We start from the raw sequence: 288,358 nt of genomic DNA, 5'->3' as shown, positions 1-288,358 counted from the left end.
AACTCTGTATTTGGGGGCAATTGTAATTTTCACTTGTACGTGGAGGATGGTATGAGATCTGTGTGGATCACATTGATTATTTTGACACTTATTCCTGCATGGCATTGTTGTTCATGATGCATGTCTGATTCTTTATGACCCTGTGGATCATGGCACTGGAGAATAAGTGAAAGGATAATATTTATGCCTTCTTGGTATGCCCACAGCTCTGGATCGGCTATGTGGACAAAGTGTACAAAATTGCACCCTGGCTAATTTGCCCAGGACCACAAATGTTTAAATTGGTGAGAATGTCATGGGTGGACTGACTGAGGAGGTCCCAGCCCTGTGAGTCTTCTCAGTCTGTTCTGCCTGGTGCCAAGCCAGGAAGACCCTTGGGCTTATTCTCCTTTCCAGAGCATACATGTAGGTATTCTCTATTTCCTTTCTGCTTATTGTATGAGAATTAAAAGCCTTTTAATTGGCTACAGAACTAGAATGGAGTGTGTATTCAAGGGAGAAACTAATCTCCTTCTTCCCTAGTGGCAAACAACACATGAACTATTACGAGCCTCTGTGTAGGTGAGGGACCTCTTTCTCACATAGTTGCCATGAACTCTGGAGCTCACAGTGGGGCTGTCTCATTATTGTATTGTTAAGTGAAGGAGTATTAGAGACAAAATGTCTTTTTGAGCTTTGAAATCTCAGAAGGATCACCACAGGCCCAGGAACTTCCCTCCATTCTAGAGTTTGGTGGCAGCCCAGCCCAATAAACTGATGCAGTCCTGAGAAGTAACCTGGTAGTTAATGGCCCAGGCAGCCTTGATAGATGCCATGTCCAGCAAGCAGTGTGCCCAGTGACTGTGCAGCATTTGGAAGTGAACTTGGTGTGACAAATATTTGTAACAACCACTTCATAGTTGGAGCCTCTCCCCACAGGGACCAAGATGGCAGAGGGGAGAGTATGCCTTGATCTACAGGAATAGCTTTCAACTTTGGTTCTTGCTGCATCTTTTCAGTCAAAAAAAATTATCAAAACTCTTAAAAACTTTATTTGGTTAGATGTTATTAGAGTACTAATCACGGGTGGCTTATAGTAGAGAGAATATGTCAGAATGAAGTCTCAAGCTCATAGGTTAAAAGAAACCAAACACCCAGGATTACCTCTAGGACACTTAGGGGAAGATGTAGACACCCTACATCTTTGAGCATTCACTGTTAGTGCAAGAGGAACTGGCTATTAGGAGGGTAAGTCTCTGAATCTCTGCCCTGGCTAAGCCTATAATAAAATGAATAAAATAAAATAAAATAAAATAAAATAAAATAAAATAAAATAAAATAAAATAAAATAAAATAAAATAAAATAAAGTAAAAACAAGCATCTCTGACTCAGAAAAACCAGAATACAATGTAATGAAGAACACTAAGAAGAAGCCATTTTCTGGCATTTTTTAAAATCACAACCATACTAAAAATCAGTCTTTATATCAAGGAAAATAACTTAGTGGTATTTGAGGGTGTTAAATGTGTTCTCCTCTGTTCAGCACCAGCTATTAGAAAGAGTTCTGCATTTGGTACCAAAGAACCTGAGTTTGATCCATGACTTTGACACCTAATACCTCATTTAAACTTTCTAATGTTTACTGATTGACTGATCAATGGATAGGCTTCAGTTTCCTCAGCCATAAATGAGAGAGCAGAATTGTGTGACTCAGCCCCTTCCAAATCTAATGACTTGAATTATTCCTTTTAATTTTAAAATAGTTTTTTTGTATTGTTAATTGAATTAACTGTCTAGGGCAACATTTTAATAAATAGGCTGGAAGTTCAGAAAGAAGCCTAAGTAACTCATTAACATATGTCACTAACATTAGTATATATAAAACCAAAACTAAAACGAATGAATAATGAATGAAATATGTGAATAGTATTCATATACACACCCTTGTGACACAAAAAATAAAATGTAAAATCTTAAAATTCAAATACTGGAGCTTAAACTATTCTAGTTTTGGAAGGTAATCCTATCTGGAGTCTTAACCTCAGCCCTACCCCAAAGATGCCTCTTGCTTTCCTGGGCTGCCTTTGATTTTTTTTCCATATGTCTATTTGAGGACATCCCTGAGTCCTACCTATTCACCACCTTGTAGATTTTCCCCTTCTGCCCCCTAGGTTTTTATTTTATTCTATTTTAATGACTCCTTAAAAAAAGAACATAAAATTCCTTTTACGTCTCCTTGTCCTTTCTCCTCCATTTTTTTGTCAGCTTCCATTTCCTGGGTCATGGTTAGTTCCTTGAAGTGGACCTGTTAATGCAAGGGTAATAAAAACAAGGGACGTGCCTTGAAAATATTTCAATAGGACTAAGGCAGAGGGTTAGAAGAGCGAGAAACTTCATTCTTACTTAAATCCTAATCGTTTTGTTCCAAAACTAACCCCAAAGTATCAAAACTTGGACTTCTAAAATATTATTTTATGGCAAAACATTGCCTGCAAATTCTCATGAACATGATGGGCACTGAAGATAGATGATTTTTTAGTTCCTCAGATAAGGATGTTTCCCTTGTTAACAAACGTTATGTCATTGCTGAGAGATCTGGGACAAGCCAACCCTCGATGATAAAATAGATCCCCTAGGGATCAAACAATTTTGTTATTGTCCAAGCAAAAGTGCCCTCAGTTGTCATCATTAATCAGACCCTGCAGCTCCTTAAGTTCTACAGGCCAAGGGCTACTTAAATCCCCAGATGCCAAAGTCACCCAGTTAGCTTGGAGGTTCAGTCAATCACCTTTGTACCATACCTCTAAATGAGGTATTAGGTGTCAAAGTCACGGATCAAACTCAGGTTCTTTGGTACCAAAAGCAGAACTCTTTGTCCAAAGACTTTGCTGACCATCCTATAGTCCTATCTGAATTTGGTATTTGTTCTGAATACAGGTTCTGCTACTCCAATATTCTGACTTTGTTTTTGGAATCTAACCATCTCAGCATAACATATGCATTAATACCCAGTGTAGTAATTCTTTGCTTGGTTTGAGACTTCCTGATTGATACATGTGAATGTCCTTGTAATCTAACCTGCTAGTTTCCTCTTTGTGTCTTCACTCCTTCATGTCCCATAGAATTTATTGACCTACCCATATCCTCCTGGATCCTGATCCTGTGCTGCCCTTGGGCTTAAACAAACTATAATCATATATAAACCCATTTTCTGACCCTAGGTCCTTTGCTGAATCAGTTGCCTTCTCATTAAATAGGCCTATACTGCTCTCTGATCATGGCTCTTGACTGTCCCCTAGTGAACACTTGTGGTACTACCCAAAAATATCAAATTAATTGGTTAATTAAAGTCATTTGTTCAGAACTGACATATCCTACTTCCTTGAAAAGTTATCATTTTACCAAAATTAGTGTTATCATTGGAATATGGTATGGAATGTTGCATGTGAATATTTTGCTTGAATTTTTTAAAGAGAAGTTTCATGTCAGGGACTAGAGGAGATGGATATATCCAGAAATGTCTGTGACATAAAAATGAAAAGCATTAACATTGTTTTTAATTGGGAGAGATCCAGAAAATATGGTGGAATGGAGGCTTAATTTAGAGAAAACCTCTCTTACTACTACTCCTCCTCCTCCTCCTCCTTCTATTCCTCCTCCTCCTCCTCCTCTGTTTCCTACTACTACCACATAAAATAAACAAGAAAGGCATTTTTAAAAATACAGTAATTACAGCAAAGACGTGAAAAGTTAAAGGAACTCAATACAAAGTAATCCTTACAGAAAAAAATGACTAAAAATAAGCTTAAAATGATGACACTATCTAATTTATTCATTCAGTTCTGTAATAATCATTACCAAAGGAATAATTTTATAGAGCCAGAAAAAATAATATAATTCATATGGAGGAACAAGAGGTCAAAAATCTGAAAGTAAATCATTAGGGAAAATGGGCAGAAAGAAGTCTTCAATACCAAATCTGAAGCTACACAACAAAGCAGTAATCTTTAAAACTACTTTATAAAACAAAGAGGTCAATCAGTGGAACAGATTAGGTACACAACAAACATAAAAGCATAGTGTTGGAGAAATCCAAGGACTCCGGTTACTGGAGCAAGGACTTACTATGTTACAAAATCTGTTGGCAAAATAGGAAAATAGTCTGTTAGAAATTAGGTACAGACTAACATATTTACAGCATATATTAAGATAAATTAGAAATGTATAGATGATTTAGATGTAAAAGGTGATATTCTAAGCAAATTAAGGAGCTAGGAAGAAATTATATTTCAGATCTACAGAGGCACAGGGAAAAAATTATACTTAAACATGTGATAGGATCATGAGCAATTAATGGATAATTTTGATTTTATAAAATGTAAAAGGTTTTACAGAAAAAAATCTATATTAAAATTATAATTTTCCCAGGTAACTGGGAGAAAATCTTGTAGTAAAGTTCTCCAATAAAGGTTTCATATCCAAGATATATAAGGAACTGATTTAAATTAATAAGACTAAGAGAGCCATTCTCCTATAGATAAGTGGTCAAAGGACATGAACAGGGAGTTTTCAAAGAAAAAAATCCAAGCTAAAAATAACAGCCTGAAAAATGTTCAAAATTACTAGTAATTAGAGAAATTAAAATTAAGGCAACTCTGAGGTTCCCATCAAATTGACAAAGATGACAAAAGAAGAAATGAAAAGCACTGCAAGGGCTGCAGGAAAATGGGTGCCATAATGTATTGTTGGTGGAGATGTAAGTTGGTCCAGCCATTCTGGAAAATAATTTGGAACTTTGCCTAAAAAAACTGCTAAACTGTGCACATCCATTGACCCAACTATACTAATACTAGACCTATACTTCCAAAAGAGATCAAAAAAGAGAGAAAAGATCCATATGTACACAAATATATGTGTTAGTTCTTTTTGTGGTCACAAAGAATTGGAAAGCCCATCAACTGGGGAATGGTGGAACAAGTTATGGCATATGAATGTAATAGGATGCTATCTAAGAAATGACGAAGGGAATGGTTTCAGGAAAATCTTGGAAGACTTGTATGAACTGATGCAAAGTGAGGTGAACAAGACCAGGAGAACAATTTACATGGTAACAGCGATATTATAAAGACAATCAATTTTGAAAGACCTGGTAACTGATCCATGCAATATTCAAGCACAATTTTTAAATTATAACTCATAATGAAATATGCTGTCCACCTCCAGAAATAGTCTTTCTGTCTGTTTCTACTGTATATTAAAAAAAAAAAACCCACATACTATCTGAGAGTAAGAAGACAGGGAAAACATTAGTGGGTAAAAGAATATACAGAGAAAAATATGACAAGGGGGAAATAAAGCGATTAAGAGAAAGAAATGAAAGAATATTTGAAGATTAAAAAAAATTTCATTCTATAGCAAATCAACACTACTTCTAGGAGGATAATACAGGAAAAACTCTTCTCAGACAGCAAAAGAAAGGGATTTTGTATGGTGATTCAGGAAAAAATAGGTCAGGATTTGAGAAGAGAAGTTAAGGTGATACTTTCAACTTTTCCCCTTGATTTTGGGGACTTGAAAGATTAAGGTAATAACAGTGGTGGGAGGGTGCAAATCATAGAGGTAGAGATGGGAGCTGGGTCTCCTTGGCAGAAACTGAATATTCTATCAGCATTACAAAGTGAGCCCAAAGATTTAGGGCACAGTGAGAGAGGGTTTCTTCAACCCTCTTTGGGAAAGGGATGATCAGTAGATCAACTTCTTTATTTTTAGAATACTTATTTTAATTTTTTTTTTGATTTTGCTACATTTTTAATTCTGAGCCATTTCCCTCTTTCCCTCCCAGTTCTACACTAGAGAAAGCCAACATTTGACACAGGTGTATACCTGTGTCAGACACACACACACACACACACACACAAACACACACATCTATATACACATATATACATATACAATATACATATTTGTGTGTGTACAGACATACTCATGAGTGTGTATATGTATGTATACATACATATACACACAGATGTGTATGTATACATACATACATGTGTATGTATTAAACATACACGTGTATGTATTAAAACATACCATACATATTTCCATATGTCAGTTCTTTCTCTGGAGGTGGATAGCATCATTTTTCATAGGTCTTTTGTAGTTGATTTGAATATTCATATATAAAAGCAAGGACCCCAACATACACAGGAGGGTCTGCTATCATGGGTTCTTTGATCTGCTTTTCTGAAAGGAAAGGCAACTTTTGGGGGTCAACAATCACTTTAATCAAGTACATATATCATTCATTTAGTTCAAGGGGAAAAGTCAGCACCTTGAACTTCAGAGAAAATACAGAGAAATCAAAATCAACAAACAGTGCTTCCAGCTGCCTGACATAAATAATATGTGAATCACAGATCAACAGACAGATAACTATCTGACCATACATATGTAGTTACCATAAAGAGAAGCACCAAAATCTGAGTTTTCAAAGCTAGGGGGGCTGCTTCGCTTCCCAGAACCTCTTCTGGCCAAACAAACACTTCCAATCAGTAAACCCCAAAATAAAACCTCACCTCAGAATACTTATACATTTTTCAGAGCCAGAAGGCATCGCGACCTTGAGAATCAGTGCCTCATTAACAAAAGGTGTGGGCCTTCCTACAAATCTTCACATGGACCTATTAATGGATGAGAAAGATCTTCCTATTAAGAAGTAAAATTATATTAGCAATAAGCAAAAAATGCATTATCAATGTATCATATTACTCAGAATAGTTTAGTCATTCACAGTTACTCTACAAACAATATTGGTGTTACTGTGTACAACATTCTCTTGGTTCTGCTTATTTCACTCTTAATTATTTCATGCAAGTCTTTCTATGTTTTTCTAAAATCAACCTGCTCATCATTTCTTACAACAAAGTAGTATTATATCATAATCAGATATCACAACTTATTTAACCTTTCATAATTGATGGGCATCCCCTCAATTTCCAGTTTTTTGCCAACACAGAGAGAGCTAATATAAATATTTTAGAACCTATAGGATCTTCTCCTTTTTCTCTGATCAACTTGGAAAAGACTAAATAGTGATATTGCCAGGTCAAAAGGTATACAAAGTTTTATAACTCTTTGGGCATAATTCCCGCTTACTCTCCAAAATGACTAGATCAGTTCACAGTTCTACCAACAGTATTCTAATTTCTTCACATGCCTTGAAACATTTGTCATTTCCCCCTTCTATCATTTTAGTCAATCTGATAGGTATGAGATGGTATCTCGACGTTGTTTTAATTTGCATTTCTCTAATCAATAATGATTTACAGCATTTTTATAAGACCATATATAGCTTTGATTTCTTCTTCCAAAAACTGCCAGTGCATATCATTTGACCATTTGTCAATTGGTCAATGACTCATATTCTTGTAACTTTGACAAATTTCTCTATCTATTTGAGATATGAGGCTTTTATCTGAGAAATTGTCCATAGAAGCGTTTTCTCAATTTTCTGCTTCTCCTCTAATCTTGGCTACATTGGCATTATTTGTACAAAACTTTCTTAATTTAATATACTCATAATTAAGGGCAAGTAGGTGGTACCTGCCAAGTGGAATGCCAGGCAGGAAGTCAGGAAGGCTCATCTTCCCAAGTTCCTATATGATCTCAGACTCCTACTAGCTGTGTGACTCCGAGCAAGTCACTTCACCTTGTTTACCTTAGTTTCCCCATCTCTAAAATGAGCTAGAGAAGGAAATGGCAACCACTGCAGTATCTTTGCCAAGAAAACTCCAAATAAGGTCACAAAGAGTCAGATATGACTGAAATGACATATCAAAAATCAAAAATATCCAAAAACACCCAAAACAAAGGTCAATTATGACTTTCATCAATATGTATCACAATGCTCACTGTCTCTTGTTTATTCATATATCTTTCTCCTATCCATGGATCTGATAAATAATATATCCCATGCTCTTCTAATTTACTTAGGTATCTCCTTTTATGTCTAGGTCATGATCTTATCTTGGTAAATGGTGTAAGATATTCATCTTTATTTAGTTTCTCCTAGACTACTTTCCAGTTTTTCCACCAATTTTTTGCCAATTAGTGAATTCTAATCCTAAAAGCTTAAATTTTTGTGTTATCAAACACAAGGTTATGACTACTGTGTATTATATATCTCTTCTCTTCCACTGATCCATCTTTCTATTTCTTAGCCAGTACCAGAAGTTTTGATAATATAATACAGTTCAAAATGTGCTACTACCAGATCTCCTTCCTTTACATGTATTTCATTAATTCCTTTGATATTCTTGACATTTTGTACTTCCAGATGAATTATTATTATTTTTCCTAGTCCAATAAAATAAATTTTTGATAATTTAGTTGGAAATTCACTGAATAAGCAGATTGAGTAAAATTGTCATTTTTATAAAATTGGCTCAGTTCATCCATGAACAATTAATATTTCTCCAATTATTTAAATCTGACTTTAATTGTATAAAAAGTGTTTTATAATTATGTTCATGTAGTTGCTGGGTTTGTCTTGACAGGTATATTCTCAGACTGTCTATACTGTTTACGATTATTTTAAATGAACAATCTCTTACTATCTTTTCTTGCAAGGCTTTCTTGATGATGTGTAGAATTGCTGATGATTTGTGTGGGCTTATTTTATTTGCTGCTGATAGCTCAAATTATTGTTTCAATTGATTTTTTTACTTAAATCTCCAAGATTTTCCAAGTATAACATCAAATCATCTGCAAAAAGAGACAGTTTTATTACCTCATTGCCCATTCTGATTCCTCCTATTTCTTTTTTTTTCCTCTTATTGCTATCAAGTATAATATTGAGTAATATTGGGAATAATGGGCATCTTTGTTTACTCGTGATCATATTGGGAAGACATCTAGCTTATCTCCATAAAGCTTATGGTTTTAGGTAGATGCTTCTTAGCATTTTAAGGAAAAATCTAATGAGCATTGTATTTTGTCAAAAGCTTTTTCTGCATCTATTGATATAATCATATGATTTTTGTTACTTTGTCGTTGATAGAATCAATTTTGTTAATAGTTTTCCTTATACTGAACCAACTTCCATTCCTGGTACAAATCCCACTTGGCCACAATCTATATAAACCTTGTGATATATTGTTATAGTCTCCTAGCTAGTATTTTATTTGGCATTTTTGCATCAATATTCATTAGTAAAAATGATCTATAATTTTCTTACTCTGTTTTTGCTCTTCCTGTTTTAGGTATCAGTACCATATTTATTTCATAAAAAGGAGTTTGGCAGAAGTCTTCTTTGCCTATTATTTATTTATTATCAGAATTAATTGATCCTTAAGAATTTACTTATAAATCCATCTCATTCTAAAGTTTTTTTTCTTAAGAAGCATATTTACAAGAAGCCTGTTCAATTTCTTTTTCTAAAATAGGTTTATTTAGATAGTCTATTTCCTCTTTTATTAAAATCAGGAATTTATTTTTGTAAGTATTCTTCCATTTCATTGAAATTGTTAAATTTATTAGCATGCAATTGGGCAAAATAATTCTTAGCAATCGCCTTAATTTCATCTTCATTAGTGGGTATATTCACCTTTTTTATTTTTGATACCTGTTATTTGGTTTTCTTCTCTCTTTTTTAAAAACCATGTTAAGCAATGGCTTATCTATTTTAGTGAGCGTTTTTTTTTTAATAAAACCAACTCCCAGATTTATTTATTAATTCAATAGCTTTCTTACATTCAATTTTACTAATCACACATTTAATTTTTAGGATTTCCAATTTGGTGTTTAATTGAAGAATTTTAATTTGTTTTTTTTCAATTTTTTTAAATTGCATGCTCAATTCATTAATCTGCTCTATCTCTATTTTCTAAATAAGCAGTTAAAGGTATAAATTTTCCTCTAATTACTACTTTTCTTGCATCCTATAAGCTTTTGTGTGTTGTCTCATTATCATTCTCTTTAATAAAATTATGTATTGTTTCTATGACTTGTTCTTTAACTTACTCATTCGTTAAGATTGGGTTATTTAGTCTCCAATAAACTTTTTATCTGTGTTTCTATGGACATTTGTTGAATGTATTGTGTACTGTATTATGATCTGTAAAAGGATGCATTTAATATTTCTGCTTTTCTACATTTAATGATAAAGTTTTTGTGAACTAACATATAGTCAATTTTCGCAAAGGCACCATGTACTCTTGAGGGGAAAAGCTATATTTCTTTCTATTTCTATTCAATTCTCTCCAAATATCTACCAGATATCAAAGATTCTATTCATCTTCTTGACTTCTTTCTAATTTACTTATTTTTTGTTAGATTTATCTAGTTCTGAGAGAGGAAGGCTGAAGTTCCCCACTATGATAGTTTGGCTATTTATTTTCCATGTGTAATTTATTTAGCTCCTTCTTTAAAAAACCAGTATGCTATAACATTTGGTGCATATAGTATCAACATTACTTCATTATCTATGGTACTTTTTACCATAATGTAGTTTCCCTATATATCTCTTCTAATTAAATCTATTTTACCTTTAACTTTGTCTGAGATCACAATTGGTACCCTGCTTTTTTTTACATCAGCTGAAGCATAATAGATTCTACTCCAGCCTTTTATTTTACTTTATGTGTGTCTCTCAATTTTAAACATGTTTCTTGTAAACAACATATTGTGAGTTTCTGGGTTTTAATTGATTGTGATACCCATTTCTGTTTTATGGGTGAGTTCATCCCATAAATATTCATCCCATTCATATTCAAACTTATAATTACTACTTGTGTATTTCCCTTCATTCTGTTCTCTCCCTCTCTCTCTGTCTCTCTCTCTGTGTCTCACTCTCTCTCTGTGTCTCTCTGCCTCTCTGTCTGTCTGTCTGTCTGTCTGTCTGTCTGTCTGTCTCTCTCTCTCTCTCTCTCTCTCTCTCTCTCTCTCTCTCTCTCTCTCTCTCTCTCTCTCTCTCTTGCTACTCACTTATAGCTACAAACTGGGACCCCATCTGATCAATGCACCAGGGCCCCATGTCCAGTGGAGGATCCACACACAAACCTCCCCTGAGCAGTCATATGACCCCCACACAATGGATCAAAAGTTCCCAAAGCTAAGGCTGTGCCTGCCAGAGCTGCTCCAAGGGCTTCCTGTTTGTTGACTTAGAATCATCACTTTGCTCAGGCCAGACCACCACCCTGGGAAGTCAGATCTTTCCTAACATCCTCCTTAGACTGGATAACTGCCTTACCCTGACTTTTAATTATTTCTGCCACTCTAAAATTCACTGTGGGGCATTAAATTATGAGGGTGGAGTGGGGGAATTTGGGAGAGCCAGGTGATTTCCTGACTTATTCCACTATCTTCCCAGAATTCCTCATTTCAGGTCAGCTTTTTTAAAAGTGGGACTATGTATCTCAGTACACACTTTCACTAGGAGTATGATGAGCACAATGGGGCACAGTCAGTCTGTCAACAAGAATTTATTAAGTGCTTTATATGAGTCATTTTGCAAACTGGAAAGTCAACAAGAAAACAAAAACTTAGATACTTATAACTTTTGATGAGCAACTGAGAATATCTCTTCATCCTTTCCCTTCCATCAGGCAGAAGAAAAGTGAATCATCCCACAATTAAAAGTTTTAAAAGGTGAGTAGAAAGTTTCATGCTTAATGAGCAAAAGGAAAAGAAAAAATTCCAACACATCTGACAGTTCAGGAAGACCCAGCACACTTTCTACACACTTCCACATGACTAGGCAAGATAGATCCCTGGTTACATTAACAGACTGTTGGTGAAACTGTGAACTGATCCACACATTCTAGAAAGCAATTTAGAACCATGTCCCTGAAACTATTAAACTGTGCATTCATTTTGACTCACTGATACCACTCCTATACAAGGACCTCAAAGAGATCAAAGAGGAAAAGGATATATGTATATATAAACTCTTTTTGCAATAGCAAAGAATTAGAAACTTAATTAGAGAATGGAATGGGATAGAGCACCATTATGCTTTAAAAAAATGAAGGGGATGATTCTAGAGAATCCTGGAAAGGCTTGTAAAGACAAATACCTTTGAAAGACATAGGAACTCTGATTGGCACAATGACCAATCACAATTCCAGAATATTTGTGATGAAACAGACTAGAGGTGATAGACTCAGAGTGCAGAATGAGTCATCTGGTGAGAGACGGAGGGTAGAGGAGGTGAGTAGGGAGAGGTGGATGGCCAATGTGGGGATTTATTTTCCTTGACATTATATGTCTATATCAGGAACTGTGTGGCAGAAAGAGCATAGGATGACAGGTGGACAGCTAGGGTGCCATACTTGTACTCTCATGTTGTGAGGAAAAGGCAAAGGAGGAATCAAGCAAATTGAGTGGATCCTCTGTGTCAAACTTTTGTTTAGTCAACAGGTATACAGTATAGAAAAGCAAGGATGTCTTAGGATCTACATTGTTGAAGGGAAATTCCAAATCGGTGAGGTCATAGATCTACTTGAGTATTTGGGTATGCATAAAGAACTTGAGCAAATCATTCAATTTCTCCCAGGTTTAGTTTAATTATTTGCAAAAATGAAACCAATAATATCTATATTACCTTCCTTATAGTATAATCATGGGGACCAAATTAGGTGATTCATGTAAAGATTTTTTTAGGTTCTGGGGATGAAGCAAAGATGGTAAAATAGAAACAGGGACTTACCTGAGATCCCCACCCAAACCCCTCAAAATACCTGTAAAAAATAACTCTGAACAAATTCTAGAGCAGAAGAAGACACTAAATGATAGAGTGAAACAGATTTCAAGCCCAAGATAATCTGGAAGACTGACAGAAAGGGTCTATTGCACCAGGCTTGGATCATAGCACATCCCAGCATGGGCCACACCAGCACAGACAGGACTGGAGCAGGCCTAAGGGTGCTGAATCACTGCACCATGGTTTCCAGACTTCTCTACCCACAAATCCAAAGACAGTTTCAAAGGTCAATGGGAAAGCTCTCTCACCTGGGTGACAGAGGAACATAGTCTGGCACCAGCATCAGTCCCAGAGTGACTGCAGCACTGCCACAGCAGTAGCCATTTCTGGAGTTCTCAGTCTACAAACAGTAGGGGAATCAAGTGGCTGATCTGGGTCACAGTCCTGGGTGGTGCTCCTGGGTCAAGGAGGAGTGCTGGTGTGGCACAGCTGATGGAGGCTGTGGAGAGGGAATCTTACTCACAGTTCCAGGGCAGAAAAGAGTGCTTGTGGTTGCTCACAGACAAGAGCTCAGGTCAGGAGAGGAGTAAACAATTCTCCTTTGATCATACCACTTTGGAGGAACTGAGAATTTGAAGATCCCTAGAGATGTCTCTGAAAACAGCTGCACAAAACCTCTGGAACTCCACTTAACGAGGAACTCAGAGGTCAAGTCATTGCCTGAGAAAATGACTAAAGGAGGGGAAATAAGACTATTAAAGGTTTCTTTCTTGGTAAAAAAGGTATTTTCTTAAGACAAGGAAGATCAAAGTATATAACTGGAGAAAGGAGAAAGGAACTGGAAGAAGACAACATCCAAACCTCCAAGAAAAATATGAAATGGTCTCAAACCATGGAAGAGCACAAAAAAAAAAAAGTATTTTGAAAATCAAGCAAGAGAAGTACAGGAAAAATTGGAAAGACAAATGAGAGAAATGCAGAAAAATCATGAAAAACAAGTCAACAGCTTGCTAAAGGAGACCCAAAAATGCTTTAAGTATAAACTAACCCAAACAGCAGAAGAGGTCTAAAAAAAACCAATGACAGACAGAATGCCTTAAAAAGCAGAGGTAGCTAAAAGGAAAAAGAGATCCAAAAGCTCACTGAAGAAAATAATTCCTTCAAAATTAGAATGGAGCAAATGGAAGCTGATGATTTTATAAAAAATCAAGATATTATAAAACAAAACCAAAAGAATGAAAAAAATAGAAGACAATGTGAAATATCTCATTGGAAAAACAACTGACCTGAAAAATAGATTCAGGAGAGATAATTTTAAAATTATATTGGTCTACCTGCAAACCATGATTAAAAGAATAGTCTAGACATCATCTTTCAAGAAATTATCAAGGAAAACTGCCCTGATATTCTAGAACCAGTGGGTAAAACAGAAATGGAAAGAATCCACCAATTACCTCCTGAAAGAGATCTCAAAAGGAAAACTACTAGGAATATTGTAGCCAAAGTCCAGAGGTCCCAGGTCAAGGAGAAAATATTGCAAGCAGCCAGAAAGAAACAATTCAAGTATTGTGGAAACACAATCAGGATAACACAGGATTTAGCAGTTTCTATACTAAGGGATCTGAGGGCTTGGAATATATTCCAGAGGTCAAAGGAGCTAGGATTAAAACCAAGAATCACCTACCCAGCAAAACTGAGCATAATACTTCAAGGGAAAAATGGAATTTCAGTGAAATACAGGATTTCCAAGCATTCTTGTTGGAAAGACCAGAGTTAAATAGACAATTTGACTTTCAAATACAATAATCAAGAGAAACATGAAAAGGCAAACTGGAAAAAGAAGCCATAAGGAATTCATTAAAGTTGAACTGTTTACATTCCTACATGGAAAGATGATATTTGTAACCCATGAGACCTTTCTCAATATTAAGGTAATGAGAGGGAATATACACATATACTTACATATATATATGTATATATATATATACACACACATACATACACACATATTGTGTGTATGTGCATGTGTATATGTATGTGTATATTATATGTGTATAGGTATATATACATATATATGTGTGTGTATATGCATGTAGACAGAGAGAGACAAAGACAGAGGGCACAGGGTGAGCTGAATATGAAGGAAGGACACCTAAAAAATAAAATTAAATGTTGAGAGGAATGCACTGGCGAAAGAGAAAAGGAGAGGTAGAATGTTATAAAGCATCTCACATAAAAGAAACGAGCTTTTACAATGGAGGGGAAGAAGAGAGAGGTGAGAGGGAATAAGTGAGCCTTACTCTCATTGAATTTGGCATGAGGAGGGAATAACATTCTATTGGGTATGGAATCTATCTTATCCTGCAAAAAGGCGGGGGAAGGGATAGGAGAGTGAAGATAATAGAAGGGATGGCAGGTTGGGGGAAGGGGTAATCAGACACTATTGTGGGGTTACTGATCAAGGGAGAGAATGGAATAAATGGAGGGAAGGATAGGATAAAGGGAAATGTGGTTTAGTCCTTCACATCATGACTGTTATGGAAGTGTTTTGCATGGCTGCACATGTATGACTTACATCAAATCACTTGCTTTCTAAATGAGCATGGGTGGTGAGGGAGGAAGGGAGAGAACATGGAGCTCAAAGCTTTAAAAATGAATGTCAAAAATTGTTTTTGCATACAACTGGGAAATATGTTGAACAGGTAATGGGGTACAGAAATCTGTCTTGCCCTACAGGAAACTAGAGGGGAAGAGGATTGAAGAAAGTGGGGAGGGGGTGGGGGGAGATAGAAGGGAGAGCAGATTGGGGAAAGGGGTGGTTGGGGTGCAAAATGTTCTGGGGGAGGGGAGAGATGGGGAGAAAATTTGGAATTCAAAATATTGCAGAAGTGAATGCTGAAAACGGAAAATAAATGTAAAATATTGTTTTATCATAATTTATGCAATGCAATTCAGAAAAACAGGCCCATATACTTCACAATTTGCCTGACTCTTAGGGGGTCTTTTTAACCCTACAGCATGACTTGTCCTGGTTCTTCTTAGGAAACATCTTCTCATTCAAAAAAAATAGTTATCAGAAACTGGGACTGTCCCAGAAAAACCAAGACATACATACTTTAGGCTGAATCCTAGATTTATTTAAATCCGTCTTTCTCCTTTCCCATTGTAAATAATTGTCTATTTTCAAGTTTCTGCAAAAAATATAATTTTTCCCTTCCCCTTTCCCATTGACTGCTGAAATTAAAGAAGTGAACAATCTTCATTATGGAGGTTCAGAGTGTTGAAGATTCTCATCTCCCGTTGTCTTAATGCTGATACCATAAGCTACGTCTTGTCCAAATCCACAAAGCAAATGTTATATTTTGTATAACATCGCCACCTGCTGGTATCTATCTTTTTATGTCTCCACCAGAAGTAATAGCTGCCTAAAATAACCATTTTTATCCTTAAGTGGAATGTCTTTGGACCTATTATATGTCAGCTAAAATCAATGTAAATTAGAAAAACTGACCACATTAGAGTTTTATTACACTGCTGAAGCTAGAACTGTTTCCAGTACACCATTTCTATTAAAGAGAAGGGAAAATAAGACTTCCTCCCTTTTCAAAGGCAAGAAGGAATTTTCAGGGATCAGAGGTTTCCTTAGAGCCTGAAATCAGGATCCAATAAACAAGATGTGTTTCAATGCCATGCCTTCCACTTCCTAGTCGTGTGGCCACAGACCTATCTCTTCATCTGTAAAATATGGAACTAGACAAGCACTAGAGTCCCTTTCATCTCCAAATCTATCATTCTGATTCTATGATACCAAAGAGATACAAATTTACTGTTTTATTTATGGGTTAATCAAGACCATCTATTGCCCTGATTACAAAATACAGTTAAAATAGTTTGTTGAGCTCAGAATTTATTAGGAGGACAGTGTTTTGACTAAGTTCATCAGGAGAGATGCTGTATTGCCTTTAGGAAATTTCAAATCTCCTTCAATAGCCCCAAACTATGAAAGCAAAGGCAAAGGCCCACGTTTATAATCCCTACATTCTAAGAGTTTGGCTATATGGTGGTGAGATTGGAAATGAACAGTCCCCAAAGAACTAGAAATGACTCTCACCAAGAAAACAAGAGATGCTATCACATGCTGGGTGTAAGCAGGCTGTAACATACAAGAAATAATGAATGCCAAGGAAAAATACAAGTAAAAAATGTCACGAGGGAATTATAAGAAGAAAAGATGAACTAGTTATGTGGCTAGGGCAAGGGAGAACAGGTTGCTAGCAAAAGTGATCTATTTATATCCTAGCGATGTTGGAGGAAAATAAGGGAGACTTCTACTATTGGGTAGGATCTTTGTGACAAGGACACATTGTGACAATGGTCAGAAGGCATATGATTGCAATGGTGGAAGGATTTCCCAAAATGATAATATAGATCCATTGGAGTGCATGTTTCCATTGAAACAACAGGAAATAGAGAAGAGGAATTTTTTTTGGAGGCATCTGGGGAGCACTGGGTCTGGAATCAGGAAACCTGAGTGTTTCAAGTGCAAATCACTTAATCCCTGATTGCCTCAGTTTCCTCAACTCTAGGGGATCATAAAAGCACCTATCTTGCTTACATGGTGCTTAGCACAGTGCCTGGAATATGATAGGCACTATATACATTCTTGTTCTCTTTCCTTTCCCTTCCCTTCCCCTTTTGGTTGATCCCCATGTGTCCTTCTTCCCACCAACCATTTGTTGCAGGAGAAGTATTGAAGTCAATTGGTGACTTAAGGAGAAGAACCATCCACCTAGAATAAAAGAATTCACTCAACATTTTCTGACTGTAAAGGTTAAGATTCCAATAGCTCTCCCTTGAACTTCCTTGAGAGGAATCTGGAGAGAAGATTTCTTCTTCCACCAGGAAAAAAAATGCTCAAACTACAAAATACTCATAAGTACACATTGACACTTAAACATGAAACAGTAATCCATTATTATACTCTTTTAGGAAGCCGGTATTTAAAATATCAAAATATAAAATACTCTGTTGAACAGCAATTTCATTTTCACCTGACTTTGCACTGTCCAAGCAATTCACTCAAGGTTCATATCTTCTGGCAAGGCAGGACATGCCTTGTGTCATTATGTCATGAAACCAGTTATCTCTTCATCTCTTGGTTGTTTTTTTTTCTTCTCTAGGGCAAATGACACTGACTGAGAATCCTAAGAATCCTGAAGTCCCAAGATAGCCAAGATCATTCATCTGTGCTCAGAGAAAGAGTATGTGATCACCACCATCATTAGACTGTTGTCATTGCTGCTAGAATTGACAGAGGATGCACTGGGGGAAATGTAAAGATCTACTTACATGCAGAAGAATTTTTTTTACCCAGGACATCTCACCTAAGGATGAGGGAAGGAGAGAAGGGATTTCCAGTTAATCTCAGCTTTCTAATCACCAGTGGAAGAGCTCCAGACATCCAGGAAATTCTTTTGGGACTCAACTTTTCTGTGAAAAAAGAAAGCCATTATTTAGTTTTTCAATTTTCTTAGTTATTTGCTTTATATCTATTTCAGTTTAACTCTTCCCAAATTGCTTTATATTGGGACAAGCCTTTAAAGGCAATAAGCGAAATGCCAGGTGTTTGTCAAATTTGTTTAACTGTATTTGGGGGATTGATGTTGAGCACTCTTTGGTCTTCCCAAAAGACTGTTAATTGTGTGACTATCTAAATACAATCTAGAACTGTCTTCTAGAAAGGCATTTGGGAGATTGTTAAAAAACTTTGCCAAGTAAACTTTGGTGAGACTCTTTAACGGAGGAAGTAGGGGAAGGTACTTAAAATGATGATTCTTGATCTTCACTATAATCTTCCAAAACCTTTTTTAGAATTGGGGATATGGAAAACTATGTCAAATGCCTATCCAGTCCATTTATTTTTATGAGGATGACAAGTATTTAACTGGATGAGAGAATGTAACAGAGGCAATCCTATTGAAGTATGAGCTAGGGGACTTGGATCCTTGAGGAAGAATATGTATGGATCCAGTGGAAAAAATCCAGATCTCTGAAGCTGGTGACAGCTAGCTAAAATCAAAACCTCTCCCAACAAATGCCCCACAGGAAGCTGTCAGAGCAGTGTGTTAAGAGACTGTGGCAAAGACTGGAATGTATGGCTTCACCATATATTATATAGTCTATAGCTTTAGAACATGGAACTTTAAAATGATCCCTATAATCAGAGAGCAATCTATATTCCCCTTGAGTCACATCTTCTCTAGTAAAGAACAATAGGGAAATGTTTGAAATAGAGTGTTACCATCTTTAATAATAATAATAATAATAGCAAACTTTCAGTCAGTCAACAAGCATTTCTGAGGTGGTCACTCGATACTGGACCCTGTGGGCATAGAGAAAAGCAAAAAAACCATAAACCTCAAGGAGTTCACATTCTAACGGGGGAAATATCATGCAGACAACTATATCTGCATACAAAATATGTACGTACAAATATAGAGTATTTTGAAGGTGCTCTAAGAAGGAATATATGTAGTGCCTTAAGGTTTATAAGATAATTTAACATTTTCTATTTCACTTAAGCCTCCTACCTACCGTTTCAGTTACTATAGTTATTACTGTATTAGGCAACTTAGTGATGCACTTGATAGAGTACTGACCCGAGAGTCAGAAAGACCTAAGTTCAACTCCAGCCCCAGACACTTTCCAGCTATGTGACCCTGAGGAAGTCACTTAATCTCCATAGGCCTCAGTTTTCCCATCTGTCAAATGGAAATAACAATAGGACTTATTTCCCAGGGTTGTTTTGAGGATCAAATGAGTTAATTGTAAAGTGTTTAGCAGTGTCTGGCACTTAGGAAGGTTTATTATTCTTGTTTTACAGATGAGAAAACTGTCAAAGAGGTTGAGTGGCTTGTCTGAGTTTTCTCTGACTTTCTTAATTCCAAATTCAGCACACAATTTAGTATGACTATAGGGTCTTATCAAGTAAAACTGCAAGAGACTTTAAATCTAGTCTAGTAAAATCCCCTTATTTTACAGAGGAGGAAACTGAGATTCAGAGAAGAAATTACTCCACCAAGGTTACAAAGATAGTAAGTAGCAAAGTCATTCACCTCAATCCTCCAGTTAAAGATCCAGTGTTCTTATCATCATGGTGCGCTGCTTCACAGAGAGCTAATAAATTATTGGTGCCTATCCATCTCAGGTAGAGATGCATTGCACATATTCTGAGATGAAAACTGGGGTACATTTCCCCAAAGAAGCGATGTTACACACTGTGTGACTGTAATGACTAAGTCTCCTTTTAGTAAAGAGTCCAAAAATGCATCTCCCTCCTTCCCTCCTTATGAAGAAGGTCAAGGATTCTGAGCATGAAATGTGGCAGAGACTTCTAAATTCAGTGGATATGTTGATTAGTTTTACTGAAGACCCTTTTTTCCCTTTTTAAAATTTCTTTGTTATAAAGGGCTAGAATCATGGGTAAAAATGAGGTGAAAATGAAAATAATATTTTTAAAAATCAATAACTTTTTTTAAGAAATAGGGTTACATATGATGGTGGAATACAATTGAAACATAGCTCTATTTTTCTTATACTTCAAATGCCTTTTCAGTTAAATAAGTTGTTATATAGTTAAACCTGGAAATCTATCCATCATTATAACGTGGTTTCTATGGGACATTGCATCTCAAACTTCCAACACCAACTTACAAACCTTGGGACACAATGCCAGGACCATTAGAGTGCTTGTAAAGGATAAATCCTATAAATTGATGAGTTCACCACAAGATGGCAGCTAAACGCCACATTATCTACGGATTTTCAGACAACCTGTTACCTACAGGGCGCTGTAGATAGATCTAAGGGGGTCTATGAAGTAGGATGGGGGAAAAAATTATTTATTTATTTATATTAACCTCCAACTAAAATTTACCATTCCCTTAAATTATGAATTTTTTAAAGTTTTTCTGAGAAAGGGTCCATAGGTTTCATCCAAAGAAGTCCAGGTCACAAAAATGGTCATGCAGTTTACATGATTCTTTCCCTTTGTGTTTCAATTACTTGCTTTTTTTTTGTTTTCACAATCACCCACTATTTCCTAGGTTTTCTTGAGAGCTCTGATCATGGCATGCACTAAATAAATATTTGCTGAATGAATGCTGAATACCTTTCAATGAATGATTCATCCTACCTCTCCAGGCTGCGGAAAATCTACGGTGATAATGGTTTTTAAATCTGACTCAGATCAGAGCCACACCTTGTAGCATGCATTCTAGCTCCTTGCTAAATGACATACTGTACAACCAGAGGCTCTAGGTCAGAGGTAACCTGATCAGCAGTTCCACAAAATATTTCAAGTATTTGCTAATGTATGTTTATGATACTTTTGTTTTAGGTTTACTTTTATGGTGCAGGAAATAAATAGTTGTCAAAAAACTAGTATTTATTACTTTGAATAAGGATCATCTTGCTAGAAGGGACCTTGTTAATTTTCTTTCTATGTTCCTTCCTTCCTTCTTTTCTATCTCTTTTTCTTTCTTTTGATGGTAGTGGAGAACCCTAAACAGTCATAAGTAAACTTTTTTTTTTTGACATATTTTCCCTAGGATTCTGGAATGGAGGCATAACGTGCCAATATGAGGAGGACAAAATATAAACCACAGCCTGTCTGTTTCGTATAAGGGTCAGAATCCCCCAAGACAGCAGCCATGGCCCTACGAGTCTAGAACTAGAGTTTCTTTAGAGCAAATCTCCCCACTCGCTTTTGGCTGTGATCCTGATCAAGTCTCAAAAATGTTATTCTTTGTATAATTTAAGATTATGCACATCAATAGGAATGCCTCTCTACCAGGGGAGCTTCATGCTCTGTGGCATTGGGTGAGGAGGGAAGATTCTGGAATAGCCCAACATTTCTATATCACAAGGAGAATGCTGTATTTTACCTATTGAAGTCAGAAAGACTCGAGTTCAAATTTGGTCGACACTTACTAGCTGTGTAAACCTAGGCAAGTCATTTAATCTCTCTCTGCTTCAGTTTCCTCAGTGATAAAATGGGGTTAATAATTGCACCAACCTCACAGAGTTGCTGTGAAGATCAAATGAAAGAATAGTAAATCACTTAATACTGTACCTGGCACATAATAAGAATGTAATAAATGTTTTTTCTCTTCTCCCTTCCCCGACTTACTGATCAGTAAATTATGTGTTATTAATATTATTCATTAATGAGATAAAGTTTTATTTCTTTTTTTAAGAAAAATAAATAATAACGATGATGTTAATGATGGTTTAACTACCTCTAATATGGTTCTACATTGCAAATATCTTATATAGAGTTCATGGCTGAAAAAAAGGAAGAACCATAAAATCCACAGATCAATCAATTGACAAGTATTCACTAAGCACCTACTAGGTGCCAGGCCCTATTCTAGGCACTGTGGATACAAAACCAATAATAAAACAGCTTCTAACCTTGTGGAGCTTATATCCTAAGGATGGACTGGGAATAACATAAGGATGATAGAAGGGTTTTTATCAAGTTGTGTTTGTGGTTCTAGAATTTAACTCGAAATGTGAAACTTTTTGTGGCAGCAAAGGACTTAAGAATAGTTACCAAACATTTGGGTAACAACTAAATAAAATGTGTCAAGTGAAGGTAATGGACTGTTGTTATTATGCTATAAAAAATGTAAATATGTAGAATTCAGAGAAACTTAGGAAGATTTTTGTGAATTTATGCTCAGTGAAAAGAGCAAAATAAGGAAAAATAATTTACCCAGTAACTGCAATAAGTAAAGGGAAAGAACTTTGAAAAACTTCAGAACTATGATGAAAGTGTAAAAGCCAAACTGGACTTCATAGGACTGGTGATAAAACTTGCCTCCTACTTTTTGGAAGAGGTACCACTTTTTCAGACACAGCCAATGTGATTGCTTCTCTTGTTTAATTGTGTTTATTGGCTAAAAGGGAGGGTTCTCTCAAGGATGGGATATATAAGTGGAAATTGACAGACATTCAACAAAAGAGGGGAAAAAAAGAATATCAATATGACAGTTTTAAAATCCACAAGAGAAAACAAAAAGAGTCCAGAGAGGAATGGAGAGACATCCTAGACAATTTTGTCACCATGTTGTTAAATTTTTTACTTTTCCCACAAACAAAAATCCATTTTTTCTTCCTCCTACTTTTCCCCATCGAAAAAGAAAAAGAAAACCCTTATCACAAATATATGTGCTATAAAAGCAAACCATACATAACTAACATTCATAATTTAACATAAAAGCCTCCTTTTTGTCCTTTTGTGTGCTTGCATGTTGATATATATTGATGTTTGAATTTGTAATAAAAGAAGAAAATGTTAAATTGCATGCGACTGTGAATAGGTCATTGGTTTGAGTCGTGATCCTTCTCCACCTCTCTGTCACATTAGACACCACTGACCTTACTCTCTCGGATGATAAAAGAGTGGGGGAGGTCACCCACATGGAGTGAGGGCTCTTCAAAATTGTTAGATGTCACAAGATTGCGCCAATCACCACACTCTGCCCTGCTGACCAAGGCATTTCCCTGCAAAGTTTAGGGGTCCATGTGTACCCAAGTTAAATGCTAAATTATTCTTTTTGAGTTTCTTTATGCTATGGTGCAGTAAACTTCTTTTTGCTAATTATTGAATGACATATGAGTGTTTCATTTCATTCCAGTACTAAACAACAGACCTGAGTTGGTCCCAGCCCTAACATATCCATTCAGCTGGCTTTATTTGCTTTATATGCATCCTGGTACAACGGTAAAAACATTGCCATCCAAGTTCTGAGTTGAAGTCCTGGCTTCATTACTTACTGGCTATATGACATGGGGCAAATCACAATCTTCTGGGACTCTTGTAGGCAGCTTGGTGATATGAAATCTAGAATCAAACAACTTGGAGTTCAAATTCAGTCTCACACTTACTGGCTATGTGACCCTGACAAAGTCTTTTATCCTCTGCCTGCTTCAGTTTCTTCATCTGTAAAATGGAAACAGCAATAGCATTTACCTCCCAGGGTTGTTGTGAAGAGAAAATGAGATCATATTTAAAAAGCACTTTGTGGTACAGAGATGCTATCATCCTCATCACCATCATCATAGCGTTATTATTATTTTCATACGTTATAGAATGGTGATGATAAAATGAGATGGAGAAAGGGACCTGACCTATGATTTTGTTGTTGTAGGAGCTCCTGGGGAGGACCTTTCTTTATTAGAGCATGTTCTTGATTTTCTCTGCTGCTGCTTCACAATCTCCCACTCTACCTCCTTCCAACCCCCTCACTCCCATCTCTAATGGTGACTTAAAGCTAGGAGGGCTGAGATACAACTCCTCCATTTTAAAGATAAGAGAAGGGAGGTCAAGAAAGATAACTTGTCCAGAGTCACACAGATAGTAAGCACCAAGAGATGGAATTTGATCCCTGTCCTTCTCTCCAAAGTCACTTTTCTATTTCACCTTATCACAGTTTCCTTAACTTGACTGGAATTCCTGTCAGCACATTGTACCTGAGTCCACCCATCCCTCCTTTACTCATCAATTGAAAGCTTCCTGAATATGCTGGCGTGGATCAGAATGATACTTTCATCCTGCTTCCTGAATGGTACCTCTCATTCATCTTCTCTTGCAGAAAACCATAAACCCCCCCATGCTAACCCTCAGTCCTTCACAGCAGCTGTTTGGAACCTCCGTACTTTGTTTCATTCGAATAGGGAAAGAGTATTCACAAAACTGTATCTGTTTCTTTCATGCTTCTCATCCCTTGAAGAATTGTGTCTCCTTGAGTTTTCGATACACAGTTATCCTTTTCACATTGTGACTTTCCCAATGTGGTTTCAATATATGGTAGGACAGCATAAGAAATTAAATGAGAATTTTGGGGGAGTTTTGCAGATGCCACAGATGACAGGCAAAGGTCAGTAGATGACACAGAAAAAGTTTGGAAACTAGAAATTCATAAAATAGGCATATAGTATTGTACAATTCCAACATATTTTATCTCTTAAGGTACTATAAACACCCTATGAAAGAAAAAATTCAGACTTCTCTGGTACAAAGGCAGGGTCAAAAAAATTTACTTGTATTTTCCAGATGGGGGGAAGGTGGGGAGACCCCATGCCCTTAACCCCTGAGATGTGGCAGGGATAGTTGTAGTGGAAGAACTTTGGGTTGAGTCAGGAGATCCAGGGTCTAAATCTAGATCTGTCATTGATTGATTGAGTGATCTTCCACAAAATCTCTACATTTTTCCATCTGTAAAATGGAAGGAATACTTACTCTCTTTACTTCACAGGGCTGCTATAAAGACCAAATGAGAGCAAGTAAGGGAAGGTTTTCAAAAAGCATAAAGTGATGAAGTTCTAGTTAAGGTGACAGTATGAAAGGTTGACAGAAGAGCCCAGTTCTCCAGTATATACTCCAGCAAAGATCTAAAAATAGCTCCATGTCAATACAAGCATCAAGAAGTCCTCCTTCTAACCCAGAGCTGTATCAAAAAAAAAAAAAAAGCCAGCCTAATGATTGCAAACCCTGGGAGAGACAGCCTGCCAGGGAAGCCAGGGCAAGCTCAGGTAGACTGGAGGAGCAGAGAACCACAAGGAAGTTGAAGAACTTGAGGCAAGGATGTTTAAAGGAGTATCAAGATACGTGTTGAAGTCTTCTAGAATGAAGGCAGTAGTTGAGGAGGAGAGAAAAACTGGGAAAACTGTGAGGCAGGCACTTAACTCACTGAAGAAAGAAGCAGTGTCCCAGAAGTTGGTGGACAACCACTACCTGAATTTGAGTGGTAGATAGGGATTCAATGAGCCCGACGGGAGAAGATATTACTGAATGATGGAGGTAGAGAAAGAGCCTAGAGTGGCCATGGAGAGGAAAAATTATTCTGAACTTCCCCACTTTGACCAGTAAGTGGGAGGAAAATGAGTAAAATTGTAGCCAGTGCTGGAAAGAGAACCAGGGGGGGGCTGCATCATTAGGAGGGAATCTGGTGTTGGTGATTGCCAGAAGATGGAAGGAGTGAGAAAGGAAAAGATTCAAGATAAAAGCAAGTCTATTACCTACAGCATACATATTCCAGAGAGAACAGTAGAAGGGTGAGTAGCATTTGGTTGGAACTTTGGGGTGGGAGGGTTAAGGAGGATAGAAATGTAAGGATTCCAATGGATTGAGTCATCACATGTAGAAAGAGGTGTTTGAGGGTGGTAGGGGGTGTTTTATTTGTCTGTTACTTGGCTCTGCCTAAAGGGAACTCACAGGAAGAAAGTGTAGCCTCCCCCCATCCTTCTCCAAGAGAGACTTTGATTCCTGGTAGGAGAGGAAGTAGGCTGTTGGGGCCAGGTGCTAGATACTCTGCTCTCCTGAGAGAGGGGGTGCATACCAAACTAAAATTATATCTACCTTCTCAGACTTCTGGGAGCCAAGATGGTAAAGTAAGCAGTAAATCACTAAAGTGCTCCCATATTCACCTCTAAACAACCATAAAACAGCACCCCAGAACAAATTCTGGAATAGAGCCAACAGAAAGATGGGGAGCAGTCTTTTAGCCCTGGAGACTTGGGGTATTGGCACTCTCATTCAGGTAAAAGAGGAGTGCATTCCAGGACAGGAAGGTTCCCAGCAAGCCTCACCTCAGCAAACCAGCAGAAGATCCTGAGCAGGCAAACACAACACCAGATCCTCCCCACATGTCTCAATATAACCAGGGGAACTGGAAGACTTCAACTGCAAAAACCACCACATGCTTCAGCACAGTCCAAGACCCACAGGTTATCTCTGTATGCTTCAGTGTAGTCTTAGGGAAAGGCAGAAGAACCCCACCTGGCCTCAGTACACACCAGATACCACCACTAGGACTCTAGCTCAGCATTAGGGAAGCTGCCAGACCCACATGACCTCCAACAATGACAGCCACTCCCTACCCAACCCCCTCAAAGCAGCACCAGACATGAGGGTCTCAGGGAAACATCAGTGCAGCACCAGGTAAACAGGCAGGGCTTTTGAGACAGAGCCTCTTCTACCCTGGGAGCAGAGCTCAAATTTAAAAGAAAGGCAGATAGATAGACAGATGATAGATAGATAGATAGATAGATAGATAGATAGATAGATAGATAGATAGATAGACAGACAGACAGACAGACAGACAGACAGACAGACAGACAGACAGACAGACAGATAGATAGATAGATAGATAGATAGATAGATAGATAGATAGATAGATAGATAGATAGATAGATGCAAAAAACAAACAAACAAAAAAAGAATCCGACTATAGAAAGTTATTATGGTGACAGGGAAGACCAAGACGCAAACTCAGAAGAGGACAACAATGTCAAAACATCTATGGGCAAACCCCCCCAAAAAACAGGAAGTGGTCTCAAGCCCAGAAAGATCTCATGGAAGAGTTCAAAAAAAGAGCTTTAAAATCATATAAGAGAAGTAGAAGAAAAATTGGGAAAAGAAATTAAAATGATACAAGAGAATTATGAAAAAAGAGTCAACAGCTTGAGAAACTGCTTAAAAAGTAAAACTGGCCAAATGGAAAAGGAGATACAAAACTCCACTGGAAAACACCCCAATTTCTTAAGTAGGACAATTGGCCAAATGAAAAAGAATGTACAAAAGTTAACTGAGGAAAACAACACCTTAAAAGTTAGAATTGGGCAAGTGGAAGCTAACGAGTCTATAAGACATCATAAATCAATCAAACAAATTTTGAAAAATGGAAAATACCTTATGGGAAAAACACCTGATCTGAAAATAGATACAAGAGAGACAATATCAGAATCACTGCACTACCTGGAAGCCATAGTGAAAAGGAGGACCTGGATAGCATCTTTCAAGAAATTATTAAAGAAAACTGCCCTGATGTCCTGAAACCAGACGGCAAAATAGACATTGAAAGAATTCACTGATTTTCTCAGGAAAGAGATCCCAAAATAAAACCTCCAAGGAACACTCTAGCCAAATTTCAGAACTATCAGGTCAAGGAAAAAATACTACAAGTGGCCAGAGAGAAACAATTCAAATACCGAGGGGTCACAATCAGGATTACACAGGATTTGGCAGCTGGAACATTAAATGTTCAGAGGTTATGAAACTTGATATTCCAGAGGGCAAAGGAACTAAGACTACAACAAAGAATCACTTACCCAGCAAAAGTAAGCATAATACATCAAGGGGAAAAATGGTCTTTCAATGAAATAGAAAGATGTCAAGTCTTCATAAGGAGAAAATCAGATTGAAACCAAAAATTTGACCAATATCAAGACCCAAGAGAAGCATAAACAGGTAAAAGGGGGAAAGAAAACAAGGAATTACTTCACATGAAGAAGCACGGAAGACATATTACAGTGGAGAGGAAGATGGCAGGGGCACAACAGGCATTGCTTGAATCTTACTCTCATCAGTATTGCCTCAAAGAAGGAATATAATATACACAATCAGTTGAATACAGAAATTTATTTTGCCAGACAGGGAAGTAGGAGATTAAGTAAAGGGGAGAGAGAGAAGAGAGAGCAGATCAGCAGAAGTGGTAGAAGCAAAACACTGGTGAGGTGGGGAAGGGTGAAAGGAGAGAGGAAAAACAGGAGGAAGAATAGGATGAAGGGAAACACATGGCAATCATGACTGTGAATGTGAATGGGAGGGACTCTCCCATAAAACAGAAGTGGATAGCAGGAGTGGATCAAAAAACCAGAATCCTACAATATGTTGCTTAGAAGAAACACACTTGAAGCAGAGACACACACACACACAGAGTGAAGGTAAGGGGTTGAAGCAGAATCTATTATGCTTGAGTTGATGTAAAAAAATGCAGGGGTAGCAATCCTGATCTTAGACCTAATTAAAAGAGATAAAGAAGGAGACTATATCTTGCTAAAAGGTACCATAGACAGCAAAGCAACCAAATTAGAAGAGCAAGGAATTGTCTACCTGTCATCTATGGGGAAGGGAAGAATCCATGACCAAGCAATAGATAGAGAGCATTACAAAATGTAGAATAGATCATTTTGATCATATTAAGTAGAAAAGCTTTTGCATAAGCAAAGCCAATGCAACAAAATTTAGAAGGAAAACAAAAAACTGGGAAACAATCTTTTTACCAAGTATCTCTGATAAAGACACCATTTCTCAAATATACAGAGAACTGAGTCATATTTATGAGAATACAAGCTATTCCCCAATTGATAAATGGTCAAAGGATATGAACAGGCAGCTTTCAGAGGAAGAAATTAAAGCTTCATAGGTATATGAAGAAGTGCTGTAAATCACTTTTGATTAGAGATGCAAATTAAAACAACTCTGAAATACCAACTCACTCCAAGCAGATTGGCTAATATGACAGAAAAGGTAAATGATAAATGTTGGAGAGGATGTGGGAAAATTGTGACACTTACATTGGTGGAAGTTGAAAACTGATCCAACCATTCTAGAGAGCAATTTGAAACTATGCCTAAAGAGCAACCAAACTGTGCATACTCCTTGATCCAGCAATACTACTACTATGTCTGTATCTTAAAGAGATCATGAAAAAAAGAGGAAAGGACCTACATGAGCAAAAATATTTATAGCAGCCCAATCCATGGTAGCAAAATATTGAAATTTCAAAACACTGAAGTTGAGGGGAATGGCTGAACAAACTGTGATATATGAATGTAATGGAATACCATTGTGCAATAAGAAATAACGAACAGGTAGATTTCAGAAAAACTTGGAAAGATTTGCTCAAACTAATGCAAAGTGAAATAAATGGAATCAAGAAAACACTGTACACAATACCAGCAACACTGTATGTTGACCAACTATGAATGACTCAGCTTTTCTCAGCAACACAATGATCCAAGATAAGTATAAAGGACTCATGATGGAAAATGCTAACCATATCTACATAAAGAACTAACGAACTCTGAATGCAGATAGAAGCATTTTTTTTCACTTATTCTTTATTTTGTTTTTTTCCCTTTTTCTCTTTTTCTTCTTCCACAACTGTGATGAATATGTAAATATGTTTTACATGATAGCATATGTATAAACTATATCAAACTGCCTATTATTTTCAGAAGACAGGTGAGGAGGGGGTAGAAAAATTTGGAACTCAAATTTTGTAAAAATAAATGCTAAAATTTTTCTTGATATACAATTGTGGGGGAAAATACTATTTAAAGCAAAAATAAAATAGAAAAAAATTACATCTACACACTCCCTTAAATACAGCTTAGGGGATGTAATATTGTTTAGGGGACATAATTTTTAGGCTCAACCAAAATTCTTGATCATTCTTCCTTAATGGGAAAAGACTCCCAAGCTCTATATCCAAGACTTGACGACTTTCCCACCAAATGTCAGTTCTACAATGAACACACATAGGAAATAGTAAAAAAAATCCAATTCAAGTTGAGAACAAAACAGAAATTAGATAAAGTATATGTCAGAAAATATGTTTGCCAGAAAATACACAGAGTAAATGAACTCTTCCATTAGGAGAAATATAGCACAACCAAAAGAATCTCAGATCTCATCCAAGGGAATATTCCCTGAAGGCTCTAGGCACTTCTCTAGAGTAAGCTGGGGACAGAGCCATGACGGCAACTGTCAGCTTCTTTACATGCCAACTTCTTCCCAGAGATCTGAAGAGAGACTGGAACTATGCATTTTCTCTCTCACAGCAGGAAGCTTGAAGAGTCCTTGTATTCTGCTTCTGTCCAGCTCTCACCAACTCCACCTGCCTCTCACAAAGATGTAGGGCATTGAGTAATCAGTCTCCACCAATGAGGAGAGTCCCACTTAATTAGCCCTTTGGCCCAAGGGTTACAGGAATAAGGAAATAGTTGGTGGGGGTGGGGAATGGAGTTTGGAGTATGACATATGGGAATTCAAGATCATTTGGACGGAAAGGGGATGATCAGCAATAATCATAACCATTCCCAATTCAAGAGGGTTATTAGCATCACTAACGGGCTTCAGGGTAGGGTCTTCCTCCTCTGCTCAGCTGAAGAGATCCATGAGAGAAGCTGCTAGGATGACATTTCTATACTATTCCCAGAAAGAGGTTAGAGCAAGAGATGGGCATAGAGTAGGACTGGATGGGGTCTTTGTCCCCTGCAGGTGAGAAGGGTCCTTTGCAAGTGGGAAGAGGTAAGACTAGGGAGCTAGCATTCTATTAAATGGCTTCTCTCTGCTGGCAAGAAGAGGGGGAACCAAGTGAAAGGCTAAAAAAAACCAAACCCATCCTTTCTTGAAAAAAACTCACAATGAAAATATCCAGTAACATCAAAGCCAAAATTCAGAGATTCAAAGTGAGAGAAAAAAAGATTTCAAGCAGCCGGGGGAGAGGCAGGGAGTTAAATAAATCCCTTTCCCATACATGCTTTGCATTGTATATTACACTTAGATTGTACATTTACATGTACTCCTCCTTTGCGGGGAAGCGCAAGACCTGAGTTCAGACCTAAGTTTAAAGAACTTTTCACAGCAACACTGGAATTTAATGAGCTGAAAAGTGTAGGAAAAGGGAAACCAGCTTCCTTCTTATCAGAGACCGGCTCTTCCAGAACTGAACCCAATCCAGATTCAGTGTGGGTCCAGGGCAGAGTGACTGGGGCACTCTAGGACCAGCAGTGGCTACTATTATTAGAAAGATAAGAAATTAAACTTTTGGAATGCAGCCAAACCAGTCTTAAGCAGAAAACTCTATATCATTAAATACGTTAATCAACGAGAGCAGATATCAATGAATTGGGCACGCAACTAAAGACACTAGAAAATGAAGAACCCAACTAAGATCCAAATTAGGAATTCTTAAAATAAAGTAAAAGATCAATGAAATTAAAGGCAAATAAAAAGGTAACAACATCAGAAATTTTTTTTCATTTAATGAGAAAGATTGAGAAGCTAAACTGTTCTTATTGAAAGCAGAAAAAAGATTTAACAAGAGGAAATAAAATTAGAAATTACCCAATTATATATAAAAAAAAATGAAATGGATGAATATTTATAAAAATATGAAATAGATTAATAGTAGAATAATTAAAATAACTCAATCTCAGAAAAAACATAACAAGGTAGAAAAGAATTTCCAAAGGGAAAAAAAGTCCCGGACCAAATAGCTTTACAAGTAACTTATTTTTTCAATTAATTTTTTTGTTGAAAAATTTTTATTTTTACTTTTTGTAAGTATTTTCTCTCCCATTGCACTCTTCCCCTCCCCCACACACAACTGAACAATAAAAAGAGAAAAATAAAACCCTCATTTAAAATGGGCATATTCAAGAAAAACTAATTCCCATATTGGCTATATCCAAAGTCTCATTTTACATCTATCACATCTCTAGAAGGAGGCAGTTTACTTCCTCTTCTGTCCTCTGGAATTGTGACTTGTCATTGCATTGATCACAGTTCTAAAGTCTTTCAAAGTTGTTTTTTCTTTATAATGTTGTTATCATTATATAGACTGTTTTCCTAATTACGTTCACTTCACAACTGTCTTGCCAGTCCATGGCACCATGTCATACAATGCAATAGTATTCCATCACACTCATAAACCAAAAGTTAGCCATTCTCCAATAGGAGCAAACCCCATTAGTTTCAATTTTGAGCCTACTCTGAAAAAAGCTACAACATTTTTGTACATACAGGTCCTTTTTTCTTGACTTCTTTGAGATGAAGTCCTAATAATGGCTAGGTCAAAGGATATGGTCTAGTTTAGTGATCTGGAGGGCATAGCTCCAAATTGCTTTCTAGAATATCTGGAATAATTCATAGATACACTAACATTTCATTAGTTTGTCTGTTTTCCCACTCTCCTCTTTCATTTTTTTCAGTCTGATGGGTATGAGGTGAAATCTGAGTCGCTTTGTTCCCAATAAAGGAGGCCCAGTACCAAGGCCAAAAGTCATGTCTTCCTTCCTTCGTGCCCCATCCCTACTTCCAACCTGGCACATGCAGCGATCACTGATTTGAGGATAGCAAACCCTAGGGAGAAAGTCAGTCAATAAACATTTTAGCTTCTAAGTGGTAAGAAAGGTCCCAGCACCCCCCATTACCATAAAAAACAACCATCACCAAGCCCTAGAGCCCTAGGAATACCACTGCAATTCTCCTCCCCACACCAGCCCTCGAGCACCAGGAATGCCACTGCAATTCTCCTCCTCATACCAGCCCTACTTCCAGACTGGTCCACATAACCATTGTCTAGAGAAACAACCCTTGTGATGTGACCTGCCAACTGTCCCAGAAACCAATGTTACTAAAGATCTGGCAAAGAAAATTCTCATCACTAAAGTCCTTGGCACTGTCAAATGGATTTGTCAAACAGATTTTGCTTTATTCTTGGAAATAACAGTAAATAAAATGTATTGCATCCATTTTGCTCCTGTAACTCAAGAACCATAGGTCTTTCCTATCTGACTAGAGGCTGAAATCTGTGTTATCTCCCCCTGTTAGAAAGTGAACTCCTTAAGAGCAGACTGCTTTTCTGTTTGTAGTCCAGGACTTAGCACAATGCTTTGCACATAATTGCTCAATAAATTACTTTTTTATTCATGATAAACCAAAAGAAGGCCCTTAATAAATGTTTATTTCTGGTATAAGCTTCTCTATTTTATTTTTCTTAATTTAAAGGGAAAAAAAATTACCACCACATATTATTTAATTGAAGCAATCCCATTTGCATTAACTCCTACCTCATTCAAATTAACTTTCTGGGTGAACTAGAACTGAAGCTCAAGATAAAAGAAAAAAACAGGAAGGATTCTTGATGCAGGTGAAATGAATTGCCATGCAAATGGGCTCCTGAAAACTTATTCTGAGATCAAGCTAGAAAAGGGTATGTACACAGGAAAATGTTGCATTATACCTCTATGTGGTTAATAGATGCACTGTCAAAAATCCACCTACAAATAATCACAGTCAGGACCTTCACAAAGTGGTCAAAGGCAGAGACTGTGGCAAATCCCCCTGCTTTTACCAGGGTGGGGAACCTGCGGCCCTTTGACTGAATCCAAACTTCACAAAACAAATTCATTTGGTCTGTTAAGTCTGGATTTGGTCAAAGGGCCACACTTGAGGACCTAGAGGGCCACAGGTTTCCCACCCCTGGAACAGACTAAAAAGAAGGGTGTAGTTAATCTTTACACACAGAAATTCTCCATCAAGGATGTCCCCAAAGTTCTGCCTAAACCCAAAACAAGTAATTTTTTTTAATTGAGAAAAAGGAGTCCCTTACATAGTCAAAGAAATTAGGCTGTGGGAAAGAAGAGAAAAAAAAAAAAGAGACATTTAGAAATATAGAATTTATTTTTGTTGTGTTTACAATAAGACAGTTTTAACATTCTTTACATCAGAAAATAATAGATAACACTTTTCATTGTGTTTAAGAATTGTATCACGTTGCTAACAAACACTGCTTATATGCTGTGTGAGTTGGGAAATGTTTATTTTCCCTTTTACTCTTTTTTAAGGCTCAGTTTTTCGAAGTTATTTTCCTTTTTTTTTTAAATTATAAGGGCAAGAAAAACATACCCACCCCAATGGCATAGTGCCACATGTTTCTGCATTCATGCTTCTATTAAAGATATGTGATATGAATTCATTTTCCTGATTCTAGCGTGTGAAGGTTTGCCTATGAAAACAAAACTATATGTCAAACTAGTGGCAGACAAAAGAAGAGCTGAGAACACTAAGAGGCAGAGTAGGTATGAAAGATGCTAACAGATAACTGGTAAGGTGCTTTATTTCAGCACGGACTCTTAGATTCAATTCACATTTTCACATTGGACACATCTGATGAGTGGAGGTCCACAAATCACGTTTCAACTTCTATCCCAAAATATGGACTTTCATGGCATTTTACAGCCAAAGCTTGTTTCCTGAAAACCTCCAAACATCCCTTCTTCAAGTTTGGGGTAATAGAATTCAAGTTTGTCAGGACACCAGAGGAACTGTACCGAATGACTATTTTTATTTGTTTTGTTTTCTGGGGATGGCAGGGACGGGGAAACGCAAAGCTGATCAGAAAGTAAAGTCTGGCTATCCTTCCAGAATTTTTATAAACAAGGAGTTCCAAGAAACCTTGAAAAACATTCTTTTCAAGATTTACTACATAAGCATTTCAGTCCAATATTAATTATTCAAGGGAGGACCATTTTAATCCTTTTCATTTTATAATGGTGGAAACCTACTTCATTCCAGAATTCAGTGGAATGAGGTTATCATGAAAAATCCATTTCTGTGTTCTGCCGCAGGTACAGAAAGCTGGCTGATTTCCTTTTCGTCCTCAATCAGAATCTGTGTTTATAGACCCATTTCCAACAATCATCTTGCTGTAATTCTTCTGTTGCTCCTCCCTGAAAGTATCTTTGACTTTGGCTCTCTTCAGACCTCCATCCCTGAAAACATAAAAGAGCGATAAATAAGGGACAGGGTAGAAACATCCATTGAGAAGGATTTAGGTACTGTATCTTTAAGTGACACAAAAGCTGCCAACATACATTTGTGGAGGGAATTCCACACCAATGAACTCATAGGTATGTACCCAAAATAGCACCTGACATTATCCACAAGCTAGGAAGGTGCAGTCTAGCTCCACAGAAGGAAACCACTGACCAACACACTAAAAATCAGGGGCAAAACATAAAGTAAAAAGCTATCTTTTTACCTTATTACTAATTAATTATAATCTCATTGTATTATATATTTTATATATCATATTATTAATAATTAACTTATTAATAAGTTAAGACAAATGTAACTATTTCACTGATTACTATTTACATAAAGAAGATATACTATGATTTATAGTCAATTAAGTCTGCTTATAAGTCTTATATTAGAAAAGAAAAATAAAATCAGAGATTTACCACAGCTAAAAATGATAAAATTATCCTATATTGTTTATACCATTTGTTTGACAATGAATTGTTTATTGCCTTGTGCTTTTTTGTTTTTTAAGAAATGAGGTGTCTCAACTAACATGGCCAAGTGGGAGACACAGAGGATCCCAGATACTCCACAAACATTCTAGCAAAGCTCTAAGAGTGTAGAGAAAAGGAGACGGCTTCTGGGCTGATGCAAATTGAAATGTACTGTGTACAAAGTTCAAAAATGCACCAAAAAGGAACAACAAAAATGAAAACCAAAGAAAAACAACCATAAACTCTTCCATTTAGTCCAAGATTATGCAAAAAGACTGAAAAGTGGACAAAAAGATCTCTTCAGAAGCTGAGGGATACAGATCAGTAGTCAAGGCCAGAGGAGGGCCCAGGTAGTTCAGAGTCCAAGAGCTGAGCAATGAGACAAGCCATCAGAGACCGAGACAAGCCATCAGAGACTCAAGAGACAATAGTGTCTAGAACCATGGCTGCAGTAAGAGAGATAGACGGAGCAGCAGAGACACAGAAAGAGAAGGGGCCAGATGGGCAACAACACCCACATCACACCAGAGAACAGGGCGGACAGCACCAAGGTCATCCATGCTTAAGTCACAGCAAATGAAACGGAAAGGGCAGAGCCTGGAAAACCCAGCATCCAGAGTCTCCCAAGAAGCCTGCTATCAGCATGGGCAGGACTCAGGTTCTCAGCAAAGGACAAAGCTAACTTTGGGGCCAGAACTATACCAGGGGGAGACAAAGAAGGTGCCAAGGTCAAAACTAAGTAGAAGCACCAGGAAACTGAGTCAAAATTCAGAAGGTACAGCTTGATCTTCGCCAAAACATCTTGGACTGAATGCATCTACCATCAAAATCCAAGAGTATGGAAAGAAGCAGAATATGACCCAAATTCAAAACCCAGTCCAGAAATGAGGCTATAGAAAGGAGTGAAGATAACACCCAAGACATTGAAGAAACATATTAGATGGAGAGAAATCCAAGAGGTAAATCCAAATTCAAATTGAGCATCAAAAGGTCAGGAGGAGAGAGGGGTTGGGGAGGAGAGGACACATCCCCTTTAACTAAATAAAAGACTTCCAAGAATTCCTAGTGGTAAGGACAGAACATAGATGCCAAATGTAAACGAAAGAACCAAGAGAATCAAAGAGAAGTCAATAAACTTATAAATAGGAAGGAACTACATAAGATAAACTGTTTATATACATATATAAGATGAACTGTTTATATTCTAAACTGCTTATATTCTAAACTGTTTATATTCTAAAAGAATGAGGAAAAAACAGTGTCTTCTCAGTTTGCTAGAAAAAGTTAAATAAGAAAGTCAGAGGCCCTGGGGATACTTCTGTTTATCTTAGGAGAAGGCAGCAAGGGGAGTACAATGCAATGAACTGGGAAGGAGAAGAGGAGGGGGAGGGAACTGCCTAATCACATAATACAGTAGTGCAAGAGATGATTATATGAAAAAGGAGGAACAGATAGAAAAAAGTATCATCCCATGAACCTCACTTAGGATGGCAGAACACACATACACACATTTATGTTCACATGTGCAAGAAGTTTCATGTAGACATACACGTAAATCAACAGGGAACTAGGAGGAATCAGGGAGTTTAAAAAGGAGGGTAAGTTAAAGGAGGGATTAAAAGGAAATGGTGAGGGACAAAATAGATACAGACTGCTTCAGTTATGGACCATTAATGTTAGGTATTTTCACCACCCTTTTCTTTTTTCAAAAAAAGAGGGGAGGAAACAAAGAGGAAAAAGTACAAGAGGATAGAATGAAAGGATATACACAACTAATAGTGTGAATGTGAACAGGATGAACTCACCCATAAAATGAAAGAAGATAGCAGAATAAATTAGAAAATGCAATCCAACAAGATATTGCTTGCAAGAAAAACGCTTGCTACATAAAAATTCAAATAGTATACAGATTACCATTAGATTGTAAACACAAGGGTATAGACTTTCATTTTCCTCTTTTTGTATTCCCAGTTCTTAGCACAGTACCTAACCCATAGTAAGTGGGATAAACAGAGATAAATGTTTGTTCTCTATCTGCCTACCTAGAGGGCCAATAATGACTCTACCATCCCATTTCTGCCTTATGAGTTTAATAGCAGCCAATCAGGAAAGCTAAGTGAGACTGGGTTATTAAAAGATATTACATTTTCCCAATCCAATATTTTAGACTTTTAATACCAAGAAAGGTAGGACTAATATGCTTAATGTATATTTTAGATATTCAACTTTAATCCAGTAGGCATTATGATGTGTTAATACTTAGCAAAAATCTAATTTTGCTCAATTTATTTGGGATTCTATGACATAAGCAAAACAAAGAATTTGGACTAAAACAAAAAGGCAACTTTACAGCAATTTCTAGGCCTCTTTTAGAGGAAGGATTATAAGCGATGCTCAACACACAACTGCGTATGCAAAAGTCTGTCAATAAATTAGCTTGCGTGCAACATAATATGTATTGTTCCACAGAAATAATGTCATAAATGGCATTTAAGGGTCCAACCCAGATCACAAAATCCTCCTTAATAAATTCCAAATGGAGCTAAATAGTACTAGCCTAAATTTTAGTTCATGAGAAGGGTGGATCACACAAATGTAGGAAGAAACTTTTTGTCTGGCTTCAGAGGCAGCATGAAGTCAAGTTTTAAAGTCAGGGAGTTGTCTTGGGTTCTCCGAAACTCTCTTCCTGTGCCGCCTTTTCTCTTTTTAGGACCTTCTCTTCTCCCTTGGCGCCAACCGCACTCATGTCAACCTAAACCTTCTACTCAGGCTTACACTATCTTCTTGCTAAGGATCCCAAATTATCTATTTTCATCTTAGTCAAAATTCACAAAGCATTTAGAAAACTGAATATTGTTTGGTAGAAATTAATCTCTCCTAAGTTAAATTTTAGCAAACATTTAAAAAAAAAATTTCAGGCGACATAACTAAAAATATCTATAAATAAACCAGAGACATGTCTAGGAATTTTCCCTTTAGAGTGAGATCTCCTGTGCAATGTCTAGTTTCTTTTCTTTCTTCCTGAACCCAAAGGCTTTCTAATATTAGGTTTACAAAGCATTTTCTTAGACAACATGCCTCTATGAGGTAGTGTGCATGAGTATTATTATGCCCATTTTACAGATGAGGAAACTAAGGTCAGAGAGGTTGTTTTCTTGAAGTCACGAAGATAGTTGAGGGGCAGAGTTTGGATTTGAACCCTTCTGACTAGTGCTTGTTCATATCTACAATGCTACAATCACTCTTGAAGTAGAGGATCATCTGGCTTGGGTGCATAAAAGTAGCTAGGGTATGCCATTTTGGTAGATGGATCATTTGTAAGTCAAATTATTTACAAGTTATTACACGTAAGTCAAGTTGGGCACTGCCAGTATTTGTAGCCCCAGATATTGTCCTTCCAAAGAAGAGGATGGGGGTGGAGGATTGGTAGAAACAATAATGAACTTGGAGCCAGAAAATCTGGGTTTTCCTGGTTCTCCCCCTCACTACCCATAGGACTTTGGGCAAGTCCTTAAACTTCTGAGGACCCCTGTTTCTTGATCTGTAAAATGACAGGGTCAAATTAACATTTAATTGAGGGGTTTGAACTAAGGAACTAATCTCTAAGGTCCTTTCCTGTTCCAAACTCTATAATTCTGGGACATCTGTCCAAAAAAAAAAGAGAGAGATTGGTTAGACAATTCTGATTTTAATCAAAGCCACTAACTACTTTTTATTAAAAGTAACTTTACTTAAAGCATGATTCTCCTCAAATAAATTCCCAGGGAACTATGTCTTACTCATATCCTATAAGGATACAAATTATAACCAACCTATCTCCTTGAAATGCTGTGAAAAAAAAAAAATATTTCCTGATAAGAATCAGGCTTCTGAACTTAGCTGGGCTGGCACTGAGAGGAAAGATATATATTCTGCTGAAGGATTCAGTTTGAAAGTTTTCCGGAATTTGGTAGGGGGTTACATCCCACAATCTTCAAAAATTCAGGGTTCACATTAGCCCAGGCTGAAGCCTTGGCACAGGAATTTAGAAGAAGGTCGAAAGAAAGAGCTTAAACATTTTAGAAAGCTCCTAGACAACTATAGGTCTTACCAAGGAAGCTCGGTCAATCCTCCTTGCACGGCAATAGCAGACTTAACCCTATTTGCAAACTGTACTGCATCCTCATTTACCTGTAAGGGAAGGTCATTGGTTAAACTTCTGAAAGGATTATTCCAAAAGATTTTTTTAGTGATTTATTACACAGTTGCTGCTGAAGAAGTCGACATCACAAATTTATCTAACTAATTTATAATCTGGATCAGCCATAGAAAATGTTCTATCTTCAATCATAGACATATATATATGCTAGATAGAAGCACCCATTCACCTTTTATCTCATTTGAATATGCAATAAAGTTGCAGAAGAAAGAGCTAGCTATAGGAAAGTGACCGAGTTTCATTTATGGTCTTAGACAAGGTACAACTTTCAATAATAGGTCCATAGGTCAACGAAGCTAATAGTTATCACAAAACCGTCCTATCTCCAAATGGCTCAAGATGTCACAGTCTGATTTTATTGGGCTGTAGCTAAACCATCATTAAAACATGGAGTTTGAACTGCTGAGAATGCATTTCAGCAATTCAACTTTGGCAAACAAGCCCATCCAGGTTTCTTGGGGTTAATCTGATCAGAGTAGCAAAGATCAAACATTATCTATACCTACCTCTCTGGTCATTGGAGGCAGGTACCATACATCACAGACTATGGCCCAACTGGTCATTATTCGAAGTAAGTAGTTCACCATGCTGTACTTACTACTGTTCCAAAACGCATCACCAAACTGAGGATTATACTGCAAGAGAAAAACAAAATGTAGTCTTGTATACTTCTAATTCTCTTATACAGCTTTGGGGAATGGCAGCCAAAACCTTCCACCTGACCCCACCAGAGATTTAAACACACAACACAATCTATTCAGCAATTTGAATTGCTACAGCTGCAAAAGAAAGAACTCTGAATAAGAGGTCAAAAATATAGAAGGTTCATTCTTTTGATAAGAGCTACTAAAAACCTAGTTCAAGATGACACCCTCACTGGTTTGGACGGGGTGGGGGAGAACCTACAGCCTTCAGGCCATCTGTGGCCCTCTAGGTGACCAAGTCAATCTTTTGATTACATCCAAACTGTTTGGATTTTGTTGGGTTTGGATTCAGTCAAAGGGGCTGCACTTGAGGACCCATAGGACCCGTAGGTTCCCCACCCCTGGTTTAGAGGATAATCCTAATGAGATCAAGATTGCAACCTTACTTCCCAAAGTAAAAAATGTTCTAAGCCATAGAAAGAACCACAAAATTAAGCTAGTTGCTTTACTAATTTATTTTTTTTTACGTGTGTGTGTGTGTGTGTGTGTGTGTTTGTGTGTGTATATAAATTTATTAATGGACATGCTGATATATTCCCTACAAAGTAGAAATGTCCTGCGGTAAGAATGGTTTCATTTAAGCCATTACCATTAGAGAGAAACATGAGATTACATACAGGCCCTTCAGAAAGAATCAGGAACATTACTTTTCATACACAAAGCACACCATACTCTAGTAAAACTGTAGCAAGGGAAATGGGTGATTTTCACATGATCACCTTTTCAGAAAAACTACCAATTTCATTTAAAAAGTGGCATATAATGTACCTTTATTGCAACTGGATATATGGTTCCTCCTATTTCGAAACTTCCCTTTTTAAACATCATGACTGAGGTGTTGTTTATACAGGTTCCTAGTCAAATAGACATAAAAAAGAACTTAAAACTTACTCATGCGTTTAAGCATTTACCCAAGTATTTCCTGGAAAGTGAATTTTGTTCAAGACACACACATATGACACACTGCCATAGCCATATAAGTTAAGGCTTGTCTAAAAAGCGGAGCAACCAGAAGCAACATTTCTTGTACATTCGACCTATTTCAGCATCATAATGTGTTATATTAAATAAAAACAAAAAAGCACCGAAGTCCAAAAGGAGCCTGTCTGGCACAAACTACATTTTCCACACCATTAAATTAAGAAACTTAAAAAGCTCAGAAGGCAGAATCCTTCAAGAGTTCTTAAGTAACACTCAGCAAGTCAAGGAAGACCTAAGATTCATCCCATGGAAGGAGCATGAACAGAATGGACGTCAGTGAGAAAGTAAGGAAGCGGCCGTGGATACAAGCTCGCAGAGATGTAAGTTGTAAGAATTTCCCAAGGAAATTTCCCCATGGTCCCAGACCTCTATTTTTCCTCCCTGTTTTTTTATTCAGTCCTTAAGGAAATTACAGCACAGTAGGTAATCCTGGTCCTCACCTTCAGGAAAGATTAAAATGGGCAATTTCTTCTTTTCAGCAATGTGTTCTTTCAGTCTGAGAAGGAAAAAAATCAAACTGTAACTTAAAAAATTGGGAAAGGTTTTCTATATTCTTTGTAGGAGGATAGGAGGATAAAGCAAAAAGTGGAAGATGCAAGTCAAACAGATCACCAGACAAGCAATGTCTCTCCTAAACAAACAAAATATTCTGGGTTATTTGTATGCTGTAACTTCCTGAGATCTAATTTTACTGAATCTCTTATTGATGTAGTAGGAAACCATGAACTGAGGAACACTGAGGAACTAGAAATGACAAAGAGGAAGCACAATTATCATTTGTTTGCCAATTTTACTCTCTCCCTCTTTCTTGAATTATCACAAATTTATTTTCATTTCCACAACTGACATCAGCACGTTACTGCATTTTCTTTCATTGTTTTTGCATCTGTCTTCCCCCCAGAATCTATCATAGCAAAATATGGGTAAGATAGAGATGGTCATCATACTGGATGACATTTGGTAAGTAACAAATCATTTCTCTATCATCGTACTAGTTCTGGTTTGAATTTGCCTCTCTCTGTCTCTCTCTGTCTCTTTGCCTCTCTCTCTCTCTCTCTGTCTCTCTCTCTCTCTCTGTCTCTCTCTCTGTCTTTCTGTCTCTTTGTCTCTCTCTCTCTCTCTCTCTCTGTCTCTGTCTCTCTCTCTCTCCGTCTTTGTCTCTCTCTGTCTCTCTCTGTGTCTTTGTCTCTCTCTCTCTGTCTCTCTCTCTCTGTCTCTTCCCTATAGATCAGGTGGCTAGATTAGACAGATGTACTTGTCTATTTATAGCTAGATATACACATCAATACGTATCTATCTTCAACGTATTCTGTCCTTATCCTAATAAGTGGCCATTTGGTTTTGAGCAGTAGAAGAGCAGAGAATCTTTTACACTCTCATAAGAAAAGGCCACTCTTATTATGCATTGTTGTTTGAAAAAATGTTTTATTTCTGCCTTTCGTCTTTACATCAGCCATTTTCAGGGAGTAATGGGGAGTCTCCTCCTTCTTAGCCTCCCTTCTAAAAAAGAAAAGCAATTACATAAACACAGTAGAGTGACTCTATGTGACAATGTAGATAACGTTCTGCTATAATAGGCCCTCTGTCTCTCTCTCTCATATTTTATGATTTATTGTGGGCTAAGTTATCTTTACAATCCATCTGCCTTCCCACATCATCTGCCCTGACACTACATGCCCGTTGCTCCTTTTATTCAGAGCACAGCAAACATATCAGTGCTCTCACTCCTTTAAGCAGCTACGAGACACAGTAGAGGACACTGGGAAGGCTGGGCCCAGAGTCAGGATGACCAGAGTTCAAATCTAGCTGTATGACCCTGGGCAAGCCACTGTAACTACTGTCTGCCTCAGTTTCCTCGACTGTCAAATGAAGATAATAATAGTACCTGCCTCCCAGGGCTGTGGGGATCAAATGAGATTATAATTTTAAAAACTTAGCAAAGTGTCTGGCACATAGTAGGCATTTAATAAATGTTTGTTTCCTTCCTTTCTTCAAGAGCATGTAAAATCAACTGTGCTACAGATCAGATCAGATCTCACCACCTTTCTGACTCTCCAGACCAAATTCTCTTCCCTGGCCACCACTTCCTCTATATCCTTAAATTCCCCTAACTCCATCCCTCCCAACACAATTAGGATAAAAAAAAAATACTTGTAATGAATATGCATAGTTAGACAAATTCTTACACTGGCCATGTCCAAAATTAAACGTCTTATTCTATATCTGGGATCACTACCATTCTATCAGGAGGTAGGGAGCACACTTCATGATTGGTTATTACACTGGTAAGAATTCTTTTCATAGCTGTTATATCAATTGTACTGGTTCTGTTGAATTTCCTCTGTATCAGTTCATACCAGTCTTCCTAGTTTTCTCAGACTCTGTCTCTTTTCTTTGTCTTACAACACAGCAAATTCCCATTATGTTCATATTTAGTTTCCACTACTTTCCACTTTTTTACCTTTATAAAAAAAAGTTGTTATAAATATTTGTATTAGGGCAGTAGGTGGTGCACTAGATAGAGCACCGGCCTGGAGTCAGGAGACCCTGAGTTCAAATCTGGACTCAAATACTTACTAGCTATGTGACCCTTGGCAAGTCACTTAATCATGACAGATACCTAGATAGATAGGTAGACAGACAGACAGACAGACAGACAGATAGATAGATAGATAGACAGATGATAGATAGATGATAGATAGGAAGGAAGGGAGGAAGGGAGGAAGGAAGGAAGGGAGGAAGGAAGGAAGGAAGAAAGGAAGGAAGGAAGGAAGGAAGGAAGGAAGGAAGGAAGGAAGGAAGGAAGGAAGGAAGGAAGGAAGGAAGGAAGGAAGGAAGGGTATAAAGACAAGTAGATTAGATAGGCAGACAGATAGATGAATGAATGGATGTTTGTGTTGTATGCATATACTTTCCATCTCTTTTTCACATGGCCACTATTAACTCTTACCAGGGTTATTCTTATTTGAACTACCAACTCCTATTCTCCTTTCTCCACAGTGGCCAAAATCATCTTTCTAAAGCACATCTCTAACTGCGTCTCTCCCTCGCTCACTGACCATGCCACCTGCCTGCTCCAGAACCTTCAGTGGCTCCTCACTGCCACAGAAAGAAAATGAAAACTCTTCTGTTTATCCAGTCAGTCTGACCCTCAGCATTCCTTCTTGGGTTATTTCCCATGACGTCCCCTGACATGCTATGTTCTGGACAAACTGTCCTGCTTGGTGTTCTATGTCCTGTGACCTTAGGAAAGTTATCTAATTTCTCCGATCCTCCATCTCTTTAACTCTCCAGACCTACAATGTTACTGGTGTCAGCAATTCCTAGCAAGAAAATCCCTTCTAACAAGCTATGGTGTATGCTTGTGATGGAATATTCCTGTGCTATAAGAAATGATGAGCCAATGATTTTAGAAAACAGGAAAAGACTTGCATGAAGCAATGAAGAGTGAAATGGGCAGAACCAAGAGAACATTATATACAGCAAAAGCAATACTGTTTTAAGAACAGCTCTGAGTGAATAAGTTACTTTGACTATTATAAATAACTCAATTAACTACAAAGGACATATGGAGAAAGTCACTGCCTGCATCTAGAGGAAGAACTGATAAATAGAAGTATGTACAGAATAATTTTACATAGGTATGTGTATAAATAAATAAAACCACTTGTGTTTAATGATGGCCATCTCTAAGGTGGGGAGAGGGAGTAGGGAAGAAAAAAGGGAAAAAACTAAATTTATATGATAACTTTGTTATACATTTAAAAAGAATAGTAATTTGTACATAGATTTACACTTTCATGGACAATCATCTTTTTTTATTATACCATGCTATGGAAATGTTTTGTTTCATTCTATAAATTAAAAATAAATATTTTTATTTATAAAATCAATATTAAACATATTACAATAATAAAATAAATAATACATATATTTTTAAATTATATAAAAATAAAATTTTTTTTCAAAAAATTCTGACTCTTTTTTATAATTTGTTATCTTGGAAGAGGAATACTCATCTATAAAATAGGGGGGGAAAATAATCCCTTCCTCCCAGGGTGACTGTGAGGTACCCACTGAGGCAGTGTATGGCTGTAGAGCACTACGTAAATGCATGAAAATGATCAGGCAGCATGGTGTAGGGGATAGAGTAGTGAAGATGGAGTCGGGAAGACTTGGGTTCTAGTCCTGCCTCTACTTGCTAATAACTGTGTGACTCTGGGCAAGTCACTTAATAGCTCTATGCCTCAGTTTGCTCACCTATAAAATAACTTCGATGGTCTGTAAAGTCCCTTCCAGCCTCACCCATGACACTACAAAGCTATGAGATGATTCAAAGTGGTGGTAACAAAAGAATGTCTACAATGTACTTGATAAGTCAGACCGAAGAATGAAGCAGGCTATTTTCTTTTTTTTTGTTTTGTTTTTTTCTTTCCCATAGTCTCTCCCATTGGTTATAATTCTTCTATGCAACATGAATAACATGAAAATGTGTTTAATAGGAATATATGTGTAAAGCCATATCATATTGCATGCTGTCTTGTGGAGAGTGGGGGGAGAAAATTTAAAACTTATGGAAGTGAATGCTGCAAACTAAAAATAAATAAATAATTTTTTAAAAAATATGTACTTGACAAATATTTGGTCATCCAGCCTCTCTGTTTGATGGCATTTAGTGAGGGAGAAACCAATACTTCCCAAAGCACTTTGGTCTGGACAGAACTAATGGGTAGGAAGTTTTTCCAAACATGAAGCCTAAATCTGCCTCTTTAGATCCGCTCATTTTTATCACATCCTCCCAAGTCTTCTTTTCTCCAGAATAAGGTCTCCAGTCTCTTCACCAACTTCCTAGGAGATATTTCCACTTGGATATTCCATAGTTATCTCAAACTCAACATGTCCAAAAAAGAGCCCATTTTCTTTCCCTCCAAATTCAATCCTCTTCCAAAGTTCCCTGTTTCTGTCAAAGGTACCACTATCTTTTCAGTCACCCAGGTCCACACTCATTCCTTTATCTCTCTCCCAAACCCTCTGCCATCTGGCTTCCAACCTCACTACTGACTTGAAGCATCTCTCTTCCACATCACCTACTGGCAAATCCAATGGCCTTTCCTCAAGTTGAATCTTTCTTGAGCTCTCAGTAGCATTTCACATTGGTGATCATTTTCTCCTACTGAAGGTTTCCTCTTCTTCAGGTTTTCTCGTTTCACTGTTCTTTCTTGCTTCTCCTCTTACTGTTTAACCATAACTTCTCAACCTTTTTGGCTGATTGTTCATCCAATTCATGCTCCTTAACTGTGGGTGCACATTGAGGTTCTGTCCTGGCCCCTCTCTATAATGTCACTTGGTAAGAGCATCAGCTCAAATGGCTTCAATTATCTCCTCTACATAGATTTCTAGATCTACAGAACAGTCTTAATCTCTCCTCTGAGTTTGAGACCCACATCAACAATGGATAATTCAAACTGGATGGACCATAGGCACCTCAAACGCAACACATTCAATTAAGAATTCATTATCTTTTCCCTCAAACCCAGCCCTCCTCTGAACTTCCCCATTACTTTCAAGAGTACCACCTGAGAAGTTGTATAGGAGAATGGAAAAAACAACCAGTTTTGAATCCAGGCTTTGCTACTTTCTTCCTGTGCAACCCTGAGCAAGTTGCTTAATCTCTGTGGCCCCATGGCTCCTCAAATGTAAAATGGCGGTCGTATCAGCTGGTCCTTTTCAGCTGTACATCTATAATCCTCTGATGTTATGTCCATCCTTCTAGTCACCTTCAACTTCTACTCGCTCTTCCTCCCATTATATAACCATTAAGTTGCTAAATGTTAAAAAGTAAGCTTAGGGACAGATAGTGACACTCACAAGCATTTGTTCAGTTGTTTTCAGTCATGTTTGGCTCTTTGTGATCCCATTTGGGGCTTTCTTGGTAGAGATAATGCACTAGTTAGCCATTTCCTTCTCTAGCTCATTTTACAGATGAGGAAACTTAGGCGAACAAGGATGAGTGACTTGCCCAGGGACACAGAGAGAGTCAGTGTCTGAGGCCAGATTTGAACTCTGGAAGATGCATCTTCCTAACTTCAAGTCCAGCACTCTATGCACTATGATGCCAACTAGTGACCCTATGTGTGTTGTTTTCATTCATCTAGTGACAATCAGGACCAAAATGTTACATTGACCAGTAACTGAGGCATTTAGCAACTGGAAGGAAATAAAGAAATGTGAGGGAAGCATGTAAAGTTGGTTAGGATTACTGGGGCCTTTGTTGGATAGAATTTCAAATCCATGACCCTGTGAGCATTAACTATGATGGTGACTCGCTGCTCATTTTTGTGAAGAATGCTGTTTTTTTTTTTTAACATGTAGCATTTGAAAGGGAAAATTAGAAATTCTGATCACATGCCCTGAGAGTTTATATTATACAACCTGCTGTTCAGTCATTCAGTTGTGTCCAACACTTCATGACTCCACATGAAGTTTTCTTGGCAAAGATACTGGAGTAGTTCACTATTTCCTTCTCCAGTGGATTAAGGCAAACACAGAGCTAATGAGTGTCTGAGGCCATATCTGAACTTGTGTCTTCCTGACTCCAGATCCAGTACTCTATCCACTTTGCCACCTGTCTCTATATTAACTGTGCCCTTGCCTTTTTACAACATTAAATTTGGGGAAAGATAAAAAAAGGCATAAAGTAAGAAGCTGTGCAACTGATGCAGTTAATTCAGCAATGTTTATTGAAGACCAAATGCACTTAGGCTATAGACTAGACACTATGAAACTATCAAAAGAGTGAATAAGGACCTAGATTTTCAAAAACTTAATCTACTAAGGAGAAAGTTATAAAAAAAAACCAAAAACTTACTTTCCCAACCCTTTTCAGTCTTCTTATATCTTACAGTTAGTTCCCCTCCAGATTCTGTGAACCAGTGGCACTGATCTCCCTGCTGTTCCTCAAATAAGACACTCCATCTCCTGATCCCCAGCAATATCACTAGCTGTCTCCCACACCTGGAACCCTCTCTCCCCTCATCTCCACCCCATGGCTTTCCTTGTTTCCTTCAAGTCTCAGAAAAAGTCCAATCTTCTGAAAGAAGCCTTTCTTAATCTTCCTTAATCTCAGGATGTTTCCTCTGAAATTATCTCAAATTTATTCCGTGTAACCTGACTCAAATTTATACGTGTATATGCATACACATATGTATGCACACATATATCTTGTTTGTACGTGGTTATCTGTATGTTGTCCACCCCCACCCCACCCCATTAGACTGTGAGAGCAGGAATTGGTTTATTTCCCCGTTCCATTATAACCCTTGCATTTAGCACAGGATCTGAAATATACTAAGTGCTTAATAAAAGCATGCAGACTTGTTTTTTAGTGATAAAACTTTATTTCAACAATTTCTAGCAAACACATTAAATCTCTCTCTCACACACACACACACACACACACACACAGAGCCCTGTTCCACTGGATATCTATCCATCCAGTCTTTCAGAAAGAAGGCGCTATTAGCACCACAGTTCTAACCTTTAGCAACGACAGGCCTCTTAGAAGCAAAGTTCAACGTTTACCACTACAACTAAGCATTTCTTACCTTTTGGTCACCAGATGTCGGTCCTTCATTTCTGAACGCTCAAACCACACATGTGGACATGCCTTAACCATGGCCCTCTGAATGATGCCCATCAGTCCACCATGAACCTGACCCACCTGCAGTCCATAATTACAAAATATGAAATAAACAAATAAAGATACAAAGAACCATCAACAGAAACCTTTTAATCATTAGTCAGAGTTTACCACACTCTCCTATGGAGATCAAATTTTTGTCTACAACCTATTCTGGAAGAGGAATGGATACTGGCAAAAATAGTCTAACGCAAAAAAAAGTAGAAAGAAAAAAAGAAACAAAACTCCACACACCAAAATTGGTATTTAAGTCATATTGTCACAATGTTCAGCTTTTAAACATGGAGAGGAAAAAACTGAAGCATCTCCCTACCCATAATTCCTACTTGAAAGCAGCATGGGCAGAAAGTGTCATGCCACAGGTACAAGAAATAAGGAAACTTAATTAATTAACTTTATTTAATTGTTCTATTTAATTCCTTGATTTAATTAAGGAAACTTAAAATTCAGATGTGATCACTTGGCCAACTTATGATCACTACACAGTGTACCTTCCTCCCCTGAGCTACACTACTTCTGACTTAATTTTTCCAGCAGCAATTATTTAACAAGAGTTATATACCTCCTACACTGATAGGAATTTCAGATAAACAATGAGCTGGTCCAAAAATTGAATAGGAGAATGAGATTTAGCCGAGTCAAATTTATGAAACTGTGGTACAAAATGGTGTAGAACATAATAATAGTCAATTGGGGTGCTACACTGGCACCCTAAAACTGTGAAAAAAAACCAAAGCCAGTTCCTCAGGGAGGTGTAGGGGCACTAAGTCTGGAGTTAGAGGATCTGTATTTGAATCCAACTGAAGTAAGTTAGTTCTCTCAACTTTAGTTTGTTCATCTGTAAAATGAAGGGGTCATGCTATGTGATCTCCTGGGTTTCTTCCAACTCCAGTGCTCTGATTCTCCATGGGATTCTCCAACATGGTGGATGGATCCTCCATGGAGAGTTTAACATGAAAATACTGATCTGAGACCTGGTAAAAGGAGGATGCACAATGATAATCCCACAGATCCCAATAATGTCCTGCCAAGGATCATATTGGGGGCATGGCAGAAGCATAGAGAAAGAGAGATACAAAACTAGTTACGGCACTATTCTTGCTCTCGGGAAGCTTATATCTAAATAGATTTTATAACTGCCTTTCCAGTCAAATCAATTCAGATTTTAGAATAACTATTTACATGAAGCTTGGCTTTACAAAAGGTTATGTTTTATTGTTAAGTATATCTTTGACATATCCATGTTGTCTATGAGGACTACCAATTTGAAAAAAATAATAATTCAGATTCATGTTGAGTTCATTGTACTCAATAAGAATAGCCTACCTACCCTCAACAACCCGAGCTTGGCCAAAATGTGCAAGAAATATAGTAGGTGCTTAATAAATGCTTAGTGCCTATTGATTAAAAATACTATTTGGGCACCAGGATGGGACTTGGATCTACATGTGTACTTTTGCAGCTGGCTAGTAGCAAGATGATGCTTTACTTATCTGTTTGGCACACCACTTAATGATGAGAATGAGCATACATACATAAATATGTGTGTATAATTTTAGAATAAAATGTAAATAAACATAAATATAAAAATATAAATATGAAAACATAAAAATAAAATATATTTATATACATAAAAATATAAATAAAACAAAATATAATTATAAAATATAAAAATAAAATTTATTGCTAGAGCTATACCTTGGCAGGAAGGATCTGGTTTTATGTCTTTTTGTTTTTCACAACAAGTATCGGTCTATGTAAACAGCCTTGATACAGAAAAGATAAAAACCAAAAATCTAAAAACCTTACTCTTCAAAAATTAAGGATGATTTAAAGTTAGTTTTGCCTGATGGCAAAGGCACAGCCTCAACCTAACTCCAAGAGGCAATATTCATATCTGGAAATGTGTCATCTGTACACAAAAATTAACATTCTAATGAATCCAAAACAAGGGTCTGAGCCATTCACAAAAGCCAATGGAATGTGACTTAGCAGTGGGTTGCTCTTACCATGGCGTAGCATCCATCAGTGGCCAAGATCAGAACATCTATCGGGGATGTATGGTTGGCAACACAAATACCTCCTTTCTGCGGTCGGTACTGCCTGAAATTACCAAATTTTTTTTTTTAATTACCACCAACCCTTCTAAAAGAAAGGGGCCACCAGATCAGTCTGACGAAAACTTAAGAAGGATGATCTACATTTCATCTGAATAAAGTCAAATGCATTTTGCCGAGCATAGCCTGCCCCCAGAGTGTCTTAGCAGAGTACTCTATCAATCTATGAGCATTTATTAGGCACCTACTATGTATCAGAATTCAGCTGGAAGAGAACACAGACAAAAATGAAAATGTCTCTGTCTTCAAAGATCTTACATTCAAATAACAAATACACCATGTACGTAATTAAGCACATGTAAATAAATACACTCCAAATACAAGGTCATGCATGTTAAGCGGAAAGGTGCTAGAATCAGGAAAAGCCTTCCAGTAGGAGGTACCACCATGACAAAGAGAACAACATGACGCCACAGGGTGTTTTTACAATTTGCTAAACAGCAATAACCTATTCAAATACAAAGAGTATTTTGAAAAGACCACTTAAAAGAGTGTCAATTTCCATTGGAATTTATAGGCCTTCTTGGCATAAGGATCTCCTGGGATACTACTTCTTCCAGAGCATTTTCTCCAAATCCGAATTCTACTGTTTAAATAGTGGGCTCAAATGTTTGGGCTTAAATACAGAAAGAGCCTGTGTAGCAAGCGGGATAATTCACTTGCAAGTAACAGCCAAAGTTTGCCCAGCTGCAGAAGAAAGCTGGAGTTGGGGCTGAAGGATGAACTTAAATTAAATGCAAACCAAAAATACCCAACAAAAATTGACTTTTTAGAGAGCTCAAAAAAGCAAATCCACTTCACAGAGATAAAGATGCAGATTAGCACTTTTTGTTTGTTTTTACTCATAAAATTATGGTTGGAATGAACTCTGAAATCATCTGGTCCAACCAACCAACTATAGAGAGCTTAAGTGCTTTTAGATTGGAAGCTCCTCGAGGACAGGGAATGTCTTTTGCCTTTCTTTGTATCCCCAGTGCTTAGCACAGCACCTGGCACATAGCAGGCCCTTAATAAAAGTTTACTGACTGACTAGCTCCCCTAGTCATGCAACTAGTTAGTGACAGAGTCAGGGTGAAAACCTAGATCTCCAAACTCTCAGTATTACTGACACTCTTTCTACCATGGTCACCATACGGTATATTAACCCTATCATTTATAAAACACTGGTAAGGTCCATTAATGTTCAAATGAGACATGACTCATATAAAAAGTATATAAAGTATTCCTCTGTTATATTATTGTGTTATTCTAAGGAAGAATATTCACATTCCACCAGACTCCTTCCTACACACTTTTAAAAGTCAAAGGCCAAAGTCAAGGTTCAGCATGAGCACCATTTTTGTTTTACTGATCTCCTTTGGTCAAGCCCGATTATCAATCCCTTCTCAGAACAATGTTCTTACATGAATAAAAGGAAATACAGAGGATTAAAAAGAAAAACAAAATACTAAAACAAAAGCAGTGACATTTTAAAAATCAAGTTCATGGACCTCAGGTTAAGAACTTCTGTCAGAGAGAATCCCGTCTGAAATTCTCTTGTACTTACTTGTTATGGTAATGAATGGTACCAGAAAGGGACCTGACACAGATCCTGCAGCAAGTCAAGTGGACCAGTTCACTCAGCCAGTCCTTTATACTGTAGGAAGAAAAGAACTGAGTGTGAAATGGAGGATACACTTAAAGAACAGATTGCAAGTTGGTGTTATTATTTATATTATAAAGAACAACAAATGGTATCACTGAAGGTTTTAAGGTTTGCAAAGTGCTGAACATTACTGAACAAAAATACATTACTGAATTTACTGCTCACAGCAATCCTGCAAAAATTAGGTACTCTGGGTCTTATTATCCCAAATGTCAACTTCCAGGATGATTCTTGCAAAGCAATGTACTTCAGATCTTCATCTAATTCTATGGCACTCAAAGTATACCTAAGATAATTTAAGATGTGATGGTGAGAGTTAATAGCAGAAACACTGAGAAAGTGACACAGAGTGCTTTCTGTTTAAGATGAAATGGGAAGTTAAGGTGACAGAATTGCTGAAAATACAGTGATTTCCCCCTAAGAAAAACTCCTTTAGATAGATCTAGAAAACGTTAGACCAAATCCTGGTCAGAAAGTCCAAGAAAAAAAAACACAGTGAGGTATTTTTCCAGCCCAGGTCAGCAGAGGAAGAGAGACAGAGAGGTCTATGAACACCAGGAATGAGATCTGACCAGGGGTGTACCATGTGGAGAATTCCTGCCCACACAGAGAGGCTATGAACCCGGGCAAGAGAAAGTCCAGAGCCATTACGGAAGCCATTAAACCCATACACAGCTCAGGAACAAGGCGCCAAATGGGCAGTTCCACTACTCACTCACTATCCTGTTCCCAGTCACTGATCCAGAAAGGACTGAGGAAGGATCCTGCACCTAGGAAGGACATTCAAGGTAGAGAGGGTTCTATGAAAGACTCTTAAGCTGTGTATCCAGACAGGAGTAAGTTCAGAAGCAAGCAGCAGCTGTGTGACTTGGAGAAATCTTTGGACAATGGGTGTGGGGTCTGGCCAGGAAGCCAGGAACATTTTAGCACAGGGAGAGGATGAGAACCCGGGCAGGAAGAGGTCCTAGATTCACCATTGGGGGTGTAGGAAGAAGGGTTACTGACTTCCTGTAGGGTACAGGAACAGGTTCTAACTAGCTTCTCTGTCTCCTCTGTCTCCACTACCTAAGCCCAGATCATAGATGTGGGGAGGATTGAGGAGGAGGACTTATGATTAGGAGTAGCACTGCAGGAGAAGGAGCAGGCAAGGGTCCGAGATTACACATCCAGAGAAGAGAAGGCTCAGAAGGAAGCAGCAACCATGGGAGTTGGAGGATCCCATGAGCAGAGCAAGGTCTAACTTCCCATTTCAAGCCAAATTGAACCCAGGAGAGGTGTGTGTGTGCGTGTGTGTGCGTGTGTGTATGTGTGTTCGTTCTTCGTTGCCAAAGAAGACCATGCCATCAAAGAAATAATGACATGACTTGCACTTGACTTTGCTTTGAGTGAGGGAGGGTTGTGCAGGTCACCAGACTCACTTCTCCTCCAGAGCCATCTGAATTCAGTGGTCAGATATTCATCAGGATGACTGATCCTGAGATGACCCAGGATGAGACTATTGGGGTTAAGTGACTTGCCCAAGGTGACATAGCTAGTGCGTGTCAAGTGTCTGAGGTGAGATTTGAACTCAGGTCCTCCTGACTCCTGCACTGGTGCTCTATCCACTGCACCACCCAGCTGCCTCCCAACCCAGGAGAGGTAATAACCAGTCAAGGAATTCCAGTTCAGAGGGAAGTTTACTCTTTTTTCCCTCTGAACCAGAACTTTGCAGATGGCAGAAAGTAGCTGAAGCAGTAGCAGTCTAATGAAATTCCAAATGGGGTATGACCACAGGCCTGATGCCAGATTCGAAGCCAGGGCAGGAATTTGCAGAGCTCAGAACAACAAGCTAGACTGTGCCATGGAACAGATGATTTTAGAACACTAAAAGGCAGGTCCCCCTGCCTGAGCTGCCTTTAATATTCAATTTGTCTCAGTTTTCTCATCTGTAAAATGAGCTGAAGAAGGAAAAGGCAAACCACCCCCAAAAAAATTTAAAAGGGGGTCACAAAGAGTCAGATATGACTGCTAAAGACTGAACAACAATTATAAATGAACACAGAGTTTAGAATACAATATTCCAGAAGGTGAAGAATATAGGTTTACAGCTAAGAATAATTTATCCAGGAAAACTGAGTATCATCCTAGAGGGGGATCTGGAAAATGGAAAAAAAAAGGAAATTAAATGAAATAGGCAATTTCCAAGCATTCCTGATGAAAAGATCAGAAAGATATACAGAGACTTTCAAATGCAAACATAAGAATCAAGAGAAACAGAAAAAGGTAAATAAGAATGAGTAATCATAAAGAACTAAACAAGCAGAAACCAATTCTGTTCCAATATGGGGAGAAGATACATGTGTCCCCTCTGAACTTTATCATGATCAAACCTCATAGAGGGAATCTAATTAGATAAAAAACTCGGGAGTGGTTGTGTTATACTTGGATGATCTCAAAAGAATATAAAGGGAGGAATGAATAGCCTAAGGGAAGAAAACAAGAGGAAATATGAGAAAATTATTTCACATAACTACAGTACGCAAATACTATTTAAAGCTATACAAATAAGGAGAAAAAGGTCAGGGGAGTAGTGGACAGGTGAATCTTACTCTCATCTGGATAAACCAAAGGAGGGAAGAAGATACACACGTATACACAGAAATAGTGGGAAAGGGGAACTAGAGAGAGGGTAGATTGAGGAAAGGATTAATCTTAAGCAAAACAAATTCTAAATAAAGTGTATGGAAATATTTATAGTTTATTTCTTTTGTTGTGGCAAAGAACTGTATACTAAGTAGTTGCCAATTAGGGAATGTCTGAAAAAGTTACTATATATATGATAACTATGCACTCATATACATATACACACACACACATACATACATACACACACACACACATATACATACAGAATTACTAGATTACTATGCTGCTGTAAGAACTGATCAAGAGAGCAGTTTCAGAGAAAGCTGGAAAGACTTTTATGAACTGAGGCAGAATGAAATGAACAGGACCAGAGGAGCAATTTATCCAATGGTAACAATGTTACAGACAAACAACTTTGAAAGATATAGAAATTCAGAGCAATATACTGACCAAATAGAATTCTAATGATGAAACATGTTACCCATTTCCTCTATAAAAAGGGAAGAAAGGGAAAGTTTTTTGAACATGGCAAATGTGGAAACTTGTTTTGCTTGATTATTCATTTTCTTTCTTTGTCAACTGAGAAGTGGGGTGGACAGGAGAGAAAGCAAGAAAAGTGTATTTTTGCTGACTGAAAAGAATTAAAAACAGATGAAAGGAATGGGAAGACAAGGGAGTTGATATCATTAAATTTGTGCAAAAATAATCACGTGCTATATAGATTCATCTAACAAAAAGTAAGTATTATTTAGGTATGAACAGCAAACAAAACATTTTACCTGCTATTTGGAAGCTGCCCAACCAGAGTAGTTCCTATAACCAGCAAACTAATCCCAAAGAAAGCCAAAGTAACGCTACAAAACAAGAAGATAATACATGGAAAAGTTAGTCATACCTCCATAAAGGGGCTCCCAGCAGGAACACAGTGGCCAGCGTGTTATGGATGTGATTCTTGGGACGTTACTTACTTTGGGATGCCTGGGCAAGGTGTTTTTGTTTGATTTTTTTTTCTTAATGAAATATTATGAAAGATAATCCTGGAATTCAACTGATTAAAAACATTTCCATGACCTATGACCCAGCAATATTGCTTCTGGGACTGTATCCCCAGGAGATCATGAAAATGGGAAAGGGTCCCACATGTACAAAAATATTTATAGCAGCGCTCTTTGTGGTGGCCAAAAACTGGAAATCAAGGGGATGCCCATCAATTGGCGAATGGCTGAATAAATTGTGGTATATGAATGTAATGGAATACTATTGCACCATAAGAAATGATGGACCGGAGGACTTTAGAGAGGCCTGGATGGACTTATATGAACTGATGCTGAGTGAAAGGAGCAGAACCAGAACTTTGTGCACAGCGATGACCACAGTGTGTGGGAGTTTTTTCTGGTAGACTTGGATCTTCATAGCAATGCAAGGACATAAAAAAAAAATTCCCAATGATCTTCTAAGGCAAAATGCCTTCCACATTCAGAGAAAGAACTATGGAATTCAATTACAGAATATAGCAGGTCATTTGTGTGTGTGTGTGTGTGTGTGTGTGTGTGTGTGTGTGTGTGTGTGTGTGTATTATGCATTGTTTGTTATATGATTTCTCCCATTTATTTTAGTTCTTCTACACAGCGTGGCTATAATGAAAATGTATTCAATAAGAATGCATGTGAAGATCCTATATGGAATTGTATGCCGTCTTGAGGAGCGAGGGGGGTTTGGGGGGTAGGTAAGAGAAAAAAAAATCTAAGTTTTATGGTAGTGATTGTAGAGCATTAAAAATAAATACAATGAATATATATTTTTTAAAAAACCTACAGTGTAAAGGGATAAGAAGTCTGGTGGCTCTGTCTTCAGAGCTGTAACACTCACAGACTATTCAATCTAGTGACATGAACAAAATCCATCATCTCTTGGCCTCGTGCGTTTCTGTGGCTGTTCCCTATGCCTCTAATGCCCTCCCTTCTCATCTCTGCCTCCTGGTTTCAAGTCTCAACTAAAACCCCACGTTCTCCAGGAAGACTTTCCCAATCTCTCTTAATTCTAATGCCTTCCCAGATAAGCTTATAGTTTGTTTGTACCTGTTTGTCTCTCTGATTAGATTGGGAGATTCTTAAGGACAGGCATAGATCCTTTTGCCTTTTATTTTATCTGCAACATTTAGCACATAGTAGGTATTTAAGAAATGTTTACTGACTGACATGTCTCCCACACTTTCAGATTTACAAGGCACTTTCTTCCAAACAAGCCTATGAGGTTTAAGTAACATAAAAACACCCCCAATTTTATAGATGAGAAAAGCACTTGCTCTAGGTTACACCATTGTCATGCTGGGACTCCAAAATGCCATATTAGCATATCAAAGGTTCAGGGGCAATTAACATATCACATCCACTCCTTATCTTTCCTTACCAGTGCAAATTTAACAGCCTCCTCATTTTCAAAGATACCCAGAAACCCTAACAAGGAAGCAGTTACTCACAGAAAATGTGAAAATAACAGCTTAGGAGGCAAAGATCTAAGTTTTAAAACTTTTGGAAGCAAATGTTTTAATTTTTAAATATCACTCTTTTTTACAAACGGAAAAAGGAACAAAAGGGTAGTCTAACTCAAATTTAAAATTTCAAAACACCCCCAGCATTCCTCTCAAAGTTTTCTCAATCCTTTTCCCCAAGAGAGCTGGTTACATTATATAAGATTAAAAAACTGAAGGAGAGGAGGAAAGTGACTTTGATTACAAAAGGAACATTTAAAAGGTTGAGAAAACCTGGCTCTGTTCTAGTGGAACACTGCATAGAATAATTCCCTTCTCATTTCAGATAAAGGCTAATTTATTTTTTCCTTTATGCTCTATTTATTTTCTAGTCCGAATAGTAAAAATATCACAAACTGATCTTCTACAATGATCTTGGGGGTCAGGGGTAGCTACACTACACTGCAAAGAGTCCCAAGCTGGATTTTACCAATTAGTGCTAACAAAACACTGACCTTCATGTCTATAACCTGTCAGGGATGGTTTTCCTGAAGACCCATTTAGTTCCAGCTTTTAATTAGGGACAAATAGCGAAGAATGAGCTCTTCTGAGAAGTGCACAACGCCTATATTCCTCTCCTAAACCTTTTTTTTTTTTTTGCCATATATGACATATACTTATCCTATGTTGTTGACAGAAACAGACTGGCACATTTTCACAAGACTAGTCTTAAGGGAGATTACTAAATATCATTAGGAGACTTGGCTAGCAAAGTAATGAAAGCTATCAGTCATAACAATAAAATACAACTGCAAGTCTTATTTTGTGTGTCTTTAAACAGACCATATGATAAGAAATGTCAATACTGATTGAGAGCCACGATCTATCCAACACACTAAGATACGGTTGATAAAAAAGGGATCCTCCATAAGGTCACCTCAGATTCAAGTGTTAGTGTGATACCAGTAACAGCAACATTGTGCCATGACCAGCTGTGATAAGCTTAGCTCTTCTCAGCAATGCAATGATCTAAGACAATTCCAAAAGATTCATGATGGAAAATACTGTCCATGTCCAGAGAAAGAACTAGGGACTGAATGCAGATCGACACATGCTATTTTCCTTTTTTGTTTAGCTTTGTTTTTTTCTTTCTCATGGTTTTTCCCTTTTGTTCTGAGTCTTCTTTCACAACATGACTAATGTGGAAATATGTTTAATATAACTGTACAGGTATGTAGCCTATATCAGATTACAGGCTGTCTTGAAGAAGGGGTAGGGGAGAGAGAGAAATTTAGAATTCAAAATCTTTAAAACTGAATGTTCAAAACTAAAAATCAATTAATTGGCTAATTTTTAAAAAACGGTTAGTGCAACACTCCCCAAATGCTTTTATATATGTTTTACTTAACATCCAAGAATTTCTCCAAGTACTTCTTGAGTATATACACAAACGCATTAAGGCATCACCACCTCTTATCAAATAATCATATAAATTATACAATAATTACCATCATACATTCTATAATAATCATAGAAATTCTATAACTCGCTGTGTAATATACAATGTCCTCTTACTAGAACTGCAATATTCTAATATTAGGTGACTACCAGGATACAGTAGATAAATAGACTAGATATGTGAATAAGGTTTGATGGAAAAGATGTTTACCCTCTTTCTGTTATTACCTCTATTAGCTTCTGACCTTTCACACTAATGTTTTTAGTTTTTAAAACCTATCCTTGTACATCAGTCCTTTCATTTCTGTTATGCCCTGAGTTTGTTCCATATTCATTATTTCTTTCTCAGGGCCTAGAAACTGGAACTGCAATGAGTTATACAGGTAAGTACAAATATACAATGGCTACATATGTCTTGTTTTATATATATATGTGTGTGTGTGTGTGTGTGTGTGTGTGTATGTGTGTGTGTACACATACATGTATAGATGCATATATAAGTATATATATATATTCTTACATTTAGCACTTAACATTAATATTAGATTTCTAACCACTTTCCATCACTCTCATTTCATAAAATGTTTTTCATTAAACAAACAACATGTCAGTTAAACACAAGCTAGTCTAACCCATCAGAGTAATACACTTGTGACTTACCGAAGAGGAAGAAGGAGACAGTAACGTACTATAACTCCCAGCACCCACACCATGGTTAACCGGAGGCTGATGTACTGGAAGTTATTAACATTTGTTCTGGTGAGAAGATTCCAAGACACTAACTCCTCTGAGGAGAATCTCTGAGTCACTTCATCCTCTACAATGGCCTCAAATCCCTTCTTGGAGAAATAGAACATATCAGACAGCTCAAAGTCCCTCCCTCGATGTCCAGCCATCCCTTTCTCCATAGGCGACTCATCTCTCTGGATTATACCTGAACGAGAAAACACCATGGCATAAGGATATATCCTTAGATAAAGGTTCATGATCTAATTTATAGGCATATACATGTGGACCAAACCACATATAAGTAAATACTAGTGTGTTTAGAGGGGGCCATTCTGTACCTCACTCATTGATGTGGTTCACTGGTTTTTGAAAATAAAAACAAATCTCCCCCCTCCCTGAAAAAAAGAAAGAAAATAAAATTTAAATTTAAAATATTTTTAATAAAAATTTAAGTTTAAAAATTAAATTAAAAAAATGAAATCCCTCCAACCCTATGATAATCTTGCACAAGTGAAGTGAAATGACAATTCTCCATAATCCTAACTCACACGAAGACCTTTGTTGATTCTTATAGATAAAGAATCCATACTGCAGACTCTTAATTTTAGGTCACAGTTCCAAAACCTCTATTAACATTCTCTTAGAAGGAGGTGCTAGTTGGATAAGTTCAAAATTTCTGATTCTTTAAAATTTGCCTTCCCAACTTTGACCCTTCTTTGACCCTTACCCCCTTCTACGATTTCCTCCCAGTTATTTCCTCAGCTAGGGCAAAAGGCAGTAGAAATCTCCTTCCCAAAGGAGCAGAAAGAAGTGCCTAGAAAGGACTGTTTGACCAATAATGGATATTAATCATGAGGCAAACCGTGCAGTCAGGGTGTTAAGAAATGAATGTGGTCCATGCAGCATTGGCACATTGGCCTTCTAAGGGCCAATAATGACACTACCTTATAACCATACAATTCTTTCAGGTTTGTATGGTATTTTTCTCACAGCAATCCTATCAAAATGCTACTCAAAGTGTTATTACATTCATTCCGCAAAGAAAAAAGAATTCCTTCTCCAAAAGTGAAATTGAAGCCAACATAAAAAAAACCCTGAATCCTAAAGATCGAATCCCAAATTATTTTGTAACTTGCACCAGATCACCAAATTAATAAATACTGGACTTCAAGCAGATCCTGACTCCAAGTCTCGTACTCTTTTTTTAATTAAATTTCACTTTTAATCACCAAAAACCCACTTTCTGCCCACTGAACACCCATCCCACTCCCAAATGAGGAAGAAAAACAAAATCACTTGCCAATTTGTATAGTCAAGTAAAACAAATTTTCACTCTGTCCACATCCAAGAAAGAAAAAAAACCTCATTCTTTACTAAGTCTTTCACTTTTCTACCAGGAAATAGGCAGTAGCACAGTTCATCATACATCTTCTGTTATCATCTCATTACACTGATGGAATTCCTAAATCTTTAAATCATTTATCATTATGATATAGTTTCAAAAATCTTAGTGCAGTTTTAAGCCTTATTAAGTTACTGCATCCTTCATTGTAGTCATTTCATAAATTGTTTCCTTGGTTCTGCTCATTTCACATTAAGTTTTCCTAGTTTTATCTGAAACCATTCCCTTCACCATTTCTTACAGCTCAAGAGTAATCCATCATATATATATACTTGTAAAGAAGTAGATACTGAATGGTTGCTCATCAACTGAGGAATGGATGAACAAGTTATAATATTTATATGCTATCTACCCAAGTTATATAATGTGTATATATGATACACACATACACACACACACATACATACACACATAAAGTAATTTGTTCAGTCATCTCCCAATTTTTGGACAACTATTCAGAATCCCATTCTTCGTCACAGCAAATGAAAAGAACCTATAAATATTTTTGTACCTCCTTATTTACAATGTGTTTTATTTGGGATTAATCTCTTCCTCAATCTACCTTGTTTCTAATTTCCTCTTCCCTGCTACTTCTGTTGAGTGAAATGTATCTCTTTTGTCAATTCTGTGTGTGTGTGTGTGTGTGTGTGTGTGTGTGTGTGTGTCTTCTTCCTTCTCTTTGATTTATTGAGTGAGGGTCAAGTGGCAACCACTCTTCCTCACCACTCTTTTCTCCTTGTTTGTATAGACTTTTATTTGCACAGCCCAATTATATGAAATAATTTTTCTCTAACTTCCTAATTTTCCTTCCCTGGAGTATTTATTTCTTCCTTGTCTCTCCCTTTCCATTCTTCTTTTAAGATCACCCATTTAACAGAACCACTCCCCAGTCTTCTAGCCAATTAGATTCCCTCTATGAGAACTGATCATGATGCAATCCAGAGCAGACTGTAAGTATCATCTCTCCATGATAGAATATAAGTAGTTTATCCCTTATGCAGTCCTTTATTATTGTTCATTCTTGTTTGTCCTTTTCTATTTCTCTTGGTTCTGGTGTTTGCACTTGAAAGTCTTCACATTGCTGCACTTTTCATCAGGAATGCTTGGAAAGCCTACATTTCATTTGAGTTCCACATTTCCCCAAAGAGGAAAGTCTGCCTTCTGCAACATCGTATTCCAAACTCTCTACTCTTTTATGGCTGTTAAATAGTGGTGGTTAAATTGTATGGGATCCATAAGACTCGGCAACAGACGAATCATGGAGAGATGAAAGGGAAGGGTCTAGGATGACAGTGAGAAGGTAAACACAGGTGAATGGGAGAGTGGTGGGGCACACCACTGTAACGGAGACATGTTAAGTTTAAGATATCTATGGCACATTCAGTTAGATATGTCTAATTTGGTACTTGGGTGGCATAGTGAGTAGTGTGTTGAGCCTGAATTCAGGAAGACCTCAATTCAAAACCTGCCTCAGATGCTTGCTACTATGTAACCCTGGGCAAGTCATTTTCTGTTCTCATTAGTTTCCTCAACTGTAAAATAATAACAACACCAACCTCACAGGGTTGTCATGAGAATCAAGTGAGAACATGTGTACAGTTCTTTAGTGCCTGACACAGAGTAGGCACTAAATAAATACTTATTTCCTTGTCCTTCCAACAAGCAGGAGATACTATTATGGAAACCAACAGAGAGGTTAGGGATGGAGGGGTAGATTTGAGAATCATCTGCACAGAGTTGACAATTAAATCCATGGGAACGGGTGAAATCACCAAATGAAATAGTACAGGGCCTGGGACAGAGACTTCTGGGACAATAAATATAACTCAGATAAAGATTCAACAAAGGAAACTGAGGCTCTATTAGACAGGCAGGAGAACCAAGAAAAAGGAGTGTCACTGAAACTTAGAAAGAAGAAAATAAATTGGCAGTGTCAAGGGCTGTGGGGAGGTCAAGAAGGATGAGGTTTGAGAAAAGCCCATTACATTAAATTTAGTAACTTTGGAGAAAACAGTTTTGGTTGAAGGATGAGTTTGGAAGCCCAGACTGCAAAGAGTTAAGAGGAGTAAGAAGAAAGAAAATGGAAGCACCTCTAGTAGACAACCCTCTCAAGGAGCTCATTCATAAGAGGGAGAAGAGAAGTGGAATGGATCAAGTGAGAGTTTTTTGGAAGATGGGCATATCTGTAGGCAGTAGCCACGCCACCAGGAGACTGGGAGATATTGAAATAAAAGAGTGGGGATAACAGAGGGGACAATCTGCTAAAGAAGACAGAATGAAATGAGATTACCTGTGTATGTCTTTGCTGGGGCAAGAATGGGCAACTCATTTTATGTGAGAATGGGGTTAAGGAGGAGCATGTATGAATGTGTGTGAGAAGAAAGAACTGGAACAGAAAAGAATGCCAGAGGAGAGAGACTCAGGAAGATAAGAAGAACAAAATTTATCCAACAGACTCCCTGAAAAGCATAATGGACCAAACAGAAGTTAATGACTCCATGAAACAAAAAGAAATATTAAACAAAGTCAAAAGACTGAAAAATTTTTTTTTTAATGTAAGGTTTCTCCTATCACAAACTGACCTGGAAAAGAGATCAAGGAAAGAGAATTTAAGAATTATTGGACTACTTGAAATTCATGGCCCAAACAAACCAATAAACCTGGGTATCTTATTTTAAGAAATCATGAAAGCAAACTCCCCAGATTCCTTAGAACCAAAGGGCTCCTGAAGCCACCAAATGAAAACTTACAGGAACATCCTAGCTTCAAATCCGGAGCTTCAAGCTCAAAGAAAAAATACTGTAAGCAGCCAGAAAGAAAGAGTTCAAGGAATCAGAGGCAGGGTCACACAAGATTTAGCTGCTACAAGAGCAGAAAGCATGAAATATGCTATTCCAAAAGGTAAAAGATACACGCGGCTTTTCCTGTAGGGGGAAAAAACAGAGATTTGATGAAATAGAGGACTTAGTTTTAAACATTCCTGATTAAAAATCCAGTGCTAAGTAGAAATTTGAAAATATATAAGTGGGGATAAAGAGAAATATAAAAAGTAAATTCAAGAGAGAAATTAAAAAAAGACAGTAAGAGAATGAAGTGTTTGCATTCTAATGGGGAGGGAAGGGATGATACAAACATCCCCTAAGAACAGTGTTGTCTACCTAGCACCCAGGTCCCACGTGTGGTGCCAAGTGGCTGTAGCAGGCACAGAGGCCATACCCCAGTAAATCATCTAGGTAGACAGGCTAAACTAGATTGAGGGTAACCATAGGGCCTCAGACTCATAGGTGATTTAGGAGGGGTATCCACCCAAAGCATGTGAAGACTTCCCGGTAGAGTAGGTGGGTGTGAACATTTTGTTTCAACAGGTCAAGAAGGCAACAGAATCAGGCACTGTGGAGCACTTAGAGCTTAGTCAGACGCCAAGGTCAACCACTTCATCCAGAGCCACCACCAGCGACCGTGACCCTTGTCTCACCTCCAGGCTCCAATGACTGGAAGAGGGAAGCTGACAACTTCCTGCAATTTTGCCTACTTAAATCCAATTTACTCACGAGTCAAAAGGCATCGCCCCATGATGTCATTCTGATCCTCTTCAAACAGCCACTAGAACAATGATGTCAGCAGCAGTCATCACTGAATCAGATGGAGGCCCTGGGAGTGATTATTGTTATATTTTAAAAGAATAAAGGAAAGACAGGGGGAAGGGAAGGAAGAAGCCTAGACAAGGGAAGAAGAAAGTAATAGGGAACTTATCTCACACAAGTGGAAATCTATGTAAACAAAGGACGGGAGAGTGAGGGGCACTGGGATCTCATTTGAACTGATGCAAACATGAAGTAAAAAGAACCTGGAAAACAATTTATACTACATATAAACCCTGTAAAAGTGAATAATTTTGAAAAACTTTAGAACTCTCAATGTGACGATCAGCCATAATTCCATATGACTGATGGTTTAGAATGTTGCCCAATATCCTGATAAAGGCAACTGACTTGATATACAGAATGAAACACAGAATTCTGGACATTAACAGTGTTTCAACTATACAAATTTGTTGCAAAGGTTTTATTTCCTGGTTTTGAGGAGGGGTGAGGTGATAGGGCCTGAAAGAGGGATGGCAAACTCTTGCCAATTGAAAAAACAAGATTTAATGTGAAAAAAATAGAAATACAATAAGACTTATATGAACTGATGTGAACCAGAACAATTTACAGTTCAAACATTATTTAAAAAACAGTTCTGAAAGACTTGAAAACTCTGATCATTTCTTCCTACCTCCTGATAGTAATGGACTAATATGGAAAATAAAATACATTTTTTGGATATGGCCAATATTGGAATTTATTTTGCTTAACTATGTTTATTTGTTACGAGTATTTTTATTTTCTTTTGGGAAAGGAAGGATAAAAAAAATAAGGGCCTGACAATTTAAAAATTAATGTTAAAGACAACCAAGTGTTTTGTCCAATTACATGGTAACAAAATTGATAACAAATGAAATGAACTAACATTTACAAAAACACAAAATACTCGGATTAACAAAATAAGATTTAAATCACCCCATTTTAAAAAGTAAATGGAATAAACCATAGAAAAAAAGAGAAAAATTAAGCATATACTATGTGCTAAGTGGATATAAATTCTGCAGCCAGTTGACCACCCTCCAAGAAAACATATGAAGAGGAGCTGAAAGACAAGAGGAAAGGGAGATGCACGTAATGATAAGAGGTGAATAGTGCCTGGGAAATGCAATGACTGGTATGGACTATGCCTATTATTGACTGGCATCTGAGAAATGGCATCTGAGGTTCAGGTGAGCTTGTGATAAAGATGATGAACAGATGAAGCAAAGGAAGTATGGTGTCCAGAAGGACTGGTTTCAGGCAAGAAAAAATAAAAGTCCATCTATCCCAGAGCCTGGAGAAGAGGTCAAAGTTCCAGTAAGAACTTTGATGATGGTCAAAGTTCAGGAAGCATGAATTGGAAAAGACTCAAGGCAAAATGGATTTACTTGTGAATTCTAAACAAATGGTGATGTATGAATAAAATGGGATGTGACTGATGTGAGAAATAATGAAAGGGACAGATTCTGAGAAGCCCAGGACTGCCAGAATGAAGGGATGCTGAATAAAGTGAATAAAATGAGAGAATAATTTATGCATTGTCTACAGTCATGTAAAGGCAAACAACTCTGAAGGACTGAACTTTGAACTCTGATAACAATGGCCAAGTATGACTTCAGAAGACTAATTACCAAGCATTTTTTCCACCTCTTGGCCTAAAAGTGAAGGAGCAGCACTAGACACAGAACAAGACATGTTCTCAAACACAGCCAGTGCGTGGGTTTGAAGGTTCTGCTTTCCTGTCCTTATTGGCGACAAAGACATCCTTTGTTGAGAAGGGGATTTCAGGGGGAGCGGAGAAGTGTGATGCAGAAAAGAGAAGCAATGAAACATTTTAAGACACAAAATAGTGTAGAAGAAAATTCAAAAAGACAAGTAGGATGTATTGTTTCTAGTGTATCAAATTTAATAAGCTCTCTTTAAAAAAAAAAATCCACAGAGTAGAAGTTATTCACATTCAACTCTCATTTCTTCTTCTTTGCATATGGAAAATTTACATTTTTATTTTGCTAAATTCATAACACAAAAAATGTAAAATGTAAAAGAGAACTTTTTTTATTGTAGATGGGGTAATCAGAAGCTTAGTTTCTTGAAGAGGTTAAAGGACTAGGCTGGGTTAGATGGATGAAAATTTTCCTATCTAAATCTCATGTGGGATTTTTTTTTAGTCACACCACTTTAACTTTTTTTGGGCGGGGAACAGGGTTTGGACACCTTCTGGCCTAGGAATTTAACTCAGTCATATTTCAATAAGGCTGACTGAATTCTAGCATTACTAGATGATATGACTGGGTCAGGCTAAGCTGAATTTGGACTTGTAAAAGGTAACAAACAGCTCAAAACAACTAACTAGGTAGTGATGTGTGGATAAGCACTAAACCTGGAGTCAGGAAGACCTGAGTTTAGATCTGACCTCAGACACTTATTAGCTGTATGACCCTGAGCAACTCACTTATACAGTCTGCCTCAATTTCTCCATCTGTAAAATGAAGATAATGACAGCAACTACATCCCAGGGTTGTCAGGAAGACAAAATGAGATAATATTTATAGAGTACTTTACAAGCTTTGAAGTACCATATAACTGTTATTATCGTTGCTGTTATTAAATCCAGAGAAAGCTGAGCACAAACAGATATCAGGGAACTTCCTCCCCCAACACCAACCCCCAGGAAAGGAGAAAATCCCATGACAGTGAGAAGCAGAAGACAATCAGTCAGCCAATAAACTTTTATTAAGCTCAAACTAGATGGCAGCCATACTGGCAGATCCTGCCTTCAAGGAGCTTACTTGTCTACCTATGAGCCTCCTACTTTGCCTCCTCTTCCTCTCCTCTTCCTCTTAACTTCCAACCTCATCACCACTGAAAGTGCTCCCTCCAAAGTTACTAATGCTCTTTTAGTTGCCAAATCCCGTGGTCCTTTCTCAATCTTCATTCTCCTTGACCTCTGTGTAGCCTGTGACACTGTGGATCACTCTCCTCTCTACGATTTTCTTTTCTTTCTAAGTTTTCAGGACACACCTCTCTCCTCCCACCTCTCAGACTGCTCCTTCTCAGTTTCCTTTGCTGAATCCTCCTCAAGACCATAACCTTTAACTAGAGGTATCCTTCAGGGTTCTGTCCCAGACTCTCCTCTCCTTCCTATACACCACTTCAGGTGGTGATCTCATCAGCTCCCATGGATTTAATTATCATCTCTATGCTGGTGAGTCTCAAATCTACCTTTCCTGCCCCAATCCCTGCTGATGTCCAATTTCAAATCCTTAGCTGCCTTTCAGACATCTGGAACTGGATGTTCAGTAGACCTCTCAAACTCAACAGGTCCAAAATGGAACTCATCATCTTTCTCTCTAAGCCCTCCTCAGCCCTCTGTACCATGCAGCGCCCCCCCCCCCAGCCCCCAGCAATCTTCCATATTACTGTAGAGAACAACACTATCTTCTCAGTCCCTCAGACTCACAATGTATGAGTCATCCTGGATTCCTCACTATCTCTCATCCCTCATATTCAAGCTGTTAAGACCTGTTGAGTTTGCCTTTGCAGCATCTCTCAAATATATCCCCTTCTCTCCTCTAACACTGCCACCCTAGACCCTCATATTTCACTCCTGGATTTTGCAAGAGCCTCCAGGTTGGGGAGGCGGGTCCTACCTGCCTGAAGTGGGAGAAGATAATCCATAAAAGGAAGCTTAAATAGCAAGGCAGGGAGGTAAGGGAGTTTTGCTGAGCTCCTTTCTTAAACAGAGACTGAAGCCTAAGGCTTTGCCCTCTAATCAGAGGGTACAATCAGATAAGCAAAGGGTACTGATGAGATGTGAGTACCAGACAGATTCAAACTCACAGGATAATAAGATTTCCCAATGGCGAATTTCCTAGGGAAGAAAGGCATGATAAAGAGATCCAAAGAAGTCCAAAAGCTGGGTAGCTGGTGGGAAATGGGAAGACTGTACTGAATCCCTTTCTTAAAAATTCCTGGATTTAGCACTTTACAAAGAAGAGGAACAACCATGAGAACATGAAGCCATAGGAACGAGAAAGGACCAAGAAAACAAATACGTAGAAGCAAAACTCTGGGCTTTATCATCTACTACCACAATGATTTATTCAGACAGCTCAGCTACAATGCAAAGTGAGTTGCCCCAAACAATTCTAAAGTGCAAAATTTCCTTTCTGCAAACTCTAAGTCTGAAAAATTATATAGGTTCCTAATGGAAGAGGAGGGCTCAGAATAAGTGGGTAATGTGAGTGACTATCTTCTCTAGGCATCTCCACTAGAGTTCTACAAAGTGCCTTAGAGGCTGGGGGTTAGTTAATATACATTGGAAAGAACGAGAATTTGGCTCATATTAAGGATTCTTTATCTTGTTCTGGCCATCTTCTTCAAAAAGAAGAATATCTTGTCCTCATCTTCACCTGGCCCTTTTCCCCACCATTTTCCTACTGCTGCACAAGTACCATCGTCTATCACCACCTCTTTCTCAGAACCTATAACCAAATCAGCAGGAGCCATCTCCAGTGCTCCTGATTTATATCTTGCCACTGAACACACATGGTTCCAGAGAAGAGGGTGAGGCTGGTGACTTTGCACAGCTTTCCCTCACTTATATCCAATTCACGTGCAAGTCATGGCATCACCTTTCTGATGTTATGGTCCTTTTTGAGAATGAAGGACAAAAACCTGTGCCTAGCTGGTCAGTTCCAGTTGGGCAATACAGCTCCTTCCACTCCTCTCTCCTTCCTCAGTCTGCATGGGACATCATGCTCTTACAGCTAGTACTCTGCCCAAAGGATTGCAAATTTCTATGGCTGAAGAGTTTACTGGCTAGATTTCTTTCTTAAAGACCATTCCTTAAACCCAATTTGTCTGGCTGTCATGGATTGGCTAACAATAAGTCCCAGCCCAAGCACCACTTAGTGGACATTGTTGGGACTGCCTTGGCTCTGAGTGAATGTAAATAGTAGTAGTTGCTGCTTTGGCCAGAAACCTGAGGGTCTTCCCCTCCCAGACTAATTCTTTTTTATTAGATAAAAGAGGCTATTCGTTGCTTCTTTCTTAACCAGCCTCAATCACTAAACTGTGCCTCGCTTTAGAGGGAAATAAAATTGCTCCTATAATGGCTTACTTGAATGCTTGCATGGGAATTGAAACTGATTTAACTGACGTACGTATGTAGACACTTAGATATGACCTATATATTCTGAGGTTCCAAAGAAGTCCTGAATGGGGGCAAGAGCCAAAGAGTAATTAGGAGCCCCTCAAGATTAAACCTGGTCAATTTAAGCATTTCATTTCGTGAGCTGGGCCTTGGGTTTCAGTAATGACAAGTAAGGAATATCTGCCAGGTATCTGGCAGGCATGGTAGAGATTCCAGATTTTTGAAAAGTGATTGGGCCTAAAGGGCCCTCTCCTTCCCCACTACAGGGACCAGCTCTGGACCTCCCGGGCAGCCTTGTTCTTGTAGGAGGAGAGTGGCCCAAATCACCTCTGGGAAACTGCATTTTTCTGTTGTTTTTTTATAAAAAAATTTTTTGCAAGTAACAAGTATTTTTGAAAAAACCAAATCCTTCCCACTACACTACTCCCCCAATACTGACGATTTTTTAATCCTTCCACACACACCTACACAATCTAGCAAAACAAATCATTTTTTTAAACCATCTTAGTCTTCCAACCAACACAAAGGCCCATCTTATTAATATTAATATGCTTTAAGTGATGCTCTATGGCTGTAAGTCATGGAATAGCAGAGTCCCCAAAAAATTCAAGTTCAAGGTCACTCAAAGAGCAATGGAGAGACTCATGGTACACTACAGAAAGAGGTATCCACCAGCAAATAGCCACTATATATGTCCTCCTGAGTGTGGACCAAACCAGATTCAAACATAGATCCTATCTGATCCTATCTGATATCCTATCCTATCCTATCTGATCCTATTTGATGTATTAATTAAACTAATTGATTGATTAAATTAATTAAATATGCAAATACATATGTATGTGTGTATGATCTTCTAAGTCAACATGCAGCCTGCAGGGATCCTTACATAAGGTTTAGTGGCCCACACTTCTATTTAAGTTTTGATGCCACTGACACCTTACAAAGAATTACACAAGAGAAAGTAGCATAAAGAGGTTATCAGAGGTACATAGCTAGAAAGGTGGGCTGAACATATGGCAAAAGCAAGGGATACTTTAGGGACACCCCTTACGTGCCATTGGTATTTACTTAATACATATAAAAAATTAAAAATCTCAAGGAAGACTCCTTGGCACAAAGAGAGACTCCCCACAGAGGATTAATAGAGGAATATGGACAAAAGTCATTCAGAATGAAAATGCAGGGGTGGGTTGTGATCTGAATCACTGGAAAAAAAAATACCCACATGAGATCACAGATCTAAGTACTTAAGTATAATACAAAGTAACCAGATGGTCTTTTTTAATTCAATTTTATTTTATCTTCACCTCTAATTCTGTCCTTCCATACTCCCCCACACTTACAAAGCAAGAAAAACAAACCCCATTATGAACAAGCCACTGTTAAGTCCTTCAGTCATGACGCTGTGGACCACAGCATGCCAATACAGTCCATGGGGTTTTCTTGGCAAAGATACCAGAGTGGTTTGCCATTCCCTTCTTCCTTCAAGTAGAATTAAGGTGAACAGAGGTTAAGTGACTTGCTGGATTTGAACCTGGTCTTCCTGACTCCCAGTGTTCTATCCAATTAGCCATTCTAAATTTGCACATTAGACATGTCTAAAACAATAACAAACACCAAAAAAACAAAAAGCCCTCAATCTGCTCTCTAAGTTTAGCATTCTCTATGTCGAATTGGGCAGTATGTTTCATTATGAATCCTCTGGATTTGTGGTTGGTCACTGTGTTGTCTTTTGAAGGTGTTTGTCATAAAAAAAACTGTTGATGTTCCCTAGTTGTGCTCACTTCACTTCACATGGGTTCATACACGTCTTTCCAGGTCTCTCTGAAACCATCCCCTCCACCATTTCCTACAGCATAATAGCGCTGCAGCCCCTTTCTCAGTTCCCACAGTCTTCCATATAAAAGATTTATCTTGTCTCCATGAAAGTGCTCAGATTCAATCTGGCCCACTTGTCAATAACTGTTCAGATTCCTTAAGAGTCTAGCCAATGTGAGATTTCTTAAGTCTGGCCAACGTGACAGATTCTGAGAAGGGTCTATATGGAATTAAGGGGTGATGGTCTAGGGTGGGGCTAGGTGCAGGCACTGAAAGGGCAGTTAATTAACTGGGAAGGGCTGATTGCCCCAGGCGATCGCCAGGGACCTGGGCCTTGTGGGAAAGTCCAGGGGTTTTTCCTTTTTGGGGTCCAGATCCCAAAGACATGGCCTTTTCCTTTTAGGGGTTCAGATCCCATCCCCATCACAGCATCTAGAGTCTGACAATGCTATACTCACCTATGAGCTTCATCAAATTTGCAATGTGTCTACGAGCACATTAATCAATCGGTCAAAATGCCATAGAGTAAAAGTTATCAAATATCTCAAGAGGGAATCCTGGTTATTCCATGAAAAGAATACAAAAATAACTGGAGAGAATTTAATAAGGATAATCCACTTAGAAGGGCTGATAATTGAAATGCAAGCTAAAGTTGCCTATTAAATAAAAGGGAGAAGAAGAATGGAGTCTAGGCTTACCTACTTACGATTTAGGGAAAATGCTCTCTCCACTCCCATGACTATCAAGGTTTATTTTTCTTAACTTTAGTCAGAGACAGCTTTAATGGATGATTATTGTATTTATAATGAGAGACTAAAATACCAACTTCTAGAGCTTTTTACTTAGTCAAACTCTTAAAGATAATGCTTTTATGACATCATTTTAAGTGAAATAAGCATGAAATTGAATTCTCAGAAACTGGGACTACTTTAGGAGTCTGAGTCGAATATTGAACTCATCTAAATGCGCTGATTTTTCTTAGATGTTAAATGCCTCAATGTTAATGTTCACATGCCAAATAAATCAATGAACAGAATAAAGGATCAGTTCAGTAATGATGGACATAAAGGTTGTAAAGTAGGATTTATTAAAACCTAAAATTCGCAACTTACAGGACTTAATCAGAATAAAATGTGTACCTAAGAAATGAGTTGGGGATGGTAGTTTGGTTTTGTTTTTACTTCCCAAGGTATCACAAAGAAATCAAGTCAAACATTTGAGCTTTGTCCGGATGTTAAACACTTGCAGATTGAATAGTTGGTTAATTAAAAACGGGATGAGAACAATGATCCTTCAGTCTGGCACAGCAGACTCAATGCCTTGCCCACTCTGCATCACTCTCTCTTAGCCCAGGCAACAGATCAAGCAACCACCCTCTTGTACATAGATACTGCTGAGTATGAAGGGGCTTTAAAAATAAAGTCAAAGCTGAATGTCTTTTTTTTTTTAAATCAACTGAAGTAATAGAAGAAGAAAACTTAAGTTATGGTCCCAATATATTCAGGGTGTGCCTAAGATCTGGGGTAGCAACATCTACTGAGCCAGGAAGGAATTTCCTAATTGCCAAATGTGGAGAACACGACATAATTTAAGAGAGGGTTAAGAACTCAGTATGCATTTTCCCATATAATATAATGGCCTCATTACAGAATATTCCTAAAACCTGTTTAGCCCATAACATTGCTGAAATATAGTACTTTGGAACTCAACTGTTATTTATAACAAAGTTCACATGTGGAAAATATGTATGGGGATCAGGCTTTGGAAAATCAACCCCCTCTAGTGCAGCAACTGGCTGATGATGGCTGAATTCCAAAGAAAGAGGGAGGGAGGAGAGAGAGGAGAGAGAGAAAGGAGAGGGACAGAGAGGAAAAAGGAAAAGAGAGAGGAAAAAGACAGAGATGGAGGGGGTTAAGGAAGAGAGAGACAGAGAGAGAGAGAAATGAACAAGAAGTGAAGAGCTGCATTTCCATGCTCTACTCCATTCTGTTAACATTCTTACTCCAACATTTACTTACCCTAACATTCTTCCAGTGCTTTAAAGGTATAACATCAGTCAGAGAGAATTCAAATTCATTCTTTGGTATGAATATTATACTCAAGTTTACCACTTCTGCCAACTCCAATTATTTACCAATTTATCTTAGTTGAACCCACAAAATTTCATTCTGCATAGATTGCTACTTCTATGTGCCCTACTGGTACCAGTATTCATAGATGTCCCCTTTAATCCTATCCCATTTCCCTCCTTGACCCATCCATTTCTTAATTCTAAGACTGCTCCTTTACATTGCAATTAGTCTCCTTTTGAGGAAATAGTCAGCATTTTTGCTTATCTATCTGAGTTTACCTATTTGTTTTGGAGGGAAAATTTAGAAACTAAACATTAGAAGAATCATCCCCAAATCAGTCCATTTTACAAGGGCGGTGGGAAGATAGGCACCCTTACTGCTGATGGGGCTGCTTTGGTCCATCTGCTCTAGGTATCAATTTGGAATTGGGTAAGATAAGTGAATAAATCCAGAAGTTCCAATACCAGGCGCGTATTCCAAGGATGTCCAAGACAGATAACAAATATGCCAAAATATTCACAGCATCCCTCTTTCATAGAAAAGAAGACCAGGAGTCAAAGCTAGTGTCTATCAACTGGGAGATAACTAAAAAAGACAAAAAACAAAAAACAAAAACTGCAGTAGATGAATTAATGGAATATAATTATTAGGTAAGAAATGATGAATGAGAAATTCAAAGTAAGATAGTAAGATTTCTATAGATTTATTTGGAATGAACTAAGTAGAACTAAATGAACCATATACAAAATGACAACTGTATAAATTAAAAGATGCCTACATGGAAGCCAAAGTTAAAGTAACTAAAAAGCCAGTAACTCCCATAAAACAGCTGAAGAACTCTATCTCCCTTTCCTTGAGGTTGAAGGTGGGGGGTTAGTAGGGTAAAATGTTGTAAAAAATACCAATCATCATCATTTTAAAGAAGGTTTTTGTTTAATTACTTTGTTATAAGGGAGATTTAAATGTGGGGGAGGGTGGGGAATTTCCAGAAATTCTTGTGATGTAAAAACAAAGAGAAAATACTTTTTGTGTAGGAAGGGAAGGGAAGGGAAGGGAGGGGAGGGGAGGGGAGGGGAGGGAAGGGAAGGAAAAAGGGGAAAAAAAACCCTTGATATAGTGACTGCATCTGACTGTTAAAAAAAAAAACATTTAGTTCTAGTCTGCCTCTTTGCCATAAGAAGGGAGTCCCCATGACCATCACTGATTTTTCAGATACTAAAACTTCTGGCTTCCTTTTAGTTATTTTTTCATATATATGATTGTAATGACTGTGTATATTATATTCTTATTGTGATTTTGGTTATTTTATTCTGCATCAGTTCATATAAATCTTCCACTGTCTCTGAATTCTGTATATTTCAAATTTCTTTTTTTTTAATTTATTTTTTATTTAACTTTTAACATTCATTTTCACAAAATTTTGGGTTCCAAATTTTCTCCCCTTTTGTCCCCTCTCCCCACCCCAAAACACCAAGCATTCTAATTGCCCCTATCACCAATCTGCCCTCTCTTCTATCATCCCTCTCTGCCCTTGTCTCCATCTTCTCTTTTGTCCTGTAGGGCCAAATAACTTTCTATACCCCTTTACCTGTATTTCTTGTTTCCTAGTAGCAAGAACAGTACTTAACAGGTGTTCCTAAAACTTTGAGTTCCAACTTCTCTTCCTCCCTCCCTCCCCACCCCTTCCCTTTGGAAGGCAAGCAATTCAATATAGGCCATATCTGTGTAGTTTTGCAAATGACTTCCATAATAGTCATGTTGTATAAGACTAACTATATTTCCCTCCATCCTATCCTGTCCCCCATTACTTCTATTCTCTCTTTTGATCCTGTCCCTCCCCATGAGTGTTGACCTCAAATTGCTCCCTCTTCCCCATGCCCTCCCTTCCATCATCCCCCCCCACCCTGCTTATCCCCTTCTCCGCCACTTTCCTGTATTGTAAGATAGGTTTTCATACCAAAATGAGAGTGCATTTTATTCCTTCCTTTAGTGGAATGTGATGAGAGTAAACCATGTTTTTCTCTCACCTTCCCTCTTCTTCCCTCCACTAAAAAGTCTTTTGCTTGCCTCTTTTATGAGAGATAATTTGCCCCATTCCATTTCTCCCTTTCTCCTCCCAATATATTTCTCTCTCTGCTTGATTTCATTTTTTTAAGATATGATCCCATACTCTTCAATTCACTCTGTGCACTCTGTCTCTATGTGTGTGTGCATGTGCATGTGCATGTGTATGTGTGTAATCCCACCCAGTACCCAGATACTGAAAAGTTTCAAGAGTTACAAATATTGTCTTTCCATGTAGGAATGTAAGCAGTTCAACTTTTGTAAGTCCCTTATGACTTCTCTTTGCTGTTTACCTTTTCATGCTTCTCTTCATTCTTGTGTTTGAAAGTCAAATTTTCTTTTCAGCTCTGGTCTTTTCATCAAGAATGCTTGAAAGTCCTCTATTTCATTGAAAGACCATTTTTTCCCCTGAAGTATTATACTCAGTTTTGCTGGGTAGGTGATTCTTGGTTTTAGTCCTAGTTCCTTTGACTTCTGGAATATCCTATTCCACGCCCTTCAATCCCTTAATGTAGAAGCTGCTAGATCTTGTGTTATCCTGATTGTATTTCCACAATACTTGAATTGTTTCTTTCTAGCTGCTTGCAATATTTTCTCCTTGACCTGGGAACTCTGGAATTTGGCCACAATGTTCCTACGAGTTTCTCTTTTTGGATCTCTTTCAGGTGGTGATCTGTGGATTCCTTGAATACTTATTTTGCCCTCTGGTTCTAGAATCTCAGGGCAGATTTCCTTGATAATTTCATGAAAGATGATGTCTAGGCTCTTTTTTTGATCACATATTTCACATTTCTTAATTACATTCGTGTACCATATTTTTTTTTCAAACGTTACAAAATCAGTGGTCACCAACTTTATTTCCCATTCTTTGATATCTTTAAGGGCATTGCTATAAATATTGTAGGGCAGCTAGTTGGCACAGTGGATAGAGTGCTGGGCCTGGAGTCTGGAAGACTCATCTTCCTAAGTTCAAATCTAGCCTCGGACAGTTTCTAGCTGTGTAACTTCGAGCAACCTTAACTTAACCCTGTTTGCCTCAATTTCCTCATCTGTAAAATGAGCTGAGAAGGAAATGGCAAACCACTCTGGCATCTTTGCCAAAAGTGTCTGACACAACTGAAAACGACGTAATATTTGTATATATTTTTGTTGTATATATTTGACCTTTGTTTCTGTCTGTGATTTTCTTGGGGCATATTACCAATAGTCAGGATGCTGACCAAAATGATTAGACAAATTCATGGTTTTACCAATAGTCTATTAGTGTATACCCTCCCATAGCCCTCCCAACACTGACCATTCCTATTTTTATTCATCTTTCCCAACAAGTAGAGTATGAGATTAAACTCTCAGGGCCATTTTAACTGATCTTTCTCTTACTATCTGTGACTTGGTTGCCTTTCTCTTCTGTGTGACTTTTAAAGGACTAGTTTACCACCTCCCAAATAAGCAACCCTTCAGAAAGGAGGTGAATCTCTAAGAGCAACCAACATAATCCATTCAGGATAAGAAACTTCTCTAAAATCAATGTGGGTTGTAGCTTTTCTTTTGTTTTTTTTCTGAAAAACTCCTCTCAACCACGGCTTCCTATTTTGCAATAACTAAATGATGCAACTGTCCTCCCTCTCCCTTACTCTGCGGCATTGGGCTGCTAAAGAATTACAATTTTTTTAACATAGAAAATAAAGCCAAATTAAATAAACCCCAGAAAAGCCTTACATAAGCACTCAGCCAGGTTTCCTTGTATATTTGTATGCTATCTACGCTATTACCAAGAATACTGTCCTAATTCATCATTGGATTACATCACTATCATAGCCTAGCACATTCTAAGAATCTGAGAGCTAAGAAGGAAATGTACAATAGGGTTATTTTAACTACTTTCTGTAGGACTAGTACCATACTGTTTGCCTCAAATCTTGGCTGAAAGCAAATAAAGATTTTTTTTTTATTCCCAGATAAGCCATGGAAAACTCTTCTCCTTTCAATACTTTACCTTTGTTTCTCCATACATACAAAACTGCTCCTATATTCTTTACAAGTGAGAAATCCAATTCCTCCCCCATACAAGAATAAAAACATTTATCACTGTGGAAGTGGGTGGAAAGACATCAGAGAGCGCACAATGGATAGAGAGAAGACAAACAAAAATATTCCAATACCAGCAATTTTGGTCATGGTAGAAATGAAGAACAAAAGGTTATGGGATGAAGGGGGTATAAAAAACGAGGGAGATAACAGTCTTAGAAATAACTGCCCTTTGGTTGGCAGTGGGAAAGGATATTACTAATTCTTTCTAAGACACTATTTCCCCTCCCGTAGAGTTTCAGCCAGAGGTCCTCAAGTGTGGCCTTTTGACTGAATCCAAACTTACACTGGATTCCCACTTACATTGGATTCAATCAAAAGGCTGCACTTGAGGACCCAGGTTCCCTTTCATGTCATGATTTACATGGACTCCCAGTGGTACAATGGGTACTGACAAGGAATTTCCTCTCCTGAGGTCAAACAGAAGACTAGTGTTAGGAAGTAGCAATTAAAACAGAAGCAAAAGATTTAACCAACTCAACTTGAGAGCTTCTACTAGTTAGAAAGCGAACCGCAGCCTTTAGGCTGCATGTGATCTTCAAGATCCTTAAGTACGGCCTTTTGACTCTTCTCCACCCCTGCACTAGCAGATGCTGAGGATAGCCAGCATTTCTTGACTCAAAAAAAGAGCAGGAATGGTCCAAGGCTATCCCTAAAGGACATGAGACCCTCTCTGTAGCAAAGAAGTCACTTTTATAAGGTTGCAATTCATCACCACACCCTCCAACAACATCAGCATCCCTATGGGAAAGCAGTGGGTAGCAGAGTGGCAATTCATCAGGGAGGGACCTTGCCCTGGCAACACATATTCCTGGGTCAGGAGTGCTCCCTTGGGTGAGGTAATCCATGTATAAGAAGGAATTTACTTAATATTTACTTAGCCAAAATAGCAAAATAAATTATAATATATCTTCTGGTTAGCACATCAATGGAGGCACTCTTAAGCAGAGGCTTACCTAAAGTAGATTTTGAACCAAGGGTAGCTTTCACATTTGGAACATTCACAGTGCATAGCATTTCCCAGGTAAAGGTTAAACCAGGGGAAGGGAATCTGCAGCCTCAAGGCCATATGTGACCCTCTCTCTAGGTCCTCAAGTGCAGCCCTTTGAATCCAAGGTAAGTGTGGATCCATGGAAGTTTGAATTCAATGAAAAGGCCAAACTTGAGGAACCTGGGCTAAAACTCTGGAGGAGGGGAACTAGTCTCTTGGAAGGAATCAGTGATATCCATTCCTACTGCCAATCAAAGGGCAGTTATTTCTAAGACTATAATTCCCCTCCTTTTTCATGCCCCCTTCATCCCAGATCTGTGAACAGGCCCACCTTGAAACTGACTTTCCACCACATATTACCTGTTTAAATAGGTCGACTTGGTTCACAGTTCCCTACCTCTACCATCTACAGCCAGATTGCAATAAGAAGGGCCCATAGCAAAACACTGTCTGTGCTTTGTTCTGAAAACAGTTCTGCTGCTAAATATTATTAGTGCTTCTGTATTCTTAGTAACATTGCATAATCTGATATCTGAAATTGAAATAGCTTACATCCATAAAGTCAAAAAGAAATCAAAAAAGCTACACAAGTTTGACTTTCTCCTCAGCTCCAACCTTTCTCTTGAATTCCATCCTCAAAATTAGCAGATTTTATCTCAGAGTCAAATTAGAGTAATTTTAAAATTCTTTTCATAAGCAGCATGGGGTTAAAATGCTCGGGGTCTGCAGAGCTCATTCCACCTCCCTTGAGCTGCTTTTTTCCACTGGTTCTAAAGACACACATACAGGTTAGGTCAAAATACGGCATTTTTAAAAAATACCAAATATACTTTTAAAATTATCATGGCCTCATGCTGTATTCTCACTCTAGAAGAATGTAACCTGAAACAAAATCATTATTTTTCCTTCCAATAAAAGACAAATATCCCTCAGGATGGATTAAAAAGCAACCCAAGTGAGAAACGGAAGTCCATAATCATTTCACAGGTCAAGCATATGATTAACATAGATGTTCAACCACGAAGTAAATATGAAAAATGAGACACTTCCAACCCCCACTGGTCGGATGAATTACAATGAGGCTCTTGGTGACAAAAAATAGCAGGAAGATCATGTACCAGAGCACCAGCCCAGTGGCACCAGCCTGCACACGTCCTATCTAAAAAAGGAAATGTAGCCAATAACTTGCATTCCCAGCGGAAGGAGCACTGGGCTGCAGCAGAATGCCTGGACTTTGGAACCTGCAGGCTGCACCTAATGAAATATGGCCTCATTTATTACTCTCTTCTTGTCCCAACTCTGGAATCCAAACTAACTCCATTCTTTGCCTTTGCACTAGTCTCTCACATGCCGGCAATTACGCCTGCCTAACCTCCCAACGGCCATCTATCTGCCCCTTTAACTCACAGTCCAAGCACCATTTTCCGCATGCAGCCTTTCCTGATTCCTCCAACCACTAGAGCCCTGCCTCTCAAACTACTTTGTATTTTATTACTTTGTAGATATTTGTATTTATTAAGTTCATTTTCATGTTAGATACTTTTATACCTACTTTTCTCCTCTATCGGCAAGTAGGAATTGTTTCATTGTATGTACCTGTATTCCCACCTCCCAGAATAGTGCCTGGCACACAGTAGGTACTTAACAATATTTGTTGATTAATTCCCTCTGTGTTATCTGAAAATCTGACAAGCATGCCTTCTACACCTTTATCTGAAAAAAATATGTTAAACTGAACGCATATGACCAATATAATCATGAAAGAAAATGAGGACTTACAGGGCCTGTTCTTGACAAAGACATGTTAGCTCGTCAATCTGGAACTATGCCAAAAGGACAGCCAAATTGTGCATACTCTTCGATCCTGCGATACCACTAAGTTTGTATCTCAGAGATCATAAAAAATTGAAAACGATCTACATGTGCAAAAATATGTATAGCAGTTCTTTGTGCAGTGGCAAAGAACTGGAAGTTGAGGGGATGCCAATCAATTTTAGAATGACTCAACAAGTTGTGGTATATGAATGTAATAGAACACTATTGTGAAATAAGAAATGATGAGCAGGTGGATTTCAGATAAACCTGTAAAGACTTATATGAAATGATGCCGAGTGAAATGAGTAGAACCAGGAGAACGTTGTACTCAGTAACAGACACAATGATAATCAATTATGATTATCTTAGCTCCTCCCAGCAATACGATGATTCAAGACAATTCCAAAAGACTCATGATGGAAAATGCTATCAGCCGCCAGGGAAAGAACCATGGAATCTGAGTGCAGATCGAAGCACGTTATTTTTACTTTTTTGTTGTTTTTTGTGGCCTTTCCCTTTTACTCTATTTCTTCTTTCACAATATGACTACTGTGGAAATATGTTTCTATGACTGCATATGTATAACCTACATCAGACTGCTTGCTCTCTTGGGGACAGGGGAGGAAAGAAAGAGGGAGAAAATTTTGTAACTTAAAATCTTATAAAAATAAACATTGAAAACTATCTTTACATGTAATTGGAAAAATAAAATAAAATACAATTTTTTTAAAAAAAAAGACATGTTGGCTCTTTATTTTCTAAATATTCATTAACCAGCCTTTTAGTAATATCATCTAAATTTTGCAGGTGAAGTCAACCTCTTCTCATCTATAGACTCCATTCTCTTCCCTTAAAAAAATCAGGATGTTTCCTGTTCCTTGGTCCCAGCTGTCCTATCCCATTCTCCCCCTAGAATGGAGCTCACCTGGGCCTGGGGACTTGAAAGCTCTCTAGGGTCTCTTTTACCATTTCCCTACTTTTCTCAAGTTACAAGTATTAGCCATTTTGTCCTTCCCTTCTAATGCCAGGATTATTTTCTTTATCAGAGAAAACAATAGCAAAATAAGTCGTTAAATCACCTTTTTTTCCTTATCATACTATCCACCCTGAGCCAGGAGATATTCGCCTTTTCCCCCCATATAACGTGAAGACAAACCAAAAACTATGGCAGAGTAAGGAGAGACAACAGCAACCTTCAGATTTGGCCCAGAAACAGATGAGGAAGCACAGTGGTTAGAGTGTTAGACCTGGAGTCAGGAAGACTCAAGTTTAAATATGTCTTCAGACACTTATTAGCTGTGTAACTCTGGGCAAGTCAACTAACCTGTCTGCCTCAGTTTCCTCATCTGTAAAATAAGGATAATATTAGCACCAGAGACGTTGTGAGGATGAAATTAGATTAAAATTGTAAAAGCACTTTGCAAACCTTATAACACTAAAAAAAAAAATGCTATTTATTATTATTGCTATAATAATAATCATTACTATCTTACTGTAACTATATGTTACAGTGTACTGAACTACCAAAAAACTAAAGCTTTCAGGTGAAGAAATGGAAGATCTTCCATATCTCCATATACATGGCCCTTTGTAATAGTAACTGCAGGTCCACCTGCATTTCCACAAAAACTTCAAATTTGCAGACAATGGATTCTGCCCCTTCAGGCAGAAGCTGAATCTTCCCTGGGATACTCAGAAGAGTCTGTTTGACTGTACTGGCTGTGTCCCCCATATAATGGATTCTATCATCTCTGCTTCTGGAAGGGGGGGGCTACCACAGTCTCAGGTCTGATGACTGCCTGAGGAAAGAAGGGGTAACATCTTGTCAGAAGTCCTGAGAACAAAGTTCTATATTTGGAGCCAGAAAGAAACTAAGTTCAAATCTTGCCTCTGCGGCTTGCTATGTGACTTCATTACTTCATCCCCTTTGGGCTTCAGTCTCCACATCTGTAAAACAGGGGTGATAATAACTATAAGTACCTAACATCCCAGGCTATTGTGAGGATCAGATGAGATGATGTACGAAAAACATTGCGTAAACTTTTAAAACACTCCATAAAGGCTATTCCTATTAATACTTAAATACTATTAATACCGTAATTAACATTATAAGTACTATTAATAAAGAAAACTGATTCCTGATCGAGTTGAAACGATCCTCGTCAATTTGCATTATCTCTTCCAAGGTGGTCCTTGGGCTGGTCCAAAGCAAAGTCTCTCTGTTCACACTCCATTTATTCGAGAACAAGGATGTGATTGGCTCCTTCTCATGAGTCCAACCATAAGGTGTATATCCAGAGCCCTCAAAGACATGACCCATTTCAGGCAACGTGCTCACTTGCAATAAAGTATCCCTCAATTTACTTTAATAAACCTTTATGAAAGGCTACTATGTGCAAAGTACTGGGCTAGATGCTAACGATGTAAGGACAAAAACGAAAAAGGATCTGCCCTCAAGGAGCTCTACAGAATCTACTAAGGGGATCAATAAGCATTCTTCAAGTACCTAGGAGTCAGGTATGGTGCTATGCAAAAATGAAACAGTCTACGTATGTAAAAAGGTGCATATATGTGTGTATATACTTGTATGTACATAAACATACATGCATGCATATATATGCACATATGTAACAAATACAAGGTATTAGTTTAGGAAGGGGAGATCCTAGCATTTGGGGAACAGGATTAAGAAACATTATGGAGAAAGTGATACCTGAGCTGAGTCTTAAAGGAAGTTAGGGGTTCTTAGAGGCAGAGCTAAGAGGTTATGTATTTCCAGGCATGACAGATAGCTAGGGCAAATGGAAAATGGAATGCCATGTGTGAGGAACTGCCAGGAGGATGGTTTGATTAGACCACAGAGTAAGGGAAAGAAAGTAATATCTGCTTTCCACAAATATGCGATGAATTCATCACTCATGGGTTTCCCTGGTTACTTCTCACAGATACTGGGGTCAATCTTTTAAAGAGCACTCAATAGTGAATGGAATGCCTGGTCTCTGGGTCATTAAAGGGATGGTCTGTTAACAGAACTGCTGAGGGTGTTAATTCCACAATAAAAGAGGCTGGGAATGAGAAAATGACCGCTAAAAGAGAAGACTTGTAGGGAGGCCACTGTTTCAATCATATTACTATGTTGTCATCTCCATGCTATGTTGTAAGCTCTGTGAGGATGTGACTTAGCAGTGTTCTTCATTCAGGAAGTCTTTAATAAGATTTAACTTCTTAAAACTAAATTTAACGTTTAAAGAGAGAATAAAATGACAGGGCTGGTGAGCTGAGTAATAAGGAATTTAAATGACATACCCTTTCCAGAAGCAACATCAGAGTTGATTTGACTATGGAAAATCTGTGGCAGCAAGGGAGATGGCAAAAAGATGGCTGGTGAGTAAAGCATGAATAAGGCCAGGGCCAGAGGGAAGCAGACTCCAGAGGCAACCGATCAGGCAGGTGTGAGATTCCAGTTAAGGTCAAAGGGTTCATTGTGGGAGGGTAGAGCTTCGGATCTTATCCAGTGCTGACCATCCCCAGATTTCTCACATACCTGAGATGAGGGCTGTCCTTGAATCCCTCAAAACAATGATGTAGTGAGAGATTCTCCAGAAAACCTTTAGGGAGTCCTTGGACTTGTGGGCAATGGATGATTTTCACATAATCAGACCCTTGTGCGGATAAGTTTTTCTTTTCTTTTCTTCTGGCCCAGGGAACTAAGATTCAGGACACTGTCCCGGCTCCCTGGTAGCAGGGAGTGAGTAGAAAAGCGAGTAGACCCTGAGTCACAGGGGCTCCTCCTGAGATTTTGGACCAGCAGTACAGGGGAAGGATCCATGCCAAATCCTCAATGAATATCCCTTCTCTGTTTGAATGTCCTTATGATTTAGCTATGGAATTCCCCTTCTGTTAACTGTGGTAGACTCTAAACATTTCATTTCATTCCATTCTGATCTTGAACCTAAGTTACAAACACGGCCTGAATCATGGCTCTAAGGCAGGCCTGGTCTAAGGTGAGAAGGTCTGAAGGTACACTTTTATTAATGCAGTAAACTCCTAGATGAGGAAAATTCTTCACTCATGCAGATCAGCACCATCTCAGTCATTTATCATTCTATAAACTGCCTAGAACACTAGGTGGTTAAGTGACTTGCCCAGGGTTTGTTTTCAAGCAGCTAGATGGTGCATGGAGAGGGCACCGGATATATAACAGACTCTGAGTCCCACCTCAGTACTGGCTGTGGGATCCTGAGAAAGTCATTTAATCTCTGAGCTTTGATTTACTGGTATGTAAAATCAGCAGGACTGCTGAAAGAATCACATAAATAATATACATAAAGCATTTGCCAACCTTAAATAGAAAGGCTAACTAATTACTAATATGATTATTTCTGACTCCAAGGCTTGCTCTTTTTTAAAAAAAATTTTTACTTTTGATTTATGGAATAAAACAACATTTCCATAATACAGTATAATAAAAAAGATGATTGCTCATGAAATTGCAAATCTATTATCAACAACTAGCTATTCTTTATAAATATATAACAAAATTATCATATTTCTTTTTTTTCTTCCCTTCCTTCCCTGCTTTAGAGATGGCCACCATTAGACACAAATAGGGGCGTGTGTATATATATATATGTAGAATTACTTTATGCACACTTCTATTTATCACAGGCTTGCTCTTTATAGACTATACAAGCCTGTTTCTTATTGCAACCACAAAGAACTTAATTTGGAGAAAACCTGATTTATATCTACAATCACTTAGTTATTCATCATCAATACGATTCCTTCTATGATCTCTAACTCTCCAAACAAGAATACAACCAAGGCAGTGACTCTTCACTGGGGAGGAAGAGGCAGCATTGGAGCCGGACCCTAGAGGATGCACAAGAGAGCAATTCCAGGAACAGTCCTTTTGGCTGGAACATAAGGTGCGCAAAGGACAATTCTGGGAGATAAGTCGGAGAGAAACATTGAAAACAGTCCACGCCACGCCTTGAACACCAGGTGAAACATCCTGAACTGTCTCCTGCAGAGTAAGGAGGTGCGTGTGTGCATGTGCATGTGCATGTACGTGTGTGTGGGACTATGTTCATGTATGATTGTGTGTGTGACTGTGTGGGGGTAGGGGGTTATTTTCACAGACTCATAGATTTGGTGCTTGGAGAAGCCTCAGAAGTCCTCTGCTCCAGGCATGCATTTTCTAAATGAGGGAGCCCAGAGAGGTTGGCTGGTTAAGTGGCTTTCCTAGGAGCAGGGTCAGATCTTGACTCTCCCCTTTACAACACTCAGGGTGTTATTCTATAGGAGAGGGAGATGGGACTGAAGTGGACGTGAGTAAAACTGTCTTAGAGTCAAAGACAACACTGGATTAGAAGGGAGGAACACCAGAAACAGAGTCCAGTTAAGAAACTAACTTAACTCACGTTGTTACTGTACTTTAATGTGAAAATTTTACTATATCTCTTGGGACAACAGATAGCAAATAAAATCCCTACTCATTTTTGGATAATTAAGTAGAAGGCATGGTCAGCTGCGGGGCAGTTAGATGACAGAGTGGATAGAGCACTAGGCCTGAGGTCAGGAAGACTATCTTTCTGAGCTCAAATCTAGCCTCAGACACTTACTAGCTGTGTGACCCTGGGCAAGTGATTTAACTCTATTTGCCTCAGCTTTCTCATCTGTAAAATGAGCTGGAAAAGGAAATGACAAACCACCCCAGCATCTTTGCCAAGAAAACCCTAAATGAAGTCACAAAGAGTCAGAAATGACTGAAATGACACAGCAACAATGAAATCACCTCCATTAATACAAACAGATTTCTCAACATACCCTGCCTACATGACACATGAGAAGAGAAAAACTGTTCTCAACATTTTAGGTGCTAAGAATTTAAACTTCTAGAGTAATGCAGTAACGACTGCCACCATCTTCCATATGTATAGGTTTGGAAGTTGCCAAAGCACTTCTGTATCCATTCTCATTCAATTCTTTCAGTAATCCTGAAAAGCTGGCCAACATGTATCACTAGACTCAATTTTTTTTTTTAAAGAAACAGATTCAGTATATCTGGTGACTCACCCAAAGTTTATATAGGCAGTAAGTTTTTTTTTTTTTAAAGAAACTAAGATTCAGTATATTGGGGGATTCGTCCAAAGTTTATAGAGGCGAGACCCAGGCTTTCTGACTCCCAAGTACAGTAGCTTCTTCCCATTCTGCTGGTCAATAAAATTCTCTTTGTCCTCACACTTTACAGAGTTCAAGGATTTTCAGCAATCCTGACATAGCCATCATATGCATGGTCAGTAAAATGACGAACAGGGAAGGAACTTCAAAAGTAGAGTAAAAGGGAAAGGTTAAGCAATCTTCTTTCTAAAAGGTCTGGGATTCAAATGTCTTATTAGAACTTTGGCCTTGCTGGTTTGGAAAAGCAATGAAGAAATAGAGGGGAAAAGTAACTTTCTCTCCTACCTTTTTCTGATCGCTTACATTCAATTTGGAGAGAAAGTTAGAAAGAGGGGAAAAAAACAGAGGCGAAGATATGAAAAAAACTGACTTTAGGAACAAGTTCAGGTCTCTATCCAAAAAGGAAAAGAAATGATCATTTTCTTCAGTATTTTAGCCCTCTGCTAAAGGGGTACTCACACATTTGGTGGTAGGAAAACAAGATGCGAAAGAAAAATTGCATATTTTCTGCCCTCCCTCCCACTCTACCCCCTACAAAGTTAACACTTCTGACTCTTTATTGATTACAACAGACAGCTCCTTCCAACCATGTATCTCTCCATCTCTGTTAAACATAAGTCTTAAAGCCACCAAATCAGGAGGTATAAGAACAGTAATCTCTCTGTCTACTCATTACTTAACTTGTAAACTTTTGCCTCCTATTCAGGAAGCAGTAGCTTTTTAATGACTATCATCACAAAATAAAGCTAACAATGGATAAGAGAAACGGCTGCATCAGATAACAGTGTCAGATAAACGTCAGGTAACAAACCTGAAACTCGGCCTACAGAAGCATTAAGGCTTAATAAAACACAGGAAAAAAAATGCCAACCAGGTTTTAGCCCTACAGAAACAACAGAAAGAGAACAGAAGGAACAGTAAACTTAGAATCTAGAGTCTTGGTATTAAATACCAATTTTCACATTGACTAGCCTGCAAGATTATTTAAGGACAAATTACTTAAGTGCTCAACCTCAATTTCCCCACCTGTAAAAATGCAAATACTTGCATGCACCTACTATACAGGATCCTGACTAGGAAGCAATTTGCAAACTTTAAAACAATAAAAAGCTGAATTCCAGTTATCCCTTCTACATGGAAGGGTTCAGGGATACGGTGCCTTGACGATCTGAAAAAACCTATGTAAAATGATTTGGCCCTCCTTTCATACCAGAGAAGTAATCTGAATTATTATGATATTAAAAGATAAAAATATGTTGATATTATGCAATACTACACATATATTTTAAGCATTTCTGAGTTTCTAAACTTTTTCTGTGTCATCTCCTGGCTTTTGCACATCATCTTCAGCTTCTCCAAAATGCCCATTTTATTTCTTATGCTGACCTGCAAAATATGAAAACCATGATGGGGAAATTTGCAATGTGGAAAAGACAGCTGTATCACCACTGATAGAAATACAGTCATGTAGGATCCATGATTTTCCTGTTTTTAGAAATCAAGAAAAAACTACTTCATGATATGCATGTAAGCTGCCATCAAAAAGTCAGAATATCTCTAAACTTTCTACATCTCATATTTCTCATCTGTTGTAGGAGGGGGGTGGTCTAGAGGATCCCACTATTTTATCTCATCTCTCCTCCTCAGCACACTATAAAAACCACCAGCATTCAAACCCAGAGGTAACACAACACAGCTCTGGGGCCTTTGGCCCATCTGTGGCCACAGCAGCAGCCAAGACGTACCCAAATGATCCCTGGCAGCATCTTAGTAACACTGTTCTGAATGTCAGAAGACTACATGAGCCAAATATGTGGAACAAATGGAGTTATTTCATTATACACACACTCCCACCAGACTAAGACTTTGACACAACTACTCCTGAGTTTAACACACGGTTAAGTGGCTTGTTACTGCAATATGGTGAATGAAAATAGCAGTTGGCTGGTTTTCAATATCAACCACACAGGTTAAAGGGTAGATGATTGCTAATTAGGTAAAAGAAGCATATGACATTTCTCTGCAGATAAAACTCCTGGTTTCATAGAAAAAAAACACATAAATAACCCTGCTCAATGAAATTACAACAAATCTTTTCACCATTAACACTTTGCCATAGGAAAATAAGCAACAAAACAGAGACGATATAAGTTTCTCCTGTTTAGTCATACTAGCTAATTATGGAAAGTGTTAATTAAACCTTGAGTAGCTGAATGTATTTCTAATACTCATAAACCACTTAGCTAAAACCTGGTAAGTTGTGGATCTTCCTATTTTTAAAGTTAGATTCACGTCCCACTTCACTGTTTTAAACTAACTTAGGATTTTGGAACTTGAAACATATTAATGGAACCTACAAAAGCCTTGAGCAAGATCAAGAGAAGACAATCAAGGGAATTACAGTCAGGGCTAAGAGATGTCAAGGAAATTTTGGAGCAAAATAAGCCTGGAAAAGGTAAGCCTGGTACTTCCACGCCAACGCAGTGCTGGATGTATTTGATACATTTTGATTCATTAAAGTTAATATTTTAGAGAAGAAAATAGAGCTACCATCATTTTTTTTTAACATTGCCCATTCATAAGACTTAGAACTTCTAGGGAATAAGATTCAGGAAGGCTCGCTTGTTTCCTTGATACAGGACAATACAGGGTCTCGAAACTTCTAGGTTTGGGAATCACTACATCAAAAAGAGTGTGACAATGTTCACTTTGTATTAAAACAATGAGGAAGAAGAAATTTAATAAAAATAAACATTTAAACAGTGCATATTTGAACCAATTATAGTATAAAATAAAGTATAAAAAGTATAGTGTAATTATAGCATAAAATATTAATCCAGCTAGGCATTGGTGGTAGACATTTAGGCGTTTTGTGTAACTGATCTGAGTTTTCCACATTTTAAATTGAGCTCTGCTCTGATTTTGTGAACATCAAGTTCATATGATCCACTTCAGAGTGGATACTGAAGGTATGTTAAATTCATAAAACATTTATTAAGCACCTGTTATGTGAAAGACACTGTACTGAAATATATATATGCACATTATATGTATATATATATATAATATATACATACACATATATAAACACACATACACACATATTTATATTTTAAGACACTGTACTAAGCTACTAGGGTTGGAAAAACGAGACACAACACAATCCCCAACCTCATAGAGTATACTATCCATTACTGGGAAAAGGATATATACAAATAAGTAAGATAAAAGAGGATAAAAGAGGTAAGTAAGGGGAAAGGTAAAGATCCAAACAAAGAATCCTGGGAAACTATGAGGACAGAAAGTTGAGGCAATCAGAAAGCTTCATGGAGGAAATGACACCTGACTGAGCAGGAATTTAAAAAAAGAGTATTTTCAATACACAGAAAATGCAGAAAGAGAACATTTCAAAAATGAACAGGAGGGGCAAGGAGGAAGGGAGGGGTAAAAGACAAACTGTACAGTGGAAGGAACATGCAGTCCAGTGTTAGTAAAGGGTAGCAGTCCAGGATGCAATTAAAAAGGTAAAATGAAGGCACACTGTATCAGGCTAAGGAGTTTGCATTTCTGTCCCAGAAGAAGGGAGTAGCGAAGTGACACAGTTACTTTTTTTTTAATCTTTGTATCTCCAGTATCTAAAGTAGAGTCATTCATTCATTTACTCATTCAACAAACAATATTACGCACATGAGCCAAGTCCTGTGCTAGATTTGCAGAAGCAAATTAAAAAAGAAATAGTTCAAACTTTCAAAGAGCTTTCACTTTACTGAGGGAAGCCAACACATAACAGAGATAAATAAATATATTGTGGGCATTAAATCAATGTTTGCTGAGTTAATTAGGAAGATTAACCTAGAAACTATTTGAAGGGCAGAGTGGAAAAGGCTAGGATTAAAGGCAGGCAGACCAAATTCCTTTCAGTAAATGGTGTTTGACACTTAGGGCATTTTTAGGTATAAGTCAGAAGGGGTAAAAATGGCTTCATCGTAGTCTCTGCAAAGTACTGAAAACTACATCTTTTAAAGATCAAAATGCTAAATCTAGTTATCCCTTTCAATCTATGTATGTCCCCAAGTGATTTTAACCCTCTCCAGAGTCATTTTTAATAAGCATTAAAAATTCTTTCCTTGACGGGAAAAGTAAATCCATAAACAATTATGTCAAAGATATGAGTATACCATAGAGTATGTGGGGCCCATTAATTCTAGGAGTTTTGTCAGAGCAAACTGATAAGGTGGACCCATTCATAGCTGTGATTCCCTAGCAGGCTAGGAAGATCTGCCTTCTACTTCTAACCCATCTCATGAATGCAGGCCCCTTGTCACAAGATGAACCAGTGGGATCACAGAAATGAGTTAACCACATCCCCTCTACCATCAAAAAAACTTAATGTGTGGCCCTGTTGGGAAACGCTATCATCTTTGTGTACAACAAACAAAACTATGAATGAAACAGCAAAAAATAAATACAGGAGCCTCTACAGACTGCAAGCAAAGATTTCTTTTCACCCCACTAGAATCTTGAGTAAATTGTAGTGACGATAAAAGCAGTAATAATACTCTTACCACCAGAAGCTGAGATTTTAAGTACTGATTCCTTTGGAGATTCTTTCTCAATCCTTAATGTGGCCCACTGTTCACAAAGAAAAATAAAAAGCTGTAAGTGTATAATTTTCTCATTAAAGCAATTACAACACTTAAAGTACACTGCGATTTTTTTTTTAAGTATGACAAACCATCACATTCATTGAAAGGATTCCACAACAAGAGAAAGTTCGGAAAAGAGTACATTACCTGGACTGCAAGTTAGTGGGGGTACTTTGTAAGGTAGTGAGCTCTCCTACACTGCAGGTCTTAAAAGTAGCAGATTTAGCACCAACTGTGGACTTTCAGAAATATGGCAGAAGGTATTCCTGTTCAAGGATATATTTGGCTAGATAACATCTGAGGTCCCCTCCAAATCTGACACTGTACAATTATGTTTCTAGCACTACAAAGGGAACCGATTATCTGATAAAAAAAATAATAAAGTTGCTTTTAACAAAAGTTGGGAAATGGGTAATTAATGACTTCATAATTTTGGAGGAAATTGTTGGAATCACATAGTCAAAGGATCACTTACCTACTTTTTTCAATAGTTTCCTATGAAATCTCAGGTCCATCACTACTTGACAGTATCCTCATTTCTAAACCAAGGAAACTGAACTAGATTACTTAGAATATGCCTCTTACTTCTGACATTACAGAATTTTAAAGATGTACAAGGAAGCATTTTACGATCATTAGGACCATCAACACCAACTGGATGGCACTGGCTATGTACTGCGAGTCAACTAATAGTTTTTAAGTTTGTCATTATTCCTGATGATGATTATTTCACAATCTTCATAGGGTAGTTATAATTTCATTTAGATAAGTACTATTCTGGAGACCAACTGAATGTTTTAGAAAAACGTAACAATATAGGTATCTGTAAAAAAACATTGTAATATTAAATTTTACCCCACATAGGAACAGAACTCGAAAACCATAAGTATGCTGGAGTCAGTATGAATAGTGAATTGCTAAACTGTCTTTATTTTTTAAAAAAATTATTCTCCCAATGCACCCCTACATTCTTTTCTTGAAGATCATCCCAACATAATCAACTCCTAGTCATGATCTCTAACTGCCCTAATAATGATAAAGTTCTTTGGAGTTACACATATCATCTTCCCATATAAGAATGTGAACAGTTTAACTCCATTGAGTTCTTTATGATTATGTTTGCCTTTCTATGCTTCTCTTGAGTATTCTGTTTGGAAGTCCTCTATTTCACTAAATCCACCCACCGTTTTGCTGGATAGATTATTCTTAGATGTAGCCCTAACTCCTTTGTCCTGGGGAATATCACATTTCTAAGCCCTCTCTCTATTCCTTTAATACAAAAGCTGACAGATCTTGTGTGATCTCGATTGTGGCCCCACAATACTTGAATGATTTCTTTCTGGCTGTGTGAAGCATTTTTTTCTTTATCCTGGGAACTCTAGAATTTGGCTATAATATTCTGGGGAGTTTTCATTTTTTGATCTCTTTCGGGTGATCAGTGGATTCTTTCTCTTTCTATTTTATCTTCTGGATCTAAGATATCAGGGAAGTTTTCCTTTGTCATTTTTTGAAACATGATGTGTAGACTTTCTTTTTTGGTCACAGCTTTAGCACAGTCCAATAATTCTTAAATTATCTCTCCTTGATCTATTTTTCCACATCATTTGTTTTTCCAATAAGCTATTTCACATTCTCTTCTATTTTTTTCATTCTTTTGACTTTCTTTTGTTTCTTGAAGTCTCATGGAGTCACTAGCTTCCACTTGCCCAATTCTAATTTTTAAGAAATTATTTTCTTCATGAATTGTGGTGCCTCTTTTACCATCAGGCCAATTCTGTTTTTTAAGGAGATATTTTCTTCAGTGAATTTTTGTGCTTCTTTTACCAAGCTGTTAATTCTCCTTTCATAATTTGCTTGTATCATTCTAATTATTTCCCCAAATTTTCCTTTACCACTCATCTTTTTCTTTCATTGTTCCAGGAATTCTTGATGGCTGTAGGTCCAATTAGCACTTTTCTTTAACATTTTGCTTGCAGATGTTTTCACATTGTTGTCTTCTAAGTTTATGTCTTGGTCTCCCCTACCATCACAGAAGCTTTTTAGGGTCAAGTTCTTTTTTTGTTGTTTGTCCATTTTCCCAGCCTATTTCTTCACTTTGAACTTTATGTTAAAGTTGGACTCTGCTTCCCTTGGGGTGGAAAGCACAATTCCAAGCTTCAGGTTTTTGGGGGCTGCTGTTTTCAGAATTAGTTTGGGGGAAGGAAAAATGGGGGAAAGTATCTATAAGTTTTCAGTGCTTCCAAGGTGATATGATCCTGGGAGAGGTGTGTTCACTGCTCTCCTGATCTGTGCTCTGGTCTTTACCCAAAAAGGGCTCCTTTTCCCCAACAGCACAAGCACTAGAGTTCCTCTTAGCCCTGAAACTACAATCAGGACTTCTGCTCCCTTCTGAATGATCACAAGTGCTACTCTCCATCCTAGAACTATGACCCAGAACAACTTATGGGCAATAGAATTGTAAAATAGTGCCAGCTGCACCCAATGCCAGCAAAGGATCTCCTATAATCTTTCTGACTAATTGTTCAATCCCCTTAAAATTTCTGGACTGAAAGCTCTCAAGGTTGCTTCTATGGCTTCTGTGACCACCTTGAAGACCCATCACTGGTAAACCTGGCCCACTGGAGAGGTTGTACCCAGTCCAGTGTTACAAAACTCTCCTGCAGACCTCCTAAATTATCTTAGGCTGGGAAAATATTTCCCTCTGACTTTCCGTGGGCTCTGCTGCTCCAAAATTTGATTTGAGGTGTTATTTTAAAGTTGTTTGAAGGGCAATATTGAGAAAGTTCATCTGGGTCCTGGCATATACTCCATCATCTTGGCTCTCGAGTTCCTTAAATTTTTCATGTGAGTGTTTATACCTCAAAAATCAGCAAATGCTAAAAATCAGGGTAGCTATGTGGTACTATAGATATAGAACCAGGCCTAGAGTCTATAAGACCTGAGTTCAAATCCAACCTCAGATACTTATTGTGTGACCCTGGCAAAGTCACTTAACCCTGTTTGCCTCAGTTTTCTCCTCTGTAAAATAAGCTGGAAAAGGAAATGGCAAACCTCTTCAGTATCTTTGCCAGAAAAAATCCAAATAGTGTCAGGAAGAGTTCATGACTGAAAATGACTAAACAACAACAAAACAAATCAGGCCTTGATTTATTTTTCTGCTGATTATCTAGACTTAGGAAAATGATGGAGAAAATAAGATCACTTGAAAATGTGTCATGGTATAAAATGCCAATTGTTAAATACTGACCAGCACACTGTCTAAAATCCTAACGTACCATGGCATAAAGAGAAGTTTCTATCATTATAAATGGATTGGAAGGGGTTAGAAGAAAGTTCTAAAACAAAATAATATAATCTTTAAGTATATCCAAATAAAATACAGGCTATATTACAACTTAGACATATCAGGAACATTCTAGCTAAATATTTTAAACCAAATATTTAAAAACATGCTGCCTACACTTGAGCATTCTATAAATCTTCAGTACTTCTATTAGGAAATTGATTACGCCATCAAAAGCCAACCTTCAATTATTTTGCCATTTTGCCTGCTCTGCCAAGTAAGGACAGCTTAATTCAAACTATCAGGACTACTGGAAAAAAGAACTCCAAAATGTGTCCCAATGAAGTTAAGCTGAAGAAAGGATTAAAATATTTCATGATTAGAGAAAATCACATGCATTGTAGCTGTTAACAAGTTAGTTACAAGGACCAATCTGGGGGCATTTTTTTTTCCAGAACTTTTTTTGGTTCAGACCTGTGCTTTTATAATTATGGAGTATCCCAGACATAGCAACGTCTTCCAGTGCTGCAGCTCAGCAATTACTTGCTAGTGGTCTTTACCATTTTAATCAATGACATGAAGCCCTAACACCTTTTATTTACTTTAAAGATAGTTTTAGAACTCAGAACTAATAATCTTCAGGAAGGCTCTCAGAAAGACCATTCACAGATGTTTGTATAGTCCATAGAGAATTCAGAATCACAAAGGAAAATGCTTCCTTACCTGCCATCCTATCCCACTACTGTTTCCAACCTAAGTCCTGATCTATATTTCACTGCACTCAGATGGCTCAGGAGGAGAAAATGAGGCTGGTGACTTTGCACAGCCCTCCTCACTTAAATCCAACTCACTTGCATGTTATGGCATTACCTGCCTGATGTCCTGGTCCTCTTTAAGGTTCGTCCTATTTTTCCTGCCACACACTTTCAAACTGTTTTAAACTCTTTTAATTACTCAGTATCACAGGACCAAATCATTATTTAGGATATTATACATAACTAGATCAATGCATTTGGTTGCTTGGCCTATTAAAGTTCATAGCATTTAACTAAATGGAAACTTGAGGAATGATTTATATTTTGAGGGGTTGGCAACTCAACTATTATGTCCTTTCTACTAAACTGCCCAAAAATAAATTGTTAGGCTTACTCAATTTATAGCTGCCATCTATTATCTACAACAGAACTGAACAGATTGTTTTGAGTTTGGCATCTTGGTCAGCCTGCTTTCAAACTTTTGGAAAAAATCTAATACGTTTAATAAATATGCCAGAATCCACACAGCTATTTACAAAGAAAAGTAGCCTGATGCAGATGCCCAAATCAAAACTCCTACGTTTTGTACAGTTCTGCTATAGACAGTCAGGGCAACTATGAGAAGCCAGAGGAATATCTTTTGAAGGTAGAGATGACAAAATAATGGAGAGAAAAGGGAAGCGTTTAAAAGAAACATTTTTTTGGTCTATATGTTGGGTTATTCAAGCCCAAAGGTTCTCTTGAAATCACAGAGCAAAGAGAAAAAAAAAGCCTTGTATGGATTTTAGGTTTTGAACAACCATCTGCAACAACACAAATTAAATTTCATGGAAAGTTCGATGCTCCCTCCCCAACCACCCAGTCAACATTACTAGAAACTTTGAAGGGAGAGGAAGAAAATGAAGGAGAAAAAAATCAGGTAACATTAATTTGGTTCCTTCGGTGACCAGGGCACTTACTATATGATCTCGAAATAAGCAGTACGTTTACACCTGAGACAAAAGTGAATGGCACTCTATCACATACCACCCGCTCTGTTTTCTTGGGCATTACTTGGCGGCTAAGTCTTAGCCTATCCTCTTAGCCAATCTTTGTATTCACGGGCACAACCATTAAAAACTGTGTTTTAAAAACAGAAAAAACAAAGGGAAAAACCAAAACCACACAGTGACATACAAATGCTGGAGAGAATTGGGTCACGACGATCATTCAGGCTGGCCAAACTTTAGGAATGGGGAGAGGGGAAAGATGGCCAACAGGTATGGTTGAGGAAGCAATCAATGGTCACTTAAACTCTGATTTAGGAGGTCGTTCCACAGAGATCGAGTTACTTTAGGGCTGTAGGAGCCAACCACCCAAGGAAGCTGCTAGGAAGTGAGGGGCCCGAAGGGGGAAAGAATGTCGGGGAGAAGGTGACTGCGGCTTGCAGCGGGACGGATCCCGGAATCCGACACAAGCGGGTCAATCTCAGACCAGTTTTACAGGAAGGGAAAGGAGGAACCGCACTAGCACCGGACCCGCAGCCAAGTGCACTGAGAGCAGGCCAGGTGAGTGCGCGCCAGTGCCCGGCGGTCACCGCCCGGGGACAGTCGGGGGAAGGACCACGAGGTCCTTCTGGGGTCACCTCTGGAAAGACAACGGGAGGGGGCGGCCGGGCCCGGGCGGAGCTCTGCCCTGCCCTCCACAGCGGCTGCGGATTCACGATCACGCGGGGTCCCGGGGGGGTCCCGCATGCACTCACCTCCAGAGTCTTCACCAGGATCTTGAGGTACGCCTCGGAGATGCCCAACGACACGCCGAACGCCGAGGGCAGCAGGATGAGGCTCAGCACCAGCGCCAGCCAGGTGCCCAGCACCTGCACGGCCAGCTCGGCAGCCTCCATGCCTCGGCCCGGCCCGGGGGCGGCGGGCACTCCCCGCGGCCACCCGCCGGAGCGAGCCAAGGAGGAAAGGACAGAGGCTCGGCCGCTGCGATTTCCTTCCTCCTCGTCCTCGTCGTCCTCGTCGTCCTCGTCGTCCTCCTCTCCGCCGCTGAGAAGCTGCTGGGCGACCAGAGGACGGAGCCCCGGGGCTCAGGGGGCAGGCAGGCACGTGCGGGCGCGCCCTCGGCTCGGCCAATTACCCACTGGTGGGCGACTAAGGCTGCCCAGCCTCTGGCGAGACGTCCCTGCGGGCGGCGGGGGCAGCCGGGGAGAGCCCCGCCCCTGGCCCCGCCTCGGCCTCCTCCCACCCCGGGGAGCCTCGCCCACTGTCCGGGGAGCCTCGCCCACTTTCCAAGTGGCAGCCGCGCTGGCTGCCGCTCAGTGCCCTTTGCTCGGTGACCTGGGCACTGCCATAAGTTAAAGACTGACCGCCCAGAGGGGATACCCAGCACCCCTACCCCGGGCAGTTAGCCTAAACTCTCAGGATTCCCAGGAGTGGATCCGACGAGCTCCACCCAGAGATCTAAACCTAGGAAGGCCTTGAATCCAGGTCCTGGGACGCTGGCTGCTAGGTGTTCCTTCCATTTAATGGATCCCTTCGGGCTAAGCTCCGGCTCGGACTCATCACTCACCCAACCCCAGGCTCCTGATCCACCCGAGATGCTTTAGACAGCCTGGGATGGGGCTGCAAATGCAAACGGTCCTGATTGCTCCCGGAGCTGCTCTGGGGAGCAAGGAATGCCCATAGGCAAGGAGAAAAGTGAAATATGGCCAGAAAACTCCATAGAGGAAGGGAGACGTGGTTATCTCGGGACAGTGAAGCAATTCAGCTTATAGAGGCAGGCTTTAGCACTTCAAGAAAAGTTTCTACTCCCGGTATGATGAGGGAGAGAGAGACAGAGAGAGACAGATTTCCCAAAGACTAGAATTACATTTGTCTCTTAAAACAAATGTTTCCCTAGACTAAAGTAACAAGACAATTAGTTTCTCTTATCATTCAAGTTAGAAATGAAGTTTGCAAAGGAGGAGAGTTTAGAAAACTAAATTAGGTGAAGTTGCCAAGATATAATTAAAATAGACACAAAATTGTGGTTGTGTTCCTTCTTCATTTTCGAAGAAGACCATGACATCAGAGAAATGATGACATGACTTGCACTGATCACCAGCATCACTTTCTCCTCCTGAGCCATCTGGGTCCAGTGATCAGATATTCATTAGGCTGACCAGAGATTGCCCAGGATGCAATGGGAGACCTTGACCTTTTTTACCTAAAGCCTATTCAGGTACTCACTTAGAGTGAGGTACAGCCTCTTCAGTGAATAGGCCTCTCTTTAAGAAGTAATCAGGGAATAGCCCCTTTAATAAGCAAAAGAAAAAAAGAAATATAAGTAAATCTAGCTGTGAAGGAAAGAGTAAGAGTTACTATTAATAATCACTCTTAAGCCAGAGGGGTCCAGAAACAGCCATTAGACACATAAAATATGCTATAATGAAATGCTTCTTAGAAGAAAACACAGTTGTTGAAACCTGTGGAAAGTCTCTACAGGAAGGCTGTTTACAACAAAAAGCTCCCACCAAACAATGCAGGTCATACTTTATGTGGGTGGGGAACTTTCATTCCATTTAATGTGGAGAGCTCCCAGACAGAAAAATTCTCTCCACCAATGTATATATGCAATTTAGAGTAATGGAGTTGTCTTGGAGTGAGTAGCTGCAAGACACAGTGGATAAAATGCTGGGCCTGGAGTCAGGAGCATGTGAGTTCAAATCGCCCTTCCTATTCCTGACAGTTGTGTGTCCATAGGGTAAGTCACTTCTATTAGTCTGAATTTCTTCATCTTTAAAATGAGATGTTGGACTTCAGGGTCTCTAAATCTATGATCCTAAGTTGTGACTGGCCCAGAGTCAGTAATATATCAAGGGCAAAATTAGCATGCAGGCTTCCCTGACTGAGAGTCCATCTCTCTATGTCCTCTGCCCCTTCACCTCTGGGCTAGACTATTTCATTAAAGGACTGTCTTCTGATAGGTTTCCCTGCCTCATGTCTCTGGATACTTCACTGAATTCTCCACAAAGTTGTCCAAGTTCTTTTCCTAAAATGCAGATCTGACCATTTCAACTCCTATCCCTCTCCTCAACCCCACTTAATAAACTCCACTCGATACCCTTTGCATTTAGAATCAAATATTAACTCTTCCATCTGTTTTCTAGGTCAGTTTTTTTCAATGAACTATTTCATAATTTTTTCATTCTTTTGATTTTGTTCTATTGGGTTATTGGGGTTTTTTTGGGGAGGGGGGGGTTATGTCTCTTGGAGTCATTAGTTACCACTTGCCCAATTCTAATTTTTAGGGAATTATTTTCTTCAGTGAGCTTTTATACCTCTTTTTCCATTTGGCCAATTCTGCTTTTCAAGTTCTCTTTGGTGGATTTGTGTGCCCCTTTTACAATTCTGTTTTTTAAGGTGTTATTTTCATCACCAAGTTTTCAGTACTTCCAAGGTAGCGTCATCCTGGAAGAGGTATAGTCAGAGTTCTCCTAGTCTGTACTCTGATCTGTACCCAAGAAGGTACCTAAAGCCACAAGTTCTATCACTCAGCTTTGGAACTGTGACCAGATCCCCTGTTCCCATGTGACTGACCACCAGTACTCATCTCTGCCCAGGAACTGTGAACCAGAGCTGCTTATGGGCAATACACTTGCCAATCAGCACCCAGTGTTATAGTAAAGGGTCCCCTGTAAGTTCTTTCTGACCAGTTGTCAGCACCCCTGACCATTTCTGGGCTGGGAGCTCTCCTGGCAGCTGCTGCTGCTGTGGCTGTTCTCACTGCTGTGTGTGTAGGCTCTGGACAGGCCTCTACCCCAGTGTTACATACAGACTTCTCTTGCCAACCTCTTAAATTTTCTTAGGCCATAATGTCTCACCCCAACCTTTTGCTAGGTCTACAAATCCAAAATTTGATTTGAGGCATTTTTAAGTTGTTTAAAGAGGAATGCAGCTGGGTGGCTGCCTATAATCCACCATCGTGGCTTCAACTCCACTGCACCCATATTTGAAGGCTTTCTTACACTTCGTAAAAGATACCAGAGCTTAGTAGCTACCAATGTTAAACTTACTGGACTCAATTCCAGGGGCAGGACTAATGCTTTCATGTAGCAGGTAAAGGTGTACTTTTGAGTAGTTATTTGTGCTAGCCACCAGATGGCAGTCAAAGCTTGTTATATAAGTTCACTGCACCACACATAAGCAAAGAGTACTCAGTATTTTGGCCGTCAGCACATGTGAAGGAAGGATAGCAGTCCCTGCATCCCCTAGTCTTTCCATCCTATTGGAGCTTACCAGATTTCTATCTAAAATCTAGGTATAAGGATATTCCAATAATAATTCCAACTTTGCTTGGCTCATTTTTCCCATTCTAATTAGTCTCTCCAGCTTTTCCCCTTTCAATATGACCCAAAGAAGTCAATCAAAATGAATGATATTTGACCAAAACAAATGCATTTACAAAAGTGAAATAAACGAAAGCTCTAGTTGGTTTTCAAAAGAGGGGAAAGGAAGGAAGGAGAAAAATTTGGAACTCAAAATCTTGTAAAAAGGAATGTTAAAAAATTTTCTTAATATGTCATTGGGGAAAAATAAAATACTATTTAAATTAAAAGAAAAGAAAAGAAAACCTCTAGTTTGAGTAACCCCAGTCAAAATGAATTGGTCCCTAATTCTTTTAATTCTGCTTCTGAACCCTCATTGCTTTTGAAACAACTGGGAGAGTGTACCATTCAAAGACTTTGGGAAAGGAGAGCTTTCAAGAATCCCCTATATCAAGTCCTAGAGAAGAAAAGGAAATTTCTCCCCCTCTCTTCCCCACCTTTTTATGACTATGTCTTAAATTCCTAGCCTGCCCTCTGGGTGAGCCTCTACTGGATGCCCTCTGGGTGAGCCTCTATTGGATGCCCTCTGGGTGAGCCTCTATTGGATGCCTTCTGGGAATGGTCAGTTTCCTTTCTCCTTGTCTTCAGCCATCATAGACCCAGAATTCCTAGTAAGGAAAGGTTGAAAGCTTCAAATATGAAATAGGTGATGGAGAATGCTACCTCTGATTTCTATAAAATATGTCTTAAGGATAAGGACCTTTTTTTTTTTATACATGAACCCTTGGGAAAACTGAAAATCATTTTAACAGAAATAAAGTTTAGAATATCTTATCCTATATCCCATATATGCTGAAAAGGTAGACATGACCTGAGTACAAAAGGTCACATCATTTCTTTTTAAAAAGAGAAGAGAAAGAGAGGGATTCTGTCTAAGACGGCTGCCTGAACAGAGGCAGATATATCAACTCCCCCACACTTTTTCCAGCAAAAACCTGAAATGTTCATTGGACTGAATGATAATCAAGAAATCCAGTGAGAAAATACAGCAACATCTTCTATTCCAGAACTATAAGAGAAAAACCCATGTGCGATCAGAAAGGGGACCATGTACAAAGCTAGTCCTGATCTTTATGTGGAGGCAGCAGGAGCAGAGGGGGTCTCATCAGAAAGCCCCAGGATGGTCAGAAAGTCCCAGGGTGAGGATCAGGAAAGCCCTGAGTACTATCAGCCATAAGGCAAGGTGCAGGTACACTCAGAGTGGAACAACCCTGAAGTTCCTAGGTCCTATCCTAAAATAACAGAGAGGCCTCTGAAGATCCAGTACTCTGAACCTCCAAGGCCCTTTGGGCCTTGGATACAGAGGTACTCAGGATACAGAGGTCAGCACAAGAACAGAAGACCCAGAGGAAGACCCAGCAGGGTGGACTACCACTACCCACCCACTCACCAAAATATAGGAAGAAACAGATCTTGACCTTAGTATAAAACTCCAATTCAGGAATTAAGGCTGAAAAGTATTAAAAATGATTGTAGGTCTAGAGATGCCCAAACAGAAGTGATTAATTCCATAAAGACTAAAAGCGGAGATTCAAAGGAAAATCATGGCTATTCCACAAGTACTACCTGAATATTTAGAAAAATTAATCAAATGATTTTTACAAATTAAATAAAAGCTGTGGACTAAAGAATGGGAAGAAGAGTTCAGAAGGAAAAATAGCAAACCTTACTCAAGTAATGAATTCCTTAAAAACTGAAACAAACCAGACAGAAATCAGTTACTATACAAGATAGCAAGAAATATAAGCCCCCCAAAATTAAATGAAGAAAATGTAATTTGATGGCTTTCAAAAATACATAATGTTTAAAACAAGTAAAGGAGAGATTATATAAAAATCTTTGGACTCCACAAAAAATCATTTTTTTAAAAAAGATCCAGACAGTATGTTTCAAGAAATCATAAATTAAAAATGCCTAGATTAATTAAAACCAGAAAACAAAATAAGGAGGGCAAGAATTCAGTGATGACCTCCTGAAAGAAAACACAAAAAGAAAAGTCCCAGGAATTCTATAACCATAATACAGAGCTCCCACATCAAAGAAAAAATATTATAAACATCCAGAAAGAAGTAGTTTGAGGAGCCATAGTCAGGATCACACAAGAACTGGAGGCTTCTACTATAAATAAGAGGAAATCTTGGGATGAAATTTTTCAAAGGGCAAGAGATATAGGTTTACAACCAAAAATAACTAGCCTGCAAAGCTAAGTATAATTCTAAAGGAAGGGAGCAGGGGGAATGGACCTAAAATGGAATAGAATTCTTTCAAGAATTCCAGAAATCAATTAGGCAGTTTTAAAGACACAGTTCATATGCAGTCAATGGGAAAAGGTAGGTCAAATTTCACATATGTGCCAGTTTTCATATCTCTAGAAAGCAGGTTTCCCAGAAATTTCCATGGAGGTGAGGTCTGTGTATGCACCAATCCCTCATTACAAAAATATATACACAAGAATTTACAAGGTAATTGAGGTAGGAAGACACTAGTAGTTGGTATCAGAAAAAGATATATGTATGAGATAACTTTTAAACTGAGCTTTGAAACAAATCAGAGATTCTAAGAGAGACAGTTAAAGAGGAAATGCACTTGCAAAGGCACAAAGATGAGGGAGATGAAATATTATGGGTGGAAAATAGCAAGAAAGCTAGTTTGACAGGATTGTAAAGTGCATGGAGGGAACGGATTATAAAAGACCAAAAAAAAAAAATCAACAAACATGACAAGAAAAAAAATGTTCCACCAATTGCAACTAAGACAGCTAACTTTTATAAAAGATGTTAACCTCTCTACTTCCACTTCTATTTTATTTTGGCATCTGATAAAAAATATAGGAGGTGAGGTACAGAACCAACATGGCAGAGTAAAGGTAGGGATTCACCAGAGCTCTCTCAAATTCCCTTCCAAACAAGTATAAAAAAATAACTCAAAATGAATTCTGGAGTAGCAAAACCAACAAAAGGACAGTGTGAAACAATTTTCTAGCACAAGACAACTTAGAATGTCAGCAAGAAAAATCTATATCACAGAGATGAGAGTAGAGCACAGGCTGCACCCTGGCAAGCCAGCAGCAGAGACTGAATCAGCAGTAGTTTCCAAAGCTCTTAGTCCACAGACCGTAAAGTGGGGTCAAACAACTGGTCAGAAGGGGATTACAGGAGTCCCTCTGCTGGTACTGGATGCAGGACTCTGTTGCATTGCCCTTACATGGTTCTTGATCGCAGTCCCAGGGTGAGGAGAAATAGTAAAGCATGCACTGCAGGGGAGTAATGACCTTGGTCATAGTGCCAGGGTGGAAGAGTACTTGTGGCCACTCACAGGCCAGAGCACTGACCAGTAGAGCAGTGACCACACCTCTCCTTAGATCATACCCCTTGGAAGGACCGAAAACTTTCAAACCCCCAGAACTAGCTTGGCACAAAGAAGCTGAAGCTTGAGACAGTGTCCCCTCTAGTGAGCCCAATTTTAACATAACATGAAAAGTCAAGAAATAGGCTAGAAAAAATGATCAAACAACAAAAAAAAGAGGACCTGACGATAGAAAGTTACTATGGTGACAGTAAAGGTCAAAACACACACTCAGAAGAAGACAAAAAAGTCAAAACAACTACATTCAAAGCCTCAAAGAAAAATGTAAATTGATCTCTGGCCCCAAAAGAAGTCCTAGAACAACTCTAAAGGGATTTTAAAAATCAAATAGAAGAGGTACAAGAAAAATTGAGAAAAGAGATGACAGTGATACAAGAAAATCATGAAAGAAGAATCCACAATTTGCTAAAGGAAACACACACCCAAAAATACTGAAGAAAAAATACCTTAGAAAACAGAATAGACCAACTAGTAAAAGGCAAAAAGTCTACTGAAAGGAAGAACTCCTTAAAAAAGCAGGATTGGCCAAATGGAAATAAAAGGGAAAAAAGCTCGCTGGAGAAAATAATTCCTTAAAAATTTGAATTAGACAAGTGGAAGCTAATGATTCTGTGGAACGTTAAAAAACAATAAAACAAAGTCAAAAAATTAAAAAAAAATAGAAAAGTGAAATATCTCCTTGGGAAAACAACTGGAAATAGATCAAAGATAAATAGTTTAAGAATTACTGGACTATCTGAAAGCCATGATTTACAAAAAAAAAAAAAGAGCTTAGACATCACAGTTAATGAAATCATCAAAGAAAGCTACCCTGATGTCCTAGAACCTAGAATCCTAGAGGGTAAATAGGCATTGAAAGAATCCATTGCTCACCTCCTGAAAGAGAACCTAAAATGAAAACTTTCAGGAATATTATAGCCAAATTCCAGAGAAACTTATTGCAAATTTCGAGAAAGAAACAATTCCGATATTGTGGAGCCACAGTCAGGATCATACAAGATTTAGCAGCTTCCAGCTAAAGGAGTGGAGCAGTGGGAATGTGATGCTCCAGAGGGCAATGCAGCTAGAATTACAACCAAGAATGACCTACTGAGCAAAACTGAGTATAGTCCTTCAAGGAGAAAAATGGAGATTTAATCAAACAGAGGACTTTCAAGCAAGAACAGAGGTAAATAGAAATTTTGACTTTCAAACAAGACTCAAAAGGAAGCATAAAAAGGTAAATATGAAAGAGAGATCATAAGGGATTCAATTCAATTGAAGGTTAAACTGTTTACCTTCCTATAGGGGAAGATGGTACATGTAAAAATCTTAGAATTTAAAGCAGAATATCTTTCACAGATATGGGTAGGACATATAGTCTCAACCAAAAAGGGATTAAAGGAAATTACAGAAGATAAAATTGCTAAATTTGAATATATGAAACTGAAAAAATTTCTTCAAAAACAAAATAAATGCACCTAGAATAAGAAAAGTGGTAGAATGGGGGAAAACTTTATATCAAAGTTCCCTGACAACAGTGTTGCATTTAAGATATATATATATGTATATATATATACATATACACATGTATATACATACATATATGTATATGTACACATATATATAATGTGTGTATACATATACATACATATCTATCAACCTATGGAGATATCTATATATTTATATATATCTTGTTCAGTCATTTCAGTCTTGTCTGACTCTTCATGACCCCATTTGAGGTTTTCTTGACAAAGTGCTGAAATGGTAGAGGGGGAACAACAATACAGGATCGGAGGTGTTTCAGCAAGCCCCTCCTCAGCAAATCATAAGCTCCAGGGTGGTGGAGCTGGTAAGCAGCAACACCAGGCACACCAGCATGGAAAACTACCACATGCACCAGTGGGCAGTCACCTTCCAGCAGCCAAACCTCCAGGCATTTCAGCACAACTCCAGGAACCACAACTCCAAAAGGCACAGCTCCAGGCTGGCAGACATCCTCCAGCAGCCAAACCTTCCAGTGCTTTAAAGAAGCCCAGGTGAGCAGGCATTCTCCAGGGGTCAGACTCCATACCCCCACTCCAAGAGCTCCAGTATTGCTGACCCCAGTTCAGCACTGTAATACATATTTTCACATTAGTCTTGTTATGTGAATTAGAACCAATTGGAGGAACCACCAGAAAGAAAACACAAACAAACAAAAAAGAGTAAATAGAATGCTTTGATCTGCATTCAGACTCCATAGTTCTTTTTCTGGATGTGGACAGAATTTTCCATCATGAGTCTTTTGGAGTTGTCTTTTCAGGTTCTCATTTTGAGAGAGGTAACGCCTATTCAATGAATAGGGCTCTTTAAGAAGTGAATCAAAGCACAGCCCCTTTAATAATTAAAAACAAAAATCAAACTGGGAGGGGAAGACCCTCAGGGTTGCTGGCCAAAAGAGAGTCACTATTTACATTCACTGTGCCAGGAAGACCCCAAAAAAGTGCTTGGGCAGTGACCTATCGTTGTCCAATTAAGCTTAAGAGTGAATTGGATTTAAAGTTTGGTCTTTGAGAAAGAAATCTAGGTAGTAAACCCCAAGCGAACCAGGCAGCTTTTGGCCATCAAAATTTACCCTCATTTGAGGAGAAGGAGAGGAAGAGGGAGAGGGTGGGCTGAGTTACCCAACTGGCTGGGTCCCCATTCAGGCAGCTTAGACTATTCAAAGGTTGTGTTCTTTGTTCTTGAAGAGGATCATGAAATCAGGGAGATGATGACCAGCTTTGATTTGAGTGAGGGAGGGCTGTGCAAGGTCTGTTATGAGCTATATATTTCTATGTAAGTTAAGGTCCTTTAATTTCTCACACTGACATGGAAACTATTGGCAAATGATGCAAAGATCTGTGAAACCAGGATATAATTCTGTTATTTAGTTAATAGCATAACTGTCTCTGTTCTGTGTTAAGGAGAGGAATATCAGTACAATTGGTTATCTCAGAAGAAGAATAGTTTGTAGTTTATGATGTAAATACCTTAAGAGACATCCACTTTTGTTAGGGACTATTCATTTGAACATGGTGAGAAGCTGAACATGTTTTATTATGTATAACTTACTTGATGTGCACTGTTTTAAAATTGGTTACACAATGTATTTATGTATCCTATCCCAGAAACTTTTGTTACAACTGAAGTTAATCTGGCAACTTTTTTATGAATTCATTTTTGTATTAGAGTCTATCTTCTTATAGAAAGTATACTGTTATTAATTCCTTAGTGGAATCTCCTCCTCCTAATTGGGGAGTGAAAAATACAAAGTATAAAAATTAGGCTCTAATATTTGTATCTGATAATATTTTCTAATAATAGAGACATAAAGTTAGTTTGGGCTAACTTTCATTATTTGACCTGATTATTGGCAAAGTAAATTTAAATTTCTTAAGATCAATTTTGTAGGAAAATTTTAGCACAGAAGAGACTTTCTACAAGTGACCTGAGCTGGAGAACTGCTCTTAGACCACACCCAAACCACAGGACAGCATCACGTTTCCTGAGAACAGATGTAGACATATCTATGAATTTTATTTTGTTGTTTACTTTTTCCCTTTGCGCCTTTTATCTGTAAGGTCTACTTATCAAAAGGAGTTTGTCCTCTTTGATTTTCTCAACTTGTTATCATAAGGGAATGCACCCTTTGATTTTGTCAAAGCAGACTGTCTGTCTTTCCCTTTTTTCTTTCACATTGTCTCCTCGCATAAGTCCCATGGTTAGAAACCCTTAATGAAGTGTTTTTATATCACTTAGTGATTCATTGAGTAATCTCTATGGAACCACTAGGAATGAGGAATGACTGGGAATAGCTCTCAATAAAGTCAAAAGAGGGAACAAGAGAAAAGAATATTAATAATCGATATCTTAGGGAGATTCAGAGCTGTCGGGACTAGGGAGGGAGGCACTTCTTCCAAAGTCCTGACTTTAAGTTCACTTTTTTCTTTTTCATTTTCCCCGGATACATAAAAACTTTTTTTTAACATTCATTTTTAAAACTTTGAGTTCCAAATTCTCTCCCCTCCACCCTCCCTGTCCTTCCCCATTGAGAAGGCAAACAGTTCAATGTAACTTATACATGTGTAGTCATGCAAAACATATCCATAATAGCCATGCTAAAGAAAACATAAAAAATAAACCTCAATAAAAATTAAACAAAGTTAAAAAAAAAAAGTATTTAAATGCATATTGGTCAAATGGGGAAAGAAAGTAAACTGAAGAAAACAACTCCTTAAAAAGTAGAATTGACCAAATGGAAAAGGAGGTACAAAACATAATTGAAGAAAACAATTTGTTAAAATTTAAAATTGGGCAAATGGAAGCTAACGACTCTTTGAGATGTCAAAAATCAGTCAAATAAAAACAAAACAATGACAGAAAATATAAAAGAACTCATTGGTAAAACAACTGACCTGGAAATTAGATCCAGAAGAGACTTTTAAAATTATTGGTCTACTTGAAAGCCATGATGAAAAAAAAAAGCCTGGACAGCACTTTTTCAAGAAATTGAGGAAAACTTCCCTGAGGTCCTAGAACCAGAGAGTAAAATAGTTATTGAAAGAAATCATTGATCACCTCCTCAAAGAGATCTCAAATTGAAAACTCCAAGAAACATTGTAGCTTAATTCCAAAATTATCAGGTCAAAGAGAAAATACTGCCAGCAGTGAGAAAGAAACAATTTAAATATTGTGGAACCACAGTTAGGATGATGCAGGACCTTTAAGTTTCTACAGAATGCTTTTGTTGATTTTTCTTGAACTCTTGTATCCATAGCCAACCTGCAGTTGCCATTCAATATGATCTGACTAATGGATTTGTATCCTAATACTCCCTTTTCTCAATAAATTTATTGTCATTAAGTCTGAAATGTGGTTGGTCTACTACTAAATATTTCTCACTCTTGTGCAAATTATATTTATTAAACTGAAACCTTTTCAGCACTACTGATTGCAATAATGGTATTGATGAAGTTATGGGATCTGTTCTGGACCCCTGAAAGGAAAAGACCATATCTTTGAAAGTGACCCAGTCCCTGAATTTTCCCATAGATTTCAATAGTGCAGATCACTGGCCTCTGCCCAAGGCATCTGGCCCACACTATCCTATCTTGATTAATTAGTTTCCTTGACACTCCTTAATCCTATCCAGATCTTCCCACAGTCTTTCATTGTATGTATCAGTTTTGCTCCCATCAAATTTCGAAGATTGCCCAACCAGTATTATAATAAAATCTTTCTACTCTCACTGAAAGACGGCATGAGTGGCTGAATTCTTCTGAGGTTGACCCATCCTGTACCCTTCCCCTAGACCTCATCAGTATAGTTGCAGGTTCTAGAACATTGTTTGATTCTACGTTATTATCTACAAAATTCCAGAAAGTGTTGAAACCAATTTCATGTTTTAAAATTTCACTTGAATGATCCTTTTTTCCCCCACCAACTATCCATAGTTAGTTCTTCATAAGGTGAAACAGTTCGAATAAATCACAATAATTTAAAATTTGGATGTCTGACCAAGAAGTATTTTTGTAAAGGTCAAGTAGAAGTTCTACTGAATCAAAAATTACTAAAATATAATCCAATAAATGACAAATTAATGTGTTGAATTATATTTTCTGGTAAAGTATTCCCAGGAAGCACATTATCTTTATTATTTTACTAAATGGAATGCCTTTACACTTATCTAACTTAATTAAATCTTCAACTTGAGATTCATGCTTTCCACTAGTGATCTTTAAAATCTGGGAGCTTAATGAATGTTAGCTGACCTAACTAGAATACAGTTGACGGGTAGCGAAAAATCTTTGAAAAAACATCAATATTAAAGCAAAGTCTTGCTAGAAATAAAAGTTAGATAACCTTGCCTAAACAGAATAAGAACTTGAGAAATATATACATGATGCAGGCTAAGTTTGCTGATAAACTATTTGCTTCTCATCTTGGACCTGGTACTGACCAGTTTTAATAATTTTAAAGTTCTTTAGCTACGTTTCCTCGTGGGTTTCCTCGATGAGGTCAGGGATAAACAGGATGTAGTTTATCCAGAAATACTTTCAAATTAGTTTTATTTCAGATGATGATCAAGTGACCATTGCAATGGGTGATTTAAAGTGCCAAAGGATGATTTTAGGATAAAAGTCTTGAACAGCTTCATTCACAGCCGCTCCGGACTTTGTTCCCAGCACTGTATTAGCGCCGCCGGTCCCTGGGTTGGCTCTGGGCCTCGTTATATGCAGCGGCCCGCACCAGCTCTTTCACCGCGTGCCGAACGCATGCCGGAGCTCACGGGTCTTCGCCCAGGCCGCGGGCACGCGGGCCGGATGCAGGGGTCTTCGCCCAGGCCGCCCGCACGGGGGCCGGATGCAGGGGTCTTCGCCCAGGCCGCCCGCACGCGGGCCGGATGCAGGGGTCTTCGCCCAGGCCGCCCGCACGCGGGCCGCATCCCCGATTCTCTCCCGGCCTCTGGACGCTCCCCTAGGCCACAGGGGTCTCCCTCGGCTCGCCGGGCTCGCGGCCTAGAGCGGGTGCTCGCGGCACGTGGCCGGAGCCGGCGCATAGCTTGGGGTCACGCGGGCCACCCTCGGAAGGGCTCAGCGGCCACACGGGGATGGAAGGGGGCCTTTTCACGTGGGCCCCGGCCTTGGTTTTCCTTTGGGCAGCGCTCCCTGGGGCGGGGCGCTGAACCTGTGGGTCGTTTCCGGCCTTTTCCTCGTCTGCAAGATGGGGATAACCCTCAGCAGCCTCTTCCACCCCACCCCGCGGCGGGGGAGGGCAGGGCCCTCGCCAAGGGGAGCCGCCTCCGCCGGCAGAGGGCGCTCGAGGCCGCGCTCCGCCGGCGCGCTCCCGGCCCCGTCTGGGCTCGCGGGCTCGCGCAGGCGCCCGGAAGCCACCGAGGCGGCGGGCGGGGGAGGGGGCGCGCGCGCGGAGCGGCGGGCCGTCGGAGGCCGGGGACTCTACGGCAGCATGGAGGGCGAGAGGACGTCGGCGATGATCTCGGGCTTTGTGTTCGGCTCCCTGGCTTTCCAGCACCTGAACTCCGACGCCGACATGGTGAGGCCACCGGGGCCCGCGGCCGCGGCCGGGAGCGAGCGGCGCGCGGGGGGAGGGGCGGGAGCTCCCCCAGGCCGGGACCGCGCGCGCCTCTGCCCCTCCCCCGGGCACGAAGGGCCTGCTGCGTGCCGGGCACGGAGCCGCACCGAGGGCTGCGCGGCCTCGGACACCGCGGGCCCCGCCCTCCCCTAGCGAGCCCCGGCCGCGTCCGAATGTGCGGAGCCTCGGGGGCGTTAAACAGGAAGGGGGCCGGGGCCTGCGGGGCGGAGCGCCCCCGGGCAGTGGGGTCCCCCATTCCCCTTGGACACGGCCCGCAGTGTCGGTGGCGTTGTTTCCACAGCCTCCTGTGGGCTTTTACTAACGTTGCCAAGCCCCTACATTAAATAAAATTAGAAAGAAACACCTGTCCATCCAAGCCCCTCGGTCCGGAGGGCCTGGCGTCCGTCCCGGCCTCCTCGCCAGGCACGGGCGCCGCCCTCCAGGGTCGGTCTTCTTTACGGGCTGGTGTGGTCTGAACCCTACCCTGCCCCTTCCCGCTTCGCCGCCTCGGTTCACGTAGACCCCCCATCACTTCTTACAGCACAGTATCTGCTTAGCAGAATTCTTGGGGCCCTTCTCCACTTGAGGGGCGCCCCCTTCGTGTGTTTCTTTGTCACCATAACGAGAACTACATCCTTTTTTGGGGGGGGACTAAGAGTGTGGCTCCGGGTCCGAGTCACAACTTAGTGATTCCAAACTACTTGCCACAATAGCTCCATCAGTTCCCAGCTTCACCAGTCTTACGTTTTCTTGCAGCCCCTCCCATATTCTTCATTATCCAGATTTTATCATCTTTGCCAGTTTGAAGAGAGTAAAACGGACTTTCAGTTTCTTTGTGTTGCTCTTCTTGGTGATTGGGAGCGTTCTTTTTGGAAAACTGCCTTTTCTTACCCATCTGGGGCCCTCTCCAGTCTCTCTGATCTATATGTGGTCCCTGGATCTAGATGGTTCTGGAGGAGAAAGTGAGGCTGGGGACTTTGCACAGCCCTGCCTGACTTAAACGCAGTTCACTTGCATACTGTGGCATCACCTTCCTGATGTCTTGGTCCTCCGTTAGAAGGAAGGACAAACAACAACCTTTGCCTTTTCCTCAGTCTTTCAAAAATTTCTCCACTGTATCATTTCTGTTGTCTTCATCTAAGAGGTGATTATTCTTGGAAGCAGCCCAGAACACTTGAGACTGGAAGTGAAGCAGGTTGGATTTCTCTTGGTCACTACAACTTTTTTCTTTTTATCTTTTTGCATGTTGTGAAATGAAGAAAATAAATCCTTTAGCATAAAACTAACAATTTAAGTGTTGTAAAACACTGGACCTTTTACAGAGATAAGATTACATGCCAAGTCTAGCTCTAAGATTTAGAAGTCCCACTTTTACCCGCCCGAGACCGTCCACACAGAATTGAACTTCCAATCCTCACAATTACAGACCTACATGTATGTTTAAATTCCCAGGAGTATGCATATCTTCTTGATTTTTTTTTTTTAAAGGTACTGGTGTGAGAAAACTTGTAACCCATTTAAAACAATTGGCTTCCATAAACTATGCTTACCTTCAGACACCATATCTTCCTTTTCCATTCCAGGTAACAATCTCCTAAAACACTGACTTAATCCTGTCATACCCCCTTTTCTTCTAACTTCGATCCTTATGTCAAGCGCACCCCATCGTTCCATTCTTTACTATTTACTCTTCCTCCCTTCAAAAATCTGATCATACGCTAGGTCTTGTGAGAGATGATGTGGATGTAGAATCAATAGTCTTACATCTCATTATAATGACCAATTAAAATTAGTCCAAGAGAAGGGATCATTTCCATTGGAGAGGTGGAAGCTTACTGGGGAGGTGGGTGAGAAGAGCTTTGGCTAGAAATGAATGATTCTAAAATGAAAGATACATAAAAAATTTTTGTCAGTGAATCTTCCTCCATCCATCAGCTAGTTTAGGACCTTAATATATTCCTGCTAAACTACTTATACAACAGTAGCCTTCTGATTGGTCTTCCTGACCCAGGGCTTTCTCCACTCTAATTCATCCAGGACAAATGTGACCACCACACACTCATGCTCAAAAATTTCTGGTGGGGTTTAGAATCAAAAACAAACTCCTTACTTTGACATGTGCAGTAAAAACTCTTCGTTGATTTCCTCCTGCCTTTTTCAGATTTATTATGTTACTCCCCTTCATGCAACCTATTTTCAGCCAAACTGCCCCACTTGTTGTTCCTCTAAACATTCTGTCTCCTTCTCATGCCTTTTTATCAGTTGTCCCCTATTTCCTTTTATACCAGCCTCGGAATCCCTAATGTTCTTCAAAGCTCAGCTCAATCACATCTCCTGTGGAAGGCCTTTCTTAACCCCTCAGCTTCTAGTTCCTGTATTTAATTTACCTTTATTTGCTCTTTAAGGGCATGGACAGAGGTTTGTTTTTTTTTAAACCCCTATTGATTGATACGCCTCAATAACCTCCAGTGAATCCTCGTGCAGAGAATAAAATTCCAGCTTCTTTCAGCATTCAGGTCTCTCCACATTTTAAGCTCACCCTTCCACCCTTCCACACAACTTTCACCTTTAACCAGACTAGGTATGTCACTATCTTCTGAATCTAACATACTTTCCTGATTCCAAACCCTAACACATACAATTTCTTTTACTAAGAATGTCCCTTTACCCATTAGACTGTGAACTCCTTGAGAAGATTATTTTTTATTTTTCTTTGTATCCTCAGTACTTAGCATAGTGCCTGGAACGTGGTAGGTATATCTTTTGATGCAGTGATAAATGCTAGTAGGTCCTACCTTCAGGGTTGAGCTTATGGTCCTGCTTCATTCACTAAATTTACTATATTCGGGCACTGTGCTAAGTGCTAGGTAGTTACAAAGACAACAAAAAAGCCCCACCTTCAAATAACTTACATTCTGCTGGGGTATACAACATGTAAACCCAAATAAATACAATGTAACTTGAGGAAGGAACTGTCACTGGAGGAATCAGGAGTTCATAAGGAAAATGGTCCCTTAGCTAAGTATGAAAGGAAGCTAAGCATTCTAAAAGGCATAGAAAATAGCTTGCTCATAGGCATGCGGGTGGGAGATGGGACATTATGTTTAGGGAATATAGAGTAGGCCATTTAGGTAAATATGTATGACATAAATCTGGAAAGTCAGGCTGGAGCAAGACTAAAGGGCTTTAAATGCCAGGGTGAGTTGGTATTTTGAAAACCATTGCAGATTTTCAAGCAAAGAGTAGCATAATTAGACATGATTTGGGAAGATTATTTTGGCAGTTGTGGAGAATTGATTAGGAAAAAAGTGAAAGCAGGGAAGAGGCTGATTAAGTTATGCCAAAGTCCAGGCATAATGTAGATCCAAAATCGGGTGGAGACTACATGAGGGGAAAAAGGATATGGATAGGAAAGATGTTGAAATAGAACTGAAAAGACTGGGCCATAGATTAGAGATTTAAGGGGTAGCAGAAAGGGTCATTGATGATTCCCAAGTTTCAGGCTTCACTGATAGGAAGATTGGTGGTATTCTCAAAATAGAAATAGGGAAGTTTGGAGAAAGGATAGGTAAAAGGGTAAGATAATGAGGTTTGTTTTGGATATATTGAGCTTGAGTTACCTAAGATGTTCAGGAAGGCAGTTGGTGATGTGGGACTGCAATTTGAGAGAGATTAGGGGCTGGGTAAGTATCTATTCGTGAACCATCATATAAAAACATTCTTGAACCTTTGGGAGCTGAGGACATTACCCTGGACCACCCCCATGGTTAGGAGGCAAGAAATGGATAGTCCCTAGTAATATAGTTCATATTAATCTTCCCCTTATCACAATTTTTATAATACTTATCTGCACCATTGATTTTGACATTACCATTTCCTGTTACTTGTTTCATTACTGCCTTTTCAACTAGGCTGAGTGAAGTGTTCTTTTGTATCCTCTTTAGTTCCTAGCATATTGTAGATGCTGAGGTTTGGAATGAATTAATTAGTAAAGACATAGTAAATGTTAGTTTATTTCATATATTGCATCTTCTTCTACCGCTGTAGGAAGGTTTTCTCCTCGGGGAAGTGAAAGGTGAAGCCAAGAACAGCATTACAGACTCTCAACTGAATGATGTTGAAGTTGTTTATACAATGGGTGAGTATACCATGTGTTATCTACGTGTCGGGCCTGAAAGCGATCAGGATAAAAGCTCTTGTAAAATAAATTTTTAAAAACTTATTTTAAAATGGAGATTGAAAATAAAATGAATGCATTCCTTATTCTTTATTTAAAAGTATTAGGTAGAGCTTTGCTAAAGTAGGAAAAAACTAAGGAAAAATGAACAGTGAGAATTGTGGAATGCATTCTATATGTTCTGTAGTTAATTTAAATGAAATTCCTTTTCCAGACTCTTCCTGCTGGGCTTTATTGGTAACATATAAAAATGCTAATGATTTATGTGGGCTTAGTTTATATTCTATAACCTTGCTGAAGTTCTCAGTGATTTCAGTTAATTTCTTAGTTGAATCCCCACTGTTCTTTAAGTAAACCATGATATGATATGCAGAAAGCAATCATTTTCTTTGCTTTTTGACTGTGCTTATTCTCAGACTTTCTTCTCCCTCTCTTATTGCTGTAGCTGGCATTTCCAGCACCGTGTCAAATGGTGGACCCTCCTTGATTTATTCTTCATCTTTCAGGAAAAGACTCTAGTTTATCCCATTACATATGATACTAGCTCTTGATTTTCGATAGCGTCTTTAACACTATCTAATGTTTTATTTTGTTAAAAAGTTTTGTCTTTGCGTATGGATAATTTTTGTTGCTGTTCTCATTATTTATAATACTGAAACAGCCCTGCTTTCCTGGTCAAAATCCATCCTGGTCATAGCCTTTGAAATATGTTGCTGTAGTCTCCTTCCTCGTCTTTTGTTTAAAATTTTTTCATCATTTTCTTTCCATTTTGACTTTCCCCTGTTAAGGTAGCAAGACCAGATTTGTGTCACACAGGGAATTTAATAGGATACCTTTTCCTAATTTTTCCTACAGTTTATGCAATAGTGAAATTAGTTATTCTTTAAATGTTTGATAGAATTTGCTTTTAAATCCATCTGGTCTTTCAGAGTTATTTTCTTTTTGAGTTCATTTATGTCATGTTGAATTTCCTTTTCTAAAAATGGGTAATTTAAGTACTCTACTACTTGTGTTGATCTGGATCTTTTATATTTTTATAAATATTAGTCCATTTCATTTGGATATTAGTTTTATTTGGCATAAATTTGGGTTAAATGCTTGGTTGTGAATTCGCCTTTTAAATTTTTGACATTGAGTTTTTCTTTTTAACCAAATTAGCAAATGGTTCATCCGTTTCCCTCAACTCCCTCCTTCCCCTGCAAAAAAAAAAAAAAAACAAATAAACTTTAGCCACCTAAGTTTTTTGTAATTAGTCTGTTTTTTCTTTCAATTTTGTTTATTTCTTATTTTGATTTTCAGGATTTCAGTTTTGGTGTTTAATTGGAAATTTTAAATTTGATGATTTTCTTTCTTTTTTTTAAAGTTGCATGCCCAGTTCATTGATCTTTTCTTTGTCTCTTTTAATGATAAAAATGTTGATACAGAAAATTTCCCCTAAAAATCACCCATCCCCCAAATCTTGGTATATTGTCCCATTGTCATTATTTTAGTGAAATTATTGGTTGTTTCTGTGAATTGAGTCACTTGGTTTTTAGGATTAAGTTATTTAGTCTTCAATTAATTTTAAATAATTTCTTTTATTGCATTGTGGTCTGTAAAAGATGTTTAATTTTTCTGCTTCTTGTGAAGTATTTTTTTAACTACATAATACATGGTTAATTTTTGTAAAATGTCATGTATGATGAAATATGTAGAGTTCTTTCTGTTCCCATTTTTAGAAACTGTCAAACTTCTATCATATCTTAATTTTTCTGAAATGTATTCAGGTCTTCAGCTTCTTTCTTATATCTGATTATATTTCTCTGGGTCTGAAAAGGACACACTTTGGTCCCCCACCGTTAGGGTTTTATTGTCTGTTTTTCTCTTTAACTCACTTAACTTTTATGTATTAAAATATTATGCCATTTGGTCTTTACAGTATTGATATTAATTCATTGTATGAATTTTCAGCAAAATGTTATTTTTCTCTTTATCTCCTTTAATCAAGTCCATTTTGCTGTTGCCTTGTCTGGGATCATGATTGTTACCTTGCCTTTTTTTTAACTTTAACTGAGGCATGATAGATTTAGCTCCACCTCCCTATTTTAACTCTGTATTACTTTTTCAAGTGTGTTTTTTGTAACAAATATTGTTGGATTCTGCTTTCTAATCCATTTTGGTATCTTCTATTTTGTGGGTGAGTTCATCCCATTCACATTCATAGTTATATTAATTATGTATTTTTCTCCATCGTATTATCTTTGTTTTCTGTTCTCTCCTTATAAAGAAGAGGGTTGTGCAAGTATGTGCTCAGTACCAGTAATATATAGGTGCTGCAGTCTGCTTCTGTTTCCCTGCCCCTCTTCTCTTTCCCTTCTCAAGAACCCAATCACAGATTGCTTTCTTTTCTTTTGAGCCCTGTGCACATGGTCCACCCTCTCTGATTAGTTGTTTTTTAATCTCTTTCAATCTATCTTCTCTTTCATTTCCCTCTCTCCCTTTCCCCTCCCATTGCCATTGAGTGAAACTGTGTGTATGCTTCCCTCATTTGAGCAGTTGTAATGGAAATGAGGTTCACGTATTACCTGTTGCCCCCATTCCTCCTTTTTTGTATAGCCTTCTAATTGTGCATCTTGATTGTGTGATATACTTTCCCTCACCCTTTATATCCCATTCTCCCCCCCCCCCAGAGTTTTCCTTTTACCCCCCTTTTTGTCTCTTTCAGATCATATTAAAACTTCTACCAACCTCTCTTTCTTACTGACATCTTCTAGATTCCTGATATTAGAGTTATGAGGGGAAACATCATCTCTATTAGATTGTAAACACTTCATCTTTTTTTAATATCTTATATTGCTCTCTTGTATTTACCTTTTTCTGTTTCTCTTGATTCTTTTGTAATTCAAAATTTCTACTCAGTTCTGGTCTTTGTCTTCATGAAAGCTTGGTAGTGCTCTATTCCTTTAAAAATCCATTTTCCCCCTATTGTATTAGACTTACTACAGTGTTTGGGGATTTGATCTAATGGTTTTAAAATTATTTTATTATAACAAGTTGGACAGTGTTTGAGTATCCAAGAAGGGCTTACTTTCCCTATTCCTTATTTTGAGGTTGTAAATTGTGGTGATGGCTGCTTTCCTCACGTGTATAGCATTGTATCACAGGCTGTCATCAGCCGAAATAGCTTTAATAGCCATATACAATGTGTTTGCACTTAGACTTGCCTGAGGATCATAAATGGAAGCCAGGGGGAGAACATGAGGACATAGACTGTTGTGGCTTATTGTTATACTTCTGCTAATACCTACCTAAAAGTGAACTGCACATGGTACATTCTTATTACATGTTTAACAGTGAATAAAAATAAACATCATTTACATAGTAATTAAGGATTTACAAAACCCTTTTCCTTAAAAAAAATGCTGTGAGGTATGTAGTACAAATATTCCCATTTTTTAGAAATTGAGTTGTTAGACACCTATTAAATGACAGATTTGGGACTAACTTCTCATAAATGCATGTCTAAGGAGATGATAACGCCTATAATTGTCTCCTTTCCTGAGACCTGACTGGGCTTTTGTCAAAGGAATAAGGTAGCTTAGTTTTTACATATCTCTTGAGTTTTTTCTGCTCAAATAGTTAACCTCTACTTTAATGAAAAAAATTAATGCATCTTGGGGGTGGGGGGGTTGGACTAGTGATTTGGCAAATTTAGAGGTACTTTCCCCATGAGGAAATTCTCTCTACCAATTTGAGCCCCTGATGAGTTGGCAGCTTAGAGAATTAAAGATTTATCAGGGGCACAAGAGGTTCGATGAGGTGCCAAGAATCACATGGGCAAAATTGTGCCTGAGGTGGTACTAGTTTTTTTTTGACCTTGAGATCAGTCCTCTGTGTACTTTGCCAGGCATCAATACATCTAAATTACAAGGTATGTAATTTATTCCTTAGAATTTATTAATTATAATTATAAAAAATAGTTCCTAAGCATCAACACATGCATAGAATTTAGTACTTATTAAACCACCATGGAATGTAGGTATAGAGAAAATGTAAAAGACATTCCTAATGCTAACAGCTGTTTTACCAAAATATGAAATTAGAGAAAGAACCTCCTGAAATTCAGTGAAAATTTGGGAAATTATTTGTAATCATTACTGCAGTGTTAAGAATTTCAGTTCGATTAATGTAAAAATACTCATCTTTTCCTTTCAGACATACAAAAGTATATTCCATGCTATCAACTTTTCAGGTAAGTGCTACCACATGTGAGGAATGCTGACCAGTAGTTTGTGATTGGGTTATGTCAAGCAAGCAAGGAATAATTTATTAAGCACCTATGAGGTGCTAAGCACTGCTCTGGGGATATAAAGATAAAATAATGACAGTCCCTGCCTTCAAAAAGCTTATACTTTATCTTATAATGAAAAGGCTTTTTCTAATGTCTGAAAGTTGCTCATTTACTCATTCAACTTGCTCTGGTTCCTTATTTAATACTCACATTCCTTACAATACTTAACTGCTGCATTTTCCTTGACCTGCACATTTGCCTTTTGTCTTTCCAACTACCTGCTAATTTACCCAATTTAGTTCACTAGCTCAACTGTTCTTCTACTCTTTCCAACTAGTTCCATTACTCACCCACTATGCTTCCTTTGATAGTTGCTCACCTTTTGTCTCCTTTGTTTTCTAACAGAGTTGTCATAACAAGGCACCCATAGATTTGTGGAATTAGAGATAGAAAGTAGTGACTATAACTGTTGGTTTAAACATCCCTTTTCAGCAGAGAGCAGCCATCATTGATTTCAAATTTTAATTTTTTAAACTGGTATGAACCTGCTGATGATAGGACAGAATGCTGGTTCCAGTAATTTTTGTGTCACCTGTTTGACCTCAGATTTTTATGGAGCACTTTGCCTTATCACATTCTGTCTCAGGGACCTTCAAAATATCTTTCTCTACAAATTTTGCTGTGAGTAATTGAGACACAGTGGTCAGTTGGCACTACTCTAGGAGAGTTTGGAGACCTTAAGTATATGAGGTTTCCCTTCAGTCATTTCAGCTGTTTTTTGCTGTTCTGTATAGGTTCACAATCTAACATATGTTGAGGGTAATATGTACTTCTAATAAGCAAGTTATGTTTATGTTGCATGTACTATATTGTGTATGCTGGGCAAGTAAAATTTATAGTCAAATTACTTATTTTTTTTATTTCTAATGTAACATCCAAAAGGATATCAGTCAATAAACATTTATTAATTGCTGGGCACTGTGCTCAGTGCTAGGGATACAAAGAAAGAAAAAAAGTTTCTGCTCTCCAGGAGCTCGAAATCTAATAAAGTGGAAATAATCAACAGAAGTAGCTTCCTGTAGAAGATGGGACTCTAGCTAGAAAGAGGCCAGGAGGCTGAGATGAGGAGAGAGAACATTTCATGCATGGGAAGACAGCCAGTGAAAATGCCTGGAGTTGGAAGATGGAGTGTTTTGTTCAGTTTTATTCACAGCAAGGAGACCACAGCCACTGGACCAAAGAGGGTAGGGGAGGGCAGTACAGGGAGGGGTGTATGGTGCTGTGTAAGGTAAAAGCTGACGGTAAAGTTGGGCTTGGGATCAGGTTATAGAGGGCTTTGAACTCCCTGCCGAAGTGGTGGACTATGGGTGTGAAATACTGCATATACTGTCAGATTCAATTGATGTGTTACTTTTGTTGAATTGGATTTTTTTTCCCCTCTTTTTTTATATTTGGTTGCCAGGGATGATTTACTGGGGGATCACAGGGGGAATATAGGGAATGTGATGTGAAAACAAATTATCAATAATAACTTTAAAAATAATTTTCTTGATATATGCTTTTAAAGAAAAGAATAACAATTAGTAGACTAGGAATTAAGTAACTTTATTTGAAAACTTTTTGGAAGATAGCTTTGTATATATTTTAGGGCTCATTTGTCACGTAGACTCATGAGGTATGGTACAGTCCAGTAGAATGTCAAGGCAGATGGTGATTCCTGTTAACTTTGCTGGCACATAGATTCTTGTTGCTTTGCATTGGGGTACTTTGGTTAGGACCAAGTGCAATATGATACTGCATTGAGGGAATTCTTTGTAAAGGGATCTTTTTTTCATCTGCCTCTTTTTAGCTTTTATAACTCAATAGGTGAAGTAAATGAGCAGGAGCTGAAGAAGGTCATCCCATGCTGCAAAAAGGTATTGGGACTTGTTTTACCTCCGTGACTCACTCCTTTAATTTTCTATTTTTTGGGCTTCTAACAAGAGTAATAGTCACATTAACTTTCATAGATGGCTTTTCATCTTCATATTATCCTCTGAAGTAGGTGGGGAAAAAAGAGCTAAAAAAGGCAGTACAGTCAGTATAGGACCTGGAGGGCTATAGACAAGTCCATGGGTTTTTCTCAGCCTGTTTCCTCATCTGTCAAATGGAGATAGACTATGGTACTGAGAAGGATTTTTATGAGAAGAGCAAATTCTAAAGTGATTTACAGATGTCAGTGACAAACCCTTTACTGTAGAATTTGAGAGTTAGGCTAGAATTCAAAGGGCATTCTCCAGCTGAAGAGGGAAGGGCACTGGCTCCAGAGTCAGAGGATCTGGCTCAAACTCTTCCTCTGAGCTGTTGACCTTGAGCAAGTCACTTGGCCTCTCTGGGCCTCTTTACTCATCTGCAGGAGAGGGGCCTCTCAAAGAGGGTCTTTAAGTTCTTACCAAGGTTTTACTTAACTATCTCAAGTGCAAGAAACCTCACTACCCCTTATCTACCCTAACCTCCAAAGGACACCCATGCCACTTTTGCAAAACTCTAATCCTTAGGAAGTTTTTTCTTACCTCATTCAACTTGTACTCCTTGCTCCTAATTCTATCAGTTTGAGCCCAAGCAGAACAAATCTCCTTTCTCCAGAGGACAGCTTTTAAAACATGAAGGTGACTGTACACTGCTAAATCTTACCTTGTCCTGGCTAAAGATCCCAAGTTCCCTCAAATAATCTTTATATGGCATGAATTTGAGACCCTTCATCATCCTGATTGCCTTACTCTGGGGACCCTTCAGTGAGGTATCTGAAATGTGGTCCCAGAAGTGAACAGAATACTATGTTTCTGGTCTGACCAGGGCAGAGCCTCTCACCTCTCTGCTTTATTAGCTCTACATAAGTTAACATTTTTGGTTAACTGGTTTTAGTCAGAGAATTTATCTTTTCACTCCTTTACAATAATCTTATCTTTTAAAAATGATGTCATTAATTAAAGGTTCCGATTTCAGGACAGAAATAGTAAAGTTCTCTTGAGTTAGGACTTCTTTTCTCTCAATTTTTTTTAGTAAAGTGCGCATGAATATTGTAAGTACAAACTAGTATTTACATTTTTAGAATGTACAAAATGTATATATGTAAATCCTTAAGCTTGTGGAGAGTTTATCTAAATGCTGACCACTATTATTGAATATTTTATCATTTATTTATGTCTCGTGGTAGTACAGCTTTAGATAGTAATAGATATTTGATTTTTCTCCCCTTAGAATGTTATTGGATGGTACAAATTCAGACGTAATTCAGACCAAGTGATGACATTTCGAGAGAGGATTCTTCACAAAAATTTGCAAAAACATCTTTCAAATCAAGGACTTGTTTTTCTGTTACTAACACCAAGCATAACTACAGAAAGCTGTTCCACTCATAGGTTGGATCATGCATTACACAGACCTCAAGAAGGGTAAGTGTTACACGTTTGGATCAGGTAGTAAAGTTCAGTATGTTGTGATTTTTTGATATTTAGTTCTTAAATATTTTAGACAAATGTATAAGTTGATGTAACAACATTTAGTGCATGGATTTTCCCTTTCATATTTGGATTTTCCTGAACATAGGGATCATAGTGATCCCTGTATCACTAGGAAGAAAATCACAAATTTCTCCTTCCCTTAGTGATACTAATAAGTGTAATATTACCTCATGTTATACAGATAGCTTTTCCATGTCGTATCAAGATTTTATCACAAATGTACTGACTTGATAGCTGGTATTTTTTTAAACTAATGGAAAAGAGCTTAAGCCAAATAGGTTCTGCCTAATTAATCCATATAAAGGAACCATCAAGGTTTTTTTATATTTAAAATATTTGACAGTGCTGTTGTAAATAAAATACTGGAATTTTTTTTGAACAAATAATAGAGGATACCTATCTACCTTGTTTGTATAGGGTGGTCTGCTGTGAATGGAAAATGAAGATAATAGGATGTCACTGTCATTTTTAACTTTGCTATAAATTAATATCAAAAATGTTTTTCAGAGTTTTCCATAAAGTGCCTTTAGTGGTGACCAACTTAGGTATGTCAGAGTTGCAGGGATATAAGACTGTGCTGAATTCCTGTACATCCACTGCCTTTGACCGAACAGTCCATGCACATAGGTAAGACGGTTCCTCAGCTACTAACTCTTCACCTTAACTATTTCAAATATACTAATTTTCTTTTAAAAAAATTGTATCATTAAAAAGGATCAAAACTTGAACTTATTTTAAAGCTACCATGACTGCATAGTCTGACTACAAATATATGCTGTGTCTCACTTTTGTCAAGTCCCCATGGCTTCTTGGTAATCCTTCTATTCCTCTTTCATTGCCTATGAAACCATCCTTGGAGCTTACCCTTTTTTTGTGGAAAAGTAACATATACATGGATGAGGAAATACAAATACGTACAGTATGCAAAAAGTATTTGTAAAGAATCAAGAGCCTCATGGTATCTCCCAAGTTGGATATGGGGCCCTGTTGGGGGACACAACTTACTACTGGATCTTTTTGGTCAAGGAAGTAATAACATGGTCATACTTGTGCCTTGTGAATTCTATACTTCCCCAAGTCGCTGTCCCAAACCTTATCCTTTCTGTCTCAGCTCTGCCTTCATTCTCTTTTCCTTCCAAAGGACTTTACTACCTACCATATGTTAAAAGCCCATTCAGTATGAGCTTCCTGGTCTTCATTATTTCCTTCTCTTCAGATCTGAAAGAATGAGGTGGTCTTTTTTAAAAGGTCTGCTAATTTTCCACAATCCCATCTAACTCTTCCTACCAACATTCCTCAAGGACCTTGTCCCATCATTGATCATCTCTACTTTTAAAAAGTTTTACTTTTTTACACCTGCCTCAGTCTTCCTTCCCTTCTGTCAGTCCTCCTCCCTTTTCTTCCCTTTCCTCTCCTACTGCCTGTAGGGCAAGTTGGATTTCTATTCTTAACAGTTGTTCCCTCCTTGAACCAAATCCAATGACAGTAAAGCTCAAACAATGTTCATCTCCCTCCCTTCTCTGCCTCTACTGTGTTTTTGTGCCTCTTCACTTGATGTAATTTACCCTTTTCTGCCTTCTCCTTCCTCTTCTCCCATTACAATCCCTTCACACGCTTTAATTACGTTTTTATCTTCACATCAGTTAATTTACACCTACTCCCTCTATGTATATCCCTTTTAAATGTCATAATAAATATACAGTTCTAAAGATTAACAGGTACCATCTGCCCATATAGGGATATAAACAGTTTGCCCATATTGAATAATAATTTTTTTTTTCCAGTTTACCTTTTTATGCCTCTCCTGAATCTTGTGTTTGAAGATCAGATTTTCTATTGAGCTCTGGCCTTTCCATCAGGAAGGTCTGGAAATCCCTTATTTCATTGAATGTCCATCTCCTTGCCTGAAAAATTATGCTCATTTTTTTGCTGGGTAATTTATCCTTGTAGTCCCAGCTCCTTTGCCTTACAGAGTATCATTTTCCAGTCCCTTTGATCTTTTAATGTGGAAGTGACAAGATCCAGTGTGATCTTGACTGTAGTTCCTCAATATGTGAATTGTTTTTTTCGGGCTGCTTGCAGTATTTTCTCCTTGACCTGATGGAATTTGGCAACAATATTCCTTGGTGTTTTCAATTTGGGATCTCTTTCAAGAGATGACTGGTGGATTCTTTCAGTTACTATTTTGCCCTCTGGATCTTGGACCTCAGGGCAGTTTTCCTTGGTAATTTCTTGGAAGATATCCTTCAGGCTCTTTTTTTTCCATCATGGATTTCCAGTAGACCAATAATACTTAGATTTTTCTCTCCTGGATCTATTTTCCAGGTCACTTGTTTTTCCAATGAGACATTTTACATTTTCTTCTATTTTTTTCATTCTTTAGATTTGTTTGACTGATTCTTGATGCTTTGTGGAGTCATTGGCTTCTACTTGCCCAATTCTAATTTTTAAAGAATTGTTTGTTTCAGTTAGCTTTTGTACTTAATTTTCCTTTGTCTAATTTTCCCAGTTAAGTTTTGTACCTCCTTATCCATTTGGCCAACCTTATTTTTTAAGGAGCTGTTCTTTTCAGTGAATTTTTTCATTTTGTCAATGATATTTTTTAAAATCATTGGACAATTTTTCTTCTACCTCTCTAATTTGGCTTTTAAAATCCTTCTGGACCTCTTCCAAGAATGCTCTTTGGGCTTGAGACCAGTTCATACTCCCTTTTGAGGTTTCAGATGTGGGTATATTGGTCAGTGCTGTCCTCTTCTGAATTTGTATTTTGATCTTCCCTGTCCTCATAGAGTCTATGTCTTGGCTTTTCCGATTTGATTCTTGCTCATGGTGATTGCTTTTTTCCTGGCTTTTAAAATGGACCTCTTCTTCTGGGGGCACAGGGGGGTCTGTCCCACATTTCTTATGCTGGGAATTTGGGCCTGGTTTCTGGCTTTGTGGGTTATGGCTTCTGGTTCTTTCAGTTACCTGGTGCTGAGCTGGTAGGTGTGTGGCAACCCTGAGGCCAGGTGAAGTCTGAGTTTCCCTAGGGTTACACTGAAGTTTCTGGTGTGAGGTGTGGGGGAGGGATGGGCTTGGGTGTAGAAAGACGACTCCTCCCCTAGGTCTGCATTAGAGCACAGGCAGGCTCAGCAGCTTGTGAACCCTGTCTGTGCTGATGTCTGCTCAATTCCCTGGCTGTTCTAAGGCACCTGGGGTCCTGGTGTTGTTGTTTATCCCCCAGGGCTCAGGCTCTTCTGCTGGTCCACTAAAGTGGTGCTTGCTGGGATGCTTGCGGTCCTGTACTGGTCCCCTTCAGTCACAGCAAGAGGTCCCCCTCCTGCTGGCTCCACTATTCCGGGATTTTTCCTGGGGCAGTATTCTCTGGATTTTTCTAGGTCAACAAGGGGAGGGTGAGAGTATTTACAGTTTACACTGCCATGTTGGCGCCTGGAAGTTCACATAGGTGGCTTTCAAACATTTAACCTGTGGGTTAATTGCCCCAGGAGTGACTGCAGCTTCTGCCATGGACCCTGCGCTTTTCTCTTATTCTGCTGAGAGGCTTGAGAATCTATACCGCCATTTCTGATTCAGTCTACCTGGGGCTGTTTGGCTCCACTATGGCTGAGTCTGCAGTGGTGCAGCACACGCTCTACACTCCCCCAGCCCCATGCAACAGATTCTTCGTGTAAACCTTCCAGGCTTTTCTGGGCTGGAAATTTGCCATGCTAAAATTTGTTCAGATTCATTTTTTTAGATGTATCTCAAGGAGTCTGTGGAAGAGCTCAGGTGAGTCCGTGCTTTCACTCTGCCATCTTGGCTCTGCCCCTCCCCCCTTTTAAAAATTAAGACTCTCTTGACTCATTTACTTATAAACATGTCAGATTTACCTTATCCTAAAAAACAAAAAGCTATTTTTGACCCTATGACATATCTCACCTCCCCTATTTCTCCCTTAAAAAAAAAAATAGTACTCTTCCTCTTTACTACAGACTCATAGAATGTGTGTTCAGGAGCCTTCCACCAAATCTTCATTTTACAGATGAACTATAATTGTAAGTTTTGAAATATATAAATGTACAAGGAACTATTTTATCTTTCACCAATAGGTCAGAATTTTTTAATGAAGATGGAACATTAAAAGAGGTACAGAAGATAAGTGAACTATATGCTACTGTACAAGAAGAATTAAGGGTAATTAACTCAAATTTTTAAGGATTGTTTCAAGATTTAGAAATCATGACAGCTCTACACATTTAGGATTTCTAAAGTTAGATTTTGCCTAGTGATATTACCTATAAAAAATACAGTGTACAAATTTTTTAAAGATCAACAAGTTTATTATTAAATTTATCATAAACAAAAATTTAACATTATACATGCTATGCATTGATTATTTTTAAATTCAGAAAGTTTATTTTAATAAATTCTTCAACCTATAAACTTGAATTAAGGTAGTAATTTTGGGAAGGATATTAAGCTTCCCCATCTCCTACTTTAATTAGCTACATTGTTGTTAAAGAAAAAAATTGCACTTGCAGAAATGCAATAGTTTAGTGTGTGATACAGTTCAGAAAGTGTGTGATGTTGCCCTATTCTGTCCAGTAGAATTCCTCTTATTAAGTATGGTTTACTAACGTACTATGAATTGGAACGTTGTCTGTATAATTAAACTAATTTTCTTTTATAGGAAATAAGCACTCAAGTATTAGAGAGTGAGCAATTAGTAGAAAAATTAATAAAGGATATAGATAGACTAAAAGAAGAACTTGCAGCAAAGAAGAAAACAAAGACGCTAGTATCAGGTAAAAAGAAAAGTTAATGTTCTTATTGCTTATCATTTGATTCCTATACAGCTGCCATTCAAGGATATCCATAATAGCACTTTCAGATTGACAAAGCTGTTACTTCAAAAGCAGCCCAAGCACTCCATATTTTACAAAGAAAATAGTCTCAGAACGTGGTGGCTTTGGATGCCTGTCATGACCATAACCAGAATGAAGTACACATGCTACTGTTTATGATGGTGTCAAACTTGAGTTCACTTAACCTCAGTTTAACAAGATTGATTTAATCAGCAGTCTGGTCCGTAGCACACAGCGGATGGGGAGGTTTTGCTAAATGGAAAGGACCCTTGTTTCAGTTTGGGTTCAAGAAGTCAGCTTTGGCAGATATAAACCAAGCTTGCTGAATATTCTAAGAAAAAGTATCATTTTGGGTAAAATTTTAAAATTAGACTCTTCAATAAAATAAGCCATAAAAGGCCCTGGGGTGGGGACCTGCAACCTTGAGGCCACATGTGGCTCTCTAGTGCTGAAGTGTGGCCCCTTGACTGAATCCAAACTTCACAGAACAAATTCCCTTAATTAAAGGATTCTGTAGAAGATGGACTAGTCAAAAGGCTGCATGCAAAGATCTAGAAGGTTGCAGGTTACCCACCCCTACCCTAGACCCTCACATTCCATGTCAATACTTTTACGTAATGCTGAGCAATAAATTGTATTTTTTGATTTAGCAGTAAGAAGCCGTGACCTGGAAACAGAAGAGAATGTTCTTCTCTGTCAAGCTTTACGAACATTTTTCCCAAATAGTGGATTTCTTCATTCATGTATTGTTTGTTTGAAAGGCAAGCAGATTTCTAGAAACTGCTGTAATATTGACCATAAACTCCACCTGGTAAGTGAATTAACTCTGATGCTAGAAAGCCCTGATTTTCCAGAAGATGATGAAACAAGGTATGGAGTTAAGCGTAAATCTCTTGACTTAGAGAACCAAAGACCAGTCAAGAAAGCACGACTGTTACAGATTCATAGTCAGTCTCTTAAAAGAGATCATGAAAACAATGATCAGGAAAGAGAACTGACCAGCAGTACAGAAACAGATGACGATGCTGAGAAATTGAAGGAAAATATTGAATATCCAGAGTCACCAACTTTCTGAACCTTTCATGCAATTTTTTTGATTGTACCAACTGACCAAAAGGCAACAGAGGAAAAAAAGTTTACTGTGTTTTAAGATACTAATTGGATAAGTTCTAGTAATTTTCTAAAGTATTGCTTCATATAAAATATTTTGGAAACTTGTTAAATTTAGGAATGTGACGACATTTTTATTATAGTACTCTAGGAGTATGGCAAAAATTATTAGTCATTTTCCAAGTGCTTAGTTTTTGTAAATAAAAGCTTTTACTGAAACTAATCCACTTTGTGGATCAAATATTTCTGTAAAAATTCATCATAAAACCTGAAGCTTTCTTTTTAAATTTGGTCAAATAAAGGCCATACTAAGAAGTTAAATTTCAGAACTACTCAAGTTTTCACTGGATACATTTTCTTGTGCCTAATCAGCTATCAGATTGGTCATTCTTAAAGTCTGAACTAGACCCCAATCATGAAATTTTCCCTCCCACCTTCTGTGTCTTCATACACATCCTTTTCTCACCACTATAAACTGAGGTTCCTAAGTGGCAAACATTTTTTTGTGGTTACCTGTCACTTAACAGGTACTTAATAAATGGCTGCTGAAAGAATGAACAGTACTTGTCTCTTAAGTCCCTCCCATTGTTTGAACAAGTGATGTTTCAGTTAAAATTCTCAAGGGTGTGGTTTAAAAACAAACCCATCTTTGATTTACTATAAGTGATATCACCTCCCTCACTCTCTCTACCACAGGCTAAAAGGAAGAGGTCTGCTGGTAGAACAAAGAACCCATGGTCAGCTCTATAACAACTGAATGATAATGTCAGATAGAGTTCAGCTGAGTTTTTTGTTTTTTTTTTTACTTTCTACCACAAGAGGGTGAAAGTCAGTTATTCAAAATCAGATATAAGAGCTGTATGGCTCCTTAGAGACCATCTTTTCCAGCCTCATTTTACAGATGAGAAAACTGAGGCCCAGAGAACCTATCATAGAAATAGACCACGTCCTCTGACATGCAGGCTGATGTTTTTAAAACTAAATCACAGTTGATAGCACACATATCTGTCAAATAAATTTAATTGGTAGTAGCTTTATTCTCAGTATTTGATGTTACAAATTTTGGGATCTTTCAGATATGCAGGATCCTTGTAAGTAACTGGCATAAATCCTACAAAAAGATAATTTAAAATTTTTACTATAATTTGGAGAAATGAGTCAAGAAAGCTAAAATTAGAAAAATATTAAACGTACAATAAAAGCTTATATAAGAGCAAACTGAGACAAACTAAGAGCCATTCCTCAGTAGACTAGTGGTCAGAGAAGATAAGCATCTGCACAGGAAGCAGTGCAAACTAAGGAGAGAAGTATATTAAAATACTCAAATTATCACTACAAATAAAACCCAGCAGAAAATGATGAAATTTAGTGTTGGATGGGAACCTGTTAGAAGACAAGTCTTCTTACCTCACTGCTGGTAGGACTGTTCAAGTGTTTCTATGAATTTTTGGAATTACGTAAGAAAAGTGACTTGATTCTTCACTTTCTTTGAACCAGAAATCCTCCCCTGGGACTATATCCCAAGGAGGTCAATGAAAGTCAGAAAAGGTTATTATGTGAACAACATTCATAGCATAATTTTTTAAAATAACCAGAAGCTGGGGGACTAAAAGAGCTGTGATACATGAGCGTAATGCAGTATCACCATGCCATAAGAACACAGCAAGACAAATTATTTAAGTGAGCCAGAGTGAAGAAAGCAGAACAAGAACACACGCCAAGCACAACATAAGTAAAGACAGCCCTCCAGAGCAGCATCATTACACAAAATTAGAGCATACCTCCTATTAACTATAAAAGGGTGAAATGATACACTCATAGTTGCAATCAAGCTGTTCTGCTTAATTCTTAGGAGAAAAGTTATGAGGGATTTGGGTATTGGCTGCAGTGTCACATTAAAGCAAAATGTACCCAGAAACACATAGTAAGCTATATAATGGGCGAAACCTTGGATAATAAATATTCACCAACTTACCCATTATCTGAGCCCGCTTAATGGCCCTTGTGATCTCTTTCTGTTTTTTCCCACATAAGCCTATGAATGAAAAATGTTTCCATTAATTCCACTCCAGGTATAAGATGTTAATGCTTATTTAAAATTCTTAGGATGATTACACTTCTAAACAAGTAACTTTGCTTCAAAAGAAAAACTACTTGATTTCAAAACACCCTGTCAAGCCTTATCCTTGAACATAATGCTTTTGGAGAGTTGCACTAAAATAGCTAAGCCTAATGTGTCTAAAATTTAACTATTTTGCCTCACTTATAACATCTAGTCAACAGAAAACAAGCTAATTTTCGTAAAGATGTAACTAACTTTGGTTTCAAATGATTTTATACATTAAAATACAAATATGTTTTAACATAAATACCTGTTATGTGTCTTCCATAAATACATCCAGTGAATGGAGAAATAAACTGGGACAAAAGCTGTTGATATTTTTATAAACGAAAACCAAAATTAGTAATCAAAGTTAATAAGCAACTTTTACAAAGTCAGTCTTTTTTTTTTTATTTCTATAATACCAATTCACATTTATATGGTGAAAAAGTTGCCTTACAACAGTCTTTTCAGATGGGTCTAACTGTCATTCCCATTTTAAAGACAGGGAAACAGGCCCGAAGTGCTGAGTGTCCTAGCAAAAGAACTAGTATCAAAACTTCAGCCCAGGGCCTGGTGATTTTTAAATTCACTGATATGTCCACTACTAAACTATAAGGTCTGATATAACCACATACTTACATTATTTTTGGAGGGGACATGAATATCTTTAAGAAATACTAAGCCCATTTATTAATAGCATGGGCCCAAATTTTTAAATATTCTTATGAAATTTCCAATTAAAAATTAGATTATATATACATATCTTAGTATCATCAGGGAAAAAAGTAACTTATGTTTATCCCTTTTTAAGTACTAAGTATTAAAAAAGTTTTCCTTTTGCATGGTTATCTTTAATCTCAAATCTAAAGAACTCATGGTGAAACAAACTTGTTTAGTTGAGAGGTGGGGAATTATAGACGTGTGGTATGTATATACACTATCAGACTACTGGTTTTGCTCAAATGTTTTCTGTCACAAGGGTGGTGCTATTTAAGGGTATTAATGGAAAAGGAATCAAAATGCATACTTTATGCTTCTGTCTTGTTAAACAGAAAATACTAAACATAAGTTTATGCAATGATCCATCACTATTCAGTGAATATCAATTACTTGAAGGGGAAAGATGGGGAGAGCACTTTATACTAGTAGACTGAGTTCTTGTGTCTGCATTTTATAGTGTTTTTTTCTTCCCTTACTATTAGCTTACCTTTCTTGCTAGCTGTTCTGCCACCTTTTATAATTTGTTCATTCTAATCAGCTATATGCCAGGAAATAAACTTGTTTAGAAATAAATACATGCTCTCTAGTATATAATACTTATGAGTCAAACACATGGACATCTGTTAAGAAGCCATTTTTGCCTACTTATTTGGATGAACACTATAATTTGACTTAATTCAAATTAAATGAACTTATACTGCCAGTATAAGCACCTTTTATGTCCTCATACTAAGAATTTTAGCACTAAGCTCCCATTTTTAAAAGTATTACATTCTCTTTATCAGAAAGCAAAATCCCATATTCAAACATTTCAAATAATAAATTTAAGTCTCACCTGTACATTCTTATAATCTACAGTTTTTCCACACAAGATACATTTTTTGTTTGGTTCTTTATAGGGATTTTCCATTGGAACTGGCTAGATTTGGGGGGAAAGGGAGGAAAAAGAATCTATTAACAATATAATTCAGTGTTATAGCGAGCACCTAAACAGCACTTAAAGATTTGCAAAGCACTTTACATGCATTATCTCTTCGAAGCCACATAACTGCCTTATGAAATAAGATACTACAGGTGTTACTGTCCCCATTTTACAAAAAAGAAAGCTAAGATCCATAGAGATTAAGGACACAAAATTTTACAAAGCTGCAAAGTGTCAGGGGCAGGACCCGAATCAAAAGTAGTTTCTGAAACTCAGTTGATTAGTAAATGCCTCTGAACATATATACAGTACAGCCTTTGCACCTAGTATATTACCTTTACCTGGTGCTTAAAAATGTTTGTTGAATTGAAAATGTGGAATTGGAAGCACAGGAGAGGGGATGGACATGTTTGGAGTAAAATCAAGAAAGCTAATCCTACTTCCATACCGCAAAGTGTCAGCAGTAAGAATTTTTGATAGCGTATAATTTAACAGTCATTTAGAGGAAAAATATACACTGATATTTTCTCACAGAATTCTTATTCATACTTCTGAGAAAGTCTAAGGAATGATGCAACACAGTGAGAACAAGTCTGTTACAAGGGTTTGGTTTTTTTAGCTTAGTTCCCTGTGACTTTACTTTCCCTTTACTCAAAGAGCAACAGCAGCAGGGGACTTCGATCCCATTTAGGAAAGCCAGGAAGTTCACATTTCTTACCATGTCTTCATTAGTGGCCACCCCTTTATACTGGGAACAACTTCTCCAAAGCAACGGAACTAAAAAGAAAACAATTACTTGGTTAATTTCAACTTTAATGACCTTTTTGAGGAAAAGCAGTAAGGCTTCGCTACTATTTTAGCAGGCTGGACCAAACCCCCTCAAATGCCAAGTAAGGTAAGAATGTACGTAATTCAGGAACACCCCAAAAGAGGGACCCCCCATGGGTTCCCTGCCTGGAATTGGCAGGTGCTTCTGGGATGGGTTAAATCCGTACCAGTCTGTTAAGCACCAAGGCACAAATGAGGAAAGCTAACCCTTTTCTAGCGCAGATTTGGACAGGAGGGTCTTGGCCAGCCCTGACGGAGAGACAAATAAAGGTAAAGGCCCTCAGACCCACCGGACTGCACCGTGGGACGCCCTCGTCCTAGGTTCGAGGCCCTGCTCAGCGGGGGGCGGGCTGGGGAGGGGCCTGCCAATCAGGCAGCGGGCACGGCCCTGCCCACAAACAGGCCCCGGGCCTGGAGGAGGCGCAAGGACCGGGGGCTTCCAAGGGGCCCAGCCTTTATTAACCGCCTACCACATACGGCCAACAGGCGCGCCGGGCCGTGCCCTACATGTGAAAGGGGCATGGAGGCCCTACGGCGTGCTGCTACATCCGACGCAGCAAGCCGGAGGCGGGCTCTGTCGTTACAGTCTCCATTCTGCCGATGGGGAAGCGCAGGGAGACGAGTCTGCCAAGTCTGGGCACCCAGAGGGTCCCCCGCGTCCCGGCCCAGCTCCATGCTGGTGACCCACGACAGGGGGAGGATGGGCCGAGGCAAGTCAAGGTGCGCCGAGCCTGGAATGCCGGCTCACGACCCCAGCCCTCCCTCCCCCGACACCGCGTCTCTCGATGCTTCAGGAAGAGCCGGCGGTCCCCAGAGCCGAGGGAGGGGGCGCTTACCAGTCAGAACCCCGCGTCCAATGCAAGCACTTCCCAAACGCATCATTAGCTTCTCCCTCCCAAGAGCAAGAGAACCCAGCGGGGCCGCCATGGCAAGCCCAATAACCTTCCTTCCCTCGCTCAAAACCAGTCCGGAACGATCCCTTCCGGTTCACGGTTCACTTTGCCGGGCCAAGACCGGATGTAATTGTCAAGGCGCGAGTTGATGACGTATTAGGCCTCTGCACATGTGCAGAGCAGTTTTTCCTCCCCCGAAGGCCAGTGGCGGGTGGTGGTGGTTTCCGCGCTTGCGCGGGCTCCACAGCCTGGAATCCCGTGTGTCTCTTTCTGAGCCCAGGGTCTGAGTCTCCCGCCCTTTGCTTCCCCGGCACCGTGGCGGGCCCTCGCCGGGCTCTGGTTCCGGAGCACCCCGGCCAAGATGGAGGGCCCAGGCTCCGGCATTCGCAGGCGGGTGTCTGCCCGCAAGAGGAGCCGCCGCAGCTTGGGGTTGACGGCCCCCGCTGGCCCGCTGGAGCCGGGCCAGGAGCCGGAGGGGATCGAGGGGAGGCGGCAGCGGCGGAGCGGGAGCCCGGAGCCTCCCGAGGTAGGGGCTCCTGGGGGTCTCCTCGGCGGTCCGGGAGGGGCGGGGCGGGAACCGGTCCCTTGTGCCCCCCTGGGGTTCGCTGCGGTCCCCTCTCCATCCCCAGCGTGCCTGCTGTCGGGGCCCGGGCACTTGGACGCTCTCCCTTCTGCCCACGGAGGGGCCGGAGCTTTGCCCCTGCCCCAGCTCCGCTCCACCCTGGCCTGCCATCTCCCCGACTGCGGACCCTGTGGTGTACCGGACGAAACAGGAAATGCTCCGGCCCTGCGCTCTGTGTCCGTAACCCCGGCCTCTGCCTCCAACCCCACTCGACCCAGCCCCAGGGGTTCTCGCTGGCTCGTTTCCCCCGCGCCTGGAACGCCCTGCTTCCCCGATTCCTCCAGGTCCCAGCTGAAACCCCGCCGCGGACCCCAAGCCTTTCTTCCTCTCAGTTCCGTTTCCAGTGTATTCTGCATTATTGTTGTAAATGGTCGTTGCCTGTTGGCCCTCCAATGAGGTCATGAGCTCCCTGGGGGTAGGGGCTGCTTCTCCAGTGCTTAGCGCAGCCCCTGGCTCGTAGTAGGTATTGGATAATTGGTCTCATTATCTTTTCTGTTTTGGTTTTTCATTCATTTTAGTCATGTCCCTCTCTAAGTGACACGACTTGGAGTTTCCTTGGGAAATGATCAGAATAAAAAAATAGCCAATTCTAGGCCCTCAGGTTAAAAACCTCTCCTCTCAGGTCCCTTCCAGGTCCTCATTTATGATTCTACCAGGAATTGTGCTGGCTTGTCAGATGCCCCTTATTCCTTTACAGGTTACACATATTTTAGAAATTAGGATTAGGTAGCAAAGACCCACCTCCTTTACATCTGTATATTCTTGAATGAACCGAAAGGGAGATATACTTCACTTTTCTTTAATGTTAACAGTTTTTAAGGCCACATATCTATTTTGAATTTATTGTATAATATTGCTTTTGGGTATAATGAAATATGCTAGAAGAAAGACGAAATAGACTTACTTTCCTAATTTCCCAAGAGTTTATTTTTTAAATCAAATGCTGAATTCTTTCCAAATCAATTCATGTTTTCCGATTTATGGATCACCAGATTATTGAGTTCCACTGTTTCTGATTCTTCTTTGTTCATCTGTTACCTGGAATCTTTTTTTTTTCCCCAATATAAAATAGCTTTGATGATTGCTGTTTTATAATATTGTCTGAGGTCTGAAATTAATCCTTCTTTGTCCCCACCTTGATATATTTTGGCTCTTTTGTTTCTCCAAATGAATTTTGCCATTTCTTTACGGTGCCATAAAATATTCTTTTGATAATTTGATTGGCACAACGTTAAAATTTTGGTAGTATTGTAATTTTATTATATTGGCACAGCCTAACCATAAGGAGAGAATATTTTTAAAATTAAGTTCTTTATTTCACTAAGGCATACCTTGTAAATTAATCTATATAGATATTTGTGAGCATCTTGGATTTTGTTATTATACAGATATGCTGTTGATTTTTCTGGGTTTATTTTGTGACCTGCATTATCCTGGAATTTTCTAAGTAAACTGTCATGTCAGTCAGCAAACTGGGATAGTTTTATCTCCTATTTGCTAATCCTTATTGTTGCCTTAGTGCTATTTGCCAGAATTTTGAAAAGAGGTCTGGCTTAGGTTCTGAGGCAGATGACAGACTTTGAGTGAAAGTTAATCCTGGCATTTATAAAACTATTCAGATTTTGTTCTCCATAGCCTTTTCTAGGGTTTTTTCTCTCAAGCCTATTAGGGCCCATGACCCAAATTACCTGTCTCAAACTATAAATTGCACTAGAGAGGAAGTAGAGTTTTCTAGTCAGCTCTTCACCCACAGCAGAGGATTCTCATTAGTTCTTTAAAATAACAGAAATTCCCTCTAATCAGATGAGCAGAGCCTCAAGTTGCCTCATCTCAGTGTCTGTCACTCTTTCAGCCCCCTTAGTTTCCAGACATCTTAGGGGCTGATCCACTGATCCACTCCTGCTCCCAGTGCTTCAGATCAGTGCACCTCATATGTAGTGACCCATTCCTAATTTAGGAGGAGAGCCCAAATCCACACTTCAGTTATGTAGCACACAACTTACCATTATGTAGTCCTGTAGTGCAATATTATATGTCCCTGTAATCCAAATACAGCTCTTTGATTCAGTTTCCCGGTTAACAAACTTCCAGGTTCTAAAAAGTCCTTTGTATATTATTTATTAAAAAACAATCTTCTGTAGCTGTCAGGCAACTTGGTGGCACGCTGGAGCCTGGAGACCTTAGTTCAAATATGGCCTTTGTTACTTACTAGCTATATGACGCTGGACAAGTAATTTAAATCTCCAGATTTAAATTCCTCAGTTTCCAAAACTGTAAAATGGGGGTAATAAGACCTACCTCATGGGGTTGTTGTGAGGATCAGATGAGGTAATATTTGTCAAGTGCTTAGCACGTAGTAGGTGCTGTATAAATACTTCCTCCCATCATTTACAACTTTTGTCTCAAAAAGGAGCTTTTTTCTCTCTGTCTTTTTAGTACCTTTAACTGAGAAGTTACTTAGAACTTATTTGTTTTCAATTCTTAAGACTGTTTTTCTTCTCAGATTGCTTTTCTCTAAGCTTTCAGTGTATAAATGTCTTTATAATAATAGTATTTCCTTACTATAGATTTCATTCTTATTGGGAAACCTATGAGGGGCTTTCCAACACACTCTACTTTTTAAGGATTAGGGTCATATCTAAATAGAAGAAAGCTAGCTCATCAGTCACTCAGGATGGTCACTGGATGATGAATCTTTGGCCTTGGAAATGCAAGAATCCTTCGATTATTTTCCCTTGACACGAATGATTATAATATGCATACATTTTATTTTGAAATGATGTGAAAAGAACATTATGTATTCTGGGTTTATTAATAAGTATATTTCCTCAGTATAACTGGCTATTTTGCTAATTGTGTTGCAGAATTAATAGTAGCAACTTTGATTTTGTAACAACAGGAAAACAGCACTGAGGTTGTTAGGTATCATCAGCATTGAAATTTTTGTAGTTTGAAAAATACAGTCTAATGATGTTGTGGGCAGCTAGATGGCACAGTGGATAGAGTGCTGGGCCTAGAGTCGGGAAGACTCATCTTGCTGAGTTCAAATCCAGCCTCAGACACTTACTAGCTGTGTCACTTAACCCTGTTTGCCTCAATTTCCTTATCTGTAAAGTGAGCTGGAGAAGAAATGGCAAACCACTCCAGTAATTTTTTGTTGTTAATGTGTTAATGTGTTGTATCTGAATCTTCGTGCCTAGAAAACCCCAAATGGAGTCAAGAAGAGCCAGACACAAATAAAATGACTAAACAACGACAGAGTTAGACTGTAAGAAAATGTTAGGTACTTATTTAGACCATTGAAAATCATTTGACCATACTTCTGGTCATTGATTGTTACACTTCATTTTTCTTATATTTCTCCTATTGAATGCAAGCCTCGCTTTTAAAGAGTCAGTTGTTTATTCTGGAGAAGTGTATGCTTTTAAATCTCAGTAGAGATTGTTGTCTGACTCTTTGTGAGAGATACTGGAGTGGTTCTCCATTTCCTTCTTAAGGCAAATAGAGATCAAGTGACTTGCCCAAGGTCAGATGACTAGAAAGTGTCTAAGTTTGGATTTGAACTCAGGTCTTCCTGACTCCAGCTGCTCTAATTGGGGTTTGGGGTTCCATTAACTCTCTGGAAAACAAATTGGTAGCTAACTATTTAGGTCTAAAACGTTAACAAGCTTGTGTTGTTCTTAATTTTCCTCTTGTCTTTCCCTGCTGTTATGTAATTAATTTCATTTACTTATCCAAATTCAATCTCATTTTGTTGGTTTTCCATTTTATTTTTATTATAAATTAATAAGCCTTTACTGCTTTGGATTTATTTTCTAGTATGTGGTTTTTTTCTTTTGCATTAGTGTAATGTTATCTAGTTAAATAAAAACTAACAGCTCCACAAAATCTAATTAGTTGGGTGTCTGTGGCAATTTAGTCTGTCAACTACCTTTACCTTTTGTCAAGAGGATTCAGGGAATTTTCAGTATATTTCACAACTTTCAAAATTAATCGTTGTACTGTACCTATGAAACTTTTGTGAGAGAGGTGGCCTCATGTTTCTGGTCAGGATAATTTGTGTTGCTGAAATAATTTTTTCCAAGGGATTTAAAACACTTATTTTTATGCTTGTCACTTCTTCAGGCTAATATATTATGAACAAATATTACTTTAACATTAATAAATTCCTTTGGTTTTTTTTCTAGTATGATGGCAGTGAAGAGGACATGTTTGATGGCTACGATAGTTTTGCTGAAAACTCTTTTTTAGCTCAAGTAGATGATTTGGAACAAAAATATATGCAGTCCCCTGAGCATGGAACAATTACTATCCAACCTGCTTTTGAAGAACTTTGTTCAAAAAGCACAGAGACCAATGAGCTTACTATTATTGGCACTGACAGTAACTTGACTGTGGCTCAAACTCGAGATTACTGCTGTTCCCCAAAGACTTTGCAAGAAGATATTCCCATTGAACCTGGAGACGACCTTTTGTATGATGTACCATGCTCACAGGCTTTATATTCTGAAAAAACAAAGAACTCTACCAGTGATTTGAAGAACCCATCTGCTAAAGAAAGTTACCCCCTACCTTCACACCAGACTTTGAATGACATTCCTGTGAAACAGCCCCAGGAAAAGAAAAATGTGTCTCCTGAGAGGACAGAATCTGATCTGAGCCGGAGAAGAAGCCTTAAAGATCGTTTGAAAAGTGCCATGACAGGAAATGCCAAAGCCCAGACACCCAAATTTTCTAAAAGGGAGCAACTGAAAGAAGCTATCCTATCTGAAGAAATTAATGTTGCTAAGAAAACAATGGAATCTTCTTCTGATGACCTGGGTCCTTTTTATTCATTACCCAGCAAAGTTAGAGACTTGTTTGTACAATACAAGGGGATTAAAAAATTATATGGTAAGCCCATTGTTTTCCTAGTTACTGTGATGGAGACATGTTTAGACAAGTATTCGTAAACAAGCAAAATAACTTATGAACCATTATCAGTACTGTAGATTAATTGCTCTTCTCTTCCCCCTTCCCTCACTTCCACTTTCTTTTCTAAGAAGTTTGGGAAATAAGACTAGAATAGTGACTTCATCTGTGTAGAATACACTGTGTAGGGCAACTCTCCAATGCACAGAAGCAGCTCATCCGTCATCTTTGTCTTAGAATTTTTCCTGGTGACCTTGAGAAGTTAAGTCATTTATAGTATATGACAAAGGCAGGTCTTACTGACTCCAGGACTAGGGCAAAAGGTGAGTGGAATGTTTCCTCTTAAGTATTTGAGACTCCCTGGGGAATTGATCAGAATTCCAAAGTTGCCCTTCTCTATACTGTTGTTCTTACTGTAAAAGTGGTTCTCCTAGTTCTGCTCACTTCACTCTGATTGAGTTCATAAGGGTCTTCACAGTTATTACATTCATACATAATAATTTGTTTAACTTTCCCAATAGGATGTTTGAAAAAATTTCCAGTTTTGGGGCTACTGTGAAAAGAGCTGTCTTCAGCATTTTTGCATATGTGCGTCACTTTTTTTCCCTCTCTTTTATCTCTTGGGGTATAGACCTTGCAAGTATTAGCTGGGTCAGAGCATGTAACTTTTTAGCAATGTTTTGGATGATGTTCAAAATTGCTTTGCAGAATGACTGGACAAATCCACAGCTCCTTCAACAGCTCACTAGTGAGCTTGTTTCCCCACAGACCAGCTAACGTTTGTCATTTTCTCTTTCATTATTTCTGTTGGTTTGATGGGTGTGAGGTAGAATCATAGATTTGTTTTGCTTTGCATTTCTCTAATAATGACCTGTAACATTTTTTAAAAGTTACAGATAGCTTTCTTTTTTTGAAAACTCCCTGTTAATATCCTTTGGTGCATAAAGCACTGGACTTTAAGTCAGGAAGACCTAAGTTTGAATCCTGCTTCAGGCATATTGGATGTGTGACCCTGGGCAGGCCATTAACCCCTGTGTGCCTTGGTTCCTTCTTCTGTAAAATGGAAATAATAACAGTATCTTTCTCCCAGAATTGTTGCAAGGATCGAACGAGATGACTTCGCAAATCTTAAAGTGCTATATAAAAGTTGTTACAATTATTGTTGTTACTATTTATCTACTTGGGAATGAATGGTGACAAAGGTCTTATAAATTTGAATCAATTTCGTTTACATCTTGGATATGAAACCTTTGCCACAGAAGTTTGCTGTAAGGATTTTCTTTTCTCATTTACTAGTCAGTTTCCCTCAGAATTTTAAATACTAATAGTAATAGGATTTGTATGGCATTTTTAAGGTTTTCAAAGCACTTTACATACATTAATCCATTTGACATTAAATATTAGATTTGTTTGTGCAATAATTTTAATTGTATATAATGAAAATTGTCTATTTAATCTTGCCTAATTCCCTCTTAATTACTTGTTTAGTTGTGAACCTGTTCTCCTATCTATATGAACCAATTTTCAAAGACTTGCTGCTTTAATTTTACAATCTAGTAATTTCTGTGAGTCTACTAAATGGCAGGATAGGTCTAAGTGAATAGCTCTCCGGAAAATGAATTTTTAAATTTCCTCTCACTTGCAAAATTAGGTTTCCTGAAAAAGACTAATCTGTTTAGTGGCAGGGCTTATTTACAACACGTTTACTTGCTATTTTTCATTAAGCTAGAGGATTTTTAAGCTTTTATTTTTATTTCTTTTGCCACTTTATAGCATTTTATATTAAAAATTCTGGGGAATTGATTTTCATGACTTTTTTTTCCATTTAAAAACCTAAGTGATGTTTAGTTTCTGTGATTTCTTTAGAAAAAAAAGGTTGACCAATTGTCTTAAGATCAGGCTATAGATGAATAAATTTGACTACTTTTTGGATACAAAATGCCCATCTTAATAAAATGCTTGAAAGACAGGATATTTTCCCCAAAATCCATTTTATTTGCTTCTAAGTATAGTGAAACTCCCATGGGGTTTGTTTTCATGAATAGTTTGAGAGGCTCCACATCGTGTAGTCCCACCCTCTTATTTTACAGGTGAGGGGAATGAGCCCAATAGAAGTTCAGTGACAGCTAGGTAAAAGATCTATGACCCAATCTGCAACTTTTGAGGGGAAAGCTAACGAGTTCAGTTTTGCACAGGCTGAATGTAAGATGTGTATGGGACATCTAGTTTGAGATGTCTAATAGGTAGTTGGAGTTTCGAAACTGTAAGTCAGAAGAGAGGTTAGAGCTGACTGGTTAAACATGTATGAGAATCTTGTACATGGTCATTGAATCCTTTGGAGCTGATGAAATGACCATATGGAATAAGAGAGAGGGAGAAGAGAAGGAGACCCAGTTAGTCCAAACTCAAAGCCTTGCCATGTTGTTAAGGCCTGTGTTGATTTCCCTTCACAAATTTCTTGATGAGCAATCAGAGTGGAAGCTTCACACATAGTGGGTACTTAATAAATATTTTTCAAATGACAGGAATAGATAGATAAAATTCAGCCCAGCTGATGTCAGATTCTTAATCAGTTGTTTGATTTAATAGTGTGCTATATTCTGTAACATTTTAATGAAAATTTACACTGTTTTTACTGACATAGAAAAGTTGTACTGGATTTTGGTTGGTCTCCATTTTAGAAGAAACTTTGTAGAAGAACTGACATATAGAAGAGAAAAGTAACTCCCTTCTTTTTTTAAAAATTCTACAGATTGGCAACATACTTGTTTGACACTGAGTTGTCTACAACAGAGAAAGAATTTAATATATTCACTCCCAACCAGTGGTGGAAAAACTCTTGTAGCTGAGATTTTAATGCTTCAAGAATTGCTTTGTAGACAGAAGAATGTTTTGATGATTCTACCCTATGTAGCTATTGTTCAAGAAAAGGTGGGATAATGGTTTTCTTCTTGTTTATTCATACTTATTCCCATAGTAATCATAGAAATGAAGCTTTCATCATTTTGTGTATGTAATGTTTCACTGACTGATAATCTGTCAAGATTGTCTTTTTTCCCCACTGTTTTGTGACAGAGAACACAATAGAACATAAGGTAGAGGGAAATAAGGACTATGAGAGGACTGCAGAAAGTGGTGGTGGGCTGACCTGTTTATTCATCACCCCTTGATCATTTACTAATCACTGAGGGTCCTGCAGACCTTGAGTCTCCATGTCAGGTAACTCAGCCAAAGGGCATGAGGGCCACTGGGCCCTTAAAGGGGGCAGCTTTGACTTTTGTCAGAAGCTGGGGTGGGGAGAGCATAATTAAATTGGCATCTAGTGCTGGGCAGTTGTAATTTCGGAGCTGGAAGGAGCTTTAGAATTCAACTTTTCTTCCCTCTTTCCTGCACATTGGCTTAGCACAGTGCTTGATTCTTGGTGCTTAATAAGTACTTGATTGATCTGTAACAAAGTCCCAGTCATCTCCATACTAATTAGTCTCTGGGGGTTATTGAGTCCTGAATTGTTGTTTGTCCTAGGTTCTTGAAGAGGACTAATGATATCATGAAGTTTGAGTGACTTAGATTTAAGGAAACAGACCTGTGCAAAGTTATCAGCCTTACTCTCTCTTCCAGAGTCATGGGGTCTGCTGGCAAGATATAGGTCAGGATGACCGGAGATGGCCCCAGATGCAGTGGGGAGACCTTTGCCTTTTTAAGCTAAGGTCTTTCCCAGGTCTCAGTTTGTCTGAGGCAACACCCATTCAGTGATTTAAGACTAGGTAAGAGATGAGGCAAAAGATAGCCTAGTTTGCCTACTCAAAAAAAAATCAGTCTGGAAGGGGAAGATCCTTAGGGTTTCTCCCCAGAATCCAAACAGTGAGCAAGTGAGGCTTGTGCTGGGACCTACTATTGGCCAGTAGGAGAGAGCCAGAGTGATTTGGGTTTAAAGGCATGGTCAGGTAGCTCCATTTGAATCACAGTGGGCTTTATCAAAGCCGTTTTGAGAAATCATCTTGAATACACTTGAATTGGACTGCCTGCAAACCTGACCGATTAGAGTCAATTCTTTTTTTCCTTCCTAGGAATCTTCTAACTTCTGGTTTCAAATTATTTGTTTGTTTGTTTGTTTATTATTTTTTTAAAAGAAATAGTGTCCATTCCTGGGGAAGGTACAGTCTGTCTTCCTGGAGTAACAGCAGTTATGGTTTAAAGAGTCCTCGAAGGAGACTGTTTGAGTCCTATGATTCAGGAGCCTGATCTTTTAAATTTCCCTCCTTCAAGAGAAAGGAGGAAACAACTGAAAAATGCCTAAATTTATAGAAATTGGGCCAAAGTTGATATTTTTTCCCTCTGTTCTCTATGTTCTGGAATCAAGTAACCCTCTTATACTTAATGCTTCTTTGTTGTAAATGGGATCACTTACCTGTGAATTGTTGCTAGGTAATTAGCATCTTGAAATCCTTTAACCTAAGTGAAAAACAAAAACTCATCCAGTACATCCCAACGGACCTCATCTGGTCCCTGGGGATTGGCTGAAGGACATTCTGATAAGGAGCTCTGGATTTAGAGTGAAACTTTCTTGTTGCCAATAGACCTTTTTCTAAGCAACTTTGTGAAGAATATCTCTAAATAACTTATTTTGGGAAATCTTAAAGTTTTTTCCAAATTTAGTGTGTTAAGCTTTCTCTTAAAATGTAAACCAAGTAGTTTCTTGAAGTTTCTGTTTATTTTGCAAAAACCATCACATTGGTGGTTTTAGTGATGTTACTTGTCTTATCTCAGGTTAAGTTTCTACACATTTATGAGCACTTAGTTTTCTTAATTAACTTTTTGAAACTTGTTTTTACAGATTTCAAGCTTGTCAAGTTTTGGAGTAGAGCTGGGTTTTTTTGTTGAAGAATATGCTGGAAGTAAAGGGAGATTTCCTCCAATTAAAAGAAGAGAAAAAAAATCTTTGTATATTGCTACTATTGAGAAAGGACATGGTCTGGTCAACTCATTAATTGAAGGTGGAAGAATTAGTGAATTGGGTCTAGTTGTTGTAGATGAGGTTTGTTAATACTTAACTAGTTTATTAAAGCATCATTAGTAATTTAAAAAATTTCCTCAAAGCTATATGTAGATCTCTCCAGACCACAACAAAAGAAAGTACCAAATATGTCATATTTTTAAGATGCCGTAATTCTTAATTCATAATTCTCTGTATATTGGATTTGTATTGGTTATTTGTTGGACATTGTCTAGATTATTAAAAAAGTTTTCTTGATGCCCTTTTTCTTTTACATCAAAGCAATTTCTGCTTATCCTCCTTTCCCCTCCCCCCATCAGTGAATCTTCCCTTGTAAGGAAGAACAACAGTTAAGCAAAACCAGCTAACACAGTGACCACACCAGGCAGTGTATGCGTTACTGCACACCTGTAGACCCCCACTTCCAACCAGAGAAGAGTGGTGTTTTCTTACATTCTTTTTGGAGCCAAAAATAGTCATTATTCAGTGACTTTTATTTTTTTTTTTTATTCTTTCAAGTTCTATAATTTATATATTTATGTAACTGTGTAGATTGTTTTCCTAGTTCTGCTTACTTCACTGCAGCAGATCATACAGGTCTTGTCATGTTCCTCTAAATCAGGAGTGGGGCACCTGCTGTCTTGAGGCCACATGGGACCTTCTAGGTCCTTGGGTGTGGCCTCTTGACTGAGTCAAAATTTTATAGAACAAATTCTTTTATTAAGGGAATTTGTTCCGTGAAATTTGGATTCAGAGAGCCGCACTTGAGGTCCTAGAGGGCCACATGTCACCTTGAGGCTGCAGGTTCCCCACCCCTGCTCTAAATTCTTTGAATTCATCAGTTCTCATAGCACAATAATATTCCATTATGTGCATGTAGTGCAGTTTGTTCAACCACTCCCCAATCTATGGCCACATACTTTACTGTTAGTTCTTTGTTATCACAAAGTCTGTTGCTTTGAATATTTCACTAAAAAGATGCCATAGACTTAAAAGAAATACAGTAACAAGTTCTGAGGAAAGATCCCCAAAGTTTTGTTATCCCTTAAGGTTCTTAATTTCCCACTGATAATGCACTTACTAGAGTTTTAAATTCGAGTTATACATTCATTTTGTGTAAATACTATAAAACCCTATTTTATCTGAAATACATTTAATGCTTTTTTTTTTTTTTTGCTTCATAGTTACACATGATTGGTGAGGGAAGCCGAGGAGCTATACTGGAAATTACCCTAGCAAAAATTCTTTATACCAGCAGTGAGTATTTTCTGAATTGTGATTATTATTTAAATAAGTAGAGAATTTCATTGGATATCGAGACACACACATATACAAGAAGCCCAGCCCTGCCACTGACGAGCTGAGTGATAAAATTCACAAGCTCGCTGTCCACCGCTAAATTTGTGGTGAGGGTGAATGTCCTGGAGGAATGTCTGTTGGCCATCTCTGTCACAGATTGGCGGCTATTGCTGCGCTCTGTTTCAGCTGTGTGTTGCTTTCTTCTCTCTGCCTTGACCGTTCTCATATTCTGGGGCTTCTTCACTGTGGTAAAACCAAATTATCACAACTTCAATAACACACCTGGAAAATTATGTAAAACGAGTTATATTTAGATACCTTTACGTGTTGTGTTCCTTTATCATGGTAGTAATGATATTACTTTTAGAATTCATGATATTCTTTAAAGCTGTGTTTACTGTACACAAAAATTGCTTAAGTTACAGTATCTAACAGACAAAAATCAAAGAAAAGTAAAACTGACAGGCTGATTCTAGGGTCAGAGTAGTTAAAACCAAACCATACCACCTGCCCTAGAAACAGTTCAAACCAGTTTGTGCTCTCTCTTTCCCTCTTGTTCTTCCTCTCTCTCTCCGTATATGGAAATACACACAAGTTTCTTGGCATTGTTGCAGCCCTTCTTTGCTTCCTCGTGGCATTAATAAGGTGCTCCACATTTGGGCACTGCCTTCCAGAAAGGCATGGCTGCATGGAATCCTTCACAGTGTGGAGGGAGATGCTTGACATCAATGGAATCCTGCAGGGAGATGTCCTTGACGTCTGCAGCTTGTGTGTTCCACTCACCAAACAACTTGATGTCAAAGAGCATCTGTCACTGTGGCCACTCTATGTCGTACTCAGTCCTGTCAGTTCATACTTGGCTTGGGCTTGGGTTCATGGCTGCCTTTACTCTACATACTGTAATGGGAAAAGGCTACCATTAATTATTTTGCAAAGCTCTCAGAGACTATACATGTAAAACACTGCAAGGCTTTAAGCTCTCTCTGTATAAATGTTGTGTTGTTAATTTTATTCATTGTAGCTATAAATAACGTATGTTGTAATAACTGATTATAATGATGGACCTGCATTATCAAGAAGTTAAATTATATTCAGTATACTTTGTTTAAAAAAACAGGAAATATTAATACATTATGCAAAGTTACATATCAAAAGGAATTACATTAAAACCTCAATCTAGATGACTGAACCATTCTAACATTTTTTTTCTTTCTTTAGGAATCAGCTACATGGTAGCATAGCATAGAATAACTCTTTAAATCCATTTTGACTATTTTGTTCTAAACATACTAAGTAATATTTTTTCATTTTTTTCCCCAGAAACAACTCAAATCATTGGCATGAGTGCAACGTTAAATAATGTTGAAGAACTACAAGAATTCCTGAAAGCAGAATATTATACTAGTAAATTTAGACCAGTATGTGTTTAAGATTTTCATTTTATTAAACAAAATTATATTCATTTAGAATTTGACATATGTTATGATTTGAGTATTGGTAGTATAATAACATATACTATAAAGAGAAAAGGGAGGCAACAAAAAATTGTCCTGTAAGGAGCCCGTCAACTGTCATACATCATCTCTCATTTCTAATCCACCACCACTGGATTATACATTCAGTCTTGAGCCCTGACATTGCTTAGGGGTCACAGAATCTGTGGTGAAGGGAAAATCGGAGGCTATCACTGGGACTGTCAGAATTTTCTTTTTTGGTCATTACTAAAAAAAATCTCAGGAAGCTCCCTACCTTTTGAGGTGCCTTTTGTGAATTGGGCACTTCCTGTTTGGGGTCTCCCAGAAGAGAAGAAATGTTCCAGGTGCCCCAACAGGTTCCATCTACCTGTCAGTGGAATCATGCTTCCTTAATCTGGACATGCCCATAACACTTAGTGCATATACAGGGCATCCCAAAAGTCTTACTGCCTTTTTACATTTTAGCAACTTAAAAACAGCACTCAGACTTTTGAGGCAGCTTGTGTTATGGTCTTTTCTCAAAACTTTCTCTAATACTAGTACCTGGAGGATAAAGAAGCTAGCTATTTTCATTCCCTAAACAGGTTTAGAAGATTTTTGTTCAAAATAAATGGGATTACATTCCCTACAATAGGTTATTTTTCCAAAAACATGAGTACTATCAAATTTGGCTATTTTCAGAACATATGATCATAATGTTAACTGAAGACGGTTTGTCTGTGTTTATAAAGGTAATTGACCCCAAACAATCACATTAATTTAAAGAAATAAATAAACACTAAATAGCATATAAAAATACACACACGGAAAACAAAATAATCTTAAATTTTGAGGGGAAAACTGAAAAAGTTGCCAGAGTAATCTTAATGATGAGATCTGACCGCGTTGCTGCCCTACTCCAATTCCAGTGACTCTCTATGACCTTAAACATAGAATGCTTTATTCTGCATTTAAATCCCTTCACAACCAGCCCGCTGTGGCCTTTTAAGGCTTCTTGTACTTGGCTGTACTGTACCTTCACTGGACTGTGATCCAGCCACACCAGCCTGCTTGCTGGACCTCCCACATGAGGCTCCATCTGTGGACTCTGCTTCTTACCAGCTCTTTCTCCATGTTGGAGTGCTGTTCCTTCTCGTCTTCACTTCTTGGCTTCCTGGCCTCCTTCAAGTGTCAGTTCAAATCTCAGCTTTTGCAGGAGGCCTTTACAGCTCCAATGATGTGCCTTCCCTGTCAGATTACCTGATATTTGTGCAGTATGTATCTTGCCTGGACGTAGTTGTTTGTGTGCTGTCTTCTCTGTTAGAAGCACCTTGAGGACTAGGGTGGTATTGCTGCCTTTCTTTGTTTCCCCAGATTTAGCACAGCACATGACATGTCATAAGTGCTTAAGAAATGTTTGTTGAATGAAGATTTTTTTTTTTTTAAAGGATAGAGAAAAATGAACTTATTTTGTAAGTAGCGGGGAAAGAGATAGCAGTGGATTCAGAAAGGTTGAAGATAACGGGAAAACTGTAAGATTGAGGTCCGGCTTCTAGTGGTAATAAGAACCAAGACAACACTTTGGAGTAGTTGAATTTGGCAAGGAGAGTCTCTTCTTCTTTGTCAGAACCTGGAGCATATGCCTATTTCCAGAGAGGTGATGAACTCTGAGTGCAAATTAGCCCTGAGTGCAGTTTGAAGTATAATTTTTTTCACTTTGTTTTCCTTGCCTGTTTTTCTGCAATGTAACTAATACAGAAATAGGTTTTGCGTGACTTCACATGTGTAATTGATACATTGCTTTCCTTCTCCATGGGTGCTGGAGGAGCTAGAGGGAGAGAATTTGGAACTCAAGATTTGAACAAAATGAAGACTAAAAAAATAAGTAATGAATTGAATTTTTAAAAAAAGAATATGGAGCATAGAAGATTATAAGACCTAAGTAGAAGTGAGCTGTGGTATATACACTGTGGATAGTGTGGTAGCATTAATTAATGCAGAACAGAATCATGGCCATTTACCTACGAGGCACACAGGAGGTTCTGTGTTTATGCACACGCACATATATATGTGTATATCTATGTAGATATGGTCATATATTATATTAAGTGTCTACACTTTTAACATTCCAGGTGGAGTTAAAAGAATACCTGAAAATAAATGATGCCATCTATGAAGTTGACGTCAAAGCAGAGAAAGGCTATACTTTTTCCCGTCTCCTTAAATGCAAGGTAACGTTGCTCACCAGAGAGGTAACTGGGGATGTTTATGTTGAAAGGAAAGCGTGAAAGTTTTTCTTGTGAAATTAATTCCTCTCATAAATTATGAAGTTAATTCCACTCATAAGAAGTTCTTTTAGAAATAGTTTTTAAAAGAATTTAATTATGTCAAGTGGATTATAATTTAAGAGAAATGAAGGAATTTGTACACTATGTAGGTAGTAGTAGTTTTCAGTTAACACAGATGGAAAAGCTGAGAGTATGAAAATGCTTATATCATTACTAAAGCTGTTTTTTGTTGTTTTTCAGTATTCTGATCATCTTAAGAAGATGGATCCTGATCATTTGGTTGCTTTGGTGACTGAAGTTATTCCTAATTATTCCTGCTTGGTTTTTTGCCCTACTAAGAAAAACTGTGAAAATGTAGCAGATATGATTTGCAAGTTTTTGAAGAAGTATGTTAATATTTTAAACTGTATTTCCTGTGTTATTTCTGTCACAGATTATATCATTACTTTTTGTGAGAATGCTTGACTTAGGAATGAAGAAGCTTTTGTCGAGCATATTCACTATGTGCCAAACATTGAGGATAAAAATTTAAAAAGAGAACAGTCCCTGCCCTCATAGAGCTTGTATTCTAATAGAAATCAATGCATGTTGACAACTGAGAAGTTGGCTGGGGAGGGAGCTTTGTTTTGGAAAGTCCATGTGGTGACAGTGAATGGAGTCTTGGGGTGGTGGATTAATACCCTGTTTTCAATAGCATTATCAGAATTTTTGATTTGATTATGGCTTCAGAACTGGATAGCATAAGGGAGAACAGAGGTTAAAGTACAGCAGTACTGCTGACTCGAAGGTGGCTGGCCATAAGGTAAAGCGTGGTTGTGGCCACATAAGTATGTTTGTGGTGACATATCTTTTAACAGAATACCACCACATGAAGATTTAAGATCTGATAAGATTGTATCGTTAATAATGTCTAGAATCTCCTACCATCATCACAAGAAGTCAGATTCCTTCCCTGTCACTGCCTGTATGGCCTTGGCCAGATCATGTGACCTTTCAGGTCCTCAGTTTCTTCATCTGTGAAATGAGAGGGTTGAACTACATTGAGATCCCTGTCAGCCCTAAGTCTTTGATCAGGACTAGATTTCAGTCAGTCATCGAACATGTATTAAGTGCCTGCTCTGTGGCAGGTGCTGGACTGAGGGCCAGAAAGCAGAAGGCAGAGCTTGGAGAACCTCATGGTCAATGGCTAGATCATCATTCAGCTGTTCTTCCTGGCTCTGATGAAGGTGTAGTAGAAGAGATGGGGCCTGATGAAATCAAAGTTTTACATTTCTAACAGATTTTTTTTGTAGGGACTATCTAAAACACAGGGAAAAAGAAAAATGTGATTTCCTTAAAAACTTGAAGAATGTCAGTAACGGCGGCCTGTGTCCTGTTCTCAAGCGCACCGTTCCCTTTGGAATTGCTTATCACCACAGTGGCCTCACTAGTGATGAAAGGAAGATCTTAGAGGAAGCGTATGCCACCGGGGTCCTCTGCCTTCTGACTTGCACTTCGACGTTAGCAGCTGGAGTGAACCTGCCAGCACGAAGGTTAGTCAGAGTGTTTGTTGACTAGTCTTCTCTAGGCGTTGTCTTTAAATTGTGACTTAATATTAAAATACAATAAATTAACATGTCCAAACCTTAAAAACATTTTCTCAAGGTTTTTTTTTACTTGATCTTTTGTTAAAGTAAACTTGAGATACAATATTTAATAAATTTGATTAAAATGAAGGCTCATACTTTAAAAAAATCATTTAAAAAATCTATTTTATTTATATTTGTTTGTCCATTGCCTGTATTTCCCACATAATCTTTTCCTATTACTTTCCCTACTACTCCCGGAGAACCATCCTATGTAATTCACGAATAAAAGGGGAAAAGCTCAGCTAAAGTAACACACATACAGAAAACAATCTGACGTTGTATGTAATGTTCCTTACCCACATACCCCCACTTCTACAAAGAGAGATTCTGAGCGATGTAAGCATCGATAAAAAAAAGGACTGCTGCACAGTCAGAGGTAGACTCTTCATCAGTTTCACCTAACTGGTGTTCCTTGTTACGACTTCCTTGGATGGTCTATGGGAGAGATGGCTGGTATGCAAAGAAACAGAACAGAACAGCAGGTGAAAATTATGTTAATGTGTTTATCTGATTCCATAGAGTTATTCTGAGAGCACCTTATATTGCAACACAGTTTTTAAAGAGGAATCAGTATCAACAGATGATTGGCAGAGCTGGTCGAGCTGGAATAGATACTGTTGGTGAAAGTATCCTCATATTACAAGAAAAAGACAAGCACCTGGTAATGTAGACCATTGTCTTTAAATGTAGAAAGTTCTTAGGTGTTGAGATTCTAATCCACCATCTTTTTGAGTTTTTCTGTTTTAGAAAAACTCAAATTAATATTTATTAATGTCCTCTTTACATGGAGCATGATAGATTATTTTTATGATTTTTACCTGCTCTGTAGACAGGTGATGAGATTCTGCTTTTAAGATTCATAAATATCTAGTTACATATAATTCCATAAGGTGTTTATCAAAACTTCATGGATATCAAATGCTTTTTGCTTTCCTTTTGAAAAAAGAACGTAGCAATAGAATTTCTTAGCTAGAATAGTAATTTCTATGATAAAATTAAATTAACACTAGGTGTAATGTAGTTTTATTTTATAGGTACTGGATTTAATAAACAGTCCTCTGGAGAACTGTTATAGCCATCTTGGGCAAGAAATCACAAAAGGAATCCAAAGTTTGCTCCTCTCGTTAATTGGGCTAAAGGTATATATGAAATTTTTTACCAACTGATTCAAGATTTTTATATGGAAGTACTTTGCTGATGATCACGGGTCCTTCCCATTGTCTTATTCATTTCTGAATTTAAAATGCAGGAAACTGTAGTCTTAGTGATTTGATTTTAATTTCTTGGCAGATTTCTAGAATTTACTACTAAAAGTGAAAGAGAACACCTGGTAGACACTTAGTAAATGTCTGTTAATTGGAGATTAGCTAAACAAATTGTGGTACATATGTATAACAAAATATTACTGCACCGTGAGAAAAAATGAATGTGAAGAATTGAGAGAAGCATGAGAAGACGTACCAGCTGAAGCAGAGTGAAGTTAGACCCAGGACATCCACGTAAGGCGCAGCAGCAGCATTAGAATGAAGGGAACCAAAGGCTCCCATTGAATGCTCTGTGATTACAGCGGCTGAGCTTGTCTGCTGAGAGAGCAGACATTGTACTTCCTTCTTTTCCCTGTAGAGATAAGAGACTATGGGCATGGAAACTGCATATGCTGACAGACTCTGAGGAAAACTTTTTTTGTATTTATTTTTTATTCTTTGTTACTGTAAGCTGCTTGCTGGTTAGAGAAAAAGGAAAGACTGTATTTGGAAATGGAGGTGATGTAAAAGCCAAAAATAGCAATAAATGTCTTTTTTTTTAATGTGGAACTATTTGTTAACAAAAGGAAGCGTTGATCGCAGAGGGATAATGTGGCTTCATCAAGAAGAGGTCATATTACATAAATTTCTTTATAAATAAATATAAATTACTTTAGAACAAAAGGAAAACCTCACCTAAGAATTCAATGTTCTTAAAATTGGAATAGGCTGGAGAAGAAAAGTGACTCAGTAAGTAAACAAGAAATATTAAAACAGAAGAGTTGGAAAAAAAAAACACAAGAAAATCTAAGAATCCTCTATTACAAACCTCTGTTTTGTATAATAGGGCAAGGAGAGGTAATCTGAATTATCAGATTATCTGAAAATCCTGACAAAACAAAGTCTGCCTTGCATATTTCAATAAATTATGAATTGGAAACCCCTCCAAATTCTTAGAACCTGAGGACAGAATGAAAGTAGAAAGAATCCACTATTCGTCTCCTGAAAGAAACTCCAAATGTAAAGTAGGAACATCATAGCCAAAATCTAGAGCTTTTAAGTCACAGAGAAAAATATTAGAAAACAACCAGAATTAAACATATGCTCCAAGTGGTATAGCATCCAAATTCTTAGATAAGAAGTTAAGGGAGTTACAGAAAGAAATAGACAGTAGAACTATACTAGTAGAGGACCTCAACCTCCCCCTCTCTGAACTTGATAAATCTAACCTTAAAATAAACAAGAAAGAAGTTAAGGAGGTGAACAAAACTCTGAATAAGGTAGATATGATAGCTCTTTGGAGAAAATTGAATGGGTACATGGCACATATACAAAAATTGACCATGTACTAGGGCATAAAAATGTCACAATACAGTGCAGAAAGGCAGAGATAGTCAATGCATCCCTCTCAGATCACAGTGCAATAAAAACCATATGTAATGAAAGATCATGGAAAAATAGACCAAAAATTAATTAGAAACTAAATAATCTAATCCTAAAGAACGAGTGGGTTAAACAACAAATCATAGAAATAATCAACAGCTTCATTCAAGAGAATGACAATAATGAGACAACCTACCAAATCTTATGGGATACTGCAAAAGCAGTTCTTAGGGGAAGCTTTATATCTTTGAATGCCTACATGAGTAAAATAGAGAAAGAGGAGATCTTGGGCATGCAGCTGAAAAAACTTGAAAAAGAACTAATTGAAAATCCCCAAGTAAATACCAAATTAGAAATACTGAAAACCAAAGGAGAGATTAATAAAATTGAAATTAAGAAAACCATTGAACTAATAAATAAAAGTAAGAGTTGGTTTTAGGAAAAAAACAATAAGATTGATAAACCTTTGGTCAATTTGATTAAAAAAAAAGAAAGAAGAAAACCAAATTACCAATATCGAAAATGAAAAGGGTGAACTCACCTCCAATGAGGAGGAAATTAAAACAATAATTAGAAATTACTTTGCCCAACTTTTTGCCCACAAATTCGACAATCTAAATGAGATAGATGATTATTTTAAAAATATAAATTGCCCAGATTAACAGAAGAGGAAATTGAATACTTAAACAACCCCATCTCAGAAAATGAATTTAAACAAGCCATCAATGAACTCCCTAGGAGAAAATCTCCAGGGCTGGATGGATTTACAAGTGAATTCTATCAAACATTTAAAGAACACTTAATTCCAATAGGCAAAATGCCTTCCATACCCAGAGAAAGAATTTTGAAATTCAGTCACAGAATGTAGCAGATCATTTTCTTTTATTTTCTGTTTTGGTTTGTTATATGATTTCTCCCATCCATTTTAATTCTTCTACACAACATGACTGTAATGAAAATGTATTTAATAGGGATGTATGTGTAGAATCTATATAAAATTGTATGCTGTCTCAGGGAGGGAGGGGGAAATGGAGGAAGAGAGGGAAAAAAATAAGTTATATGGTAGTGATTGTAGAACACTGAAAAAAATAAAATTAATATTAAAAAAAAGAAAACAGCCAGAAATACTTAAGCAACAAGGAGTTGTAGTAAGCATCACACAGTACTTAACAGCTTTTGACAGTAAAGGAGAGGAGAGCTTGTAGTGCAGTATCACAAAAGACAAAAGTTAAATTAAGGCTCACAGCCAAGGTTAACCTAGCCAGCAGAACTAAGCATAATATCCCATAAGGGGACCATAGACTTTCACAACACACAAGGTCTTAAGAACCCCAGACTTACTCTACCAGAGTCTCATTTCATTCCAGTATCAAACCTGGTGGTAGATCAGACCAGACCTGTGATAGATCTGATTAAGTAGTGCCTATGGATGTGTAATGGAAGGATTCAGTCACAGTCTTTAGTGAAGGGATTAAACGGTAGAAAGAAGACAAGTAAAGGGAAAGGAAGATGGGAAGGAGAAGTGAGTGGAGGGAAGTGGGGCAGAATTTTAAAGTGGCAAAATACAACTAACAATTGCTTGCAGTGCCAATAGTAACAGGTGGCCTGTACTGCTTTATATGAATGATTTGAAACAAAATTTATTGAAGATGGTTTTATGAAAATAATCAGAGCCGTTTTGTCAACAGAAAAGTAGAGTAGAATGACCAGAAAGATTTCTGGGAAGGGTAAGTGGTTAACTGGTAATTATTTTTCAGAAGTAGAAGGGTAAATAGAACTTTGAGAATACGGTGACAGAACTGGTTAGGAATATGAAGGAAACAGAAAATGATCCTAACCTTTGGTCAATGGTTTGAACTCTGGTCTTCCTGATTCTAGGCCTGTGTTCTGTCCATTTTGCCATCTCTCTACCACTTAATAGAATGTAAGTACTTTGAGGTCAAGCCCTGTTTAATTTTTGCCTTTCTGTCTTCAATACCTAATGTAATGCATGGTCCACAGTCACTTAATACTTAAATTACATTGGATTGAGGAACTTTAATTTTCTCACCTCTGCTTTAGGACTATTCTGGGTGATTATTATAACCCATCATTTAGTCTCTTTTTGTTGTTCTTCCATTTATATTGCTATAGTTATTGTGGATGTTGTTTTCATGTACTTCATTCTTTGTCAGTTCACATATATCTTTTCATACTTTTAATTATTCATTGCTTTTTGAAATTTGTTTCATTACCTTTTTAACGTAAAAAGCATTTTCTCTCCCCACTTCCCCCCCGTCAGTTGAACAGCAGAAGATGGTAATAATAAAAATAAAACTTTCAGAACAAGTGTGTGGATAGTTAAGCAAGATAAATTCTCCCATCATCTCTGTCCACTGTGTTTCGAGTCTTTCATCTCTCTGGAATGCTTCATATTCAGCCCTCTGGCACTGTGGTTTATCATTGCATGTCACAGTTCTAAAGGCTTTCCAGGTTGTAAATTATTGTCCTGATTTTGAGCACTTCACTCTGCATTAGTTGATACAAGGCTTCACTTTTTTTCCAGAAACTATCCATTTTGTCATTTTCTTTGGCGCAATAATAATCCATTACATTCATGATTTTTTTTATCCATTCCTCAGTAATGGGAATCTCTTAATTTCCAGTTTGTTACTACTGTGAAAAAAACCAGCTATATTTTTGTACATATTGGTCGTTTTCCTTTTAGGGATATGCAATGTAAATGAACCTGTTCTCTGACAAATGTGTACGTTGCACACTTTCGAATTTAATCCATCACTTTGTTAAGACTAAACAAATAATAAAATAATAAATTAAGCCCTGATTTGTAGTGTTTGCTGAATGGCTTTTGGGAGCTGATGTGCATACCATGTAGTAGTGGTATCACTGCAATGTTCATTTTTTCTTAGGATAGAGTAATAATCTACGTTCATGTACCACAATTTGTTTAGTCCTTTCCTAGTTGATGGGAATCTCCTTCATTGCCACCTTTTTGCTGTGGTGAATGTGTATGGGACTTCTGGCTTCCTTGGGGTATGTAATTTGTATTGGGATGTTTGAGTGAAATGGCATGGATGTTTTTGTCACTTTTTAAAGCACAATTCCAAACTGTTTCCTCACAGCTGGACCAGTTCACTTCTCCGCCAGTCGTGTGTTAGTGTACAGCCCCTCCCACATTGTTTCAGTCTTTTGACATCTTTGTCATTTTGGTAGGTGTGAGGTGTAACGTAAATCACTTTGATTTACATCTCTTAATAGCGATTTAATAGTCTTTCATATACTTGTTAATAGTATGTAGTCCTTTTGGGAACTGTTCATAGCAACTAAAAAGGATTTTGGGCTTTGTTATGTTTTATTTTAGTTTGTTGCTTTTGGGGAGGACAAAGGAAGTGCTGGGAAGTTCCTGATATGGAAATTTCCACAAATGCACGTTGGCAGCTAAACTGTAATTAATAATTTTAGAAGGTTGACTATACAGAAATTGAGTGATTTGTCCATGACCATACCGCACAGCTAGTATGTATTGGAAATAGGACTTGTACCTAAGTCTTTCTGACTCCAAAACCAGTCTTCTTTCTACTAAACCACATTACTTCCCTTTGGGGATCCTGTTATAAAGTTAATAAGACTAAATTTGATGAATATTTTCTTCCAGCAGGATGTTTTAACTTTTTTTGTTTTAATATTTTAAACCATATCTTCATCTGTCATATGCAAGTTTCTTGTTCGAGTAGCTTACTGATGAATGATGTGTATTCTACCTTTGTATGCTGATGTTGTGATGTTGATTATTCATTTAATTTTCAAACGTTTTTCAGATAGCAAGGAACCTTGAAGGTGTACATCACTTTATGTGTAGTACATTCTTTGGCATTCAGCAAAAGAGTTTATCTGGAGAAAAAAGCCTTTGGGAAGTATCTCAGAAAGCACTGGCGAGCTTGATAGAGAAAGGGCTCCTCCAAAGACAAAGTGTTTGTAAGAATGTAGAAGAGTCCCAGTGTGATTTACAAATCACAAAGTTAGGGCAGGCCTCTTTAAAAGGTAAGGAACTTGGATGAAATACATGGCTAATTTGAATTTCAAAATCAGTGTGTTAATTTTCTAGGTATTTCCATATTTATGTTAAATCTTCCTTACAGGACAAGCTTCTCATTTGTTTTTTTTAATTTTTTTGAATTATTAAAAGTTATTATTCTTAAAGAAGTAGAACCTTTTAAATTTTGTTGGTTTGAAGTTGAATATTGTATATTCTCAGTTTAAAAGGTTAAGTAGTTTAAGTTTTTATAGTTACTACTCTATCTTGAAAATAAAATAAAATAAGTATTTTAACAAGATAGTGGTTATTGAAAGGCTGTAGAGGACCTTGTGGGACTCTTCTGTATCTGAGTAAAATATCGCAATCCTATTTATTTTTTTTGAAAAATCCTTTGAGTACTGAGGAAACTGACTAGAATGATTTTCTCTGTACTTTCACATGGGAGATTATTAGTGGGAAAAAAAAATTTCAGACTCAAATGTCTTTTGGTTTTTTTTTAATATATATTTTCCCCCCAATTAACAAGCATTTACTTTCTTTCTCCTTCATTTCTTGCCTTTTCAAATGTTCAAAAAGAAAGGAGGAAAGAAAAAGGAAACCCTAGAAATAAATAAGTGTAGTCAAACAAAGTTCTTTCATTGGTCATGTCCAAATAGATATTTCTTATTCTAGATTTTGAATCTATCCCATCTCTGTCAGTACATGGGTAATATGCTTAATCTTCGGCATATTGGCATCATGGTTTTCCTTTACATTGGTCAGACCTCTTAAGTCTTTTGAAGTTGTTTTTCTTTCTAACATTGCTGTCTTTGCATTAATCTTCTGTTTTTTTCACTTCATTTTGCATCAGTTAGTAGAAGTCTTTCCAGTTTCCTCTGAAAATTCCTATTTTAGCATTTCTTATGGTGAATTTTATTTGTGTACCATAATTTGTTTACTTCTCCAGTAGATGGGCAGTCCCTTACTTTCCAACTTTTTGCTACTACAAAAAGAACTTCTATAAAGAATTTTTGTTCTTATGGCTTCTTTTCTTCTCTTTTTCATCCCTCTAAATATTGACCTACTGGTGGTATAACTGGGTTGAAGAAGTCTAGTTTGGTGACTTTACTGTTTCAAATTGCTTTCCAGAATGCCTGGATCAATTCCCATCTCTTCCAGCGATGTGTGAATATGCGTATTTTTTGCCGCTCTTCTACCATTTGTCATTTTCCTTTGTTGTCCTTTTTACTAATCTGATAAATATGGCACTCCAGTGTTGGTTTAATTTTTATTTCTCTTTTATTAGTGATTTGGAGCATTTGTTTATATGGCTGGTGAGAACTTGGATTTCTTCCTTAGAAAACTTCCTGTTCACATCCTTTGACCATTATCTATTGGGGAATGGGTCTTGTTCTTAGAAATTTGAATCATTTTTTGTATGTTTGAGATGTGAAATCTTTATCAGATCTGCTGCAGAGATTTCTTTCTCAGGTTTTTTCTTCTGATTTTAACTGCATTGGTTTTGTTTGTGCAGAAACTTTTTTTAATTTTATGTGATCAAAATTCTCCATTTAATCTTTTGTGATCTTTTCTTTCCCTTGTTTCATTGTGAACTCCTCCCTTAGATCAGAAAGATGATCTCTTCCTTGCTCCTCTAATTTGCTTTTTTTTTTTTTGTGGGGTTCATGTAAATATCTCTGTGGTGAGTTGGTCATCCAGAAGGCATTTATTAAGTGCTCACAAGTACTGTGCGAAGTGCTAGGAGCGGAGAGGAAGGAAAACAGTCTCTACCCTATATTCTGTATGAAGACAAAATGTAACAACCGTGTTCCTAAAAGATAAAGATATAGATACATGTGTATGTATACATGTATATATTGTATTTATAAAGATGTGCACATAGCAGTGCATATACTTATGTGTACACAAATACATTATTATATGTTCATGTATGCAATTATGTATACATACATAAGTAGATATACTGTTATGTGCGATTGTGCGTTTATATAAGTAAAGGGTAGGACAGGAAAGATATCCTGCAAAAGTAAGCTGAGTCTAGAACGGAGCTAAGATAACAAGGAAGAGGTGATAAAAGAGAAAATGTTCCTTAATGTGAATTGTAAAAACTAGTAATAAGAGGACTTTTCATTTTAAGACCAGTAGAATGATTAAATCTTGATTTATTCTAAAAATAGTTTTACATAAGTATGTTAAATATTTTAATTGTTTAAGTACAGTGAGAAGGTGAAGTAACTACCAGAAATTTTTTAAAATTTAGTTGTTTTGTGCTAATAAATACTCTGAAATTTTTAGTACAATTCTACTTCACACACCCAGGTCCCTCAAGCATGGACACATTCCAGAGCTGACCCGAAGAGCCTTTCCTGGGAGGAGGATGTCACAACTCAGGGTTTTTCAGACAAGGTTCCTTAATGGAAGCCTCCTAAAATGCTGAAAGGGGACTGTTAAAAGAAATTTAGAATATTTGAACCTTACATAATAGTACGTGCTCTGGACAGCTAGTCAGTCAGTAAACATTTATTAAGCACTTACCATTTGCCAGGCATTGTTCTAAGTGCCTGGGGCACGAGAAGAGGCAAAAATGAGGCCTTGCCCTCAAAGATCTCATGTTTTAATGGAAGAGACAACAAACAAGTATGCACAAACAAGCTATATACAGGATAAATAGGAGATAATTAAGAATTAGAATTAAAGGGTTGGAAAGGCTTCCTATAGAGTATAGATTTTATTTGGGATTTAAAGGTATAATCAGGGTAGCCAGGAGGCAGAGGTTAGGAGGGAGAGCATTCCAGGAATGGGGGACAGTCTGAAAATGCCCTGAGCTGAGAGATGGAGTGTCTTGTTCATGGAACAGCCAGGAGACCACTGTCATTGGCTCAAAGACGTTGTGGCAAAGAGTAAGGTATACGAAAACTGGAAAGGGAGAACGGGGCTCTGCATGGCCAGCAGAGGATTTTGTATTTGATTCTAGAGGCAACAGGGAGTCACTGGAGTTGATTGACTAGGGTTCAGGAGGGTGATGTTGTCAGACCTGTGCATTAGGAAAATCACTTTGCTGGCAAATGAAGGCTGGACTGGGGTGGGGAGATTTGAGACAGATCCCACCAGCAGGTCTTACAAGAATTTAAGTGTGAGTTTTTGAGGACCTGCACCTGAGTTTCAGGGGAGAGAATGTCTTTGAGAGATGTCTCAAGAGTGAAATAGGCCTTGGCAACAGAATGCATATAGGGGTTGAGAGACAATTGGAGGAAAGATATTGAACCCAGTTTTGGACATGTTGAGTTTAAAATGTCTCCTGAACATCTAGTTCAAGATGTCTAAAAGGCAGTTGGGGAGGCAAGATTGGAGATTAACAAAAGTGTTAGTACAGGATAGGTAGATTGTAATTAAATCCGTGTGAGCTGGTAACATCACCAAGTGAAGTAGTGTAGAGAGAGAAGAGAAGAGATCCCAAGACAGATCCTTGCAAGACACCTATGGTAGAGGTGGTGACCTGGTTGAGGATCTAGCAAAGGAGGCTGAGATAGGTCAGATAGGTAGGAGGAGAAAACCGGAGAGGGTGATGTCCCAAAAACCTAGAGAGAAGAGAATATCAAGGAGGAGAGAGTGGTCAGCCGTGTCAAAGGCTGCACAGAGGTGGAGGAACATGAGGGCTGAGGAAAGGACATTGGATTTGACAGTTAAGAAACCACTGGTTACTTTGGAGAGAACAGTTTCAGTGAGATGATGAGGTCAGAAGCCAGAATGTAAGGGGTTAGGAAAAGGGTGACATCTCAATTTAAACTGAAGCCAACTTAAGTTGTATTGGAATGACTTTTCTCCCTGTTTTTTCTTCTTTTCATTAACTGAGGTACTTTTAGTGCTAGAGTGTATTACTGTAGTGCTTTGCACTCTGCGTCATTTACACCTTAGAGTCTCATAACAGTCCTGACATCTGGTTGGGATAAGAATTATTTCCGTTTACGGGCAAAACTTGGATCTAGAACTGTTGATCTACCTACTCTCATAACACAACCAATTAGTTAACAGGACTAGAAAAGTTAGTGAGTACTAGAAAAAGATCCAGTCTTCTGTCTGCTGGTCTCCTGCTCTTTGCTTAAAGAGTGGAAATTGCTATGATAACTCCAACATAAACATTTTAACAAAAGATGTCCTTATATAGCAGCATCCTTAATTAATGTCACCAGAACTTTAGAATTAATGTTCAGTTGTTTATATTTTTAATAAGTGATTTTTGACATTGGGTCTAGTGTCATTTCTTCAGTATGTTGAATTATTATGTCTTCTTTTTCAAGTGATAATATATTTCCTAAAATATTCTAGTGAAATTTTACAATTTCATTAAAAATTCAGTAAATTATTATGGTCTGTAGTAAAGACTTAAATAATGAACTGTTCTAGGCCAGGTCTGACCTGTGCTGGTATGGTGGTTGTGCTCAGATTGAAACAAAATGACACACCCATAGACCATCCTACACTTTACAAAAAAGTTGACTTAAATCTCACAGGAAGCGTTCTTAGCAAGGACACAGCACTGGCAGGTAGGCCCAAGTCCTGCTTGACAAGGATCTTAGGAGATGTTGCGCCTACATTTTTTATTTTTGTTTATCATTTTACTGTGGCTGATTATTAAAAGTAAGTAGTAATTTAAAAAAATATTCCACCTATTTGTTCCTCACACCCTGTGACTTCTTAATATTTTTAAATAATAACAATTGAATGAATTGAAGATTATTTCTTCACCTAGAATAGAAATGTGACTATCCATACTTTTCTCAAAGATGAATTTAAACTAAACATTGCAATTAAAAATAACTAAACATGACTAATGTAGTTCATTTTCATTAAATTATATTGAGAAAAATAGTAAACAGTAAAATAAAAAAATAAAGTAGAAATAGTATTCAGTTTATAATCTGTAAGTATCATTGGACCATAAGTATTTTTTGTCATTATTGTTCAATAGTGTCCAACTATTTGTCACCCCATAGAGGGTTTTCTTGGAAAAAATACTGGAGTGGTTTGCTATTTCCTTCTCCAGTGAATTAAGGCAAACAGAGGTGACTTACCCAGGGTCACACAGCTAGTGAGTGTCTGAGGCTGGCTTTGAACTCAGATCTTCCTGCCTCCGAGTCCAGCACTCTATCCACTGAGCCTCCTAGTTGCCTGGGCAGACATTTACAAGAGCCTAAGGTGTGACATACCCTGTACCAGATGTTGAGATTACAAAGACAAAAATAACAGTCCTTACCTTCAACCAGCTTATTTTCTGCCCAAGGACAACAAGGTATATAGCCTGTGCAAAGACACTGGGGGTGGGATGTGGAATGCCACAGTGAGCCACAGCTAAAAAAATTCGTCTGTGAAATTTAAGAGTGCTTAGGAGGCGGGGAGAAAAAAATTATCTTTGGAAAAATAAGTTGGATTCAGATTGTGAGGAATTTTAAAGGGCTGTTGTACTTGGTGTTGTGTTTTACTTTAGAGGCAACAGTGAGCCACCAGAGCTTCTTGAGCAGGGGAGTAACACAGACCTGGGGTTAATGAATAGCAGTTTGTTGGTCATGTGGAAGGTAAATTAGAGAGGGAAGAAGCTTAGACACAGGGACAGTAGTGAAGTGTAATAGTCTGAGTGAGAGATGATGAGGGCCTAGATGCTAGAGTGGTAGTTGGCTAAGGAAGTGGAGAAAATAATAATAGCTAACATTTATGTGGGGATTACTGTGTCCCAAGCTGTTTACAGTTATTATCTCATTTGATTTTCCCAATAGCCTTGGGAGGCAGGTGGTATTATTAACCCTATTTTATAGATAAGAAACCTGAGACGAACAGAGATTACATGGTTTGCCCAGGGTTATGCAGCTGGGGGTCTGAGAAATGAATGTCTCAAGTGGAATTTGGACTTAGATCTCTCCGACTCCAGGCCCAGTGCTCTAACCATCGAGCCCCCTAGCTTCAGGAAAGAATAGGAAATGTTGTGGAGGCAGAATCAATAGAACTTGGCAGTTGATTGGATATGAAATTGAAGAGCAGGGATTTCTGGATGGCTCAGAGTTTGTTCTGGTTGACTTAAAGGGGTGGCTTTTGGAGGGAAAATAGATTATATTTTGGATATGTTGATTTTGAAATGCCTGTAAGACATTTGGGTCCAGCAGGTGAAGGCTGACATAAAACCAGAGCTCAGATTTGTTTTAAAACATTCACTTTAAAGCCATGTTCTGTAGGATTCCAGGGATAGGGCACTATGACATAGCTTAGGGCATTTCCTAGCACTCTGTCATCAAAGTGGTTTACCATGTTATGAATTGGGGGTCTGGGACACAAAAGTCATTGATTCCTGAACCTGGAATTTGAAAGAAAAAACATCACTGTCATCAGCTTACAAATTTCATAAAATGTTGGCTTGCTTAAGTGGATTTATTACTTAGGTGAAACTTAATGATTATATGTTTAAACATGTGTAAAAATTAATTTATAACATTTTTATGTTGTGATCATGAAAAATAAAAACGGCTATGATACCTTTCTTTTTAGGAACTTTAGACTTGGCTTATTGTGGCATTCTGTACAAAGACTTAAAGAAAGGCCTTGAGGGGCTTGTTCTTGAAAGCTGCTTTCATCTTATCTATCTAACAACTCCGTATGATATGGTTTCTCAGTGTAGACCAGATTGGATGATATATCTCAGTCGGGTAAGAACACATTTATAAGGAATTTCATTGTTTAAAGTGCTCAGAAAATTAAAATCTGTTCTTCATGAAGTATATAAATGGTTCCTCTCTGTTTAGATTTAAAGTACTGAATGTCATCTTGAACTCAGATCTTCTGTATTGTAAAGAAATAATTCCAAATCTAAAGAAATAATGTCTTCAGTACATTTTATTTGCACATAAAGAAAATAGTAAAACACCACAACTATTGATTTAGAATTTAGCACAAGCAGAATTTTTGAGAGGGGTAAAATGTACAATTATTCCCCCTATATGAGGTGAAGCCTATAGGTCTCATGATGTAGTTCAGCTTGCTCAGCCTCTGTTCTTGCTTCTGCTAACCCAGTCCTGGGAGAGCTTGGGAGTACAGCCCAGGGTGAGGTTGCCCTGATGATTTGGCACCCCACCCAGTGAGGAGAAGAAGGCCCCTCTGAGACTAGATGGAATCCTTCCTTGTGTGGACACCTTCAGATGCTTCCATGCTTAGACGTCTTGGGAGGCGAGGAGAGCCGTGCTGTGTATATTCTATACATTGCATTTGACTTGAACCTATGTCTTTGAGCTATGTCTGACTTAGAGTTCTACATACTGAAACATGTATCCTTTATACTATTAAGAAAAGCCTTTATTTTCTTAGAACTGAATCCTCTCAGCCATCCCATGATCCCAAACTAGCTCATAAAGAGCCAGCCCAACCCAGTGATGAAATGAATTCAGGAAATGTTATTTATTACTTGAGATTGAATATTGATCTAATGCGAGTAACATTAAGACAGACAAAAGATGTCATTTGTTGGATGACAAAATATAGTGATATAGTCTAGTTTAATATATCATGGCAGTTGACTCTTGGCATGACTATATACAAATTGTGATTCTAAAATATTGAATGTGTGGTAGATAAAATCTCCTGATCACAGCCTTCGAGTCTCAGTTTTAGGCAATGCTTTGGCGCATTTTCAGTATAGTTTTATTATTTTTAAAATAAGTCCTAAAATGTGCATGCTCATTCTGATGACCTGCTGTTTTCCACAATTCCCTGACCTCACTAATGACATATACAATATCTGTGATCAGTTCAGGTCCGCACTTGCATTTATTAAGCACCACCTATATGCCCAGACCCTGTATTCACTACCAGGAATACAAAGAAAGGAAAAATAATTCTTGTCCTCAAGGAACTCTGAATCTTATGAGAGGAGGCAACATACTTGTCAGTTGTTTAGGGACAAGTTCTAAACAGGCAGACTGGAGACAGGCTGAGAGGGAAGTGCCAGGAAGGGTTTCTTGCAGAAGATGTGATTTTAGCTGAGACTTGAAGGAAGTCCAAAGGCAGGAATATGAAGGAAGAGAATTCTAGAAACAGGGTCAGTCAGCGAACACGCACAGAGTTTTGGGTTAGGAACTGCAAAGAGACCAGCCTTGCTGGAGGCCAGGTGGTGAAGGACTTTAAAAGCCAAAACCCAGGATTTTGTATTTGATCCTGAAGATATATGTAGCTTCAGAAAGGTCACTTTGATAGCTTAATTGAGGCAGGAAGACCAATCAGCAAGCTATTAAAGTCTCCAGGTATTGGGCAAGGAGGGCCTGCTGCATCGTGACGTCAGAGTCAGAGAAGAGGTGGAGCTGTGTGGTTGTTCGATCAGTGATATCACGAGGGATGTCTTGACTTGCATGTGAATCATCAGCCTCTTTCTCTGTCCCTGAATGGCAAGACAAAAGTCAGGACAGTCTGCACTGGCCCAGGATGCAGCGGATGACCTTGGTGTGTTTGACGTCTAAGCTCTAAGTACTCTGCAGTGCCCTTTGCTGAGCCCTTTTCAGGGCCTCATGGCCATTGGAACAAGTTACTCTCATCCACTGCAGGATGAAGTCTTCACATGTTAGGGCAGACATCCCCCTACCTCACCAGTGGGTTTGAGGCCTGTGGTAACCCTCAGCCTGGTTCAGCCTGTCTGCTAGGTCCCTTTCCTAGTGTGGCCCCTGCACATGCTGCAGCTTATTGGAGCCACAGGTGGATGAGCAGCCCTGAAAAGGGCTCAGCAAGCCCTCTCAGCAGAGGCACTCATCCTCCCTGAATGCCTTTGCTTTTTCTCTGCTTCCTATTCTGTCTTTCTTTATGAGGCAAAGGTAAAATCAGCAAGACTAATCAGCAGATTGTTTATGTGGAGTGAAAGGCAGGAGGCAGGGGTGACACCTGGGCAGGTGGTGGTGTCCTTTACAGTAAAGCGAAGTTGGAAAGAGGGAAAGGTCTTGTGTCAGTATGATGACCTTAGTTTTGGACACGTTAAATTTAAGATTTCTGTGGGATAAAATCCAGTTTGAGATGGGCAATAGACTGTCAGAGACACAAGTTTACTAATGCTATTTTGTCTTTAAATAGTCCCAACAAAAAGTTTCATTATAATAGTACATAAAATATGGCTGTACTCTTAAATAAAGTTTATACTGTACCTTGCAGTTCTTTAATATGGTAGACAAAACAGAAGAGATAATAATGAAGAATTCATTTCAAGAAAAAAAAACCTTCACTTGATTTTTTTTCTATTTATTCCACATAGTTTAACCACCTCAGCTCAGCAGAACAGAAAGTAGCAGCAATTGTTGGAGTATCTGAAAGCTTTATCACAAAGAAAGCCTCAGGTCAGGCTATTAAAAAGGTAAGCTAATTTTTTAATCTTGAATTCTACAAAATCTAACGAATATTTCTACGTACAGCGTAGAATGGAAGGAAGCGCTTGATTGTGAACTGTGAATATCTTAGCTGGAGCTCATTCTTACTCTGGAGCACAGAATGAAATCAGCATAGGTCTTTCAGAGCCATCCTCCCACCAATTTCTTCTGACCTGCCTTTTGTTGTCTTCTCCTTTGGGCTGTGGTGGCGGCCTCCATGCTCTCCTGAGGCCCCTCGCTGGGAAAAAGAAAAGCAAATCTCCACGTTAACTTTGCCCAGAAAAGAAAGTCTTCTGCATCTTGAGTCCGTGCTTGGAGGCACCGCGTCCTGCATCATCAGACACTGACTGCGCTGGCCAGAATACCCAAGTCCTTGAAAGCTTTTTTCTTTACATTTTTATTCTTACTGTACAAGAGTTCTGGTCTGGCTCACTTCCCTTGGGGTCATTTCATATAAATCCTCCCAGGTTTCTCTGAAACCATCCCTTCCATCGTTTCTTACCGCGCATAATCCATAATTAATTCAGGCAGAACAGATTTTTGTTGAATAGTGCATCTTTACCCTGTTAGCTAAGGTGGCTGAGGCTTTTGGGTTTATTAAACGGTAGACCACTGTGTTCGTTTGCTCCTGTATGTTGTGCATCTGATCTGCTCCTCGGATCTAGGCTTCTTCTTTTACCGAATAGTTTTGATTTTGTAGTGCTTGGTCACAGTCCTTCCTACTTTCCTGATTTCCCTGGAGATTCTTGGCTTTTATTTCTTCTAGATTTATTTCATTGTCTGCAAAGTAAACTTTTGTTAGTTTGATTTATGTGAAACTTGAATGAATTTAGGCCGTGATTTTGTCATATTGGTTCAGCCTATACATGAACAATTATTTAGGTCTTTATTTCCCTGCAGAGTGTTTTCTTCTGGGCTTCTAGGTGGATAGAACACTGGGGCCTAAAGTCAGGAAGACCTGAGTTCAAAGGTGACCTGAGACACATACTAACTGGGTGACTTTGGGGTAGGTCACTTAACCTCTCTGTGCCTCAGTTTCCTCATGTGTAAAATGGGGATAATTATAGCCCCTGCCTCCTAGAGTTCTTAAGAAAATCAGATGAGGTGATATTTGTAAAGCACTTAGTACAGTGCCTGTCACATAGTGCTATGTAAATGCTAGTTTCTCTCGTTATTGTTGTTATAATTGAAATTACTATTATTACTTGTGGTTTCTTTTTGAGAATTCTTTAAGTACACCATCATATGGTTTGCAAAAATGATAATTTTTCTGTTCTGCCTTCAATAGTTATTCAACATCATAATTACTGTTGTTCTTCTAGTAATAATTATATAATTATTCACAATGATTGTGAGTTTCAGTGAAGATTTTACAGGATGAAATGTAGAATATCTCATTTCTCCCTTATAAACCCCAGCAAATATTGAAAAACGCTCCCAAAAGAATAATTATTTTTAAAAAAAGAATAAGAAGTAATTTTTTCCATCAAGCCTAGAAGTGTATAAGAAGAGAGAAACCAGTGGAGTCAAGCAGGAGTGTCCCCAGAGAAGCCAGCATGACTGACAGATAGGCCTGAGTCCAACCAGTGCTCCAGACAAGGGCATAGAAGTCATTTCAAGCTCTAGATCCTAACTCTAGCCTGTCAGAGCAGAAGCTCAGACATCATTATACAGAGAGACAAGCTCACAGCCCTATGCTTTTTGAAGCACTGGGAACCACAATAAAAGATAAGCCAGGTGAGAGTATGCAGAAAGCTTGAGACCATTGTGATCTTTGGCATCTTACTAGAGTATGTAGAACCACAAGGAGGGATGGATCATCAGTCAGCAAACATTTATTAAATGCTTACTGCATGTGAACTCTTGAACAGATGTCATACAAGGAGAAAATTGCAGTCTGGTCAATACTTGAGATTGAATCAGAAAGGGATTGAGGTAGAGGGTAGTAGGGCCTTATACAGTCTTCTCATCCTTCTTGGCATCAGGAGTATCATTCAGACTACGGAGGGGCAGAAAGGACTATCCAACCCATCCAAGAAGATCAGGAGGAGTTCACATGAACAAAATAATCTCACACCAAGAACTGAGGCTGAAAAATATGAGCAAACAGAAGGAAATACCATACACTGAAAAAATACCCATGAATTGAGAAAAAGCTCAAGGTAAACCCAGAAGAGGGTCATTCTATAAAACTCGTAAATAGTTTCAGAAACCCAAAAAGGCAGCAGGATGAGGACAATGCTAGGCCACAAGGATAGCCAGAAAAATTGAAGTATAAAGGAAAATGAAATTATAAATACAAAGAGAGATCAGGAGAGGAAATTTTTGGAAGCAGAATAAATAGCTCAAAATAGAAGGGGCAAAACCTTAGCAAAGTAGTGGACTCCCTGAAAAATAGAATGGAGCAAACAACTCAGTGAACTCCAAGAGACAACAGGAAATATTAGAATAAAATCAAAAGGTTAATAAAGGAGAAGAAAATGTGAGGTATCCACTAGCATAAACAAAACAAAAACCTGACATGGAAAACAGGTCCGGGAGAGATCATTTAAGTCCTGAAAAATATTACCGAACCAAAGACTTGAAAACAGTCTTTAATTTTTTAATATATATTTTATTTTCCCCAATTGTATATGTTAAAACAGATTTTTTTTTAACATTTTAAAAAATATTTTGAGTTTCATATTTTTTCCTTCTGTCCTTCCCTCTTCTCCACCTTCCTGAGGTGGTAAACAGTCAGATAGAGGTTATGCTTGTGCAATCATGTAAAACATTTCCATATTAGTCATTTTGTGTAAGAAAACTTTAAAAGAAAGTGAAAAATTGCCTGCTTCAGTCCGTGTTTGATCAATATCAGCTCTTTCTCTGGAGGAGGATAGTCTGCTTCACCATTAGTCCTTTGGGATGGTGTTGACTCATTGTTTTGCTGAGAAGAGCTAAGTCCTTCTCTTCTTCATCCAACACCGTTGCTGTTACTGTGTACAATGTTCTGGTTCTGTTCACTTCACTTTGCATCAGTTCATGTTAAGTCTTTCCAGGTTTTTCTGAAATCATTTTGTTGGAAATCATTTTTTTAGCACAGTAGTATTCCATTACAATCATGTACCACAGCTTCTTTAGCCATTCCCCCAATGATGAGCATCCCTTCGATTTCCAATTCTTAGCCACAACAAAAAGAGCTGCTATAAATATTTTTGTATAAATAGGTCCTTTTCCCTTTTTCTGATGTCTTTGGGATATAGACTTGGCAGTGCTATTGCTGGATCAAAGGGTATGCACATAGTTTTGTAGCCTTTTGGGCATAGTTCCAAATTGCTCTCCAGAATGGTTGGATCAGTTCACAACTCCGTCAGTAATACATTTGTGTCCCAGTTTTCCCACATCCCCTCCAACATCTGTCATTTCCCTTTTTTGTCCTATTAGCCAGTCTGATAAGTGTGAGGTGGTGCCTCAGAGTTGTGAAAATAGTATTTTTTTTAAAATTGTAATAAAACTACTTAGACCTATTGACACAAGACAAAGTAAAAGAATCTACTGATCATCACCAAGTCTGGTCAACTTGAGAGTGGGGCAGTATGCTATATTATAATCTTTTATAATACATCTTAAATAAATAATCCATTTCCCTTTGCTACCTTGTTGTCTAATTCAAGTGGCATGGTATTAATTCAGTAAATGGCATACTATCATTTTAAATGTCTTTCCAGGATGTAGACACGAACATTGTCAACAGATTCTACCTCTCCTTTGTTCTTTATGCATTGCTTAAAGAGACCAATGTCTGGAGTGTATCAGAAAAATTTAACATGTCTCGAGGATATGTCCAAACGCTTTTAAGCGGAGCTGCCTCCTTCTCCTCTTGTGTGCTACATTTCTGTGAGGTGATTATCATTATTATTTTATTCTGGGCCTGTGATTTTATTGGATGCGGAGCAGTGTGGACACTCCCTCTGCCAACACAGATTGGCACTGTTACAGGGTCAGAGAGCTGCCTGGAGTACTAGGAGGTTAAATGACTTTCCCAGGGTCATACAACTAATAGATGTTAAAGTTGGAACTTGACTCCAGTTCTTCCTGATTCTAAGGCTAGCTTCACTAGGCCACGCTGCCTCTTGAGGTAATTACATGTTTAATAAATAATATGCAATGCCATCTTGTTTTCCTCAATTGATTGGAGAAGAAAAAAAAGGAAGCAGCATAGAATCAGGAAGCCCCATTTAAAATGGTATTGGGATTGTCTAGACAGGTGGTAATAAACCTTTTCTAGGCTGTTGGCATTCAGAACGAATAAGAGCAGAAGGAGCTAAGCAATGTTGCAGAACTGAAATGATTATGACTTAGCAAATGATTGGATGAGGGAGGTGAGAAGGATGAATCAAAAATTCAAATAATCAGAGGTTTCAGTCCTAGATTATAGTGTTGCAGACAGGAAAGCATATCAAGGAGATTTATTAGAAAAATAATAACCTTGATTTAGTACTTAGGAATATAGATTTAGAGATAGAAGAGACCTTATGTTTCATCCAGCCCAACTCCCTCATTTTACAGAAGACCCTGAAACCCAGAGAGAGTTTGAGATTTGTAAAATGAAGTTTTCTAGATGTTCATATTTGCAGATTATATTGTGACTCTTTCAGTGAGCCAAATAGTCCAGGGTCTCAGGAGGGAGGTCCCCAGGCAGTCCACCCTGGTAAACCCAAGTGGATAAAAAAATACGTGCTGTCATATAAACACCTGGGGGACATGATGGGCTTCATGTGGGTAGATTAGTCCAAACACAGAATGCATGTTGTACATATTGGGACATGTAGTTGGATAGGTCACAGTGAGTTCCTGTGTCATCAGCACATGTACCTTGGGCAGGTGTTACAGGAGAACAGTGAGCTGGACTCAGAGTTGAACAGGAGAAGGGGATTCACCAGGTCAGCATTTGAGGAGCTGCACAGACAGTTCTGGGTTTCCAAATTGTCGCTGTATGCAAAAGTCCATCTTTTTTCCCCAAGAGAAAAAGGCAGGGAGAAATGATAAAGATAGGGGAGGAGAAGAAGGAGAGAGAGAGAGAGAGAGAACCTATCTCTTAAAAAAAAAAAGTACTTTTAGTGAAAGTAGGTAATAAGAAATGAACAACCTACAAATTTCAAAGATACCCGCAGAATGTTGAGAGGCGTAGAAGACCCCGGCACATGGGCTGGATTTTTTGTGTAAGAACAGTGATTGATAGCAAGGTAGTACAGGATTTGACTTACCTGGGGTCACACACTGAGTCCAGATTTGAGTTAGATCTTCCTAACTCCAAGTTCAAGACTCTTATCCACTGTACCATCTAGCTGCCCCCATATCATATTATCATACTGAACTTGGAGATCATGAATCTCCAAAGTATCAAAATAGGGAAGCAAAGTTATAAAAACTTCGTGTTTCTATATAAGCATAGCTTTTTTAAAGTCATTTTAGTTCATATTGCCTTCCTTTTCCCCAAAACCAAGCCTTCCCTCAAGATCCCCAGATTCTCAGAAATTTTTTGTTTTGGGAATTCATTTGTAAAAATTCCTGAGGTATGCTATAATTCCTGGTTTCATGATCATTCCAGAGACAACCTAGGTCCTAGACCCTATAGTCTGACATTTGATATTAACCTAAAATTGTCATTATTGAAGTTTTCTTCATTTTTCTGCAGGAACTAGAGGAGTTTTGGGTTTATAGAGCCCTCTTGACAGAACTTACCAAGAAGCTGTCTTATTGTGTGAAGGCAGATCTGGTCCCTCTCATGGAAGTAACTGGAGTCTTAGAGGTCAGTGGCAGCTTAGTTTCCCACTCCCAGCCATTTCATGTCAGACACAGTGCATGCGTCAGTCCTTGGTATTCGGTGAAGTCTTTTCACAAGGCAGGTAACTTTGGCCTCTTGTGTGAGGCTGTTTGGGAGGTAAGGCTAGGTAGAGTTCAAGTAAACTTCAAGTAAAGTTGTCGCTTCACACGTAGCCTCACAGCAGCTCTCTGTTAGTCTGGGGGTAGCTTTGGTGAGAAACCATCCTTTGGAGAATAGTAACAGTGATCCCTTATACATATGGATATTCTCTCCTCCCTTTCCATGACTACCACCAGGGTACAAAAGTCTCTGGCTTTATGGGTGTTCTTATTTCAGGATCCTTCACTAAGGTTTGTGTACATTTTTTCAGATTTAATTTTATTTATTTTTTGTTACATTTTAAGTTTTGAACTGTCTCCCTCCCTTCCCCCTCACTTAAGAAGACCACCAGTTGACACAGATGTGTGTGTGTGTAGGGTAGTGTATACACGTACAAACACAGGTAAAACCATTCTGTGCATACTAATATTTATCATTTCTTTATCTGGAAGGTGGATAGCTTCTTCCTTCATGAGTTCTTTGTAGTTGATTTGAGTATTTATAATATTCAGATTGTAAAGTTGTGCTTGGGGACATGTAAATAGACCTCTTATTTGAATATTTTAATGTGTCTTTCATTCCAGACCTGAATCAGTTATCATAAACTGAATGTAAAGTGAATTGGAATCAAGCAGGTCAAATTCACTTTAAAACAAGATTTCCTCCAGATGCTTGGGGCTTGTTTAGTTTTAACTTCTGTGTCAGATTTCTTTGCTGAAAAATTGTCCTTGCTAACATGTTTGACTTTTCGCTAAACTGAAGTTATGATCGTAATGATTTTTGTAACACTTTTGCAGTCCAGAGCAAAGCAGTTATATGATGCAGGCTATAAAACTGTTGCACATTTAGCCAATGCAGACCCTGAAGTGCTGATAAGGACCATTCATCATTTATCACGACGTCAGGCCAAGCAAATTGTTTCATCAGCAAAGGTGAGCAAAATTTAGTGTTTTTTTCCAAAATATAACCTGTATTATTTGCTCATATTTTAGTCATCAGTGTTTGGTATTTTATGTTAGTGTTTATATTTTAGAGTAGCCACTCTCTTATATAACCCCTGCTGAAGAGATTGAGTGAAGAACTTATTTTTTAAAAACATTTTTCAGAGAATAATAGAATCTTAAAGTTAGAAGATACTTTAAAATCTCACCCATGTCCATTCCTGCTTGGTCGATGTCTTTGACGCGTCCTCTGCCTGGACACGGGGAGCTCACCCATACAGAGGAGCCCCCTGCATTAGCTCACCCGCACAGAGGAGCCCGCTGCATTCTGTGTGCCTTGCCTGCTTCTGCCTGCTGGAATTCTCCAGAACAGTGGAGCTCTTCCCATCACCTGTCACTTTGACCGCTCTCTGCAAGACATGGTTGCAAGTCCCTTTACCCCCTCTTTGCCCCTTTCTGGAGGCCCCTTTTTGTCATTGCTCCTGTTTATGTGGCTGAAGCTCAGATATTACCGAGGATTCGAGGTGCCTGACCAGGGAGAGCACAGCGGGCTCCTGCCCGCCTCGTTAGTTTTCTTTTTGTCAAACCCAGCCCTGTGAACATAATGTTGTTGGGTTTCGAGTCTGTTTATTTTCACAAGTTATGCCAACAGATCTCCAGGAGTTTTTCATATGGCAGGCCTACCCTATCTATTACTTGTATGGTAGAATTTTTGAGCATAAATATAGGACTTTACATTTATTCCTGCTAAACTTCATTTTGTCTGTTTAATCCCATGGTTCTAACTTGCCAAAAATTGTTTTTTTAACCTGCTATATATCATTCAGCAAGTTAGCTCTCTTTTCCTTTTGTATCATTTACAGTTATGATGAGAGTGCTATCAATTTTTTCATCCAAGTCAGAGACAACAGTGTTAAATAAGAACCCTGTGTGGTCTCACTAGAGACTTTTTTTCTACTCTAATTTTAATTATTTTAATTTAATTTGAGTACAATTAATTTAGGTATGTTTTTTGTGGGGCACAGTTATTTTAATTTAATTTGGGTATGATTTAGTCATCCAAACAGTTATGATTCCACCAACTGAACTGTTTTCCATCTTATATCTTATCATTGGGGAAATCATGAGATAGAAGGATTAGAACTGAGATTTCACTGGTGTAGAGAACTCCTGAATGGGGAAACTTGCTCTCCCTTCTCTGCATTTTTTAATGTTAAAGAGTTGCCTACAGTACTTAGTTTAAATGGGTCATACAGCCAGAGGTGAGACTTGAACTCAGATCTTTTGAGGCCAACTCTGTTGGTGGAGCAGGGACTCCACACTCTCTCTTGCGAGATCCTAAAATTAGGATCTACTGATATCTTAGACATTAGTCCGTCTCAGATCTTAAAGCGTGTATCTCATTTTCATAGTTTCTTAAACACTACCCCAAATGGTTCCAAAATCATTTTTGTAAGTTGTGTCAGCTTTGTAATTTCATGCTTGAAATTTATCTGTGTCTGAAGATTGAAATCTCTTTAAAGCAGCTAAGTGGTTTCTTACCTTTCCTCATATGAGATTTAATTTTCTCTTAAACATGATTGTTCTACCCTTTTCATTTTAAAAATAAATGCCCGTGGAGAAGAAAAAAGTATTTCCACAATACTTGAAGTGTTTCTTTCTAGCTGCTTGCAATATTTTCTCCTTGACCTGGGAACTCTGGAATTTGGCCACAATGTTCCTAGGAGTTTCTCTTTTTGGATCTCTTTCAGGCGGTGTTCTGTGGATTCCTTGAATATTTATTTTGCCCTCTGGTTCTAGAATCTCAGGGCAGTTTTCCTTGATAATTTCATGGGAAGAAAAAAGTAAAGAAAAATTGAATAATTTTGCTCTTTTTTCTGTGATTCTTTTCAGTGTTTCACCATCTTTCCCTAACAGTGTGCCTTTCCCCTTTCGCTTGACATTTGTTGTACTTACCAGATTTCACAAATTCAGCTCATTCTGGGACTGGCTTTTTCTGAAACCATTTCTGTAGCATTGTGACCCTCTATTATTGGTCTCTGGTAATTCAAGTTCATCCAAATCCTCTGAGGAGCTACATAGTTTCTTTTGAGGCATTCCTCTTTTTTTCTCCTCATTTGGAACATTTATAATTTATTATATAATCTCTTATGATTCATTTTGGAGCCATTTCTTGAGCCTTTTGCTATCCAATGATCATACCTGTTTTTTAAACTCTTTTGCAGTTTGCTTTTGGAAAGACTAAGGTATACAGAGGCCTGTGTGACAGGATCAGGGTGGATCTTGATTGTAGGCTCTAGGTATTAATATCTTTTCAAGTAACTGCACCTCTCCAGACTGCCATTTCCCTGTTGGCAAAATTAAAGGTTTGCAGTGGTGGAGGTTTAAGATCTATTTCAACTTTAAATTTCTGACGCTGTGGCTGACTATGCCAGGTGTGCCCTTCTTTGTTGTGACCCAACCTTCAAAAGCTAGTGGAAATTTTTATAAAATCTCCTTAGGTGTGACAGATGGTTAAGTAGAAAATTCTTCAGCAAAAATTATTTTTGCCTATTAAAGCTTTATGTACTTTTGTTAAAGTAAATAAAATGATTTGCTAAATGCTTCAGCTTAATTTACTGTATGCATTATTAATTGCCATTTTCTTAATCTTGAAACCCATTTCAGTGTCTGAATTACTATTTTTGTCATCTTTCAGAGAATTAAAGAGTTTTTCTTTAAAAAATTGTGTTTAAAATGCTGACATTAATATGTCAAAAAAAGATGAGCATCTTTTGTTCTCCACATGTGTATTTTCTGTTGTAGATGCTATTAAATGAAAAAGCAGCAGCTCTACAAGAAGAAGTGGAAGATCTGCTGAGGCCGCCCCCTGATGTCCCTGGGACTGTAGCCCCATCCTCCAATAGCCATGAACTCACCCAATGACATTCCCCATTAGTTGGTTTTTTTTTAATATGTTATTAAAATATATATTTATATTACTCCTTATTCAAGTGTGGTTGTCATTTGAATATACTTCTCGTCTGTATTATTGTAGTAGCCACGTAACTCACCTTCCTGCCCCCCCCCCCCCCCCTGCTCCTTCCTCTGCATCCAATGCAGTGCTCCAGAATAATCTTCTGAAACATGACATCTGGTCCTCACTTCCACTCTCAGAGCCTCCATGGCCCCATTTGGCTTACCTAATCAAAGATGTATTCCTTTCTTATTCAGGGCATTCCTTAATCTAATCCCAAACTAGCCTAATAGTGGGAGATTATCAGTTAATATTACTCTATACATACCCTACATTTTGGTCAACTGGGTGAACTGTCATTTCCTGAACTTGGCCTGTGTTTTTCCACCTTTTCACCTTTGCTTAAGCCAATTTCCTCTCTGGAATATTGTCTACCTATAATCCTTTAATACCTGGTGAAATGATGTCTGTTCCCTGAAGACTAAGTTCCCCAATGAAGCATTTTTGGTAATGCAATTATATATACATATGCCTTTATCATCTCCATTACACGAAGCTCCTTCCAGACAGGGACCATACATACCATATTCATCTTTGTCTCCTATGCAACAACTAGAACACAACAAAACTCCAGTATTTGTTACATTTATCACTATACCCTCTCACTCTTCAACCCCATGCAGCTTGGCTTCTGTTATGACTAGACTATTGAAACTGCTTCTCAGCCGATCTCAGTTCCTCAATCTGCTCATTTCCCATGACCTCCACCCTAACTCAGCCACATGCAAAGATGGCCATAGGTAAGATCTTGCCATCACTCACATGTCTCCATGTTTCCACATCTCCCTCTGCCTCCTTTACCAAACTATTCACCCCCACTATGACCTCCTTTGACTTTTGAATTCTTTCCCAGGCCATCTCCCCTTTACCCCATTGTTCAACTCTACAGTGCCCTCTTGAGTCACTGTCTCTCCTCATTTCAGCATTTGTGCCCTGCCAAACCTCAGCCTTGGATCACTCCTGTACACATACTGCTGAGGTTCATTACAGATTTATGTTGCACAACACCGATTGGGCCCTTACTGCTGCTAGGCAATCCTACTATACCTCCTGCAATCCTACTATACCTCCTTCATCAATTCACTGTCCCATTCTCCATAACAATCTTTCAAGCCTTTTCATTCTCCTTAAATGGCTCTTTCTCCCCTCTCTCAGCTGAGAACCTGGTCTCATATTTTGTAAAGAAAATTAAAGCCATTTACCCTGACCTTCCCTATCACATATCACTTATATGTCTTGTGCCGCTACCTCCTTCATCTCTATCTCATATGATGAGGTGGACTTATTCCTTACCAAAGCTAACATTAGCTTTCTTCCTACCCAAACAATTCCATTCTGTCCCATCTCCAACAGATTGTCCCTTCTGTCATCTGCTCTGTCACTTTCAGTCTCTACATCTGTGGGCAATGTTCATGTTTCCCTTATCCTCAAAAATGACTCACTTGATCCTTCCTTCCCTCTTTCATCCTGTATCTCATCTGCCTTTGTGACTAAACTTGAGAAAGCTATCTACAATATATGCCTCCACTTTCTATTCATTTCTTCTGAATTCATCATTTCATTTAAACTGCTTACTCCAAAGTTACCAGTGATCTCTTAGTTGCCAAATCTAGTGGCCTTTTCCCAATCCTCTTTCTTCTAGACCTCTCTGTAGCCTTTGATGCTATTAATATAGCACTTACCTCTGTGATGACAGTTTTGATATCCCTACTCAAATCAGCATTTACTCAATTGTTATTTGATGGCTATCAGTGATTGTCTTAGTGAATTAGGCAGAATAGGACTGAATTTTAAGGTATGTATGCTAATGTTGTTAGGATAAGAGTTGTGAATAATTAATCTACCATGTATTGATAATTGTTACTTATATTTATCATCTAGTTTCATATTAGGTAGAACTATAATAAGAATAACTGCTACACTCTTACCCCTTCCCCTCCTCCCCCACCTCTGCCCTTAGTGAGAAGGTTCATTTGGTGGCACAATACCCCCTCACCCCTTTGAATCACCGTATCAACTCGCTTTTCCTACAACTACCTTGGACCCTGGGAGAATGTTGGTCAAACACTGTGGAAAGTCCTTAGATACTGTCTAAAGGGATAAATGATCTGTGAAAAGCCTGCTGACAAAGTGGTTATGATTGACAGGCGTTTCTCTTAGCCAACCTTAAGATTTCCCTACTAGAATTGACCAGTTAGTGAATTATAAAGCTCCCTATTTTTAGTGCTCTCCCAAGTGTATAAAAGTAGATAGCAGCCAAGGGGAGGGTTCCCTGATCATAAGGAAGGTCTTCCACCCAATTAATTAGGGACCACCGCCCTCCCTAATAAATAGAATATTCTTGGAGCTTGGTGTCAGTGACTTTTGTTACAGATTGGAATTTTGTGACCCATACTTCCCAGGGTTGTTATGAGGATCAGATCAAAAAAAATAATTGTGAAGTGTTTGGCACATAGTAAATACAATGTAAAAGTTGGCTGTCATCATTATTAATTACCCTCCCCTCCTTAATACTGTCTCTTTGTTTTCTGCTTACCTATTTGACCATTCCTGAGCCTCCTTTGCCATATTCCCTTGTAGATCACACCCTCTAACTGCAGGTGTTCCACCTAGTTCAGTCCTGGGCCCTCTTCTCTTCCCTTGATAATCTCATGAGCCTCCATGGATTTAATTACCATTTCTATACTGATGATTTTCTTTTTCTTTTTTTTAGTTTTCAACATTCACTTCCATAACATTCTAAGTTCCAATTTTCTCCCCATCTCTCCTCTTCCCCCACCCCAAGATGGTGTGTAACATGTAAGAAAAATTAGAACCAATGGGATAAAATACAAGAAAGAAGAAATTTCAAAAAGAGCAAATAATATGCTTCAGATTGTATTTCAGACTCCATATTTCTTTTTGTGGATGTGGACAGCATTTTCTATCATGAGTCTTTTGGAACTGGCATAGGTCATTGCATTTCAGAGAACAGCTAAATCCTTCACAGTTGATTATCACACAGTGTTTCTGTTACTGTGTACAGTGTTCTCCTGGTTCTGCTGTCTTCTCTCAGCATCAGTTCATCTAAGTCTTTCCAGGTTTTCCTGAAGTCCACCTGCTCATTGTTTCTTACAGCATAATAGTATTCCATTACATTCACATACCACAACCTTTTCATGGGCTGATGATGTTCAAATCTACCTATTCTGCCCCAGACTCTCTGGTGACCTCCAGTCTCCAATTGCTTGAATAGAGAAACAAGACCTAAAGATAGATTAGTTTATACTTGTGACAGGTGGGCCAGACTCAGGCTGATACTCTGTCAATTTTGGTTTGGTACTGGAAAGAAAGGGGACACTGTAGGTAACTGAACAGTTAACAAAAGGAAGTTTACTTAGCTCTAGCATAGAAAGGATATTCAATAAGGATGTTGTAGCGCTAGGCTTGGTAGTATATCCACCAAGTATATCTATTTTACCCTCTCTGCTATGTGGGATGTGTCTGGTCGGCAAGAAAAGGAGTATGGGGACTTGTGTGGTTTTTTAGAACTTGAGCACGTGAGCAATGAAATATTACATTCCTTTAAATGAAGTACAGGGTCTATAGCTCCTGTTCATGTCTATCTTATTTAGAAATGTGATCAATCAAAGAAGGCAGCTCTATCTAAATCAAAGACAATGAAGTCTTTCAACTAAGAAGGGTGAAGTAGGGCATCTCAGGACCAAACCAATCGCAAGATGACATTTACAGTTCCTTTTAGATTGTTGTATATAGGAGGAATCTGGAATACCTGAAGAGAAACTATCTTGAAGAGCCAAAATTAGGGTGGAGAACTGTTTCCTCAAGGCCACATGTGGCCCTCTAGGTCCTCAGGTGTGGCCCTGTGAATCCAAATTTCACAGAACAAATCCCCTTATTAAAAAAATTTGTTCTGTGAAACTTGGACTCAGTCAAACAGCTGCACCTAAGGACCTAGAAGGCCACATGTGGCCTTGAGGCCGCAGGTTCCCCACCCCTGACCAAGATAGTAACTAGCAATCTGGCCCACTTCTTGAATGTAATACACATTCTAGAGATTAATTCTTTTACTCCGATTTCATTAGTATCATTCTAAATAAATAGCCTATCTCCATTTCAAGCTAAGGCAACAAAATTTTTAAAGAAGGAAACAAAATCGTTAAATCCATTATAGTTCTTTTGGGAAATTGATATTAGAGTGCTGTCCATGCAAGTAAAATACAGTATAATCTTTAGAAACCTAGGTTTGTAATTAGTCATCAGGTCCCTTCCTTGAATAAAGATAATAAACATAATGACAAAACAAATTAGTAGGATAGGCATACTGGTTCATTATTGATAGAAATGTGAATAAATACAACCATTTTGGAGAGCAATTTGGAACATGCAAATAAAGTTACCAAAATGCCTATACCCTTTCGCCTAGAGATTCTGTTATTGGGCTTATATTCCAGAGAGGTCCATAATAAGAATAATAATACACCAAAATATTTATAGCAGGATTGTTTTGGGATAGTGGAAATAAAATAGATGCCTGTTGACTGTGGCATGGCCAAGCAAATGATGGCACATAAAGGTAATGGAACTTTATATTCCATCTATATGTGCTATTAGAAGTGATGGAAGTAGTAACTACAGAGAAGCATGAGAAGAACTACATACACTGGGGCTGAGCAAGGGAAGCAGAGCCAAGAAACGATATACACAATGACTACAGTATGAATGGAAAGAAAACCTCATAGCAAAACCAAAGGGAATGGTGGAAAGTCATAAAGAAGAAGCCTTTTTGCCTCAGTTTTCCCATCTGTCAAATGAGCTGGAGAAGGAAATGGCAAACCACTCCAGTATCTTTGCCAAGAAAATCCCAAACTGGGGCCATGAATAGTTGGACAAGACTGAAACAAATGAACTACAACAAATATCCATTCTTAATATATTTCTGGATATGGTAGGTATAGCAGTAAGACAAGAGAAAGAAATTAAAGGCATAAAGTTAAGTAAAGAGATATAACTATCCTTACTTTCTTTTGGCTTACTTAGAAAATCCTAGAGAATTAGCAGTGATGCTCATTGAGACAATAAGCTCAGCAAAGTTATAAGCTTCAGAATAAATTCTCCAAAGTCAATAGCATTTGGATACAACGACAACAAAATGCAAGAGGCAAGCATAAAAAGGGAAATCTTATTCAAAATCACTACAAGATGCAGAAAGTATTGGGGAAATTGATCTACCAAAGCATACAAAATATGCATATAGATTCAACTACAAAGTGTTCCTTAAAGAAATAAAGGACAATCTAAAACAAGGAAGACTTAATCACTGCTCTTTCGAGACCCCAGCCAGTGGCACAGAAATTACAAAGGGAGTTTACAGCAGAGCCACGTGCCCCCCAGCAACACTCTAGTGTGCTTGCAGAACCAGATTAAAATGTGATTGGGTTGTTGTTGTGGCTGTGTTTGTCCTTCGTTCTCGAGAGGACCATGACATCAAGATGATGATATAACTTGCAGTTGACTTTGATTTGAGTGAGGGAGGGCTGTGCAAGGTCACCAACCTCACTTTCTTCTTCTGAGCCATCTGGGTCCAGTGGCCTGATATTCATCAGAACGGGGTAATATTTAACAAAGTAAATAAAAATACAATAGAATGTAGATAATACTAATATGTGGTTTTTCTAAGTCAACATGCGGCCCACATAGCATTATATTTGATTTAGTGACCTTGTTACTCTCTACTGTTTTACAGAACTTTATACAATAATAAAATCTCCATTTTACAAATGAGGAAACTGAGGTAAATGCAGGTTACAAATGACTTGTCCAGGATCACATAACTAGTGAATGTTTGAGGCAGAATTTGAACTCAGGTCTTCCTGTCTCCAAGCTTGGAGTTCTACCCACTAGGTAACTAAGCTGCTCATGTCTGTCAACTCATGTATGCCATACTGGTTCACTAGCACTAAGGAAAATACAAGGATATAACAACAACTTGCTCCGACAGGGAGTTCCCATGGTCTCCAAGGAAAGAAGCCATTTTATTTATTTATTTATTATACTTTGTATGTATTTATTATAGTTTGTAACTCCAGTGATCTTGGCTAAGTCTCTTCATTTCTCAGCTTCTCAGTTTTTTCACCTCTGAAATGATAAGAGTTTGACACTTTTGAGGCTCCGTCCAGCTCTAAATTGTATGATCCTATGATCGAGGAATCAGTGATGTTCACTTTCCATGTAACCTTCAAAAAGCCAACCATCAACATGTCCAGCTGAGAAGGCCCCAGATCTGCAATGGGAAGGGGAAAGCAGTGGTACCAAGGAAATTGCTAGTTGTTCTTCTGAAGTAAGGAGCTTTCACTTTGAAGGCTACTCTTGGTCCCACTTCCTATTCTCTAGGCATTTCTAACTGGAAATTAGATTTGTTGGATTCTGAAATGGGTCATTGAAATAGTCGTTTGCTTTCATTTCTTTAAGAAGCCATCATCATAATAGTTTGACTGGAGCTTTCCCCGGTGACAGAGAGACAGATTAAATTACTTATTTGGGGATAAAGAAGGGGTCTTACAGTCAGGAAAACCTGTGTTTATGGTTTGTCTTTGATAAAGAATAGCTTTGTGAACCAGGACAAATCTCTTACATTCTCTTTCTCAGGTAACTAAAGGCAATAAGTAAAAAAAGAAGTCTTGATGGAGGCAGCTCCCTACAGAGATAAAATTGTAATCTTGGACAAAAGTAAAAGTGGGGAGGGGGAGGCTTTGAATCCCCTGCTAAAAAATAACTAGCATTTATATAGGACTCTAAAGTTTGCAACCTGCTTTATAATTAGTATCTTACAATTTGATTTGATTCTTACAATAATCCTAGAAGGTAGGTGTTAGATATGACCTGAAAGTCTAATGCCCTGATTCTAAATGTATGCATTTTTTGCAAAGTGGTCTGGACAATAATCTCTGGAGATATACAAGTTTAAAAAAAAAGAACTACTTTGGTGACTTTTGTGACTGTTTTCCTTGCACATAAATTTCTGAGCTAGTCAAGTTTTTAAAGGCAATAATTATCATATTTTGAAATTTCCAAATATTTGAACTGGACTGGAAAGTATTTATTGTGTTTTATTTTTTATTTTATGTCTTCAGGTATAGAAGCTTTTAAAATTTAATGTCTGGATATCTAAGATTGAATAAATAAGATCATCTAGACCAGGGGTTCTTTGTCTTTTTTTGGATCATGGATGCCACTGACAATCTACTGAGTGCTGTGAGTCCCTTCTTCAAATACTATTTTGTGACCAGCATTCATAATTAATGGAAATGCTAAATTTCAGTTAGGCATTACTGAAAATTTTAAAAAGTATTTTTTCCATCCACATTCATAGATGCTCTGAAATCTATTCACTATTTCCTATGGACTCTTCCTTAAAAATCCCTTGTCTGGGTAGAGTGGTGAGAGAAATAAAGTGTGGGTGTCACTGGTTGGAAGGAAATTGAGGGATTAGGTTGAGTGGAGAGTGATGGTGTGTAGGGATGTGTCAGGAACTTATCAGGAACAGGCAGTAAGGAGGGGCAAGGGCCAGCTCAGGTGGGAAATGAACAACCAAACTGTTCAAAAGGGCAGTTTAACAGTTAACAATCCAGAAACCAAAGTCAGCTGATGGGGGAGTGTCATTCCAGGTTCTAGGGATAGCTGACAAGTAAGTTATTTCGCTGAGGAAGGGATCCTCCTGAGCCCCATAGTCATGCATTGAGAGTGTGTGAGGAAAGCTGCCAGTTGCCAAATGAAATCTGAAACCTGGGACTGTGTTTGAGCACTGGCCCTGCTCATTTGTTCCAGTGTCTCATACTGTATATTTACTCATTCACACACAATCACTCCTTTTAACTTCTTGGACAATTATTTGCATAACTGCTAGGATTTCTCAGCTACATGCGCCGGACTACTGAGCATCTGGGTTGAAGCTGCTGAGACTTTGATGTGGATGGTTTAAGTTTTCTGGGCTGAAACAAGGAAAGGAAAGAAGAGAAAAGGGAAAAGTGAAGGAACTGGGGATCAGGGAAACCAACACAATTGTTCACTGCCATGACAGCTGTTTTGGATTTCTTTTGGGAAATTGCTGGTATGCAGTGACCAAGTTCATGGGATGAAGACTTCTTCCTGTTGGGGGGATAAAAAGAGCTGCGTTTCTTTCCACTTGACCTGGCAGTTTCCTTCTGTAGCAACGCGGCACTTGGAAGCAGGGTATGTGGACCTAGAATTCTGTCTGTGTGGGGAGGACAGGGAGGAAAAAGTATATGGATGAGGCAGACATTCCCTTGGATCACAATCCATGATCATGCAGGGGAAAGAGAGAACCAAGAGGAAAGCTCTTTGAAAATCATTTCCAAACTTTGAAAACATGCGCCTTTTTAATTTTACAGGGATAAAAATAGCACAAGTAGTACGTATTACTGGTTTTAGAAAACCGAGGTATATTAATCAAAGTTCTCTCCTTTCTAGTTTTCACTAAGGTCTAGGGTGCTATTTTCCAAGATAATGGACACATGGGATGGAATTTATAGTAAGGATTTTGATTGTAATCCCCAACGAATTAGGGCATCTTTGGTGAACTTTAAAGCCACCTAAGATATTTTGTGTAAAGGTTTTTTAAAATGACTTCTATGAATAGTAGCAAATATTTTTCCTCATCTCTAATGGAACTGATATATGTTTCTATACATAGATTCTAAATATCTCTAAGTTTTCAGGATATCTGAAAAAGTAATTTTTCAAATCTCTAAATAGAGAAATAGATATTACTATTGTTATGAATTCTTTAAAGAAACTATGTTTTCATGTTCAATCAGAAGTCAAGAATATGACTTGTCTTTTGAAATATGTGCTTTTTTTCCTTTCATTTTTCCACAGATGCCTTTTGTTTTTACATCACATGCAATTCTAAATATATTCCTCCCCCTCTGCTAACCCAGTAAACCACCCCTAGTAATGCAGATTTAGAAATGAAAGATCAAAAAAAAATTAACAAATACATTGACTATACTTAGCAGTATGTACAGTATATTCTACTCTCCATAGTTCATCATCTTCAAGGAAAGAAGAGAAGTACATTTTTCTCAACTATTCCTGGTGTCAAGCTTGGTTGCTATAATAACATGGCATTGTGTCATGTTGTTTTTTCATCTACTTTGTGGTAGTCTTTGTGTATATTGTTCTCCTGGTTCTACTCACTCCCCTCTTCATCATATGTAAAGTCTTCTATATTTCTCTGAAGTCTTCATAGTTTTTTTTTTCTTAAGTATAGTTCTTTTGCATACATTTATTTACCACAATTGCTTTGCTTATTTTCTAATCCATGGACATTTGGTTTCCCATTCTTTGCTACCACAAAAGTATTGCTATTAGTGTTTTTATCTATGTAAGATTCTGTTTTTACCCCTTTGAGGTATATACTTAGCAATGAAATCTCTGTGTTAAAAAGTAGGGGAATTTTAATTACTTCTTTTTAGCAGAATTCCAAATTGCTTTCCAGAATGAATGGATTATTGCTTTCCAGGATGGCTCCATCAATAATGGATTAAATTACCTGTCTTCCCATGGCCCTTCCAACTCTGGCTATTTCTACGTTTTGTTCTTTTACATTTAGCTGGGGTGAGGTAAAACCTTAGAGTTATTTGATTGGAATTTCTTTTTTTTTAGTGATTTGGAATAACATTTTGGGACTCTTTTGAGAACTGTTCATATCTTTTGAGCATTTTATTAGAGAATAGTTCTTGGCCATATATATAGATATAGATATAGATATATGTTAATTTCATATTTATCTGAGACATTAGACCTAATTAAGTCTGATGGTGCTTATTTGGAATAATGTTTTATTTGAATTGAGATGTGATTGCTAAAACATTTTCAGTTGCAATCTTAGTTTGTTTTTTTTATTTGTAAAGAATCCCATCACCTTATTTAAGTTTAAAAGGGAAAACCACATAAAAACTTTGAAATACAAGGGTAAAAAACTCCAAAGTAGAAGTAAATGTAGTTGTAAAGCCCTAATTGGAATCTTAAAGTTTGTGATAGAGGAAGGAAGACAAGAAGTGTTCTGCTCATCCTCCAGTAGTTTGGGGGAGCAGATTTCAAAGCCTTTAGGGAAAGGGTTGAGTTCTGTGGACTAAAAATTCTGTAGGGGAAGTCAAATTGGAAGTTATGGGAACCCTCTATAAATAAAATACTGCAAAATATTTCTGATTAGGAAGAAAAGAGAGAAGATGGATGTGGGTAAAAAATGAATTCACCAAAGAAGTCAGATTTTTAACAGGTAGGATGAAAACAAAAATGTGGCAGAGTCCTATAAGGCATGGTAAAGCTAATGCTGATGAGGAAAATAAGAATAACTTAAAAGTGCTGCTTTTTAAGCTACACTGGGGAAAGGATGAGTCTCAAAGAAGATGGAGAACCACTGCTTGTGGTGGATTGACAATGGTATCTGAAATCAGACAGTGATTCTTCTTTGGTTTCTGTTTTCTCTGCCAAGGAAGACAACCTTTGGACTAGAAAAGACAGAACAAAATGACTAAGAGAGTTTACGCTAAAGAAAAAATGAAATAAGAGGGCATCCTTGGTGCTTTTCATGAGTTCTAGATGTCTAACCCCAATCACTATATCTTTGGGAGTAAAAGAAACTGAAACATTGCAATAACTAAACTATATTCCCAGCTATTTTTGCAAGATCATAGAGAATGGGAATGTTATTGCAGGATTGGAGATGGACACATGATGCCTTGATTATCCTTTTTTAAATTCAGTTTTATTTTATTTTCAGTTCTGAATTCTCTCCCTCTTACCTCTCCCTTCCCCACTCAGTTGGAACACAAGAAAAACAAAATTCATACAAATATGTATGGTCATGCAAAACAAATTACCACATTGGTCATGTCAGAAAATGCTGTAGTGGTAGATAGTATGTTTCATTATGTGCTTTAAATATTTTTGTTTATATGGATCGTTTTCTTCTTTCCTTTTGATCTGTGGGAGATAGACCTAATAGTGGTATCTCTGGGTCAAACTTTTAATAGCTTCTTGAGGCATATTTCCAAATGGCCTTCCAGTATGGCTGGACCAGTTCATAGCTTCAGCAACAGTGCATCGATGTTCCTCTTTTCCCATAGCCCCTTCAGCATTTCTTATTTTCCTTTTTTGTCTCTTTTGGAAACCAGTGATATTTAAGGGTGATTTTAATGTGCATTTTTCTAATTATTACTGATTTAGAGCATTTTTTCATGTGGCTATTGATAGCTTGGATTCCTTTATTTTTTAAAAAGTTTCTGAACTGTTAATAGTTTGCTAGATTTTTACCTATATTTAAGAAAAATATCTGATAATGGTCTTGTGTAATTTTTGTAGAAAACATGTTGAAGTGTGGGCTAGAAGATAACATGATTAATTCTTTCTAGAACTTGTTCTATGACCAGATCCAAAGAATAGTCATTAATGACTTGATATTCCTCCTTTCTCTCTCCTTCTGGATGTTCCCACTACAGTTTAATAATTTATATATTTTCTTTATTTAAAAAAGTTCCTCATTTTATTTAATAATTCAATATTTTCATTCAATTTTGTTAAACTCTTTTTGTTAAACTCTTGATTTTAAGAATTTCTATTTTGATGTTTAGTTGGGGTTTTTCAATTTATTGCTTTTCTAGGTTTATTTAGTTGCATTCCTCTTTCACTAATTTGTTTTGCTTTTCTTTTGTTGATGGTAGTATTTAGAAAGATGCATTTTCTCCTCAGGACTGTTTTACCTACATCCCAAACATTTTAGTATGGTTTCTCATTTATCGTTTCTTCCTTTGATGAAATTTGTTTATTTCTTTGATAAAATTATCATTTTTTTGTGTGATTTATTCTTTGACTAAAATCTTCAGAATCAGATTATATTCATTAAAATTAAAATTGTTTCTCCAAAGTTCCTTTTATTAATTATATTTTTATTGTATTACAATCAATAAGGTATACATTTGATTTTTTTCTCTTCTGCATTTATTAGATTTTTATTTTATTTTACATCATGTATTTTTGCAAAGGTGTCATGCACAGCTAAGATATATGCATGTTCCTTTCTATTCTCATTCAGCATCCACAAAAGATTAATCATCTGTAACTTCTCTAAAATTCTCAACTCCTTAACTTTTTTCTTTTTTATAGTCTATCTATATCTGAAAGAATGTATTCACATCCCCAACTATTATAGTTTTCTATTTCTCCCTGCAATTCAATTAATTTATCTTTCAAGCACTTAGGTACTATAAAATTCAGTGCATATATGTATATATATGTAAATATATTATATATATTATTGATATTATTTTGTTGTGTTTAGTGCCTTTCAGAATAATAGTTTTTCTGTTTGTCCCTTTTAATCATGCCTAGTTTTACTGTTGCATTCTCTGAGGTTATGATTTCCTCAGATTTAATAAATTATTTTCTAGCCTCTCAGTGTAATTTTGTATGAATCTTTATTTTTCAGATGTGTTTCTTGTAAGCAACAAACTGTTGTACTTTTTTCTGCTTTTGTGTTCTATTTTATGGTTGAGTTATCCCTTTCATTTTTGTTATTATGACTGTAAACTCTAACCCTCATATCCTCTTATGCTGCTTTTTCTTTTAGCAGTACACCACTATAGCTGAAAGTGGTGAAACATAATGAACAAAACACCTGGCAGCTACTATAAATAGGAGATCTTGGAATACAATATTCTAAGAGTCAAACAATGTAACCAAGAATAACTTACCCTGCAAAGCTGCATATAATCCTAAGGGGAGGAAAATGGATTTTTAATGGTATGGAGAGCTTTCAAAGATTTCTAATGAAAAGACGAGAGCTGAGTAAGAACTTTGAAGTGCAAACACCAAAGTCCAGAGAAACCTAGAAGGGTAAATTTATCTGAGTAATTATAAGGAGCAGTGTGATAATGCAGTGCTAACATTCTAAGAGGTGAAGAAACAAGTTCCCCTTCAGAATTAGTTTTCATAGGGTTTTAAGGCTGTTAAATAAGAAAAATAGAGGACTCACTGATTAGTTGCTTCTGTTCTGAGAGTTTTAAGGGGGGAAGAGCAGGGAGGGTGACAGGAATAAGCTAGTATAGAAGGGAGGAAGAAAGAGGCAGAACGTGCTATTTCTCATCATATGGGTGCATGCGAAGACACGTAAAGGAAGAATTTTCAGGAGTGAGCATAAGATTAACTTCACTCATCTAAAGTGAACAAGAAGACTGAACACACACAATTTGATGTGGAAACCTCAACAGGGAAACCAGAAAGAGTTAAGAAGGAGGAAAATACCAGGGATGAAATAGCCATAATCAAAATAAATTTCCTCATCCTGAAAGGGAGACCAAAAGGAAAAAAGCAAAGAACTTGAATCTAAGGAAATACCATCAGTTGGGGAGCAGGCCGATAAATTGTGATATGCCATTGTAACCAATGAAGGATTCTGCATCGTATGAACTGTCACAGAGTAAAGAATAGACAATAGAGTGATTTACATAGACAACAACGTTGTAAAGAAAAATAAGTCGATGCAATGACCAAACTATGTCTCTAGAAGATCTAGAATGATGCATGTTACCTGACAGTTGATGGCCTCCAGGAGACACCCATCCACTTGACTATGATTATTTACTGCAAGTATTTTTTCTTTCAGCTTTTAATTAGAAGAGGAGGAGATTAAATTAAGATGTGATAAAAAAAAAAGATCTTTGGAATGAATACATATATATGTGTGTGTATATAAATATATGTATGATATATATATATACATATATATATATATCACAGAAGGAAGTTCAAAAGGAAGCACAAACAAGGATGACAGCTTTCGAAGTTTTTAAATGTGTGGACTCTATATTTTCTAAAAGCATTAAGCAATACAAAATGGAGATTCATGTTAGGTAGATGGATGATAGCCACATTTTAAATGGGGCATATGCCCCACATACATCACAGAGCCATCTCAAACTTTTGATGTCTGACAGATCTCATTAGCTTACTCTCAGAGCCACTCCCTTTCCAGAGCAGCCTATTGTCATCAAGTGCACCACCATTCTTCCATTAGCCCAATTTTATAACCTCAGTATCCTCCTGGACTCCACATTCACACCACATAGCCAATCAATTGCCAGATTTTATCATTTCTATCACCACAGTATCTGCTTGGGACAGCTAGATGGCATAAAGGATTAGAGTGCCAGGCTTGAAGTCAGGAAAGCTCATCTTTCTGAAAATAAATTTGACTTCAGATACTGACTAGCTGTGTGACCCTGGGCAAGTCACTTAACCCTGTTTGCCTCAGTTTCCTCATCTGTAAAATGAGCTAGAGAAGGAAATGGCAAACCCCTCCAGTACCTTCGCTGAGAAAACCCCAAATGAGGTCATGAAGAGTTGGACAAGGCTAAAAAACAACTGAACAACACAGTTTGGCTTCATTTGTGCCAACTAAATACTAGGAAAAAAGAATTACAGGACACACCATCTCAAAGCTTGAAGATCTTCAGAAGCATCCTAGTCCAACCCACAGGTGGGCAGCAATCTCTTCCACTTCATTCCCAAATACTGGCTGTTCAACCCTTGCTTTAAGACTTCCATTGATGGGAAATTCCCCACCTCCTAAGGCAGCCTATTCCACCTAATAATTAGGATGTCTATCTTCATATTGAGCCAATATCATGGTGAAGAAAAAGCCATCTGGATGGCTACTGAACATGCACATAAAGGAAACTTGCTTCCTTTCTTTCCTACCAGCTATGAGGTATAATGATGATTCTCTGAGCTCTAGAGGACTCCATAGGGCAATTATAGCTGAGTTTATAGAACAGAAGAGACACTTCCAACATGGTAAAATCCCTAGGAACTAGATAATTCAAATATTTAAAGTATTCACTCAGCATCTCTACCCCTTCAGCCCTCATGCAGGTGAGGACAAAGGGTCATCTGGAGAACACCACACCGCAGAGATGAACAGTTATACTGGGAACGCTTCCTGCTTTGGAGACTGCCACTTTTTATCTGCTTCCAACCCTCCATGGCAATGAGAAGTAAGCATCGATTCTACCCAAACACATAAAGTGCTGACTTCTGCCTGGGAGGCCAATGCCTCTTAGTCAAATCATAATAGGAAAAGGATAAAGACAAAGAAGAGACTGGGGAAAAGGTGAATCAGTGTGTATGTCATATGGAGTATGAAGAAAAGGTTGTATTCAAGTCAGGCCCAGTCTGGTCAACCTCGAGGCTGCTAAGCTTAGTGACTAGCCTGTGAAGAGTAACCCCCTTAGTGTAGGAGGAGGTTGAAGTGGCCACAAATGAAGTATAGGGATTCAGAAAGTGAGGGATGAGAGAATATAAAGAGAAGAACCACATTTCAAGCAGAATAAAACTCAATGAAAACTCAGATCACAAACAGATAAACAGAAAGGATCCTAAATCCAGAAGGAAATATGAGTGCCATATACAAGAGAAGAGAGGAAAGCCAGGACAAAACTGTAGGATGCCTACTATTAGCAGATGTGACCTGGATATAGTAAAGGAGGCTAAGAAGTAAGTCAGGCAAGAGAGAGTATAGTTCCAAAAACCTAAACAGAAGAGAGTGTCAAGGAGAGGGAAGTGTTGAAGGCTGCAGAGAGGTAAAGGATGAGAATTAAGAAAAGGTTATCAGATTTGGCAATTAAAAGATCAATGATAACTTTGGCATAAACAGTTTCAGCTGGATAATGAATTCAGGAGTTAGACTGTAGAGTTAAAAAGAGTAAAAGGAAATAAAGCACAGGCTTCTGAAGGAGTTTAGCCACCAAAGGCAGGAAGGATGTGGGATTTATAGTTATGGCAATGGATCACATGAGAGATGAGAGTAGGGATGATCAAGTGAAGGTTTTTTGAGGGTGGGGGAAATAAGTGGATATTTTTAGGCAGTAGGGAAACAACCAGTAAACAGGGAGATTGAAGGTAAGTGAGAGAATGGGGAAAGTAGAAGGGCCAATCTGCTGGAGAAGATGGAATGAAATTGTACATTCAGGGACTGACTTTAGCAAAGAGAAAGGCTGCCTTACGTGAGATACAGGTGAAAGAGAATAGATTGGCAGAAAGGATCTGGGAAGGTGAGACAAAAAGGAGAGAAGAAGAGGGAATTCTTGGTGAATAACTTCAATATTTTCATTTACATATTAGGCAAGGTTCTCAGTTGAGAGGATATGAAGAAGAGGAGCATTGGAGGTTTGAGGAGAGCTGAAAAGGTTTTGAAGAGCCCCTGTGGTAAGAGCCATAGTAAGTTAATTAGGGAGGTACAGAAGGATTACCTTGCAGCAGTAAGGGCCTAGTTGGGGTTCATTAAGAAACACCTCTCTTTTTTTCATAAAGAAAATTTTAGACTATAACTTTGAAATGACTCACACATAAATACAGCTGATGTGTTGTTTGACTTTTTACTGTACTTCTTTGTTACAAGGGAGAATTTTATTGGGGAGCGTGGGAGTGTCAGGGTGGGGGAAGACAGGAAAGAGAGTGTCATTGGGAAGTGATGTAAGAAAGAAAAAAATTGTCCATAAACTTTTTTTCATTTTTTTAAAGCTATAGATATCTTCCTGTTACTATTTCTAACTTAAAAACTGAACTATTAAACCTTTACTAGAGTTTCTTAGGAAGTGATAGTCACTGTTTACATGGGATTATAAATATTATTCCTAGTTTATACTTTTTAGTTCAGTAACATTTGAGCAGTTTGAAATTTGGTCAAGTACTGTATGATTTTCATAGAAGCGATTCTGTGTAAAATAATATTTACTAATGGTAGAATAATGAGGCTGAGTGGGACTCATGCTGCTGCACTCATGCATGATTATCTCTAAGGTGCCTAAGGCCCGCAGGGCGAGAATTCTCAGTTCTCTAAATTGACTTGTAATTTGCATTAATTTTTTATGAGCCTTAGCAGGTGTGTGGAACAAATGTACACAAATGTATAATGTCTTAGCCACCCATGAATTTTGTTTAAATTATGTGAAAATAAATGCAAAATAAATAAGTGGTCTTTTATTACTGGTTAAGATCAGATTTGTTAGCAGGAATTTCTCTGTAGCAGAAAATTTTAATTAAACAGCTTAAAAATCACGGATACCCTTTGATCCAGCAATCCCACTACTAGGTTTGTATCCCAACGAGGTCAAAAAAAAGGGAAAAGCACCCACATGTACAAAAATATTTATAGGAGCTTTTCTGTAGTGGCAAAGAATTGGAAACAGGGGATGCCCATCCATTGGGGAATGGCTGAACAGGTTGTGGTATATGATTGTGATGGAATGCTGTTGTGCTATAAGAAATGATGAGCAGGCAGATTTCAGAAAAACCTGAAAAGAATTAGACAAACTGATGCTGAGTAAAGTAAACAGAATCAGGAGAACACTGTGCACAGTAAAAGTAACATTGTGTGATGATCAGCTATGATAGATTTAGCTCTTTTCACCAATACAGTGATCTAAGACAATTCCGAAAGACTCATGATGAAAAATGCTTCCACATTCAACGAAGGAACTATGGAGTCTTGATGAAGATCAAAGCTACTGTTTTCACTTTTTTTGTTTTTCTTTGTCATAATTTTTTCCTTTTGTTATGATTCTTCTTTCACAACATGACTAATGTGGAAATGTGTTTAACATGTTTAACATGTTTCATATGTATAGCGTACATCACATTGCTTGCTGTCTTGGGGAAGAAGAGAGGGAGAAAATTTCAGAACTCAAAATCTTGTAAAAAAAAGTGAATGCTGAAAACTATCTTTACATGTAATTGGAAAAAAAAACAGTACTTACAAAAAAAAAAAAAAAACAAGAAAAATAAAAAAAGAAAACTCACGGACCCTAAATCTACAGATGGATTATACAGTGAAGAGAAGAGCAAGAAGTGTATATCATGATAGGAAGTATTTGTGACCCAGCAGGCAAAACAATATAAAAAGAACCAGGGGAGTTGGGGCTAATATGATCATCTGTGTTGGTCCTACTTTTAACAGTGCTCCTTGCCCTTCTCTTTACTTTGGCTCTTTCCCTTTGGTTCATCCACCAACTCCATGATTCCCATCCCATTTCCTAAAATGAACCTCCTATGAAAGGCAATGTAACATAGTAGATAGAGTGCTAAGCTTGGATTCAGGAAAGTCTAGGTTAAAAATCCCATTTCTGAGATTTATCAGTCCTTATGCTTTAAATATGTATTGTAGAGAGAGTTCTGATTTTACATTCAAACAAGAGGGAGACCAGTCAAGATGGCAAAACAGGAGGAAGTAGCATAACTCAGCTCCCCAAATAATTATTCCAACAAAGCTCTCAGACCAAAGTGCCAGAATGAGTAGAGATCAGAAAACTAAAGAGAAACCACAGTAGTTCATCTATCCAGTACAGGATCACAAATTTGACTCATCATCAAGGGACTAAGTCAGAAACTGTGGAACAAGGGCAAGGGTGGACTGGGATCTCAGCCAGATCTCAAGAGCAGAATAGAACTGAAATACTGTTGCTCTGATCCCAGAGAGGTGATGGGAAGCTTGGGCTCAGTCCTGCTGGCTGTCTTTCCATCACGGAGATAATCGTGCTGGATAATTCCTCCACCAAACCCACCTTTTCTCCCACTGGTGACGTGTTCCTTTTGGGGGAGGAGCCAATCAGCCTTTATTCCCCTCCCAGTCCTGTTCTCAACTCTCTGGACTTCAAAAATATATGCCTGCACCACATACCTTCATCTCCTTCTCCCTGTATTCATCTCCTTGTTGTATTGCTTTCCCCGAGTAGAACGTTAACTCCTTCAACACATGAGCTATCTTTCTTTTTGCTTGTATGTGTATCCTTATAGTAGATGCTTAAGAAATGCTTATTTTCTTCTTTTTTTCCAGAGAAGGGACCTCAAACTCATCCTCTGCCAACTACTTCCCCATCTCACCCTCACTCCATACTCTACCATATACCCCCCCAAGAAAACTCAGAGCCACATCAGAACAGCACGTGCAATTGGGTGGAACCATCCAAGACCATACCAGTTCCACTAGAAGTACCCAGAGCCTGGCCCTAAAAAAAAGTCCCAATCTAAGAAATAAGACAAATAAAAAAGATAAAGCTCTATTATAATGTCAGGGATGCCCAAGATACAAACTTAAAAGAGAATAATAACTCAAAACACCTATGAACAAAATCTCATTAAAAAAAATACAGCTTGGTCTCAAGATCAACTACAATTCCCTGAAGAAATGCAATAAGGGTTTAAGTTTAAAATGTTGTAATTAATGAAATGAGAGTCTAGAGTAAAGAACTGGAAAATAAATGAGAGATGTGGAGGAGAATCTTGGAAAGAGAATTAGCAGATTAGTAAAAGAGGTACAAACAATTTAATTAATTTCTACACTGACATTTATGGTCACCTAGAGTTAATTTGTTGTCAGTCTTTTGTTGACTGAACTTTTTACCAATTGGAAAAAAAATTCTTGTCTTAATGTGGGAGTTGTACTCAAAAATATCCAATAATTTTAGTCATTGCTTTGTACCTGCCTGTGGCTCACCCTCACTACCACTTCTACCCTTCTCTGCCTCCCCTGCCAGATGAAAAAAACTGTGTAACCCTGCTTTGGAATCACCATGGAGTACTTACCTAAGTAACAGGTTCCATGAAAAAAAGAATGGACCAAACAAAAATTAATGACTTCATGAAACTATAAGACAAACTACGTACCATGTTATAAAAGATTGAAAAAAATAGAAGAAAAATATGTATTTCAGATGAAATAATTACCTGGAAAAGAGATCAAAGAGAGATAAGTTAAGAGTCACCGAATTGCCTAAAAACTATGGCCAAAAAAAGAGTCTGGACAGCATACTCTTTTTTTTCCTGAATCTTTTAGAATTTGATAGATCATTTTTTGAAGGGGAAAAAAACAGAGAAGTATCTCATCATTTTCCCTTTTTGTTTGCTAAATAGGACATTCCATTCATCTGAGGATCATGGAAAGGAAAGGCTCCCCAGAGTGTCTCCAACAAGGCCAAGGGTGGTATGCTACCCCCAAGTGTGGGTGGCTGAGAAAACAGGGAGGATTTACCAAGACTTGGCACACATGCTGGTTTGTGCTCCAGGGAGACCATCTCTACTACTTCAGGGATAAAGATGAAGCAAGACCACTGGTATGTAAAAAGGGAAAAAAAGAAAAGAGATGGACCCCCGAACTTTAACTTGGACCTTTTTTACCTTTTTCTTTATATTATCTTAGATCTTTTTATATAATCTGTATCTTATATATTATATCATCAGCTCCCCTGGTTTCATTGACCATTTCTATGCAAATGATTCTGGGATCTGTAGATCCAGCTCCATTCTCTTTTCTGAGCTCTAATCCCACTTCACCAACTATCTGTTAGAACCTTATATCTTAGTGGAATCTCAAACTCAACAGGACCAAAACAGAAATTATCTTTTCCCCCAAACCTTCCTTTTTGCAAACTTACTAATCACTGCCCAGGCCATCACTATATGTTCAGGTCTTTAGGTTGGGTTCCTCAGGGTCCTCTGTGACTCCCCACTCTCCCTCACCCTCTACATTCAGTTCACTGCCGATATCTCTCATATATATCCCATTCTCTCCACTCACACAGCAATCAAATTAGTATTGCCTTTCACCATTTCTTCCCTGAACTACTGCAATACCTAAATAATATCCTTGTTTAGAGCATTTTCCTGTTGGTCCCTCTTCCACATAAGCCACCTAAGTGATTTTCCTAAATCACAATTTGGACCAGGTTACCAACTGACTCAATAAAACTCCAGCAGCGACCCATTACTTGTAAGTAATGAATGAACTCTTCTGCTTGGCATTTAAACTTCTCTACAAACTTATCCTTTCCTATCTTTCTGGCCTTATTAACATTATCCCCTTCATGTATACTTTAGTCTAACTATACTGGTTTACTTGAGGGGTCATCATCAGTTATCTTGATTCTTATCTCGCCACTGGACTTCAATGATTTTGGAGGAGAGAGTGAGGCAGGTGACTTTACACAGCCCTGCCTCACTTAAATCCAGTTCACTTGTAAGTCGAGAAATCTCCCTCCTTATGTCATTGGTCCTCTTCGACCCATGGACAAACAACAAGCACAAGGGGCTTACTTGTCATTACTCATGCAGAACAAGGAAATACTCTACCTCCCATCTCTATCCCTCATGACTCCAATGCTCTCCCCCCTCATCTTCTTCTCTTAAAATCCCATGACTGATGCCTTCCTCTTGAAGGTTAGCATGATGACCTGCTAGCACAGGTTCTTGGATCTGCTTTTCTTAAAGGAAAGCGACTTTTAAAGGGTCAACATTTTCTTTAATTACATTCTCTAGTTCAGGGGAAAAGTCAAATACAAACAGAGAAAATACAAGCAGAGAAATTAGCATAAAGACCAACAGACATGTCTCTGACTTCCTGAATCAAAGCAAGATTGCTACATACTTTATATACACCACTGGATCAGGAGAGCCTTTTACATCTGAGCAGTTGGGGGGGAAGGTCTGAACCTATGGCTACTTAGAGTCTCCGCCAGATAATCACAAGGCCCTTCTCATAAGTGAGCCCCCCAAAGCAAAATACCAGAGATTATATACACTTCTCAGAGCCAGAAGGCATCACAATCTTCTTGACTCGGTGCCTAATTAGAAATTGACAAAAGGTGTGAAAGCCTTCCTACAAGTAAGCCTCGCCTAAGCAAGCTTCCCTTAATGAGCTCTAAGTGAGCCCTATTACAGGAGGGGAAGATCTTAAATCCCATTAACATTACAGTAGGTGCATATACACACACACACAAATGGGTGTGTGTATATGTCTGTGTTTGTGTGTATATATTGATAGATAGATAGATAGATAGATAGATAGATAGATAGATAGATAGATAGATAGATAGATAGATAGATAGATAGATGGATGGATGGATGGATGGATGGATGGATGGATGGATGGATGGATGGATGGATGGATAGATAGATAGATAGATAGATAGATAGATAGATAGATAGATAGATAGATAGATAGATAGATAGATAGATAGATAGATGATAGATAGATAGATAGATGGATAGATAGATGGATGGATGGATAGAAGCATACACAAACTTATATACATGCTGCCTCACTATTACAGTGTGAGCTACTTGAGGACAAGGGGCTAATTTTTACTTTTCTTTCTATTCTCTGCACTTAGCACAGTACCTGGCACATAGTAAGTTTCTTGATTGACTTCAGACACTAACTGTTGATCTTGAGCTAATGATTTAACTTCTCTTTGGCTCAATTTCCTTATCTACAAAACAGGGATAATATTAGCACCTACCTTCCAGGGTTATTGTGAGGATCAAATGAAATAAAAATTATAATAGTGTTTAATATGTCACTTTGCATGTGTGTAGGCACTGTATAAATGCTGTCAGTGATGAAGATGATGATGATGAAGCCAGAAAAGAGCAAGGGCATATAGAGATATATGTTAGAAACTGAAAGTACAGTTATCCCTTCCATCTCGTGGAGGTTTTAGGGGCACAGTGCCCCCACAGTCTGAAAAATTGCATAAAATTTTTTGGTCTTCCCTTTGTACCAGGGAAGTCTGAATTTTTTCTTTTTCATTAATGGGGTATTTACAATACCTTATTGTAGAATCTGGGTTGGTTTTATATAATACTATACAGATATTTTATGCATTTCTGAGTTTCTAAACTTTTTCCGTGACCTCTGCTGGCCTTTCTGTGTTGTCTGTGGCTTTTGCAAAACTTTCCCCAAATTCCTATTTAATTTCTTTCTCCAAGTCATGATATGTTGAAACCACAATGGGAAAGTCATGATGTAGGAGGGATAACTGTAATATGGCACAATTGGAATGGGGGAAATTTCCAGTTCATTCTTGTTTTTGTCGGTGTCCAGCACAGTTACTATGATTTGTTCAGCTTCAGATAAGGAAGGAGTCTAGTGGTGAATTCCATTTGTCTAATTTTAATTTTTTCTTAATTGCAGCAGGAGGTTGAATGTGTCAAGCAAACTTACTTAATGAGCGTTTAGGAGGCATTCATCAAAGCAGAAATTCAAGAATGTAATAAATCAACTTTTAATAAAGTTGGTTGCTTTTGTTACGTCTTAAAACACTTTATATAGCTCCTCACTCATGATTCTTGATCTAGGAGGTTGTTGGTCAAGTATGAACTGTGCAGAGTGTTCATGTACCTGCATGTAAGTCATAAATCATGCCCGTATCAAGTTTCAACATAAACTTACTGACATTTGACTTTGCACACGCAATTTAATTCATTTCTACGCTCTTACTTATTGTCATCAGGAGTTCATTTGATGTCAGTCTCAGTTTTGTTGAGTGAACTTTTTACCCACTGGAAAAAAATTGCTCTGTATTTACGTGGGAGTTGTACTCAAAACTATCCAATAATTTTGGTCCTTGCTTTGCACCTGCCAGTGGCTCACCCTCAGTACCACTCCCACCCCTACCCTTTACCACCACCACCTCCTTTCCCTGCACTCCTCCCCTGCCAAGTGAGCAAAAAAAAAAAAAAACAAAACTTTGTGAAACCCTACATTGGACTCACTGTGGAAATGAAATGCTTCCTTCGAATCCACCAATACTAACATTGCTGGTGTTGTATTACTTTGATCGGTGAATTCTGGGAGGGAAAAAAAAACAAGCAGAAAGAGGGGGAGTAAGGAGGCAAAGTTCAAGCTTGTATGGTATCCTCCATCTGGCTGGGTGCCCAGGCCTTTTGAGTACCTCCCTCCCCCCCACCTTCAGAAAGATAATGATTGATGAGGGTATTTACTGTGCCAATAAGGTCAATGATTGGTGAGACAACCAAATTTGCCCCTCAGGGATGTCCACCTTCTTTCCTGCTACTAGTTGGGGAAAGGTGTATATTGATCCTCCAGTATCTCTCTCTCTCTCTTTGCCATGAAAAGAGAGGACTCTAGACAGAAAGGCCATTTTCTGCTGCTAGTCAGAGGCTCCTTGAGCTGACTTCTTATGTCTAATGCCAGCCTGGATGAGGATGTTTGTCTAAGGTCAACTGTCTTTTTAAGGCCTTTTTCATAAAGGAGCAGTTAATGATGAAAAGAGCACAGAAAGTGTTTTTACCTAAAGGAAGAGATTCACACTGATTTTTAAATGATACATGATGTCATTGTTATGGATAAACATTCAATACCTAATGGGAGTAAAAATAAGAATTTTGTTTTATTATAAACATCTAAAATATGTGTATAAACAGCTTTCAGGTAGGATTTTGGATAGTTTTGACAAGAAATTGGAACTTTGGCATAGCTCTGAGGACCCAGGACTTGTCAACTGTGAAGTGGTGACCCTTTTGTGTGGCAGTAATTTTAGAGAAGCAACAAAAGATCTTTATGAAAAACTAGAGAAATATACATGTAAACAAATTCAATTTCAGGGGCACCGAACAGGCACCTCCCTTGCTGGAGAGGTCAAAGCCAAGGCATGAGAAGTACCTCTTAGAGGTTTTATGACCAAAGAGAATAAAACTAAGAAAATGAGAAATATAAACACTTGGAGACTGAGATATGATTGAAAAAGGACTTTCTAATCAAAGGAAGCTCTTGCTTCTAGTCTGATCATTGCCATAATCAGTCCCAGAGAAGAATCATTCCTGAACTAATGATTCCTTTAGACTCTAGTTAGGCCTTCCTTAAGAATGAAGCAAGAAGTTTTTGATGTGGCACATTGTTTCCTCAAAATTGACAACTGAAGAAAGATTCATGATTTTTCTGACTCAGATTTAAGCCAAAGACTTTAGACCAGGAAATTAAAATAATACTTTTTAAATATTTGCAAATGTCAGAAGAATAGCGTGCTTTCGCAAAGTTAAGAACATCTGAAAATGAGATTAGAAGAAGGGCAACAAACAATTGAAACATGGAAAATATTCACATTTCAATAAGAAATTATTTTCTGTGTCATCAACAGCGGAGCCACCATTTTTAAGGACTATGGCATCGTTATTCTCATCATTTTACTTTTTGAATGAAGTAGAGGCATCATTAAAGACAACAAAGCCAGGAAGACTGGTTAGACTAACACCAAGAATACACAGAGGGCATTTGTATCGGAGGATGAAACACAATTTGGAGAAAAGTGAAGGTTTATTTCTCAAGATACTTGAAAGATTTTTATAACTTTTTTTTTCCATCAGTTACAGTGGAGCCTCTACGCTTGTACTATGCCATCATAATCCCAAAGGTAGCATATGGGGAAATAGAAACAGCAACAAAGAAAGCAAAGATGGAAGGAACAGTTAGTCTACCCTAAGAATATGTAATCTTTTGTACTGGGGACAATACACTTTTGAAGGATCAGTTTCCAAATTATTTGAAATAATGGACACAAAATGCTTGAAAAAAACTACAGATCTTATTTTTTATTTCAAAGGTGATACAAGAAAATATCAGTAACTACTGACTCACATGCCTACTTGCTGATACAGTTTAAAGAATGAAAATTAGCTATGCACATATAGAAGGCATGCTTTATGAAAACATGAAAAAGGAACAGGTGAGCTTTTACCAAAGATAGTCCAAAGCAGAGTATATCTTTACAGCTAAACAACTGACAAAAAATGCATAAAACACATTATTCCACTGAACTTTTTGCTGTTACCTAAAAAAAAAATAATTTGGTTCAATAGCATATGCGGCCTCTTTAAAGACTTTTCTTCAATCAGAGTCTTTAATGCTTACATTAATCTATAATATAATATATAATCTATAAGATTTCCTTGAAAAATGTTAAAATTACTCTGTACATCTGTGACTTTCTGACGATTGATACCAAGTGAAGTGTAACACAAGGAGAAAAATGTCCATCAAAGATATTTACCACTCTTCCGGAGGTTAATAAATGTTTGTTGTCCATAATACCTATGGTCTCTAGACTCTAGACAACATCTAACTATGTAGCTGCATGTCTAACCCATGCAGCTGGTCTGTCAGTTAATGTAGCTTAGACAGATAAGGGAGAGCCACAGTGAACCCAACCGAAACTAAACAGGAAGAGGAGAATAGTTTGCCTTTGGGAAATTTTACAGTGCTTTGAATGACCTCCCATGTCTCCCTGAAACAAAGGCCCATGTATTTACCATCTTATTCTTTGGCTGATGTTGTATAGTTGCAAATCATGGAATTCCAAAGTCTCCAAAGAATTAAAGTTGTTAGTCACTCAAAGGGCAATGGAGGGTGGATGGTGGGCGTAAGTATGCTGCAGTTTATTGTCACCAAAGAATTACACTTCAGAATCACCAAAAATATCATCAAAGTGATGTAAAAAAGAGGTAGGATGGCCAGGCAGTTAGAATGAACTTAGGTAGGAAAAAAATTACATTTTATTTCAACATAATTTGATTCTTTTCTATACTTTGTGTATTTTATGCATTTTTTAAAAAGGGGGTTTATGAGAATCCCAAAGGGCCCATAACACTAAAAAGTTAATAATACTTGACCTAGAAAAAAATTGGCACTTTGGGTGGATCCCCTGTGGAAAGGAAAGAATAAATAAATACTTATTTACTGGCACCTTCTATATGCCATGCACTGTGCTAAGTGCTTTACAAAAATTATGTAATTTTACCTTCATAACAACCCTGGGATCTAGGTCCTAATATTATCCCCATTTTACAGTTGAGGCAGACAGAGATTATGTGACTGTCCCAGTGTCACACAGTTGGATATAAACTCAGGTCTTCTTGACTCCAGGCCCAACACTCTGTCTGCTGGACCATCAGCTGCCTTGGGTGGTAATTTTGGGAGGTAGTTTACTTTCTGACAACAAGGGAGAAGCTAAAGTGTCTACTGATCCCCAACAGAAGAAGGGGACAATCCTTTCAAGGCCTGTCTTCCCCCTTCTCTTCATGGAGCTTCCAGGGAGGAGAAAGGGGAGGTATACCAGGGGACACTTAGGGGGCAGTGGTACCAGGAAGTTCGGAGGATTGGTGAGTGTTCAGGAAGTGTCATCATCAGAACTGTAGCCCTGGTGCTGACAAAGATCTTCCCTTCCTTACGTCTAGATATCCACTGTGAGCTACAAAGATTCTGTATCACCTTCACAAGGACCAGATTGTTCAGATCCTGGACTTGGTCCTTCCAGAGAGGGGCAAGGAGAGAAACCTGGAGTTTCTTGTCTTTGTTTTATCCTATTCAATCATTCCCTCAAGGGGCTATTACATTGTTTTTTATCTTTAGGTCTTAGTTTTAATTTTTCTCCTGTGTTTCTTATCTAAAACTTCTTTCATCCTTGCAATCAGGGTTGACCAGTAATATCCATAAAGTCATTCAACTGATGGATGAGCCTCTGGAAAACCTGAAGGACTATCCCACCAAGTATTTGTAGTAGAGAAGACATGAGAAACTTGTAGCCATTTGCTCATGGGAGTTCCATATGCCCATCCACATCTTCTAGTCATTGTGGAAGGGCTGGAGAGCTAAAGAGTGGACTTGTCAGTTCATAATCAACCGGGGACATTGAGAAAACACATGACAAAATCAAGCATGTGTGAACCAACTTAGCTTGAGTTTTAGAGTTTAGGCATCACTCTTCTAGAGGGGAATTCTTTCAATGGTATGCTGTCTGAAGAAGGACAAGGTGTTGGTAAAGTTACTGTGGAAGCCGATCTATCTTCTCAAAGTCCTAGAGAGAGTGGATCACCATTGTACCCCTAATAGCTGAAGAATTACCTAGCTGCTGCTGAATTTGTGTAATTTCTTACATTCAGGAGTTGATAGTACTTTGGGGTTCCATCAGCTGACTGGCCTACACTTGGGCCTGAGGCTGGAGGTGGGTGGGTAATAGAGCTGGACCTTGCTACCCCTTCCTTTCTATTATTATAAATTACTTATCAGGTCCTGTGAGAATGTCTCTGTTCAGCAGCCCTGACGTCCTTTTTGGTTTTGGGAAAAGTCTAAGTTTCAGGATCATGACTTGCACTGAACTAGAAAGAAGGACTCCCCAGAATGTCAAAGGGTTATTTTAATAACAACCTCAAGTTCTTTTTTCTTCAGGAATGCTTTATGTTTTTTTCTGTATCTGTTTGTAAGCTGTATTTTATTCATTTTCTGTGGAATAAAATATTTTCCCATGTCCTGCATGCATTGCTCAAGAGCTGGGGCCCCTGTTGTCCAAATTAGGGGAAATATAGACATGAGCTGTACCATGAAAATTTATTTTTGAAGATTTTCCTGGAGTAACATTAGCTGTCAATGATCCAAAAAGAGAAACAAGATGTCTGGGGTCAACTTCCAAATTGAACCTAGTCTGTGTGGGCCCATATCCTTGGGATGAGGATGGGGCTAGACTGTAGGTTATATCTGCAATATGTCAAAATAATCTTACCCTCAGAGAGGGGGAAAGAGGCAAGAAAGAGAAAGAGGTAAAGGCAGACTCCTGTCTTTGAGGCCTGAAGGAGAGTGACAGAGTGTCATCCTAGATGACCAATTTTTGTAAGATTATATTTAAAAGGTAATGATTTGAGGACACTGAACGACACAGAGATAAATGTAAGCCAGTTTGGCTATAGCTTATGTACCTGTTTCATTTCTATCTATCTACTGATCAAGAGATTGATCAATCTGTCCATCTCGCTCGACTAACTGACTTTCATTCAACTGGACACAGTGGGTAGATTGGCTGCTGAAATATGCTGTAGAGGCAAAGAAGACACTGGAATATCCATTATAATGATTCGTGTTTTTGTCATTTATTTCCTCAGGGTAGCATTTTGCTTCCTGGGAAGAAAGTTATAGAGCATCCGTACAATGAAGAGAGCCCAGGACAGTTCCTTTTTGAAGTGGTTCCAGGTAAGATACTTTTCATTAAATTCTTCCCTGTTATGTTGGTAAAGATCACAGATATTCAGCTAGAATAGAGGCTTTGGATGATTAATGGTTCTATTTTAAAAGGAAAAAGGGGTAGAAATAAGAAGAGTTTGGTTTGTGTTTTGATACACATACTTTTTAAAGACAGAATAAGATGAATACAAAAATTCTGATTTCTCATTTGTAAGCAGAGCTGATGCCAGACATCTTGTAGGCAGGGCATGGGTGTTTAGCTTCGATCTTTAGGGAAGATTGGAAACATCTATTATTTTGGCAATGCTGGTGAGAAGTGAACGTTGACAAGGTAGTTTGCACAGGCTCTGGGGAGCAAGCTTACCATGCTGTTGGCTCCTATGTGTTATGTCTCAGAGGAGACCAAGCTCACCATAGGCCGCTCCTGTTGTATGTTTCAATTCTACTCTCAAAGTATTTGGATTAGTTGAGTTCAGGAAGTTCTTTCCAGATCATCAGATTCTGTGCTTAATTCTTTTGAGAGACATTCATTCTTCCAGAAGTCTCTAACATCACTCACCATATACATGATTCCCATTTCACTGTCCAGACTCTAAACATCTTCATTCATTTCAGCTGAGCTGCTCTAGTTATATAAAGAAAAAGGTGAGGATATGAATACTGGATTCTAGATGTTGGTTCTAGATGTTCTAGGTCAGTGGTATCAAACTCAAATGGAAACAGATCCCTGCATTGGTATAGTGACTTAGAAAGTCACAAATTAACATTATCTGTGTTGTATTGTATTTTTATTTATTTTGTGAAACACCTCCGTCTATATTTATTTATATTTACTGTGAATCTTCTGTTGGTTTAAATAAATAATAAACTATCGTCTATGGATATTAATAGCTCACATTTCCTTGAAATAACCTATAAGACTGAGATTCACAGAGGTTGAGTGATCTGCCTAAGGTCGTAGAAACAGAAAGTAGCAAAGCTCAGATGTGAACCTCTCAGATGTTCTAGCCACAAGTCTCCAGTCATCTTCACTAAACCACATGGAGTGGTGCTAAGTTCACAGAATACTAAAATTACAGAAACGTGACATTTCAAAGTTTTCAAGGACCCCAGTGGTTGTCTAGGCCAACCTATACCTGAAAAAGAATCTCTGTTATATTATTTCCCAAAAGAAGGCAGACACTTAAGTGTCTTTCTTTCATTTGAAGACTTCCAGTAAGGGAGATTGTGTTACCTGCTGAGGCAACCAGGTTTACTTCTGGATGCTTGTAATTCTTAGGAAGTTTTTCTTTTCCTTTGATTAAATTTAATTTTCCTCCTTGCAATTTCAAGCCATTACTATTCCAAACAAACAAGTCTAACATTTCTTCCATATTCTTCAAATATTTGAATGATCTTTAAATATTTGCACCCAGAGCCCACCCCACCCCCACCCCGAATTTTCTCTTCCCTACGTTAAACGTTTCCACTTTCTTTACTCAAGTCCTTGCAGAACCCTGCCTGCCCTTCTCTGTATCGATGTCCTTCCTAAATGGTGGCACACACCAATAAACACCGCGTTCACAAGGACAGAAGACAATGAGACTATCACTCTCTTACTTCTAGACCCTAGGCCTCTCATAATATATCCCCAAACTGCATTATTTCTTGAGTCACACACTTGACTCAGGTGGAGCCAAAGATTTTTGGAATTTTTTGTCTGGAGAGATTGCAGTTGTTTGAGAAGGACCTGGGGGTTTTAGAGGACTTCAGTCTCAATGTGAATCAGTAGTGTGATTGGGCAGTCCAACACCTAATGTGATCTTGAGATGGCCTGCCGTGGGAGATGGTGGTGATCCTTCCTTAGAGGCCTTCAAGCAGATGTTGGCTGGCCACTTGTAGAGCACATGATAAAGGGAATTCCTTCTACATATGGGTTGGACTAGGTGACCAATCAGGTGCTTTCTAACTCTCAGATTCTGTGCTTAATTATCAGGAACTGTTTTTTCTGCCTAGTGATTTTCTTTCTCTTGATGTGCTCCCTTTTCTACAAAATGATCTTTCCTCTTCTTTTTTCCCTCCATTCTCTAATGTATTGGTGGCTTAACCCTTCCTTACACCATGAACATGTTCTGCCTCTAACCTTTTGTTCATTCAAGGGAGAGATTAAAAATTAAGGCCTGCTACAGAACAACAGTGGTGCTAAGAAACTCTTCCAAGCAGCAGTAGACACAACTGCCATTTGTTTAGAAACTTCCTGGCAAGTTTTCTAAGTTTGCTTAGTAACAATGTTCTTCTTAAGTATCTGGTGAAATATAGACAGGTAAACACAGATAATCATACCCCTAAAGAACTGTAGGAAAGACCTACTGTCTCTCCTTGACAGAAAACTTTTCCTAAATATGTGGTTCTCATTTTAAGAATTAGCATGATTCTTTGGTATTATTATTAATTATGAATGGAATAGGAAGGCTACGTGATCTATTCCTAAGCAATGTCAGTTACAGAAAGAAATAAGATCCCATCAACTTCCAGTGGATTTGAAAGTAATATAGCCTGTGTATGTGTATATATGGATATATACATATGTATATGTACGTACACACACACACACACACACACACATATATACCTGTTTGTATCTAAGGGCAGCCATCTTGGGGGGAATTAAAAAAAAAGAAATCTACATGATAATTTTGTTGGATATTTGAAAGCAATAGTAAATTGTGCATAGTAGATTTGCCATTTCATGTGTAGTCATCTTTTTTACTGTACTATGTTATGGGAAAAATAAAACTATAAAGGACATATGAAGAACAATGCTATCTACATCCAAAGAAAGAACTGATTAAGAGAAGTATGAATAAAATAATTTTATATACCTATACCTATGTGTGTCTAATGATCGCCCTCTTGGGGGATGGGGGAGAGGAAAGAAAAAGAAGAAATTTCTATGATAATTTTGTTATATGTTTGATAGTAGATTTGAAGTTTCACGTACAATCATCTTTTTGTTATACTATATTATAGAACTTTATTCAATAAATTAAAAATTAAATTAAAAAAAGAAAATAATTTGTCCTATAAGTTTGAGTCAAAAAGGACCATAGAGATAGTCTGGTCCAACTTTATCATTTTACAGCTCACTTATTGTCTCCGTGTTTCTCTGCTCTGTAAATGAAGAATGATTCTAAGTTGCCTGCCTATTTTATAAAGTTGTCATGACAGTTAATTATTAATGTGGGTGAAACCCTGAGTAAGTGATCAAACCCTGTGTAAGTGTTCGGTCTTTGCATGACTTCTAGGTTTCCTGGAGTTTTCAAAGTATCCTGTGAAATTACCAGATGCTAATTAGCTGTGCTGATATTGCTCTGCCATTGGAAAAGAGGAACAGTTCTAAAACTATACTTCCTAAGAATTAAACATTTTTAAAAGGAAATAAATTTGGGGGGGGGATATTTTTAGGTTTTTAAAAGCATCTCAATGGCAGGGTATGGAAAAAAATATTCCAGTTTTTTGAAAAAAGAACAAATAGTGAAAAAGAAAAGAAAACCAAACTATGGTTCTACAAATATGTTGACAATTTTCCCCCATTCATCTACAAACCTAATTTTGTGCTGAGAAGTATGTTTTCTTACTATAAAGAACGCCTACTCACATTCTCTAAATGGTTTGCATATATTAGAAACCCAGAGTAAGCGGGGAAAAAAAAAGGGCAAAAAAACCAAAAACAAACCCAAAACCAAACAAACAAATCCTGAAAAGCAACAGCAACAACAAAAATAGCAACAAAGCAACCCTGCACCCTGCAGTGTTCAGGCTGCACTCTGCTGTGGCACACACAAATGGGATTGTCATAGCTGTTTGTGGTGGACAGTCACCACCAGTGTGACTACACGCAGCTAACTGATACAGAGTGTGTGTGTGTATATGTGTATGTGTGTATATGTGTGTGAGTGTGTGTGCATATGTGGGTATGTATGTGTGTGTGTATGTATATATGTGTGTATGTGTGCATATGTGCATGTGTGCGTATGTGCATATGTGTGTATATGTGTGTTTGTGTGTGCGTATATGTGTATGTATGTATATGCGTGTTTGTGTGTGTATACGTGTGTATGTGTATGTGTGTGTATGTGTGTGTCTGTGTGCAGGGGTGAAATGTCAACTTATAAAGGATGTGTTAATCATTAACTAGTGACTCAACTCATTTCAGAGTAATAAAATAAACACCAAATTAATGCCATCTTCAAGTGCAAATATAATACATTTTAATTGCACTAATGACTTTTTCTTTTTTTCCAATTAGGATAGAAGGTAGGAGGGAGAAAAAATAGATTTCTGTTCATTACAGGAAAAAAAAACACTACAAAGAGGGAATAGTTTTATAGAAACTTAAAAAAGAAGTCTATGACCACATGAAGAGTGAAGTGATCCAAACCAGAACAATTTATTCATTAATAAGAACATAACACAAACAACTGTGAAAGGCTTAACTGATTAATGAAGTGACCAGCCATGACATGATCTCCGTGCGTGTTATTGACTGACAGTGACATCATAGACTTAGAATGCAACATGAGACGTACCTATATATAATGTATATATGATTACTATCATATGTGTATGAGTATATACACACACATACACATATATATATAAATAGAAACATGGATAGATTTAAATATATAAATATACACACATAACATTGCCAATGTGGTGTTTTGTTTGACTGTGGACATTCTTACAGACATTTTGCTCTTTTTTTGTTTTTTTGGAGGGGGTGGGGCAAGAATGCAAAGGAAGAGGAAAATATGTCCAAAAACTTTTTTCAGTTCAAAAAATGAAAAGAGGGTCAGTGATCTTGACCATGAATCGAGATGTATTGGGAAGTGCAGCAGCCGTCTGTGATTTAGGAGGGAGAGTAAAGACTTGTAAGTCTATGCTGGACTAAGGATCATGGGGCAGAGCATTTCTGTGCTTTCTCTGCAAGATGAACTTGCAAAAGAACTGGGATAGAGGGAAATTTTAAAAAAACGAGAGAGAAGATGATCCTGCTTATTTATGCTAAAATGGAGGCTAGTTTAAAGATGGGGCTACTCAAGGAGAAAACTATAGGACTTCTCTGTCTCTCTCTCTCTCTGTCTGTCTCTCTGTCTCTCTGTCTCTCTCTCTCTGTCTCTCTGTCTCTCTCTCTGTCTCTCTGTCTCTCTCTCTGTCTCTCTGTCTCTCTCTCTCTGTCTCTCTCTGTCTCTCTGTCTCTCTCTGTCTCTCTCTGTCTCTCTCTCTCTCTCTCTCTCTCTCTCTCTCTCTCTCTCTCTCTCTCTCTCTCTCTCTCTCTCTCTCTCTCTCTCTCTCTCTCTCTACCTCCAAACGCTTTTGAAGTTCTTGAACATCTCTCAGTGATTTTTATGTTCATTAGTCACTTGAAGTCCTCCACAGGAATTAAAGGCAGAAGCTGCACAGTATTAACAGCCTTTGAGTGGCTGAGAATCCTGATGAGCCAAATGGTAATTTGTGGAACCAAGGAAAAAAGCTAAAAGCAGAAAGGATGGAGGAACTGGATGGTACTAGCAAAATATTGCCCTTCTAGTTTCCGGCTTTTTAAAGTTGTACGTGTGCTAGCTCAGATCTTGGGCACTTTTGTATAAGTCATGTGTGACTCAGAACTGAAGCATTCTTGTGGCTGAGATGACATGACTATTTTCTGCCTGATCACTAAACAAGAAGACCTTTAAAAAGAGACTGCCTCTCTCTGGCAATAGGGACTGCCTTGTGTCTTTGGTGACCGTGAGATATAGATAGTAGAAGATCCCAGGTCAATAGCACAGGATAGGAAGTGGCAGCAATTTGTTCAATAGGAGGTATGTTCTTTTGGAGCATTGTTTGTGGTTCACATTTCTTGACCCCCACAGCAGTCAGAAGTGCTTCTTTCTGTACCACTAGGGATGAAATTGTTTCGACTTGATCAGCTTTTTTGGTAAAACCAGTTTCCCGCTGAAGTTGTAAAAAGGAATGTAAAACACTCAGGCAGAACTTCTGATACTTTCCTCAAGAAGCTAATCTTCAGTATTTCTGGGGGATTTTGGATTCACTTTAAGCTAACAATCTCTTTATCATCTGTCCTGTGAAACAACTTTAGCTGGCTTGGGGTAATCACAAAGTGCCTCCAAAGGGATCATGGTCTCTCCCTTGCCACCTCGCCATACCACTGGCGGAAGGATGATGTGTTTCTCACTTTCCACCCAGACTCACGCATCTCCTCAAGCCTCTGCATCACTGCCAATATTACTATTAAGACTGGTGACTGCTAGTCTTCTTTTCTTTCTATAAAGACTATTCAGGATCCCATCTGGGGTTTCTTGGCAAAGATACTGGAGTGATTTTCCATTTTCTTTTCCTGCTCACTTTACAGATGAGGAACTGAGGCAAACAGGGTTGAGTGACTTTCCCGGGGTCACTCAGTTAATAAGTATCTGAGGCCAGATTTGAACTCAGGAAGATGAGTCTTCCTGACTCCCAGCCAGGCACTGTATCCACTACACCACCTACCTGCAACAGTAACAACAGCAACCATCCCCTCAGGCCAGATGCTGCAATAATTGGATCTCTTGGTCTAGACTCTCTTCCCTGATGGGGAGCAGTTCGAGTCAAGAAAGCTCTGGAGAGCGGCGTGTATATCTGGGGGGATGGAGGGAGGGAATGGGCAGGCCAGGGAGTTGTCCAGGAAGGGGGATGAGGGAGTGCTTTTACCAATCAGCATTTTCCGTTTGTGACAGTGTATCAGTACAGCACATCTGCAACCTGCCAAGGGCTTTGTCAAGAATCCCAAACCCAAAGCCCTGACCTTATGCTGGACTCTGGAACATACACATGCCTCCCAAGAATAAGGGCAGACTCTGACTTGATTCAAGTCTTTCTGGTGCCTTTTTCCCAGAAATCTCCACAAAACAGTCTGAGAAGCCCCAGCTATTAAATGATACTAGTTAATGGATTCTGAGATTATGTTTTTCATCTTTATGGAATGAAGGACTGCACACAATATAACTCAGTTTAAAAATTTCAAATTCTAAATAAAGATAAGTAAAATCTATTCATGTAACCCTGTTTGCCTCAGTTTCCTCATTTGTAAAATGAGCTGTATTGGCAAGCCACTCTAGTATCTTTGCCAAGAAAACCCCAAATGGGGTCACAAAGAGTCAGGCATGACTGGAGTCATGTAACTGAGCTCTTCTCAAATATCTATGAGCTATTTCTGTTATTGTTTAATAAAGTTCCTGACAGTACAGATTAGCTAGAAGAAGACTCCAGTGATCACATACTGCATCACATTTCATTTGCTTGGCCATAGAAGATGAAGTAACTTTCCACAATTGTCCAAAAGCATAAGAAATAGAAAAAAAGCTGAACAGCCCCTCTTATAAATGTATGGAAAAGACAGGAGGACCATAGGGCCCCTCAGACTTGCCACCACATTAGTCACTTCTAAGAAGTCTCTGCTGGGCCTCTCTAGAGTCAAAATACTGATCTAAGATCAGAAAACAGAGGCATCCCAGAGGAGGGACCAGGTTCTTGGGAAATATTCATTATGAGTTTATGGTGACTTGCCAGGGCTTCAGAACATAGACTTTCTTTTGGGGACAGAAAATAGAGATCATTCAGATCAGCTCTTCCACATCAGTTCAGTGGAGGTGTGTGTTCATCCTTCATTGTCAAAGAATACCATGCCATCAGAGAAGTAATGACAAGACTTGCACTTGATTTTGTTTTGAGTGAGGAAGGGTTATGCAGCCTTACTTCTCCAGAGCCATCTGAGTCCAGTAACCAGATATTCATCTGGATGACTGGAGATGACTCAGGATGAGGGAATTGGGGTTAAGTGACTTGCCCAAGGTCACACAGCTGATGAGTGTCAAGTATCTGAGGTGAGATTTGAATTCAAGTCCTCTTGAATTCTGCACTGGTGCTGCCCCATGGTGGGTCAGTGGAGGTAGTTCCTTGAACAACAGTTAAGTGGAGATGATTAAAAAGATTCTGTTTGGGATCATTTATCAAAAATCTTGCCAACAAAGAATACTAAAACAAACAAACAAACAAGATTCTCACAAAGGAGTCATTCAGACTCAGAACAGCAATCACTTTGTTCAACCACAAACAAAGGAAGTAAAACATCAATTCAAGTTCTTTAATGAGTTCTTGCTCTTTTAGAGCTAGAAGGTACTCTAGAGCCCATCTAAGCCAATCCTCTTTAATAGATCAGGAGACTGAGGTTAAGACAGGTTAAGTCACTTGTACCACATATCACAGAGCTAGCAAATATCAGAAATAAGATTGGAACCTGGGGTTTTTCTTATTCCAGTTCTAGTACTCTAGTCATTATAGAATGCTGACTCTCCAGAAGAAAGAAAGAAAAATCCATATGCCTCACAAATCCATGTTGGAACCCAGGGCCAATTCTTCTTGGAATCCTTCAATAAAGATTTTGTAAGACTCTCATTACCTTTGGTAGAGCCCTAGAGCTTAAAGGGAAGTGATCTCTGGTTCTTCCTCACTAATTCCATGTTGTGGATGCCTGATCAATGCTCTGTGTAACTGTTGCATTAGAAAGACTTAATCTTATTTCCTGCTAGTGCCCCTTTACACCAGCTACTTGTAAATTTACTGTACTGACTAGAAGAGGGGAGGGGAGATGGTGGTCAGAAGGACCAGAATAAGATACAGTTTTAACACATTCATAGAAGGACACAGGATGCACAGAGAAAACAAACTTCCTTTTCTGTAACTTTTTTTTCTGAAATGCAGTCTTTATGGCCTGGCTGAATTTTCTCCTTCAGAATTTCTCCAAAGTAAATATACCCTTGGTACACACCAGAGAACTTTTAAAGTGGAAACTCAAGCGTGTTCAGCCTCACTGCCTGTCCCTTTATGGCAACTGCCAACTTTGTTATGGGAGAAATACCTCTTCTCTGAGCTCACATAGTGGGTAACTGCTACCAAATACATATTTACCACCATGCAGAAATTTTTGAGGTAAAAACTTAGATTTTATTATCATGCTCAAGCATAAGTTTAGGGCTCCAGAGAAAACCTGTAACCTGATTAGGATTCTCAAAAGTCCAATTATAGGCAAAATTACTTCAGAGAGAGAAAATCATTCATTTATATATCGCAATCTTGTATATGATCCCATAATGCCATACTTCCTTCAATGTCATAAAATACACATAGTTAAACAGAGTCCTAATCTCATCCAGCCCCTAAGGAAACAAACTCTATAGGTAAACTAAGTCAGATTATAGATTAAACTGCATTTAGAAGATTCACAAATAGGTTGATTGAGGAAGAGGATTTACATGTTGCCAAGGAATCAGGGATGGCTAAGATTCTTCCTCTGGCCTTTTCTCTAGGGAAAGCTCAAGACCTTAAGTAAATTTTTATATCCCCTGAGACAGGTTCTGTCAATTTAAATTAATTTTAAAAGTCTTTTAGTTAACCAAAAATTGCAGGAGGAATGGCCCTGAGTCCCAAATAATAAAAGGAAATAAAAATTTCCCGTTATAACACCCCCCTCCCAAGGTAAAGTGCCCTTAAAAGCTTGTATTTCCCCTGTCAAGTCACTTTTTTGTCTGCCTGTCTCTTCCCCCAACCCCAGGGTTTAGGAGTAAAGGAGGCCTGCAGCTGCAATTCGCTGTCTGATGATCTTAGTGCTGTGGAAAGATGAAAGGCTAATTGGAGATCACTTTCCAGCTGGCTTACTCTGCTGGTTGTTTGATTTTCCTAGTAAGGCAGGACTACTCACCTTCAGGACGTAAGAAAGGCTCTAGACTGACTCCCCATTGGCCTGCCTTTGCTCTATCTGCATGGCCTTTCCTCCCTGGTACTCTGAGGCACCTCCAGTGCTGGTGCTGTGTGCTTGCTTCCCGTGCCCACCTCTATCAACTTGGTAATCTCTCCTATCTCTTCTTTGTGTTTCTTTTCTATTAACAGAAGAGAAACGGATCAGGCCAGTGGCATGAATTTAGCCATCCCATCAGTAGCTGCAATGTGAGGGGCTCTGTAGCCCACTAATAAGTATCTGGCAGTTGTTACACGTGGAAGGTGTGTCCTTACACGTGTATAATTCTACCCTGCATTCTATCCCATGCAAAACATTGGGTGGAGAGAGGCACTACTTACACCTGCCATTTGAGGGGTCAGAGACATGTTTTAGGGCCGTCTTGTTGGAGAGTTTCCTAGATCGTGGGATCCACATTCACATACATAGATCCCATATTGCAGAGGAGTTGATCCAGAAGCTAAAGTATCTGAAGCAGCTGTACTGGTTCCCAGAAATCTGACAAGAGGAGAAAGAAACTGTTGTTCCTTCTGGGCCTATCAGGTAGGTGGTAGCCTGACCAAATGCCACGGAAATAAGACAGATAAAATAAGTGATATTTTAAATGCCAAAATGAAGCCAGGAATATCACCTCAGTAATGCTCAGGAAATATCTATATGGTGAGATCCCATGGAATGACTCAGAATGAAAGAGAATACTTGTCTTTTATTAATTTAAAAAATTTTAACTTCTCCAAATGCAAGTAGTTTGACAAAGATCTAGTCAGGAGTCCAAGATGGCTAATTTCCCTCCTTCAGTGGCTTCTTGAGGTACCTTCTAGCACTCTAAGGGAGGATTTTTATATTAACTTGTTTAGATTTGTCACATACATAGTATGAAAGAAGAAAGGATACCGAACAGTAGGTGAACTATGGCTGCTCAGGAAGCTAGGCAAAAGAACTGTCTGACTTAACCAGTTAAAGGTCATTTGCTCTTTTCTCCTTGAACAGAAAGAAAAAATCTATTATGTGATGTGTCTATGAAACTAACCCCCCAACTTCACTTTTTCACATAATGATATATAATTATAGGCAACTGTGTGGCACTTTGCCTTGGAATAAAAGACCTGAATTTTGTTTGTTGAAGTGGGTATCAGGCAGGTTGTAGCTTGTGAGTTATTATGAAGTGGTACTTCATTCTAGCTGTTTCTAGAGGATGAAATTGAGAATTTCCAGACTCCAAATTTAAACTAGGCTCTAGTTGTTCCCTAATATATCAATAGTGTTGGAACATTCATGTTTTTAAAACAAGCATTATTAGAAGATCACAAAGGTAAGAAAGGATCAATTTATAAAGGGCTTTGAATGCCATATAGTGGATTTTATATTTTATTCTGGAGGTGATAGGAGCCATTGGAGTTTTTTTAAGAAGGAGGTAACATGGTCAGACCTGAATTTTAGGAAAATCACTTTGGTAGCTGACAGGGGAAGGACTGGAGTGGGGAGACACTTGAGGCAGGACCTTCAACCAGTAAGATATTGCAATAGTCCAGGTGTGAGATAATGAGGGGTTGGATCAGAGTAGTGTCTGTGTCAGATGAGAGAAGGATGTTGTGAAGACAGAACCCATAGGATTTGGCAACAGACTAGATATGGGGGAGGGGGAGAAAGAATGAGGAGTCCATGTTCCTTGGGTTGTGAGACTGGGTGATTGGTAAAATGGTGGTATCCTTAACAGAAGTAGGAGAGTTAGGAAGAAGTAAAGAAAGACAATGCATTGTCTTGATACAGATACACTTTTGTTCAGGAGATCCCAAAGAATGGTACAGGGAAAGGTAGTGCTCTCCTTTATTTGATACTTACATTTCCAGAGGAAACATGGGATTTGGATGGTAGGTTGAAATGAGCCTATCTGACTAGGCATAGACCAATGCCTGACATCGTACACAAGAATAAAGTTCAAATGGGTACCTGATCTGGGTATAAAGAGTGATACTATAACAAATTAGTGGAACAAGGATTAGTGTATTTATCAGATTTATGGAGAAGGGAAGAATTTTTGACTAAAGAAGATATAGAAAGCATTATGAAGTACAAAATGGATAATTTTGATTACATTAAACTGAAAAGTTTTTGCACAACCAAATCCAATGCAACCAAGATTAGAAGGGAAGCAGAAAACTGGGAAAGAATTTTTCAACTAGTGTCTGTGATAAAGGCCTCATTTCTAAAATATATAGAGAACTGAGTCAAATGTACAAGAATACAAGTCATTCCCCAATTGATAAATGGTCAAAGAATATGAACAGGGAGTTTTCAGAGGAAGAAATTAAAGATATCTATAGTCACATGAAAAAAATGCTCTACATCACTATTGATTAGAGAGATGCAAACCAGATGCAAAACAACTCTGAGATACCACATCACACCTATCATATTGGCTAACATGACAAAAGAGGAAGATGATAAATGTTGGAGAAGATGTGGGAGAGTTGGAACACTAATTCATTGCTGGTGGAGCTGTGAGCTGATCCAGCCATCCTGGAGAGCAATTTGGAACTATACTGAAAGGGCTACAAAAATGTGCATACCCTTTGACCCAGCGATATTGCTTCTAGGGTTGTATCCCTGAGAGATCATAAAAACGGGAAAGGGTCCCACATGTGCAAAAATATTTATAGCAGCTCTCTTTGTGGTGACCAAAAACTGGAAATCAAGGGGATGCCCATCAATTGAGGAATGGCTGAGTAAATTATGGTATATGAATGTAATGGAATACTATTACACTATAAGAAATGATGAACAGGAAGACTTCAGAGAGATCTGGAAAGACTTATGTGAACTGATGCTGAGTGAAATGAGCAGAACCAGCAGACCTTTACACACAGCAACAACCACAGTGTGTGAGGATTTTTTCTGGTAGACTTAGAACTTCATTGCAATGGAAAGACTTAAAAAATTCCCAATGGTTTTTTAAGGCAAAATGCCTTCCACATCCAGAGAAAGAACTATGGAATTCAATCACAGATTGTAGCAGATCATTTTCTTTTGTATTACATTTTGGTTTGTTATATGATTTCTCCCATTCATTTTAATTCTTCTATACAATATGACTATGATGAAAATGTATTTAATAGGAATGTAAGTGTAGAACCTATATAAAATTCTATGCTGTCTCAGGGAAGGAGGAGGAGGGAGGGAAAGAAAATCTAGGTTGTATGGTAGTGATTGTGGAACACTGAAAATAAATAAATAAATAAATGAAATGGAAAAAAAAATGAGCCTATCTGGAAACAAGCCTTGAAATGACAGTCTATCAAAAAGGGTAAAACAGGAGCCATTCAGAGTATATGAGTGCATGTAGGTGGCCTGCCAGAGACGACAGGAGAAATTCAAAATGGTACTCTTTTTTAATGTAAATAACAGAGCATTAACTTATATATATATATATGCATATATATATATAAAACCTCATACATGATATTTCTCAGAACTTATTTCAACAGAGCTGTTTTTCAGAGCTATCATCCCATTGTTTCTTTGTTGGTATGTTTATCATGACCTAGATGCAACAGTGATACTGACAATCACAATGATGAAACAACCTATTTAGGTCTGGTGTCCGTGTGTGTACGTTCTTGATGGGAGCTAAGGAATTACATAAGACTACGCCCTAAAGTCATGCTGTGTTCCAAATTAACCTCCCTGAAACTGTGCTGAGTTACAATTTAACCTTCACTTATCCAGTACCTAGAATGGACTTTATTTCTAGGGCAGATTTGCAGAGATGCTTCTAATAAGTCTGCTTTCCAGGTGCCAAACTACTTTAAACCTGCTAGTAATATGATGTGGTATACTTTAGTGGGGCTTACAAAACCTAATCCCACTGGTTTTCCAGAAGCTGTTCATGTGGTGAAAGTCAGTTCATACTTTATGGAGTTAACTCTACAAACATCAGAGCTATATGAAGAATATCAAATTAAGCTACCTGTAACTTATATAAAAGATCAAAGAATTTCAGTTTTCATATACCATTTGTTCTTTCAGTCTTTACCTGTAGACTCTATGTGGTATTGATAATGCTATCCATAAGCTAGGGGAAGAATCTTTACAAGTATCATTGAGGACCTGACTTTGCAAAATACATCCTTCTGTTTCTTGTTGAGAGAGAGAGAGAGAGAGAGAGAGAGAGAGAGAGAGAGAGAGAGAGAGAGAGAGAGAGAGAGACAGAGAGAGACAGAGAGAGAGAGAGAGAGAGAGAGAGAGAGAGAGAGAGAGAGAGAGAGAGAGAGAGAGAGACTTAAAACCGAAAGAAGGGGGAATCAAATTCTCATTTAAGAAAAGTTCACAAAGTAAGATACAGTTTTATGATTTGAAGTTTTAGCAAACATTTAGGTACAATATTAAAACTTATTTTATTATGAGCATCTCTCCAATGTTGTGCTAATTTGAAAACTGACTTTTTAACTAAGCAATTAAATCATACCTCAGACTTCTTTTTAATTTTACATCCTTTAAAATGTATTTTCACATACTGAAATGTTTTGGACTACCAGTCCATCTAATGTGTGAGCTTCAACAAATTGAGACAAACCTTTTCTTAAAGCTAAATGCTTTTAGATCGTGTGATTGTAAAGACCTATGTATTGTGTCTAATGAGCCTATGTCCAACTAAGAGAAGGAGGGGAAGTGATTTGTGGTCATTTGCTTGGGGCAATCAGCAATTTCTATTGAATGAATAATAGGGAATACTGAATTCTATATTTACTGTCCATGTATCTCCTTGGACATGTAAGCTCCTGATTTTTTTTGTCTTTCTTTGTAAAATTATTTTTAAAATATTGCTTATGGAGAATCATAGCATTTTACTGAGTCATTCTTTGTTTTCCAGAGGGTCAAGTTAATGCTTTAAAAAATTTCATTGAACCCTTCCCGACCACTTAGGTAGTGTGACAGGGAACTCTATTTCTGGTCATTCTGAGGACCACAAGTATTCCCCCCTCCTCTCTCAGGGTTTGTACATATAATGTACATATAATGTATGGACCTCTAGGTACAATAGTTTAAGTTGATTTGTGAAGTAGACAAGTAACATTTATTTCCTCTTTATACTTTCAGTAAAAAAAAATCAGAATATAAATGTTTCTTGATAACTAAAACAATTCTATATGTAAAAACCTCAATCTGGCTTGAGTCTAAAGACAATTACTAAAACATATCCAAATGCAATTACTAAGATATATTCAAGCCTGTGTATTTAGGCATTTGTATGACTAGACATCTATGAATATTCAGATGGAGCTGAAAGAAATCCTGTAGTTTCTCGTCACCTTCAGGATAAAAATTTAAATATATCACTCCCAGAAAGTGGTCTTTACTTGGCCTTTTTTGTTGTTTTTCACTGACTTATGTATAGAAGTTTCAAAGCTACTAAAACAATTACAGTTATCAGGAGTCCTTTATTTTCTCAGTGAAAAACATTTGAAAGCCAATAATGCCTTAGTTTTCAAGTGGTAACGATCCAATCTCGTTGCTTAAAACTTTTACATCTACATCACACCACATCTTTATCTTATCCCACATTTGAGGATATATGCTATCCTCATGTCATTCATGCAAACATAATCTTATACATGAATATATAATTATAATTATTAAATCAGTGAACAAGAAGTGGGCAAATCTAAAAGCTGATTTGTCTTAGTTACCTAGGCTAGAAAATTGACAGTTACTGGTAAAATTTAGAACAGTAAAATCAAAGCCATAGAGTTCTTTACATTTGGATCCCCTTATAGTAGTACAGAGATGCTTGAAGATTGTAACAGTAAAATCCATTATAAAACATTTGCAGTTTTCCCGTCATGGTGCTATGAGATTCTGAATATATACTATGTCTTTGAAAGATCACTGCTTTTATTTATCTTTGCATCTTCCTCAGTACTTTGACTATATTTGGCACTTAATAAATATTTGTTGAATTTAATCAACAGGACTGGAAATGTGGTGCAAATGGAATTAACATTTTGTAGAAAACTAATTGGAAATTTTAGAAAACATTCATGTTTCAAAATGTGTAAAAATTTTGTAAGTGATGTAGAAAACCTTAAAAATGGTACCTCTCCCCCAACACATACATTAACGTTGTAAGGCCAGCCCACAGAAAAGTAAACCTCTGAAAACTGACTAACCAGGGAGATGGCTGAGCAACACAAACAATTTACATAGCAATGCTGCCCTCTACAGCTTCTTTGAAGGATAGCATCCTCCTTCCTAGGGTTTGAAATTGCCTCTACCATCCATCAAATCACCCAGCTCCTCATGCTGTCCCAGTAGCAGGCATAAGGTGACCCAAGATAGATATATTGATCCATTCACTTTGAATGGCCTGTTTTTCTCCTAACAAATTATATCAGCAATCAAGTAATAAATATTTATTAAATGCCTACCTGTGCTAAGCACAGGAGATACAAAAAGAGGCAAGAGACAGTCCCTTTCTTTAAGGAGTTCACAATCTAATGGGCCAGGAATACCAACCAATAAATAAAAACAAGCTATATGCAGCATAAATAAGAAATCATTAACAGAGGAAAGGCACTAGAATTAAGAGGGGCTGGGAAAGACCTTTTAGAATTAGAAATTTTAAAATTGTGGTTCTAGATGATCAAACTACTGGCACTTTTCCATTATGTACGGGGGCCAGACTGGAGGCAATGTCAAAATAAGTTTCTGTTTGGCATTTAAAGACTTTCCCTTTGCACAGGTTTTTCCCTCATTTCTAGAGTGCTCATCCTTCTTATCTCTGGTTCTTAGAAATCCTAGCTCTCTGCAAGGCTAAGCTCAAGTGTTGTTTATTTCAGGAGGCCTTTCTGATTACCCTAGCCTTTAGTTTCTTCCTCCCCCTCCCCCTGTCGTTATATATACACATACACATACACACACACATATACACACACATACATATATATACATGTATATATGCATACACACATATATACATATATATGGAGAGACAGACAGATAATTTTCCTGTGACTATGTTGTATCCTTCAATAGGCTGGAGTAGCTTGGCACCAACTGTTTCTCAAAAAGTAACAAATTTTGCATATGAAGTCCATAGAACTTTTTTTTTTAAATCACCCTTCTTCTCCAAAGAGTTTTACAATCTCCCATTGCTTTGTTTTGGTTTTAGTTTTACTCTCTTGTCCTAACATGGCTGTATGCAAAAGAGCTGAGGAGCCAAAATGTCCTGTACCTCTAAGTTCTCAATGTCTTCACCATCTCAATGTTATGTCTTTGAAAACGTGTTTCTTCAGTTTCTGGTTCTGGGAGCCAACGTGGCAGAGTGATCAGTAACTGTTATCCCCCTCCCCTTGTTGACCTTGACAAACCAGGAGAACATCTCCCTGGGGAAAACCCTGGAACAGTGGGAGCAACAGAAAGGGTAAACAGGTAAAAAATGAGGCTAGAAAGATCACTAAGGAGGGTTTGTCTTGCTGTGACTGAAGGGGACCAGTGCAGGATCAGAGCTGTCCCACCTCAACAAACCCAGAGAAGATCCTGAGCCCCAGGGGAGTGAAACCAGCAACTGCCAACACCAGGACCCCAGGCATACCTCAGCACCCCAAGGGAATTGGGAAAACACTAGTGCAGATGAGATCACCAACCACTGAACTTGCCTATGCTCTAGCCCAGCAGAGGAGACCTCTGGTGGACAGAGCACCCCTCCCCCATACTTAATGAGCTAGCTCCAGGGTAACTGCAGGGAAACCCAAAAAGACCTCACCTGGCCTCTGCTTTCCAACATCAGCCAGCTCAGCACCAGGTAAGCTGCAGCATTTTAGCTTCTAGTTGAAAGAACCTGAGGCCAGAACACACAAAGCCTCAAGTTTTAGGCACAAGAACTGTGGGACAGAGCTCCCTGTGCCACAGACTCAGGGATCTATTTTAAAAGCCAGGAAAAGAGTTTTTATAATGAGTAAGAAGCAAAGCAGAAAAGAAAAGACCATAGAATCTTTTTATGGGGACAAGGACCAAAACAAAAATACCAAAGAAGTTAGCATTGAGACTGTACTCCCATATGAAACTTCAGAAGGGAATATGAACTAATATGAAGCACAAAGAACCTTCTTGGAGGAGCTCAGGAAGAATTTTAAAACCCAAACTAGAGAAATAGCATAAAAACTGACCAACGACTTTAAAAATATGAGAAAAGAAATCACAGAAGAATTTAAAAAGACAACTGAATAAATGGAAAAGGAACTACAAAACCTAATTGGAGAAAATAACTCCTTAAAAGGAATAATTGGACAGATGGAAAAGGAAATGCGAAAGTTAACTGAAGAAAACAATTTCATAAAAAATAGAATCAGGCAAGTAGAAGCTAATGAATCTATAAGACATCAAGAATCAGTCAAACAGAATCTAAAGAATGAGAAGATAGAAGAAAATATAAAATGTCTAATTGGAAAAACAACTGACCTGGAAAATAGATCTAGTAGAGAAAATCTAAGGATTATTGGTCCACCATAAAGCCATGATGAGAAAAAGATCCTGGACAATATCACCCAAGAAATCATCAAGGAAAATTGCCCAGAAGTCCTAGACCCAGAGGGGAAAATAGTCATTGAAATAATCCACTGTTCACCTCCTGAAAGGGACCCCAAACTAAAAACACCAAGGAATATCGTTGCCAAATTCCATCAGGTCAAGGAGAAAATATGCAGGCAGCCAGAAAGAAACAATTCAAATACTGAGAAGCTACAGTCAGGATCACACAGGACCTTGCAGCTTCTACGTTAAAAGACTGAAGGAATTAGAATATGATATTCTGTAAGGCAAAGGAGCTGGGACCTCAACCAAGGATTGTAGTCAGCAAAGTTAAGCATAATATTTCAGGCAAGGAGATGGACATTCAATGAAATAAGGAATTTCCAGACCTTTTTGATGAAAAGGCCAGAACTCAATAGAAAATTCCATTTTCAAATGCAGGTCTCAAGAGAGGCATAAAAAGGTAAACAGGGGGGAAAAAAACTTGTTACACAATATGGGCAAACTGTTTACATCCCTATAAGGGAAGATGATACTTGTTAATCTTGAGAATTGTATATTTATTATGAAATGTAAAAGGGATATACATAGATAGAGGGAATGGGTATAAATTAAATAATGTGATGATAAGAAATGTGATTTAAGGGTGCAAAGGAATTGTAATGGGAGATGTAAAAAGGAGGAGGCAGAAAAAAATAAATTCCATCGCCAGAAGAGGCACAAAAATATAGTAGAGGAAAACAGGGAAGGAGATGAGCATTGTTTGAGAGGTACTCTCATCTGATTGGATTCAAGGAGGGTACAGCAAACTCAGTTAAGTATAGAAATACAATTTGCTCTATAGGCAGTAGGAGGGGAAGGGGGAAAGAAAATGGAGGGGAGGCTAAAAGGGAGGGAAGAAGTAGTAAGGGGAAAAGAGATTAAAAGGGAAGGGGGCTGAAAGAAGGGAGGGAAGACTGAGGGATGGGGTGGTCAAAAATTAAAACTCTATTGTGGAGGGGAAGGGAGAACTAAAAGCATAAATAAGGGGAAAAGGTATGGAGGGAAAGACAGATAATAATCATAACTGTGAATGGGATGAACTTTCTCATAAAATGGAGAGAGAAAGTAAAATGGATTAAAAACCATTATTCAACAATATGATATTTACAAGAAACACATCTGAAACAGGGGCACACATACGCAGTAAAGGTAAAAGGTTGGAGCAGGATATTTTATGTTTCAGCACTTGTAAAAAAAAAAAAAAGCAGGGGTAGCAATCTTAATCTCAGAGAAAGCAAAAGCAGAAATAGATCTAATCAAAAGAGATAAGGAAGGAAACTATATCCAGCTAAAAAGCACCATAGAAAATGAAGCAATTTCATTTCTAAACACATATATTCCAAGTAGTATAGAATCCAAATTCTTAGAGGAGAAGTTAAAGGAGTTATAGGAAGAAACAGATACTAAAACTATACTAGTGGGGGACCTCAACCTCCCTCTCTCTGAATTTGATAAATCTAACCTCAAAATAAACAAGAAAGAAGTTAAGGAGGTGAATAGAACTCTGGATAAGGTAGATATGATAGATCTCTGGAGAAAATTGAATGGGGATAGGAAGGAATATACCTTTTCCTTAGTGTTACATGGCACATATACAAAATTTGACCATGTACTAGACCATAAAAACCTCACAATCCACTGCAGAGATAGTCAATGCATCCTACTCAGATCATAATGCAATAAAACTTCTATGTAATCAAAGAACATAGAAATATAAACCAAAAACCAACTGGAAACTAAACAATCTAATCCTAAAGAATGAGTGGGTTAAGCAACAAATCATAGAAACAATCAACAACTTCATTCCAGAGAATGACAATAATGAGACAACCTATCAAAACTCATGGGATAGTGCAAAAGCAGTTATTAGGGGAAGTTTTATATCTTTGAATGCCTACATGAATAAAATAGATAAAGAGGCAATTAACGAATTGGGCATGCAGCTGAAAAAGCTAGAAAAAGAACAAATTGAAAATCCCCAAGTAAATACCAAATTAGAAATCCTGAAAACCAAAGGAGAGATTAATAAAATTGAAACTAAGAAAACTATTGAACTAATTAATAAAATGAAGAGTTGGTTTTATGAAAAAACCAATAAAATTGATAAACCTTTGGTCAATGCGATTTAAAAAAAGAAAGAAGAAAACCAAATTACCAATATCAAAAATGAAAGGGGTGAACTCACCTCCAATGAGGAGGAAATTAAAACAATAATTAGAAATTACATTGCCCAACTACATGCCCATAAGCTCGACAATCTAAATGAAATGGCTGATTATTTTAAAAAATATAAATTGCCCAGATTAACAAAAGAGGAAACTGAGTATTTAAATAATCCCATCTCAGGAAAGGAAATTGAACAAGCCATAAATGAACTCCTAGGAAAATATCTGCAGGACCAGATGGATTTACAAGTTAATCCTATCTAACATTTAAAGAACAGTTAATTCTGATACTCTACAGACTATTTGAGAAAACTGCCAAAGAAGGAGTCCTACCAAAATCTTTTTATGCTATAAACATGGTTCTGATACCTGAACCAAGAAGGGCCAAACAGAGAAAGAAAATTATAGACCAATATCTCTAATGAATATAGATGCAAAAATTTTAAATAAGATATTAGCAAAGTGAATACAGCAACTTATCATGAGAATAATACATTATGATCAGGTAAGATTTATACCAGCAAAGCAGGGCTGGTTCAATGTTAGAAAAACTTTTATCATTATTGATCATATCAACAACAAAACTAACAGAAACCACATGATTATCTCAATAGATCCAGGAAAAGCTTTTGACAAAATACAACATCCATTCCTATTGAAAACACTGGAAAGCATAGCAATAAATGGAACTTTTCATAAAATAATAAGCAGTTTCTACCTAAAACCATCAGCAAGCATTATTGCAGTGTGGACATGCTAGATGCATTTCCAGTAAGATCAGGGATGAAACAAGGGTGTCCATTATCACCACTCTTATTCAATATGATATTAGAAATGCTAGCTGTAGCAATAAGAAAAGAAAACAAAATTGAAGCAATTAGAATAGGTAAAGAAGAAACTAAGTTATCACTCTTTGCAGATGAAATGATGATATACTTAGAGAATCCCAGAGATTCAAGTAAAATACTACTTGAAATAATAAACAACTTTGGCAAAGTTGTAGGTTACAAAATAAACCCACATAAATCATCTGCATTTCTATTTCTATATATTACAAACAAAGCCCAACAGCAAGAGATAGAAAGAGAAATTCTGTTTAAAGCTATGGTAGCCACCATAAAATATCTGGGAGTCTACCTGCCAAAACAAACCCAGGGACTATATGAACACAATTACAAAACATTATTTGCACAAATAAAGTCAGATCTAAGTAAGTGGAAAAACATCAGTTGCTCATGGGTAGGCCAAGCTAACATAATAAAAATGACAACACTTTATGACCCAACAAAAGATAGAGAACATTATGTTTTCAGTGTCATATGGAAGTCAATCACTTCCATATATCTTAGATTTTTTTTTTTTGCTCTTCCTCCTTCTTATTCCCCCCTCTATCCCCAGTCCCTCCCTGAGATGGCTTACAATCTTATATACGTTCTACATGTACATTCCTATTAAATGCATGTTGCATAGAAGAATTAAAATGAATGGGGGAAACCATAAAACAAAACAAAACATATCACAAAAGAAAATGGTCTGCTTCTATCTGAGGTCCAATTCTATAGTTCTTTCTCTGGATGTGGAAGGTGTTTTGCCTCGAGTCCACTGGAAATTTTTTAAGTCCATGCATTTCAATTAGGTACTAAGTCTACCAGAAAAATTCCTCAAACACTGTGGTTGTTGCTGTGTACAAAGTTCTCCTGGTTCTGCTCGTTTCACTCAGCATAAGTTCACATAAGTCTTTCCAGGCTTCTCTGAAGTCTTCCTGTTCATCATTTCTTATAGCATAATAGTATTCCATTACATTCATTTAGCACAGTTTATTCAGCCATTCCCAATTGATGGGCATCCCCTTGATTTCCAGTTTTTGGTCACCACAAAGAGAGCTGCTATAAATATTTTTGTACATGTGGGACCCTTTCCCATTATTATGATCTCTTTGGGATACAGTAGAAGTGATATTGCTGGATCAAAGGGTATGCATATTTTTGTAGAAGTTATTGAATGATGGTGGTCCAGGGTGAACTTGGCAATGGCAATGGGGAGCTAGGAGTATCCCAAGTCCCCCACCTCAACCAGTGAGTCAGGAGAAATGAGTGAATGCAACCATTTCTGGAAAGTGACAAGGGAGACTGGGTCACCAGGAGGAAGACAGGTCTCCCAGAGAGTCAGAAGATAAAAGGAGCAGATAAGGAAAAGATGGAAGATGAAAACAAATGTGTTATCTATGGAGCAAGCATTTCAGAGAACACAATGGAAGTAGCTTTTAGTGGGAGATTACAGGGTTTGGGATGGGAGTGTAGGGGAAAAGGGCAGTAAGGGAACAGGCAATGGGGAATGAGGATTGGAGTTCCATTAAAGACAGCTAAGGATTGAAAATCACTGGGATGGGGAGGGTGTGACATGGTAGAAATGTTAATCATTGAGGAATGAGTTCAGGTAAATGACTAACATCTCTAGGAAGTGAGCTTCAGGGTGGAGTCCTCTCAGGGTGTTAATTCAGTTCTATGGATGTTCGTGGTTGTGTAAGTGATGAGTTTGAAGAAGCCAATTTCTTTCCTTGTCTTTTTTTTCTATTTGGATTTATTTTCTTAGGAAATTACTGGTCCCATGGAGATGGATTGTATTGTGCTTAGAAATTCAGATTCATCAGGTTGATTTATCACAGCAGAATCTGAAGCTGTCAGAGATCATTGTTATGCCCTGCTAAAGAAGAACAAACTCATTCCTTTCACTTGGCTACCAGCAGCTGAAGAGCTAATATTTGAACTTTTGAATGTCCTATCATTTTAAATTAGATTCTGAAATGTCAGTGTGAACCAGGAACTTGTTTCTCAGTGTCCAGGGAAACCTTATTTTCACTGAAATAGGAGTTGGAGACCTGAATAGTTTCTGGGATTTGTAGTTCAGAGGGACAAACATTCTCTCTTGGCTCTGAGTGATATGAACTATCTTGAAATTTGAACCACAAGGTCGTCTTGAGCCATCCCTGAGAGCTTTATAAGGGGTGCAGTCTGTAAGAGAAAAGATCTGGTACAGCATGAGGTAAGTAGCCATATTAGGAAAGGAGAATTATCCTCAAAACTACACAAGTCTTGACAGAGAAAGAGGGAGGGATAGAGTGATAGGAGAGAAAGAAGAGAGAGGGAGGAACTGAGCTAGATCAGAGAAGGGATAAATCAAGGGGAGTTGTCAGTTACTGGCAGGCATCTTGTAACAGTGAATTCAAACAAGCTACCAGTATAATACCTCTTCAAGAACAGAGGGAAAGCCCAAAAGATCTTCTCTTTCCCCACCTCTGTGCCTATTCAGTGAGACCTACAACACTGATGAAATCAGCAACAGCTAGTTCATACTATGATGAATTTGTTTGGCTACTTGTTGTCCACTATAAGCTCCCAGGTGCCATCCTTCTTCCTCATAGTTAACACAGGGTTTTTGCCAGGGGATCTGGTATAACAAAGTACTCCAACTTCTTTCATCTCTATTACTAGAGGAGAAATATCTTTCATCTCCCACCCCTTCCTTCAATCTCCCCCCCAGGCACCCAATATTGGATGACATTAACTACATAGATAACTTGGGTAACTGAGAATTTCCATTTTGCCTTACCTAAAGTGCCTAGAGGTTGCTGAGTCTATACTGCCCCTCCCTACCATGGACTGTCCTCTGTAATCTTCCCTGAATGATCCAAATGGGGCAGATGTTTTGGAGGATACCTCAGGCTTGAGTGGTGCCCCCTAGTACCCTAGTGATTCATTTCCTGGTACAGTTTTACTATCACCCTGGTAAGTAATAGGAAATTATTTTCTTATCAATTCCACGTTTCAGGAGCCACACCCAAAGCTCCTTCCTGGGGACACATGGTATCATGCCCTTCTGCATCCCCTAGCAGTAGTTGGCTCTGTGATTCCTCCCTAAACTCTGAAGCCTCTGAAGCCCATACATTGCACAACAATAGATCCCTGCCCAAACTCTACTTGAGGGCTCTTTTGGGGACTCTCCTGGCTACAGAATGATTATCAATAGTAACTGTTGCTCTTTCCCTCCCAGCTCATTTACTTATTTTTTTTCTTTCTTTTGCTCATTGAAGGGACCATTCTCTGTTTACTTCTTAAAGAGGGCTATTCATTGAATGGTCTTACCCCACTCTAAGTGAGTACCTGAATAGGCCAAGGTCTCCCAGTGCATCCTGGGTCATCTCCAGTCATCCTGATGAATATCTGGTCACTGGATTCAGATGGCTCTGGAGAAGTGAGACTGGTGACCTGCACATCCCTCCCTCACTCAAAACAAAGTCAAGTGCAAGTCATGTCATCATTTCTCTGATGGCGTGGTCTTCTTTGACAACGAAGGATGAACACACACAATGCATATCCCACAGCATTCAAGAAAGAGAGATGTGTTGGAAAGGATTTTCTAATATTAGGATTCATTCTGTTGTATTTGATCTCTGCAAAGTTAGTTTTGAAGTGCTTTCTTGTTCTAATGGAATAAGATTTAACCAAGGGCCTGAAATAGAAGTAACCTGCATTTAACAAGGGAGCATATGACATATAGCTAAGTGCTGTTTTGTCTTTCATTCTCCAAGAGGACCATGACATGAGGAAGGTGATGCCATGACATGCAAGTGAATTGGATTTAAGTGAGGAAGAGTGGGGCAGAGTCACTAGTCTCACTCTCTCCTCCTGAGCCACCTGGGTCCAGTGGCCAGATATAGATCAGAACAACTGGAGATGGCCCCAGATGCAGCTAACTGAAAAAGCTACAGAAACATAAGTTCCAGTGGCAAGTTCCTTGAAGATAAACCCTAGACACCTTGGTCATTTAAGACCCTTCACAATCTTGTTCCAACCTACCACATTACTTCCACTATGTACTCTACATTCCTGTCAAACTGACCAACTCTAAGTTGTGTACATGACACTCCATCTTACTGGGTCATCCTCCTTCCCTGGCATCTTCTCCCTCCTCACTTGTAGCTTCCTTCAAAACACCATTCCAGAGCGACTTTTTTCTAATCTCCCCTGCTGGACCTCAAGTCAGGAAGACCTGAATTCAAATCAAGCCTCAGACACTTGGTTGCTGTGTGATCCTGGGCAACTCTGCCTCAGTTTCCTCATTTGTAAAATGAAGATAATAATAGCAACTTACCTGGGTGGTTGTGAGGATAAAATGAGATAATATCTATAAAGTACTTTCTAAACCTTAATTTTCTATATAAATGTCATCACCATCATTATTTCTTATTCTGTAGTTGATAAACATTAACATGAACATTTTTGTACAAAAAAAAAATGAGGTAGAATATGAAATTGCCTATCTCTGTTGCCAACAACTCACTTTTTAAAAAAGACTGTGTTTTCAAATTCTACCCCTGATGCAAACTATGTGAACTTAGGCATTGTAACTTAGGTTATTATACCCTGTGGAACTCCTAATTCATTAAAATCAGTCACACGGAGATCAGTAAAACTCAGCTCTATCATTCCTGTGCAACCAGTCAGTTTTCCAAGAAGCCTGAAGAGCAGTAGGAGGGTGAAGGTGAGAGTCTTTTTGGAGAGAACAAGGGAAAAGAACTCACTGCCCTGCAGTATTAAGCAGAAGATGGGAGTGAGTGGGAGAGCTGGCAGTGTCTTTGGTCATTGGAATTTAAGAAAAAAAGTAAATCTCCATTAATTTGGAAGAAAAGAGAAATATTTTACCAAGAGGCAATGACTTTCAGAATGTTAGTAATATGTGAAATTTATTTTGGGAAATGCTATAGGCCCTAATCAGCAAGGGTTTGATTGTCCAATAACCCTCTATATGCCTTTTGAAGGAAGAAATAAAATCTGTAGTTGTGGTTCAAATCTAGAGAGTATCCATTAGGGAGACAGTATGGTGCAGTGGGCAGTGGGCAGAACACAGATTGGTGTCCAAAGACCTGGCTTCTGATGCTTGCTACCTATGTGACACTGGCAAATCATTTAACCTCACTCAGACTCACTTTCCTCATTGTAAAAAATGAAGGCAAGGGCTGTTTTTGCTTTTCTTTGTATTCCTAAAGCTCAACACATCTAGTATACAGTAAGTGTTTAATAAATGCCTCTTGACTGACTGACTAGAAGTTCTCTGAAGTTCCTTCTAGCTCTGGATCTGTGATTCCCCAAAGGAAAAATATATAAATGTGTGTGTATGTGTGTGTAACATGTATGTGTATACATGTAAAACATATGATATTATAATAAATATTATATAAATAATACGTGTGTATATTTTGATGAAGATCCTAGTTTGGAAGGAAGCAGATTTTTTGTTTTTCTTTAACATGGATTATAGTGATTTACACAAATACTGTAATTCTATGGGACTTTTCTTTACATTGCCTGTATAACTCAAGGAATATGATAAAAAAAAAAAGTTTCTTGATTTCCATTCCCAATGAGAAAGATGCAGTCATAAACGCTTGGGTCATTAGTGCAGAATTAGCACAGGCAGCATTTGGTGAGCACACGTCACTCTTTTTCAAACTTTCAGATTCACTGCCCTTCTGGCCTCATCTTGTCTTGGCCTCCATTTATAGAACTCAGTCCAACTTGAAAACCTTTAATCCTTGGAGGTTAGGGTTTCTCCTTGGCTCTCCTTGTCTTCTGTTTCTGATCTGCCTGAACTCTCCTCACAGTATTTTTTGCCCAAGGCTGATAGTTTTGAGACCTCATTAATACTAGGAAGAGAGGTTATAGTTTCCATTTCTGGGTGATGGGGTCATGGTAGAAATAGCAATGAGCCAAGAGATAATAAAAGAGGCTGTCTCAAATGTGCAGGCACAGAGAAGTTCCCAACAGCAGCACCTGCCCCGTCTACCAGGCTCAAAGGGCCTTCATTTGGAGCTGGCATCAGAGAGTACAGAAAAAGCCTTGTTGTTCACTTAGAAGCACCCAGCCAGGTATTGACTGCGTTTGTTTTTAGTATTTGGAGGGATTTTGTCACCTTTTATTTAGGAACTGACTCAGTTTATTTATAGCTCTTGTGGGTGGTCGTTTTCTCTCTACCATTCTAGATACTGGTCTGAGAAGCATAATTAACTGTGACTGTCAAATGATAGATCTGTTTTATATTCAGAATGGCCAGGCTAAAGCTAACTCTAAAGTGTCTTCAGATAGAAGTTTTAACTCCTTTCCAGAATAGGCATCCTGGATGTTCTTGGCTTCTTCTATGCACGAAGTGAGCTGACCTTTGGAGAGAATCGTCTGGGGTCTTACTTGCTCATGATGTAAAATAGGACTTCTGTTTTTAAGTTTGCAAATATTAAAAGGTTTATTTTTTTCCGTCTCACAAAATTCCTTAAGAACAAAGTATATTCTGTTCTGATGTACTTATAAATGTGGCCAGAAACACAGAGAAGCTGTTTGCAATATGGCGGCATTGTTTATTTAGCCAGTGTATGTGTAATCCCAATACAAATGGTGAACGTGTTTGTCTAAAGTAGTGTTTTCTCAGTACCAGGACAAAATGGATTAAGAAGTGTGTCAGAGTCAGCCCACTGGTTTGGTATAATACAGTTACATATTATAAAGTATGAAACATACACCTTTTGACTCTGTTTATGTAAACAAATAAGACGTTCATAGTATATAGATATAATCAAAAGGACAAAATAATATTGTTAGACTATGGAAGAATATATGTATGCATGTACATATGTGTGTAAATACACATTTATACGTACACACACAAATATTCTATATATACATACGTATACACATAAACAGAGAGAGCAGGAGGGGAGAATATAAATATTCAAAAAAACCACAGTGCAATAAAGGACAAATTATACTAAATTGAATTTAGAGAAAAATGGTTATGCCTTAAAAATTACTTCAGTCCCTCCAAGTTTACGTGTGTGATCCCAGAAGCACATACTTAGTTAAATAAAATAGAAACAAACTTGAAGCCAAATGCAGAAATAATTCCTAAATCATCTAACTATATGAAGTTCAATTTAACTGTCATGTTATGAATAAACATAATGAAGATTTCTCTGTTTGTTTGTTTAGTCTTTAAAATTACATCTTTCATTTGAATGGGCACCAGAAGTTAGCAGAGCTCTCTTCTCTCTCCCTCCCTCCCTTCCTCTCTCATCTCTGTTTCTCTCTCTTTCTGTGTCTGTCTCTGTCTTTTTTTTTGTCTCTGTCTCTCTCTCCACACATACATATATGTATACATACACACATATACACACACAGATATATAATTTAACATTATTTTAAAATGAAAATTTTTAAAAAGTAGTATTTTAATAAAAATGTAATCATAATGTAGCCTAAAATATTTAACTAACCCCAAAATCTTTACAAATTTTTCTTACAGCAGTGAAATAAAGAAACCTAGATTACAATAATTATTCAAACCACCATTAGATGGTTAATAGGTTCATACACACACACACACACACACACACACACACACACACACACACACACACACACACACACACACACACACACACACACACACACACACACACACACACACCCCGATCTGGAATTTTGTGAAATCATCTCCCTTTTCTCTTTGTCCCAAAAAAGTTTGTCTTGGAATGTCCAGTTGTCCTATATTTTCAAAGAAATCCAGAGATCAAGTGATTTTTATCTCAAATATGTTAGTGAGAATTTTGTATACAATAGAAACATTTATTACATTTGTTTATTATTTATTAAATTTATTAAAATTTAAAAATTTTTTAAAATCTTTTAGTTACTTTAATTTCCATTATAACAATGATAAATCAGTATACCTTACAGAAGTCCAGGAATTTTGTAATACATTTTAAATGAAATTGTTTATGTAGACAGAGATACTCCCCCATGCCCCCCACAGCCCCCCACCCGCTGCCAGGGCTATACATATCCCAGGTGTAGCATCCTTACTTAAAGCTAGAAGTCATAATACCTAGTCATAATACCTCAAGAAGCATACAATAATTCTTGAGAAGCATGCAGGAGTTGGGGAAGCTGTGACCTTATAGGTCCTCAGGTACAGCCTTTTGACCAAGCCCAAGTTTTACAGAACAAATCCTCTTATTAAGGGAATTTATTCTGTGAAGTTTGAATTCAGTCAAAGAGCCACACTTGAGGAGCTAAAGGGCTACATATGACCTTGAGGCTGTAGGTTCCCCACTAGTGGAAAAGTAATCATTTTTCCCCCAACCCATAAGGAAAGTTATGCAAATGAAACAGAGGCCAGGTTATCTTCCACCAAAAGAAGAAAGTGAAACAAATGATTTGAGCTCTGGTTAAATATCAATTAAAATTATTATTTTTTAATTCTGACTGTCTGAGTTTGGCCCTTGTACAAGTCCCAATTATATATAGCCCATGTGCTTTCATCTTTCCCAAAAGAATATTATGAGACAATGTATCAAATGTTTTATTATAATTGAGGCAAACTCTATACATTCCCCTGATCTGTACTGATACTGTATTGCTGACTGTCAGAAAATAGAGTTAGTCTAGCATGAAATATTCTTGGGGTCTTACTGATTCTTTGTGGTCACTCCCTTCATTTTCTGTGTTTACTAAACAAGGAAAGGTTGTGAGAAGTTCTCTTTAGATATTTCAGAATATATATAATATGGATATGGACAAAAGTTTACCAAAAAAATGTTTGTCTTCTAAATTCATCTGCCGTTGCAGACTGGGAATTCAGTTGCATGGTGGGTCTTACCTATTTCACTCAAAGGAAGATCAAACTGTATATTTCCTATGAAAATGATATGTTACCCATGTAAGATGTGTATGCTCATATGAGCCATCTAAATTCAGCTTGCTCAAGGCATTTACAGATATGATAGCCAAACATCTGTAAACGTCTACTATGTGCCAAGTACCATGCCAAGCACTAGGGATATAAAGAGCCAAAACACAGTCTCTGCACTCAAGGAGCTTAGAGTCTAAGGGGAAAGATAATGTGCAAGCAAATATATACAAAGCAAGTTATATTCAGGATAAAAAGGAAATCACTAAACAGAGAAGGCACCAAATTAAGAGGGGTGGGGAAAGGCTTCTTGTAGAAGATGGGATTTTAATTGGAACTTAAAGGAAGCCAAGAAGCAGCGATGAGGAGGGACACCATTCCCAGGCATGGGGGACAGCCAGAGAAAATGCCTGGAGCAGAGATAGATGGATGTCTTGTTCCCGTAACAACCAGGAGACCAGTGCCACAAAAGTCCAGAAAGGCAGGAAGGGGTTAGGTTAGGAAGGGCTTTGAATGGCTGTCAGAGTTTTGCATTTGATCCTGGAGGAAATAGGGACCCACTGGAGTTTACTGAGTAGGGGAGTGACATGATCAGACTTGTGTTTTAGGAAAATCACTTTAGTGGCTAAATGGACAATATACTAGAGTGGAGAGAGACCTGAGACAAGTAGACCCATCATCAGGTTATGGGCCAAGCATGAGGTGATGACAGCCTGTACCAGTATGGTGGCAGTGTCAGGAGAGAAGGGGACACTGACCCAGGACAGCTCTGGGGGATACCTATGGTTAGAGAGAATGACTTGGATGAAGATCTAGCAAAGGAGAGTAAGGAGTGGTCAGAGAGGTAGCAGGAGAGAGTAATGCCCAGAAAACCTGGACAGAAGAGAGTATCAACGAGGAGAAAGTGACCAACAGTGTCAAAGGCTGTGGAGGTTATGGAGAATGAGGAGTGAGAAAAGGCCATTGGATGAGACAACAAAGAGATCGCTGAAGAGGCAGCAAGGCTACCTCTCTACAGTTGGATAGAGGTCCAGCCTCAAAGTCAGGCAAGTCACTTAACTCTCTGTGTTCCAGGTAACCATCAAGGCTGATAAGGTATAGAGAAAGTGTCAACCTTCATTAGAAGAAGAAATTTCCTTACTTTGGAGCTTTTTGTACCACAGAAGTCATAGATCCAGGGCCTGTCCTTATGTGTTAGGGACTGTTGTCCATGTTGGAAATACAAACGCCAAAGGGAGACAATACTGGTTGTCCTCAAGGAACTTAAATTAAACAACATGTTTACATAGAAGTAGAAAGTCTCTCTCTCCTTCCTTCCCTCCTTCCTTCCTTCTTTCTTTTCTCTTTCTCTCTTTCTTTCTTTCCTTCCCTCTTTTCTTCCTTTTTTCCTTCCTTCTTTCCTCTTTCTCTCACAGTTCACTCCAAAGCTCATGGATGGGGCCACAATAGGTCCCTATCCAAGCTCCACTTAATGGCTCTATTTTGGACCTTCAAGTGAATGTCAATGGTAATTGTTTCTATTTGGAACAGCAACACTGAGGGTCTTCTCCTCCTAGTTTGATGTATGTGTGTGTGTGTGTGTGTGTATGTATATATATATATATATATGTGTGCGTATGTATATATGTAGGTATTTATATATATAATTAGTATATTATATTATTATAATATATTATTAATATATATTATATATACATATATACGTATGTGTGTGTATATATATAATCTTTATCTATATATGAATGAATGCATGAAATACATGCAATGATTTAAGGGCTATGCACTAACAGCTGAAGGACTTGTTCTTGAAGTAGAAGTGAAAAGGGAGAGTGTTCCAGTCATGAGGAGACAGTCGCCTTTTGTTTTTTCTAAGTTATCTTTTTTAGCCTTGTAAGTTCTGTCCCTTTTAACTTAAGTTAAAAGTTGTTTTTCGTTGCATTTTATGGTACATGAGCACCTCACTACATTCTAGAACCTTAATAACTGTCGTGGCTTTGGTTAATTATAGCCCAGAAAATCTTGAGATGGAAAAGAGAAAGTAATGTATCAGAATAGGGGAATGAAGGTAGATGGCAGTTTTCTTTGTTTAATTTTATCCTGTTCCCTTTTTGTTGTATTTAAATATGGTTCCTAAAAGATGGCCTAACAAATGATTTTTTTTCACCTGGGTAAATATTTGTGAAAGTTTATGATTTTTTATTTTACCATGTGATAAATCTTTAAAAATTATATATATATATGTATATATATATATATATATATATATATAACTGTCAAAACTGTAATTAGTCAAAGAAGCCCATAAACTCTTAGTATTTAACAAAGAAGAATCAAATAAATTAATAAAAAGTACATAAGAGTTCAAAATGTTTGTTTTATGTCCCCTTCTGGCTATGGGAAGTCCCTACTTCCCCTCGCTCCCTCTTTTCTATCCTTTCTTCCTTCTTTCCTTCTATATAGTTGCACTCAATATATGCAGTTATACTTCTGCTGGTTTTACTTTGAATAATTTTATTTAGTATTTCCTTATATGCTTTATATCATTTTATAGTAAAGTATATGCATATATTAGCAATGTTATTATTATAATTGTACCATTATATTATTAATAATATACAGTAAAGTATATTAATCTACTTCAATATATGATCTATTCTATTATTTTATATTTATATTCTATTATTTATTCCATATTTTAGAATTTAAGATATTTATAATTTATTATAATAATATAATTTATTCAACCATTTTCCACTTATCTAAGGATACTTTCTTGATCATTACAAATAGAGCAGCAGTGAATTTTGCTGCTCAAATGGTCATTTTATGGGAAAATAGGCATATTGATTGGCAGTTGCCAATGTTCTCCCAGGCATCTTTTTTGTGACTTAATAAAGTATAAGATTCCCACACACACAACTCACACACCTGTGGTCCCTTTATGAATCAGTCAGTCCTATGATACTCTCACAGGTGTGTTGCCTCTAGGAGAGGTCTTCTCTATGTCAATTTCATCTAATCCAGCTGCTTTTTCCGTCTTTGTTCTCTTTAGTGCTATTTCTACCTCCTCTATAAGCACATCCAGGACTGTGAGTCTTACCCAAGAACCCCTGGAGGAGATCCATAACAACTCAAAAGAGTTTGGCCTAACCATCCACACAGGAAAATACAAGTAGGTGAAGAATACCCGTTGTCCAGACTATGACACGCAGTGAGATGAATAACCTGTTGAGCTCATCCATTATGAGTAAATCTGTCTTGGAAAGTCATTGAAAATAGTCAGCTGGATCTAGAATTAAAGGAGAAGGATAGCAATTTGGGTTGCTTTGGGGAAATTACAGAATTTCTTTAATGATCTGAAATTTCTTCTTGAAAAAAAAAACCCTTTCTTTTTAATAACTACATTCTAAAAGTTTTATTGTATGGCTATGAGTTACAAGATGTGGCCTTTGAGAATTATCAATCAATGTCACTCAGCAACAGTGACACATGATGGTGGTAATAGACATGGTAGGTGTGAACAGATTGTAATAAGGAGCTATAAAAAATATCAAAATTTTTATTAAGAAAGAGGAGTAAGGGACAGACATCCTCATCGACAGTGCTCTGTTACAATAGTAGCCTCACAATGTTAAAGCCAAAATATGGAAGGTCCCAACAGGTTGAGTGAACTCCCTGTGACAAAATTCTAGAAAGACTTAGCAAAAGTTTAATAGGATGGACATAAATGGATTACAATTCCCAACATTGTTGAGAATGTGCACATTTTTGTATTTGAGTTGATATTTGGGAGCTAAAGTCCTAGGAAGGATCATTGGGTTAAAAGGAGCGACTCGTTTGCATGACAGTGCATACTATCATACTGGATTTGCTTGATTAAGTGCTAGAAATGGAGGGAGGAAGACCTGAGTTCAAAACCTAGATCAAACACTAATTGTGTGACTGGAACAAGTCACTTTCCCTCTTCTAATGGTACCTAAGCCCCAAGATTGTTGTGAAGATAAAATTAAGTAATGTATGTAAAACACTTTACAAATTTTAAAATGCTACATAAATGTTAGCAATTATTGTTACTATTATTATCATTAAAATTCTATCTTGCTCTGGTTCCCTGGCCCCTCTCTCTTCTAGCCAGTATAGTAAGTTTATAAGTAGCCCATATAAAGAACCAATAGAAGGAAGAATAGAAAGGGGAACCTAGAAGTCACAAACATATAGAATGTCCCAAAGATCAAAGGAGCATAATTTATATACTCTATCATATACTAACCAAAAAATCACATCCTGAGACTATGTGCTAAATCAGGGGAAACCAACTAGGCCTTGTTGTCAGGGCCTTTTGGTCCCTTGATATGTAAGGCTCAGAGGAGATCCACCAGCAGAATACCAAATGGTGCTGACAGCTTCGAGAGGATGTGGATATGTTACCATATATTAATATACATTAATATAATCCCAAAGTGGCACAGATAAGAGTTAGTCTGTTTCCTACCAAAACCCTATAAAAATGAGACCCCCAAACTCCTGCCCCCGAGCCCTCCTTCATCCGTCTGGGTTCATGTTGTTGAATGCTCCCAACTTCAATCCATGGTTCCATGAGAGACTTTCTGTGACTCTCCTCTTCCCCATTCTCTTCTCTATGCTACCTGGCTTCCTCCACCACCTGTATCAGCAAGGACCCCAACATACACAGGAAGTCCTGCTGTACAGCTTCTTAGATCTGCATTTCTAAAAAGAAAGCAACTTTTGAGGGGTCAACAGTCACTTTAATCGAGCACTTAGTTCAGGAGAAAAAGTCAGCATCCTGAACTTCAGAGAAAATACAAACAGAGAAACAAAGATCAACAGACAGGGCTTCCAACCATCTGACTGTAAGCAATACCTACATAGTTACCAGAGAGAAAAGCACCGACAACTAGGTTTTCAAAACTGACGGGCTCCTTAGCAGCTTCCCAGAGTCTCATTGGGCACACAAACCTTCTTTCACAAACTAAGCCCCAAAGCAAAACTTCACCACTTTTCAGAGCTGGAGGGCAGGACCCTCTGACCCATTGCCTCAGTAGAAATTAACAAAAGGTACTTGAAGTCTATCAGTGGGTGGGAAAGATCTGATTAACATTACACTACCTCATCCCTATCCCCATGCCCTCTGCCTCCTGTGCCCCTTTTGCAACTTGGCTCTGTACTTTCTGTGCCTCGGCACCCTCCACACCTTGTTAAAGAATGATTAAAGCATTATTCCCTGCTGCCATTTTGGTCTTTCCCTGTGAGTACCCAAAGAACTAGACAGGCCTGTGCCCATTTCATAATTCCATAAATTAATTAGGAATTCAGTTATATATATTTTCATTAACATACTGTTCCAGTTAAAAAGACAGAAAGATGGAAGTCAACAATGCACATTTTGTCTTTTGATGAGTCTGAATATATAAGCCTGATCTCTTGAAATATTTAAGGGGAAGTAATTCATTGGACAATACACATGTAGAGAAAGCATGCAAGCACATGGTGACACTCGGTAGATGCTTCTATTTACCAAGGAAAGAGAATTAAGAGTAACAGGCAGATAGAAGTGTTACTTGGGCATCCTCCACATTCAGCAGCAAGGACTGTTTTATATTGTGCTGGTTTTTTGAACAACAACAAGGACTTATTAAAATGGATAAAGTCCTGTTGACTTATACATGGTATAAGTATTTAATTTTGCTTCATGTTCCTTAGCTGTATTTCTGTATATATGGTGTTTTCAAACCATTTCATTTATTGAATAGACAATGTCCCAGATTCCATTTTCAGAAAGTATTTTTGAATTCAAATTTAGATTTCCTGGGGAAATACAACAACAGTGGAATAAATGATTGAAAACAGCAGGAGAAGAGTCAAGAAGAACATTCTAGTCTGCTTATAAAGAGGCAATGAATGTAATTTTCTAATGTTAGAGGAATAAAGCATTATGAAATCATAAAGTAATGATTGAACATTAGAATTCACTGGGGAAAATAAGTGAAAGAGTTGAGTCTTTTCTTTCCCCCAGTAAATTCAAACATTCGTCATTCTCCTATGATTTCATATTGTTTTATTTGCCTGGGGAAAAAAAAGTAATGTGATTGGTTCTTTCCATTCTTATTTTGGGGAGGCTTTCAATAGATTTGTTATTCTAAATAAAAATTCATAAATTATTTTTATTTGTGGAAATAATTGAGATATTTGGACTTTAAGATTTAGCATAAATTTATGAAAAATATATTGTTTTCAAAATGAATGAATAACCACTTTTAAAATAACAGTAATAAAAAGGATAGCTAATAACTACCTAATGCCTTAAAGTTTACAAAAGGTTTTACCTATAGTATCTCATTTCATCCTTATAACCATATGAGGTAAGTACTTTGATATCCTTGCTTTACAGATGAAGAAACTGAAACCAAGAAAGTTTAAGTGACTTGTCCAGGATCTCATAGGTGGAAAGTGTTTGAGGCTGGATTTTAACTTAGATCTTCTTAAGCCTACATCCAGTGCCCTATTCACTATGCCACATCATAGTCATTTCTGAAAATGCAGATCTTAATTCAGATAGAATCTTTAACTATAACAAAGGAAAACAATCAAGCAAAAGCATACTATATAATAGACACTGACCATTTGCACAACATTTTGCCCGTAATGGTCCTAGGACTAGTAAGGAATGATGTACAGTAGGGTTCACTATATATTTACTTCCGTTTAAGGATCTTTTCATTTATGTTATTGTAGTACATTATTATTATTTTTTGGTCCTATTCATTTAATTTTGCATCACTTCATACCAGTCTACATCTCTCAGAATTCCTCAGATCTATCCTTTATACTACACAATGTTATTTCATTATAATCATGTACCATAGTTTGCAAAGCCATTGCACCATTTGATGGGTACTCACTTTTTTCCAGTTATTGTTATCAAACAATGATACTGTGAATATTTGGGTATGCATTGGACTTTTATTTATATCTTTGACTTTCTTGGGCTAGGAAACTTTTACTGGGGTAAAATGTTTGAGTGGGTTAGTTGATTTTTCTTGTAAAATTTCAAATGTAATACTATTTCCATTTTTATTACCCTTATTAATTTGATCACTCTTACTAATATGTGAAGTGAGACTTCAGAGTAGTTCTAATTTTTATTTCTCTTGCTATTAATGACTTGGAGCATATTTTTATATGATCATTACAGTCTAAATTCTTTTGAAAGACAATTTTCACTCTTGATGACTTGTTTTATTAGGGAAAGGCTTTAAGACTCTCTTTTTGTAACAGTTCCCTATACTGTTTTGATCAATAATAGTTGATGCAACTAATATTTTCCACTACACTATTTTAAAAATTGTATGTGCATTTATTTTTTTCATAGAAAAGCTTCTGAACTTTGAGTTTGTTAATTTTATCTTTTATGAGCTCCTCTATACTTCATTTAAGAATTCTTTTCCTGATGATAATTGTTAAAGATTCATCTCTAATTTTTTATGTTGTCAATTTTATATTCATTTTAAACTTATTATTACATGTTGTAACATGCTGATAAAAATAATTTCTTCCCAAATGTTTTCCTATTTTCTCAGCAATTGGAAACTCCCAGAAAGAAAGCATTCTTTGAAGCCCCAATAACAAATATTCTTGGCTTTACCAAACTGTATATGCATATGTATATATGTGTATATATATATATATATATATATATGTGTGTGTGTGTGTGTGTGTGTGTGATAACCATATGTATCATGAAATTTTTTGCATGTGTGTAGCCTTTCAACAGTACTACAGATAAATTTCAGCTTATGCACTAATATAAAGGATAAAATGAAAGAGATAGTCTACATAAAACTTGATAAGATACTCCAAATTAAATCACCATACATTTTGATAACTTTGTTAATTTAATGCAAAGATGGAAATAGGTGAGGATAGGCAGGAATATATGGAAAATTGCGTTTCACATGAAGAAACTGTTGATTATACAAAAGTCTAACACATCGATAGTTGAAAACAAATGGAAGACATTGGGCAAGCTGAGAATCAAGTAATACCTCAAAAAATGAAATCGACTATATTTTAACAGGCAGGAAAATGCTAGTATGAAGTGAAATACCTGTTAAATCAGAGCATCAACTAGTCACAATTAAGATAAAAATTTAGAAGAAGGAAGAGTAGGGAGAAGAGGAAAGAAAAAAATGAGAAAATAATAAAAAAATGACATCATAAATTTGAACCAAATGGCCAAAGAACCACAAATATAATGACAACTATAGTAATTGCAGTAGAAATTAAAACAATGTGAAATAATTACTCCAACAAGGATACCAAAAAATCCTACAAAACACTGTAATCAGCAAACATCATACTTACTTACTAAATGGAGAGAGGTGGCTAACAAAAGCAACACTGGATCAGAATATAAATTCACTTGTAGAATCTTACTAAGAGAATGATGGATAATTATGAGCACTACTGTCCCAAAGCAGAATAGGCAGCAGAGTGTGAACAAAACAAACAGAAGTAAATGACTCCATGTGAAACTAGTTTAAAGCCAACTCATCGAGAATCGTATCCAACTAAGCAAAACTGTATAGCAAGGGCATACAAGGATGACAATGGAGGGATGAAAAATGGAAAAATTCATGAAAAAAATCAATAATTTTCTCCATCAAGGATAGTGTGACCCCACCATATTTTGACTCCAGTATCACAGTCCCTGAAATGCTTAGATGGGCTGTAGAAATGATTCAGGAGAATAGAAAGGAAATAGCCACTCTAGAGGAGACCCATGATGTGGTGATACAATCATGAGGTCGCTGAGTGAACAATATACAAAACATCAGAAGAAGGAGAAGAGACCAAAGGTGTGGGGGGGAACATCTAGGACCTTATTAGTACCCAAAAAAAGATGTCTGAAAGAACATCAATTATTACCTAGTTATAGTCCAACTTCCATATCTCCACAAAAGGTTTATAAAAGTCATCTATGGATAAACTGAGGGCATCTTCAATGAGGGGGTATTATTATTATTTGAGTATGTGAGAGTAGATACTCATCTACTTTTGAATTCTTAGTTTTGCTAGTATATTATTATGTACTTGTAATTTTGAAAATTTCCTCTATTGTGAATTCATGTCGTTCATTTTTTACTTAAATAATTTGATTTTCCTCTCTTTTTTTCTTGATTAAGTTTCTTACTGGATAACAATTTTATTGCTTTTCTTTTTTAAAGAAAAAATCCTCTCTTTTATTAATTCTATAATCTTTATGTTTCATTTTTCCCTATTTCTCCTCTAATTTTCAAGATTTATTCACTTGTATTTGTTTCAGGGCTGTTAATTTATTCAACTGGGTTTTTTTAAACCTGCAAGTTTATTATGTTGATTCTCTCATATTCTGCTTGTTAATATTTTTTCAGAGATAAAATTTTCCTCTGAGGACTTCATTCCTCAAGTTTAGATATATTTTCCCACTATCATTGTCTTTAAAATACTTAGTTTTTAAAAATTTATATTCTTATATTATTATTTATCTCTAAGTATTAGGTGCATATTTCCTTTATTATTATTTTAATTGCATTTTGGTCTATAAATATAATTATTATTTCTTTTTACATTAGGATTCTACCATTCTTCAGTATTTGATAAATTTTTGTAAAGATACTCTGAGCTATTGAGAAATATATGTATTCTCTCCTATTTAGTCAGCTGGTCAACAGGCATTTATTAAGCACTTACTGTGTGCATGGTGCGAAACACTAGGAATACAAAGAAAAACAAAATACAGTCTCTACTCTTAAAGAGTTCACAGCATTGTGGGAGAAATACTGTGTAAATAACCATGTATAAATGATATACATGGTATAAATTGGAGATTATCAAAAAGGGAAGGTGCTAGTATTAAGGGAAATTGTAAAAGGTTTCTTGTAGAAGATGAGATTTTACTAGAACTTGCAGGAAGTCAAAGTAACCAAGAAGCTGAGATGAGGAGGTAGAAAATTACATATATAAGGAATGGACATTGAAAATGCTTCAGAGTCAGAAAATGAAGTGTCCTATTCAAGGAACATCGAAGAGGTCAGGGTCACTGTATCCCAAAGTACATGGTGACAAGTAACATATAAAAAGACTGGAAAGTAGGAGGGGGGACCAGGTTATGAAGGGCTTTGAATGCCAACTCTAGAACTTTATATTTGATCCTGGTGGTGATAGGGAGCCACTAGAGTTTATTTAGTAGAGGGGACGACATGGTCAGACTTGCACTGGAGGAAAATCACTTTGAGAGCTAAGTGTAGGATGGTCTAAATGGAGAAGAGAATTATGGCAGGCAGATCCACCTCTGCCTCTGATTAGAATTTTAATGTTTATTTAACTTATTATTATAATATATTAGCATGTTAATTAATATATTTAATACTAATACTTAATACACATGCATTATATTCATTTATTAAGTTTTTGTGCCCTAAATCCATCAGTTGTTGTAAATGTCCTGTTCAAATCTTAGGATCTATATACCTCTTCAATTATCATTCATTAATCATCAGATATTCGTCATATCTAACTTTTCAGTAATGATATTCAGGCATTTAGCTTTTTCCTTGTTTACTTTTTTTTTTGTAAGATGTACATTATTTGAAAGAACACTGACATCTGCACTTCAGTGTGGTTGTCTGTTTCTTCCCATAACTCTAGCTACTGAGATGCTATGCTATTCAGTCCATATATATGTTAAGGTATATGCTAGTATTAATGTAATTTCCTTATTTATGGTGCCTATAAGAATAATTGGATACTAGACTTTGGGTCAGGAAAATCTAAGTTCCAATTCTTTCTCAAACACTAGCTGAATAACTAAGGAAGTAACTTAACATCTCTTAAGAATCAAACGAAATAATATATGTGAAGCCACTTTGTAACTCTTTAAGTGACACGAATTAGCTATTATTAATATTATAATAAACACATTTGCTTTTACTTTTCTTGTCATATCATGATTGCTACAGGCACTTTTAAAAAATTCTCTTATGGCATAGTACCTTCTACTTCAATCCTTTTTTAAAATTCCTTCCTAATCTTTCATTTAAATTATTATTATTTTTTTAAAAATAACATAGCATCGGTCTTTATCCTAATACTCTTTTGTTTATTGGGTGAATTAATCTCATTCTCATTACTGTGTGTTTTCCTCCAGTCTAATCTCTTATAATTTTTTTTTTCCTTTCTCAGTCCCTGTCCTAATTCACAAAGAATATGGGGAAAGAAAGGGAATGTAGTAAACCTTGATAATCTATAATTTAAATTCTTCTCATCCTGTTCTTCTGTCCTTCTTCTCTTCCCCCAGCCCAGACCCCAGTCACCATTTCTTATACTTTTTCCCTCCTTTTAATCCCCTCTTAATGATTCACCCTTCAAAGTTGATGCTTGTGAATATCCCCTTCCCAACACCACCCTCTCTCTTAAATCTCCTCCCTTCACCCTATCCCTACATGTTTCATTATTGAGTCTGATGTATTTCTATATCAAACTCTTAGGTGTTTCTCTGGTTGTGTATTTATTCATTCTTTACTTCATTCAGATAAGAATAAGGTTTATATGATGTCTGTTACTCCCACTTATGTTTGCATACTCTTCTGATAAATGAAAAATAATTACTTCTTTCATTATTAGTGATTTGTTTCCCTTTCCCCTCTTGGTTTTTCCCCCCTATCTTAAAGCCCACAAAACAGCAAAACCACCACCTGGACCTTGAATTTGGTTTCCTTACTCCCTGTGAGACCCTTGAAGACAATGAGGTTCTTTTCTTTTCTTTCTTTATTTGTTTGTTTGTTTATGGAATAAAATAAACATTTCCATAACATAGTACAATAAAAAAAGATTATTGCACATGGAACTGCAAATGTCCTACGTACAACTTGGTATTTCAAACATGCAACAAAATTATCATGTAAACTTTTTTTCTTCCTGTTTCTTTCTTTTTTATTTGAGTATAAGCCCTCCATCATCACTTATTTCGTTGTAGTTGCTCAAATGCATTCACTGCTTTAGATTTCTCTTGTGTTCACCCTCCAAAATTCTTCATAGCCTTTTGATCAAGATTGCTTAAAAGTCCTTGTAAGGCCAGTGCAATACCCACAGCAACCACTATGGATAAGCATATTTCCAGGGTAAATTTGCAAAATATAAATTCTCTTCCTCAAAGATGAAACCAAAATATTCAGATATCAGAAAGCCAATTCCACCATGGTAACCAAGAAGTTTATACACATCGTTAATATAGGGAGTGCCGCCAACCCCAAGCATTCCCTTCATCAGGCCTCCCCACAAACAAGCTCCCTTAGGCAAAATCCCTCCCTCTCCTACTCATGCTAGCTGCTCTGCTCTGCCTGCCCTCTCCCAGCTTTCCCTCACTCTCTCTTCCTGTTCCACCCTTTAGGCAAGCTCCTCCCACCATCCATTCCATGTGACTCAGGTTGTAGGCAGGGACAAAGCTCAAAGCAAGTCACATGGGCCTATTAAGGGGCAGGGAAGTTCTTCAAATTCCCTTAACATTACAGTCTTTGGTCAAAGGTCCATTTTTTCTTATACGCATTTTCTCTCATCTTTCAAAATACTGTTGTCAAAATTTCATCTCAAGTCGTCAACAAACATTTATTTAGTGCCTCTTGTATGCCAGGTTCTGTTCTAAATGTTAGGGATACAAAGACAGGCAAAAGTTGGTCCTTGATCCTTCACAGTAGATTCGGTATAATCTGATATGATCTTGACTGTGGATCCTTTGTATCTACATGCTTTCTTCTGGATATCTGCAGCATTTTTTTTCTTTTACCAGGAAAATCTTGATATATGTTATGATATTCCTGAATGTTTTCAACTTGGAAATTCTTTCAGGAGCTGAACTGTCTTTTTTTTTTTATATTTCTTTTCCCCTTTTCACTTTGTTGTCTGGTTCTAAATGATCTGAGCAATTTTTAAAAATAATTTGTTGTAGTATAATATCCACATCCTTTATTTGTTCATGATTTTCTGGGATTCTTAAATTCTGTCTCCTCAAATTTTTTTTCCAAGTCACTTGTTTTTGATAGTGGATACCTTCCATGATTTTCTAAACTTTTGCTCTTTTTATTTTATGCCAACATTGTTTGTTGTCTTATGGAGTCATTTACTTCTGTTTGTTTCATTCTTTTTTCCAAGAAGTTCACCACTTATAGTTTTCTGCGTTCTGTTATAAGGTAGAAGTTTATACACATGGTGGTACTCCCTATATTAATGATATGTATAAACTTTTCCTTCTAGGTTCTTCTTTTTTCCTTAAAAAAGCTAGATGAGACTTCACGGGCCATCTTGTCCAACTCTAACTTTGAACTGAAGCCCAGGGATTTGCCCAAATAATTTACCCAAAATCACACACAGGAACTGACAGGAGAAGAAGAGTTTGAACCCTGACTCTAGAGGTTACTCTTTAACAAAAAGCCTGGAAGCTTTCAGTCACAGTATTCTTATATAGTCTCCCATCTAAATACTAACCTAAACTAGCCCTGCTTAGCTTCTGAGATCAAAAAGGATCAGTTTTTTAATATTTTTTCATATATTTCAAAATTTTTCATATTTTTTCCCTTGTGTTTCATTTCTTACAGTCGCTGTAATCAAGTAATTTTTTTTCCCTTTGAGGTTCTATAGTACTTATTATGTAATTTTTCTTTTCTGGGTTTATTACTTAGACTTCTCCTAATCCACAGTATTTCTTCTTTGAGTGTGGAGTTTTCTTATTTTCTCATAACCTTTCTTCTTGGATTGAGACTTTGCACTATATCCAAACTCTATATCCTTCTACATTCTTGGAACCTCTGTTTGTTTTTTTTTTGTTTCTGTGCTATGGATCCTACTACTAGAATTCTGTGTGCAGTGAATGCAACCACCCTGTTGCCATCACTGGTTTATACCGGTGCTTCCTGGTATCACAAAGTAGATGCTGGCCTATGGTCTCATCAGCCATCTCTGACTCCTTCTTGCTAAGAAAAATATCCCCAACTGGGAGTTGATTACCTTTCCTAATACAGCTTTGGCTTGGCCCAACTGGATTCAAAGGGAGGACTCCCCCAGCCTCTTCCCTTCTATGGTTTTGCCTAGCCAGGACAGGAGACTGCTGGTCTTAGGCTACATTTAACAGAGCTCACATTCAATTTATCTCTCCCCTCACTACCACCCAATATTCCCTATTCTTAGTGTGCAGTTTTCTGATAATTTGTTTATGTAATAATGAGATGAATGAGTTTACTATTATTTCTCTCTGATTTTCTTGTTCATTGTTCCATCTGGTCTCCCTTGCAGTATTTGCTGGAGTGTTTGTCAGGAACAGCTAGGGTGGTGCAGAGGATAGAGTTCTTGGGCCTGGAATCAAGAAAACTCATATCTCTAAATTCAAATCTGGCCTCAGACACTTAACTAGCTGTGTGACCCTAGACAACTCACTCAACCCATTTGCCTCAGTTTCCTCATTTATAAAATTAGCTGGAGAAGGAAATGACAAATCACTCCAAAATCTTTGCCAAGGAAACCCCAAATGGAATCACAGAGAATTGGACATGACTGAAACAACTGAGCAAAATAATTATCATATCTGGGGTCCTAGAATTTTTTAAACTTTACTATCTTACCTGGAAATCTTTGACCAGTTTTTTCCTGGACTTCCCACCCTACTTCCATCAAGAAGAATTAAATTTTTTTATAAACTATCTTTATTTATGAAAAATTATTCTCTTTCTCCTACTTTTCTATTGATTTGTTCCCCTCATACTATTTGTTCCTTGGATTTTTTTGTTAACTGAAGCCCTCCTTTCTTTATCAATGATTTTCAGACAATATTTGTTTAAAGAAAAATTTGAAAACCATCAAAAATGCTTTACACTGCCCCCCAACAGATATATTTCTCTCTAGCTGCATAAAAACATACATTGCATTTCTTAGTCTTATACTGCTATTTGAATCTATTTATGCTTCTCTTTGATGAATTTGCATGTTGAACCCTTTCCAACTTCTGGAAACTTCTAAAATAATTACTTGTCTTGAGTTTATTTATTATAAGCAAAGAGTAATGTTATGATAGTCTTATTTATTTACTTGAAATATGAGATTTTTTTTAATGAGTACTTTGGAAGTCTGACTGGAGTGATTTTTTTTTTTTAGTTAAGTTTGGGCTTTCTACTGTCATTCTGTAGATTCTTTCATGTACTTTGTATTATGTATCCAGCACTCTTGGGCAACTTTCCTATAATTTTCCAAAGTATGGTATTCATAGTTTTTTAAAAAAATTTTTTTCTGGAATATTTATAGTTTTTAGATTATATCTTTACACCATCTTCAATTTCAGCATTCTCATTTTGTAGAGCTCTCCTGTGCTCTTCCTGTTTTTTATTTTGGTTTTGATTAGTTAGTTTTCCTTTTGCCATGACATTTTTTTTAATTCCAATTCTCTTTTTCTCTTTTTCAGAGATCTTCTGTTTTAGATAGTTCCTTCCTAAGTCAGGTTTCTATCCTTAGCTCTTTCTAATCATTTTGTCAGTGACTTAGATAAAGACACCGATGGCATACTTATACTCAAAACAGAGAGGGATAAATAATAAATTGTTTGACAGAATCAGATCCTGGTATGGTACACAGTCCCTGTGCTTGCATCATGCATGTAGTGTGTGACAGTAGTTATTGGGGAATCTCTTGGTGGCAAAATTTTATCTGGGACTTGCTGATATGTCACCGTTTTTTTTATAGGAAGAGATCAACATCAGACGTCAGCAAACCATGAGACCTACCTCCTCATGGCATACACACAGAATGATATGGAAGAGTGGCTGAAGTCTCTTCGCAGTGTCATATGGACACCTTTTGGTGGAGGTGAGTTGATTTAAATGTGATGAAAAAGCAGACATGATGAAAAAAATTCTATGCCACAGTTCTTTGTTGTGACTTTTTTTCCCTATCAGATCAGAGGCTATTATTTTGATATCAGCATCTGTCTTCAAATAGATGAATATTGAACTATGTGGAGTTGGGGAGGAATGACTCTCATGTATGGACATAGTGGACCTCTTGTTAGATGGTAGAAGTCTCACCGTCACCATCTCAGAACAGAAAGAAGCTTGCCATATACAGTGATGTAATCCCCCCTACCCTCCCAAGAGAAAAAAAAAATTTCTTATGAGGTAATTCCTATAGGAAGGACACAGGTCTGTGAGGTAAGAGTAATCACTGCCATAGTGAGGGCCCAATTGAGATTGTTTACATTTTATATACACACATATATACATGTATGTATACATACACATATATACACACATGTATATATATGTATGTATACATATGTGTGTATACATTTGTTATGGTTCTGGTTGGCAGAATTTTGTGATTTTCTCCAAAATTCTCTGGTTTTTCAAAATTATTTTTCTTTATCATATTTTTTTGTATAAGTTTGTCTCCTGGTTCTGCTCACTTTACATTAGTTTATACAGGTCCTGCCTTTCATCTCATCATTTCTTGTGGAGCAAGGTTTCATTATATTTACATATCATAATGTCTTTAGTCACTCTCTAATAGAATGTACATATATGTCTTTCCTTTTATCTCATGGGGGTATATTTCTAAGGGTGGTATTGCTGAGGATGTATAGTTTATGGACTTCTTGGCACAGTCCCAATTTGCTTTTCAGAATGACTTTATCAGTTCACAGATCCACCAGTAGCACTCCATTATGGGCGTTTTCCTGAAGCCTCTCTACCAGATGCTGCTTTTGGTTTTTGCCAGTTTGACGCATATGAGGTATTTCTAGGCTGTGCCTGACTCAGACCAGATTCCTGATAGTTTACATTCAATGTTAGAACAAAAAGGTCATTCAACCGTAAAGAGGATTTCTTAAAGCAGATTTAGTGAGCAGTACTTAGCAAGAGGGCATTTTTCTCTCCTGCCTTTTTCGCGTTGTTCAGTCTGTGACTGGATTTATTGCCTATGTTAGTGACTGGCCAGAGCTAAAGGCAGAAACAGAGATTATAATAGTTGGGAGAGTCCCTGGTATAATTGTCCTGCCCTTGGTGCTTCCATTGAGAAAAGAGAGGAGAATGAGAAGGATGCAAAGCAACATCCGTTCTCCTCAACATGTGTTGAGAACATAGGGTTGTTTTGTGTGTGACATGATTTCCAAGGGAGCATTGGTAGTAGGAAGACAAAAGAAGGAGCTCATGGAGAGTGTCAGATGTTAAGTGGTGATGTAAAGGAAACCCCAGCAGCTCCTTTATGTGTTACTGAGGGACCTCCTCACCTCTGATACCTACTCACTGCCCATTAACCCACCTATCAGCAGTCCATAAGGACAAGATGGGATGCTGAGGACTATATCAGTTAAATGGTGTTACTCATTAAGTTAGAACTAATAGGTAAAAGGAGACTGGGAATCTACATATTTCATTTACCAAAATTGTCACTCTCTTTTTTCCTTCATCGGATACCTGGGAGTTTGTCCTTTCTATCAGACTCTTTTCTTCAAGGACTTCAATTTACTTTGACAATGCTCATCATTTTCTATATCAAATTAATACTCATCTCTAGATGATAGAGGAAAGGATCTATGTCAAATAGCTTGCCAATGACAAAAAGGAAACAGTCCCTGTCCTCACTGAGCTTGTGTGCACACATATGCATAAAATATGTACAAAATAAAATGGGGGGCAAGGAAAGCATTATCAATCATATTGCCCAAAAAGACAGGAAAGCTCAGAAGAAATTTCTCTACATCACAGCACCACACATTTATTCTAATTAAGTCTCTTCTTCATATCACATATCTCAATATCACAATCTCTTTCAACCTAAATTTCTTCTGAGGGAAATTATTATTAAATAACCAATTATTTGGGGAAATCTAGTGTTTTTTTTTCCCCTTCCTATCTCCTCATTTTCTATTGGGTCAAGTCAGCATCTGAAGGACATTGCTGATAATGAGACTGGATTAACTTTCTCCTCTGTTTTGCTCAGTCCCCACCCAAGTAGGGAAGACCTTTATGTTCTGCTCTGGCTTGGGGTGGGAGGGTGGAGGAGATCCTTTATCTAGATTGCCGGAGGGTGAGGGTGATCTGGGATGAGAGCATTCAAAGTTACGTCTCCCAGCCCCTTATTAGAATGATTCACCCCTCATTATAATATCATTCTTCTCATTAATTATTAACTTGTCAGAATTGACTGCCACCCTCAGGAATACCTACTCTTTCAAGGGCATCTAAGCATTGAGTGGGTTCCATAAGAGGTCTTTGGCATTCAAGAGTTCGGCCAACCCCTTTTGTTAATTATCAGCAAGCAATAATTAATAGAATGTTTAATCATCCAGAAACTATGTCTCACTTTTTATATGTCGTAATTCATCTGTGAAACAGAAATAATAACGCCTCCTACCTCACAAGGTTGTAGTGTGGATTGAATGAGAGAACATGTGAGCAGTGCTTTGGAAATCAGCACTAGATCAATGCTTTTTCTACAGTGCTTTCAGTCGGGCACCTTCAATTCCACCACCACCTTCTGACCCGCATTTTCCTCTTTTTTTTATGTGTTATCTTCCCCCATTATAGGGTGAGCTCCTTGAGGAGCAGCTAGGTGATAGAATGAGTAGAGTTGAGCCTCAGACACTTACTAGCTGTGTGACCTTGGGCAAGTCACTTAGTCCTATTTGCCTCAGTTTCCTCACTGATATCTTTGCCGAGAAAATCCCACTCCACTTTCAGCATTCCCCCACTCCACTTTCAGGCCATTTTTCCTTAAACATAATCATTCCATTTCTAGTCAACAGAGTTGCAATCTATGGAAATTTAGTTGTATGAATTTGGAGTCATATTTTTTTCCTGTTTTCTGTTAGAAAAATAATGGTCACTACTAAAATATAAGACTAGAATCATATGATCATAGTGCTACAACTGAACATGACCCTACTGACCCTCTAGTCCAATCCCCTCATTTTACAAATGAGAAACAGGAAACTCTTGGAAACCGAAGGGATTTGCACAGGATTATACAAGTAGTAAGGCTTTGCTCCTCCCACTCACTCTCCCCACTGTTCCACAAGAAGGTTTGGGCCAAACGAAAGTCAGCTGAGTATAGGATTCATGCATCTTAAAGATGATATTTTGGAGGGGGAAGGGTAGGGCAGTTGGGGTTAAGGGACTTGCCCAAGGTCACACAGTTAGTAAGTGTCAAGTGTCTGAGGTCAGATTTGAACTCAGATCCTCCTGACTTCAGGGCCAGGGCTCTATTCATGGCATCACCTAGCTTTCCCAACTGCTGATCAGCACCAGGACCAGGCTAGTGTTCCTAGGCTTCTTCTTTCTAAAAATATGCCTTATTGACGCCTTTTGTCTGTGTTGCTGTCACTTGCTTTATAATGTCCTCTTTCTACCTCAAATGCCCTTTCATATAATAAAGAAACAGTTAAGTTAAATAGATCAACGTACTGGCCATTTCTGACATTCTATGCCTCATTCCATACCTACAGTTTGCCACATCTCTGCTTGATGGACGGAGGCACTCTTCCGTCTTATCTAAGTATTCATCTCAGCGACTGATCTGATTTTTCTGATGTTACCTCACTATTTTCCTGTACTTTATGGTGACCATTGTATAAATTGCCCTGATTTTGCATCAGATCACATACGTCTTTCCAAGTTACCTAGAATTCTTCATATTTGTAATTTCTTACAGCATAACACTATTCCATTATGTTCATAGTATGCAGTTTATTCAGAGTTTGCCCAATTGTTGAGGACCCACTTTAGAAAAACAGAAATGACACTGTCTTTGAAAATGCCTATTCAACAGTCCTTTGGGATGATTTAGACAGATGAAGTCCAGCTTAGAGTCAGTTTCCTTCTCATGTGTTAGCATTCAGACAGATAAACAGAACCATTTTCCCTAATGCCAGATACACTTGTTTTTGTTCCCTGTCAGGCATTTTTGGACAGACACTAGAAGAAACAGTCCGCTTTGAGAAGAGATATGGGAACTTCCTGGCCCCCATGTTAGTGGAACAATGTGTGGATTTTATCCGACAGTGGGGGCTAAAGGAAGAAGGTCTGTTTCAACGTTCAGGCCAAACTCACCTTGTGAAAGAACTACGAGATGCCTTTGACCATGGAGAGAGGCCCTCTTTTGACAGGTAAGTCAAAAAAAGGTCACCAAACATTTATTAAGCACCTACCATATACCACTCATTGTGCTAAGTGTTGGGGATACAAAAAAAAAGGCAAAAATACAGTCCCTGTTCTCAAGTACCTTACAGTCTAATATGGGAACAACATGACAGCTATCTACAAACAAGTTATAAAGACAAGGGAGGGATGAAACTCCTTATGAAGGTGAGTCAGATCAGGACCAAAGGGAACACTGAATGTGTGCCTTCATCAGGCAATGGAAGCTTCTTGTAGCATGAAGACACCTGCCAGATGGATAAGCACTGAAAAAACTTTCCTGAAAGGGGCAGGTTAACTGTATAGGCCAACATTGGTTCCCCCTCCTTCAGCCTTTATGTCCATGGAGGGCAAGCTTCCCTAGCTCAGCCAGCAGCATGGTTTTAAGAAGACTCAGAGATAGTTCCATCATATTGGAAAGAGATGTAATCACCAATATGTTAAATGGTGGCTAGGTAATCATAATTCTAATCATTATGGCTAGCATTTATAGAGCACTGATAGTGCCAAGTACTGCACTAAGCACTTTACAAATATTATCTCATTTTTTTCTCATAACAACTCTGTGAGGTAGGTGCTGTTATTATCCTTATTTTACAGTTGGAGAAACTGAGGCAAATAGTGGTTTAGTAACTTGCCCAGGGTCACACAGCTGGTAAATGTCTAAGGCTGGATTTGAATTTAGGTCTTCTTGACTCCAGGCCCAGCCCTCTATCCATCATGCCTCACAGCTGACTTGTATAATGGAAAGAGACATATCACCAGTATGTCAAATGGTTCCTGGGTGCCCTTAAAGGCACAGACTGGCTTCCCTTGAGAACACACCAGCAATCATCATCCCAAATTAGGAATATTTCAAGGAATATCCCTAGCCCTCCTGAGTAAGACTCTACAGAGGGTAGGAAAAGAGTAAAATGGTCATGGAATTGATGGATCTCTCACAGTAACAGGAGGTGGTGCTTTTTAGAAGGTCTTAAAGGGCCTGCCTTTGAGCCGGTGTGTGGCATAAGTAAATGGAATCATGGCCCTGTCATGGACCTTCTAGTCTCTTGGCCCTATTCCAACTCACATTCTCAAAGAAGAATCTCAGGTTTCAGACCAAGGCTACATTTCCTCCTCAGTGTTATAACGGTACCCCAGAGGATCCAGGGAGTCATTATCTAATGCTGTTGGTTCAAGTCCTTAGCTGGGTGCTTTCCCACTGAGAAATGACCGGTTTTGTCAGATAACTTTAAGCATCTTCTAGAAATGAGTTTTTACTAAGGTGGTATGGAGTTGGTACAAAAAATGCCCCATGTCAGTGATACACTCACCCAATAACACATACAGAATCCAAGGGAAACCTAGAGATCACAGGTGATGGTGGGATGCTATTAGGATTCTCATGGGATTTGGAAAATCTCACATCCTCCAGAACCTTAGAAATGCACGAAGGCCTCTTCTACCTATAGGCAGGAGCAGGGAAGAGGATACCCAGGCCAAAGCCTCTCCTTGCCCCCAAGTGGTTCCTCCTCAGGGATCTTATTAGAAAACTACCCTTGCTTCAACCTCTCAAATGATGTTCGTTCTAAACTTATTTAATAATTTATACACAACCCCTGGAGCATGGCCAAGTTTCCTAATCATATCTGAACATAATTTCTGTGCAATATAGCACATTAGCTCCAAGGACTTCTTGAACTTTGATTGATTGGGCATCTTATCATTTACTTTATGTGGTTGTGTGATTGAATAAGTTAATCAACCCCATGCTTACACATAAATAAACTCAAAATAGCCTATGGTCATGGACAAACAGTGGAAATAGCAATGAGTCTAGAAAAAATATTCATTGAAGAGGGGAATAGCTATCCCAATTCCTATCATAAGTGAACAGACCTTTTCCTGACTAGAGTAGCAAGAAGGGTGTTGAGGCTGAGTATCGAGACTTGACCAGAATGATTCCAATGGCCATAGGGCCTGACCTAAAAACATTTCTAAAGCTTCTATAGTGCTGAAACATATTCTGACCCATGATTACGTGAAATCATTTGAATATATAGAGGATAAGTCAAGAATTGTCTCATATGACAAATATTCCAAGTGCTATGAGAACATTTTCCCATTCATAGTATAGGAAAACTAAACTACTAGGTGGTGAGTCAACAGAAGAACTCACAGTAATTAGAGGAAAAGAAGAATTCAAGGACAAATCTGTCCCATATAGAAAAGTCATAAGACAAGGGAATGGAAGGTAAGTTAGCATGATACATAAACACCATCAGAAAGACAGATACTCCTTCTGTTACATTTATTTAAGAGATACCTGTATCTAGGCCACAGCATTTGAGAAGAGAATGGTAACTTTGGTAAGATAGAAGTTGAGGACTACAGGGCCATTTTTGGAACTAAGACAGAGACGGGGGAAGGAGAACATCGCAGTCCCTGCAAATGACAGTGATGACTTTGTTGGTCTTTCTTAATGGGTTTTTCCCACTAAGACTCATAATACTTCCTACAGAGGATTGAGAATATATACCAAACTCTCTTCTAAGTAGCAGACTACAAGTGACCATTGTGTTCTACTCATTCTACAAGAAACACTTAAAGAAAGTACCTAATGCATAGAGCCTTTGGAAGCCTTTGGCCTTGGAGGACTGAGTTACAAAAACTCTCTGTATCTGGCTTATCTTCAGAATTCCTGAAAGTTATTGCTGGCATCAACAAAGGAATGCATGTGGTGGCCTGGCATGCCTAGACTCAACCTGAATAAATGTTTTTATTGGAACCAGTTGCCATCTGTTTAGGATAGTAGCAGAGCAGTGCAAACAAGGGGCTGGAACTTTGTACCTCAACACTCTGACTGTCCCTTCAGCTTGTATAGAAGCATACAGAAGAATACGGTCATTGTCGCAAGATCAGCCTAAGGGTCCTGGTCTTTCCACCTTTGAAGTTAATCCAGGGAAATTTGATGTTAGGTATTCAGTTGTACTAGAAGAAAAAAAGGAGTGGTTGAGACAGAAGCTTAGCGAGAGGACAAACATGATCTGATTGTGTAAGTGGAATGCAAGATATGCCCAAGCTCTCCTACTCCTGGCTGTTCCATGAAAGATCTAGAAAAATGTCTTTATCTGTGATGAATGATCTCAGAGAAGATATCAAGCCACCCAGTCCATATGTACCACCCATAACAGTGATACCTAAGAAGAATAGAGAGATATGTATGTGTATCGACTGACACATCTTAAACCAGTCGTGTCAAACTCAAACAGAAATGAGGGTTTGCTAGGGTTGGAAGCTCAATTCCATGTGGACAGTCTCGGGCGGATAAAGGTGGGAACTTCTAAATCTTAGAGTTCTCACGAGACCCCCCAGGAAACGGCTGGGAATCGAGGTGAACCGAGCTATCTCATGTATTTCCGCCTCTTCCCGTGAGAAACGTGATGGGAGAGAGCTCTCCCCGCCCTCGAGATTGTCCCGGATTGGAGCACACCTAGTTACCTAACAGGCACGGTATTCAGATGCAAACTATGCCGCTGCAGAGCTTAAGTAGGATCAGGAAAGCCTGAAAGCTCTCTTGGGCGGAGGGGCGCGGAGCGGACAGGACAACAAGGCTCCGCTTTTCCTCTCTCCTCTCTCCCCTCCCCCTCTCTCCCCGCTTATACTTCTACTTCCAATCTCTTATTGTAAGATCTTTGCCTCCTTGGGAGATCTTTCTCTTTCCCTCCTAAGGAAGAATTCCCCTGCACTTGTAACTAGACCCTGAAATAAAGCTCAACCCTTGTTCGACTCTGGAACGTCCTTTCTCTCATACGAGCATCCGGTTTGGCCAACTGAAGACCTCGGGAGGCCTCTAGGCCTGGCAAGGGTTGATAATTCATACATAAGCATCCATGTGGGGAGCATATTGACTTGGTTTTAAAATATAATGTTATCTGTGTTTTATTGTATTTTATTTGTTTTGTTACATATTTCTCAATTACATTTTAATCTGGTTTTAGCTGCACTTGGAGAGTTGTAGGCTACATGTGGCCTGTGAGTGATGTGTTTGACATCTCTACCTTAAACAAAAGAATTAAGGCACCAATACACCATGCCAGGAATACCAAATGCTCTGTATTGGCAGTGGTTTTCTGGCTAGACCTGTGCAACAGCTATTGCCAGCTGCCATTGGCTAGTTGGGAAAGATCAAGAGAAGCCCTGGACCAAGAGGATGATGGTCCTAGCTGCATTGGCTCACAGAGAACTGACCAACAACACCTGTTTTCCCCTTCACAAAAGCTGGAATTTCTTGCAAAATATCTGATCATTGAGGAAATTCAAAGATTGTTTATGGAGTAAAGTTCTAAATTTGGACTGACAGTACTCCACTGACATATTCTGATCAGGTCCAAGTTAGATGCTGTTTGCCAGAGACGGGTGTAGCACTAGCTAACTTTATGTTCAGTTACATTACCAGACTGGAAGAACCAATAGCAATTCAGAAATCTTGTCTTAGCACAGAAACTATAGTGATATCCAAAAAAGGAATGAAAGCTGTTTATAGCAATCAAAGAGATGGAAAACAGATGGCTGAAAGTTTGGGATTTCCACCACAGAGCATGCCCACTGAATTTATGAGCCTTGTGTCATTGCACCTACTCTCTTTACCTCAGTTGCTTGTGGATGAAGGGTAAAGATGGTCAACAAATAACTGTGAGAACTGCAAGATAAAAAGTGAAGCAGTAAATATTTCAAGGACTCAAGTTCCAGCGTCTTGAAGCCATTTTATTGTAGAGATAGTTGTCAAAATTAAAACTTTGCAATGAAGTACTGTGCCATATTGTCCCTGATCCCTTCAATGGTTCCAAGAAACAGCTGGAATTACCTGGGCCACATAGCTCTGTTTTCATGAAACTTTACATGACTTTGGACATATGGGTCAAGACAAAACCCTAGAGCCAAGAAGAGGATTTCACTGTTATTGGCTCAAGGTGGCCACAGATATCAAGAAGAAAAGTGACATTTGCACCCAGTGTGTACAAAGGAAAAGTAGAACCAATTTGCACTGTATCTTTGAAGAACATTAGCACCAGGAACATTTTAGGACTTTCCTGTCTTGACTTTTTATCTCTTGAAAGAGCTAGCAAGAACATGTCATATATTGGGAAGGACTTCATAGGGGCTACAGAGGCATATCCTACCAGGAAGCAGAAATCTTCCATGATTGCCAAAATATTGTGGGAGAAGTATTTCTCAGTACATGGACTTCCTGCCAGGAGCCATTTAGATCAAGGCAGATACCTTGAGAGAACACTGTTCAAATAAATGTTACTCTTGGAAATTAAGAAATCTAAAACACCACCTCCACCCTTTTCCCACCAAGGAGACCCAGAATGTAAATTTTTCAGCCACATAGTGATGAATGTGACAGGTATACTGAGACCAGAAGAAAATTCATAGTTAGAGTCAACATGTGACTTTCCTCATCCATGCATACAATTCTACCAGCAATTGTACCACTGGTTTTATACTCTATTTGCTGATATTGGGATAAGAGCCACAGCCAATACATTTTCAGCTTCAAAAGAAACTCAAGAAAGTTTTATCATCCAGCTATACCTTCAGTTCAGAAAAACCCTGAAAGGAATAAATAATGGGCCTCAACTTACAAAACTGTATGACCAAGAAGGAAGTCACTTAACCTCTATTTGCCTGAAATTCTTCAACTGTAAAATGGGGATTACTGGGTTGTTATGAGAATCAAACAAGATAATTTCTGTAAAAGCACAGTTCCTGACACAGAGGTACTTGATAAACGTTTATCTCCTTCCACCTGCTTCTTTTCCAATCAATCACACTATTGGTTTCTTTACACACTCCATCTTCTTGAATCTTTCCTTCCTCTCAGATACATTTATGTGAACATGCATACATGAACATCAACTCCACTCCAGTGGACTTTTCTCTCTAGATTTTTTTTGACACTGTCCTTTTCTCTTTGTCTTCCTACCTGTCTGACCACTCCTCTCTTTCTTTTGCTGGGTCTTCATCCATATCATTCCCCTTCACTGTAAGTGTTCCCCAAGGTTCTGTCCTGGGCCCTCTTTTTTTCCTCTCTTTATATCACTTCACATGGTGATCTGATCAACTGCCATTGTTTCAGAGATTATCCCTATGCAGATAACCCTCAGATCTACTTATCCATCCCTAAATTCTCTCCTCACCTTCAATCTGGCATTTCCAAGTGCCTGTTAGACATTTTGAACTTGAAGTCCTGTAGACATCTTAAACTCACCGTATCCCAAACTGAACTCATTATCTCTCTCACCCTCCACCCCCAACTCCTCCTTCTTTTTAACTTCCCTATTGCTATTGAGCTTACTACCATCTTTCCACTTACTTAGGCTTGTAACTTAGGGGTCATCCTCAGCTACTTCCTCTCTCCTCCACATCCCATGTACAATCAGTCGCTAAGTCCTGTCATGTCTACTTTCATAACATCTCTCCTATACAACACCTTTCTATCCTTTGACTTTCAACAAGCCTTCATTACCTCTCACCTGGACTATTGCAATCAACTGCCTCAAGTCTCTCTCCACTCCAGTCAATTCTCCATTCAGCTACCAAACTGATTTTCCTAAGGGACAAGTTTGATCATCTTACCCTCTCCCATGTTCAATAAACTCCACTGGCTCTCTGTTACCTCCAGAATCAAATCCTGCTCAGCTTTCAATCATTTAAGATCTGGTCTCTTCTTATACTTCAGTCTCCTCCACATATTCTCTGATCCAGGGACACTGACTTCTGAACATGGTGCTCCATCTCCTGGCTCTGGGTAATTTCACTGGTTGTCCCTCATGCCTGGAACTCTCTCCTTCCTCATCTCTGCTTTCTAGCTTCCTTGATTTTCTTCAAGTTTTAACTAATGTCCTGTCTTTTGTATCACCCTCTGTGACTGCCCCCACTTTATTCTGTATGTAGCTTGTCTGTAGATGTTTGCGTATTGTCTCCCCATTAGACTGTGAGCTCCATGAGATGAAGGACTGCCTTTTTTATATTCCTAGTACTGAGCACGGTGCCTGACACACAATAGGTGCTTAATAAATGCCAGTTGACTGGTTGACTGACTAGCTGAACTCAGCTCATGCCCTATTCTATGACATAAAGCTTAGACTCTATGAAATTCTCATTTTCTACCTTAATAAATCCATATTCATTAAGTAACATTTTCATTAGCAATAAGAAGTCATGAGCCCTTTGTGTAGACTTTTTCAAGGAATCCATCTTATTTAATTTCCATCTCTCTAGGTCTATTTGTGGATTTTTTCAATTAATCTATGTTTTTACAGTGTGCAACTTTAGTGGGCCAAAGGCCCAGTAAAGAGTGCCCCACTTTACTTTTACTGAAAACTATCTTTAATGTTGTATCCCTCCAGGAACACAGATGTGCATACGGTGGCTTCTCTTCTTCAATTATATCTCCAAGAACTTCCAGAACCAGTCATTCCTTATGCAAAGTATGAAGATTTTCTGTCCTGTGCCAGTCTACTCAGTAAAGAAGAAGAAATGGTAAGTTTAATAGTAATTTTAAATATGCATGTGCTTGGGTTTCATGTCAATGTTTCTGACCTTTTATCTGTAATCTGCCATTTTGCTTCTCTTTAAATTCTTATACATCTCTATGCTAATTAGTATGATAATCTGTGACCCAAAGTCCCTAAACTCTGTACTCACATGGATTGAGTCTGATCTCAGGGACCAAACCAAAATATTGGTATCACTTTTTGACTTGTTATGGTCTCACACTTAAGGGAGTCAAGATGATAGAGTAGCGAGAAGTGTAATCCATATCCCCCTACCTCATCTTCTCCATATAGATCTAAAAAAATGTATCTGACTGAATCCTGATTGAGAAACCTAAGAAAAAACTGCTCATTTGCCCATTTGTCAACCAATAGGATTCTGTACTTTGGGGAGATCCTCCTGGAGGGTCAAGGGCAAGGTCTATCAACCAATGAGATTCTGTATTTTTAGTTTGCTTCATCTATATTATCTGAGTGTCAAACGCTATAAAACAAAGGCCCTGGAGGAAGGGGGCATTTCAGATCATGAGAAAGATCTGGGGTCCTGATGAGCACACACACGGTCTGGTAGAAAGGCAGGCCATAGGTCAGCAACCAGGGCTACTTGTTGGTCCAATGCTCATGGTCATCTCTCCATGTTGGGCAATAAAGCGATGACAAGGGGCAACAAAAATAACTGAGGAACTTTGCATGTCATTGAGTCACCCCCACCACGTCGGGCTTGGTCACCATAACAAGGAAAAACAAGTTTAATCATAGCTTTCTATAATTAAGCAAGTGAATTCACAACCTGTAGTTCACAGCTTTGGGGGCTAATATACAGAACTTATAATCACTACTCCAGTGGAATAATATCAAACTGATTAATACTGATTGGAATAGAGTAAAGGTCCAATAAAATAAGGGTCCAATTAATCATCTATCACAGGGAACATGATCCATATGTTCCCACAGGACTCTATTATAATTAGGGGTCATAAAAGAAATTTAATTAGACAAAGGGCCTAGGAGTGATTCTATTATGTTTTGACAGTCTTAAAAGAAGATTGTAAAAGGAGGGGGAAGAGGAGTGCATCGGCAGCGAGAGAAAGGAGAGGAAAAAATGGAGGAAATTATCACGCAGGAAGTCTATACAACATGAAAGAAGGGATAGGGAAAAAAGTGATACTTGAACTTTATTTTCTTCTTAACTGGTCAAAGGAAGGAAAAATATACCTACATGAAATTTGGTATAGAAATACGTTTTACTCCAGAGGGTTAGAGGAAAGAGAGGAATATGAGGGAAGGTGGATTAAAAGAGGGATTAATCAGAAGCAAAACAAACTCTTAAGGAAGGGGGAGGAGCAAAGAGGAAGAAAAATTATAAGACAATAGGATGGAGGAAAATACTTAATTAGTAATCATGACCACCAATGTGAATGGAACTGACAGAAAATAGAAAACACTGGAAAACATAGGAATAATTGTATTTTTCCTTATTAAGTATTGTCTGTCTAAAAGCAAGAGCACATTTAGGGTTAGGGTCCATCACTTATAATGGAGATAAACTAAAGGCCTTCCCAGTAAGATCAGAGGTGCAACAAGGGTGTCCATTATCACTATTTCTATTTGGTAGAGTATTAGAAATGCTAGTTAATGATAGGACAAGAAAAATAGAGGGATTAAGCACAGACAAAGAGGAAACAAAATTAGTACTATTTACAAATGATAGGTTTGCATAGAGAACCTTAGAAAGTCAACTAAAAGAAAGTATTTAAACAACTTCAGCCAAGTTGCAAGATATAAAATAAACCCACGTAAGTCATCAGTATGTCTATATCTTACCACTAAAATGAAGCAGAAAGAGATAGAAAAAGAAATTCCATCTAAAATAACTTCAGACATTTGGGGAGGAGACCCTAGCAGCAGTTGGGACACAGAAAAGTATAGAAGCAGAAGATGTCCTAAGTGGAATTGTGAAAGAAACTAGAGATTCTAAGAGTCAGAAGTGAAGTGAGTACATTCTAGACATGGTGGACTCAGAAAGGAAGGACAAACACAACCCATAAGTAGACTGAGCTGCCTGAGTGGGGACCCAGGCAGTTGGGCAGCTCAGCTCATCCTCTCTCTCTCTCTCTTTCCCTCTCCTGTCTAAAGGAAGGTAACTTTTGATGGCCAGAAACTGCCCAGTTAACTTGGGATTTACTGGCTAGTTTTCCTTCCTTCCTTCCTTCCTTCCTTCCTTCCTTCCTTCCTTCCAACCCAGATCACTCTAAGCCTCATAGGTTGGACCAGCATTGGTTCCTGCCCAAGCTTCACTTAATGACTGTGTTTTGCGCCCTCATAGCTTAGAGTGAATGACAATGGTAACTGTTTCTCTTTGGAATAGCCTTGATTTTTTTCTTTTTCTTTCTAATTAAAGGATCCCTCCCTTGACTCATTCCTTAGAGGCCTATTCAGTGAATGGGCCTTACCTCACTCACAGTGAGAATTGAAAAGACCTTAGCCTAAAAGTGTCAGGGTCTCCCATTGCATCCTGGGCCATCATCCTGATGAATATCTGGCCACTGGACCCAGATGGCTCTGGAAGAGAAAGTGAGGCTGGCGACTTTGCACAACCCTCCCTCCCTCATCAAATCAAAGTCAACTACAAGTCATGTCATCATCTTCCTGATGTCATGGTCCTCTTTTGAAAATGAAGAACAAACACAACCTATTCTTTCCAGTTATAATCTATAAGTTTGCTGAAATCTAAAAGGGGCACTCTCATACACACAACATAGAAAAATCCACCAGAATCGCATGAGTATGAAGTGCCTCCGTGGACTCTCTATAGCTCCCTCTTTCCAAAAAAGCAAAGACAAACCCCCAAACTACTCTGTAACAACAGAATGATCCAGCCTAACATAGGCTTACCTCTGATTGTATGTAGGTGGCCTCAGAGGGGAAGATAGGCTTACTGTCAACCTTCCTTCTCCTAGGCCATCTTTGCTAGTCAAATAGTTCATCTGCACTGCTTTGTCTAAGGTGCTAACATATAATCTACTCATTCCCTCAAAACATCTTTTCCTCTCCACATTGAGTTTATTTTAGTTTGTCTTTATTCCCTCTGAATTTTTCTGAAGCCAGTGTTTAATCTACAATAACATCTATACTGATACCCATTTTGTTCCAAAAATAGATCCTTCTCTAGAAATGGAAAAAAAGGGAGTACACTTATTTCCCATGAACTTTAATGCAGACATATATAATATAGGTTTTTTTATGGAAAAATAGATAATTTTTGTTCTTTTTCTTTCTTACACAGGGGGTTAAGGAACTAACGAAGCAAGTGAAAAATTTGCCAGTGGTTAATTATAATCTCCTAAAGTATATATGCAGGTAAAAATTTTTTTTAAAAGGTAATAACTTTGTGAGCTCTGTAGTTACTATACTGTATGAACTTGAGTAATTCATTTGACTTCTGAGAATTTTCAGTTGTCTCATCTGTAAAATAAGGAGATTGGATTAGATGTTCCTTATACTTATACTAGGATGATAAGGAGTTGGTTAAATGCAGCCTTACTGTGAGTCATTTCTAAAGTAAGATACATTGATAAAAAAGAATTCATTTCATCTCTACCTGTAAAAAGAGATAAGATGTTGTATTTAGCATAATATGTGTCATATAATGTATTATGTATATAAGATATAAGTTAAGAAGATATAAGAGGAAATATTCTTTTCTGTTGCATTTTAAAGCTAGAGTTCGGTACATACAATGTACATCTCACAATTTAAGAACGTTCTACAAAGGCAAATGAAAAGTAACAGAAGAGTTCGATCAAGGATCAGAAATTGAGTAGCTCTAACTATCCCAGTGGCAGGCCTCTGCTCAGCAAGAGATGGCCTTCCGGCCCTTTAGGTGATGGACCTTGAGTGTCCATCTCAGGCCACAGCTCTCCTTGGTCCCCCAAAGACTTTAGAGGTGTTCGGTCCTAACCTACAGATGGTTGCTTTGTCTTAGCTCCCTAGCCAATCATATACACCAGATATCTGCACCTATGGTTCTTCTTGTGCAGAACAAGATTACTATAGCAAGGCCCATTATCAGGAGGGTAAAACTAATGTACCTCACAGTGGTCTAAATCTAAACCAAGCTCATATTCCATATTGGGTCAACAATCCAGTGCTTGATGAATTTTGTTTCTGAAATGAAGAACATTAATCCAAGAATCAAAAAAGCAGTGATACTGTGAATGGTTGACCATCATAAACCCATTAGCCCTGTGGTAACATTTCTGATTTCTTCTGTTTAATACCCCAAGGGTCAGAAGGATCATTAGGACCTACTTTCCTGATCTGTATTCATAGTAAAAAATCAAGATCCAGCAAACTTTTATGCTTTCGCTCCATGGGAGTTTTCTTGAGTACTCTTGGAGAGGAAAGGCTTTATGTCATTGCATGCTGGAGTTGCCCTGTAGCTTCCAGTCTCTGAGAGTCTTCTGGGGTACAGAGAAGTTGTGACTATCCCACAGAGTCAGTGTTGTCAGAGGTATGACTTAATGAAGCCCTGCCCCTTCTGACTCTGTCCTAAACTGCCAAACCCAGTTGGCTAGGCAGGTTGGAATGACCTCATCAAACTAGTCCAGTCCTAGTCTGGCACTGTATATTTTAATTCTCTATTAAGTGTGTTAACTCACTCATCTCATAGTACTATACTCCACCTAGTGCTCTATCCATGTATAACACAGAAATAGAAAATGGCCAGAGGTAATGGGTATTTGGTTCATGATCCCATGATCTTCCACTGACAACATCAATCCCTCCATGTTCTGCTTCTTTTCTGACATCAAACAGCTTCTTGAATGAAGTCCAATCCTACTCAAGTGCTAACAAAACAAGTGTGCAGAACCTGGCCACTCTCTTTGGTTCTAGCATCTTACGTCCCAAAGTAGAAGACTGGAGGACCACTATGGAGGGTGAGTAAAAGATAAATCCCACCTATTTCCAAGGTTTTGGACAAACATTTTCTCAATATTCTGGATAAGTTTTAGCCTGTATAGTTTTCAGTTGTGAAGGAATCAAAAGTTATTCCATTTATTGACTCTGGTTTGCTACATGGAAAAAATATTCTTTGGGAGTTAGGTGGTTGAGAAATTTGGTATACCATATTTTATAGAGAACTATAATCTCATAGTTCAAAAGGATATCAGAAGATGTCTTAATTGAATAATAATAATTGCTCTAAGATTTTCAAAGTGTCTTATAAATGTTTCATTTGATTCTTACACTACTCCTGGGTGGTAGTTGCTCTTCTTATCCCCATTTTACAGATGAGGAAACTGAGGCAGACAGCAGTTAAGTGACTTGCCCAAAGTTATCCAGTTAGTGAATGTCTAAGGCTGGTTTTAAAATCAGGTTTTCCTAATTTCAAGTCCAGCTCTCTATCCACTCTAACACCTGGCTACCTGAAACTCCTTCTACAAAATCCTCAACACATAGTCATCCTGCTTTGTCTTGATGACATCATCTTGCCCTTCGAATTCTCAAAGACAGCTGCTCTGCCTCTTGGTGGGCCTTCGGACGAATGATTGATTAGACCCTTATTTTATTCCAATCAGTATTAATTAGTTCAGTTGATTATTAGCAATTATCAATGATCTCCTCATTTAGTAAAATACACTTTTTCAATCTAGGTAAATAATATTAGCATAAGAATTATATATGTCAATATATTTTACATACATTATATCTAGGGGTCATTAGATAAGATAGAGTCTTTCTTACAATAGGTCTCAAACTTTGAACTGCAAGCTTAAACTGCAAGTTCACTGTTCGTTGTTAGAAAATTGACTTGCTTAACCACAAGAATGCTGACTAGAAAATCTTCAACCTTTTGGGTGTTGAGCGAGTGATCAAACCCAGTGTGAGTGGGATGCCTTGACATGACATGGAAAGTCGGCCAACTTATTTTTGTATCTCTGTACCATACCTCTTCCCCAACATGAGGAAGGGCCATCTTATGACCACATAGTCAGTGGAGATGACCCTTGCCTTGTTGTGACCAACCATGACCACACATGCTGATGCATCATTTCTGGCTCTCCTGGAGGGTCATGAGCAAGAACTATCAACCAATAAGACTCAGTGGGTATTTTATTTTGCCTCTTCTGTGTGTCTGGGTATCAAGCAGTAAGAAAGGCCCTGGAGACAGGGGCATCTCAGATCATGAGGAAGATCTGAGGTCCCATTCGTTGAAGGTGTCTGGTCCCTTTAATAATGGTTGCTAACTTGGAGCCCTGCCTCAGTGTTTTTTATTGCAGATTATACAATTCTGGACCCCATAGACTTCTCTTATTCAGGCTAGACATTTGCAATTTTTAAACTGATTCTCATATGGCATGGTCTTCATTTTCCCCAACAACTTTTTTACCTTCCTCTCAATGTGATCTAGCCTTTCCTTGTTCCTTCTATAATGTGATATCCTGAACACAGTATTCTAGGTGTGGCCTAATGAGAGTAGAATAAACTGATTAATCATTCAACAAGCATTTTTTAAATACTTACTATTTTCAGAGACTGATACTAGGTGCTGGACATATAAATTCTAAATGTAGCATCCTAGCTGACCCTGACCCTATCTTATAGATACGGAATACAACAGATAGAGGGGATGAGTGCCCAAGAAAGAGAATTTCTGTCTAGATTGCACCAAAGGAAAAAAAATCAATATAATTTTGTACTCTGGTTTAGGCTCAAGTCTTCTAGAAACAATATTAAATTTAACATTTATATATATATATATATATATATATATATATATATATATATATATATGCCATTTCTAACTTAGAAAGAGACAGAGATGTACATATTGGTATAATGACTATACCAATTGGTATGGTAACTATACCCATGGTATAGTGACCCACTCTGCCCCTAGAAAATTTTAGGTAACATCTATAGAAATCTTGAGCAAGGAAAATATTGTGTGTCAAAATCTGTTTTGTTATTAATACTTCTTAGCTACTCAGTTCCTTCCTGGAACACTTGAGGTCACCATAGCCCCCATCTTTGTGGTGTATGCATTACACATTGGAGAACTTTAACAGGAGTCCTCTGATGTTCCTATTTAGACATGGCAGCATGATCTTGGAGATACTCAGTGTGTAGACTTTTAGTCTGGCTCTTCTTGGTCAAACTTTGAAGCTGCTAATTGAATATTTTACTGGCCCAGACTTGGTTTTCTTCTTCTAAAACAGTCCTGTTCTACCCACAGTATCCTTGTCTAGGGCACCTCCAGCCTCTGAGGCAGAACCCCATCTACATCTCAGTATTGCGGAATGGTTTCTGTCCCTTTTCTAGAAGACAAGTTATCTGGAGCACTCTAGCTTGGCTCCGTCCTGTCTTTTCTCTCACAGATGACTCAGTTTTGGCTATCTCTAGAGATTCCTTTAGGAAAAGACTTTTAATATTTATTGCAAACTGTGACCTCCCTGAGTTAGCCTAGCAAGGCTGAGATGACCTGGACTTTCCCCAGGAGCTTGACCAAGGTAACTCTGAGGTTGAGTATCTTGAGCCTGCCTAAGGGGTTAGGGTTGGCCCCCAAACCTGTCTAGGGTTGACTGGATATGGCCTAAAGTTTGCCCATCTAAGCCTTTAAACCTTCTTGAAATGGCCTGGACAAGACCCTGAAAATTGGCCCATATGGCCAGATCAAGTCACCAAACTGGTATGAAATGGTACTTCTGCAGTCTCTAAATCTGTCTGAAATAACCCAGGCCAGCTGATAAACTGTCCATCAGTTCATATAACTCATCCCATTGTATTAATGTACTATAGTTATATTCAATTGAGACCTTTTCGTATGTTTAACATTATTTAAAGTATGTGGGAACATCTCAGATGTCCTATGTATAGCATTGTATGATATCAATAAAAATCTATTTTAAAAATAAGTCTATAAAGTGAATTCCTATACAGAAACAAACCTGCATTTAACATATTTGTTTTGCTTGTTTCCCTAATGTGACAACTTTGTTAAGATGAAAATAACCTTTCTTTTAAAAATATCAGGATTCTTTATTTAAAAGAACCTTACATTTCTACCTGTATCCCTCTCCAATCCCTACCTAAGGAACCTTCCCTTTTAACAATTTTTTTAGAGGAAAAAAAAGACAAAAGAAGGAGAGAAGACAAAAACCAGAAAAAACTAATCAGTACATGGAAAAAAAAAACACAACCCTGACTTTATAGTCAGTGTTCTGAACGTATGGAAGAGAGGGGAGTAGGGGGAGGTATTTTCTCCTGTCTCTTCTTTATAAATTAAAAAAAAAAAACACTCCTTTTCTATTTTAACAACATTCATTTCCAATGGTTTTTTGACTGTTCTTTCCTGTTACCTTGCTGGTGTCCTCTTGTACATCATTGCTTGGCTTACTCATTTCACATGGCATCAGTGGATTAAATTTTTCCATACTTCTCTGTACTTCTTAGAGCACAAAAATATTCCATTATACTCATGCACTCCTGTTTGTTTACCCATTCCCCAGTCAACCGACATGTATTTTGTTTTAGTCTTGAAATGTTGAGACGGTGACTCCCATCCAAATATCAAAGTGATCATGGCTCCCAAATCTGTCTGGATTACTGTTTTCTCCTTTTCTTTAACAACTAAATTCCTTGACTTCATAATTTTAACCGTGAGAGGATGACAGTTAACATAGAAAAGGTGAAATTACTCATTCTAAACTATTTTACTCATGGAACTCATTTGGCATTTTCTTACAGGCACTGAAGTAGTCCAACAGTTGATGTCGGTGATGATTGGCAAGCACAGACAATTGTTCCCCAAAGATGCAGCGCTTGAGACCAAGCAGCCAGAGGTCATGTGCAACAATAATAATAAAAGTCAAAAGAAATCGATGACTGACCAGCTACAGAATAAAGAGAACAATAATACTGAGGACATAGCAAATGTAAAGTGCTCTTGGGATAAGCTTGAGTCTCCTCAGAGAATCAGCATGGATGATGGGTCTCTCATCACTCTGCCAATGACCATGGCCAATGGCCCACCAATTAGTGTACACAAATTTGATGTCTCCAGGAGTCCTGCTCTCACAGTTAAAAAAAATCCTTCCTTTAATAAAGGCAGCGGCATAGTCACCAATGGATCCTTTAGCAGCAGCAATACAGAGAGTAATGAGAAAACTCAATACTCTTCCAGTGGAAGTTTACAGGCCAGGAGAACATCTTCCCTAAAAGGGGCAGGTACCAAAATGGGAACATGTAGTGTGCAGAGTGGAGGAGTCCGCATGGGCATTATGAGCACAGACTCTTTTGGAAACACAACAAACAGCCATGGCATAAACTGGATGACCAATGGTTACGTGACACTCAGGGAAAACAAACAGAAAGACCCAGTAGACGTGGACCAAGCTAACAGGCTCTCTACCTATGATAATGTCCACCAGCAGTTCTCTACAGCAAGCTCAGAGGACAAGCAGAGCATGGGCAGTGCTACCTGGTCTGTCACCTTGGATGAAATAACCCTTTCTTGTAATCCCACCTTCTGTCCAGACAATGACTTCTGTGGTACAAACCTTAAAGAACCTGTGTTGGAAAGATCTTCCTTCAAAGGGTCCTCATACCCTGGAGATTATGAAAACAAAATCGAGAAGAGGAGTGTGGGAGATTCCAGTAGGGACAACATGGAAGACTTTGTTGGGACTAACACAAGCAGCCCTGGTGCCCTGCACAACCTTGTTTCTAGCTTGAAACAGGAGATAAATAAACAGAAAATAGAATATGAATCCAGGATAAAGAGGTAAGTGGCATCAGATATTTGTAAATGTAGAATGATTCCAGGGGAGAGGGTTGGACTGGAAAGTATTGAAGGGACTATAAGGAGAGGCAAAGTGTTGGCAGGCAGTGGCAGGAAATGAAAGAAAGTGAAAGGAAGCAAAAGGAAGACTAAAGAGAAATTGGGGCATTCTGTGAAATTTTATCATATGGCCCAGGTGATCACCAGCATTTGGTTAATTGTTCTCAGAAATAGTTGGGAACAAAGATAAAATTATTTAAGTCAAGCACACTGGATCCTAATTTCTTAAAGCTATCATGGTTGCTACAATTGATGTCGAGACTTTTCTAAGAGAAAATTGCTAGACCAAGAAAATAGAGAAAGAATGATCTTCCTAATTGGACTAGGCATGTTCACAGTGTACCTGGGTTAGCGTTTCTGAATTCCTGACAGCTATTAATTGTTGGGATTTGGGAACCAAAAACCAAGTATTTCTGGAATTTCTCAGGAATTCCTGAAATTATAAGTTATTCTATATGTTCATATTTTTTTGTTTTAAATAATGAGTTACCATAAAATAGACAGTAAATATTTTTTTCTGTAATAGGGTATATTCAACATTTGAGGGACTTTTTTTGTAAAAAAAAAAACAAATTTATAAAAATAATTGTATGGTTTACTATTAGTATGAAGCAATATAGTATTGGCAATGAACAAGCTGATTTCTGGCAACAATGATTTCTTTTGTCTTTCTTAATGTATTTAATATTCATACTACTTATCATGTGTATCTAAAATTGTTTAATAAAAATATTGAATTTAATATATTTACAAATAAATGTAGCCTGTGGTGAATATTTAAACACTCAAAAATGTTAGGTTATATTCAGATAATTTAATATTCAGATCTCCTAGCAAGGTTCACAGCATCATACAGAATTGCATATCAGAATTATTTTGCTTCCAAAACTTGTTAATCTTAAGACTACTCATACAATCTATATAATGTCCACCATGCACATGAACTTGTTAATTTGGTATTTGTAAGAATGACTCACCATTAGGAGCAGACAGGGCCATGAACACACATTTAAAACATTATAACTGTTATAAGCCAGACTGACTGATTAGATCATGACCACTTCTCTCCTACGTGCTTCTATCCTGATTTCCAGAAATGTCAGCCTTAACCTTTAACTTTGCATGTCAGAGTTTCTTTCTCTTGGTTTTGACTTAATGTCCGTATATTCCTTTGAAACAGAAAGGTCTTTATATTGATTTTTAGCCCTTAATGATCATATTTTTCCTTATTTCTCAACGGACTTTTCTTCTCATGATCCTAAGAAATATATAAATTTCCTAAGAAATGCCAGGAAGGAATTCCCTTAAGGAAACACTCGTCTGACTAGCTGAATAGTGCTTTAACTGGGAAAACAGGGTTGGAAAACAAAATTGGCCAGTGGTTCCAAAAAAATTGGGCCTGCACTAAGAAGACAGAGGATTATTGCAATGCATCAAGTTAATTTTGGTTATAGTAATCATAGCACTTTTAAGTTTACAAGTTTATAAGTTTAACAACCCTGTGAGGCAGGTACTTCAAATAGTATTATCACTGTTTTATAGGAAAGAAAACTGTGGCTCAGCGAGTTTGCTCCATTATGGGAACCTCTGAATGTAATGGAAAAAACAACAAATCAGGGTTTTACCTAGATCCCAGGTCTAACAATAAGTAGCTGTGAGAATAAACATTTAATAAAACATTTACCTTATCGGAATTCAGTTTCCATATCTGCAAAATGGAGGGGAACCCTCAGACCCCTTATTTTATTATATTTATTTTTACTTCTCTTACTGGCCTTAGGGATCATGAGACTATGGTTGGCAGAAATAAAGAAATTTTGCCTTTTGTTGTCATGAATGATACATGTCTCCTGTGCACACCAGTACAACCTTTTGTTTACAAACAGTAGAGAAGACCTACCATAATTTCAAATAAGAGTATATGCATAGAGACTCCTAAATGAAGAAAATATCCCCAGAGGCAGAAGGACTAAATTTAGGATAGTTGTATATTTGGGAATAGTTCTAGAGTTCTTAATTTACAATTGATTTGTTTACTCAACTCAAGAATCCTATCTGCTATTACTGGTAATGGTTAGGCTAGACGACTAAGAGGATCTCTACTTGTGGGCATTAATTTTTTGAAAATATGGAACTGGGAGGTGAACTGACAATAAATTTAAGAACTCCAGTATCAAAGGGCATCCCTATTATTTTTTCTTTTAAATTTTAGCAAAGATATCCTTGAGTTCTACTCAATCACATTTTATTCTTTTCATTTCCTAAAGAAAAAACTTAAATTTCACCTTCCTGGGAAGCCTTACAGTCTAGCTGAAGATAATTTCAGTATTCCTTTCTGACTTGCAAGTAGCTGGCTTCATGATGTTGGTCTGTCTATAGCAGGGGTGGGGATCTTGTGGCCTCAAGGTCACACGTAGCCTTCTAGGACCTCAAGTGCTGCCCTTTGACTGAGTCCAAGTTTTACAGAACAAATCTTTTTATTAAGGGGAATTGTTATCTGAACTTTGGATTCAGTCAAAGGGCCACACCCTTGAGAACCTAGAGGGTCACACGTGGCCTCAAGGTCTCAGGTTCCCCACCCCCAATCTACAGTGCCATTCCATCTTTACATAAGTGCTCTGTTCCACAGAGATTCAAGAACAATGATAATAATGACAAAGCACCTTGTAAAATATAAAGAAGTAAAGCAAAATAATGTTATTTTTTTTAAAGAAAATTAGTTCTGCAGATGAAAAATAGGTCAATCTGATTTATCTAATAAGACAAAGTCTTAGGCTATAAGCATTGGAATTCAAATGGCTTGAATTCACAGTTTCAGAACTGTCTCCCAAAAGAAGACACTTAAAGCTTTTTCTTCTGGAAAATGAGGGGAGGAGAAGATTAAGCGTTATTATTATTTGTCCAAGATCTTTGATCCCTTCTCCAGTTTTACTGAATACGTTCTATGCCTTTTCCCTGCCTTTGCAGTCTGAAGCAACAAAATTTGACCATGGAAATGGAAATGATGATTCTCCACGAAGAACTGGATCAAGAAAGGAAAAAGTCCACAATGGTGGAGATCAAAATGAGAAATGCTGAGAGAGCAAAAGAGGATGCAGAGAAAAGAAATGATCTATTACAGAAAGAAATGGAGCAGTTATTTTCCTACATATGGGGAACTAACAGTGGAGTCCCATAGAACTGAGAGAGACAACACTATATGGATCCCTTGAGCTTCCTCTGCTCCTTGAGTTGGCATTCTTGGAAGGAATTGCAATTGCAATAGTATGCTGTACTATATTCTGGTAACCTGACTGATAAACCGCACTATAAATCCTGGAAAGAGAAAAAAATATAGTTTATTAAATCATCTATTCTTTCAAAATAAACTAATCAAAACTGGGCTATATTCCTGAATGTTCCAACAAGCCACCATCAAGTAGTAAAATCTGAAATATGTGTAAATAGTCATTTTTTAAAGTCCTCTAGAAATGAAAGTTGTGATTAAGCTGACATTATCAATTGAATTTTCTATCAAGCTTTCTTCCAATACACTACTTTTGGTATTGTGTTTCATTGACTTACTTTATGGCTCATAAGTTTTTGTTACCCGTCTTGCTGGGAAGTGATAACGTGGTTATGCCATTTTAACAGGAACAAAAATATAGTGTAAATAAACATATAACCTATATGAAAAACCTTGAGATTCTCTTAATTTTTAAAATTATTTTTTTAAATCGACCAAACTTCACTGCTCCCTCCTATCTACCCAGCCTCTACAGAGAAAGAGAAGAAAAAAACTCCCCTTGAAAAGATTTATAATAAAGCAAACAAATTCTCAAATTAGCTATACCAAAAATTGTCTCAGTCTGTATTCTGAGTCATCACCTCCCTGTAAAGTGGTAAGTAGCATATTTCATCATGAGTCTTCTGGAATTATTGTCAGTTGCATCAGTCAGAGTTCCCAAGTCATTGAAAGTTGTTTGCCCTTATAATGTTGTTGTTATTATGTAAATTTTTCTCTTGGTTATGCTAATATCTTTCTGCATCAGTTCATAAAAGTCTTCTCAGGTTTTTCTGAAACTGTCTCCCTCCTCATTTCTATAAATTGTCTCCAGATGATAGGACCCCATCAATTTCTACTTCTTTGCCACCACAAAAAAAAAGGTTCTTTAAATATGTTTGTCTGTATGAGTCTTTTTCATCTTTCTTTGAGCTCTTTGGAATATAATCCTGGTAATGGTAGAGCCATGCCAAAGGGTATACACAGTTTAATCATATTTTGGGACATGGTTCCCAAATGCTTTCCTAAATGACTAAACCACTTCAAAGCTCTATCAAAAGTACATTAAAAAACCTGTTTTCCCATATCCCCTCTAGCATTTTCTGAGTTTTTTTGGTCAGTTTTGTCAATCTGATAGGTATAGGTAGAACCTTAGAGTTGTCTTAATTTGCATTTTTCTAATTATTGGTGATTTAGAGCAGTTTCTCATATGACAATTGATAACTTGGATTTCTTTCTCAGGAAACTGCCTGTTCATATCCTTTTATCATCTGGGGAATCATTTCTCATTTTTCATGTTCATATTTATAATTTCGGAAATGACTCATTCTTATAAACTTGACTCAAATTCTTATATATCTTAGAAATAATCATTGCTTCAGAGAAACTCATAACAAAGATTTTCCTGGAATTTCTTGATTCTTTTCTAACTTTAGCAGCATTGGTTTTGTTTGTATGCAAACTTTTAAATTTTATCTATCATAGTTGTTCATTTAACTTCTGTGATCCCCTGATAAGTAATTTCTTCCTAGCTCCTCTTATTTATGATGCTGCCTTTGATATCTGCGTTATTGATGCATTTAGAGCTTATCTTGGTATATGATAGAAGATGCTAGTATGTACTAATTTCTGCCAGTCTAAGTTAAAAATTTCCCAACAGTTTTTGTTGAATAATAAGTACCAGTAACTGAGATCTTTGCTTTATAAATTCCGGACTACTGTGGTCATTTGCTTCAGTATATTGCATGCCTAATCTATTCCACTGATCAGCTTTTCCATTTTTCACAATGGCTGCTTTTTAATATAATTTGAGATCTGGTACTGTTAGGCCTCCTTTTTTCCCACATTTTTTGTTCCTTTTTCTTTTGAAGATTCTTGATATTTTATTTTGCCACATAAAATTTTCATTATTTATTTCCAGCTCTATAAAGTAATACTTTAGTAGTTTGGTATGAAACTTAATAAATAACAATTTGGGTACTACTGCCATTTTTTATTATTTTAGCTGAGTCTATCCATGAGTAACTTATATTTCTCCAGTTATATAGGTCTGCCTATATTTGTATAAATAGTGCTTTCATATTAATATTATGTTTTATGATATATAAAATGATAAAATAATTATGTACAACATAGAATATAATTGTGTATAATTCCTGTGTGTGTCTTGGCAAATAGATCCCAAATACATTTTACTCTATGTAGTTATGCTGAATGTAATTTTTCTCTCTTCTTTCACGATTTTTGTCAGTTATATACAAAATGGTGATCGTTTGTGTGGGTTTATTTTATATCAGTTTTGCTAAGATTATTAGTTGTTTTAATTATTTTTAGTCAACTCTCTAGGATTCTCTAAACTATAATATCATCTGCAAGAAAGTGATAATTTTGGTTTTTTCTTTCTCTATACTCAATTCTTCTGTTTTTTTTTCTTATCTTATAATAATATAGCTAATATTTCTAATATTCTGTCAAATAGTAATAGTGAGAGCGGGCATTCTTGCTTCATTTCTGATAGTGTTGGAAAGACCTTTAATTTATCCTCATTATTGATAATGATACTCTTTGTTTTATATATTAATTGTACAATATTAATGTTATAATTATGTTATGATCATTACAATAATTGTCATAACTATGATGTAACTTATAACTATATGTTAAATTACAATGTGATATTTTAATATCATAATTATTAAGGAAAGATCTGTTTATTTTAATACTTTTGTGTTTAAAAAATTAAGTTTGCATCTTGTCAAAAACTTTTTCTGTATCTATTATTATAATCTTATGATTTTTGTTGTTCTTGACATTAATATGGTCAATATGTTTATAATTTTCTTAATATTGAATCAGCTCTGCATTCCTGGTATAAATTCAACCTAGTCACAGTGTATAAGGATTATGATATGTTACCTGCTAATATTTTCCTTTCTGGCTAACAATCTCTTTACTAATATTCTATTTTATAAATTTTCCATTGATCTTCAATAATGAAAGGAACAAACACCTACTTATTAAACACCTATTATATGTATTCAATAGGGAAGGGAACAATCATTTATTAAGCACCTACTATATGCTATGTACAGAGAGCTAAGTGGGGCAGTGGATAGTATGGAGTTAGGAAGACTCAACTTGGTGAGTTCAAATCTCATTTAATTCCCTAGACACTTTCTAGCTGTGTGATCCTGGGCAAGTCACTTAACGTTCTTTGCCTCAGTTTCCTCATCTATCGAATGAACTGGAAAAGGAAATGGCAAACCACTGCAGTATCTTTGCCAAGAAAACCCAAATGGGGTCCCAAAGAGGCAAACATGTTTGAACAAAATACACCCTGTACTGTGAGATGCTCTTTACAAATATTATCTCATTTGGTTTTCACAATAACCCTATGAGGTAGCTTTTGTTATTCTCCTCCTTTTACAGTTGGGAAAATTGAAGCAGCAAGAGATTAAGTGACTTGCCCAAAATTACACAGCTTGTAAATAGCTAAGGCTGTATTTGAGCTAAGGTTCTCTTTCCCGAAGATTCAGAGCACTATCCACTACACCTTCTAGCTGCCCCTTCCCCATAGGGATATCAGTCTATAGTTTCTCTGTTTTAACTCTCTCTAGTTTAGATATCAATACTATATTTGTGTCATAGAAAGAATATGGTAAGATTCCTTTTCTTGTTTTTTCAAACTTTTGTAGCATTGTGATTAATTTTTCTTTATATTTCACTTATAAATCCATCCAGTCCGGGGTTGTTGTTGCTATGTTGTTTTCCATTGGAAGGTTTTTTGGGGGGAGGGAGGAGGGCCTGTTTGATTTCTTCTTTTGTGATCAAGATATTTAAATTATTTCTTAATCTACTTCTCTGCACATTTTTGTCTGTTTTAATGGCATTATGCTTGGGCAAAGTCATTTCTAATCATCTATTTTATTTCTTTTTTCACTGATTATGATTCATCTTTTTCATTTTTGATATTAATTTGATTTCTTCCTTTTGAAAAATTGATAAGCAGGGTGGGGGGGAATGATGGAAGGCAGGGCATGGGGAGGAGGGAGCAATTTGAGGTCGACACTCATGGGGAGGGACAGGATCAAAAGAGAATAGAAGTAATGGGGCACAGGAAAGGATGGAGGGAAATATAGTTAGTCTTATACAACACAACTATTATGGAAGTCATTTGCAAAACTACACAGATTTGGCCTATATTGAATTGCTTGCCTTCCAAAGGGAACGGGTGGGGAGGGAGGGAGGTAAAGAAGTTGGAACTCAAAGTGTTAGGAACAACTGTCGAGTAATGTTCTTGCCACTAGGAAATAAGAAATACAGGTAAAGGGGTATAGAAAGTTATCTGGCCCTACAGGACAAAAGAGAAGACGGAGACAAGGGCAGAGAGGGATGATAGAAGAGAGAGCAGATTGGTCATAGGGGCAATTAGAATGCTTGGTGTTTGGGGGGGGAGGGGATAAAAGGGGAGAAAATTTGGAACCCAAAATTTTGTTAAAATGAATGTCAAATAAATAAATAAAAAAGAAAAAAAAGAAAAATTGAATTGGCTAGTAATTTATCCATATTGGTTTTCCAAAAAGTTGCTTCTAGTTTTATTTATTATTTCCATAAAGAATTTTTTGCTTTCATTTTTGTTAATCTCCTCTTAGATTTACAGGGCTTCCATTTCATTGTTTAATGATAGGATTTCTTATATAATTTAATTTATTGGTTACTAGGTTTCTTTTTAAAGTCATGAGTCCAATTTGTTAATCTATTCTTTATCTCATTGGTGAAAATGTTTAGAGATAGAAAATATAGAAAATAAAATAAAGATATAAAAAAGCCCCTATGAACTGTTTTGGCTGTACCTCAAAAATGTTCATATATTGTCTCATTGGTGCCATTATCTTTAATGAAATTATTGATTCTATGACTTGTTTTTTTCACTCACTTCTTCATAAGTATTACATTATTTAGTCTCCAATGACTTTTAATTGTTTTTTCAGTGGCCTCTAATTGAATTTAATTTTTATTTCATCGTAAAAGATGTTTTAATACTTCAGCTTCTCTGCATTTATTAATTAAGTTTTTTGGTTAGATTTATCTAAGTCTGAAAGGATGTGGTTCCCCCACTCATAATTTTACTGTCTCTTTTTATTATTCATTTAATTTTTCCTTTGTGTATTTAATTGATATATCATATTCGGTACATATGTTTTTAGAATTGATAATAATTTATTATAAATTGCCCTTTTCAGCAAAATGAAGTTTCTTATTCTCTTTTAATTAAGTTTTGTTTTTACTGTTGCCTTGTCTGAGATCATGATTGCTACCTCTGCCTTTTTAATTTCAGCTGAATCATAACAGAATTTGTTCTCGCCCTTATTTTAACATTCTGTGAATCTTTACATTTCAAGTATGTTTCCTATAAACATATTTTTGAATTCTGCTTTCTAACCCCCTTCTGTTTTATAGGTAAGCGTGTCTCATTGATGTTCATAGCTATGGTCCTTAATTGTGCATTTTGCTTCATCCTATTCTCTTATACTTTTTCTGTTATTTCTTTATAAAATAGAAAAGGGAAGTGACAGAGGATGAGTGAGCTCAGTACCAGTGTACCCTAGGCTTTGTATAATCTTGTTCTGTTATCCTGTTCCTCTTCCTTTTTCCCTCACCCAGAGCCCCAAAGTAGCTTCTCATATTTACATTCTTTCTTTTAAACTCCTCTTTTCCATCTCCCTTCCTTAGTTAGAGCTTTGTTTGCTTAGAACTAATTCCTCCCTTAATTTACCTTCCCTCTTATTCCCTTCCCTGTCCCTTCTCCCCTTTTCTTCCTATTTCCCTATTTAATGAAATGTATTTCTCTGCCAGTTGTGGATATAATCTTCCCTCCCTTAACTATTTCACGTAAAAGGGAATTTGATGTTTAAAATTCTAGCTTCATCTTTTCCAAGGATTGTCATTGAATACAACACAAGCTATATTTTTTCTTTGAGACTTGGTGGACATTTTGCAGTCATTCTCTTCTGAATCCGTATCTTGAGCATCACTATCTCTACAGTGGCTCCTTACAAAGGGATGTTTTTTAAATTTACTCATTCTTCCAGCCTACTTCCTGACTTCAGACTTTTTGTTTGGATTGGGTTTGGTGTACTTTTGTGGAGAATGTCTAAGCATGTGTCGTCTCTGTTCTTCCTGCTGTTTTCTATGGGTATTAAGTATTATATTATCCCAGAATCTTTAACGAAGCCTGAACATTGCTCTCTTAGTATGAATTCTACAAATTACTGAATTGGGTTTGGACCGAGCCATGTAACTTTGGGCTTGCCCCTGGTTGCAGCTCCAGAAGACTGCTGCTGGACTTAATCTCTGTCAGCCATCTGGAAAGCTGTGTAGGTTCAGAGTGTCAGAACTGCAGGATCCCCTTTGGTCTGAACTTCTGCCCTGATAACTCCAAGGCAGGCTTCAGGCTGGAGCTGGGACCTACATACACTCCTGGGGGATAGAACCAAACAGCTGCTTCTGAACTTGTTCCTTGCTCAGTACCTAGACACCTCACCCCTGAATACCACCCCCTACATTCAGGTCTCTTCCTCATCTGGCCCAGGACTTGTGATCTAGAACGGTCTGGTGAGTGACAGGGCTGCATCTATTGGCACCTGTTCCTACATCCTGTAGAAAACCAGGTTTCTTGGGGTGAGTTTAGGTCCTGTTATTGCCCTGGTGCTCAGCCTCAGCCCTCTTAACAGTCCCTGCACTGGAAACCTACCCCGCCAGCTTTCCCTGGCTAGACCCCGTCTTCAGTGCTCCCATAACTCTCTGTCTCCCCATGCAGGCCTGGGCTGGGAAAATGACTTGTGATTTTTTCTTGAATTTCTCAATCTGGTGCATTTTCTAGATCTTTGTGGAGAAGGCTGTTGGGGAGAACTCAGCTATTTCAAATGATGTAATAATCAGACCTTTGGAGTCCCAGAAAGTATCAGGAATTTACTGAATGTCTGATAGGTGCAAGGCATTCTAATGCTCAAAGAACATTATGCCATAGTAACAAATAAGGCAATGTTGCATATGAAATGAGGGAAAGGACATAAAGAAAATCTCACATTGGCCATGCTTTTACCTGCTGCTAGAACCAAACAGAATAAGTCAAATCTCTTTCAATTATTATCATTCCTCAAGCAACTCTTCCCTCCTCCCACTAAGTCTTCTCTTCCCCAAGCTAAAACATCCTTCCCTGGTCCCTTCAGTCGAACCTAAAATGACCTTGGCTCAGTGTCTTTTACCATCCTGATCTCCATCCCCTAACTACTTTCTGCCTTATTCACTGCCCAAGACTGAACACAATATTCTGTGTTTTGTAAACAATGGAAGGATTTAAAGATGGATAACCAGAGTCAGGAGTATGGGTAGTGATTATTAAAAATAATCTCATCACCAACTGAGCTAAATAACTCAGTCATATCTTAATACCTACCCCCAGTAGACCTTCAAATACTTGAAAATAGCTATTATACCTTGTAAAACCATAATTGGGGGAGATCAGAAGAAGAGCAGCTGACGCCTTTCTCCAGACACCAATATTTTGGGATGGAGGATGTTTTCTCTCTGTAGTGTTGTAATGACAATGTCCCCAAACTTCTCAGTTCTCTGGGTTTAAATGTGACTTTACTAGCTGTGTGACCCTGGACAAGTCACTTAGCCTCTGTTTTCCTCAGTTTCCTTAACTGTAAAGTGAGGATACTAATAGCACCTACCTCACAGGATTGTCATGAGGAACAAATTTGTAGAAATCACTTAGCACTGGCACATAGTAGTCACAAGTTCTCTTCCCTTCCCATTTCTTCTGCCAGCCTACATCTCTGCCAGATTTGAAAGAGGAAAAAGATGCCCCAAGACAGGGTAAGGGAACAGGAAGTTTGAGGAGGGATACAAAACAAGGAAACCTTTTCAAAAGCAATGAGACCATCTCCCCTGGTGCCTTCCTGGGCTGTTCTTCAGGTCCCAAAGGAATTTACACCAAGTGCCAGAATAGTTATATTCTGATATTCTATTTTCTCATTCTCAGTTCCAACCAAACTCATACAGCATAAATTCCAAGTCCCTTATTGTCTTCCTTGTTCCTCCAATTTATCAATGTTCCTCCTAAAATGTGGGAAGCAGGACTTTACAAAATACTCCAGACATGCTCTGACCAAGGCAGAGTACATGAGGATTATCTCCTGCCTGGACCTGGACAGTATGCCTTTAAATGACATCGTGAATGACAAACAAATAGAGAAAAAAGAAAATAATTGGCAGTTATACGCAAACATTTATTAGAGAAGATAAAGAGATAAAGGAAATCTACCCTGAGCTCGGTAAAATCCAAATGAAATCAACATGTATTTTGATGCTCTGTGATTTCCAATGCAAAGGTAATGGGGGAAGATGGAAAGAAAAAAAAGCCAGTGTTGAAAGATATGGATCAAAAATAAGGAATAAGAAAAGCCAGAGATTGCCGTGTGGGAGTCTCACACTTAGACACCATGAGTACTTTCTTCAAGAAAAAAATCAATAGTTACTACCCATTGCAAGCACCCAACAACATGACAAAAAGGACAGTGAGTATATTGTAAAAGCCAGGAAATGACTCATGACGAATGTGGGAGTTATTGTTAAATAATCTGTGTCAAATCCATTCATCAACTTATCAGAGCAAAGATCAAAGTTAGTGAAAAGCTTAAAAAATTAAATGGAGAATAAGAATATCTTTAATTTGGCTTAAATTATTAATGTAAAAATGAGATATGGATGGAATAAAAAGAAGAGATTATAATCCTATAGAAGTTAAGTGGTTAATTTATGAAATTAAAAAGTTAACTTCATGTAGAAATTAGGTACTATAAATGAATTGCTAACATGAGAACATGTGGGAAGAAAGTGCTGTACGAGGGCCTACAGCACCTGAACCTCTACACGAACACCCCTGAAAAGCTTTTAAACAATGATAAAAACAGAGCTGTTCCTTTCAGTTGAGTACTGCATAAAAAGACTCTCAGTATCATGTGGAAATTTCGAACAAGACAAGCTGAGACAGGAAGAAACCGAAACCCAGACCCAAAGCAGAAAACAAGGCCAAACCAACGCCCAGGGCGGAGAGCTTGCAGTAAGCCTGGTAGGTCAGCAAACCCAGAACCTGCCAAAGGCATAGCAGAAAACAGGACCAGACTAGAGCCCAGACAGTATAATGCCCTTGTCTCAGGCATCTCAGAACCAACAGTCAAGCAGCCCTAATAGAGATGCAGGAAATACAGCCAGATCAGCACCCAGGGAGCACAGATGGCCATTCCAAAGCATCTTAGAGTCCATGAAAAGTCTCCCTACAGGAAAATGAGATCAGACCAGAACCAAAGCTCATTGTGCAGAGAAAACTCTACACCCAGGCAGCTCTACAAATAGACTTACAAAATATTAGTCTTTGTAAGAAAACATAAAATAGAGAGTATCTTTTCTCAAATACTAGTCTTTGAATGCTTCATATGTCCTTTGGTTTCAAACTCATAGGATGTATTATTACATTGTAGGTTTAGTATTGAGACAAGACAATGTGCTTTTGAAGGGGAAAAGGGAAACATCACAGAATATCAGTGTACTATATTTTAGAAAGGAAATATTGAAGCAAAAATACCTTTGAGTATAGATATACTAGAAATTGTGTAAACAAATATTAAAAAAAACTAGAATCAACACTGGCAAAAATATTGTTTTCTAGATAAACGTATAATATATTTTAACAATGTAATTTTTTATGTTCTTTATTAAGAAAAAAATGGTATCTATTTTTATATCCTGTGCTTAGATCTTGGAGATTACATAGTAAATTTTTTATACTTGCAGACTAAAGTTTTGTCCTTTATTTAGCTGG

The 288,358-nt window shown here is 37.9% G+C and overlaps 5 protein-coding genes across 8 annotated transcripts; 3 read left to right on the top strand and 2 right to left on the bottom strand.

The window, feature by feature from the left end:
• Positions 1-33,983: 33,983 nt before the first annotated feature.
• Positions 33,984-98,341, bottom strand: GPAT3 (glycerol-3-phosphate acyltransferase 3). The gene is made up of 12 exons (XM_072622794.1): positions 97,884-98,341; positions 92,024-92,090; positions 60,176-60,449; positions 56,367-56,441; positions 52,864-52,953; positions 51,210-51,303; positions 49,106-49,221; positions 41,942-41,997; positions 41,289-41,374; positions 40,323-40,451; positions 39,709-39,788; positions 33,984-35,093 (listed from the first exon to the last, which is right to left on the bottom strand). The coding sequence occupies exons 1-12, from the start codon at positions 98,022-98,024 to the stop codon at positions 34,982-34,984; spliced, it is 1,320 nt and encodes a 439-aa protein (XP_072478895.1). The 5' UTR covers positions 98,025-98,341; the 3' UTR covers positions 33,984-34,981.
• Positions 98,342-111,494: 13,153 nt separating this feature from the next.
• On the top strand, positions 111,495-132,226 carry ABRAXAS1 (abraxas 1, BRCA1 A complex subunit). The gene is made up of 9 exons (XM_072622792.1): positions 111,495-111,914; positions 116,001-116,091; positions 120,325-120,361; positions 122,250-122,316; positions 123,641-123,834; positions 124,411-124,530; positions 127,992-128,076; positions 128,573-128,687; positions 129,398-132,226. The coding sequence occupies exons 1-9, from the start codon at positions 111,585-111,587 to the stop codon at positions 129,820-129,822; spliced, it is 1,464 nt and encodes a 487-aa protein (XP_072478893.1). The 5' UTR covers positions 111,495-111,584; the 3' UTR covers positions 129,823-132,226.
• Positions 117,182-135,456, bottom strand: MRPS18C (mitochondrial ribosomal protein S18C). 2 transcript variants are annotated; one of them, XM_072622796.1, is made up of 6 exons: positions 135,268-135,429; positions 134,322-134,380; positions 133,517-133,600; positions 132,230-132,287; positions 131,833-131,892; positions 117,182-117,326 (listed from the first exon to the last, which is right to left on the bottom strand). In XM_072622796.1, the coding sequence occupies exons 1-6, from the start codon at positions 135,356-135,358 to the stop codon at positions 117,310-117,312; spliced, it is 369 nt and encodes a 122-aa protein (XP_072478897.1). In that variant the 5' UTR covers positions 135,359-135,429; the 3' UTR covers positions 117,182-117,309. The 2 variants fall into 2 exon arrangements, with proteins under 2 accessions (XP_072478897.1, XP_072478896.1); XM_072622795.1 differs by lacking the exon at positions 117,182-117,326 and adding an exon at positions 130,871-130,968 and having other exon boundaries at positions 135,268-135,456.
• Positions 135,457-135,500: 44 nt separating this feature from the next.
• Positions 135,501-178,399, top strand: HELQ (helicase, POLQ like). Of its 3 annotated transcripts, XM_072622788.1 has the most exons (18): positions 135,501-135,850; positions 140,134-140,839; positions 143,610-143,788; positions 145,692-145,892; positions 147,035-147,107; positions 148,470-148,567; positions 150,736-150,834; positions 151,132-151,277; positions 152,184-152,423; positions 153,039-153,180; positions 153,554-153,658; positions 158,965-159,187; positions 165,717-165,874; positions 168,454-168,552; positions 172,273-172,446; positions 174,243-174,356; positions 175,268-175,402; positions 178,217-178,399. In XM_072622788.1, the coding sequence occupies exons 1-18, from the start codon at positions 135,686-135,688 to the stop codon at positions 178,334-178,336; spliced, it is 3,177 nt and encodes a 1,058-aa protein (XP_072478889.1). In that variant the 5' UTR covers positions 135,501-135,685; the 3' UTR covers positions 178,337-178,399. The 3 variants fall into 3 exon arrangements, with proteins under 3 accessions (XP_072478889.1, XP_072478890.1, XP_072478891.1); XM_072622789.1 differs by lacking the exons at positions 174,243-174,356; positions 175,268-175,402; positions 178,217-178,399 and adding an exon at positions 169,466-169,571 and having other exon boundaries at positions 172,273-172,359; XM_072622790.1 differs by lacking the exons at positions 135,501-135,850; positions 140,134-140,839; positions 143,610-143,788 and having other exon boundaries at positions 145,763-145,851.
• Positions 178,400-186,571: 8,172 nt separating this feature from the next.
• Positions 186,572-278,884, top strand: ARHGAP24 (Rho GTPase activating protein 24). Its single transcript, XM_072622791.1, has 10 exons — positions 186,572-186,659; positions 198,417-198,616; positions 207,231-207,318; positions 253,372-253,494; positions 257,581-257,788; positions 265,217-265,349; positions 268,650-268,723; positions 270,182-270,303; positions 274,115-275,150; positions 278,175-278,884. Exons 2-10 carry the CDS (start codon positions 198,440-198,442, stop codon positions 278,383-278,385), a joined length of 2,172 nt encoding a protein of 723 aa, XP_072478892.1. The 5' UTR covers positions 186,572-186,659; positions 198,417-198,439; the 3' UTR covers positions 278,386-278,884.
• Positions 278,885-288,358: the final 9,474 nt, after the last annotated feature.

This window comes from Notamacropus eugenii, chromosome 7 (assembly GCF_028372415.1).
Source record: "Notamacropus eugenii isolate mMacEug1 chromosome 7, mMacEug1.pri_v2, whole genome shotgun sequence".
In the NCBI taxonomy this organism is placed as follows: domain Eukaryota; kingdom Metazoa; phylum Chordata; class Mammalia; order Diprotodontia; family Macropodidae; genus Notamacropus; species Notamacropus eugenii.
The sequence above is the reverse complement of the archived record's forward strand: the minus strand, read 5'-3'. Positions and strand labels throughout refer to the sequence as shown.

Bases quoted from the DNA above. Each gene is read 5' to 3' on its own strand.
- GPAT3 (XM_072622794.1), bottom strand. From the start codon at position 98,024: ATGGAGGCTGCCGAGCTGGCCGTGCAGGTGCTGGGCACCTGGCTGGCG. The intron at 49,222-51,209 runs GTAAGAGCAACC...TATGGACTGCAG, and splicing joins CTGATGGATGCTACGCCATG to GTGGGTCAGGTTCATGGTGG. The intron at 40,452-41,288 runs GTACATTATATG...TTTCTCTTGCAG, and splicing joins TATATCCAGTTGCAATAAAG to TATAATCCTCAGTTTGGTGA.
- ABRAXAS1 (XM_072622792.1), top strand. From the start codon at position 111,585: ATGGGGATAACCCTCAGCAGCCTCTTCCACCCCACCCCGCGGCGGGGG. The intron at 111,915-116,000 runs GTGAGGCCACCG...CTACCGCTGTAG, and splicing joins TGAACTCCGACGCCGACATG to GAAGGTTTTCTCCTCGGGGA. The intron at 122,317-123,640 runs GTATTGGGACTT...TTCTCCCCTTAG, and splicing joins TCATCCCATGCTGCAAAAAG to AATGTTATTGGATGGTACAA.
- MRPS18C (XM_072622795.1), bottom strand. From the start codon at position 135,358: ATGGCGGCCCCGCTGGGTTCTCTTGCTCTTGGGAGGGAGAAGCTAATG. The intron at 133,601-134,321 runs GTAAGAAATGTG...CCCCAAATCTAG, and splicing joins TGGCCACTAATGAAGACATG to CCAGTTCCAATGGAAAATCC. The intron at 131,893-132,229 runs GTATTTATGTTA...TTTCATTCATAG, and splicing joins TTATGGAAGACACATAACAG to GCTTATGTGGGAAAAAACAG.
- HELQ (XM_072622788.1), top strand. From the start codon at position 135,686: ATGGAGGGCCCAGGCTCCGGCATTCGCAGGCGGGTGTCTGCCCGCAAG. The intron at 140,840-143,609 runs GTAAGCCCATTG...AAAATTCTACAG, and splicing joins GGGGATTAAAAAATTATATG to ATTGGCAACATACTTGTTTG. The intron at 153,659-158,964 runs GTATATATGAAA...AACGTTTTTCAG, and splicing joins TCTCGTTAATTGGGCTAAAG to ATAGCAAGGAACCTTGAAGG.
- ARHGAP24 (XM_072622791.1), top strand. From the start codon at position 198,440: ATGGAAAGGAAAGGCTCCCCAGAGTGTCTCCAACAAGGCCAAGGGTGG. The intron at 207,319-253,371 runs GTAAGATACTTT...TTTTTTTTATAG, and splicing joins CCTTTTTGAAGTGGTTCCAG to GAAGAGATCAACATCAGACG. The intron at 270,304-274,114 runs GTGAGTAAAAGA...ATTTTCTTACAG, and splicing joins CTGGAGGACCACTATGGAGG to GCACTGAAGTAGTCCAACAG.